Here is a 228,102-nt window from a genome sequence, read left to right on the forward strand (position 1 = left end):
AGTGCGTACTTATCGATTGCTAAGTGATCTATCTTCCTAAGATCATCTCTTGTGTTGTAACGATCAAGAATCTGAAAATCATCAAAAAAAATGTTTTAAAGGTTAAATCATTGAAGAGAAACAATTCTAAAATTTGAAGAGAGGTAAAACAAAATTAGTTTTTAGGTACCTGCTCTGGAACCTCTCTTTGCTTACTCGGTGCCAGTCTCCATTACTCCAGAGTTTGTCCTCACGTCACTTTTAACTCCCTAAGCAAGAGGAAAGCAATAATAAGAGAATAAGTCTCCAAGTCATAAACTATAGCATTTGTTGTAGCGTCCAGAATTTGGCAAATACCTTTCCAGTTTTTATATCAACAACAGTGGAAACCTGAAGGCGAGGTCGGGCGATTGCTTTTAAGTATTCACATTCCTGCCGATCATACAAATTAGGAGAACAAAAGCAAATTTGTTTAAAGGCAAGACAAATAAGGATAAAAAAAAAAGTTAAGGATACTTAGTAATATGCTACTCTGGAAATATGATAAAAGTAACAGATCATTTTATAATTAGTGAACACATCCCCACCAAGTTTAACACAATGAATTAAACACTAACCTCTGAGCTTAGAAAGTTATGAAGCACAATAATTCGAGGCGACCAACTAACTACTTCAGGCTTGACCTGCACTAAAGCAAGTAAACATTCATTAGCTTGAAGCAAACAGAACTCGACCTCCTGGATCTCTTTTAAACAGCAGAGGTGTAAAAATGAAAATTTTGAGGGAAAAAAAGAAACTAAGGATGAATAGAATTACATAGCCAAGACGTAACAGTTCTGCATCTTTGTCATTTGCCCACCAGGAAACATCTGAAAAATAAAAAATAAACGACGTTTGTATTAATCATCATTTTGGCTAGATTCAGATTAGTCAGAATGGAACCTATTGTGTCAACACCTATACGTAATCAATCATCATTTTGGCTAACCTCGAAGATAACGGGCCTTGTGACCTCGAAGCCCCCTTATGGATGGGAATCCAGTTCCTGAATTAGAAACAATAACTGAGAAACCAAAGGAAACCACGACAGAACATCACCACCAAGCATAGACTACAACTGATTTAGTGTTCTAAATTACACAACATATTAGTGTTTCCACTGCATTATCTCCTCTCTCAATCCCTTACAGAAAGAGCTCACACAGCCTTATTTTCTCAGTAATAATAAATCTCAGAAAGAACATAACAAAAATCTCTGCCAAGAATCAAATACGTTCAGACAACAAAAAACATCTATTTCCAAAGAGACATCTACACAGAAACATAAACGTACAAAAGCATAGGGAAGAAAGAGGAGAATTACCGTACGAATCTTCCAATCTATTAACAAAGGCCAATTGTAAGTTTAAAGATTATCATTGATCATCAGGAGTGATTTTAGGTAACGCAAGAAATCATAGGTTGGAGAAGACGAGGTGGAAGAGTTGAGGGGGAGAGAACCGTGAAACTTGACAGGAGATAGTTTTGGGCTGGGAATGGACTGGATTATATTTTTTACAGAGCCCACTCGAAATACCATTTCCAGTTCAGCTGAGCTGAACTGGCAAAAAAGAACTTCTTTATTGGTTGATTTTTTATTCTGATGTGGCAGCTTCACCATTGAGTATATCCTGCTTTTGGTATTGTATATGTTGTTGTGGAGTTTTATGTAATTTCACACATCCTCCTTGCATGATTCTGCAAATACTTTTGAAAAATAACATGTACCTAATTATTATTCCATTTTTGTATACTCACCTAAATTGCTCTTATTTTATTTTGACAAGAGGTTATTGCCGTTATTTTTTTTTATTTTCAATAAATAAAAATTGATTGCGAGCCACAACAAAGATCTTACAAGACCAAGAACGAAGTGGAGGAAAGCTAGCGAATCAGCTATCCTACGAATGTGTTAGGAAGCATCGTGTTACTGCTGTTTCTATTAAAAGTTTTTATTAACAACATGTTTGATGTATTGTATGTTTCATGTAATCTGTTACATTGATTTGATATCAATTTTTTTTTTTTTTTTTTTTTTTTTTGGTCAAAATTGATTTGATATCAATAAAATTAAATGTTATAAGAAAAAAAAAGTTGATTGCCAGCTGCAGGGGAGAATGGACGGCGAAGCGAATCTCTGACGCTGACATTAGAAAAAAAATGTTGCAAGGGACAATAAAAAAGTGAAAAGTGTACTTCCGACTTATTAAAAGTTGCAAGGGACTATTAAAGAAATATTAAAATATATAATTTAAAATAGAAATATTCTAAAATAACACTAAATTTTTTGTCACAAATATATACTCTAAGAATCAAAATAACTAAAATATTTCATTAAAGAGGTAAATATACACTTATATTCCCAATATTAACTAATTCAAACCTTAAGGTTTAGAGTTAAATAGTGAGATTTGGAATTAAGTTTTAAAATTTTATAAAATAAAAAATAAATATTAAAGTTTAAAAATAGATTCAAAAAGTATTTCAAATTAAAAAAAGAAAATTTGAAAAAAAATAAAAAAAATTTATAAAAAAGTTCAAATTTGAAAACATATAATCTGAAACTATATAAAAATTATTTATTATTTATTATTTATTTTGTTTTTTTATTTGTATTTATGTATCTAGGATATTAAGATTTTTTTACCTATTAAATAAAATATTTTGGTGGTTTTTATTACAAAAATAGACTTTAAAGAGAAATAAAGAATCATGTGTTGTAGTGCTCTTCTAGTTTTTACCTATTAAATGAAACATTCTGACGTTGACATTAGAAAAATAATGTGACCCAGTCAGCTAGTTTTTCTTCATGACTTCACCACGAGGGTCTAATAGGACTGGGTATTATTACTCGTTACTCGCCTTAAACTCGTTACTTGATTCGTACCCGCCTTGAAAATTCAAGTACTCGGTATTGTCAAAACAAGTAACAAGTCGACAATTTTCATTACTTGCAAGACCAAATCAAGTATCAAATACCATTATTATTTTTAGTACTTGACTCGTTACGCCCCGTTACTTGCTCCATTAGTTGGTATTTGTTACATGATTTATTAAATACTTGTTTATATTTCTTTTTTCTTTTACTTGCATTTAGGATTAGACACAAATACTCATTAATCTTCTTATACTTATTACTTGTTTCATATATGTCTTGATTTTTAAATATTCGTCATCTAGTCAAGTATTATATAGTAACAAATATTAAAAATTTAACTACATGACTTGTTATTACCCGTTACTTGTTTAGAGAAGACATTTTTGTCATCGTAAAAATTATACAATGTTTATATATCAAAATATTCATATATTTTTTTTATTTTTCTTCTTTATAATATGAACAAATATTTGGTTTAAATTAATCACATGTTATGTTAAGTAGAATAAATAAAATAAACTTCCATGTCTTTTTCTAATAGGTTTATTATATAGTAAGTAGTTCTTAAATACTCAGAAAAATCTTGAATAGTTCACAAGTATTCGTAAATAGTTCACAAGTACTCGTAAATAGTAAGTAAGAAACCGGGGCAAGTAACTTGCAAGTAATTCATTTTCGATCAAGTACTCGAAATAGCAAGTACTCGTTTTTAACAAGGCAAGTACAAGTCGGAAATTTTATTACTCGTACAAGGCAAGTCAAGTCGCAAGTACACAAAAAATAACAAGTACTCGCCTTGTGCCCAGCCCTAGGGTCTATTGCTCTTCTATAAATACAATATTTCCTTCACTCTCCATATATTCATAACCTAAATTGTTAATATTCAATATTTTGTCTATATGTAACTATGATCTTGTTAAGAAAGATATCATGTGTGTATATAAAGTTTTGATGATGACATTTTTGCGTAATCCAAAGAGACATTTATGTTGAACAAGTTCTTGATAAAATTTTGTTGTAATAAAATGAAACTATGTGCAAGTTTTATGTAATAGAAGATGGTTTCTAATGGAGTAGTGGCACTTCTTTGACCAACTTGTTGACAGAACAAAATAATAAGTTTTCTTAATATTTTACTAATTAACTAATACATTGGTATACCATGTAACGTAAGTCCTGTTCTAAAACGTGTTCGGCGCCTGCTTATTCGTCGGAAAAACGTAACACGGTCACTCACCGTCATGAGACTGAAACGCTTAGTTAATCGGCTAAAAGTTAAAAAAAATATCACTATTTTAAAGATTTGGAAGTTAAAATCACAAGTTATGATAGAAATCTGATATATTTCGGTTTGAACTCTTAAGATTAAGAAGAAAAAACTTTGAAATCGACCCACAAAAATGGAAATAAAAACAGTAAAAGATGAGTCCTTTTAACATGATAGTTACCACTAGACCATGATGATGATTTATTAGAGAGCACATAAGGGTCCTTTACCACGATAGTTACCATTAGACCATGATGATTTATTAGTTTATTTCATAAACAGTTTATTATATATAACTTTATTTTAAAATAAAAATGAATAAAAATAATAATTTCTGATTAAACCACTGTTAATCTCCGATTTTTTTATCTAGAGCTATGCTCAACTCGAACGTATAGATAACACCTAGCCAGTTTCCGAACAAGGAACACAAGTGGTGTGAGGTGGTACACATTGAATCCACCTGCTCAAATATCAGAACAGATATACTACCAGCAAATCTATCTATCTCTTCTAAGATTATTTGCTGAGAACCATCACAAGCAAGAACAAAACATTGGGGGGGGAGCTATGTAGTAGCTTCACATCTAAAGAGCTAAAAGGTTGAAACTTTACACCCTGAATCCAGGAGGCAATGAGTACAAAGAAGGGAGCTTTTCAACTCAACCGTATCCATAAGTTACATCTCGTTTGGCAACAACCGAGTCAAAGGGTATTTCGACTCTTTCCTTCACAAGACACCTTGCTTCACCGTCTCCAAACACCAGAACTTTCCCCCGTGGGCACTGATTCGGTGCTCTGACTACCTGTTGCTGGAGAAGTTTAAGTGATGCGCCTCTTTTCAAGATCGAAATCACACCGATGAGTGGAAGCATGATCTTTGCAACCGAGCCTAAGAAGCCAATAATAACTCCTGAGCCTCCGTTGGGATTTACCTTTCTGACATGTCCTGAGCCAAACCCGTTTACATCAGACTTCTTATGCTTCGATGGTAAATGAGGATGAACATGGTAAGGAGGAAGGAGAAGATCGTTCTCATAATCAACTCTTTTACCAGCAAAGTCGAAGCCTCGCGTAGCACTTCAAATTCTTTCCCTTTGTAGTCCTTGAGCTTCTCTCAATCAACATCTTCCTGCTGTAATCAATCTCAGAGAGAGCCACTTGCTTCTCATATTGTTGTCTTTGGCGAAGATTCTGGTTTTATTACAAGAAAACCAATCTATTACCATGAGACAATATATCTTATTACCAAAAAAATCATTTCCACATAAACTTAGAATTAAGACAGTGAAACCAATTCAAACTCAATCCACAAAAAGACATAGAGGCAGATTGAATTTAGGGTTTCGAACCTGTAAAGCAGCAAGCTGGGATTCAAGAGATTCGAGAGCATCGCGTATACATAGAAGACGTTCAGCTTCTTCCTCGTCAGAATCCTTTTCTTGATTCCCAATAAACTCGTCTTTTTTTGCTGGAGAAGAACCATCCTTACGGCCGCCGGAGTGGACGCCATCACTGACGGCGGTGCTGGAGGTGTCGATACAATCACTGATCTTGAGCCTGAGCTCGGTGGCTCTGGCTAGAATTAAGCCGATCCCTTCTTCGTCTTCCATTTTCGAGAGTAAAAAAAATAGTGTGTGAAGGAGAAAATTGAGGGTTTAGGGTTTTTTTTGTAAGATAGCGAGGAGAAGAGACAAAGTTTCGATTAGGAGTCGCCGAGAACAGAAGGCGTGATTGTGGTTGGCTGATGCTCAGATTTTCAGATTTCTTTCGGCTGATGTTATGCTTTCCCGGTTTTAATCAACGGCCACAATAATTCAATAATTCTTTATTTTTTCGTTGTTCTAATATTCAAGAATACATGCAACTTACGCATCGTGAATTTATATGAAAATTATTTAAAAAATATCGTATGGAAAATAAAATTTATATTCTTGATCGAATTAATATTTTTGACCCTTAAACAATTTTTTAATTTTTTTTGTTAATTACATAATTTGTTTACTCATGAGCTGATCCCATTTTAAAAAAAAAAAATTAGGTCAAAAAATCACTTATCGCATAAGAACCTAACGTCTGCCAGAGAATCTCAGGCTTACTATTTGGTTACAATGAAACTATGTCTGCTCGGTTTCATATCATGATTTAGCAATTTAAAAGTTAATTATAGTTATGAAAAGTTTTTTCTCATTATTGTGTCGTTTTTTTCATTTTGATTATTGTTCGATATAAATATTGAATTTTGAGTTTATTCTCATTTCGTTATATTATTTTGACCTGAGATTTAGAAAATGTTTAAGGTTTAAAATTATTAAAGATATACATACTTAGGTTAAGATATGCACCTTGTGCTAGATAAATATTTTATATTTATTACTTATATTATGTTTTTCTGCATATTATGCAATAATAAAATAATAATTATATATTAAATAACTAAGAAATTAGTTACTATTATGTAATAAATTGGCTTGCGCATATAAATCAAACGATCGTTCTTGTTTATTCGCAATCATTTTAGGGTAAATAAATCAAAACAATCAATCTTATCTATCATATATGATATATAATTAAATTTAAATGATATTAACATAAATATATAGTATATTTTTAATATGGATATTTATTAAATGAGGTTTCTACTCATATGATTTTATGATTATTTGCATATTTGTGTAACAAAATTTTACACTAACGATTTTTTTTTAGGGGTTTTTGCCAAAACTAACCCACAACTTGATTTTAATCCCAAACCTATACCCAAACTTGAATCAAATGCAAAACTAACCTAAAAGCCTAGTGAAATTACAGCTCAACCCCTTGTGACCAAACAAAAAAACAGAAGCCATTTTTACGAATATAGCCCCAGTAAATCGTCTGAGTCGTCTGAGATGTTGGAAGTCGTCTGGACGACTGAAGTGTAAGTCGTCTGGACGACTGAAGTGTAAGTCGTCTAGTACCAGTTTATTTTAAAGATAGATGAGTGGAAGTAGGGAATCATGAAATATTTTGGTTTAGGAGTTTGACAAACATATGTTGTAGTATTGTATGTATTGTTAGGGTTAGATTTTGGAAAACTAAAATGTTTTTTTCAAAAATTAATTTTCACCTATATGTGTTTATTTCTGTGTATAGTAAACACTTTTCAAGTTTGATTTGGTTTTATGAAGTGTTTAATTAGATAATTAAGTTTAGGGGTTATGTTTAGGGTGTGGACGACTTATATTTCAGTCGTTTGTTGAATAATTTACCCGGACGACGTATATTTCAGTCGTCCACATCGTACCGATCTTTAATTTTACCAATGTACGTTTTAACCTAACCGGATCATTTTACTCGGACGTCTTACATTTCAGTCGTCTGGTGAAGAAATTAAAACAGACGACTTACATGTAAGTCGTCCAAATATTCCCGCCTAAATTTTTTTAAAAAAATTATTTTCCCGCTTAAATAATTTAAACCAGTCTGGAAAGTCTTCTATTTTAGTTTCCCGCTAAAAATATTTAATTTCCCACTAAAAATATTAAACTCTTCTGGACGACTTACATGTAAGTCGTCTGTTTTAATTTCTTCAACAGACGACTGAAATGTAAGTCGTCTAGGAAGTCGTCTGAGTCAAAAATATTTAACCTAATTGGATTTTTTGTCTCCCTATATAAAGAAAAATTTACACATTCTCTCTCCTCCTCCCAAATGGCTGCAACAAAAATGTAATGTTCATCATTCTAAAACTCTCTAACCTCTCTCTAATCTCTTTGACTTGAAAACACCAAACTTTATAAGAATTTTTCAGTTTTGTCTCATGTATTTCTTACTAATCTATCTCTTTTGCAGGTTTTTAATCAAATGGTATTCATCTTCCACTAATTTAAAGGTAGATCTATTAATTTTAGATACGTATTTTTGTGTGTTCTATAAATGTAGATTCATCTAATCTTCCACTCATTTTCTCTATTTTTAAGCCATTTGAACGTTTTTGGATATGCAGGTTTTTCAGATCTGGATTTGATATGCAGGTTTTTCAGATCTGGAAGACTTCTGAGACGACTTACCTGTTAGTCGTCTGGAAGTCGTCTGGACTTCTTGGAAGCAAAGTCGTCTGGACTTCCAGGAAGTCGTCTGGACTTCCAGGAAGTCATCTGGATTTTTCTGAGCGTTTTGGTAAGTTCTTATGTCTGATTTTTCTTCATTTGGTAACTTCTTGTTGTATAAAGTTATTACTTTTTTCCCAAACTAAAACTCTCCAAACCCACTCTAATCTCTTTGCCTTGAAAACACCAAACTTTATATGAATTTTTCAGTTTTGTCTCATGTCTTTCTTACTAATCTATCTTTTTTGCAGGTTTTTAATTAGATGGTACTCATCTTCCACTAATTTAAAGGTAGATCTATTATTTTTAGATATGTATTTTTGTGTGTTCTGTAAAGGTAGATTTATCTAATCTTCCACTCATTTTTTCTGTTTTTAAGCCATTTGAACGTTTTTGAATATGTAGGTTTTTCAGATCTGGATTTAATATGCAGGTTTTTTAGATCTGGAAGACTTTTGGGACGACTTACTTGTTAGTCGTCTGGAAGTCGTCTGAAAGTCGTCTGGAAGTCGTCTGGAAGTCGTCTGAAAGTCGTCTGGACTTCCCAAAAGTCGTCTGGACTTCCTGTAAAGTCGTCTGACAAAGTCGTCTGAACTTCCTGGAAGTCGTCTGGACTTCTTAGAAGTCGTCTGGACTTCTTAAAAGTCGTCTGGTCTTGTCTACTCAAGTGGAATCCAAGCTTGTCTTTGTAGAGGAATGATCTATAATAGTTTTGTTTGTGGTCTGTTTTGTGAATTGCATGTCTACTCTTTTAGTTGTGAATTTTTTGTAAAATCAGTAATAATGTTTTCCAAGATGTATTAAATGTGCTAACAATGTGTTTACACATTTACAAATCAATGAAATAATAGACTTCAGTTGTCTTTTTCATATCTTTGGATCTCTCATATGCAATAATAAACTCCAATGGCCTTTTCTCATCTTAATAAACAAGAATGTTGGTAGCTTCATATTGATACAACATTTTAAGAAGCATTTAACCCTTCTTCCAACTCATAACAATAGTCATCATTATTGTCTATAACAACAATACTTAAGAGATGGAAACAAACAATAGTAACTAGTCAAAGCATATCATATTTTTTAAAAGTTTGCGTTGAAAAACTTAGTCAAATTTAGTAAAACTAAGGGAGAGAACATATTTTGTAAATATGAGTTTTACATATCTTGAAATTACTTATCACTCTTAAAAATACAAGTTATTCAAAAACTAACGTAGAAGACTTAAAAACTAGCGGAGAAGACGCGGACGACTTCAATCTAAGTTGTCCAGATGACTTAACTATACGTCGTCTGGTCAACGCAGAGGTTATTTTTGCAATTGACTTTGAAATCTGTTATTTCGGACGACTGAAAATAAGTCGTCTACTATTGTTTGGTTAAAAAAAAACTCCAAAAAAGCTAGACGACTTACATTTCAGTCGTCATAGGTTAGTTTTGCATTTGACTGGATTATTTCAGAAGTTTGACTTTTCTGGACGACTTACATTTCAGTCGTCTAGTGAAAATTAAAATAATAATATTTTTTTAAAAGTAGAGGACTTACAGTTAAGTCGTCATAGGTTAGTTTAGCAATTGAAAAAAAAAACTTCAAGATTTAATTATATACAGACGACTTATAAAATGTAAGTCGTCCAGGATTTACGAGGTTTGACCAGAATCTCGGAAAAAATCCTCGACGACTTACAAGTAAGTCATCTAGTGGACGACTGAATTATAAGTCGTCTGTGTATAATTAAATCTTGAAGTTTTTTTTTTCAATTGCAAAACTAACCTATGACTACTTAATTGTAAGTCGTTTACTTTTAAAAAAATATTATTATTTTAATTTTCGACAGACGACTGAAATGTAAGTCGTCTGGGGAAGTCAAACTTCTGTAATTATCCAGTCAAATGCAAAACTAACCTATGACGACTGAAATGTAAGTCGTCTAGGTTCTTTGGAAATTTTTTTGAAACCAAACAATAGTAGACGACTTAACTTTCAGTCGTCTCAGGTTACAGATTTCAAAGTCAATTGCAAAAATAACTTTTGCGTTGACCAGACGACTTTCAGGTAAGTCGTCTACAGCCAGACGACTTCAGGTAAGTCGTCTACAGCCAGACGACTTCCCAAGTAAGTCGTCTGACGAACAGATCTGGAAAAAAACTCGATGTCATACCTTAAATTGGTGAGATAAGTTCCTTAGCATACATAAGGCTTCTCCAAGCACACAGAATCACAAACGAAAGTCGCCCACCCAGAATCGTTAGCTTCTATGACTCTATGAACCATAAAAATTTTAGAATCAAAATCTTGGTTTTTTTTAGCTCATTGTGGAGAGAAAGTGAGAGATATGTTGTGTTTAGTTCACAAGAATGGAAAAAGAAGAAGGGTAAATCGATTTTGGGAGCATTAAGAGCTTCAAATTGGTTGTTCATGATGGTTGTGGTATTGATGACAATGGCAATCTTGTAATTACTTGAAGATGATGAGGGTGAGAGAGTAAAAATGTCATTTTCGAAAGAAAAAAAAAAAAATTGATGGCATTTTCGTAAATTATATGAACTTGTGGGGTGAATAGGGCAAAACTAATTTAAAAAAAAAAAGGTTAGTTTTGTGTTTGACTTTAAGTTGTAGGTCAATTTTGCAAAAAGCCCTTTTTTTTATGTGGAATGTTTAGTGTTTCAATAATTTATAATCAATTAAAAAAAACAATGAAGATTTCAAAATTAAAATATTAACTTTTCAATATATGTTCAATGCATATCAAAATATAAGTATTATTTTCATATGATGTATAGTTTAATTTAAACGATATGAAATATATATATATATATACATATTAACATAAATACTTATTAAAATAAAATTATTTATTCATATTATTTTATAATCATTGTATCTTATTATAGAAAAAAAATTTAACCATCATCACAAAAGTTTATGTGAGATTTTTAACAGTTTTAATAATTTCTACTCGTTTTGAAAAATTCAAAATACAACATATACAAAAAATCTAAATTTTTATTATATGATTAATATAATTGTGTAATTTATTTTAATAATAAATAATTAAACAAAAATGATAGAAAGTATACAGATTGTTAGCAAATCTTTATTATTTAAAATCATTAATTGTCATATATATATCTTAATCATATTAGGTAATTTCGTAGGTTTTATTTAAAGAAAAAATATATAATAATTTCAATTTGATAAATGAATGGTTCATAATTGACATACTATATAATATAATATTTTATAGCAATTTAATTTTAGACTAACAAAATTTTCATTTGATTTTCAAACCGCCACGTAAACAAAATTAGCATTCTAATTATGTGACAACTCAGCAGAGCATTTTTTTAATTAATTCAAACTATATGTTATAACTTTTTAAATGTTTCTCTATTAATATATAGGATAAGAGAGGGAAAATTGACAGAAGCCAATTTTGGATTTAACACAATGGTCGCAAAACTTATCATTCTACATCGATTACTAAAAATATTCTATCCTATGTTACTGTATACTCCAAGCTTTAAGTCAAAGAAAATATTTGGTCCAAAGTTGGCCCATGAATACTTGAACATTCCGAGATTAATGCTTATAAAACATCATCTTAAAATATATTATTAGAAACAAATTGTTTCACATTAGAATAGGAAATTGAAAAGAACATTAACTAGTATATAAAATTGATTGGATCAATCCACTTATCACTAATCTAACTCACTCACACGTGTTTGTTAACTCAAATAATAATTAAAACTCATCGAAAGTGACTTTATAACTCTCTTTCGTATCTCTTTTTGTTGTACTTCTTGAATTGGTAACTTGTCTGACAAGAAAGGTAAAAAATACTTTGACAAAAAAAAAAAGGTAAGAAAATATAACTTCGTTTCCGTCTCTTGGCTGAAAGATCATTAAGCTTTGCGACAACGTAAGTTAGTTCGCAAATGTGACAAAAAACATGAATATAGCAAAAGAATCATATATGGAGAGACCCTGAACTTTCTGAAAACATTAATATGCAATTGTTTAGAAAATATAATGAATTTTGAAATTTAATTCCCTAAGTTAAGATGACATAAAGGTGAACCTCTAGATAACTTTGCCAGGCCAGTGCGGATTCTAAGCTTCTCAATTGGACCGGCAGCTGATTCGGGGAAGATCTTGGCCTCGGTTAAACGTGTAGCCTTCTTAAGGAGAAAAGAGACCACCGGCATGTCAAATTCAGTTTCTGCATAATCTCTCCACTCCAAGGTTTGAAGCGTTGTTGACAAACACTCCGGAACATGAGTAGTACTAGTAAAACCTGGCTGATTCCCAGAAGACAGAGGCCGCGAGTTGCAAGACTGAGGAGAGAGAAACAATACGAAGATTTACAACGATCATATGAACAAGCTCCAGTTTCATTGTCAAGTTCTCAAAAAAAAAAAAAAAAAAAGAATGTACCTTGATTAGCTGGAGTTGGCGTAATATAGGGGAATGTTGAAGAAAATTGATTAACAAATCCCACCATCCAGAGGAACATGTGCACATACACAAATGCTCAAGCTTATTAAAGTAAGAGTCGACGGTGGGACCCCACTGCATTTGAGTTAATTAACGTACGAGTGAGTATATATTTTCGATAGATTGTAAATTAGTACTTAAAATAGAAAGGTCCGTTTTTACCTCTGATAAGCACGTTGTAAAGCTCCTCAGCTCGCTATAACTTGTCATAGAATCAAGAAACTCATCACCATAGACAGGACCTTGCACCACTGTCTTTTTAAGAAGAGGAGCACCAGCTGAGAGCTTGCCAATAAATTTGTCAGCCGACACTTGAATTGACACGGAGAGGTACAAATAATTAAGTGATGAAAGACAGATTGGATAGTCTTCAGGTATATCATCGAGTACAAGAGCCTTTAGCCTCAAACAACTTAGTGTCCCGCAAGTGTACATACTCTTTGGAAGAGCCGTGATCATCGGGTTTTGAGCGGCGGTAAGGTCGATTTCAAGCTCAAGCACAAACCGCGAAACTGCTAAATCAATCCAATTTTTAACATCCCTCGAGTCGCAATAAGGACTTACCGATAACTTGAGACTTTTGAAACTTGGAGCCACTTGTGACTGCAAAGACCTGCTCACGAATTCTGAAAAGTCTCTGCCCTCGTGTTCGCTATAATTATAATAAAGTTTTGGCACTTGCTTCCAAAGAAACTTCCATTGTTTGGACAAAAGCATTGTGGCTACCACTTCTGTTGTTGGAAGCCATGATAGAATCTCAAGGAGCATCTGGTCAGGTAAGTCACTAATCATACCCATGCTCTCCGATCTTTCAACTAATTGGTATTGAGAACAACAGATAAACCCTAGACTTTGAACTCTGAATAGAAGAAGCGTGTATATATAACAGAGTCCTAAAACGACTGATAATCAAAAACCTAAACAAATTGCAAATTGATTGTTGAGAAATAATCATTGAAAAAAAAGATATAAATCATTTATTGTGGAGAAATAAATCCACTAAACTAAATATAACGATGTTGCGTGCAAGGGCCCCTGGGCCAAAAATAGCCTACCACTACTAATTTTGCTTTTTTTTTATTTTGTTCTTCAGATATACCTTCAGCCTTCTGTTAATAATATTTAATTAGCATTTATCGCTTAATAACTTTAAAGAAAACATGATATATATTAGCATATAATTCAAGTCTATCAGGATGATTTTTTTTTTCTTCGTTTAGTTTTCACATAATACATACTAATTACAGATTTTAACAAAAAGAATACAAAAGGACGACTTATGCATTTTTTTGAAAGAATGGTAAATTAATTCTATCTCAAAAACAGTTGTAAAAAGAATGATCTAAGAGCAAGATTATCGCGGGTTACAAGAAGGGGTTCTAAGTGGCGGAACCCATTTTTTGGGTTAAAAACAATAACAGAGGAGAGGAAATAAAGATCGACTTTGGTATATTTCTTGCACTGTTTGCGGGTCCTACTGACACATGGCGGCCCGCGATTGGTGGTCTTTTTATTGTTTCCATCTTTTTTTTAATCAGCCAAAAAAAAAAAAATTGTGCCTATGAAAACGTGCAGGCGATAATCATGGTCTAAGGTTTGGTTTTATAACTCAACCTACATGTGATTGGAAGACCAGAGTATCCTTTTACTCTCGTGACTGAAACCACTTTGACATTGCTTTGTCAAAATGTGTAGCCCACCTTCTGGTAAGCGTAGAGAATCTGTTACGCACCAACTTGTCCATGAACTGAATGAGCTGTGCCGGTGATTGAGGATTCTATTCCTCTCGCTCCAAATGGAATGTATATTGCTGCTTGAAAGACGTAAACCCTAAACTTACGCATTAATAATCCTTTTTTTTTACTGAACGCATTAATAATACTTGTTCCTTAAAACCCCTAAAACTCACTATGAAAACCAAAATAAACCTTAAAAGCCATCAGCCCTGCCCGATTCCGATACAAGTCATAGACTAAATAAGTCGCATGGCTCGAGCTGCGTGCATAGACCAAAATAAGTTATGTAGAGTACACGATCCTTTGCACCGGTTCTATGTTGACTAGTTTTGTCACAAAAGTACCTGAGCTGATCCAAAGTACAACATCCCAACATTTGCCCTAACAAAAGAAATAACCAGTTGATTTCTTCCTTATTCTCGCCGATCACCGGCTTCATCCCGTTCTTGCATGAGCAACATGGAGTCAGTTTAGGACAAGACCAAACTTTCGGGGCTCGGTGACGCAGCACCTCCTTGTTGTCATAAATGTAACGATACAATTCCCCAAACTTCTCCGTGAGATTATACTCAATGGTTTGAGTACTCTCGCAAGGCTTGCAATGGACTTGTCCAACGATCACGTTTATATTATTCACATACAAGTATCTAAGGTTGTGAATTCGGGCTGGCCTTGTGGTCGCCCATGGATATGGTGGTACGATATCCTTGTCAACGCTTTCTTCAACCGTGGCAGCCGCTTTAGATGAATTACGACGTGCATGGTGCCCACCAGGTGGGCGACCTAACCTAGTTCCTGGCCGGGGAGTCTCCAAGGTTCCAACTCCACGCTGGTTCGTTATAGGAGGCAGAAGGAGTTGTCCTGCTGCATTCTGAGGGTATGTGAGGTTGTAGTATCCAGGAGGCATCGTGTGAAGTGGAGGAAGAGGAGGAGAAGGCTGGGCATTTTGTGTAGAATCACTTACTGATCTTAAGAGTTCCATCAACTTGCAATGTTGCTCGACCGGATCTTTTGCTTGAGGACCAATCCCCAAGGACAGATCAAGGTTGATACGATCGTTTGGATCCATGGTGTAAGTAGAGAGACGATATGCTGTGAAGGATAGAGGAAAATATGATGAAGGGATGATGTGAGATCTGAAAGGGACGTTTTGGATAACACAGCGAAACAACAAGACGTATATATAGGTTTATTTGCGAACAAAATATGTATGTATAAAAATATTCTTAAACCCGTACAAAATATTTTCTAATCCGTACAAAATATTTTCTAACCCGTACAAAATATTTTCGTAGACTTTTAACTTTATCAATACTAAAAGATCGAAATTTTATCAAGAAAAAAATATTAAACATAAATAGTAGATAAGTTTTTCATGGAAAAATAATAATATTCGTAGAATATATCAATAACAACATATTCTGTACTAACATAATAATTAGCCCCCTTTGTTTGTTACGGTTTATATATTTCATTTTTGCTCCGAATCCCAGCGTCCACCTGTCAGTAAAATTAAATTCAAGTCTCTTAATATTCCAATTTAAGCTTCAAAATTATTTCTTTTGATTCTCTCAAGTGAATTGTTTGTTTTTTTTTTTTTGAAAAAATATTGGAAAAAGCTAGGGTAAATTCAATCAAGTGAATTGTTTGTTGCACCAAAACTTCCCAAAGTACCCACTAGGCCCACTACCGTAAAGTCTTAACGGAGAGGTTTGCATTATTTCAGTTTTAAGCTTTGTCTAGATACTGATATATAGAAACACTGACTGGGTTTTTTTTTTGTAAAAGCACTGACTGCCTGGATAGGATCTCGAGTATGTAACGGAAAAATGGGATTTATGAAATGTTAACAGTAGCACATACAAATTACTGTTAACATCTCCTTTAAAAGGACAGACTAATTTGTTATGGTAAACTGGAAACTGGGGCTAACATCGAAGGGTATCTTTTTCTTTTGTTGGGATAATGATTCTCATTTAATCTAAAACTAGATGATTTTTTGACCGAGCTGGTGAATATATATTAGACATACATTTATATTTCTAGTCTGCACTTATATTCTATAACAGCTTAATATATTATATATAAACACTAACCTGTTAGTATAGTTTGCCGGAAATTTTTTTTCAAACTTTTAATTCTTAGATATGTATCTGGAGTGAAACTAATTTTACAGATGTCTATTTTTTAAATTGACACTTATGTAATTCACCGAATTCATAGAAGAAGTTAAAAAAAAACTTAACTCATATCAATGAACAAGGACGAGAACGAAATAACAATTTTATAGAGGTAGAAAATAAAATCACTGATGGAGAGTCAATAGTAAACAAATCGAGAGCAGAAAACCTAATCACCTTTCGTCATTAATACTCGATGTTGCCTATTTGGTTTTGGTGATTTATGTCATCCGCAAAACTTAATTTCTTTTCGTGCATATGAAATCTTAAAAATAATTAAAATGAGATGTAATATCTTAACTCTTCAACAACGATAATATATTTAAGAGACCAACATTTGTATTCGCCATTTTATAATTGATAAAAATTGTAGTGTTTCAAAATGTTAAAACTATTTAATAAACACATTATTATAAAAACTCACTCCGCGCATGCGCGCGGGTTATCATCTAGTTTTGTATATTTGTAAATGTCAATACAGAATTTTGAATTAAAAAAATGATCGATTGCAAATATGGTACACGTTTCGTTATATATAAATGTGAATACATAATTTTGGATAGGAAAGTAGTTAGAATCCAATGATTATATATGTTAACATAATTTACTACCAATTGTAAAAGAGGAAACAATTTATTAAAATAGAAAAATAATCTAGAAAAAGTAATGGTATGCCATTGTAAATAACTAAAAAAATCAATGGCAGATTATGCTTTAATAATATAGATACGAGGGGATTTGACTTTTAATGAGGTTTTAGATGATTTTAAGGAATTGCAGAGAATAAAATGATTTTTGTTAACCCACACTAGAATATCACCTAAAACCATGAGATTTGAGTTTTATTTTTTTAACTAAGAAACTCCACCCAAACACTCTAAAATCACTTGAAAGTGGATTTCAGAGTACTTTATAAAATGTCAAGTTCAATAACACCGAATTTTAAATGAGTTTTTAAAATTCATGTTTCAATAACAGTGGATTTGTCATTTTGACACAAATCACCTAAAAGGCTAAAACTCTCAATTGAATAGACGCCCCCTAGATTTTATGATTAATCATTTGCTGTGCCGTATAGGTAATGATAAAAATGTCATGTATAATATTTGTGTATTCATCCGAGCTTGTCAGACATATTTGTTACTAAAAGAAAGAGCATATCAAAATAGGTTAGCACATAACACATGTGTAGAGTTGGATGTGGATTACAAGAAACAAATATCAATCTATAAAGTATGTTTCTGGAATATAAAGAAACGAGATGGAAAGATCATAAGGTCGGGTACCATAAGGAGTGAAAGTAAGATTGTTTAGAAACCAAAAGAAGTAAAAGAACTAGCATAAGCAAGACTCCCCAGGGAAAGTGGCCTTCTCCAAAAAGGGACGCAGCCTGGTTTGCTCTGACGTAGTAAGAGGATCTGAAGAGAATTCGATGGACGAACTGCAAAGAGACCAGCAGAAAGACAAAAAGAATTGGGAGGAACATGAGAAAGAGCTTGAGATTCATTGCGGTTTTCTCAACCTCGTACCTGTAACGTGGGTAGGAGGAGAGAAAGAGGAGCAGAGATATGATGGCAAAGAGAGTTAGTAGTGTTAGAGGAGGTGCTGAAGACGAGAACAGTGTTTCTTCCAACCATCCTCGCTTCCAAGCACCTCCTCTTCTTTCCTTAACAAACCAACCCATCTCTCTCTCTTCCTATGTCTACTTTACTTTGTATTGTATTGGAAGATTACACAGGCATACATAAGCATCCATATGTATAAATCGTTGAAAACATTTACACCCATTGTATTTGAGATAGAAATGAAAATTGGAAGGAACATATTCCTTTTGAAAAAACCACCGCTCTGCTTTTCACCTTTCGAATCTGCTTTTGAAAAGATACACTAATGGGTATCAAGTATCATGTTCTACTACAAGGATAATGCGAATGATTATATATAAAAAAAGGCTTATGATTAATGGACAAAACCAAAATGATTAGATGGAAAAGGGGCAGAAAATTAGGTTTTAAGACTAATAAATAAAGGCAACTACAAGAAATTCATATGGTGGGAAAGTGGAAGAACAATGAAAAAGATGATCATAAAGAGAGGCAAAGACAGAAAAGAGGAGGAGCATTCTGATCCATTCGTCTCTATTGTTTTGTCTGAAGTCACATATTTATTCATCGCTCCTCCTAGGCTTTCATCTCCAGACCATCCTGCTCTTGGGTAAACGCAATTGCTATAACCTAAAATCAGGAAAGTCAAAATAAAGAAAAAAGTATTAGCGTGAGGACTAAAATCTAAGAGACATTTTGTATAATCTTTTAAATATATATTTAAGTTAAAAGTAAGTTTTAAAAATTGGAGGTGAGTAACACCTGCAAGTCACAGTCTTGATGTATACAAACAAATATAGGAGAAAATGGTAGACAAATCATGTCAACTCGTTCTGTACCTTATTTATATCTAACATCTACCTAAACACAAGTATAGGAGGAACCCAATCTAGATATATAATTGCAAAATACAGATACAATATCATCTTAGACAATATGCTCATCCACCTATCATTGATGAAAGTTGATATTTGGTTTAATTTGGCATGATCTACATTTATGATAATTGGGCTTATGGCTTTTTGTTCTTTCTTCCAGCAGATCACATGTAGCATGAATCTAGATTTCTAATGAACTCATGAATGTATCAAGTATGGTTTAGAATACAGTAACGACCTCTTACTAAGATTTGTTTCCACCAAATGCAAACATATGATTGTTATATCATTAATAAAAAGTGTGTAAAGACTAACACTAGTATAATAAAACCATTGATTGCCCTATTAATTGCAAAAAAAAATTGGAATAATTAGAAGTTCGTGATCCCCAACAATAATGATGATGATGGCAAAGATAAGGAGAAAAACTTACTAGGGTTATTGGATGTAATCCTTGCAGTTTGAGAGAAATCGCAATCCGTAGGGTTTTCAGGAGATTTTTGGAAATACAAGTTCATAGCATAGGCTGTATGAGACATGACATTGTTAGGCTCAAAACACACCCCTCCTGGCGTTATCGGACCACAATCAATTCCCTGTCCACAAACCCAATCTAGACTTGCTTGCAATTGCTCCTCAGTCGCATCCTCCATTGGCACACACCATCCCACTGATGTTGCTGATTTTCCCAATGGTGGAGACTGTGACGTCTACTATCATCACAAACATCATTCAGTATAAATAGCTAAGAACAATTTCAACAACATGCATTATGCCTGGTTTATTATATTAAAAACATTTGAGACTAAATCAACAATAATTATATTAAAAACCAGTATATATGTTACAAGATCTGGTCCATTACAAATGGTTAATTAAATACCTTTGAGACTAAATCAACAATAATTGGTCATGGTATCATCTAATTACCTGACTACCACTACTACTAGTTTTAGTGAGACCAATGTCGTAGGCCATGGTAAGATCAGGCTTGAAAAGGCCAAAAGATCGCTCGAAGGAAGGACCTGGCTTGAGGTTCTCGTCAAAGAGAGCGAAAATATAAGTGTCGATGGGTTTGCCGGGTCTTAAGGGAGTCCCAACCATAGACCTTAAATGAGCGATTAGGTTCCCATTGTAAGTCTGCGCGTTCTCAACACTGGGACCAACCACGTTACTATCACCGCTCGTTGGCCAGCCTGTTTCTGCCACCACCACTTCCACGTTCTCAAATCCCATCGATTTCAAAGCTGAGTGCACCGCATCAACCTAAACAAATCCCATGTTAAATGGACCAGTATAACGTGTATGGCAAGAAACAAATGCTTCTTCGATTTTACTACAATAAGATTATTTTATTGCAAGTGGAAAAGTAAATAGAGACCAAGTTCTTTGCTACAAAATCTATTGCGAATATATATGTCATATAGTATTTGGATTCCCAACGTTCAGCTACCAACTTTCACATGCTTTATAATCATTATATAATTACAATAAAGAATTGTAGATCTCGGTGTAACAATAAATTATAACAAATGAACCTACCATGAGACTGAGACCAAATTACATAAAAAAAATGCTTTGCTGTCAATTTGATTAAATAATTAGTAATACTGTATACATGATGTTTCAACTGGATTGTATGATTAGATATAAAATAGTCCACCAAATTCAAAACCAAATACTTAGCTATTTTTCAGTTTGAAGACAAGTTTAAGAAAGTGTTTATGCCAAACTCATGTTACAAACCTGTTTTATATCAGGTTAACAATAATTTTAACAATTTTCTAATGACTCTAATTTGGTTATTACAGACCCTACTCAACCGACCCGTGAGAGCTAACTGTACTTAATCATTTACCTGAGCATCAAACATGTTCATGTACTTGATTCCGGTATTGGAGTCGACACGTCCAGGGTTAGGCTGGAAGAGGCAAAACGACAGCGTTTCAGGCCTCTGGTCACCCAGGTACGCAAAGAACGGGTACGGGTTGATGACAAAAGGCGACCCGGTTTCGCTAAGAAACTGTAAGATGCCTTTTAAACCGGCCTGATAACCGGGAGCAAACGAACCAGCCGATGGCGGGTCAGATTGGCCCAGCACCGTCATGGCATGAACCGTAGACACCTTGATTTTCCCGCCGAGTGAAACCGCCTCAAGGGCCTTTTGGACATTTTGCATCGCCGGAAGAAGCTGGCTTACCAGGTTCAGATCATTCGACAACAGAATCTGCATGAGATGGGAAGAGATTAGTTTTCTTGTTTTCTCGAGAAAGTTGTGAGATTAACTGACCTCGTTGCCGACATTGATGAGGATGATGTCGGAGGCGGGATAGAAAGGGAGGACGTTGGTGCCGATCCACTGAGAGGCGACGTTGAGATCGGAGGCGAGGGATGGGAGATCTCCGTTGGCTACTCCAATGACGATTCCGACGCCGGTTCCGGCTAAGGACTTGATGATGGTGGGATCTGCGCCGTATAGCCTCACTTTTTGAATGGAGCTGGACTGGATGAGCTTGGCTGCATCAGACGGTGAGGGGAGGTTGTCGGCGAGTAAGCCGTAGTTTACTCCGATAAACGAATCTGCATCTGCCGGCGAGTTGGAGAAGAGAAAGAGGAAGAGAGAGAAGAAGAAGATGGAATGAGCCATGAGAGCAGATGAATGTGGAGAAGCAAGTGAGATTTTGAAATGTAAAGACTAATTATGAGGAGGGTTAGGTTTTGAACTGTTAGAAGAAACGACACTTCAGTTCAAAAAAGAAAAAGGATAGAACAAAATAGTTTTCAATGTGATATCATTGTCTAAACTAAACCCAAAAATAATATTTGAACCTTTTTCTTAATTATTCCATATATAAAAATAATAAGTTAGTTAATCTGTAATATAATAGTACACTTTTCTCTTTCGCGAGGCAAGACCCATAGCATTTTGATGGATCTCACTTTTAAAAAGTGTGAAAAAGTGTTAAGACTGTGGTTCAAACCCGGGTTATTGAGATATAAACACCAACATTTATACCACTAAACTAAAGGATACTTTGTACATTGATGACCGAAACTAATATGTATTTATGAAGGTCGGAAACCTTTGCTTCTTCGGTTTTCTCTATGGACCGGGCCTACAAGTGTATTATAAGTTTCATTTTTAAATAAGGTTCATCACGTTATATGAAAAAAACAACAATTATAGTTTTTCCATATTGTAAGCTGTCTTCGTTTAACATGAATTAGGGTTCTTTTCATCATTGTCTTAGACAAGTTTGAGTTACAGAGTTGCGTTGTGTGTCTGTTCGTAATCTATTTTTGCACCTGTGAACTCTTCATCTCCCCATCTTAAATCGTTTGATCTTAAATGTTCTTGGTTTGTAACCTTTCTATAAACCCTATATATATGATTCTCATCTTTGATGAACCCAATCTGCATCTCCACAAAACTCATTGATTCCTCTTAGCTTTAACGATCTTCTAGAAAATGTCTCTCTGCCTCTCCAGTTCCTCAAACCGGCGTTCCCGGCATCCGTCACTCAACCTTCGAGTCTTTCCGTGTTGGTCGTAGTAGTCAGAGCATAGCCTCTAACCTTCTCGGTTATGGGATTCTCTGAACTTCAAGAAAGATAGTGAGTTTATGGGAATCACGGTTCTCCTCCTTGATGAAAAGGTAAGTTAATCATTGATATATCACACTTATTTAATATAATTATTTTTAATTGATTTCCTAATTCTTTGTTAAATAATATTATTACAGATTCCATGATTCATGGGTTTATTCCCGCCGGACGTGCTAATCATTACATGTCATCTTTGAAAGCCGGTTCCATTGTGAAAGTCGATCGTTTTGAGGTTGTTAGGTGCTTAAGCATGTACAAGATAATTGATCATCCATTCCTCATTCGTTTCATCTCACCAACTATTCTTGATGAAGTCATCACGGGTGCTCTTGAGATCAATCTCCAATCATAATTAGACTGTTTGACAATTTCCAAGTGATTGTGAACACAAACCTAGAACTCCCAGACATATTATCATATTGCATCTGAGTTTATAATATGTTTTGTTGTCATAACAGATATTTAAACTCGCAGATGTGGTTGGACAAATCCGTTCTGTTCAAAGCTCTGACCTTAGCAAAGAAACAACTCGAGTTGTTATCTGTCTCTTCATTAAGAAACAATAAACACACAATTTCCTTTATATTATTATCTATATTGTGCTAACATCAATAATCAAAAATATTTCCTACCCAATTCTATGGTCGTCTATTTATCGCTCTTACTTATCAAACTAATTTTACACAAACCTTCATTTTACAGCTTAAAAGAAACCACAACAACCCAAACAATCAAAACACCAAAAACTAGAATTCCAAAAAAGACGAATCATTAATGATCACCTCTCTTTTTTCGTCTAATCTTAGAAATAAACTTCAAAACAAATATACCAAACCAATCACCTCAACTAAAACTCAACGACACATACATCGAGTCAGCTAAACAAATACAAACTACACAGCCAGCTATTTAACAATTTACAAACTTACTTTCGCAACGACACATACATAGAGTCAGCAAAACAAATACAAACTACACGGCCAGCTATTTAACAATTTACAAACTTACTTTCACAACGAAGAAGACGAAGACGACAACGACAACTAAGATCAGTGAAATTACCTAAACAAAAAAAGCAAAGTAAATTATGAACTCTGATAAATACAACTAACAATGATTTTTGTTTACATATTACCCATCAAATAAAAGATAAACAAACACAACAACAATAGGAGATACAAGAGACAATCCCGACAAACACAAATGCGGCAACAATAGCTCCATCTGCTCACTCCTCTTGTCTTATAAAATTAGCTTACATGCCCAATGTCAACAGGCCAATGCTATTGTCTTCTTATGAGAAATACATAAATTCGTTTAAAACTCATTAAAGCCCAAATACTAAGAGATGTCACTCATTATATAGTTATTTCTACAAGTCTTCATGTATTTGTTTTAAAGGTCCGGTAAGAGCAACAAGTTAAAAAAAAGAATAAAAACATATAACAAACATAATAAGGATAATAAAAATTATTACTTAATACACAACTTACACAAATAAACTGTAGAAAAAATATCCAGAAACAAAAGGTACTTTCAACAACTTTAATATAATTTATGTACTCTCAACAGTACAAGAAACAAATTGAAAAGACAAACAAACAATAAGTTTCAGTGACACAGCAAACAACAACACGAACAATATCAATCACATTACTAACACAATTTAGTCCTTCATAAGTGGAGAACAATGCATACACAGTTCATCATCACAACTCTAACCTTATAACAATAAAAAAACTTGAAAAACAACTCAAAACGCAAAATTCACAACTACAATAACCCTAACAAATATTGAGATTAAACAAGAATTTTGTCCACAACTTCGCGCTTGCGCGGAGGCAATGCCCCTAATTAGAATAATAGGAAGCCTTTTCGGCCTGAATCTTAAATCCAAAATGCTAAAAGTAAATTCACAAAGTTGAATTCAAAATCACCTATTTTATTTTATTTTTCTTTCAAAATCACCTATTTTATTTTATGTTTGGCAAGTTTCTGGCTTATTGCTCCATCCGTTTCAAAAAAATAGATGTTTTAGAAAAAAAATTTATTTCACAAAGATATATATTTTATGTTTTCTATGAAAAAATTGTAAATTTCAAAAAAATTAATCGATTTTATTGAATTACTATTGGTTAAAATATATTGAAAATTGCAGAAAACGATACATTTATTATAGTGATCTAATGTGTTTTTTTAATATGTGTGAAAATGCTAGAAAGTCTATCTTTTTGAAACGGATGGAGTATTACACAAAAATATTAAAAATTATCTCAATATTTAATTAGTTTTTTGTCGGTTAATTAATTAGTTTTTTTGGGCAACACTCATTTTAATTAGTCGGTTAATTCAGACAAAATGTGAATGAGAGATCAGTTTTTCTCTTTTACAGAATCCCAACGCTCACATGTGCTGGTTTACGACAACGCACGTGCTGACGGCTTTGCCTGGAGACTCCCTGTCTTTCATCATAATCATAGTCTTGTTTGAAAACTTTGAAAACTGCGTTAAGCGTAACACCGTTTCCGTTGGCAGGACTAACCCCAAATTAGGTAGTCAAAAACTATATGAAAGTAATCGAAAATTTGTTTCAAAGTTTTTCATTATTATATTTAATAGTAAAAAATATTTAATGATTATATATTTATATGTATTTCAAAAAAAATTATATATCTATATTTCTACGATAAATAATATTTTTTAGGGCTTTTTGCAGAATTGACCTATAACTTAAAGCCAAACACAAAACTAGCCTTTTTTTTTTTAAATTGGTTTTGCCCTATTCACCCCACAAGTTCATATAATTTACGAAAATGCCATCAATTTTTTTTTTTTTTTTTCTTTTTTTTTCGAAAATGACATTTTTACTCTCTCACCCTCGTCATCTTCAAGTAATTACAAGATTGCCATTGTCATCAATACCACAACCACCATGAACAACCAATTTGAAGCTCTTAATGCTCTCAAAATCGATTTACCCTTCTTCTTTTTCCATTCTTGTGAATTAAACACAACATATCTCTCACTTTCTCTCCACAATGAGCTAAAAAAACCCAAGATTTTGATTCTAAATTTTTTATGGTTCATAGAGTCATAGAAGCTAACGATTCTGGGTGGGTTACTTTCGTTTCTGATTCTGTGTGCTTGGAGAAGCCTTATGTATGCTAAGGAACTTATCTCACCAATTTAAGGTATGACATCGAGTTTTTTTCCAGATCTGTTCGTCAGACGACTTACTTGGGAAGTCGTCTGGCTGTAGACAACTTACCTGGAAGTCATCTGGTCAACGCAGAGGTTATTTTTGCAATTGACTTTGAAATCGGTAACCTGAGACGACTGAAAGTTAAGTCGTCTGTTTTTGTTTGGTTTCAAAAAAATTTCCAAAGAACCTAGACGACTTACATTTCAGTCGTCATAGGTTAGTTTTGCATTTGACTGGATAATTTCAGAAGTTTGACTTCCCCAGACGACTTACATTTCAGTCGTCTGGCGAAAATTAAAATAATAATATTTTTTTAAAAGTAGACGACTTACAGTTAAGTCGTCATAGGTTAGTTTTGCAATTGAAAAAAAAAACTTCAAAATTTAATTATACACAGACGACTTATACTTCAGTCGTCCACGAGACGACTTACTAAGTAAGTCCAGGATTTTTTTCTGAGATTCTGGTCAAACCTCGTAAATCCTGGACGACTTACATTTCAGTCGTCTCGTGGACGACTGAATTATAAGTCGTCTGTATATAATTAAATCTTGAATTTTTTTTTCAATTGCAAAACTAACCTATGACGACTTAACTGTAAGCCGTCTACTTTTAAAAAAATATTATTATTTTTATTTTCACTAGACGACTGAAATGTAAGTCGTCTAGAAAAGTCAAACTTCTGAAATTATCCAGTCAAATGCAAAACTAACCTATGACGACTGAAATGTAAGTCGTCTAGCTTTTTTGGAGTTTTTTTTTTTAGCCAAACAATAGTAGACGACTTATTTTTCAGTCGTCCGAAATAACAGATTTCAAAGTCAATTGCAAAAATAACCTCTGTGTTGACCAGACGAGGTATAGTTTAGTCGTCTGGACAACTTAGATTGAATTCGTCCGCGTCTTCTCCGCTAGTTTTTAAGTCTTCTACGTTAGTTTTTGAATAACTTGTATTTTAAAGAGTGATAAGTAACTTCAAGATATGTAAAACTCATATTTACAAAATATGTTCTCTCCCTTAGTTTTACTAAATTTGACTAAGTTTTTCAACGCAAACTTATAATAAAATATGATATGCTTTGACTAGTTACTATTGTTTGTTTCCATCTCTTAAGTATTATTGTTATAGACAATAATGATGACTATTGTTATGAGTTGGAAGAAGGGTTAAAATACTTCTTAAAATGTTGTATCAATATAAAGCTACCAACATTCTTGTTTATTAAGATGAGAAAAAGGCCATTGGAGTTTATTATTGCATATGAGAGATCCAAAGATAAGAAAAAGGCTACTGAAGTCTATTATTTCATTGATTTGTAAATGTGTAAACACATTGTTAGCACATTTAATACATCTTGGAAAACATTATTACTGATTTTACAAAAAATTCACAACTAAAAGAGTAGACATGCAATTCACAAAACAGACCACAAACAAAACTATTATAGATCATTCCTCTACAAAGACAAGCTTGAATTCCACTTGAGTAGACAAGACCACACGACTTCTAAGAAGTCCAGACGACTTTCAAGAAGTTCAGACGACTTTGTCAGAAGACTTTTAGGAAGTTCAGACGACTTTACAGGAAGTCCAGACGACTTTACAGGAAGTCCAGACGACTTTACAGGAAGTCCAGACGACTTTACAGGAAGTCCAAACGACTTTGTCAGAAGACTTCCAAGAAGTCCAGACGACTTCCAGACGACTTCCAGACGACTAATAGGTAAGTCGTCCCAGAAGTCTTCCAGATCTGAAAAACCTGCATATTAAATCCAGATCTGAAAAACCTGCATATCCAAAAACGTTCAAATGGCTTAAAAACAGAAAAAATGAGTGAAAGATTAGATAAATCTACCTTTACAGAACACACAAAAATACATATCTAAAAATAATAGATCTACCTTTAAATTAGTGGAAGATGAGTACCATCTAATTAAAAACCTGCAAAAAAGATAGATTAGTAAGAAAGACATGAGACAAAACTGAAAAATTCATATAAAGTTTGGTGTTTTCAAGTCAAAGAGATTAGAGTGGGTTTGGAGAGTTTTAGTTTGGGAAAAAAGTAAGAACTTTATACAACAAGAAGTTCTCAAATGAAGAAAAATCAGACATAAGAACTTACCAAAACGCTCAGATCTATTATGAAAGGGAGACTTCGTCAGAAGACTTCCATGAAGTTTAGACGACTTCCTGGAAGTCCAGACGACTTCCTGGAAGTCCAGACGACTTCCTGGAAGTCCAGACGACTTCCTGGAAGTCCAGACGACTTCCTGGAAGTCCAGACGACTTTGTCAGAAGACTTCCAAGAAGTCCAGACGACTTCCAGACGACTAACAGGTAAGTCGTCCAAGAAGTCTTCCAGATCTGAAAAACCTGCATATCAAATCCAGATCTGAAAAACCTGCATATCCAAAAACGTTCAAATGACTTAAAAATAGAGAAAAAGAGTGGAAGATTAGATAAATCTACATCTATAGAACACACAAAAATACATATCTAAAATTAATAGATTTACTTTTAAATTAATGGAAGATGAGTACCATTTGATTAAAAACCTGTAAAAGAGATAGATTAGTAAGAAATACATGAGACAAAACTGAAAAATTCATATAAAGTTTGGTGTTTTCAAGTCAAAGAGATTAGAGAGAGGTTGGAGAGTTTTAGAATGATGAACATTACATTTTTGTTGCAGCCATTTGAGAGGAGGAGAGGGAATGTGTAAATTTTTCTTTATATAGGGAGACAAAAAATCCAATTAGATTAAATATTTTTTATTCAGACGACTTCCTGGACGACTTACATTTCAGTCGTCTGGTGAAGAAATTAAAACAAACGACTTACATGTAAGTCGTCCAGAAGAGTTTAATATTTTTAGCGGGAAATTAAATATTTTTAGCGGGAAACTAAAATAGAAGACTTTCCAGACGACTTACAAGTAAGTCGTCTGGTTTAAATTATTTAAGCGGGAAAATAATTTTTTTAAAAAATTTTAGGCGGGAATATTTGGACGACTTACATGTAAGTCATCTATTTTAATTTCTTCACCAGACGACTGAAATGTAAGTCGTCCGAGTAAATTATTCAACAGACGACTAAAATATACGTCGTCCGAGTAAATTATTCAACAGACGACTGAAATATAAGTCGTCCACACCCTAAACATAACCCCTAAACTTAATTATCTAATTAAAGACTTCATAAAATCAAATCAAACTTGAAAAGCGTTTACTATACACATAAATAAACACATATAGGTGAAAACTAATTTTTGAAAAAAACATTTTAGTTTTCCAAAATCTAACCCTAACAATACATACAATACTACAACATATGTTTGCCAAACTCCTAAACCAAAGTATTTCATGATTCACTACTTCCACTCATCTATCTTCAAAACAAATCAATTTTATCATATCTTAATTTATATCACTTAAAACTGTTTATAATTACTTGATTTTTATTTTTCACGCATCAAAATATTTTTTTACAAGATTTATAAATTATTTTTAAAATAAACTGGTACCAGACGACTTAAACTTCAGTCGTCCAGACGACTTCCAACATCTCAGACGACTCAGACGATTTACTGGGGCTATATTCGTAAAAATGGCTTCTATTTTTTTGTTTGGTCACAAGGGGTTGAGCTGTAATTTCACTAGGCTTTTAGGTTAGTTTTGCATTTGATTCAAGTTTGGGTATAGGTTTGGGATTAAAATCAAGTTGTGGATTAGTTTTGGCAAAAACCCCTATTTTTTATACCACAAATGATTAATACTACATTTAAAATGAACATTGGCGGTTCCTTTGATGTTCGGTGCTCTCCAGCTCAAGCTTTCTCTCCATTGCCGTGGGGGAATATGTAGTCTCAGATCTCACAGTTTGAGGTTTAGACCGCGGCGACTAGGGTTGGTGTTTGTTTCGACGTCGGCGCGCTGGGACAGTCTATAAAACAAAAATGGTTTGATCAATGAAAATTTATGATTAAAATGGTTTATCAACAAAAGTTAAGTGATTTTTTTGTTTACGAAAAGTTAATGATTTATTTCAACCAAATATTAAAGTTGATGATTTAAATGACATATTTCTCACACTTGATTAATACGAGAAAAAAAAAAAGAGAAAATCATTTGAAATCTGCTGCATTATGGATTGGTAATATAAAGAGTTGTGACGGCCTGAGAAAATCAATAACAATGAAATTATGTACATGAGTTCTTTTTATTCAACACTCTTTTTTACATTTTGTTCTTCCACATCATTTTTTCCTTACAGCTCATTTTTTTTCCACCAAATAACTCAATATATATTTAGTTTTTATATTTACAATAACTTTTTAGTTTTTTTTCCTAAAATCAACATTATATCCATCTATTTTATTTCACCAAAATATTTATTACTTTTTTGAATTTTTAAAAATAGAAAATAATATTTAATAAGTAAAGTTAAATATTCTAAACAAGTATAAAAATATAAACAAATATTTCTAAAAAATAGTTAAAAATTGTAATAAAAATTATATGTCCAAATCAAATGATGCAAATCTCTATTTATAAATACAAAAAATGATGAATTTGATTATTCATAAAGTTTTTTACATAAATTAATTATTTTGTTATAAAATAATTGATATTAAAAAGTAAGGGTATTTAAAAAAGCACTATTAGTCACTAATGAACACATGACATTGTACCAATGTGGATCCCATTTATAGCTTTCAACTAGTTGAAAACATTCAACTTGAATTAATCCACATAATTTTTTTTCAGGTTTTCAACATCCCTATTAAAAGGATTCAACTATTGAAAATTTCATTCAACTAGTTCATTTTATGAACAATGATTTTCACTTTCAACACCGTCCACATCATCTCCTCTCTTTTCCACATCATCTTCTCTCTCTCTTCTACCAATTAATTCAACACACACTCAGTTTTTCTATTCTACAATGGTTTGTTGAAAAAATTTCAACACATTTCTCAATTTTTTTTTCTTTCATAATTTTGCTTTCTTATATATATACTTTTTATTACATATTGAAATTTATTGATTAAAATTAAATTGGAATATTTAAGAATTAGAATTATTGATTAAAATTAAATAACAATAGTCAATAGTTTGGATTCATTTCACTAGAAAAAAAAGTGAAATACAAAGGTAAGAGTTTTATGGAGTCTAATAAAAAAAATTTATAATATAAATAAATGAATTTTATGTGTCCAAATCAAATGAAACAAGTTTCTATTTATAGAGTTTGAAAAATGATAAATTTTGATGTAAAATTAAATTTTAGTAAATAAAAAAAAATTCCGAGATAATTTATCTCAAATAATTGAGATGAAAAAAACAAATCAGAAATCTTTATGATCAATAATTTAATGACAAGTGGTCATTGAGAGCTCCACTTTATGGATTCAACCATGTTTAATACACTAGGATTCAACTTGTTTTTCAATAGACTATTGTACTCTTTCAACTATCAAAATTTTTTATTCAATAAGTATTGTAGATAGTCTAAATGGTCTAATAATCATGTTCATATAGGGACGTATAAAACAAAGTCAAGTCGACGATAATAACAAATTGGTTCTATGGTCTAGCGGTTAGGACATTGGACTCTGAATCCAGTAACCCGAGTTCAATTCTCGGTAGAACCTCTTATTTATCCTTTTTATTTTTTTTTGTCCAACTTACTGAAGCTTTCCCACGTGCAAATTAAAAACTCAACGGTCATTCTAGTCCACTCGTACGATATCAGAACAGATCCAATAAGAAAGTGAGCAAATTTAAACCAGAAAACCTTTCCCTATGTGCTTACTATTGTTACTCTACTTGTTACTCTATTGTTTACTCTAAATGTACCCAATGTTACATTCAAACAATACTAAAAAGGATTCTTTATTTCAAGGCTTTCAACCGAACCAGTTGAGAAGGAGATAGTATCTATGAACTAGAGAGGTGGTGAACACTCATGATGCAAATAAGCTAGTCCCTCAGGGCCTCAGCCGCAACAAGAGCAATTTTCAACCTCGTTATCCAATCCCAAGACTTTAATCCATCACCTTCATTGTCTGACTTCCTAAACAAAGAGCTAGCCAAGTCTCCGTTCCTCATATACTTCTACACCAAGACCTTCTGGTTCTCATTCTCCAAGCAGTGTCCAAGAAACGGAACCAGCCTCTTGTGTCCAGCTTTACTAAACAACTCAAGCTCTGATATATACCCTTCGTTTTTACTTTCCTTAACATCAATACTTTTTATAACCCGGAATGGCCACGTGTTATCAGATTAGCGTCATTAAACTCCTCTATTGCTTTGAGAAGCTGCTCATACGTAAATGCATTCCCAAGACGTGACAAATCAAAAGTCTTTGCTCCTTTAGGTGCCTGAGAAGCTTCGGTTACAGGTTTAGGCCTATCATTGTTTCCTCTTTGAGCCGCTCTGCTATGTCTCCATAGAGCCACAAGAATCAGCAAGAGAATGAAAACCAGAATAAAACCAACTCTCTTGAAGGACCAGAATAAAACCAACTCTCTTGAAGGTGTGTCAACAATTACTTCATCTTGTTTTTTTATATTGGAAATTCATGTTTAGCCTTTTTTAAGTTACTATATTTATTTGACGTTACTTCAATTGATTCGACAAATACAAGTCAAAACGCTTTCTTAATCTTTTTGAACATTTTTTTTGTCAATCGGTTTTCATTCAGTTAATATCATTAACTAATGAAAGAGATTACAAGTTGTGAAACCTGAACCAAAGAGCTTCGAGAAGCTGGTTTAGTTGTACAAGCAGCAAAAAAAGTTAAAAAAGCTTGTAGAACATAATAGGACGTGAACTAGATTAATGCTAAGACTAAAGATGTGTTGCTTTGCACTATACATTTGAAGAGTTGTAATGGCTGAACCACCTTAAGCTGGAACCTGCAAAAGGAATCATTAGGTCTCAAAGAAGACTGATAACCAGAGGGCCCCTTGGGCGGGAGGCTGCAATTGCATTAGCCGGAAGAGGTGACCAAGCTCTGCATCAGCCCATACAATGCTACCGACTCCGGGAATACCAACAACAGCAAGCCTTGAGAGACTCTTGAGCATCACGGTGTGGAAGCAGGCGGTAGGGAAACGGCATAAACCGGCCACAGACCAAGTCAGAAGACTCGACGAGACTCAAAGAAAGGCAGCTAACATCTTTGGGTAGCCATAAAACAATCAAATGATTTTAGGACAGTGAGAGGCAGAGTTCTCAAATCAGGCGAGAGCTACGGCGAAGGTGAGAGACTCCAGACGCCACGGCGGCTTAACTACGGGACAGCCCAAGATCCCTTGCCGATCTGCGAAGAGGAGGAGCTCACCGGAACCAAAAGCACCATACGCACTGCTGTGCAAAGAGACAGATCTAGCAACAGAGTAAACCTCCACGATGGCCTCTACATCGTGTACCTGCGGGAAACAGACAAGAGGAACTCACACAGACCAGAAGTTAGCAAAACGACGACAGAGGGTCTGGAGGACGGTAAGGAAAGCTCCAGGCGAAGCAGCGACGCTCTCCATTTCCGACAAACCGTGAACCCCTAGATCTGACCTAGATCTAAGAAAAGACCCTATGTCGCGAGAGATCTCCTACTGGCTCCACTAATCGCTTTATCTTGCTACACCTCGCTTTTCCTCCAGCGGATTGATAGACGCCCGCCTTGCCGTTGTTAAGTCTCCGGCGAGCCGGAGAAGTCCAAAGGAGAAAGGTATATCGGAGCAGATGGAGAGGAGAAGGATTGGAGAGAGAGGCAAAAGAGAGGAAGAAAAAGAAGCTGGGGTGGCGAAGAAGACCAATACAACAAGCTTGCCGTTTTCATTCAGGTAATGCCTTTTATCTTGTTTTTAGATTTTTTGAATTATCTACAACTGGAACAGTGTTCAACGACAAGAAGATAACAACTGGAGGTATACTCGACAGTGTGACTAACAACAAATGTAGAACAATAACACAAAGGATAGATATGTTACAAAGGGGGACTTGCTTAAAGTAAATAAACCTCTGAAAAGACTTCACTTGTACCCTTGAAACAATGCTCACAGCAGCGAGCAAGAAATAGTCGGAATCGACGTTGAAGAGACCAAACAGATAGGTTTGGACGGCAAAACTACCTGTTGAGGAGCTGGATGTGGCTGAGCAGCCCATTAGACCAGCGAAATCGGTACTAACACCGACTGAACTTTCCGACGAGACTATGTGAATCTCAAATAAGTTAGAAAGCATGGCCGCTAAGAGTTGAGAAACTCCGTAACAATGACCAGAAGGCCTGAAATGCCTAAATTTAGATTTAAAATTCCAATATAGGGTTTTGCTGAGAGGTATGTCGCACCAGTCGTTCTCAGATTTCTCACCAGAGAGCGATGATAAATCAAACTCTCCACGTCCGGTGGGACTCGTCGTTGTAGTGCAGAGCACAAGGGAGAATCGTTGTTGCAGGGCACACATAATGGAGATGGATACAGGTATACTTCGTCGAAGTGAGATAGAGGCGGTTGTGAGAGACAAGGTTTCACTTCTTAGATTTAGGTTAGGTCAAGAGAGATGAATGAGAATCGTGGGCTGAATCCCGTAAATAAACTTGAAGAATGAATATGATTTTATTGATGAGTTGAAAGATGATGAATACAAAGGAATGTATCTTGAGATGATTACTAAAGAATACGTAATGCTTTTAATCTAGTACAAAAGTTGATATATGGAAAAGAGATGGCTTGTCTTTTATCTTCTCCGTCTTTATATAGTCTAGGTTTCGTTGGCAACCCTTCAACTGTTCTCCGAGATATTCGGCTTCAATTACGGAACTCGCTTTAGGCTCCTCTTGACCGAGTCTCTTAAGGTGTTAGCTCACTTTCTGTCGTGACCTCTGCTATGATGTCTCCCAGGTCCAGTCGTCAGCTCGGCTTTCAGCTCCCTTTGTTATGATGGGCTTATCGCAACCCACATGCTAGCTCACGCTTATCGGTACCTCACCTGAGGGTCATATTCGGGTCCAACAGTTGCCCCCAGCTTCCGAATAAAATCCTTTGTCTCGGAAGCTAGAATCTAGCTATCGATCTTATCTTTTCGTTAAGATAATGATTAGTTCTTATCCTATTTAGATTCAGCTTACTCGATCTAACGGTCTTTATTACGTTTGGCAGAATCTACGGTTCAGATGGAGAGGGTTTGAAATGACTTTTCCGAATCTCGAGAGGTGATGGGATATAAAGCGGTGAACATTAACTGCTAGCCTCCCACTTTCTCCACGCCTCCGTTCGGTTTTCAAGGTAACTTCTCTCCTCTCTCTTTATTTTACTGCGATTTTTTTATCTTCCTCGTTACTTTTCTCTGCAAATTCTCTCCCAAACCTTGCAATCGATTTTCTCCTTAACCTTCCCATACTATGGATCATCCGAAAGAAGGTTCCGGGGAATCCGGGATGCCTCCCTCTGCTTCTGGAGCTAAACTACTGAAAGTTAAGCAAGAAGTCGGAGCCAAGATGAGGAAGGGGAAAAAGACAGCCAGGGAGGCAATCGCGACCAGAGTTTCTAAACGGAAGAAGAAAGACGATTCTAGTGGGAGCAGTCCTCACTCGCCTTCGTTGCTGAAAAATCAAGACGTGGTTAACCTCATGGTTCAAGCTCTCGGCCAAAAGGAGCTTGGCCGTGCCTGTAATTCCGACGAAACCCCCGAGACCGCTCCGGAGGGTTGGTTCTGTTGCCATGAGAAGTACATCTCCAAGTCTCACTTGAGATTTCCTCTTCCGACCCTACTGCTTGATCTACTAGATCATTATCAGTTAGCCCTTTCCCAACTCTGTCCCTCGGTTATCCGGGTGATAAACGGCTTTATCACTAGGTCCAAAGAGGAGGGGGTTAGCGTCGGTCTTACCGAACTTATGAGCCTCTTTTCCCTGAAGGAAAGCGCCTCTAAGGAGGGTGGTACCGGGACCTACTACCTCCCTAGTCGTCCCAATCATGTTATCTTCAGATTCTCTAGTAGTGATGATGACTGGAGGAAGAAGTATTTTTACGTTAAAGTTGATCCTTCGACGGTTCCTGTGGGTCGGAACCTTAGGGTCACTTGGACTAATCCATCTGGTTAGGAATTCTAGGGATATGCTTTTTCCGTTTTATTCATTTATGGCCGAGTAACCTTTTTGCTCTGATTTACTTGCAGAAATCGAAGATCCTCCGAAGCTCTCTACCAAGCTCACCAGGGCTCTATACCGCAAGTTGCAGCAGAGTCCCTGTACCTGGGTAGCCTACACCACTTCTCGAATAAGTGCAGCCAGATTCCCAGATACCTACAACGCCTCTTTCCAAGATCCCATTCCTGCTGAGAACCTTGAGAGTAAGTTCTTGTTCGAACCTTTTTAATGATTTTATCGCTTTGAAGTTTTTAAACTTAAGGATTTCCATTGTTCCAGTTTCGGCAGGCGATTCAGTTGTATCGATCTCAACTGGTGCTAGTGCTTCGGGAACTGAAAAGTCTCAGCCAGGTGACATGACTCTGCGACCATCATTCCGTTCTAGGGGTAACCCCTCTAAAGCTGCCAGTGCTTCTCGTGGAAGCGACAGGAACCAAGGAGGATCGTTCCTTATCTCAATGAAGGAAGTTTTGGACGACGGAGGATCCAAACCTGTTGTCGAGACTACTCCAACTGAGGTTGTAGCTCAGGATGCTGCTCCTCTCCCTGAGGTCCAGGTGCCGGAGGCTGACTACCAGGCTCCGAAGGGTACCTCTGAGGTCGAGCCGTCGAGACACAAGAGGCCCAGGACCGATCAGGGCGGAGCTCCCACCCGTTCTTCTTCCTCGTCCTCTAGAGGAGGGACTGTTGGGTGGAGCTTTACCCATTCGAAGCCTGGGTCGATCCTGGACGACTCTTGGGGCCTAGCTGCGATAATGAGGCACCTGAAGAGCGTGGGATGTCCCCTTCCAGCGCTCAAGGACCTGACTAACCGAGATGAGTATCTCGATATTGCCCACTGTATGGGTCAGGTACGTGATCTCTATCTGTTCTTTGTTTACATTCTTTGGAGACGATGATATATATTTTTTTTTTTGGATTTATTGCAGTTGGCTGGGGCTGTTAACAGGGCCCAGCTCAGGTTTGAGAATGCTCTGTGTGCTGCCCCCAATGCTGGTGAACTTGCTGAGGTTACCGAGATGGTTAAGGCAGCCAAAGCCGATCTTGACCAAGCCCGGGTTCGAATTTCTGAACTCGAAGCCGAAGTGACGAGGCTAGGCTCGAAGGCCGATGCTCAGCAAGGAGAGATCGAGAGTCAAAAGCTCGATATCCAGGTGAAGAGCAGGAGGATCAATGATTTGGAGGCTGCTCGAAAGATAGCTGAGCATCAAGTACGTGAGCTCATTGCCTCATCCCAGGATAGCCAGAAGAACAAGGAAGCTGAAGTCAAGCTGGCTGTCAGGGAAGGGAAGAAAGAAGTCGCCGAAGCTTACGGCAAGATCCTGGTCTGTGTTAAGGAGAAGTTTGCTAGGAAGAAAGATGAGGTCAACGCCTTGGTGTACGCTCAGGAGCTCCAAGCTAATGCCGACCTCTTGAAGGATATGCTGAACAACAAGATCCAAAGCGTTGAAGAGGAGTACAACCAATTGGTGGCCTTATTACCAGAAGCGACAACTGCGTATGAGAAGGCTCAAGTCTCTGACTTCTCGGTCAGCAAGCTTCCTCTTCCCCAGATCTCGGAGAGTTCAGGTACTTTCGAGATTAACATGTTTAATCCATCCTTTTCTGGGGAGTATGGCTCTAATTTGGGTTTGATGGCTCCTGACTTAGCTCCAGTCGAGGCAGCAATAGGAGGTGATGGCAATGTGGTCGATGAGGGAGTTCCTGCCGGTGCTGGTGATCCGATTCAGGAAGAGAAGGAAGATTGAGAGCTACGGCTCTTTTAGCTTTATGTTTTGTGTTTTTAAGACTTCGGCCTAAGGGCTTTGTTTCGTTATGCATTATGACTTAGTGCCTGAGGAGGCCTTTAAACCTTAACACTTGCTGGATTTCAATAGCCTGGGGAGGCTTTTAAACCCTTTCTTATGTTTAAATCGTGGCTATTATTTCTGTTTTAAGTTTTTGAACTTAACCTCGTTTCATTTAATCATAGTGATTGCGAATCTCAGATGAGTTGTGTGCTGTCATCGTTGAGTCGGATTAGGACCTTTAGTCTTAATTTATGATAAGCATTTAGCTTAATGGATATTCGGTCGTGATAACCTTAAAGAGAAGTTCTTGATTTTAGCTCGGGGACCTGAGTCCGATTCGAAAGGTTCTGGGACCTGGTTGTTCAGGTTCGTAGGAACCTGGATTTAGATTCATAGGGACCTGAGTTAATTCGAAGGACTTCGAGGCCTTTGAAGTTTAACGGATGGAATTGAGGAATTTCGGGATTTTCCTGATTCTTTAGGATTTTAAGACCTTTCGATTTTGATAAGGGTTTCAAGACCTTTTGGTTTTGATTAGGATTTTAGGACCTGGTTGATTGTTAAGGATTTTAGGACCTTGCTGATTGTTAAGGATTTTAAGACCTTAGTTTATGTTAAGGATTTTAAGACCTTTGGGTGTATTAAGGATTTTAAGACCTTAGGTTCAGGTTTTCAGGGACCTGAATGTATTCGAGATTGTTGAGCTTAGGTCCCGATTTAGGGGGACCTAAATTTTCTTGGAGGGTTTTAAGACCTTTGATGTTTATGAAACTGAATCAATCGTTTTATTAATATCAGATATCAGAGAATACATGATTCAGATTATTTACACAGTAACTATTTTTAGGCTAAGTGTTCTTGGTAACACCTGCCCCTTTGGCTTAGGTGAGGAGGTTGGTGAGAAGAGGTTGGGGCTGCACTCATGACGGAGTTGCCTACGTACCCAGTCAAGGGATCAAGCCAAACGTAGTTCAGGGGTTTTAGGTACCTAATGATAGTATCTTTTGAGGTTCGTGGCATTCCACGATCGGATTTCAGGTACCCCGGTTCGTACCTTCTGGAGTTTGTAAACTCCGGGTCGTACTATGTGGATAATTCGGTAGGGTCCTTCCCAGTTGGTTCCTAACTTTCCAGCTCCCGGTTCCTTTGTTCCTTCGAACACTTTCCTAAGCACTAGGTCCCCTACGGCGAACTGTCGGGGCCTTACTTTGGAATTGTAGTGTCGTGCCATTGCTTGCTGATAATTTTGAATGCGAAGCAAGGCTTGGTCTCGTCTTTCCTCGATCAAGTCGAGGCTATCCATCAGGAGCTGGTTATTAGCTGCGGGATTTGAGGTGCAGAGCTCCCGTCTGAGGCTACCTGCGGTGGTTTCTGCTGGGACGACAGCTTCCATCCCATAAGCTAAGGAGAAGGGAGTTTCCTCTGTAGCTTTTCGTGGGGTGGTTCGGCAGGCCCATAGTACTTCGGGTAGTTTTTCCGACCAAAGCTCCTTTTGGGCTCCTAGGCGTTTCTTGAGGTTTGCTAAAACTGATTTGTTGGCAGCCTCCGCCTGTCCGTTCCCTTGAGGTCGCCGAGGTGATGAGAAGGTGAGGCGGATGTTCCATTTATCGCAGAAACTTTTGAAGTCGTGGGATATGAACTGTCCTCCATTGTCGGTTACGATTTCGTATGGGACGCCATGCCTGCATACGATGTTTTTCCAAACAAATCCTTCGACCTCGAATCTGTTTATTTGTTGGAAAGCTTCAGCTTCAATCCATTTCGTGAAGTAGTCGGTTAGGACCAGGAGGTTTAGTAACTTCTTTCCTTTCCCTGAAGGTACTAATGGACCTATAATGTCCATAGACCACCTCATGAATGGGTAGGGAGCTGATATGTTAGACAGCTTTTCCGCTGGTTGGTGTATGATCGGTGCATGCCTTTGGCATTTGTCGCACGATGAGGAGTAGACCTCACAATCTGCGATAATGGTAGGCCAGAAGTAGCCTTGTCTTTTTATTCGGATGGCTAAGGCTCTGCCTCCGGAATGGTTTCCACAGGAACCGTCGTGCATTTCCTTCATGAGTTTCATAGCTACTAGGCCGTGAACGCATTTTAGGTAAGGTCCGGAGACACTTCGTTTGTGGAGGGCTGACTCGATTATACAGTATCTTGCTGCTAAAGCTTTGAGTTTTCGAGCCTCCCACTTGTTGGGTGGAATTTTTCCCTCTAGGATGTAATCCATGATCGGTATTCTCCAGTCTTCTCTCCCTACAACTTTGTTGTGAAGAGAGGAGGGAGATTCCTGTTCGGGACCTGGTGCCGTGGTGCCCCCGGAGATATTCGTTGGAGTAGGTTCTGGGTTCTGAGGAATATCTCCAATTTCCTCGTTATCCCCTGTGGTTTGTGTAGCGTTCCTAGATGCGTTTTTAAGAGCGGTGCGGCTTCTTGTTTGGACTTTATAGACAAGTGGCTCCGAGGTCTGGATGGTGCCCCCGGAGGTACTCGTAGAGTTAGGCTCTAGGGAGTCTGAACTTCGGTGAGTACCTTCACTTTTGTCGTTGTTTTCCGGGTTCTGGGTTGCTTTCCTGGAGGTGTGCTTTCTAAAGCTGCGTGTTCTAGTTTTCGGGAACCAGAATGTCGTGAAAACTTGGGTAGCTACCGTCGGGAGGCTGTTATCCTCTATTTTTTCCTTTGGTTTGCTATCCATCTCAGCCTTGGTAGCTATGTCGATACTTGGCTTCTCGATTCCTTCCACGGGTATAATTCGTTTTACGAGAGGGTCGGATGTGGAAGCTAATGCGGCGAGCGCGTCTGCTGAGGAGTTCTCCCCTCGTGGGATCCTCGTTAGCTCGAACTTGTCAAACTGCTTTGTGAGGTTTAGGACGACCTCGAGGTATGCCCCCATTCTTTCGTCCCTTGTTTCGTATTCCCCGTGAAACTGGCTAGCTACCAGCTGCGAGTCGCTGTAGGCGTTTAGCTCCCGAATTCCGAGGCTCAGGGCGAGCTTTAATCCAGCGATTAGTGCTTCGTACTCGGCCTCGTTGTTGGAAGCGTTAAATCCAAGTCTATAGGATTGTTCGATGGTTTCTCCGGCTGAGGAGGTTAGTCTTAAACCGACACCGGAGCCTTGCCTTGACGAGGCTCCGTCCACGTATAGGCTCCATTTCGGAACCTCTGTTTCCTGGTCTAGATGTTCGGATGCTAGCTCAATAACGAAATCGGCGAGGACCTGAGCTTTTGCTGCTGCTCGGGGTCTGTACTCGATGTCGTACTCGCTGAGCTCTATAGCCCATTTTGCTAATCGTCCGGATTGGCTAGGGCTATGCAGAATCGTCCGTAATGGTTGTGAGGTCATTACGATGATCGAGTGCGATTGGAAATAAGGTCGCAGCTTCCTGGCAGCTGTCACGACTGCTAGGGCTAGTTTTTCCATGGTGGGATATCTCGTCTCGGCGTCTATTAAGCTTTTGCTAGTATAATAGACAGGTCTCTGTTCGTTTTGTTCCTCTCGTACTAGCACTCCGCTGACTGCAGCTGCCGACACGGCGAGGTACAGGTACAGTGGTTCTCCTACTACAGGTTTGGATAGTATCGGAGGTTCCGAGAGGTAAGCCTTCAGCTGTTTGAAGGCTTCTTCGCACTTTTCATCCCATAAGAACTTCTTATTATTTTTCAGAAGTTTATAGAATGGAAGGCATTTATCGGTGGACCTGGAGATGAATCGATTTAGTGCTGCGATCCGTCCGGTCAATCTTTGTACCTCTCTGGTCGTTTTAGGTGATGGCATTTCCAGGAATGTCGCTATTTGTTTCGGGTTGGCTTCGATGCCTCTTTCGGTTACGAGGTAACCTAGGAATTCGCCGGAAGGTACTCCGAAGGTACACTTAGCTGGGTTTAGCTTCATGTCGTATTTGTTGAGGATTTCGAAACATTCTCTTAGATGGGAGATGTGGTCCTCCCCCTTTGAGGATTTGACTAACATGTCGTCGATGTAGACTTCCATGGTTTTTCCGAGTTGTCCAGCGAACATTTTATTTACTAACCTTTGATAGGTAGCTCCCGCGTTTTTCAAACCAAACGGCATGACCTTGTAACAATAGGTTCCTCGTTCAGTTATGAATGCGGTTTTCTCTTGATCCTCAGGATCCATCATAATCTGGTTATATCCTGAAAAGGCATCCATAAAGGACAAGAGCTGGTGTCCAGCCGTTGCTTCGACCAAACGATCGATATGAGGTAACGGGAAGCTGTCCTTAGGACAGGCTTTGTTTAAATCGGTGAAGTCTACACAGATTCTCCATTTCCCATTCTTCTTTTTTACTACCACTGGGTTAGCTAGCCAATCGGGGTATTGTACCTCTCGGATGGACCCGGCCTTTGTTAGTCGATCGACCTCGTCGTTGACAGCTTGGGCTTTTTCTAGACCTAGCTTACGACGTTTCTGTTTGATCGGTTTAAAAGTAGGGTCTACATTGAGCTTATGAGTGGTGACATTTGCATCTATGCCTTTCATGTCGCTGGTGGTCCATGCAAAGGTTTTGATATTCTGTTTTAGGAATTCGACGAGCTCCTTTTTGGTTTCGAGAGGTAGCTCGGATCCGATGCTCACCTGTTTCTCAGGATTTGAGTCGTCGATGCTAACTTTTTCGGTGAGGTTCTTAGGGGGACCTCGGATATTTCGTTGCATTTCGCGACTCTCCTGGATCTGTAATTGCTATTGGGGGGATTCTTTTATGATCTCGAATCCTCCCAGGTAACAGATCCTTGAAATCTTTTGGCTACCGTGTATGGTAGCTATTCCGTTGGTTGTTGGAAATTTCACGCATTGGTGATAAGTTGAAGCTACTGCTTTCATCTTATGAATCCAAGGCCTTCCGAGGATTGCGTGGAAAGGGGATGGTTTGTCGACAACTATGAAGTTGGTCATTTTCATGACTCCGCCAGCTATAATTGGGAGCTTAATTGTTCCCAATGAGGTGGCTGTTTCACCTGAGAAACCTACGAGGTTGGATTTCTGGTCGACAATTTCGTAGTCGTCTATTTCCATTCCCTTTAGTGCGTTGTAGAAAATAAGATCGACGGAGCTTCCGGTGTCGATCATGAGCTTAGGTACCTCGTACCCTGCTATATTTAATGTTATGACAAGGGCATCGTCATGAGGTCTATCGAGGTCTAATGTCTCACTCTCCCAGAAAGAGATCTTAGTGTTAGACTCAGGCTTGGTCGGTTTGGACTGAGTGTTTGACACAGCTTTCCGTACGTGACTTTTAATAGAGTTAACGGAGTCTTGACACACATCGGACCCTCCAAGGATGTAATCGATCCTTGAGCCAGGGCTCGATTGGGGAGGTGGTTTACTCAAGAGGGCCTCGATTTGTAGGCTTTTTCCTTGTGGAAACTTTCCAAGGATCATATCGACTCTCTTTTTGGGAGCTGGGGGTGGTGAGTCTGTTTCTTTTTCAGGTGACCTCTCGCGTTTTGGAGAGCTATCTCTGGGACCTCTCTTCTGATAAGGTTGTGGCTTTTTGAGGTCCACATCTTTTATTTCTCCGGCTGCGAATTTAGCAGCCAGTTGTCGTTGGAGGTCCCAACATTCTTCGGTTGAATGTCCCTTTCGATCGTGGTAAGAGCAATGTTTGCTCTCGTCATAACCTTTGGACCAGGGGGCTTTAGCTGTCGCGGCGACAGGTTTTTCTTCCTTGTCTTCCTCGACTACGTAAGAATGTTCTCCCTGGGTCTGATTATTTCGGGAGCTACCTCTTTTGTGAGGTCCCTTTCCATCGGAGGCTTCGCCTTTCGGGTGACTCTGGGGTTTTCTGTGGAGCTTATCTAATGCTGCCATTTCCTCCTCCAAGGTAATGTATCTAGAGGCCTTATGGAGGGCGTCATCGATAGTTGGAGGGGGATTTAGCGTTAGCTCCGAGAAGAAACCTGATTTATACCAGAGACCTCTCCTAAGAGCCTCAATGGCTACCTGATCGTTGGGATTCGAGAGTTTAGTTCTTACTGCTCTGAACTTTTCGATGTAGACTCGCAGTGAGTCTCCCAGTCCTTGTCTGATCTTCCAGAGGTCAGCCTCAGACGCTTGTTTCAGGATGTGAGTTGAATATTGCTTCATAAAGGCGTTAGCCAATTGATCGAAACTGTCTATAGAGTTCGGCTCGAGGCTGGAGAACCATTCGAGAGCTGTTCCGATCAGGTTTTCGGCAAATGTTCTGCAATATCCTGCATCACACTCTTCCTTTGTGAAGTGAGCTTTAACGATAGCTAATCGGAAGGCTCTTAAATAGGCCTTTGGGTCTGCGTTCCCATCGTATTCAGGAATCTTAATTTTTCGAGTATCTCTTATGTAAGAGTTGGCAATTCTATCGGTGAACGGAGTTCCACGAGTCTCCTCAATTAAGCTCTCGATTTCGGGAGCTGAGCTCGTTACCTTGTGAACTTGAGCTCCCAATTTCTGGAGAGCTGCGTGGGTTCGCTCCATGTACCTGCGAATTGCGTCAGGTCCCTCGAAGGGAAGGACATTTGGGTCATTATCAGATACTCGGCGAGCAGGTTCCTGGTGAGACCGAGCTCGGTCGTCTTCCCAGCTAGCTGGCGAAATAGGTCGCTCATTGGTCCTTAGGCTCCGAGCGAGGTTAGTGCGGAGAGCTGCAGGATCAGCATCCGTCCTTTGGTATTCGTCTGTGCTTGGGGTTGAAACCCTAGCTTGAAACACTGAAGCTGATGTTCTGGCCCCGGACGGTATGTTGGTTCCTGCTCCAGACCCGGAAGGAGGTGGCGGTGGAGGCAAACGGGTGCTCCCACCGGTGTTTCGATCAGGCATGGAGCTAGTTGTAGCTACATTGCTCCCCATGGTGCTGGTGATAGGAGGGGTAAACGCAGGAGCTGTCCTAGCGCGAGGCGTTTGGAAAGCAGGTTCCTGCCCTTCTGCACCTGGGCTATCAGGGGAGAAGTTCAGGCGCTCTCTAGGGAAGGAAGGGTCAGCTAACCGTTCATGGAAAGTGACTCCTCTTCCCTGGTGGACGGACGGTTGGGTCGTTGCGGATTGAGATCTGGTTATCTCTTCGAACTGTTGCTGCCGTTCGGCTAACTGTTGCACCGTTCGCTCGGTCTCTTGAGCTTTGTCCACTAACTGGAGCATCATCCGACGGATCTCAGAAAGCTGATCTTCCGTTTGGTTCGGAGCGGATTGATGCGATGGGTTATTGAGGGCTGAGGACCCAGAGTTGGTCCCTCCGGAGGCTCTCGGGTTATTTGCCCCCGGAGCAGTGCGATTCGGTGAGCTATTGCTCTGGTTCGATTGATCGGGGTTAGATGGATTCGTTCCGTCTAATGGATTCATCCTTTAAGCTTTAGAGAAAGGGATTCGATTATTTGTCCCCACAGACGGCGCCAATTGTGAGAGACAAGGTTTCACTTCTTAGATTTAGGTTAGGTCAAGAGAGATGAATGAGAATCGTGGGCTGAATCCCGTAAATAAACTTGAAGAATGAATATGATTTTATTGATGAGTTGAAAGATGATGAATACAAAGGAATGTATCTTGAGATGATTACTAAAGAATACGTAATGCTTTTAATCTAGTACAAAAGTTGATATATGGAAAAGAGATGGCTTGTCTTTTATCTTCTCCGTCTTTATATAGTCTAGGTTTCGTTGGCAACCCTTCAACTGTTCTCCGAGATATTCGGCTTCAATTACGGAACTCGCTTTAGGCTCCTCTTGACCGAGTCTCTTAAGGTGTTAGCTCACTTTCTGTCGTGACCTCTGCTATGATGTCTCCCAGGTCCAGTCGTCAGCTCGGCTTTCAGCTCCCTTTGTTATGATGGGCTTATCGCAACCCACATGCTAGCTCACGCTTATCGGTACCTCACCTGAGGGTCATATTCGGGTCCAACAGCGGTGGTGGTATTATCATTACCGGTGGGGAGGAGGTCAACATGAATGGCGGTGGAGAAGCAGGGAGCAACAAGTACGGTGGAGCAGTAGACTCTACCGGCAAGGCAGATCTGGTTTAGCTTTGCCTCAACGCCACGATGTCGTCGGATCTCGTAGATGAAGGGGGTTGAAAGACCACCAGAGGTGAAGAGGAAGGGCTGAACATCCACGAAGCAAATCACCACCCATACTTTAACAATCAAAAGCCAGTCCTCAAAGCTTTGATTTGCTAAGTATTGGAGAGAGACCAGCCTGGAGACGTTTTCTTCAACCAAAATCTCCACATTACTACACCAATCTTGCAGAGGTGGAGACCCGGCCCTTAAGGCTAGGTTTGGCACGTAACGATCAAGCTGCGTGTTCATGGATCTGAAGGGACGATAGGGATGCGTACTGGTTCGATTCAGAGGTGAATGGAGTAGATCTGGCGGGACCGGTGGGTCTGGTGGCTCTGGGGAACGAGGAGGAGCGACGAGGTTCCCTGACAAGGTCCTCTCACCTAGAACGAACCGTTGTTCTGCTGAATCTACCTGACTCGAGGGTAGTAGCTTGAGCAGAGTCACACCTTCAGACAGCATGGAGCCAAACAGAGAAGAGACGCCGGAGTGAAGTGACGGAAAGGTCGGAGTGAAGTAACGGATAGACCGGAGAGAGTGGAGTCGCGGCGGTCAGAAGTGGAGCGGGCCGGAGGAGGGACACCGGAGGCAGAGGCTCATGTTGAAATCTTCGATCTAGCGGCTGCTTCGTAAGTCGTGCCTGGGAGCGTTAAGCTCTAGGGCGAACTCTGTCAGTCTTTAGAATCACTAAAAAAATAAGAACATCCTTAATATAATGAATCACGTTTTTTATCTTAAAACTCTTATTTAAGAGTCGGTTCTTAGTTTTTTTAGTTAAAAGTTAAGAGACAGATTATTATATTTCGCTAAGAACTCTACTTTAATAATCCTCCAATAATCTTGCTATTAGATTGAACAATTGTGTCGAGTTGTAAAATTTAATAACGCTTCCCACTTTCTACTTCGACTTGACTGCAATCACACATTTGCCCTTTAGCCATATATGTTTACGCACTCACACACAAACACAAACACAAGAACAGCTAAGAAACAAAAATCTAATAAAAAAGTTTTCTCTCTCTACATCATAACACGAGTTCTTGGCAGATTAAATGTTTTCTTCTTTTCTCCATATACGTGTTCATCAATGGCGTCTTCTCACTAAACCACTTGCCTATTTTTTTTGAAAGAACCCTTTTTATATTATATATATTGGCGCACATACTCTCTTACACTCTCAACGAAAGTTAACGTTTTTATTTCCACTTTTGTTGGAGACTCCGTTTCTGAAGCGATCGGCCATGGAAGCTGCAGAGCCCGTCAATGGCGGATCGGTACAGATCCAAAACGAAAATACGTCTCGAAAGCTTCCGAATTTCTTACAGAGCGTGAACATGAAATACGTCAAGCTCGGTTACCATCACCTCATCAAACAGCTCTTCAAGCTCTGTTTGGTTCCGTTAATGGCTGTCGTGATCTCAGAGATCTCGCGTTTAACACAAGACGACTTTCACAAGCTTTGGCTTCATCTCCAGTACAATCTCGTCTCCTTCATCCTCCTCTCGGCTTTAGCCGTGTTCGGCTGCACCGTCTTCGTCATGACCGGGCCCAGATCCGTTTACCTCGTGGACTACTCTTGTTACCTCCCTCCGGAGAGCCTTCGAGTCCCGTACAAGAATTTCATGGATCACTCCAAAGTCATCGAAGACTTCAACGAGTCTTCTCTCGAGTTTCAGAGAGGAAGATTCTCGAGAGATCGGGTTTGGGAGAAGAGACGTATCTCCCTGAGGGTTTGCACTGCATCCCTCCACGCACCACCATGGTGGCCGCGCGTGAGGAAGCAGAGCAGGTCATGTTTGGTTGTCTCGACAAACTCTTCGAGAACACCAAAATTAACCCTAGGGATATAGGTGTCTTTGGTCGTTAACTGCAGTTTGTTCAACCCGACTCCTTCGTTATCTGTCATGATTGTTAACAAGTATAAGCTTAGAGGGAACGTCAAAAGTTTCAATCTTGGTGGGATGGGATGTAGTGCTGGTGTTATCTCCATTGACTTAGCTAAAGATATGTTGCAAGTTCATAGGAAGACCTATGCTGTTGTGGTAAGCACGGAGAACATTACTCAAAACTGGTATTTTGGGAACAAGAAGGCCATGCTGATCCCGAACTGCCTGTTTCGGGTCGGTGGGACGGCTGTTTTGCTTTCCAACAAGGCTAGTGATCGTAGGCGGTCCAAGTACATGATGGTTCATACGGTGAGGACTCATAAAGGAGCTAATGAGAAGGCTTTCAACTGTGTTTACCAAGAACAGGACGATAACGGGAAGACGGGCGTGTCTTTGTCGAAAGATCTTATGGCTATAGCTGGAGAAGCGCTTAAGGCCAACATCACTACTTTAGGTCCTTTGGTTCTTCCCATAAGCGAGCACATTCTGTTTTTCGCCACTTTGGTTGCGAAGAAGCTGTTTAACGCTAAGATGAAGCCTTACATCCCTGATTTCAAGCTTGCATTTGATCATTTCTGTATCCATGCGGGTGGCAGAGCTATGATTGATGAGCTTGAGAAGAATCTGGAGCTTTCTCTAACACATGTGGAGGCATCGGGGATGACGTTGCATAGATTTGGAAACACTTCGTCGAGCTCTATCTGGTATGAGCTGGCTTATATAGAGGCCTAGGGCAGGATTAAGAAAGGGGACAGGGTTTGGCAGATTGCTTTTGGAAGTGGGTTTAAGTGTAATAGGGCGGTTTTGGTGGCACTGGACGATGTCAAGCCTTCGGTTAGTAGTCCATGGGAACACTGCATTGATCGATATCCGGTTAAGCTTGACTACTAGTTTAATCAGAAACCACTTATCTGTTGTCACTGTGGTTAATTAGTACTAGTCTACTACTTCACTATTGTCTGCCTTATTTATTGTTTTCTGTTCCTTCTTTTTTCAATGGTTCAGTTGTTCTTTGTACTTTGCTTCTTTGGCTTTACACTCACATTGTGTTCTGTGGCATCTCAAAACGACAAATTTTTTGCATCCCTATTTGCCATACTAGTGGGAACATGAATCATAGTTTGCATACTTTGTAAGGCTCGAACAATGTTATCCTTTAAAGCTACCACAGAGAGTTTCTTTTTGAAGAAAATAACCAAACTAGGAGTTAATTTCTGGACAAAGCAAGATAGGATGCTAATACAATCAAACCAAACTGAAGCATGTAAAAGTTGTACGCAAGATAAACAAACCGCATGGATATCACATTCGAGCAATCACGATCTACTTTGCATTTTCATTGAGGTTCTATTTCAGATTCACTTGATGAGTCATAGAAGCCGTCTGCTGGAGTCTGGATTCGGTGCATCAGAATTCCACAGGACAACAAAGACTCTCGATTTTCGCCAAACATATAGCCTCTGCATTCGGTAAAAGCATTACTGGTCTTCATGGTTTTTAATTCAAACACAAAGATTCTCTCATGGCGGAACTTTGGTTCATTGAACACAACGGAGTTTCCTTTCATACCGGGAAGCTCTTTCGCCGAGCAGCAGAGACTCCAATCACAACCAAGAACCACCACTCGGTCCTTTATGTCATTAATGCGAACCCATCTCCTCTGGCCATCTTCTTCAAGCCTAAACAATCTAAACCACGAATGCTTATATTCATTACAATACGTTCCTAGAGTAAATCTCTGCACCAGGAAGAGCTCATCTCCTGACACAACCAGTCTCTCATCATAAGTCTCGGGAGACAATGTGACTGCTTGGATATCAGTAATTTGAAATGAGGGTTCGATAACAAAAACATGTCCTTGTCCACTCATATCAACAACATAAAACTTGCCTTTGAATGAAACCATATCTCGATATGCTGTAAACCTACCCTCGAGTTTAGTCCAGCCCTTGTCACAGCTTCTATACATCATTAAATCCCCCAACACTCCAGCTACTACTGCAAATTCTTTACCGTCCAAACGAAGAAACGCAACTCTCTTGGTATAACTCTCACTTCGTGTTCTATGGCGTATAGTTGTTATAGCATAGAAGTTTATCTGTATATAAAGGTTTTTTTAACTAGACTCGTTTCATAACCAGACTAACGAAGGAACAGAGTTATTCTTAGAGAAAATAAATAACTAAGGTAAAAGTAAAGCAAACCTTGTAATAATAACCCAATGGGATGATTTGAGAGTTTAGAGTGTTGAGTGTTGTCACATCTTTATATCTCCAAGCTCTATTTTGAAAAGGGCACATCAATATCTGTTCACCTGATTCTCCGTCGGTCACTTCAATCAACAGAAAGTCAGTACCAAAGGGAGTCTGGAATCTGAAGAGGAAAACTGGAATCTTTTTAAGTATGCACTGCGTATGGCCTTCGAACCGAGGCTTGTGATTGAAAACAGGTAGAAGGCTATTAAGGCATAATCCGATCCTATAGCTCGGCCGAGGTATGGCTGATCGCCACGAGCTACAGACAGAACGGATGTGAACAATCTCAAAACATGTCTGAGAGCGACCACTGATTAGTTCCAGCAAGTCTTTTGGAAGCAACGACCAGTCTGCCATGGTAAGATCTGGCTATATGGGAAAGAGCTAAAAACACTTGAAAACTTAAGGTGAGATGTAAGTTGAAGAAGTCTTTCTTTATGCTCTTAACCAAAGCAGAAAGTCTTTGTTTATGTTCAGTTTTTGTTGTTGCCTTTATTTGTTATTTCAGCCAATGAGGAGGTGACAGTCAAAGACTGTCGCAGAGGCTAACATTTTCTAGTAATCTTTTTTAACGCTCACACAGTTGGTATATATATAGAGAGCCTTGGCAATATCTTTGTTTCTCCTTTCATTAGTTAAAAGTAAAAGAAAAAAGTAACATGACATAGTACATATGCTCAAGTATAAAATATGTCACTGAGCATATCAAAACCAACCTTTAGCTTTTATTCTCTTTTTTGAAGGAAAGATAAAGGGAAACCATACTTTTGGACCCGTATTCCGCATCCATTCGAAGAACAGCTCAAAACACGAGAAAGCAATGTCTAAGGGACGTATTCGACTTCAACCTTGGCTTCGAGCTGCGTGTAGAGACCGATAATTTAGAGATAAGGATAAGCTTGCATAGGTGGGTACGACCAAGTCAGGGAATATGCTGCTACAAGGATACCGACATTTGCGGTAACAGGAAAGAGAGGTTCCCTGAGATTTTCGGGATTGCGATAAGGAGATATATAAGAGGAAAGCAACGAGGACAAGTATAAAAAGAGAAAGAAGGTAAGAGATGGAGGACATTCAGGATCAACTACCTACATACTCGATATCTTTAGCAAACACATAACCTTTTATTATATCTTTGTAGTTTCGATCTTATTTCCTTTAAAAAGTGTAGCTCGATATTCATCAACACTATTCATTTTCGTCAACTCGAAATTGTTTACATCGTTGTTGCTCTAAGAAAATTGTTCCCTAGTTCTTTCTTCTCTAATCTTTATATACAAACACTCTAAAATACATAGTGTGAGTTTGAAGATCCACATTTAGGCGCCGGCTGTGGGAACGAAATAACACGCATCCTTTCTAAGAACCCGATCTAAGGTTTGTAAGCATGAAAATGGATCCATCTCTTATGGCTTTTGGAACCCCCGAACTATTCCATGATGCTATTGATCTTACTTGATCCGAAATAAGAAACAAAACCGATACCCCTCTCACAAGCTTAGAGCAGACCGAGTCAACCATAACAAATAGAACAAGCCTTCCACAACGGGCGTCAACGACCCCCTTTGGCACCTCATGGTCCTTCACTATGCCAATCGTCTATGCTCTCAAGTTTGGACCCAACACAATGATAGACCAAAAGAAGACAATCCCAATACCCGAATCACTATACAAGACTGATATTGCCCTTACCATCGGTACATACCCTCGAAGAAATGGCTGATCTTTAAGGTATTCTCACCATACCTATAGATAAATCCCAAAGTCAAGAGCTCACTCGGAGAACCATCCTCACCCGCATGGAACAAAACGGGAAAGATCTCGCAGCACATCGAGCCAAAATACTTGAGCACCTAAGGAACAGACTTGAAGCAATAGATCGAACCCCACGCCTCAAACTCGGCTGGACTTCTCGGGAGCCTTTGGTACTCCCAAACTTCCCAACTCCCGATCTGTACTTATGAGATCGGGTAAGCATCAGAAACAACACCCCAACATGGAATGCTCAATCGAATTTCGAGATTTAACAGGTCACACGAAGTCGAAACTAGATATCTCGAGCATGAAAGCCCACCAGCTCACTTCTCCACCAACCTAGCCATGGGATTGAATGACCCACGTCCGCAAGGGAACCTCCCAAACTTTCAAGCACCCAGTAACGCAATCCCGCCGAACCTGGCTGTGCATCCAGCTCCAACAGCTAGATTCCCGCAAAGCAAAATACGAGTTACAAATAACATCCCCCACAATTTTGCGAATCCAAGTTCGGTGGGGGTAGATCCAAAAATTATCACCGATGTCGAATCTTTACTAAGCTACATCAAGAAAAACAATGCTGAGTTATAGAGAATTCATGTCATCATTCACATCGCAACGAGCTTCGCTCCTTACATAGACCGAGTTATAGAGGAAACCCGGTGCACCCCGTTCACAAACCGAATAGGGAGCGTACGACTGCGCAACATAGGAAAATTTTGATTTCCATAATATTCCAGGAACATAGACCCAAAGGACAACGTCGGGGCCTTCAAAAGAACTCCACCCTCCAAAAGAACTTTGTTCCCAACGTTCCATACCAAACTTAGGGAACAGCTTCCCCGTGATCCTAACTTTTACACAATCAAATGGCTGTTTTCTATTGATACCATCTTGGCCTTCTAGAGGCAAGACAACCCACACAACTACAAAGCATATGTGATGAAATTTGAAGCCTCCACCGTAAGAAACAAGATCGAGTTAGATGACCATGTTCCAGAGGTTTTGTAGACCTACCTTCAGTTCTCGGCTTAGACGAGTTAGATCGGCTATGCTTTTTTTATTTTCTGGTCTGAGTAGTGGGATGTTGACGTCTTATTGGAACTGGTCTAGCTTGTTGGTGTTTCCGTGATGAAGTTGCAGATCGTTTGAGTGGTGAAGTCACATGTCGACGAAATTTCTCATGAACCTGCGTATCCGTTGCGACCTCCACAATATGTTTAGCCGGTTGGTTGATCTCTTCACCCTTCTTACGATGTTTACTTTCTTTGCTGTCCCCATTTCTGTCTTCCACTTCCTCATCTTCTTACTCCGAATTGCTGCCTGATCCTCCCTACATCGTGCCATCTCCTTCAGCTCTTCACGTAGCTCATCATGAAGAGAAACAAACTCCATGTTTATGGCTGCATGCAGAATCGCTATCGATGGCTATAAAATTTTGGATCTTTTGGATTTTACCCTTTCGGGTTCAATTAATAACAATTCGAATTTGGATACGTTTTGTACCACCTTACAATACCAGTTCGGTATTTTTACATTTCGGATCGGATAACAGGTCAGGTTTATTGGTTCTGGTTTGATTCAAATTTCAGATTTCGAATTATATGCCCAGACATACAAATCACCATGCTTCCCAAAACCACATCAAATCACCTGGATCATGTGGTTCACTTGGAAAGCCAGGAATGATAAAGTCTTTAATGGGAAAACCATCGAACCTCCGGAAACTGTCTTACATGCGACCCAAGAAGCAGAGGGATGGAAAGTTGCTCAGGTGGTGACTAGTATGTCCCATGCGTCACCTCTTCAGGACCAAGAACATGTTGTAAGTGATTCACCATTTCCAAGATGCCAAGTGGATGCGTCTTGGGTGAAGAACTCTAACTTTGTTGGTGGCGGTTGCGTCTTTGACTTCGAACCAGATACACATATCTACGGTTCTTTTGGGATAGAACAGGTTCTATCTCCCCTACATGCAGAGTTCAGTGTCTTGCTTTGTGCAATGAGATGCTCTCTACAACTAGGATTCAAAAATATGTCCTTCGTATCGAACTGTCTTCAGCTGGTAAAGCTGATAAATGAAGAAGAAGAATGGCCAATTCTTACCTCTGAATGGAACGACTTTGAACACACACGAGCCTTTTTCTCTACTTTTTCGATTTCTTTCATTGCAAGAAAGCCTAATGTTAGGGCCGATCTCCTTGCAAAAGGTGCTCGAGCTCAAAATTCTATTTTCTCCCATGTAAACCATATGATTCCGGTTTGGTTATCCCCACAGGCAAACCTTTTGACTTGAATTAATAAGGATTTTTAACGTTAAAACCCCTTAACTAAATTTGTTTTGGGTAAAAACCCTCAAACTAAGTATTTAATGTAAAAGTCCCCAAACTAACTTTATTTAATGAAGTAAACCCTAACAGGTCATAATTACCAATACTACCGGTAAATCTTTAGTTTAGGGGTTTCTACATTAAGTAAACATAGTTGAGGGGTTTTACCATTAAAAATCAAAAAAATTCAAAATTTTATAATATTATCTAAAAATTAGTAACTTAAATTTTCAAAATTAGCATTTTTAATTTTTTTTGTAAATATATGAGTTTGATGTGTTTTTAACATCAACATTATATATGTATAAATTAAAAATGTAAAAACCGAAAAAATATAACAAAAATTATATAAAGAATTTAGACGCAGTAAGACTTTCTTCCCTAACTACCGGATCAGACATATTCCAAGAGCACATAATACTATGGCAGACAAGCTTGCAAGTGGTGCAAGGAGTTCTCCTTCAGCTATGTTATATGTCGATTCAATACTTCCGGTTTGGCTTTCTGAATCGCGCGGTTCAGTTACTTAGTTCTCGCTTATGTTGTCAAAAAAAAATTACTAATTTTTAAATAATATTATAAAATTTTTATTTTTTAAAAAAAAAATTTAAAGGTAAAACTCCTCAACTTGTTTACTTAATGTAGAAACCCCTAAATTAAAAATTTACCGGTAGTAATGATAATTATGACCTGATAGGGTTTAATTCATTAAATAACGTTAGTTTGAGGGTTTTTTTATTAAATACTTAGTTTGAGGGTTTTTACCCAAAACAAACTTAGTTGAGGGGTTTTAACGTTAAAAATCCAATTAATAATACATGGACTTTGATGTCAAAAAAAAAAATTCCCTAAAATTAATATTTCCCTTAGCGTCCCTTAGCCCATTATTTCCACTACTTTTCATTCAATTATCCTCCCCTCTCTATTATAACTCTGTAAATCAATTCCCATAAACAGGAATGCCGTCGTCTCATCAATTATCCTCACCTCAATATTGTAATTTTCTTGTTCTCAAGGTTTCTCAATAACATCAACGTTTCTTATGTATACAACGTCAATGCTATTCGAAATAAGAAAAATCCAAATTCTAATTTTTGAAAAAATCATAGCAGATCTTGTCTTCGTGGATGTGATGCAATGCTCCTCAACAGCTACTTAACAACTGGATCAAAACTAGCAACAATACGGGATTAAAAAAACACAAGCTTGATCGAATGGTACTGCGGGCTTGGAAAAATTTTAAACACTCAGGTTTGAAACTACCAAATTTAGTTTTATCCGTTTGTGTGGGTATCTAATTCTCATTGCGAATAACCGAGTCCGTCTGGTACAATAGACAGGCCTTCAAGAAAGAATTAGTCATCTAAAGAGTCTAGGATATCTTGCTGGTATATTGGTGGATACAGGAGACATCTATCACATCCTTTGATTTTGTAAGCTTTGGAAGTTAGCTTTGATTTGTCAGTGGCAACTACCATTCTTGAAAGATGTTTTTAGCAATGTACATTGTGAAGACAGATCGGCGAAATTGGATTAACGATCAGTTTTTTAATGATTTATTCTTGGGTTCACTCCCTAGGGTGAACCTATAGGATTGTGTTATTTCATATTCGATATTTTTTTAAAAAAGAAACAAAATATTGTCAAATTATATTATCTTTTTAAAATTAAAAGATAAAAAGAAATAAATAAAAAATAGTAGTAATTACAAAAAAAAAATATTTTTAACATCATTAGCAAAAAATTAAACCCTAAATCCTAATCTCTAAACCCTAAATCCTAAACCTTAAACCCTTGGGTAAACCCTAAACTCTAGGATAAATCTTAAACTCTAGGATAAATCTTAAACTCTAAATCAAAATCAATAAACACTAAAACACTCAAGGGTTTAGGGTTTAGGATTTAGGGTTTAGAGTTTTAGGGTTTAATGTTTTTATTTAGAGTTTAGGATTTACCCAAGGGTTTAGAGTTTACTCAATGGTTTAGGGTTTACCCAAGGGTTTAGGTTTACACAAGGGTTTAGGGTTTAGGATTTATGGTTTAGGGTTTAGGATTTAGGGTTTAGTGTTTTGCTGACGACCTTAAAAATATTTTTTTAATTCTTTTTTCTGTAGCTGCTATTGTTTTTTCACTTTTTTTTTATTTTAAAAACATAATATAACTTGTTAATATTTTGTTTCCTTTTTTAAAAGATATAATTTGAAATAATGAAATCCTATTGGTTGGTGAACCTAGAGGTTCACCCTAGGAGGTGAACCCATGAATAACTCTTTTTTAATTACTGTTTAGTTTGTTATATTGAAAAATATATTTGAGATTGTTACTAAAAATTTATTTATTTTTTGGTTTGGTTTGCACCCACAAAAATGGTTCTTCGGTTCGCCGCCCCTGCCAACACTATCATCGATAATCATAATATATATGTGAATCCAAGTTACTCCTTTCACCTTGTTTGACAACTTCTCGTTATGCAGATTACTTTTTCCTTTTAGTTTTAAATAGTTAAAGTAAAAAAACACAGATATGCCAAGGCGGGATTCCATGCGAAGGCTCTCTATATTATATTATAAAAAATGTGTGAGCGTGAAAAAAAAGATCATTAGAAAATTGTAGCCTTTGCGACAGGCTTGACTGTGACTTCTTCATTGGCTGAAATAACAAAAAAAAAAAGCAACAAAAACAGAACATAAACAAAGACTTCTTCTCTAACTTACATCTCACCTTAAGTTTTCAAGTGTTTTTAGCTCCTTCCAATATAGCCAGATCTAACCATGGCAGACTGGTCGTTGCTTCCAAAAGACTTGCTGGAACTAATCAGTGGTCGTTCTCAGACATGTTTTGAGATTGTTCACTTCCGCTCCGTCTGTAGCTCGTGGCGATCAGCGATACCTCGGCCGAGCTATAGGCTCGGATTAGGCCTTAACAGCCTTCTACCTGTTTTCAATCACAAGCCTTGGTTCAAGCAGTGCATACTAAAAAGGATTGCAGTTTTCCTTTTCAGATTCCAGACTCCTTTTGGTACTGATTATCTGTTGATTGGAGTGAGCGAGGGAGAATCAGGTGAACAGGTATCGATGTGCCCTTTTCATGATGGTAGTTGGAGATATAAAGATGTGACAACTCTCAACACTCGTAGCTCTCAAATCATCTTCATGGGCTTTTCCTACAAGGTTTTTTTTTCTTTCTTTCGTCCCTCTAGATCACGAACTGAGAGTTATACAAATAGAGTTGCGTTTCTTCCTTTGGACGGTAAAGAATTTGCAGTAGTGGCTGTAGTGTTGGGGGATTTAATGATGTATAGAAGCTGTGACAAGGGCTGGACTAAACTCGAGGGTAGGTTTACAGCATATCGAGATATGGTTTCATTCAAAGGCAAATTTTATGTTGTTGATATGAGTGGGCAAGGGCATGTTTTTGTTATCGAACCCTCATTTGAAATTACTGAGATCCAAGCAGTCACATTGACTCGCGAGACTTATGATGAGAGACTGGTTGTGTCAGGTGATGAGCTCTTCCTGGTGCAGAGATTTACTCTAGGAATGGATTGTAATGAATATGAGCATTCATGGTTTAGATTGTTTAGGCTTGAAGAAGATGGCCAGAGGAGATGGGTTCGTATTAATGACATAAAGGACCGAGTGGTATTTCTTGGTTGTTACTGGAGTCTGTGCTGCTCGGCGAAAGAGCTTCCCGGTATGAAAGGAAACTCCGTTGTGTTCAAAGAACCGAACAACTGCCGTGAGAGTATCTTTGTGTTTGATTTAAAAACCATGAAGACCAGTAATGCTTTTACTGAATGCAGAGGCTATATGTTCGGCAAAAATCGAGAGCCTTTGTTGTCCTGCGGAATTCTGACGCACCGAATCCAGCAGACAGTTCTACATCATGAGACTCAACCGGTTAACCAAAGTAAACCAATGGTTTGGAGCAGGAAGAGGTGGTATTATAATTGTTTCTAAGTTAATGGATTTGTCCTTTCACTAATGGCCATGGGTTACTTTGTCTTCCTCTGTATTTATAGACATCAATGTATTTGGAATGGAGAATGAAAAAGAAAATTGCAGTAAATTGTTTCTTAAGATGTTGGGACCTATTAATTGGTATCAGAACAAATTTTCTTAGCTCTGAAGAAGAGCTTTGATTAGCATCAAAGCAAATTTTGGTTTTGATCCAGACCACATTTGTGGTATCAAAACCGTACTCTGCGTACCATGAATGAGAAGTGTAATGATATATAAAACAAATATTAAAATTTAGATAAATATCTTAAATATCCAATTAGTTATAAATAAGTTCTTCATTAATTTTCTCGTTCAAATAACAAGTATACTTTTCTATACGGTAAATTCGGTAATGCATATTGTTTACAAATGATGTTCGTTTACATGCTTGATTTAACATCTATATTATTAAAAGAGAAGTACCCTTTAAAAAATACCCCTAAATTTTCTAACTTATTTACACTTCCATGCCATTGAGAATTAAATTAAACTACCTATTTTAATGCTTGTCTTTTCCAGTTAAATTAATGAGTTTTTCTTAATCAAATTTAAATTTAATGTCATTAAATGAACCTACCTATTTTAATGCTTGTCCTTTCCAGTTAAATTAATGAGTTTTCCTTAATGAAATTTAAACTTAATGTCATTAAATGAACCTAAAAATACATCATATTTAACGTAGCTTATTACGGACGAGTACGGCCCAATAATGAATTTGAATTTTATTTTTACGAAAACGTGAATCACTTGACTTATGTAATATTTAAAATATATTAACTGCAATATAACAAATGCATATAACCTACCTATACTTTAGTTTGAAATGATCATGCTCAAGTTTTATATAGTCAACTTACATCATGCATCGATCGATGTACAATAGTCAAACCACCTATAGTTTTCGTTTTCTTTATAGGATGTATCAACCAACCAATCATCCCACTGATTTTCTAAGCTTTATAAAAAAACAAATCAATAAATACAAACTCAAAATCCAATATCTGCTATTAATCAAAACAGAATATCTTCAAAATCGTATCTTTAATGTAACTATTAAATATACAAACTGTAACCATAATTACACTAATTATAAGAATAGATTTGATTCCAACCAATTGATCTATTACTTCAGTAATTGACTTGCTTGCAGAATAGGAAACAATAAATTTAAAATTTATAAGAATATAAAGATATAGAGATTCCAACCAATTGCCTATATTTGCGTATGATTTTCGCATAATAAGCTTCAAATTGAACATTGAAAAAGATAGAGAGATTTTTTTTAATCTTTTACCGACACAGAACTTAAACAAAACGAAGAGTTATAGGTAATTTTTTTTTGTTACACTTCCCGGAAAAAACGGTTACAACATAGGCTTTCAAAATATGGTCTTTTATCAGCTGAGCGAAACTCTGCAGCTACTTAGTCAAGTTCTGCTACCGACTCTCTTTCAGTTGAGGTGGAATCAAACCCTTCTTTGGCTTAGGGTTATGCCCACCTCTACTTGTTAGTCTTGCTTTTTTCAATTTCTTTGGTCGAGGAGTAAACCTCACCCCAAACCGACACTCTTTCTAAAAACCCAAAAATCTGAACTACCCGATCCGAATCAGAACGCCCAGACATGCCTAGTGATTTGGGCTAAAGCGGCAACAACGTAAGTTCAACTGTTGAATAAGCCAAATGAAATATTCTGTGATCTTAGTTAGAATGTGTTGATTTCGCATTTATAATGGGCGGCAATATTGATGCAAGCCCACAGCTGAGAACGCAAAACATAGTTGTGAAGACTGAGGGTAGAGTTGACGTGTCACTCACATGGTCACCCTATGCTATGCTGGGGTAGTTGTTTTTTTTTTTTTTGTTTTTTTGCTAAAAGATTAACTTCTTTTTTCTTTTGTATCTTCTATCATTGATTTCCTTTGCGGAAATCGGTCAATTCTTACATCAACAAGGACGAACGGTCCCGATTAATACATAAATATGTTACATGTGCGAAAACATACATCAACTAGTATAAAATTTAATTTTCATACATGAACTTTCACAATTTAATTTTATCATACATTGACCTAATTTCCGTAAGTCAAACGTTGAGTTGTCGTTAACCGGTAATAGAAAATCGGCTAATTCATACATCAACATGAACCAATGGTACGGATGAATACATAAACACTTCACCTATGCAAAAACATACATCAACTAATACAAAATTTAAATTCAATACATGAACTTTTGAAATCTGGTTTTAACATACAATAAAGCTTAACATTTACCTAATTTCAACTAGTCAAATAATATCAAAGATAAATTGTCTGTCACGTGTTGATTAAGTAAGGTTTTTATTATATTATGTGGTAATTAAACTGTATTACGTGATAATTAAACTGTATTACGTGGTAATTGGATGAGAAAAATAAATCATGTAGGTCAAACGATTTCTTTCTTATGTAATTCATTAGTTAGCTTTTCTCTTTAATTTTTTTCTTCAACTTTTTCAACAAAAAAAAACACTAACAACGAAAAAAAAAACAAAATTGAACAGAGAGAAAAGAGTATGTTTTCGATAAGCTAAACATTCTCGTTTCTCTATGTTAATTCCTACCTACTACGGTTTAATTATTACATAATACAATAAAAACTTTACTTAATCAACACGTGACAAACAATTTATTTTCGCTATTGTTTGACTAGTGGAATTAGGTAAATCTATTTTAATAAATTTAAGTAAAAAATAAAACTAACATTATTTTTAACAGATTTATTATATCTTTTCTTTCCTTATTTTCGCTCAACTTAACTACTTTATTAATTGCATTTTCTCCAAATAATTTGACAGCATGTCTTGTAGAAATATAAAACATAACTTACCTATATTTAAGTATTTTATTATATGTTTTACATTCTTTTTCATACTTCTTAACTACTTCATTAATTATATTTGTCATAATAATTCAACAACGTTTATTTTACGTGTTAACCATAATAATTCCATATGTTTGAATGAATTTTCTCCATCCGCGACAAGAATTCAAACCAGTTAACAAATTTTTTTTTATTTCTTAACATAATCAGTTATATATGGATATCAGGTATACGGTTGGGTATGGATTGGTTCTTTCGGATATCGAGTTTTTTTTTAGGTTTTGAAATTATGCTTTGTTCGGGTATTATAAATTTTCAGGTAGGATTTGAATATGATCTTTCCGTTTTATGTGTAGGAACAAAACAATGAACAAAAAATTATATATTTAAAAATGTCATTAAATAATTTATAAAAAATTAACAACAAAATATCCTCACGGAAGCGTATGTCAAGCTTTAGTGTATGTTAAAACCATATTTCGAAAGTTCATGTATTGAATTTAAATTTTGTATTAGTTGATGTATGTTTTTTCACAGGTGAAGTGTTTATGTATTGATCCGAACCATTGGTCCCTGGTGATGTATGAATTAGCCGATTTTCTGTTATTGGTTAACGATAACTCAACGTTTACTAACGGAAATTATGTCAATGTATGGTAAAACCAAATTTTGAGAGTTCAAGTATGAAAATTGAATTTTGTATTAGTTGAAGAATGTTTTCGCACAGCTAACATGTTCATGTACTGATCGCGACCGTTGGCCTTTGTTGATGTTGGAATTGGCCGATTTCCCACTTCCTTTGTCTTGCTTAATTTGATCATCGACTTTATTCGACGTTATCGATTCACATGTCTTCCTCCGGCGTGACCCTAGTTGTGAACTAACCAGCACAAATAAGTACATTATGCTGGGGTAGTTATCAGAGAGAAAATGGAACTTTGTTAATATATATATATATATATTTATTTATTTATTTATACATATTTATTTATTTATTTTTTCTTTTTTGTAGACATTAAGATTTAATTTTGAAAGTAAAATTCTGAAATTTTCATATATAAAAGTTGAGAGACGTGGATCAGGTGATTTGACTCATTGTTCAATAATACATATACAGACAATACACTCAGACATGAATCCAGACACAGAATTGTGAGGTAGACAATCATATTTGTAATCTTTTCATAGTTTATAATTGGGGTTTTTGCAAATATGACTCAAAACTTGAAGTCAAACACAAAACTAACATTTTTTTTTTGGAATTTTGACTTGCCTCTTTCATCCCAAAAGTTCAGATTATTCACGAAAATGTCATCACTTATTTTATTTTTTTTGAAAACGCATATTTTACTCTATCACCCTCATCTTCCTCAATTATTCACAATATTGTCATTGCCATCAATACACCAACCACCATGAACAACCAATTTGAATCTCTTAATGCATCTAAAAATTGATTTACACTCTTTATTTCTCAATTCTTATGAACTAAAAACAACATCTCTTTCACTTTCTCTCCATATTCATCCAAAAAAACCCAAGATTTTGATTCTAATTTTTTTATGGTTCATAGAGAAATTGAAGCTTACGATTCTTGGTGGATCATTTTGGATGTTTGGAAAAGACTTATGTGTGCTAAAAAGTTATCTCACTGGTTGAAACAATGAAATCAACTTTTTTCCCAGATCTGTTCGTCCAGACGACTTACATGGAAGTCTTCTGGTCAATGCAGAGGTTAGTTTTGCAATTGACTTTTAAATGTGTTTTTATAGACGACTTACATGGAAGTCGTCTATCTTTGTTTTAAAAAAAAATTCTAGACGACTTCCATGTAAGTCGTCTAGGGTAAACGGGTTAGGTTTCAATTTGACCGGATTGTGTCAGAAATTTTGTTTTTCCTGGACGACTTACACGTAAGACGTCCAGTAGAAAATTAAAAAATCAATATTTTGTTATACCTAGACGACTTATATGGAAGTCGTCTCAGGTTAGTCCGTCCGACGACTTACATTGAAGTCGTTCATGATTTTATTTCGAGATTCTGGTCAAACCTTGCTTATCTTGGATGACTTCCATGTAAGTCGTCGGACGGACTACTTCCGTGTAAGTCGTCTGGAAAAGTTCAAATTTCTGACACAATCCGGTCAAATGCAAAATTAACCCGATTTTCTTAGACAAGTGGTCTCGAGTTTTTTTTTAACAAACAAAGATGGACGACTTCCATGTAAGTCGTCTAGGTTAAAAATCAATTGCAAAACTAAGCTAAATGGACGACTTCCTAGAAGTCTACCAGACGACTTCGTCGTCTACGTCAATGTTTAATAAACTTTCATTTTCTCTAAAACTATAAAGACTTTTTAATTTTTTTTTGTTAATTCATGTATATTAGTCAATATTGGGCTACTGAATGAAATTTATAACTTAATTGGTGATATTTATGAGGTTAGCAACATTCATGTTTAGTAAAGTTTCTAACTAATTGATAAGACTTTTGTGGAAGTCTTCTACGTTAGTTTTTGTAATTTGTTAAGTAACTTTAAGATATGTTTATTTAATTTTCAAAAGTGTTAAGTAACTTCAAGAATATCAAGTAACATGGTTTAATGTGTTTTTTCAGATCATAAGATATACTTTTTACTTTTGTATCTAATGAAAGTGTTCTAGCTTTGAACTTATGTAATGTTTTATCTTTTGTGAATTTGACTAAGTTTTCTTGAGAATTCTTCTCCCTTATTTGTAATAAATTTGATTAATTTTTTGTGTTATTGTATTTTGCTATTGAAGTTGTATCAATAACTTCAATTATGTCAAGTAATTTTTGCAAGATAATATTGTGGAAAATGAACATATTTACCAAACTTTTTCATTAATATCTTTTCAAATTTACAAAAAAAGTCACAACTAAAGAAGTACACATGCAAATCACAAAACATACCACAAACAAAACTATTAAAAATCATTCCTCTACAAAGACAAGTTTAGACTCCACTTGATATGGAAGAAGACCCCGTCAGAAGACTTCCTGGAAGTCGTCTGGAAGACTTCTTTGAAGTCGTCTGGAAGATTTCCTGGAAGTCGTCTGGAAGTCTTCCTGGAAGTTTTCTAGCGCATTATATTTTAGAAGACTTTTGAGAAGACTTCACATAGGTCTTCCAAAGTCTGATACAGATCTAAAAAACATGTATATCAAACCTAGATCTGAAAAACATGCATATCATATCAAAAAACGTTCAAATGACTTAAAAACAGAGAAAATAAGTGGAAAATTAGATAGACATACTTTTATAGAACACACAAAGTACATATCCAAGTGGAAGATGAGAACCATCTGATTAAAAACCTGCAACAAAAAGATAGATTAGTGAGAAAGACATGAGACAAAAATGAAAAATTCATATAAAGTTTAGTGTTTTCAAGCCAAAGAGATTGGAGTGGGTTTGGAGAGTTTTAGTTTGAGAAAAAGTTATGAACTTTATGCAACAGGAGGTTACCATATGAAGAAAAATCAGACATAAAAACTTACCAAAACGCTAAGATCTATTATGAAGGGGAGATATGGGAGAAGACTCCGTCAGAAGACTTCCTGGAAGTCGTCTGGAAGACTTCATGGAAGTCGTCTCGAAGCCTTCTAGCCCAGAAGTCTTCCACATCTGAAAAACCCGCATATCCAAATCCAGATCTGAAAAATCTGAATCTCCAAAAACGTTCAAAAGGCTTAAAAACAGAGAAAATGAGTGAAAGATTAGATAGATATACCTTTATAGAACACAAAAAAAAATACATATCTAAAATTAATAAATCTACCTTTAAATGAGAGGAAGATGAGTACCATATGATTAAAAACCTGCAAAAAATATAGATTAGTAATAAAAACATGAGACAAAACTGAAAAATTCATATAACGTTTTGTGTTTTCAAGTCAAAGAGATTTGAGTGGGTTTGGAGAGTTTTATTTTGGGAAAAAATAAGAAATTTATACAACAAGAAGTTACCAAATGAAAAAAAATCAGACAAAAAAATTTACCAAAACGCTCAGGTCTATTATGAAAGGGAGACTTCGTCAGAAGACTTCCATGAAGTCCAGACGACTTCCAGGAAGTCCAGACGACTTCCATGAAGTCCAGACGACTTCCATGAAGTCCAGACGACTTCCAGGAAGTCTAGACGACTGAAATAGAAGTCGTCTGGAAGACTTCATGGAAGTCGTCTAGTGCATTATATTTTAGACGACTAACATGTAAGTCGTCCCAAAAGTCTTACAGATATGAAAATCCTGCATATCAAATCCAGATCTGAAAAACCTGCATATCCAAAAACGTTCAAATGACTTAAAAACAGAGAAAATGAGTGAAAAATTAGATAAATCTACCTTTATAAAACACACAAAAATACATATCTAAAATTAATAGATCTACCTTTAAGTGAGTGGAAGATGAGTATCATTTGATTAAAAACCTGCAAAAAAAAGATAGATTAGTAAGAAAGACATGAGACAAAACTGAAAAATTCATATAAAATTTGGTGTTTTCAAGTCAAAGAGATTAGAGAGAGGTTGAAGAGTTTTAGAGTGATGAACATTACATTTTTGTTGCAGCCATTTGAGAGCAGGAGAGAGAATGTATAAATTTTTCTTTATATAGGGAGACAAAAAATCCAATTAGGTAAAATATTTTTGATTCAGACGACTTCCTAGTCGACTTACTTGAGTCGTCCAGAACACTTTAATATTTTTAGCGGGAAATTAAAATATTTTTAGTGGGAAACTAAAATAGAAAACTTCCTAGACGGGAAAATAATTATTTTAAAAATTTTAGGCGTAAATATTTGGACGACTTACATGTAAGTCATTTGTTTTAATTTCTTCACCAAACGACTGAAATGTAAGTAGTCTCGACCCTAAACATAACCCCTAAACTTAATTAACTAACTAAACACTTCATAAAATCAAATTAAACTTCGAAAGTGTTTACTATACACAAAAATAAACATGTATAGGTAAAAAATTAATTTTTCAAAAAAACATTCAAGCTTTCCAAAATCTAACAGTATACATACAATACTACAACATATGTTGCCAAACCCTAGACCAAAGAATACCTTGATTCACTACCTACACTCATCTATGTTGAAAACAATTCAGTTTTGTTATATTTTAATTTATATCACTTAAAACTGTTTATAATTACATGATTTTAATTTTTTGCTTATCAAAATATTTTTTTAAAAATTTATAAATTATTTTTAAGATCAGCTACACCAGAAGACTTACTTTGAAGTCGTCCAGACGACTTCCAACATCTCAGACGACTCAGACGACTTACTAGGGCTATATTCGTAAAAATGGCTTCTGTTTTTTTGTTTGGTCACAACGGGCTGGATTGATTAGAACTCCAATCAACAAATAACATATTATTTTTAATCAACACATAATGGAGCAAGGTTATTTCCAGAACATGACACCTCAGCTTTAAAAATGACTGAGAGATTGACATGTCATAAACTGAAAAAACTTGAATAACCAATCTGCTTATTTTGTTTGTACACGTCAATTCTTCTCCACTGAGTCTCTTTACTTCGCTTCTCTTTCTTGCCTATGCATCCTCACGAACCTTCTCTTCTCCATCCTCTTCTCCTTCGCGAGGTGGATACAGGTGATGAAAGAGACCACCGTTACGCTCCGCGAATCACCACCACGAGCACCACTGCATTTGGTCTGTTGTTGATGCGTCTCCGGGCATGAGAGAGAGAAAGGTGACGACGGAGACAAAGTGGAGACGGGTAATGATTGAGTCCACCGTCTGCTTATGTTGTTGCTCATAGGAGTTAGGATGAAGAAGTTATCCCACTTTCAAATCAGGTTATCCCAGTTTTCCTGTTTGGGAATATGACAACTTCCTCGTCATTCTAATCTAATCAGAATGAATCGCGATGTAAGAAGTTGTATTTGGATACATAAAGTAATAGAGAATCACCAGGAAGTTGAATGAATCTTATAGGAGTTAGGATGAAGAAGTTATCTCACTTTCAAATCAGGTGATCCTAGTTTTCTTGTTTGGAAATATGACAACCTCCTCGTCATTCTAATCAAACAAGAATGAATCGCGATGTAAAAAGTTGTATTTGGATACATAAAGTAGTGGAGAATCACCAGGAAGCTGAATAATTCTCATATGTGTTAGGACGAAGAAGTTATCCCACTTCCAAATCAGGTGATCTCAGTTTTTCTGTTTGGGAATATGACAACTTCCTCGTCATTCTATTCAAACCAGAATGAATCGCGATGTAACAAGTTGTATTTGAATACATAATGTAGTGGAGAATCACCAGGAAGTGAAATAAATTTCATATGAGTTAGGATGAAGAAGTTATCCCACTTTCAAATAAGGTGATCCCAGTTTTCCTGTTTGAGAATATAACAACTTCCTCGTTATTCTAATCAAACAAGGATGAATCACAATGTAAGAAGTTGTATTTTGATACATAAAGTAGTGGAGAATCACCAGGAAGTGGAATAAATCTCATAGGAGTTAGATTGAAGAAGGTATCCCACTTTCAAATCAGGTTATCCCAGTTTTCCTGTTTGGGAGTATGACAACTTCCTCTTCATTGTAATCAAACCAGAATGAATCGCGATGTAAGAAGCTGTATTTGGATAATTAAATTTGTGGAGAATCACCATGAAGTGGAATAAATCTCATAGGAGTTAGGATGAAGAAGTTATCCCACTTTCAAGTAAGGTGATCCCAGTTTTCCTGTTTGGAAATATATCAACTTCCTCGTCATTCTAATCAAACCAGGATGAATCACGATGTAAGAAGTTGTATTTTAATACATAAAGTACTGGAGAATCACCAGGAAGTGGAATAAATCTCATAGGAGTTAGGATGAAGAAGTTATCCCACTTTCAAATCAGGTGATCTCAGTTTTCCTGTTTGGGAATATGACAATTTCCTCGTCATTCTATTCAAACCAGAATGAATCGCGATGTAAGAAGCTGTATTTAGATACATAAAGTAGTGGAGAATCACCAGGAAGTTGAATAAATCTCATAGGCGTTTGGATGAAGAAGTTATCCCACTTTCAAACTAGTGAGAAATATATGAGCCAAAAACAATAAAATTTGGTGTTTATAAGTTCAAAGAGATTAGAGAGAGGTTGGAGAGTTTTAGAATGAGGAACATATCATTTTTGTTGCAGCCATTAGAGAGGAGGAGAGAGAATGAGTAAATTTTTCTTTATATATGGAGACAAAAAATTCCAATAAAGTTAAATATTTTCGATCAGAAAACTTGCTAGAGAACTTACTTGTAAGTCACCCAGAAAACTTCAAAATTTTTAGCGGGAAACTAAAATATTTTTAGCGGGAGTTAGAAGACTTTCAGAGAAGTCTTCTAATCGCTACTCTAAACATAACCCCTAAACTAAATTAACTAACTAAACACTTCATAAAATCAAATTAAACTTAAAAAGTGTTTACTATACACAGAAATAATCACATATAGGTAAAACTTTAGTTTTTCAAAAAAACATTTAAACTTTCCAAAATCTAACCCTAAGAATACATACAATACTACAACATATGTTGTTAAACCCTAGACAAAAGAATATCATGATTCACTACTTTCACTCATCTATGTTGAAAACAATTCAATTTTATTATATCTTAATTTATATCACTTAAAACTATTTATAGTTACATGATTTTGATTTTTCGCTTATCAGAATATTTTTTACAAAATTTATAAATTATTTTTAAGATCAACTATACCAGACGACTTCCGTAGACGTCGTCCAGAAGACTTAACATAATCCCAGAAGACTCAGAAGACTTAGCGGGAATATATTCGTAAAAATGAGTTCTGTTTTTTTGTTTGGTCACAAAGGGTTGACTGTAATTTCACAAAGTTTTTATGTTACTTTTGCGTTTGATTCAAGTTTGGGTATATTTTTGCAATCAAAATCAAGTTTTGAGTCATATTTGGTAAATCTCTTTTGTAATAATATAATTAGTCATAATTTTTTTGAGAGACTCGTTTATGATGTTCTGATATTTTTTCATTAAAAAAAGATGTGTTTTCTTACAAAGATTTGCAAATGTCCAAAAAGGAAATTTTCAAAGGAAATGTTGGAAACAAGGTTAGCGAATTATTCAGATTCACTTGATAAGTCATAGATGCTGATTGTTGGATTTGGCGTCGCCAAAATTCCACAAAGAAACGAAGATTCTACATTTTGGCTATACATATCGATACAGCCACTGCATTCGGATGCCTTACGGGTCCTTTGAGTTCTTAAGTCAAACACACGGATCCTATCAAAGACGCCACTAGGTTCAATGAACATAACGCAGTTTCTTATCATACCCGGCAGCTCATTTGCCGAATAGCAGAGATTCCAGTCATGCTCATACCCAAGAAACACTACTCGGTCCTCTAAGTCATCAATCGGAACCCATCTCTTGTTCTGGCCTTCCTCTTCGAGCCTAAACAATTTGAACCATGTATGCATATATTCATGACCATAAGCCCCTGGCGTGAATCTCTGCACAAGCAAGAGCTCTTCTCCTGAGATAACCAATCTCTCGTCAAAAGACTCATGAGACTGTGTGACTGAGAGGATCTCAGTAACTAGCTTGGAGGGGTCGATAACGAAGACATGTCCCCGTCCACTCATATCAACAACATAAACCTCTCCTTTAAATAAGACCATATCTCGATATGATTTAAACCGACCCTCCATTTTAATCCATACCTTGTCACAACTTCTATACATCATTAAATCACCAAAGACTCCAGCTACTATTGCAAATTCCCTATCATCTTTGCTATCCAATGGAAGAAATGCAACTCGTATAGCATAACTCTGACGTCGTGTTCTAGAACGTCTCGTTGTTATAGCGTAAAACCTTATCTATATAAAAGATTGTCTATAACAATGAGAATCATCTTATAACCAATCAAATTACCAATAATGACACAGAACTATTCTTTCAGAAAAAATAATGATAAAGATAAAAACAGAACCGACCTTGTAGTAGTGACCCAAGGGGATGATCTGGCAGCTAAGGGTGTTTAGAATAATCCCAGATTTACTTGCCAATCCATAATCTGTAAAAGGAGACAGCAACTTCTGTTTACCAGATTTCCTCTCGCTCGTGCCTACCAGCATATAATCAATACCAAAGGGAGTCTGGAATCTCAAAAGGAAAACTGGAATCTTTTCAAGCATGCACTGTGTATCGACTTCAAACCGAGGGTCATGGTTGAAAGCAGGAAGAAGGCAACTAACGCCTAAGCCAAGCTTATAGCTGGGAAGAGATATGGCCGATCGCCACGAGCTGCAGACAGAGCGGAAGTGAACAATCTCAAAACATGTCTCAAAACAACCATTGATTCGTTCCAACAAGTCTTTGTGAAGCAGCGACCAGTCTGCCATGGTTAGATCCGCAGTATGGAAAGAGTTCTACTTTAAAGAATTGAAGGTCTTTTGATTATGTTTTCAGCCTTAATCCTTAAATCTATAATTTTATTTGAAAACTGAATTTGATTATTTGTCATGTTCACTGTGATTCTAGATAATTTTGTTTATTTGTCATATTTGAATATTTTTCACTAGAAGTTTTGTCCGTACATGCGAGCATAGTTATCTAATAAATATTAGAGTCGGCCCAGGCTACGTCCGTATTTTTTATTTAAATATTAATTATAATCATATATTTATGTTATTTTGATATATAAATATATATAAATAGAAGTAGCTAGATAATTATAAAATTATTTTTAATTATTTATTGTTTTCTTTCTTATGAATTTCAATTAACCCAATTTCTTACAATAAAATTTTCCGTTGGTTTATTTATTGAATGAAACTTGTGTAGCTTAAAATTATGCATGCATTTAAGCTGAATCGAATTTAAACTAAAAAGTAAATCTGGTTATGTTATGTCGTTTTTCTTTGAAACAAAAGACTCAAAAGAAAAGACCCAATGGGAATAGAACGCATTGCTTCCTGTCTATTTCCCTTTTAAGTTTAAAATGTGTATCTCATATCTCACCAACACGCATGTCTCTACGTGTGTATGGCACTTCCATTCATGTTAATTCCCAATAACTAATTAAAAAATGAAATAAAAACCTTTGATTGCATCCCTTATCATCTTATGATTCGTTCGGAGCAATCTTTGCTTTGATGATATCTATATTTCTTTGGACAAAAAAAACTATATTTCTCTCTTGATCGAGTCATAGTGGAATTGAGAAACCGATCTGATTTACTCGCCACTGCTTAAACTGTGGAATATTTTTATTAATTGGCTCGATTTTCTTTTTTAACCTCTTCAGTGTTGTTGCTCATCATCCTCTTCCCTTTGCCTCTTCTTACTCTGCAAAACCCATCGCCAATAATTTTAAACTCTTGAATGTTATTGAGTTACCGGAGGTGGCGGCGAAATGAACCGTCACCGTTGATATCGCCTCCAACCAAGGCGAAGTCAGTAGCATCCAGAAACTCACGGTATGCTCCTTCTTTTCCTTCTCGTTTCAAAAGTTTCAGTCTTTACATATGTTTTCATTATAGTGACTATCTCTCTGTATTTGGGTTATATCACGGTGTGAATAAAAAACCCACTAAACCATAAACAATTATGAAACGCAGCAGCCACATCAAAAGTTAATGGATGAGTTTTAGGCAAAGAAGACAGGTGTCACACTCACAATCAACGACTTTATGACGTGGCGCAACAGGAGGGAGGCAAATATTTTTTTTTATATATAAATTTATTAATAAATATATTATTAGTTTAAAGATCAAAAAAATAAATAAAACAATAAATTTATACTATTTTATGAATCTTTCAATTTCTTAATTTTTACTGATTTAAAAATATTATTTTGGATAACAACACTAATATCTTGTAAATATGTTTTTATCTTGAACAAATTTTTATTATATTAATTTATAAACAATGATATAATTAAATAAACAAATATATAATTGTTAATATAAAGTGATGTTATTAAACCAAATTCTAGGAATTAGCATAACCTACAAAATCTCAAAATAAATCAAAAGCAAAAGAATGTTAAACTAAATTCAGCATTACATATTATATTAGTCAAAGTAAATAAGAATATTGATATATGAATAATTATTTTGTGAAATACTTTCTATAATAATTGAATAAACACTCAAGCAGAACAACTATGTTGACAAACAAAAAAATTAATATGTAATGTATATTTGAGGAAATTTTAATTTAAACAAAGTTATAATTCTTTAAAACTCTTGAAACATTAAAATTAAATAAAGTAAATTTTAAATTTTCATAAATATAAGGTACTTGTTGTAAAAACCATATTTTGAAAATATTGTTTTTTGAAAATTATTCTTACAACTGGATGATAACAATAAATATTTAATAAAAATAAAAACAAAGAAATATTAAATTTTTAGCTTAAATAACAAATACAAGTTATTCTTGCAACTGAATGATAAGAATAAAAATGAAAATATCACAAAAATCATGTTAACAAACAAATATATATCAAATATATTGTTATTGTTTATATACTTCTTTTTAGTATTTTAATACTAAAATAAATTTAATAATTTTTAAAAATATGCCATGACATATTATGTTTACAAACAAATATCAATCAATTTTTTTTTATTTTGTATAAAACTATTTATAATATTTTAGTATAATGATAAATCTAATTATGATATGTGTATATATATATATAATACTAATTATAAAAATAAATAAAAAAGAAATAAAGATGTAGATAAACACAAAATAAATACATGGAATTATCTTCTTCTTCTTTCAAAAACGTTTTCCATTTTTTTTTAGATATTTTATAATATTAGTTTGTAATTGAATTATATAATTTATCTATTAGATATTAAAACTTTAATTAGTCAAATTAAAATTAAAATTGTGTTGTGAATGAAGAGGGGAACTTTTGTGTATTATTAGGTCGACCAACTGGTCTTTATATACATATGGTAATGACGGTCTAAGTACTGGATCGACATGAGATCGTACTTATCCTTAACTAGATAATGACTAGCAATACGTAAGATAAACATCAACTCTAATGTAGATAAACACAAGAGTAGATAGGCGCCAGTATGATCCTGCGGATGGGCTTGGCCCGTCCTGCTACACGGGCTGATAAATGGGTCGATCACTAAATGGTTTATAACACTCCCCCTTGATCGACACATCCGGTCAAGGTTCATTCATGCTTTGGATGTTGCCTCATTAAAACCTCTCTTGACAAACCCAAAACCCAATGTGGTAAAAGGGAAAACAAGACAGGAAAAAGAGTACAACACATGAACTCCCCCTGATGAATGCATCACCGAAGATCCTTCAGTCGACGCATGCCTATCTTCCATATGAGCTTCTTGAACGTTGAGGTTGGTAGTGACTTGGTGAAGAGGTCGGCTGAATTCTAACTCGAACGGACTTGCAATACTTGGACCTCTCCTGCCTTCTGAAGCTCGTGTGTAAAGAAGAACTTAGGAAGAATATGTTTCGTCCTATCTCCTTTAATGTATCCATCCTTAAGTTGTGCGATGCATGCTGTGTTATCCTCGTATAGGATGGTCGGTGGATCATTTCCTTTGATCATACCACAAGTGGTACGAATATGCTATGTCATGGATCTCATCCATACACTCTCAAGGCTGGCTTCATGCATGGCTAATATTTCTGCGTGGTTAGAGGATGTGGCTGCCATGGTCTGCTTCATGGACCGCCAGGATATAGCTGTCCCACCGTGTGTAAAAACATAACCAGTCTGAGATCTAGCATAATGTGGATCAGAGAGATAACCTGCATCAGCAAAACCAACTAAATCTTCCTTAGATTTGTTAGTAAACATAAGACCCAAGTCTTTCGTTCCTTGTAGGTAACGAAGTATATGTTTAATCCCGTTCCAGTGCCTTTGGGTCGGACATGAGCTGAACCTAGAAAGTAAGTTCACAGCAAAGCTGATGTCTGGTCGTGTGTGGCCAGCTAAATATATCAGAGCTCCTATGGCACTGAGATAAGGCACTTCGGGACCAAGGACTTCCTCATTTTTCTTCTTCGGACCAAATGGGTCAGTGTCCGGACCAAGACTTCTCACGACCATGGGGCTAGTCAATGGGTGAGACTGGTCCATATTAAATCTTTTGAGTACTTCTTTTGTATATGCCTTTTGATGCACAAGAATTCCATCTTTCATATACTCAAGTTGCAATCCCAAACAAAACTTTGTTTTTCCAAGATCTTTCATCTCGAATTCTTTCTTGAGATATTCAACAGTTTGAGAAATTTCTCCAGAGGTTCCTAGGATATTTAAATCATCTACATATACTGCAATGATTATAAAACCCTTATTGAACTTCTTTATGAATATGCATGGGCAGATCTGGTCGTTTTTGTATCCTTCTTTCAGGAGATATTCGGACAGTCTATTGTACCACATTCGACCTGATTGCTTTAATCCATAAAGAGACTTGTTCAATCTGATACAATGTTGTTCTCGAGAACTCTCTTTGTTTTTCAATTCAATACCATCTGGAATTTTCATGTATATCTCATTATCCAGTGGACCATATAAGTAGGCAGTTACAACATCCATTAACCGCATATCAAGACCTTCTCTTACAGCCAGACTTATTAGAAATCTTAAGGTCGTAGCATCCACCACAGGGGAATAAGTTTCCTCATAATCTATTTCTGGTCTTTGTGAGAATCCTTGTGCAACAAGTCGTGCTTTATATCTCACAACTTCTCCTTTCTCATTTTTTTTCTCACAAAAACCCATTTGTATCCCACTGGTTTTATGTTGTGAGGTGTCCGGATGATCTGTCCAAACACTCCTCTCTTTTTCAGTGATTCTAACTCCACATTAATGGCTTCTTTCCATTTCAACCAATCTGGTTGTTGCATACATTCTAGTATAGATGTGGGTTCTAGATCCTTATTATCCATCAATTCGACTGCTACATTATAAGCAAATATATCACTCATGTCGACATGTTTCCTGTTCCATTTCCTTCCAGACATGACATAATTTATTGAGATCTCATTATTGTCAGGAACTTCATTACCTTGATTCTTAGCGTCCCAAGTATCTTTGGTGGTACATGAGTTTCCTTTTCCATGTCTAGAGTTTCCACTTTGTCGGATTTCTTTGCACTCTTTCTTTTCCGAACTTCTTTGTCTTTGGAACCTACTGGTCTACCACGTTTCAATTGTGGTTTAGACGTAGTAGCACCCTGATTATGTCCATCACGGACATCAAGTCTTATTGGTGCATTTGCAGCTGGTATGTATGACTTGGTTACTCTATTTGGGTCAGCAAAGATATCTGGCAATCTATTAACTAGCTCTTGAAGATGTATAATCTTCCGGACTTCTAGATCACAATCTCTAGTCCGAGGATCATGCCATGTTAAGGATGTTTAATTCCATTTTATATCATGTACCAGCTTACCATAATCTCCCCCTAATGCTGGATACTGGGATTCATCAAAATGACAATCCGCGAACCTGGCCTTAAACAAATCACCTGTTGTTGGCTCTAGGTACTTAATAATAGAAGGGAATCGTATCCAACATATACTCCCATCCTCCTCTGAGGTCCCATCTTTGTTCTCTGTGGTGGTGCTATAGGCACTTGGACGGCACATCCAAAAACTCTTAGATGGGATATATCTGGCTCATGACCCGTTAGTAGTTGGGATGGCGAGTATTTGTGCTCACTAGATGGCCTGATGCGAATTAGCTCAGCTGCATGTAGTACTGCATGTCCCCAAGCTGATACTGGGAGTTTGGTATTCATTAAGAGTGGCCGGGCAATCAGCTGGATCCGTTTTATAAAGGATTCAGCCAGGCCATTCTGAGTATGGACATGTGCTACAGAATGCTCCACACTTACCCCCATGGACATACAATAGTCATTAAAAGCTTGGGAAGTGAATTCACTTGCATTGTCTAGACGTATAGTCTTTAATGGAAAATCTGGAAAATGTGCTCTCAGTCTTATTATCTGAGCCAGCAATCTTGCAAGTGCTAGATTACGAGTTGATAGGAACAAACATGTGACCATCTTGTGGATGCATCAATCAGGACCATAAAATATCTAAATGTCCCACAGGGTGGGTGTATTGGTCCACAAATATCAACTTGTATTCTTTCTAGGAAATTTGTCACTTCCTTATTCACTTTGGTACGTGATGGCTTAGTAATTAGTTTCCCTTGTGAGCATGCTTCACATGTGATATTCTTAGGGATAACTCTTTTTGTTTTCAAACTGTGACCATTTGAATTTGATATGAGTTTTCGCATCATGTTCGAACCGGGGTGTCCCAGCCGATTGTGCCAAAGAGTGAACTCTTCTTTGAATTCTTTATTCAAGACGGCATTAGCCTCAACAAGACTGGTCTGGGCATAATAAAGACCAGTCCCACACGCAGGTATAGTCTCAAAGACTTTCTTATTGCCTTGGGTGATTTTATAAATCTGTAGGAATTCTTTACTTCCTTCACCCATTGTTTCGATGTGGAAACCATTCAGTCTTATGTCTTTAAAGCTCAATAGACTTCTGTTTGAGCTAGGTGAGTACAAAGCATCTTCAATCTCAAGATGTGTACCTTTTGGCAATAAGATATTGGCGTGGCCATAGCCTTCAATTAAGCTAGCCGTGCCAGCTATAGTGGTGATGTTAGCTACCTTATGTGTGAGATGTATGAAAAATCGTTTGTCTCTCAAAATGGTGTGGCTGGTGCCACTGTCCACCACGATTGTATCCATTCCACTTTTCATTCTTCAAAAACAATAATCATAAAGTTAATGAACAATAATAAAATTTTCAGAGATGGTATCTTTAATGATCTAATTCTTAGGCATATGAGAAATGAAAAAAAAAATTATTCATTCATAAGGATAAAGTTAAATCCAAAGCCAAACACTGATAAACAATCTTAAAGAACACCAAATCCAGGGGAAAACAATAAAAAAAACGATATGGAATTTTAATTCCTTATTTCAGTATGTCTGAAGTTTCAAACTCCATGTGATCAACTTTGTCTGACTCGTGCTGGTGATCCTGGACGTCTTCCAAGTCATCATCATCATCACCATCATATCCCGGGTCTCGAACCATGTTAGCTTCCGGGTTTCTTTTTAAGCTCTCCATGTAAAGCTCACACAAATGCTTAGGAGTTCGGCAATTCTTTGCCCAATGATTACCCATACCACATCTGTGGCATCGATCAGCTTTGATCTGTGGTTTAAAAGACACACTACGGCCTCGGCCACGACCACGGCTAAAGCCGGGTGTGGTACCGCGACCACGTCCTCGCCCGTGTGCTTTAAAAGAACCACGACCTCGTCCTTGACTTCTTCCACGGTTTGGACCGGGATGGTCATTGTGTTGGACAAGGTTACTCTCTTTCTTTGGCTCTATAGCCAGCTTAGAGATGTCGGGTAATGGAGCTGTACCAGGAGGTCTCATCTCACTGTTTTTCAATAACAGTTTGTTGTTAGCTTCAGCCAACAAGAGACATTCTATCAACTCAGTATATGTGGCGAAATTCCTCTCTCTGTACTGCTGTTGCAATACCATGTTGGTTTGAGGAAACGTGGAGAGAGTTTTATTAAGCATCTCTTCCTCTGTTACTTTTTCACCACATAACTTTAACAAGGACACAATTCTGAACAGGACTGAGTTGTACTCGTCTACTGATTTGTAGTCCAAGAACCTTATGTGTTTCCAATCATATTGAGCCTTTTGAAGCAACACCGTTTTTTGGTGGTCATATCTTCACTGTAAAGCGATCCAAAGGTCATATGGATATTCCATGGTCATGTACTGAGTTTTCAAGTTCTCTTGGAGATGGTGGCGTATCATGTAGATAGCTCTATACTTGTCTTTGTCACTGGAATTGTTGTCTTTGGTGATTGTGTCACCAAGATCTTTTGATCGCAGCATGATCTTTGCATCAAGCGCCAATTCCAGGTAGTTGTCACCATTGCTTTTCAAAGCACTGAAATCAAGATTCGCAATCTTTGACATCTGAAAAATATTTGTAGTTTATCCCCATTAGTAAGAAAATAATCGGATCATTCACATACTCTTTCAGTCGGATACAAGCAATGCAAGTAAATAAAAATATATTTTTTTCAATGATCCAAACGATTTCATGTATATGCAGGAAGGTAAAGTTAAACCTATACATCTAGGATAAAATTAAATCCATTGCATGAAATCTGATCAGTTTTATCAATTTTCGACATGAAAGTAAACTAATCAGTATGAATGATCTATCCTAATCAGATGATTTCATGTGATATGCAGGAAGGTAAAGTTAAACCTATACAAAATCGAGATAAAGTTAAATCCATGCATGAAATCAGATTAGTATACATTTTCAAAAAAAAATGCAATCATTTCTTACTTTTATTTGTTTTCGATATTTATCAGATTAAATATAATGATTTCATAATGCTAGTATATCAGTAATAATCCGAAATTTATTTATTTTCAGATAAATACTAGCAATTCCTATTCCTAGTAGGATTAGGAAAAAAAATAAATCGATATTTTTCTGATAAATGCTGAAAATCCTATTTTTTTTTAAGATAAAGATATAAGGTTTTTAAAAAAATAGGAAAATCGAATTAAAATATATAATATATTGTTTTCAGACGGATTTATAAAAAACAATCGGATTTATCTTTAAAATTTCAGATTTATTTATAAGAAAAATCGGATTTATCTTAAAAATATTAAAAAAAAAAATTCAAATTTGAAACAGGTTCTAGTCGATTTCAACATATCAGAGAAAGACTTTAAACATTCAAGAACAAGTTTCTAATGCAAGCAAACAATCAGATTAAGTTGATGCAGCAGTCGGATATGTAAAAAAATTGGTGTAATTGTCAACCTAAAAGGTTCTAGCAATTAACTCACATCAGGAAGATTAAAAAAAAATCAAACAAGCTTAAACAGGGTGAAACAAGACGAGATTTAAGTTTTGAAAATAGATTAGAGTTTTAGATTTTATTCTGCAAAGACATACGGCTAGATGTAGCTGTATGTATGGGGCTGAGGGTTTAAATCATTTTTGGTTTTGTTTTGAGTTTTCTGAAGATACCTGAACCTTTTGTGATGAGTTGAACGGTCTGTGAGGAGAGAGAGCTGCTGCTGGTTGCTGACAGAGAGGAAAGGAGGTGACTGGAAGAGCTTTAGGAGTCGCCGAAAAATAGCAAGAGATCGTTTGGTTTCTGATTTATGGGTGGTGGATTTTTGAAAGGGTTTAGAGACAAGTTCGTGCTGATAACGTGTTGTGAATGAAGAGGGGAACTTGTGTGTATTATTAGGTCGACCAATTGGTCTTTATATACATATGGTAATGACGGTCTAAGTACTGGATCGACATGAGATCGTACTTATCCTTAACTAGATAATGACTAGCAATACGTAAGATAAACACCAACTATAATGTAGATAAACACAAGAGTAGATAGGCGCCAGTATGATCCTGCGGATGGGCTTGGCCCGTCTTGCTACACGGGCTGATAAATGGGTCGATCACTAAATGGTTTATAACAAATTGTTTAATGACTAAGCCTAAAATCATGGAGAACATGGCAAATAAGTAAATTCACTTCTCAAATAATAGTATAGATTGATTAGTCATCAATTTAAATTTATACAATTATTTTAATTTTATAGAATAGATAGAAATAAGAATTATGACAGAATTTCATACTATTATTTGAATTTTGTTTATTTGTCACTTTCTTTGATTTTAAAATTTATACTATTAACTGAATTTTATAAAATAAGTAAAAATAAGGATTATGATAGAATTCTAGATATTTTTCTCCATTGTTTTAGATAATTTTGTTTATTTATCATGTTTTATGATTTTAACTCATGAACATCAAATTAAATTTATACAATTATTAGAATTTTATAAAACAAATAGAAATAAGAATTATGATAGAATTCTAAATATTTTGCTTGAACCAATCTTTAAAATCATATTTGTTATATGATATATAGCGTAATATGCATCAATTAATTTGTAAGAGCTTTTAATTAGTGAAAACTTTATCATATGTAAATACTATATAGTGTTCATAATTTAATTATTATTGATCAAAGCTTTAAGATTATCATAATTCTCTAACAAATAATACCAATAACTAAGTTCGCATTGTATGTGCTGTTAGGTTAATTTCATATATTATAAGTATAACACGTATTGTATCCTTAGTACATGTATAAATAATTAAATAAGTAGAAGTAAGAATTAGAACATAATTATAAAAATATATCTTCAAAATTATTTTATTTATTATATTATATTAAATATTATGTTTGAGGAAGTTTAAATAATATTTTAAATAGTTAATTTAAAGTTTGTTATATTAAACTACTATTATATATTCAGCTTACAAGATTTTCATATTTTGAAAACATAAATATTTAGTAATAAAAAACAAAATTATCTATATCTCGAAGTTTACAAATTTTTCGTATTTTGAAAACATAAATATGTAGTTATAAAAAAATGAAATTATCTATATCTCGAAGTTTCTTCAAATTATATGAATTCATAGATAAATTTTGACTAGAACCCTAACTTAATAATTAATATTTGGTAAAATTTTACAATAAATTTACATTATACATCCAGGTAATATAATAGAATTTTTTAACCTTACTATTTTCTGAATTTGACATAAATATTGTATACAACTCATATTTAGTGGTTTTTCTTTTAATTTTTTACTTTTTCATAATTATGTAATAAATTTTATGTTATTATTCATTTTTAACCAATTAAAAGTTTCGTATAGTTTTTTTATGTCTAATAAATTTAATTTGTTAAAATTATAATAAATTTTAAATACATACAATATTAATTTACCACGAAAAACATTTAAATTGTATCATTCCGCGATGTCGCGGGAAATCATCTAGTAAAATAATCAAGGAAAGATTAATATTATATATCACAAGACTATCGCAAAGACTACAAAATATAATACTGTATGTTGAAAGCCTTCTGCTTTCCTCCTATATTTATTTAAAAAGTAAAATAAAGCAAAAGCAAGGATTGTTAAAAAAAGAGAAGTCATTCTAATCACTTTATAAATCTAGATGTTTGTTGATGGGTTGGGCATGGTCCAAGACAGTAGAGATTAAAACAAAACCCCGGTAAATCGGTGACCCGGATCAACTTTAAAATTCGGTTGTAAAACATTAACCTATAATTAATGTGTTTTTAGTTGTTATTAAAATTTAATATTTCATAGTCAATGTTTGACTATTAATATTTCATTGATTTTCTATTTAATTCTATTTACTTAAGAAAGAATGTAAACAAATATATTTTTGGATTTTATATATTATTTTTATTTTGACATATTTATAAAATCTGAGACTTTTGTTGTAAAAATAAACAAATACGATAACTTGAACAATCAATCGTTTAGTTTTTATCAATTTCAAAATTTACATAATATTCACTTGTTTACTGTATATATAGTTAGATTTCTGTATATATAGTTAGATTTCAGAACCAGAAGAATGACCAGCTTTTGCAAGTTATTTAGAAGATATTAAAGTCCTGAAAGAAAGCTTTTTCCGATCAGAGATTGTCCATGTCCTAAGAACGCAAAATACAAAGGCGGATAGCCTACCATGTAATGCCAGGAAGCAGCCGTCTTTCGTCGTTCACATGGATCAACATATTCTAGTTTGGTTAACAGAGTCTGTATGAGTCTGTTTATGCTGATGACAAAAAAAAAAAGTTAGATTTCTGTTTATTGTCTATTTTCTAGTTAATAAAAGAGAAAAGAGAATATATTATATGTAGAATTACTTTTTAAGTATGTATAATGTAAATATTTGATTATATATATTTAATTTTTGAAAAATAGAAAACCTGGTTGAACCGGTCCAACCAGTGAACAGCTATACCGAATTGGTGTTGGTCCGGTTTCAAAATATATATTTTTTTACTAAACTATCATTTCTGTCTTCCAATAGCAATAGAAAATTCATCTCATCTATATCTTTGAATTATACCAAAGATAATTGCTAGCCTCGCAAAAATTCTTAGGATGGTGAAGGAGCAAAATGATATTTGTTGTAGAAAAGCACCATTCTGGCCTAATGACATGTGATGATTGACATGTTTACTCCTAGGGTGAACCTTTAAATTCAGCTCTTTTCTTATTACCAATCAAAATACCACATAGATTAATAATAAAATAGATTAATTTTATTTTAAAAAAATCTGAAATAATTGAAAAAGAATAATAACGTCAATTTTAATGATGCTAACGCCACTAACTAAACCCTAAACTTTAAATCTAAACTCCAAATCCAAACCTAAATCCTAAACCCTAAACCCAAACCCTATATCCTAAACCCAAATCCTAAACCCTAAACCCAAACCGTAAACCATAAACTCAAACTCTATATCCTAAACTCAAATCATAGACTCTAAACTCAAACCATATATCCAAACATAATCCCTACACCCTAAACCCAAATCGTAAACCCTGAACCTAAATCCTATATCCTAAAGGTTTGGGTTAATGTTGATGTTGTTTGTTTAGGGTTTAAGATTTGAGTTTAGAGTCTAGGTTTGGGTTTAGGATCTATGGTTTGAGTTTAAAGTCTAAGGTTTGAGTTTAGAGTTTACGGTTTGGGTTTAAGATATAGGGTTTGGGTTTAGGGTTAGAGTTTGGGTTTAGAATTTAGGGTTTAGGGTTTAGATTTAAGGTTTAGGGTTTAAAATTTAAGATTTAAGGTTTAGTTAGTGGCGTTAGCGTTATTAAAATGAGCGTCATTATTATTTTTCAATTATTTTAGATTTTTCTTTTAAAAAAATAATATATTTTATTATTAATCTATGTGGCATTTTGATTGGTAATAAAAGGGCAGGTGAATTTAAAAGTTCACCTTAGTGTGAACCTAAGTTTTGTTCTCGAAAGAACCGGTTCTATGGATTGGAATTTGAAAACCAAATTCCTTGCAACAAACACAAACAACCAAAACACTAAGATGACGCATTACAGAAGCTGTTTGATTCTTTATTTTCACCGAGCATGCCCATGCCCATGCCTCTGCATACGGTAGAAGCCTGAGTGGTATTTCTGGTACCTAAGTCAAACACAAGGATTCTATCAAGGATGGTATTTGGTTGGATGAACATAACGCAGTTCCCCTTCACACCAGGAACCTCCTTTGCCAAATAACAAAAATTCCAGTTAACCCCAAGAAACACTACTCGTTCCACTAAGTCACTAACCCGAACCCATCTCCTCTGGTTTTCCTCTTCGAGCCTAAAAATTCTGAACCACGTACGCACATGTTCATCATGATCTTCCCCTGGTGAAAATCGCTGCACCAGCAAGACTTCATCATCTCCTGACACAACCAGTGCCTCCCAATAACATTCGTGGGCCTGCGTGACTGAGTGGATCTCGCTAACTTCTAATGACGGTTCGATAACAAAGACACGCCCCCTTCCACTCTTATCAACAACATAAAACCTGCCTTTGAATGAAACCATTGTCTTGATATGGGCTCTGTTCGTTTGTACATCTGGAATATGTATTCAGATGGTTTATCTAGATGTCTTATCCAGATGCTCCATCTGGGTGTTGTTCGTTTTTTCATTTCGTCCATGCATCTAGATGAATCATCTGAATGCAACTATGTTGGTTTGCTTTTCATTTTTTAAGTTCCATCTACATCCAGGTGGACTTGTTAATAAAATGATTAAAATATAATTTTTTACGTTTCGGCGGAAAAATAGCATTTTTACGGTTTTTGAGGAAAAATGTGTTTTTGGCGAAAAAGTGCATTTTTGGCGAAAAAGTGCATTTTTGTGGTTTTGGCAGAAAAATATGTTTTTATGGGTTTGGCGGAAAAATACGTTTTTGCGGTTTGGACGGGAAAAGTGTGTTTTGCGGTTTTGGCGGAAAAAGTATTTTTGACGGGAAAAGTTTTTTTCCACGATTTTGGTGGGAAAAGTTTTTTCGCGATTTTGGCGGGAAAAGCATTTTTGCGGTTTCGACGGGAAAATAATTTTTTCTGGTTTTGGGTGGGAAAATACATTTTTCCGATTTTGGCGGGAAAATTCGTTTTTCCGGTTTTGGTGAGAAAATGCGTTTTCCGGTTTTGGCGGAAAAATTTTGTTTTCCAGTTTTTGCGGGAAAATTGTGTTTTCCAGTTTTGGCGGGAAAATGCGTTTTTCCAGTTTTGGCGGAAAAATTATGTTTTCCGGTTTTGGCGAGAAAATTGTGTTTTTCCGGTTTTGGCGAGGAAATGCTTTTTGTGGTTTTGGCCGAAAAATGCTTTTTGGAGTTTGGCGGGAAAATGTGTATTTTGGTTTTTGATGGGAAAATGCGTTTTTTTTGTTTTGGCGGGAAAATGCGTTTTTCCGGTTTTGGCCAAAAAGTGTGGTTTTACCGGTTTTACCGAAAAGTGTGTTCTTATGGAAAATGCGTTTTACGTTTTTTGAGGAAAAACGCATTTTGCGGTTTTGGCGGAAAATTGTGTGTTTTCAGTTTTTGCGGAAAAATGTATTTTTTCGGTTCTGGCGAAAAAAATTATTTGCAAAAAAATAGAATTTCCGGTTTGAAAATAATATTTTGATTTTAAAAGGTTATTTTTGTCATTTATCATTTTGGACTGAACTAGATGCATCTGCATCAGATGCACCATCAAGACTCACCTTCATTTGGATGAGAATTTGAGTTGAGTTTTTAAAAATTCAGTTGGTTGATCCATCTGGATGTAGCATTATAATGCACAAAAAGAACATCGATTTGCAAATTCACCCAGATGATTCGTCTGGGTGAGCAAACGAACAGGGTCATGATCTAAACTGACCCTCGATTTTAATCCACCTCTCTTCACGGCTTCTATACATCATTAAAGTATCAACACTCCGGCTACCAATGTGAAATCTCCACCATCTTCACTATCAAGTGGAAGAAACGCAACTTTTTCTAAAAAATTCCGACGCATTGTTCTATAGCGCATCGTTGTTATAGCATTGAAGTTTATCTATATGAAAAAAAATTTACAACAAAAATCATCTCAAGCAAAACTGACAATGAAAAGATCAAATCGCACATCAAGGGTATAGTTAGAACAAACCATGTAGTTATGACCCAAAGGGATGATTTGGGAGCTAAGAGTGTTGAGCACCTTTCCATATTCAGATGTGAAACCAAAACCTGGTAACGACCACACCGACTTATGTTTGTCGGAGGTACTTTGGCTGATCCCTACAATCAAACAATCAGCATCAAAGGGAGTCTGGTATCTGAAGAGAAATTTTGGATTTTTTTTTAAGTATGCAATGCTTATCGCCTTTAAACCAAGGGTTGCCACTGAAAATGGGGAGAAGGTAGTCAACGCCAAATCCGTGTTTATAACTCGGCCGAGGTACGGCCGAACCCACAGGCTGCAGACAGAGCGGAGATGAACAGCCTCAAAACATGTCTCAAAACGACCGTTGATTAGTTCCAGCAAGTCTTTAGGGAGTAAAGACCAATCTACCATGATTAGATACGCTATAGGAAAGAGCAATAATGCGAAGAGTTAGGATCTGTGGGAGATGAATATGAAGATGAAGAGCAGGTCTTTGTTTATATGCTCTCATAAACAAAATAGCAAGTCTTTGTTAATGTTTTATTGTATTATTATTTTTAGCTTTATTACTGAATCACCAAACAACGACACTCAAGGCTGTCACAAAGGCTACAATTTTCTAATCTTTCTTCAGACTCACTGATTCGTATTAGTATAGTATTATATAGTAATGCCTCCCAATAACACTTACACGTCTTCTATAGATCGTCATTCTTCACAGTGTGGCTGTTGGCTGTTGAGGAGGTGTATATATTTCTGTGTGGTATTGGGGCCGGAGGTTCGTGGGTCTCTGGTTTCTATGTTCCTGCTTTGGGTTCCTCTGGTGGTCTCCGATGGTAGCGCATTAATGCTTATGAGGGTAGGTCATCTCTGATTCAAAGTCTTGGTCTCATCTCTTGTCATTGTGGTTGTCTCTTCTGCTTATCTCTATGTAGTTTAGTTTGTGCATTTCTGTTGATCCAAATTTTCTTTTTTTTTTTTCAATTTGTCTATGTAATTTCTTGTATAATATTAAGTATTTTATTTAAAAAGATTGTTGAAAGGCTTTTCAATCACAAAAACAAATTAACATATCCATAGTCATTCTACATGCTTTTCTTTATTTTGGTGAAATAAAGATTTTTGTGTTTATCATTTTTATTTTAAAGAAAAAAATTCAAATTTATTAGAATTTATATATTTTAATATAGAAGTATTTAAAACTACATGATAAGAGATATATTTAAAATAACTAATCATTAAATCGATATAATATAAGAAAAAAAATTATAAAATATAATTTAACTTTATTAAAATTTAAATAAAATTAAATTGGAGTAGTTAAACTAAAACAAAGTAAATAAGACTATAATATATTTATGACCGTTAGAAAAATAGAAAAATAATAATATTTAAATGTAAATTATTTTTAGTTTAAAATTAAAAAAATATATATTATTTTTAAAATTATTATTTTTGCGCATGGCAGATGAAAACTCATACTCGTCTTCCTCGATGAGTGTTGATGAGAGATTGTTCATGAAACCGTCATAGCAACCACAACTAGCTTTTTTATATTGCATTCACCACTTCTCATATCTTATGTGTTTTTGGATGTTTTATTTTTCGTGTTTTGAGATGAAATATATTCCGCAATGCTTTCTACAATTTGCAAAAACATCTTAGTAAGTTGTTTAAAACATGTTTACATAATTACATCTTATATGATGCTAATGTGTACACCAACGTCACATTGTACATGTGTACATTAACCTAACAATATACGTGTACAACATACATAAAACGCTCTCAGCCTCATATGATTTCCAAAAAGTCAACAATCTTTTTTGAGTCATCCTGCTGTGTGTACTTCTGCATATAATTACTGAAATCCGTAGCTTTTATTCCTTATTGTTGCTAGTTTCCATCCAGTTGTTAGGTAGATGTTAGGTAGCTGTTGAGGAGCATTACATCACATCCACGAGGACAAGATCTGCTATGATTTGTTCGAAAAATAGATTGTTGATTTTTCTTATTTTTAATAGCCTTGACGTTGCATATATAAGAAAAGTTGATGTAACTGAGAAACCTTGAGAACAATAAATTTGCAAATTTCATTATTTTCTCCACTTCCTTTTAGTTTTTTTTCTGTATCTGCCTTCACTCTCTTGGGATATATATAAAAAAAACATAAAAATATCTGAGAGAATAGGTTTAGAGTTTATAGGGTCAGATCGTTTTTGTGGGTTTGGTCCTGAAGAGCAAGATGCGTTTGAATGTGTGATATAGTATCTGCATAATGACTGAGCCAAACCCGATGTGGGACAAATAGAGCGCAAGTTCTGACCCTTTACCCCTCCTGAAATTAGTCCAGACGTTTCTTACACGTTATGTCTCACTGGTAACTTTCTTAACTCCTAAACATACTCATTGTTTTAATAAAAATGCGATTTATTAGTCTCTCATGGACCTAACTCTACTTGCAGATTTTTGTTTGCAAGGGGATCTTGGGCATGATTTTGACTCAAAAATAAACTTAACACGTTATACGAATAGCCCACCAAAGGGCAAGCGGGTTTGTTTGTTGGAGGTCTCTCTCAAGGTGATCAATTATTGATGAAAGAAGCTAAACATATCTGAGGTCTTTCTTTGGATAAACAAGAAAATAGATCGTGTCCAAAGAATGATTTATGTTTTGTTGATCTTGTTCTGGTTTGGTTTTGAACAGCTTAGTGTTGCTCTGTAATGGATGCATAACCACTAGATACGTCAGGAGATTATAAGGAACCGTTATTTTGCCTCGTGATAGCGATGTTCCTTCGAATCTTCTGACATATCTACTGCTTATGCCACCATTACAGAACAGCAACAAGCTGTTCAGAACCAAACCCAGAACAAGCACAACGGAACATAAAATCTGATCATCAGACACACGACCGTTGGGAAATTCTTTTGTACAACTTGAATCTGGAAATCGAAGAATCATGTTTATTGGAAAAAAATATAATTTCTTTTCGTATTACAATTCTTTAGCACAATTTATATGGATAAAGAAGTGCATAGAGCTGGCTTCTTTCTCGGCTCAGATAAATGGGGAGTTAGCGGGTTACTTCAACAGCAAGAGAGGCTTGCGTCAAGGGTGCTCGCTCTTGCCCTATCTTTATGTGATCTGTATGCAAGTTCTGACCAAGCTCTTGGATAAAGCGGCTCTTGAAAACCGCATAGGTTATCACCCCTACTGCAAGGAGTTATCCATCACACACCTCTGTTTTGCCGACGACGTCTTAGTCTTTTCAGATGGAAAGAAGAGCTCTATAGAAGGTGTGTTGACAGTTTTTAAGGAGTTTCCTATGATGTCCGGTCTGAGTATTAGCCTCGAGAAATCTACCCTGTTCCTGGCTGGTGTGAAGGAGGATGCTGCTGTGAAAATTTTGGATCAGTTCCCTTTTGAAGCGGGTTCTCTACCTGTAAGATACTTGGGGTTACCGCTGCTGTCAAAGAAGATGTCAATCACAGACTATGCTCCTCTGATCTCGCAAATCATAAACAAGATATCTCCTGGACAGCGCGGCATTTTTCATTTGCGGGTCGACTGCAGTTAATTGGTTATGTGATGTATAGTGTGACAAACTTTTGGATGTCAGCTTTTCGGCTTCCTAAGCAATGCATTTGAGAGATTAACAGCTTATGTTCGGCTTTTCTTTGGTCGGGACCGGTGATGTCTACCCAGAAGGCAAAGATTGCATGGTCTGATGTCTATAAACCGAAGGAGGAAGGCGGTTTAGGTCTGCGGGATCTGGAGGAAGTTAACAAAGTCTCTTGTTTGAAGTTAATATGGCGCATTCTCTCAGCAAGATCTTCGCTGTGGGTTCAATGGATTCACAGATATCTGATCAGGAAAAGCTCTTTTTGGAATGTGAAGGAAACAAGTTCCATGGGCTCCTGGATGTGGAAGAAAGTCCTGAAGCTCAGACCTTTGGCCCTGCAGCTCACAAAAATGGAAGTAAACAGCGGAGCTTGAACATCATTCTGGCTTGATAAATGGTCGCAGCTGGGAGTCCTGTTAAATCTTACAGGAGAAACTGGCTGTATCAAACTTGGCATTCCGATCAACGCGACGGTGGAGAGAGTAGTAAACACCTATCGCAGGCGTCGGCATAGAAGCCATGTCTTACTTCAGATAGAGAATGAGATTATATCTCTTCAGGAACGCTGGCTTGGACAGCAAGATGATAGATGTCTTTGGATGAGGGAGAATGGAGATTTCAGAACGGGTTTCACGACATCTCAAACTTGGAATCTAACAAGAGCACACGGGCCCCGTGTTCTTTGGTCCAAGGGGATATGGTTCAAGGAGGCTACTCCCAAATTTTCCTTTCTGACTTGGGATGCGGTTCACAACAGGTTATCGACGGGAGATCGGTTGCTTAAGTGGAACCCTCAAGCAATATCAACTTTCTGGCTCTGCAACGCAACTACTGAAACGCGAGATCATTTGTTTTTCGAGTGTGTTTTCTCTGAAGAAGTTTGGAAATGAACAATAAGGGGCCTGGCTGGGCAAGGACATTCGGTGCAATGGCAATCTTTGATACAACGGTTGGTGACAGGTCTTCCAGACCCAACACTAACCTTCCTCCTTCGATACTGTTTCCAAACGGTAGTCTACGCTATCTGGCATGAGAGAAACACCCGGAGAGTTGGAGATCCTTCTCTACCTCGTGCTCGATTGATTATCTATATCGATAGGTTGGTCAGAAACAGAATATCCTCCTTGCGAAAGAGAGTGGAAAGTAAATGTGAGAAGGCCATGGAGATATGGTTTGGGAGTAGATAATGCTTATTTTTTTTCTCAAAGTTTTTTTAGGTCTATATCTACACAAAATAGCATTAGGTTGTACAAAAATTTTTGAAGTGAATAAATTTAAAAAAATTTCACACAAAAAAAAAAAGATGTGAATAAACTTGGTTACGCATAGAGACAATTGGAAAATGTGTGGTATAATATAGGGGACAAAAGTAAGAGATTATCCTCCCATCACAAGAGCCATTAATTCCTTGAGCTACAAGAAACAATAGAGACCCTCTGGTTCCTGCTTAATTAACAACTGTAAAAAATACTTTTGAACTCAAAGAATTGCCTCACGGTCAATAGTAAACATGTCTTAAGACTTAACTCACAGAGAGAAGGCTATGGAAACAACAAGAATAGCTTCTTATTTATAGTAGATAATAGATAGCTCAAGGAGATAAGTAGAGAATCTTATAAGATTACAATCGAATTTGAGTCACACTCTCCAAACCAGAACGGATAAATAGTTTCTGCATATGTTTCGAGTTTTAGATCGTGATCAAATCCTTTACACAATCTAATCCTATTACACCTTTGTTTGATTGATTTTTTATGTAAAAACAAGGACATGCAACATCTCAAGTGATGTATTCAAAGGTTCTCAAGAATCACTCAGAAGGAGAGTCATCAATGGGATGCCAGAATCTATTATAGAACCACATGGTGTCACCCTTCACCGCATAGCCATCCTGGTTCCTGTGCCAACCATAGTACGCGTGAGTCCTGTTCTTTATCGATAACACCGCGTGTCCGAAGCTCGCTTCTCTGAAGGCAGAGTACTTAGGCTGAGGTTCTGTCATTCTGCAGAAACCATATCACACATTTTCAAACTCTTCATCTTAATCTAATCCAAAAAAAAACACAGTTGCAATGATCACAAGTGTTTGATTATTAGCTTACCTGGTTGCCAATCCTTCAAGATTGCCTCCGTCACCAATGGTGATGTAGACTGGAGCAGATTTATCTTTAACAGGAGTGCAAATTCCATTAACCACGTTGTATGCAATGTTTGATACACGTTCCTGGTTTCAAAATAGCTCAGAGTTGTCAGAATCTATGGTTAAAAGAGACATGATAAGTTAAAAAAGTTGTTGATATCTTACTGATCTTTCATAGGCATGAACGTGACCTGCAAAAACAACATCTACTTTGTACTTGACGAACCACGGCTCATACATCACTCTCATGGTTTCACCTTCCATGTAATGGTAATCGTAGCTATTGTACCACGGTGAATGCATCAGAACGATCAACCACGGAGTTTCTGTTCTGTTTACTTTAGGGAATTCCTTTTCTAGCCATTTGAACTGTGGCGTGTATTTACCTGTCCAAGAAAAAATGGAACATTAGATTCATCTTACGTCTTGGTTTAATAATAATCTCACCAAAAGGTTCAAGATGAGTTTACCATATGCTGAATATGAAGCTAGCACAATTATGTAAGCCGGTCCTCTCTTTATTGAGTACCAGAATGGTTCTGTGCTGCCTGATGATCGGTAAGGAGTACGGTACCTATTCAGGAATGGCTTAAATGGTTTGGTTTCTCCCTGCAGAGCGCGTAAAAACAATCCGTTTCAGTCTCAGTCTAATTTATGTAGTGCTAGTCTAACTACATGCTCTTATATCTATTTGTGTTGTAGCATTTTATGCCTAAATCCAAAAAAGGGTAGATGAAGCAAGAAGCTTTACAAGCTCGGGGGCAAAATCGAGTTCATGGTTTCCAACGGTCCAAATCCAGGGCTGATAAGCTGTGCTTCTTTCAGCAAATCTTCCCCAACTGTCCCATCTGTTGTTGTCGTGGTTCGGGTATTGGTCAGCATATGAGAAATCTCCAACAAACAAAACTGCTTGCCCTTTCGTTGGATTATTCTCATAATGTGTTAAAGTTATGTTTGAGTCAAAACTCTGCCCAAGGTCCCCTGCAAAAAAAAACAACAATTTTTCAACTCCATGGGAACCTAATGAATGCCTTTTTAGTAGAAGTTAAAACCATGAAAATGTTAGACAATCACCAATAAGACCAAACGTGTAGGGCACATCAGGACCGACTTCAGGAGGAGTGAAGAAATAGAACTCACGCTCCGTTTGTCCCACACCTACCACATAGTAGTACTTGGTGTCATACTGCAAGAAGAGAACCACAATATCAGATTAAACTGATAATAGCAAAGATTTTGATAATGACGATGGCATTTAAAAAATATATATAATGGACCTCCAAGTTTCTGATGGTGCAATGATGGATGTGACCAGACGTATAGTTGTAGAACTTGTACGTCTTGGATTTGCCATAGGCCTTGAGCTTTTTGGAGCTGTTCTCTTTCCAGTAAAGAACTGCGTCAGATCCTGGTGCTTCTTGTGTCACCCAAGACACTATCACTGCTTTCCCTTCTACATCCCCTTGTGTTATATGCACCTTTTTTGTGGACCCCCCAATTTAGATCAGTTGTTGTTTTTTTTTTGTTTTTTGACATTTAGATCCATTGTTTTACAAAGAAGAAAAGTTTGCATCTGTATAATCTTTATTATAATCAATCAGAGTCCCCCACTAAATAGCTTTTTCTTCCATTAAATCTAAGATTAAAAAAAAAAAGAGTCACACCTAATATTCAGAGCCGGTTCTAGCATAGTAAGATTTTGAACCCCTAGTTTTTAAGAGTTGATATATAGACCATATGACATCTAAAATTATCAAAGATACATTTAAAAATCATTATTATAATCTCTAAAATTTCAGGATGGCCAGCTCTACCAATGTTAAACACTTAAACTCAAAAAGATAAACTCTAACACCCACCGACAAATTAAATTGATGTACCAGCAACTTAACCAAAAAAACAAAAAAAAACTAATACTTCATCATTATAATTATTTTTGGGAACAAAACTCAGAAAAGATTGTAGATTATAGAAAGAAAAGGCGTGTATACGTACCTGTTGAGGTGCATTGTAACCAGGAGGAAAACGAAAAACATCACTATCGAGTGGCATATCAACCGTTGCCTCTAACCTCCTAACATAACTACTTGTTCTGCCACCATGACAGAACAGCACTAAACTGTTCAGAACCAAACCCAGAATAAGGAGGAATAGATTTGGTCCTTCCAGACGCGGACCCATTTTCTCAGCTTCTCTTATCTTTTTCTTCTTTTTGAGTGGTCAGATTATTTTGCCTAAAGATATATCCTGAGGGAAGCTATTCCTATATAGACAGGGAAGTTTCCTTGTAAAGAAGATAGATACATGAGTTAACTTAAGAACCCGAATATTCGTACGAAGTTGCCAACTCTGTCTTTAAAGAAAAAAGATTTAACTCATTTCGATCGAGTTTAATATTTTTGGGTTAGAATATTATTCTATTTTTATAAATTTATTTGTTTTGTTTGATATGTGAACGCTTGTAAGATTTTCTATTACACGAATCGATGCTATCTTTTTCTTGTCATCTGTTATTTATGTCAACTAACTTGTCTTTTTCTTCTTCATTTTGTTTGAAACTTCAGAAATTGTTTTTCTTTATTATTTTGTTCAGAAATTGTTTTTCTTTATTATTAAAAAGAAAACAAAATGAAGAAGGAATATAATAGTATTAGTCAAAAAGAAAACAAAATGAAGAAGGAATATAATAGTATTAGTCTAACTTGTCTTTTCGTTTTCATTTTATATTCCTTCTTCATTTTGTTTTCTTTTTAATTTCGTTTATGGACTGAACTTTGACACACAAAACAATCGAGATTAAACGTTTTCCTCTAACTTTACTGTCTACTCTCTCCACAAGTAAACTTTCATCTGAAAAAGAAAAAAAAAGTGTTTCATTTTCGTTTTTAGCTCACCAAGTCCCGTCGAATATGATCTATTCATATCAGATCATGTAGCATTAATGCGGATTTTAATGTAATATTTTAAAACCACAAGCCGATAGGATACATATTCTGGTTAATAGCTGTCTATCTAGTACATCATTGACTTCAATTTTCTTATATACATAGATCTTAAAATAAACCAATCACAAAATATTTAAAATAACTTGATAATAAATGCTTCAAGAAACGTAGATCACAAAGCAAGGCATATGCTAACTGGTGGACGATGCTAAGGGATATTCCATTCTCTCATATGAAAATAGATTAGTTTATTTGTTATTCTCAATCTACGTATTCTTCAAGTAATTTCAGAATCAGTTATCTTTTTTTTTTTCTGAAAGAATTTTAAATTTATTGACTTCATAAACCTTTGTACAAGTTAACGCTATTTTTTATCTACAAAAAGGATAAATATTTTGAATTTTAGAATGGAATTTGAAAGAAACCGAAGTTCATCTCCTCCCAAACCAGATTGTCATGGCCTTCTCGTGCTTACTCGCAACTGTTCTTCTCAAAGATGATATTTTGTTCTGAACCAACTTATCCAGATAGAGGATCATCAGATTAGAGGGCTTTAAAGGCTCCCCAACTCGACGAGCATTCATTTCAAACCATATAACATAGGCCACTGCTTGAAAACAGTATATGAACAAAAAGCTCAAGGTTCTCTCCCATGCAGCCCCGTCACCAGCTTTTAAATCAGAGGAGTCTATTGATTCGGACAGCCAGGATCGGGCAAGTCTTTTATGGTTCCTCTCCAGACTTCCGCAGAATAGGAACATTCAAAGAACAAGTGGTCTCTAGTTTGTTCAGCCGAGTTACATAGTCAGCAAGTAGAAACAACTTGAGAATTCCACCTGAGGATCCGGTCTTCGGTCGACAATCTGTTATGCATTGCAAGCCGTGTAATGAACGAGTACTTAGAAATAGCTTCAGGAAACCAAACTCCTTTATGGCATGGAATCTTTGGTGGTTGAGATTGAGTGAGGTGCCATGTTTGAGAAGTGGAGAAAACATGATGAAAACCACCATTCTCCCTCTTCCAAAGACAAATATCGTCCTCGTGGACAAGGTCATGGCGCCGTAGTCCCATAATTTCCTGGTCAATTTGCATCAAGACAAAAGTTATGTGTCTTCGGCAACGATAAGCCTTCACGGCCCTTTACAATGTGGCGTTTATCGGGATACCAAGATCAATGCAACCTCTTTCTCCTGTTAGATCAAGTAGCTTACCCAAGGAAGACCACTGATCATACCAGAATGATGTCATTAGGCCATTTCTGATGTCAACTCTTGTAAGTTGCGAGGCTAAGGGTCGAAACTTTAGAAGTTTCTTCCACATCCAAGAACCTAAAGAGCTTGTGTCTTTCACACTTCATAAATAATCTTTTCTGATAAGATACTTTTGAATCCATTGAACCCACAGAGCAGTCCTAGCAGAGAGAATGCACCATATCAATTTTAAACAGGAGACTTTGTTAGCTTCCTCCAGAGATCTCAGCCCTAACCCTCCTTCATCCTTCGGCGCACAGAAATCTGACCAAGCTATCTTAGTTTTTTAAGTGGATAGAACAGGACCTGGCCAGAGGAAGGCTGAACAGATTTTGTTGATTTCCTAAATACACTAGTTTGGAAGCCTGAAAGCTGACATCCGAAAGTTTGTCAAGCTATATATCACTGAGCCAATAAGCTGCAGTCTACCAGCAAAAGAAAGGTGTTGAGCTGTCCAGGAGCTGATCTTCGATCTTATTCTCGAGAGCAGGGGAGCATAATCATTTACTGACTTTTTTTGACATCAATGGAAGGCCTAGATATCTGGCCGGCAAAATATCACTGAGCCAATCAGCTGCAGTCTACCAGCAAAGGAAAGGTGTCGAGCTGTCCAGGAGCTGATCTTCGATCTTATTCTCGAGAGCAGGGGAGCATAATCATTTACTGACTTTTTTGACATCAATGGAAGGCCTAGATATCTGACCGGGAGAGAACCTGTTTCAAATGGGAACTAAATCAGGATTGCGACGCTATCATCCTCAGTAATACCCGCCATGTCGAGAGTAGACTTCTCTAGGCTGATATTCAGATCAGACATTGTCGCATAATTTCGAAATACTTTCAGGATGCCTTCAATAGAGCTTTGCTTCCCGTCTGAGAAGACTAGAACATCATCAGCGAAACAGAGGTGAGTGAGCTAGTTCCTGACAGTGTGGATGGTATCCAATACTCTTAGCTTTTGCGGCTTTATCTAGGAGCTTAGACAACACTTGCATACATATCACAAATAGATATGGCGAGAGAGAGCAGCCTTTACGAAGTCTCCTGCTAACTCTCCATTAATCTGAACAGAGAAGAATGCCAGATCTATGCATTTCTCGATTCATATGATGAATTTCTCTGGTAGGTTCATTTCTGAAAGGATAGAGAGCATAAAATACCACTGTACTAAGTCAAAAGCCTTCGAGATATCTATTTTAACCGCACATCTTGCAGAGACAGAGTCCTTGTGGTAGTTTTTAACAAGCTCATATGCCAATAAAACATTCTCCATAAGCAGCCTATCCTTGACAAATGTCGATTGGTTCGAAGATATGAATGAAGGAAGCAACCTTTTCAAACTATTAGCCAAGATTTTTGAAATAACCTTGTAGATCACGTTGCAGCAGGAGATGGGTCTGTAATCTTTCATTGAAATGGCTTCATCTTTCTTGGGGATGAGCGTCAATATTGTTGAGTTAATCCCTTTTGGGAGAAACCCTTTATCAAAGAAAGACTTCACTGCAGTAACAAAGTCCCCACCGGTGCCCAAGTAGTTTTGAAGAACTCACTGGTGTAACCATCCGGGCCGGGAGACTTGTCTGCTGCCATTCCAAAGAGAACCCTCATTACCTCTTCCCTTGGAACCTCACCAATTAGCATGTTCATGTCCTCCTGCGCACAATCATAATTCAAAAGAGTTTTTAGCTCATCCAATCGTACACCTTTGTAATCAGGGGGCGTGTGAGATAGAAAGTTGTTGAAATGCTCCACAGCTTCCTTTTTAATATCTTCTTGATTATCTACTATTGAGCCATCAGCTCTTTTAATTTCTCTGATGGAATTTCGAACCTCCCTGATAGTTGCAACCTTATGAAAGTTTTTATTGTTACCATCTCCAACTCCTAACCAGTGAATCTTAGCTTTTTGACTCAGAACTTTCTTCTCCAATCTCGAGAGGAAAGACCATCTGATCAGAGCTACAGACTCTGCCTCCATATTAAGCTGGGTAGGATTTTCCATCGTCTTGGTCTGGCATTCACAGAGCTTTGAGAAGGCCTCCTTTGTTTTTTTTTTATATATCTTCTACTTTCTCTTTACTCAGTTTCTTGATCGCCGGTTTCAGAGTCTTTAATTTTTTTGAAAGCCTGAAAAGAGTTGAAGTAGAGTTGAACAAAAACTCAGTCTCCTACCAGAATTCGTTAACCATCAGTCCGCAACTGCATTGATAAACTTGAAAGGCTTCTTAGGTTTTATAAACTCGTTTTGAATTGAAATCATGCATCTTTGATGGTCTGAGCATCCTCTAGCCTCAGAGACACTATATATAAATCAAGGGGGAAACCTATAACTTTCTGAAAAGAAAATATTAATAAGAAAGATTCTAAGCGTCTTAGGTTTCATCAATGATAAGACATCAAAAGACACTACAAAAGAAGTGGAAGATTCGAGTAAAACCCAGCTTTGAGTTTCAGATATAACCTCTTCTCGTGAAAACTGGTTGGTTTGTAGCAAAAGCAAAGAGGATCTTCCTACGACTTTCACACGTGTGACATTGTCGATCTTGTTTTGTCAAGGTCCTTTAATGACATCACGAGCTAGAAAAGGGACTATAGCTTTTGTACTATAGTTTGATGTATCTATATAATTAATTAATTAATTATTAACTTTCCCGGTAGGTGTTGGGCAAATTAAAAGTCTACTTGTCCCACTCGGAAAAGTCTAAGATAGATTTCTTTAAAAGTCATCTTATCTATTAAAATAGAAGTATCATTTTTATCTACAACAAAATAGTTATACTAGAAGTCTAAGTCCATATATTCAAATAATTTTTTTTTATTGTTTACATTAGTTTATTTAATGTATAACATTTCTAAATTATAAGGATATTAATAACAAATCCACTTTAACTATAAATTTAAATTTTAGTTTTATAAATAACAAAATCTGTTGAGAAAAAATCTAACAAAATCTTTTTAAAATTTTAAATATTCTTTTAATTAATGCACTGATTAATTTCGCAGTTAGTAGTATAATATTATTATAAATTAATTTTAATTAAAAATTTATTATAAACAAAATAATGAAATTATATGCTAATTTTATAAATTTTATAAGTATATTCTACATTATATTAAAATAGAAGTAATTAATGAATTACATATTAAAATTATGTTTTTTGTGCAAACATATTAAAATTATGTTGAATTGGTAAACCAATATATTTTGAAAAATACTTTCATTAAGATAAATAAATAAAATATCACTCACCGTTTAAAGTGACTAAAATATCATTCACCTTTTAAAATGATTAATATTCATAAATTATGTAATATTTTTTTTAAAAAATAAAATTGTTAACATATGTTAAATTTTAAGATATTTTTAAAATGGCAGCAATATATTATCATAAATTATTATACACAAAATAATATAAAATTTTATATCTATAAATGAAATGTTATCCACACGTGTGTGCGGGTTAAAATCTAGTCACTAGTTATAAACACAACCATAGATGATAAAAAAATTGATAACTAAAAAATTCCTAAACCCCATAAATTTTAATTTTACCTAATTTCTAAAAGAATTTCCAACTAAGCAAAATATTTGGTCATAATTAAAGACTAGATAGCTATCTTAAGAGATATATTATTAATTTTTTTTTGAATATTTCTTAATAAGCTCTATAGAATAAAATGTACTGGACCAATATCTTACGATTGCTACTCAGATTATATAATTTTAAAAATGATTAAAAAATATTTTAAAATCTTTGACAGATATTATAATGGAAAGATAAAAAATCTCATTAGAAATAATCAAGTTATCAAGACCACATAATAAGAGCATGTCCAATGGTTAGAACCCTTGATGGGTTCCAATGATTTGTTTAATTGTTAATTTTGTACTTTATGAAGTTTAGAACCCTTGTTTATGGAATTAGTTTTGTCAAGGTCCAATGGGAGAACCCATTTGAGGTTCTTAAATTTTTTTTTTAGAAGTTGAATTATTAAATTTAAATTTTACAAAAGTTATAAGTTATTGGATTCTATAAAATTTAAACATTTGATTCCAAAGGTTAACATTATCTCATTATCTCAAGGCTTATTTGAAAGTTTCATGTTGTATATTATACCTTGCGTGGTGTTATAGCACGTTCCTTGTCCACAATGGACATTGCCTCAAATCCCAGTGGAATCAGAACCTTCTCGTAACTGCAACATTTTAAAGATTACAGAGTGAATCTTTTGCCACAACGTGTAAATGATGTTGCTGCTGTTATTAAAAGAGATAAGAGGGGAGAACACATTACTCAGACACAGATACTTTGTAAGGAGGACCCCCAGAACGCTCATCCATCTGCCAAAAGACATCAATATTTTTCGGGTTTCAACAGAAATGTATCAGAGAATGGAGATACCATTGTAATGCTTACAGGAAACATCAATGTTATAAGCTCTCCACTTGGTTTCAGAAGCTTTTCTATTCTTTGTGCCCATGGAGGTCTCACACTAGCTTCAAATGCACAAAAGAAACTGCGAGAATGGTCACATATTATGCAGATATACATAAGCAAAAGCCTATATGTTGTGTATAGAACCAGAAACAGAGATTAGGATTAGAGAGAAGTACTTTGCATTGGGCAAAGATGAACTGTTGACACCTTTGATGATTTTTCAATCACAGTTTTTGATAATCCAACCACATGACGATCAGGGCAGGCCACTGCCACCACATCATAAACCTGCAATGTTTCATTGCTGGCAAGCACACAACATAAGATATTTAAGAAAGCTGTGTCCTTGTCCAAGAACATACGTTCTACAACCAGGAACAAGAGCTCTGCCTTTAGGCAATGAACCCGTCTCAGCGAGATGTTTACTGATCGGAGTTGGTCCAGCAAGTCCCATGGGGTTGCTCCTGCTTTCCAGGTCTTCTCCCAACCACCTTAAACCAATACACATATCAACGGCTTCACGGAATAAAGATTCAATAACTATATTAGAGTAGATTATGGTTCATTACTAGAAGAATCCTCTGTCACACACCGTTGGAAGATATCACTCGACGATTCCACCGCCGGAGCTTCACCGGAGTTTCCATTAGGTTCAACGACAAACACGACCGGCGTAATCTACCAACATCTCAATCATGTAAAGACAGAGCAAAAGAAGACGAAACTCGTTCATGTCGATGAAGCGAATGATGTTGGGGTGATTGATCTTCCTCAAGAGGAAAATCTCCGACATGGCGATTTTCATGGCGTTCTCCTTGATAGCAGCCCCGGTTCCATCTACAAGATGCCTCCCTTCCCACACCACGGAAAACAAACACGACCGGCGTAATCAACCAATTGATCAAGAGATTTTTCAGACCAAAAGAAAAAATATTGATGAAACGGAAGAGAGAAGGCAAAAAGGAATAAGCCAATAATAAAAGGACACATATGGGGTTTTTACTGATTCTACATCCTCTCAATTAGGCAGCGGTTCTGTGTAATTATACCATTTTTGATTTATTTTTTTCCTTATTTTGCTTTAGAGCCTCAGCCTAAAACCCACCTTTGGAGATGGTCTAAGGTTTGTTATGCACAAGTTATCTAGTGATTGAACTGTGTGAGAAAATATTTGTTTATAGTGTGTTCAGCAAAAATGACTATTGAAATGAATCAAAGGTTTTAAAAAAAAAAAAATCTTGAAGGCACAACGAGTAGATTTTGATTCTTTGTGACAGTTATTTGAAATGATCTTAAGAAACTATTTTATATATCACGGTGCAGAAAAAACAGACATGAAATCTTTTATTTTTCTAGCCTTTTTCACTGAAAGATTCTTATATTAAACCATGGCGAAATTTGAAACAGAATACAAAGTCAACACAATCAGAAACGAAGCTCGAGAGTTTTACGAGAGCCTAATTCCACATAAGGGAGACACAAACCCCATCAAGAGAAAACATCTAAGCTGCACCATGAAACTACAAACGGAACCACAACCCATAGAAACTATAAAGCTGTACCATAAAGAACCAGACAAACATAGAGCTTAACCAAACCTGCGACAGCTGAGAAGGGTGCAAAACCGAAGGAGAGACGAGAGCGAGCAAGCCCAGCAGCAACACCAAACTAGAGCACTGAGGAGACCAAGAACACGAAGCTACAAAGAGGATCCATGAACTCCGACTCGGAAAACGCCAAGGAGGAACTCCAATCAAACACGCGGACACACCGGTCCATGTATAGCCATCTACAGCCACACACAGACACCTCCTCGCAAGATAAGATCGGAAGAACCAAACTAATGCGATGTCTTGAGCTCAATTCCAGAACCACACACATACATCAATGTAGCAAGAAGACATGTTTTGTTAAAAAAAAAAAGACGGGACTTCACTTGATTTTTTTTGGCGCCATTATTTCTTTGGGCTTTAGACTAGGCCTCAAATTGAGGCCCTCAATACTTTCAATTTTAACTTGATGTATAATCCCCAACTAGTCAGCTCTTACATTCTGATTACTTTTTAGTAATTTGGGTTATGAACTACATTGGAGCAAAGAATTGTTATTTTATTTAAATGATTTGATTTTGGCTAAATCACCACTCATAGGGAAGAATATTATCTAGATAACCTTTGGCTTAACTAAACCAATCTGTACTCTGTTTGCTGAATCATGCAAAATTCCCAAGATAATCCTCAATCTTGTGTAAGAGATTAAATAGATGATTTAAAGGCGGGAATCCAAATGATTTGTGCGCCATTACTAGTTAGCCTTTTAATAAGCCTGCGATTTGGGCCAATTATCCATTTTGACTAATGATCCCAAATCTTTTTAACTGACATATATTTCTGACTTGTGAGAGTATGCATGCATGCATGCAGTATTAATCAACTACAATTACATGAAGGAATGATTCATTATTAAATCATTTGATTTTGACTAGCATCTGAGTGATCAATGAGAAGTTGATATAACTCGTAAATAAATAAAAACAAATCGGTTTGAAATCTAAAACCATTTTCCCAATAAGATCCTTAAAACTTCTTTTTTATTTTTAAAATCCTTGATCTTGATTATAAGAAAAGCTAACAGTTCTTCACTGATAAGGGATCATGATCAACTGCTAAAGATTTCAAATCACACAAAAAGTTATTATATATTCACCATATTTACAGAAAACCACAAAAGATCAAATAGTAAACATCCAATGTCACTCTTCACTAAGCAATCAAGAAGTGATCTATAAAGCGTGTTGAGAATATTTACAGAAATCGAAAACATCATTCAGCACCTGAATCTGATGCCGAGCCCGTACTTGCAGTAGACGCACCCACGCTTCGTGAACTCTTTCGTCCCACGCTTCCTAATTCTGTCTCTCTTTACCTTCACGGTTCTTGATATCACCTCATCATAATGTTCATCATCGTACTCGTCCTCACATTGTTCCTCGTCCCCTTCGTCGCTGTTGACGTAACCCTCTATCTTGATTCCAAGAGAGTAACGCGACTTAACTCCACGAGGATAAACCGTCCTCAGGTTATCATCGGCGACGCCGAGATCAAGATTCGCGATGAGGACAATCTTCATGAGCGGGGAAGTAACCGAGGATGAGACGGAGGAGGTGAGACGGAGGAAGCGTGCGACGCGTTCACCAATGACATCTTTCGTGGGAGTCTGTGTGAGACGGAGGAAGAAGAAACGTCAGAGGAAATGACGTCATCGGAGAGGTTCACGACAGAGAAGGAATGGCCAGAGGAATCCCTTTTGTGGTGAGGAAGGAGAAGAATAGTCATTGATGGATCGTTCTTGAGGTTTTGGGTATTTGAGGATGTTTCGTTCAAAGGGAGGAGGAGGAAGTTAGCTTTTATACTTACACAGACGCACCGTCCTTTTATGTGTTGTTTACAACTTTCAACTCTGAGGTGATGAATATACTCTTTTTTTCTACGTACACAAATACACAATTACTTTAGTTACGAGATTATTTGTTAAATACCATTTTTCTGTTTATAAAACTTTGGAAGCAGCACATTTTAATACCAATCGAGAGAAAATGAATGCATTTATTTCAATTTCATAAGCAGAAGGTTTAATAAAGGCCGGCTTTTGTAAAAATTGTTGAGTATTTTGTAAAATATCATTAATAAAAAGTTAGAATACATTTTCTAATTTTTACTTGGGTTTAGGTTTAAGAGGTAGGATTAGGGTTAAGATTTTAGGATGTATTGATAAAAAAAAGATTTTAGGATGTAGTGTAATTTAATGTTTTGATCAATTCATAAATGCTATTTTGGAAATTTTTCTGTTTGAGTGTTATTTTTGTGATAAAAATTTAAAAATACTAGTTGTGAGATTACTCTGTTCAATATACAATATTCAATTTATAAAGGCCATGTTTTGTAAAAATGACTAAAAGCTCGTTTTTAGAAACTTTTAACCAAAAAATTAACTAAGAAAAGTCTTTTTTAATCTAAAACTGAAGGTTGTATGAACGTTTAGAGTAATGTGCATCTTTTACATTGTAATAATGTTTTGTATCACTTTCTCAACAAATAATAATAAGGTTTTGTATCACGACGCAAATCAAATATTAAATTGATTGAAGCGTTGTAAATAGAACAAAAAAAGAAGTCTCCATGACTACATGCATCACAATATTGTTTGCCAAAGGGACTTATCATTTGGCAAACTAATGGACACACACCGCAATAAGTCATAGTAACCAGCGGGGTTGGCCTGGTGGTGTTGAGAGAGCTTCGGCCTCAATACGCACCCGGGTTCGAACCGCTGGCCAGGCAATTGGGATATCTAATTCCTCATAGTACCAAATGGTCCGCCTCGCGCCGAGGGGTTGGCCCCTGGGGGTGGAAGTCCCTCCAGGTTAATCAAAAAAAAAAAAAAAAAAAAAAGTCATAGTTGACACCAATGGCAAGATTATAAATCTGGTTCCATTTGATGAAAACAACTCTTCAGATCCTCTTCTAATTTTATTATAGTAGTCGACATATTTGTGCCACCACCAATGACAAGACAAACCAGTAATGATGAGGTTGGTGTAAATGGAAAAAGGAAGAAACCATTGGGACAGAAAACATTTTCACACATTTTCAATCTTTTGGTGTGAGTTCTTTTAGTACTTATGCATATGTTTTTGCTCTTGACCATATCAAGATCCTTCAGCATATTCTCCTGAAGTAAAGGCTCAGTGTGACAATGTATCCTTCCTGAGGGATTAGAATTTTCTAATCAGTTATGACAACCAAAAATAAAGAGAATCATTTAGAAGGCAGGGCTACTTCTGTGTATTGACACAAAAACTTTCGTTTTCCCTTGCCCCTTGAGAAGAAACAACAATAACACTTGAAGACGTCTCGGCGCTTTTAGGTTTCTCAGTTTAGATTCACCTTTTGCTACTTTTTGACAGCTCAGACGAGATGACAAGGGAGAAGGTAGCGGTATAATGGGTGAAGATCAAACAGTGAGGAGAAAGAGATTCATGAACTGTGGTGAAGATGAGCTTGAGCACATAGCTATCCTTGTGCTCACTTCTGAAAGAGTCCACGAGCTGAAGGTGCTGAGATCGTCTATTTGAAGAGCGTAGTATCAAGGAACAAAAAAAAATGGGGCATGGTTGTAACTTGAAAGCAACGAAGCCATCAAGATTAGAGAAAAATAATAATTATGAGATATTGAGATACTAGCTCTTTTTTGGTATGTCACAAAGATCAAAATCTTCTGCAGAGCTGCCATGGTTACTTAGTAATAAGAAGAAAAAAAACAGTGAGGAAATTTAGTAGTAAAAACTAACGATTCGTGGATTGAATATAATACTCGGGGTAAATTCAAAACCTGTTCTAGTAAGAATGATGATTAGCCCAAGAGATCACGAATACAATAACACTGTTTTTTTTTCCTCTTTTCCTCAGCCAGAAAAGAAAAAAAGAATATGACACTGAGGTTTCAAGTGAAAAAAATGGGAATCCACCAACATTTGTTTTGAGCATATAAGCGTCATAAGGGTTAGATTCAACTACATCATTATGCGAAGGACTGCGAGTCCCACTGCTGAAATGGAGACCAGTGTACCAATGCAGTATTTGATAACTTCGTATTTGGCCGCTTCTAGCTGAGCTCTCAATGCATGAATTTCCTGCAACAAACAAATAATCATGTGTTATCAAATCTTCCCAAGTTCAAAAACATGAAGAGAAGTTTATATGAGTAAAGGAGATAGCAATACTCTGTCAAGCTTGTTCGTGAGGTTTGTTGTTTCTGAATTCTGATTAGCTAGCTCATCACGTATCCGGCTGTAATTAACAAAGAGAATCACAATCATATTATACCATATAATTCAAAAACCTCACGCCCTCCACCAATGTAAGTGTTGGTAAAATGGTAATAGTCATGTGAGAAAATGTGGAAGTTTTCATACCCTCTTTCAAGATTCAAATCCAAACGTTGTCCAGCTGTTACCTTATCAATTTCATACCTGTTTCAACTTAAGATGCCTTAGTTTCAGATTGTTTAAAAGATATACCAAGATGACGTTGGGAATGTGAGAGAGGGTAGATAAAAATGAACAAAACCTTAGCTCGCTTCTCATCTTCTCTATATCCCCTCTTAGTTTTTCTGTCTCGCGTTGTAAAACGGTAAAATGATGCTCCTGCAAAACCAAGTGAAGAAAAGTTTTAACACAACATCATATGAAAAAGCTGCCTAAGACTCACAGAGAAAGAGAAGATAAAAACAGATTATCATGTGTTAAATTTATAAAGTCCCCATAAATCTTAGAATTGAAAAGTAACACAACCTCTCAAACTAGCCCATAATGAGAAGAAAGCATTCATATAAGGGAGGACATGAAAATGTGAACGTACGTACTAATGAGCAACCCAGTATTGTAATCATAAACAAAAATATACATGAGGCAATGGTGTTTTAAATTGCGACTTTTTCAATAGTAACAAATGTTTTGTATCAAACGACAATAGCAATTACAAACAACAAGTACTATATGCAAGATACTGAATGTATATGTCGTTGTTACCTGAGAGCTTTTGACTTCAGATTTAAATTTGGAGAGATTAGAATCTTGAATCATTTCAATCTGTACCCACACAGACACCAAGTAAGACAAAAAAAAAAAAAAAAAGTTCGATTGCATTGCAAAAAGCAAACAAGAAACCTTCTGCATCTCAGCCTTGGAAACAAAGGACTCGGAGACATTCTCCAAGCTATCATTCAACACCTCAGTGATTGCAGAAGTAATGGCCTCTGCTTGTTTTGATGGTACACCTTGTGCTTCTAGACTCCTTACCTAAACCCTCAAACACACAAAAACAATTAAGATTCGTTGCTTCCATCAAACATGTTCTTTGATACTCTCTGCCTTAGCTTTTAGATCTAGGGTAACGTTACCAGAGCCAAGGTATCGACGAGGAAAGCACGCTTCCCATTGACTTTCGTGAGCTCCGAGATTTGCCTGAGCTGGAAGGGGCGACGATCAATTAAGCCGTAGGAGGAGGAGGAGCCCAAGCCTCGGGGTCTGGCGATTGAGAGCGCGGATTGAGCTCCTAGCAGAGCCAGGCGCTTCGACAAGTTCATCGATCACAAGGGGATTTTTTCTTCGCCGGAAAATGAAAATCGCGATTGATTGATTGATTGATTTTGAGAGTTGAGGAGAGGAAGAAGAGATTGAGGGAACGGTTTCTTCTTCTTCCTTCCACTTGGGGGTTTGGTTTGATCTCGCGATGGATGTTAATTTACATACTTACCCTTTGACCGGGACCAGTATTCTAATAACCCGGTGATACCAAAACGCGATCGTTTACTTACTTGCCCGCAAAGTCTTTTTCTTTCTTTTTTTCGTTTTTCCCTTCTTTAAACTTTTTTTATACTCCCTCTATTTGCATAAATATTAAAAAAATTATTATTTTTTCCAAAAGTAACATTTGATATTTAAATTAGGTGTGGTTAAACCAATTATAAATAAATATATATTATTTAATTGGTCACACTATACCCAATAAAAGTAAAAATTATAAAATTATGAAAGCTACTTATATTTTGAAACAAACAAATTTTAATATTAAACAAAAACTGTTGAGTGTAATTCTTTATATATTAATTTGAAACCTACTCTTCTTTTGTTGTATAATGAAAGCTGAGGTACAATAATGATGTGCGGGTCAGGACCGTCAGGTCATGCGTTATGGCTAGTTACAAGGGTCACTGTCAAGAGGTTTGTGGGCTCAAGTGGTCAGGATCTGGTCAGCGGCGAGCTAGTGGTGGCAACGACAGTCTAGTACACATATGGGATCGTTCTAGCTCTACGCAGCATACATCTGCAGCTAAAGCTCTCGCTTGGTGTCCTTTCCAAAGCAATTTGCTTGCGTCTGGCGGTGGTGAAGAAGATAGGAAGATAAAGTTCTGGAACACTCAGACAGGGGCTTGCTTGAATTCGGTTGACACTGGTTCCTCCCAAGTTTCTTCTCTGTTATGGAGCAACAAAGGAAAGAGAGCTGCTTAGCTGACATGGGTCTCAGCTCACACTGTGGAAGTACCCATCGATGGTGAAAGTGGCTGAGCTTTCTGGTCATACATCAAGAGTTCTATCTATAACACAGTGTCCGGATGGTTGTACTTGTACTGTAGTCTCAAGCAGCAGGAGACGAGACTCTGAGGTTTTGGAATGTTTTTGGAGTACCTGAAACCGTCAGAAAACCTGTTACAAAACCAGCTCGTGAGCCGTTTTCTCATGTGGCTCGTCTTCGATGAGACCGTGAAGGCTAGCCTACAAGGAAAGCCACTGATCGATAATTGATCGGATTAAAAAGTTTAATTGTGTAATTTTGTCATCAGAGTTGCTAACTAAAAGGACGCTTAATGTAATAGAATGACAGAAGTTTTATCTTCTGTCACCACCTTTATTTGCAAGTCTTCGTTAGGCATTTTTGTGATCAATTCGTTGACTTCTCAAAAAGTTTTTCTCATCTTTCTTATTTTGTTCTATACGTACATCTTTGGACAAAACTTGTTTGTTTACAGCCGGTTTGTTCTAAACAACTCGAGTGTGGAGCATTAGTTGTTGATAAAAAGGGGGTATGTTTGCTCTTCTTTGGTTTATATCATATAATGCGTCTGTTACGAAACAGAATAAGATGTTGTCAAACTTTATTATTATCTAAGAAAATCAAAGAAAACTTAACTTTTTTGTTTGAACAAATCTTAGTGATATTTTAATACGAAACCTGATGTATGGGGGTGAATTAAGACTTTCCTAAAGGGAGGTTTACTGATAGAAAACATATAGTTGGTCTAGCAAATACTATATGCAAGAGGGATATTCTCTACCACCATATTCACCACCACGACATTTCAGTACTAAGCTCTTAACCCCCAAAAACAAAGAAACATTTCAAGCTAATTATGAGTGAAAGGCTCTCAACAAAAGACTCTTGTGCATAGTGTGTCTAAAACGCCTAAAACTGCTTTTTAGGATGCAGCAAACATCACCCAAAAACAGGAGGAGACTGAGAAAAGCTGGTTTAGTTGTGGAGGTAAGTGCAGGCTGCTCCTTTCCTGCAATTTCCATTTTCTCGATGGAACTTGCATACTCTTTGCCCTTTGAAGTTGTTATGCCCACCACTTCCACTTGACTGCCTATTCCAACCATACCCAGAATCTCCATTCTGGTTCTGTTGGTTTCCCCAGTAACCAGTTTGGTTCCCTCCTGACCCACCGCTTTGCATTGCTGACTGGTTTTGAGTTCCCCAGTTTTGATTACTGTTCCCAGACTGCATCCCTTGACCTGTCTGCATCCATCCAGAGCTTGTACTAATCCCTGGAGCTTGAACTTGGGCTTGGGATTGAGTTTGGCCTGTTACACCCCACCCGGAGTTTGCCGAATAAGCTTGTGGTTGTTGTACTTGGGCGGGCCCGCCCCATCCAGGATTAGGCATTCCCTGACCAGTTGGTGGAACCGAAGATGCAGCCCAGTTTACGCTCATTCCAGCTTGAGGAGGACCAGCCCATCCCATGTTTGGATTTACAACAGTCGCTTGACCCCAGCTGCTGTTTTGGTTTGTTGGAGCCTGAGGTTGTCCCGAGTTTTGACTGTTGTTCATACCCCATGCTGGCGCCTGAGTCTGAGTATTTGATTGGCTTGGAACTGGAGCCCTCCATGGATCAGATGCTGGAAACCCTGGTTGACTTTGCGAGGTGAGAGCACTTGGAGTTGTGGTGCCATAAGACGCAGAGGTATTCTGAGAAGAAAATGGAGCATCACCTCTTCCACGACCATGTGAATCAAATTTATCCGTCTGCATGTTACCCCAGCTTTGCATTCCGCCAACCGGTGTTGGAGATGGAAGAGGAGCAGAAGAACCATAGTGATTAACAGAAACGTTAGCCCGATCTGGTGTTGGAATTGGGTGGGTTCCAGGCTGCAACTCACCAGCAGAGTTTACAACCACAGGGATATCTGTCCTTGAAGCTTGACTCGGGACAGATTGTGCTGAAGGAAAACTCATCGACTGGACAGCTGACTGTGCAGAAGGCTTGGTTGGAGACCATCTGCTCTCAAAATTTCTCCTTTTTGCCGTTGGGGTTGTCATTTGAGTCGGAGTAGGCGATGGAAGGCTTCCGCCTGAACTCCAAGTATCCTGAGAATTCTTGGGAACGTCAAGGACTGATGGAGCGGTCCTAGCAGAAGAACCTATATTGGGTTCAGACTGGCTGGATTGACCAGAATAAGCTTTCGGGTAGCTATTATCCACCGACTGGCCTTGCTTCTGAAACAGCCCAGCCAATGCATCAGTCAGGAGAACAGAGTCCAAAGATGACTCGTTGGCTTTCCAGATTTCCAACTTAGCAGGGAAGTACCCAGTGTTGTTCCACTTACGGAGCTGCGCCATTGAAAAAGGTCCTTGAACTTTACCAGATGGGTCCTTGTAATGCCACATTTTCTCTGACTCATTTGACTTGGGAGTAGGCTGCGGAACAACAGGAGGAGGTGGCGTTGAGATTACGGGGGCAATTCTAGGAGACAATTCTGGTGGCGCAACAGCACGGGAACTTCTGGGAGGAGGTTCGGGGAGAGAAACAGTTCTCGGCTTCTCAGAGCCTAAATAGTGTTGCATGTCTTTTTCTCTTTCTCTACCTGAATTCCACAGACTATCACTAACCTTGTCGTCAGAACTACCAAGATAATCTCCTCTTCCATTAGAGCCTCTACCAGAGTAACTTCTACTTAACTCACGAATTGCGCTTGTGCTTGAGTAGCTACTTGTGCCAGTCCATGATTCATTGGAACCAAATCCTCCCTTTCGTGGCGATATCGGGTCTCTTCCTCTTCTGTTGAAGCTACTACTTCGTCTCCTCAGACTTTTCTCTAGATGCATTACAACAGCCAAATATCGAAAAACGTTAGAATAGATAACGCCAGACAATAGATGCAAGAAACAAAACTTGATTTTTATACGAAACCTTTTTCTTTTTCTTCTTTTTCATCTTCGTCTTCGGACTCATAATCTGGGTCCATCTTGGGATCAGCATGTATTTCTGGAATTTCTTCTAGCCTGCGCTGCCGTTCCTCTGGAGACTTTAGCAGTTGCACTTTCTCAACACATTCTCGCAGCGTAACAACGGGTTAAGGATTACTTACGTAAGTGAACAGAAAATAATGAAATTATATGCTTTTGACGACAAATGACAGATCATATGCTCTTTCCAAAGTACAGAAACATACACACAGAAACATTCCCAGAGCATCGGCAATAATCATTTTGACAAAGAACTAAAAAAAATTCAACAGATAAGGATATTCTTTTCTGTGGCCCATGTCGCTAGCACGATCACGCAAATGGCTGAAACGTAGGATCTCTGCGTCCAACAACTGCATCATAAAAGTAACAAATTTCGAAACATAAGAGAAACGATAGAACACTAGTCATGCACATTGCCTGGACAGATTAGTACAGTACTACAGTTAATCTCCGTTTCCCAATCTAGAGAGCTCACTTACCAAACGTATAATAATGAGTAAAAGGACAATAATTAACAACTTACGTTTTTTACCCTCACTTCCTGCAGCGCTATGGCCTTTTCTTGTATATCACCCTAAAAAAAAACAATTGACATTAGAATACCTAAAAAAGTAAAAGCATGACCGTCGACAGAATTTTAAGACGCAACCATATGCAGACTTCAAATAATATTAAGCATACCACTGTCAGCCTGTTGATTAATCCACATTTTATGCTCTGCCTTAGACGATTGCATTCATCCTGAAATTATTGCACGGAAGCTATTGGTTAAACATATGGCATTCTTGAACAATTACTGTTCACTAACCAGGAGAGGTTCGCTCAGAAACGAGGAACACTGCCTCCTCGGCTTGTCAACATATGCAAATGCAAGAGAATTCTATGTAAGAACTAAAGTTCGAATCAGCAGAGGAGTGTGTCACCTCAGTGAAATCTTGATTTGATATAATGTCGATGGATATCACTTCTGTTTTGTCCAAGTTCAATATCTCAAGTACATAGTCTGTTGTTTTTTTGCCAACTTTATAGGGTTCAGGAGCTTTGCTTGTGCCTGTGTTTCAAACCAAAAGAGATTAGAGTCAACCTTTGAATTAACCATATATTAAAATAATCTGTAAAATGGAAACTAAACATACCAACAACTTGAACCAGTCGATATAAATCTTGCTTTTGATTTCCAGATATCCTTAACCTAACAAATGCACTCGCTACTTTTTCTTCGAATGCTGTAGAATCTTCAAGTAGATCTTCCACCAAGCTCCGCCTCAAGTATATCAAATTAATGTTGTGCATATCAACAGCAGCAAAATCATCAAGATTGGATTGACGCCCTTTCCTTGCACCCTTTTTACGTGTTTTACGTTTCTTATCCTTCCCACTTTTCACTGGATGGTCCACGTTTTCATCAAGATCCACATAGTCAGGGTCTGTATCAACAATGCTACCTTGAATATTATCTGCCTGCTGCTGCTCTTTATCAAGGAAATGGGTATCAAGGATATTTAACATCTCAAAGTGCCCAACATGAGATTTCCCGAACAAATTCTTAAGCCTGGAGTCACAAACAACTTGGCTTTTACGACGGGGATCACGAAGATTGTATTTTTTTATATAATCCAGCAGGAGCGCATGTACTTCTGTGGAAGGTAAGAAAGATTTGTCACCACGTCTCATGTGCGCGACAACATCCAAAAGTTCCTTGGAAGCCCACGTTTCACCTGACGAGCTTTTATTAGCTGGTGATTGGTTTTTCTCCGCAGAACCAGACTTCGATCGACTTCTGGTCTTCTTCTTTTTTGGAGAACTATCCGAATCTGATCCTTCATCAGTTACATAGTCAACCTCCCTGGCTGTTCCCTGTTTACCAGCATGAGACTTATTTCCTTTGTGTGGGCTCTTAGCCTGATCAAGTTCCTCTGGACTTATAGATAGCTGCGTTTTCAAATCAATCCAGTAATCCTTGAAGAGAGATTCCCAGCTGGTCTTGTCATCAAAATCCAACTGCGCCTATAAAAGACAAAACGGATTCAGTGAGAGGTATCAGAAACAGAAGACTGACAGTCAAATTGATAGTGGAAACTAAGGTATAAACGAAAAGCAACTATTCGGTGTGGAACAACGATGACCAAATTCATAGTGTATTAGTCATATTTCAAAGTAAAAAGACAGAGACGTATGCTTATAATGCATCAACCAAGTTGAAAGCTCATAAACACGTGCATAAAGCAATAGAGCAATTCTCCAGGAGAAAACATAATCAGTAAGTATCATCAAGCTTTCTATGCTTAGTCCACAAAATGTTTGATGAGAGAAACGGTAAAAGCAAGTTCATGCGGTACTTGATCAGTTTTATCAACAGATAATCACAAAAAAAAAAAAAATCAACAAGAAAGAAAAAACTAAAAGTGTATTCAATCAAGCATACCGGCTCCTTCTTTTCCTGCTCCTCTCTTTCTATCAACTTGATTGTCTCCATGCATGTTTCACACAAACCCTTATTACCTCTTATGCAAAAAAAGACAGCATCCTTGGCGCAGCCCTTGCATAATGAAAACACACATGTGTAACACAAGTATGTCGCAGTTTTCTCACATTTGCTACACTGGTGCCATCCTATTCATGAAAATGTAAAATTGTGTTAGGTTCTACTATAGAGACATAGAAATAGACCTTCAAAGATTAAGCTTCCAAATACATACATATACAGAGAGAGGAAACAAACGGAAGTATGACAAATGACCACTCAAACATTATACTATCTTGAAAGTGTATGTGATGTGTTATAATATATGAGGGACAGTGGCATACTAAGATACGGCACAGTGTTCTATAGGCTCTTACATTACATTAGCGTCTGTTATTTATTACCATATGTACCAAAAGTGATTGTGAACCCATTGCTAAAGACACGAATCATCAACAAATCGGTACAAAGGGAAAATAGCTTAGAGAGAACAATTAGTCGATGCCTAACAGAAATGAAAAATCAATATCTTTCTCGTTATATCAAAAGGTTCTCCTAACAAGTTTAAATGGATAGAATTATAGTGACGATGTCACCACTACCAAAGTATATAAAAGCATCAATGCTAGTGTATTTTCAAAAAAAATTACTTAATAAACGACACAAGAGATCCCACTGCTGCTACCGTTGACAACAGCGAATCAACTAAAAGCCACCGTTGACAAGTTCTTGGGGAATTTCAAAGACTACACAGCCTTGATAGCAATCAGTTGCCTTTGCCTGTGTAGCATTTGACAGTGGTACAAAAGGCTTGAGACTAAAGAAAAATTCAATAAGGAAAGACATGGAATGAAATACGATGTGCAAAACAAAAGCAATAGAAAATAACTTTCAACTAAAATTTCAACCTTATAATCTGAGAGGAGTAAAGGAAAAAAGGATTTAGGATAAATGCATACTATTAGCCAGGAACTCAAACGAAAGAAGAAACAAAAAGCTCGAATTACCAAGAAATTGCAATAAAAATCATAATCAGAATGACAGATAAAAAACATATACCATTATGATTTCTAAAAAAGTAACAATGTTAAAGACACTGTATATAACTAAGGTAAACAATATACATACACCACTCAGAGAAATTTTAGCAGATTATGCATCATGTTTTCCTGAACTATATTCACTGATTAAATAGAGAAAAACTTACCACAGTTCCATTTACCCTTTGACCGGAAAAAATCCTCGTCTTGATTTACACAGGAAGGGTGGTAAGCTTTTGGGCAACCCCTGCAAGCCAACATAATCGTACATTTAAATACAACAAAAGTTATCATCTGTTAAAGGGACCAGAAGAAAGAAGGAGAAAAGAGCACATGAACTACAAATGTAAGTTTACCTGCGGTCACAAAGGACAAGGTCACCCCCATCAAAGCATATGAAACAAACATCTTCCTCTTTCTTCTTTCCCGTCTTTGTATTTCGCACCCGCTTCCTCTTTCCTCCAACACCCTTATTTTCTTCCTCGACGTCCTCTGCATCTTCATCCCCCGTCTCAGCCGTTACACTCTCATCCTGTGTCGCTGTTAGTTCTGTCATTTCTATCTCTTCCTGACTTTCCTTCCCCTCCTCTATATCAGCTAATGAGGAGTCTACATGCGTTTCCGCATCAGTCATGTTTTCATCTTTCTCCTCATCCTCATCTTCGGTCCTTGCCTCTGTTTCTTCTGACATTTCAGAAGCTTTTGTTCCGTCTACTTTACCCTCAACAGTCTCCTCTTGTGTCTCTGTCATTTCTGCCATTCCCATCTCCTCCTGTCTTTTCTTCTCCTCCTCAGTATCAGCTACCGATGAGTCTCCAAGAGTTTTCACATCCATCATGTTTTCATCTTTCTCCTGATCCACATCTACGGACCTTGTCTCTGTTTCTTCTGATGCTTCAGCAACTTTTGTTCTGACTGCTTTACCCTCAACAGTCTCCTCCTGTGTCTCTGTCATTTCTGCTAATCCCATCTCTTCCTGAATTTCCTTCCCCTCCTCAATATCAGCCACCAAGGAGTCTCCATGTGTTTTCACATCAGCCATGTCATCATCCTTTTCCTGATCCTCATCTTCGATCCTTGTCTCTGTTTCTTCTGACACTTCATCAATTTTTGCTCCCTCCACTTTATCCGTAACAGTCTCCTCCAGTGCTTCTGTCACTCCCATCTCTTCAAGATCTTCCCTCCCGCCCTCAATATCAGCTATCGAGGAGTCTCCATGGATTTTCACATCTTCCGCCATATCAGTCATGTCATCCATTTTCTCCTCATCCTCATGTCTGATCACTGTCCCTGTTTCTTCGGATGCTTCAGCAATCTTTGTTTCGTCTACTTTAGCCAGTTCCTCGGATAGTTTTTGGGTTTCCTCCAAATCAACTGTCAGTTCTGCTTCACCTACACCAGCCATTCCTTCACCTTCTTCCTCTATCCCATCACCATATTTAACATATGTTTCCACTTCTTCTGCAGACTCTGGTACATGCATGCCCACTGATTTACCAGCTTCTGGATCCTTCTCAAAATCTTCTTTGACATCATCCATAACAGTTTCCTTATCTACAGACGATTCACCCACTCGAGTCTCATTTTTTTCTGAACCCTCATTAGCCACATCATCCACATCTTGGGGCTTAGTTTTGATCTCCAAGACAGGCTTTTCTTCCTCCTCAGTTTTCTTCAATAACTGATTACCCATAGCACCTCCTGCGACATCCATGTCTTCTTTTGCATCTTCATCTGTCAGATCTCTAGCTTCTTCACCAATTTGCAACTCTTTTAAAGGCCCTCGCTCTAAAGGAACTGAATCGCCTAAACCTTTATCCTGAGATGAAATTTCAGTAAAACCAGCCACGCTAGCTACATCTTTAACATCGGGAATATCTATGTCAACACTAACTATATCTTCCAAAGAGGCAGCTTGAGCTGCAGTGTCCTCCTCCATGACATCAACCTTTTCCTTTTCGGACTCTGTGTCCTGCCCTAACTTACTCTCTATCGCCTGACTACTCTTCTCATCGGCCATACCTCCACAAACTACCTCTTGGCTTCCCTCTCTCAGAGAATCATCTCCGTTTACCTCGGAAGCTGGAAGGTCAAGTGATGGAGGTTCTTCTCCTGAAATCGAAACCTTTTCACTTCCTAACCCTAACAAATTAGCTGCTGAGTCACTCTGCTTAGCCGCACGGTCCTCTTCTCCTCCTTCACCAACCACCGGAGGAACCACCTCCACCGCAGCGCTACCGCCAACCAAATCCAAGGAACCGCACTCCTGAGCAACGAAACCCGCATCCTCTTCTCCTCCTCCTCCGCCTCCCTCGGCGGCCGCCGGAGACAGGTCTGCGGAAACGGCATCAACCACACCACTCATCTCAGCGACGGGATTCAAAACCGCAGCGGCGGTGTCAACCGCATCAATTCCTTTCGCACCCGTAGCTCCATCGCACCCGCCTCCTTCCTCGGCGGCAGCGGAAGATTCGCCGCACGGTCCTGTGAGATTAGGGTCGTTCGAAACACGAATACATTCGGGGTCATCTCGCATCGACTCAACGGAAGCTTTCGCCGAGTCGGAATCCATATGCGATAAATAGGGATCAGCTTCGCCGGCTACAACAGTCGTCCATAAAATCACAAATTAAAAAGAGGAAAAGATCTGAAAGCCTTTTTAGGGTTTTCTAGAGGATGATTTTGTTTTTTGTTTTTTTTTTTTGCAAGAACATTTTCAGGTGTAGCAACCACATTAGATACATGTTATATTTACTAATTTCTAGGTCATACGAAAACTTTATCGAGGTCGGTTGGTTTGGAACTATAGACGATGTGGTGGGAGTCTTCAATGTCTCAGGTTCGACCTCTTTTCTTCACCCTTACTTTTGTTTGCTCTTCCGCGAGATTGATTATCGTTACATTTTTCGTTTTCAATCTCCTATATATATTATTTGTGAAACATTACAACTTCTTTTTGTAGCCACATGTCATCACTATGATGATGGTCCATCTAATTATATAATAAGTTTTTTATTAAACTAACCATAAATTCATTATTAATGTCATTTATTATTTTCTTAAATAAAGATTACGGAATTGCCTAATGTGGGTAAAGTATATATGACAATTAATGATTTTGAATAATAAAGATCTATAAAAAAATATATATTCTATCAAATTTGTTTAATTTAAAATTATTAAAATATTTTTTTTTAAAAACACAATAACCATATTATAAAAATTTAGATTTTTCTGTATATGTTATATTTTGAATTTTAAAAAATGACTATAAATCACTAAAACTGTTAAAAGTCTCACATTCAAATTTTGCGATCTATGGTTTAAAATTTTTGTTATGACAAAATATAAATGATTACAAAATCGTATAAGTAAAAGTCTAATTTAATTAATCATTAAGATTTAAATATATATATATATATATATATATCATTCTAAATTAAACTATAAACCATATTGAATAAATAAATATTTTAGTTTCAAAATTTACTTTGAATAATTTTTTTGATAAAAGTTTTGAACTAACATTGATAAATTTTTTTTAATTATCAATTACTAAAATTATTAATCTCACAATAAAAATTTTGTTATCAGTAATTTAAAGTTTTTGGTATTAAAAATACACATGATAAAAAAAAACATATGAGTAGAAAGCATCACTTAAAAAAAAATAGACATTAATATTAAAAATATACTATGTATGTTAATATCATTTAAATTTAATTACATATCCTATCAAATATTTTGTTTTAAATGTTTGGATTAATAAAATTGATTTATACGTTCGCACCAATTTAATTATATATTTAATAGTTACTGACTTTTAATTATTTAATATATATTTATAATTTCATAATATGTAAGAACATATAATACATAAAATAATTTGTATATATAATGTTTATTCCGCGCAAAACGCGGGTCTTAATCTAGTTTACATTAGTATTAAAGCCCAATGTGCTACGGGCTAGAACAAAATAATGGACGTAGTTTAATAATTTGATAAACCCGGATAAGCAAATAGAAAAAGTTTTGACACATGTCACTACATAGGGAAAAGATAAACCGTTTTGCAGATTTTTTTTTTTCCCTGTGGAAACATCATAGTCTAATGGTTAAAGTTCAAATACTTCTACATCCAAATTTAGGGTTCGAATCGCAGGCTATGCAATTTCTTGCAGATTACATATAATAGGAAGTCCATATTTTAATTTCCGGAGAAATCCTACGGCGAGGCACATACACTACATGTATGTTTCTCGCTAGAATCTTATTAAAAATAGGAACAGCTAATAGCAGTAAAGAGATAACAAACCATCTATCAACACTATAACCATACTAACATACAGTAGCAGCAGGTCAAAGAGTTAACTATGAAAATAGATGGCGAGTATGATTTATTAAACAATTATATAGACTACGGAAAAAAGACTTACAATGGATCTTCAACATGGTGCAAGTTCTAACCAGGCGTGGATCTTTCATAGGACGGTTCAGGTGATGCAGTTAGGTATAGATCCTCATAAGACATGTAGTATTGTTGGTTATCGAATCATCTATGTAATATTTCTCATAATTGTAATATCATAATAAATCAGCGTTAAAAAAAAATCGTAAACCAACCGCTTTGTAGATATTATGTATCCGACAACGCAAAACACAAGTACTCTGGTCGCCTTCTCCGATTATCACTAAAAGCTCTTCCTAACTGATCCATATTCCTCTTTTGCTAAAGCATCAACTGAAATAACTAAAACACTTAAATCTCGATGGATTGATAAAATCAAAGATTTACTAGTGGAATAAAAAGTACAAAATCTTCAGACATCTTCAAAGAAGGCTTCAAATATATTTTTATGATCTTCAACTGATCCGATCCATCTCAATTCTCACTAAAACGAAATTTGCATTCTCCTGAAACTTATATCGGCTAGTGAAGATTTATTCTATAACGTTGATTTTTCTATAAAGTTGATTTCATATAACGGTTGAACGTGAACTAGCTATATAGAAATTTTGGAATAGTATACCGGAATGCGCCGACTTGGTGGTTGATGCGAAGGCAGTACTAAACTATTTGAATTACATTTTTTTTGTTTTCAGTTAACATTAATATTAACAATTTAATAAACACGACAACGGTTGAGAACGTGAATTAGTTATCTAGAGATTTTGGAATAGTCTAGCAGAATCTGTCGGCTTGGTGGTGATGTGAAGCTAGTACTAGGATATTTGAATCTAGGTAATTTTAGTCAAAATCAGGCTTATACTCAACTTTGTATCTCTGTTTATCAAGTTTTCTATTTATAATATAATTTTTTTTAATAAAGAGTTCGGCATTTATTAATATATACTTTCTCTTTATTTCTTTTGCTTCTGAACTTCATTCAAATTTTATTGACTTAAAATTGTGGACTCAAATTTACATCTCCAACGATATTGTTGTCATTGCATCATTACTCATATTTAAAGCTACACAATGCAATTTTGTAGGAAATCATGTTCTTATAATCATTCTATATGTAAGCATATTGTTTTAAAAAATAGTTTATTCGCTCTCAAAATAATGTAAATAGATAAGGAATTGTGAAGAACTTCCCTACAACCCACATTTATTCCGTGGAGTTTCCTCTCATAATTAAAAAAAAAATAAATCATCGAAATAGAAATACATGCAAATAGCATGAAGACAAGATCAGAAAAAACCAAAAACACTTGTTTCTAATCAAAGCTAACATTCTACCAACACACAAGTTGATCAAACGCCCAATACGCAAGAGGAAACCAACTTGATAAAAACAAAATGAAACGAGCCACATAACACGGGTAACATAAAACGAAGGTGTTAGTGTAACTTTTTATTTGTTCGTTTGTTCTCGCAGGCTTGAGAATTTGAAGAGATTATCATTTAATGTAAGCCAAATAATTAGTACGTAGACGAAGGAGCACATAAAAAAATGGCAAATGAGAGAGCAGAGCAATACCAAGGGAAGACCACCGGGTTCGTCACCATAACTTGCCTTATTGCGGCCATTGGTGGATGCATGTTTGGATATGACATCGGAGTCGCAGGTACTAGTAAAAAATTAGTGCTCAAGTGTCTTAAACTACCGAAGTAGGCATGGGCGTTAAAGAACAATTCAGTGTTTTTTTTTTTTGATTTTTACGAATTAACTTCTTAGGCATTCAGGCTTCATCATATTATCATACATATATATATATATATATATATATATATATATATATATTCAGCTATATTCTTTCTCTATATTAGATCTATTATGGATCTGAATTTATTTTGTGTTCGCTTAATAATAATAATTTGGATCCGGGTATTTTCAGATATCATATAAAAATAAACCTAAAATTAAATATTTAAGATACTTATTTAGATTTCAAATACTCATTTTGGATACTAATTTGAATCTTTTGATAGGATTTTCCAGGTCTTTACGAGAATATTCGGTTTTGGGTTTTTTATTGTACCCATTCCAGTTCTGTTAATAATACTTTGAGTTCGTGTATATATCTTATATATTAAAATAGAAGTCATGACTTCTTTCATGTGTGAATTTTTTTTAATTTGGACCATCACTTAAAAATCTTATTAAATATATTTTATTAAGACTAATAATACATAGAATCTATAAAATACTTTAATCATAATATCTTTTGATATCTTTTCATTTTAAATATAAATATATTTATTTTAAAATTCTAACAAATTTGTTTTAAAAGATTTTTAGAAGATCTTCATTTTCGAAATTATATTTACATATTTTCACTAATTTTGAAATTATTTTGAAATGTTATTATACATTAATAAATTAAGTAATCATTTATAAAATGAAAAATAAAATATTCTGTAATATTTTATATATTATATAATCATAATCAATCATATTAAAAGAAAATTATTATATTGAGCTAAATATAATAAATTTTTATTAAATTTATAAAAATTTTAAATTTTGTTTTCGTCAGTATAAAATATTTATGTTCAAAAATAAAATCTAATATGTTGGTAAGATGTGTTTATAATTATATTTTAAAAATTCTAATAAATCTGTGTAAAAATATTTTAACAAGAATTTAATGTATTTTAAGTTATCGTTTATAAAATGAAAAATAAATAAATTAAATCCTATTTTATCTACTTTACAGTCATGATCATGTTAAAATATAATTATTAAACTTAAATAAATATGATAAAAGTATATTCAATTGATAAATTTATAAATTTTATTTTCATAAATATAAATTATTTATTTAAAAATATAATATGATGATAGAACGACTTAAAATTAGCAAACCATATAATACATGTCTAAAAATTAACATATGTTAGACTTTTGTATATACAATAATATATTATCTAAAATGAATAAGCATAAAAATATTAGAAAAAAATACAGTTTTGAAACACAGATCAGAATTTAGCATAAATTAAATACAAAATAATTTTTAAATATGTTTTCTCATGAATATATTAATTTTCTTAATAACTAAATGCAAATACAATAAGATAAATATATAATGAGAAGTGAAAATATATACGGTTTTAAATAATTGATTAATTATAACATGCAAATTATAAAATTATTGTATTTGAAATAGTTATATAAACATTTAACTATATGATTAACGTTAAAAATATATACCACTAATGTTTAAAAACAATAATTTATATATAGAAAAGTAAAAACAAACACCCGCGCGGTTGCGCGGATCAAAATCTAGTAGATATATTATACCATTCATCAAAATAATTTTACAGCTCTAAGTTCTAATTTTTTGGTCCGAGTTCGATTTGGTTGTGGGTTTTTTTCTTTCCATGTTTCATATTTTGAGTCCCACCTGATTTTATACCAACCTACCAACCTACAAGATCCATTTGGCTATCTCAGATTTTTTGGGTTTGGATCTTGAGTCACTCAAGGGCTTTGGCTGTACTTTACAGGTGGTGTCACGTCGACGGATGACTTCCTTAGGGAGTTTTTCTCCAACGTGTATGCCAAAAGGAGAAACGCTCATGAAAATAACTATTGCAAGTTCAACGATCAAGGACTTGCCGCATTCAACTCATCACTCTACATTGCTGGTTTGGTTGCCACTCTTGTGGCCTCACCAATCACTAGAAAATATGGACGTCGTGTAAGCATCATCTGCGCTGGGATCTTCTTCCTAGTTGGAGCTGCTGTGAACGCTGGTTCGATCAACCTCCCCATGCTTCTTCTCGGACGGATCATGCTAGGCTTTGGAGTAGGATTTGAATCCCAGGTTGTGTGAGAGAATTTAATGTGTAAAAATAAAATAAAATAAAATAAATGTGTAACGAAAAAAACACAGAATCTTTAATTACCTGACTAGATATTATCTCTTTTTTTTTAATTACAGGCAGTTCCTGTTTACTTATCAGAGGTGTCACCAACCCATATAAGAGGTGCTCTCAGCGTTTTGTTTCAGTTGGCAACAACTCTTGGGATCTTTTCAGCCAACATGATCAGTTACGTGACGCAGAAGCTTAGTCCTTGGGGATGGAGGCTGGCTCTTGGTACAGCTGCTTTTCCAGCTCTGCTCATGTCTCTCGGAGGCTACTTCCTTCCCGAGACTCCCAACAGCTTGATCCAAAGAGGGTTGGCTGAAAAAGGCCGCCATGTCCTCGAGAAGCTAAGGGGAACTAGTAACGTCGACGCCGAGTTTCAAGATCTGATAGATGCCAGCCTCTTGGCAAACTCCATCAAGCATCCTTTTAGAGACATTCTGGAGAAACGCCACAGGCCTCAGCTTGTCATGGCGGTTCTCATGCCTATGTTTCAGATTCTCACTGGCGTGAACTGCATTCTCTTTTACGCGCCTGTTATGTTCCTCACGATGGGATTTGGGGAAAACTCTTTGCTCTACTCGGGAGTTCTATTAGGGTTTGTCCTTGTTCTTTCGACTTTTGTTTCTATCGGGTTAGTGGACAAGCTAGGACGACGACCTCTGCTCTTAAGCGGCGGATTACAAATGATCACCTGCCAGGTAAGAAGATCATCAACCTTTTTTATTTACTGACCCTACAATCATCACCGATTCACCAATGCAACTCATGTTTGGACGCAGATCATAGTCTCGGTGATCTTGGGATTGAAACTTGGTGACAGCCAAGAGCTGTCAAAAGGATACTCCATCATGTTGGTCATCTTCTTTTCACTCTTTGTTCTCGGATACGGATGGTCATGGGGTCCTCTTGGCTACACTGTACCGAGTGAATTGTTTCCCTTGGCCATCCGTTCCGCAGGGCAGAGTATCACCGTTGCTGTCAATCTCCTCTTCACCTTCATCGTGGCTCAGGCTTTTCTTTACCTCCTATGTGCACTCAAGTTTGGTATTTTTCTTTTATTTGCTTGTTGCGTTTCTGTGATGACCATCTTTGTCTACTTCATGTTGCCTGAGACCAAAGGAGTGCCAATTGAAGATATGTCACTCATTTGGACCAAACATTGGTTCTGGAAGAAAATGTTGCCTGAAAACTAGCTATAAGACCAGCCGTGTACAAAGCACTAAAGCAGTTTGCCTAGAACTACAGTAAGGAAAACCATTTCCATCTAACCTAATAATTGATTATGTACAAATGTTTTCAAATTCATTACAGTTTCTGCTGCATTACTAATAACTTTTGCATTTTTTCCCTCAAAAATGTATATATCTTTTTATCATTGTTCTAAAAAAGTATATTTTTCTCGCACACGTACGGTTAAGTTTGTTTTAATCTAATCAGACACGTGTGTATTTGATAGAATGTTGTATTTTATTTGTACATCTAACAGCATTTTTGCGTGAATATTCAACAACCGTACAACCTTGACTAAGTTGTGTTCTATCTCTTAAACAATTTAGTAAACAAAAGGGAAAATGGCATTCCGGTTAGCCGGATAATTCTCAAACTTCCGGAGATACCACCGGTGAGTTTCTCCAGCTGCTAATGTCAGATTCCAAACCTACAAAGAAATGACATAAATAAAATTTCTCTGAATCCAAACAAAACATTTCATTAGTAATCTTGACAAATAAGGAAAGTGCACCATACCACGAAACCAAAGAGTAGCCAGATGGTTGCATCTGTTCCTCCACTCGCAATCAGCAAACCCGCATATAAAACCTTATATTACAGAGCATCATATACGATTTAGTGAAGACAAGGAAAGAAGAACATGAAGATGTCACTACTAGGGGGAGATATCATTACGATTTCTGCCAAGTAATGTGGACTAGAAACGATCTCAAACCAATCTCCATGTGGTATTATGTACTCTTTCACTTGGCTAGGACTTTCTCGAAGCGAGCCCTGCAGAAACATTTTTTTATAATCTCTCATGATCTAAACACACATACAAACAGTGAGATCCAAATGTTAAAGAAAACATACGAGAATTGCGTGACAGCGTCGTTGATGTAACCATCCCCACATAAAAACGGCTGCACCAATCAACTGGCACCATCCGAGCTTCACCAAAGGGATTAAAGAAGATAACAAATCAAACTCAAGGGCTGAGGAGGTATGGCTTTTTCCAAAGAATGTTACCACCTCTGGAGCTATATTGACGCAGAGTGATAAAGGCGCTGCTGTATAGAAACTAAAAAAGCTCAAATTAAAACTCAATCAAAACTAATAAGACAATTTTTTTTTTATTGAGAGACTTACAACAATCCAGCGAGGTAGCCAAGGATGCTCATCCGAGCAGAAGGGCTATACTTGAAGACATAGAATGACTCTAGAAGGCGTCTCAGAACTTGGATCTCCATCAGGAGAAGTAGAAACACTGCTCGCCACACTTCGAACCGATGCTGGAAAGGAGTCATTTTGAAAGCATACATCCACGTGGCAGCGAGCAGAAGAGTCGTCCACGCCACACCGAGAACATAGAAGTGAGCAAAGTGTTTCTGAGGAAGTGTCCACTTCTGCACTGTTTCAAAACAAGAAACTGAAACAGAACACTTGTGAAACTAAAAAGCTGAGATCAAATTTCAATCGGATTAACAAGGAAGGTGGAGAGGAATAGCAAGAACAAATTTCAATCCTTTCTCACGGTAACTGAATAAAGTGATAAACTTTGATGAATACCTGAGAAGACGAGGAGGGCTGGAGAATCTTGCCTCTCCTAGCGAAACCCAAAACGAGTTGGTGAAAAGTTGTCAGCTTTGAATTGGGTATCGAAGCAATCACCATAGGAAGTATAGCAGCGATCCAAGCTACTCTAACCAACCAAACTATCCCCAATTCCATTCTCTTCTTCTTCTTCTTCTTGAGAGTGAGAACCAGTTGTGAAGTCACTTTGTTTGGTCCTTTCGATCACAATCCACGTGTGGGAATGGATCACTGTGTTGATAAGGTTTTTGTGATCTCTCTAATTATAGTGATGATGACCAGCACTCAGCGTTCACATTGTTTAATTTTTTTTTTTGTCACTAAACATCGTTTGATAACTAGATCTCTGTTTATGCGGTTTCGGGTTGGATTCGATGGATGAGCTCTCGTCGGAGGACGATCTCTCCGTTGGTAAAGGGTGATGTTTCGAGCGAAGCTTTCTTCTCGGTGCTGGTGATGAATGGAGGCGGATGAGATTTCGAACTGGCGATTGATGCTCTCCGATAATGGAAATACATGAGTTGAAGGCGTTTGCGGTGAAGAGGGTGTCCCGGTGAATCGATGGTTGGTTCACCGGTGGTGGCTTGAAGCGGGGGTGTTGTCGTGGCTCGAAGCGGCGGCGCCTCGTTTTGGTTCTAGGGTTTCTCTAGGTGGGCTTTCGACCTATGTTTAAGGGGTTAGACTGTCCTCGTTGGACTTTGTAAGGTTCTGAGCTTGACCCTTTAATCAAATAAATTCTTGACGAAAAAAAAAAAAAAAAAACCTAGATTGTGCAGGTGACCACCAGAAATTAGGGTTGGCCAAAATATCTGCTTCTGAAAACTCAAATCAAACCAGACCCAAAAAGGTAGTATAAACCCGAATCAAAATTTGTCAAAATACCAGAATGGATCAAAAAATTTAACAATTCGAAGAACCGGAACTAAAACAACTCCGAACCACAATTTTTTTGATACCTTAAAATATCTGAATCATAGTTAAACATTTAAATATATATTATTTATTTATAGATAAAATATACAAAAAATATCCAAAATTCTTGAAAATATCAAAATTATCCAAAATAACCACAAAAAATATAGCTAAAAATAGCTAAAATTACTTAAAACATAAGATAAATTTCCTAAATATCTATCAGTTCTCCGTCCAAATATTCAAACTAGACCAATTTTTTGTTAGTTTTAGATATTTTATCATACAATATTCAAATTTATATGTTGTGCTTTTTAGTTTTTGAATTTTTAAGATTTTTATTGATGTTGAATTTTAAATTTTTAACATAACTGAAATGTGTGCTCTAAATCTAGACCGAACTTGAAAGGATCGGTACGAAAATTTATAAATATTCAAATGGAGCTGCAATCTCTAACTCCGGAAATCAAAATTCGAAATGAGCCAAAACAAACCTGGATAAATACATGAATCGTCATCCCTATCAAAGAGAGGTATTATGTTTTTACCTCATTTTTGTACCATTATTCATGTTTATTTTCATTAGAGAGGGATTTTCTCAAATACCTTAAGTACGAAGTTTCGTTACAGAAACAAAAAACTCTTATACTCTTTACTTTATAGATATATATAAATATAAGTAATTATTAAAATAAATAATAATCATAAAAATCATAGTTTTTGATAAAATGCTAGAAACAACAAAAAAATCGAAAGGGAAATTCTAATTATACTTCAAATTTCATACCATTTTTCAAAATTGTCTTTAAATGATAACCATTTTTATAAATGCTTAAATTTATTATGAAAAAGAAAAAATTAACCCTCTTACATCGTTTATAAAGGTTTAAAAATTATTTATACAAGTTTATAAACCCAATATCAATACTAAACCGTACACAATAATTACTAAATCCTAAATTCAAATGTTAGAGTATTTTTGAAAATTGATATCCAATTTAATGTATTTCTAAGTAATTTTTCAATACTAAACCATATTTTAGTATAGTTTAAATGGAATCATTTTTCATATAATTGAAAGAAAAAACAACGAACCAAAATGAAAAAGAACATGCAAAATCAGAGTTCTTTGAAAATGAATATTTGATTCAAAACAGAAAAACCGAAATATGTATTGAATTTGTTTCATTCTTATGTGTTGCACTATTTTTTTTTCTCACTATTTTTTTTTGTACTTATAAAATGCTACATTGGAGTCTTGGACTATAATTGTCTTCGTCAACGCCGTTAAGGATCGTCTATGGTCCTCTCGGAGGTTAGAAGAGAGGCGCTTCACATTAGACAAACGAAGCTTCGACATCGGCGTGACGGCTCCCTATAGAAGAAGCTGCTCCTCTGGTTCTCGGAGGTGGAGTGTGGTGAGACTCAGAGCTCCTCCACCTGGTCAATGGGAGAGTTATGAGGCTTGGGATACACACTTAGGAGCAATGCATTCGCAGTACCGTATTGAATGTCAAATCCGTAGCCTTGCTCCTTCTACTTTGCAGGGACCCAACTTGACCGTAGATGGTGCCAAAGCCTCAACCCGACCTTCAAAGATACAAAGCTTTGCTCCTTCGCTACCGGTATAGCTTAAGTGGGAATACGCACCCTGAAGGGTGTTGGAGGCAGCCGGTCTTGATAATCACTCAAATCTTTTGGTGTTGGTTGCTTCGGTTTAGTAATTGGAATTCCTTTTTTAGGAATGTCGTTGGTTAAGGACTAGCTTTATTATCTGGTTTTAGTGGTAGAATTAGGTGGTTTAAGAGGCGGTTCATTTTGAGTCGTGGGATGAATTCGGCTCGTCGTGGTGAAAAATGCATCGACGTATTGATTTGGGTAGCGTATGATCCTTCTAAGTGTTCCTTGGTGATACTAGATCGCGTCGATGTATGTGGGATTGAAAATCTTTCGAGGTTGAAAATCTTGTAATCACTTATTTGGATAATGAAAGTTATCGTTGAGCAAAAAAAAAAAAAAAAAAAATTGGCTTCGTCAACGACACAAAGCAAAACAAGAACCAGAACCAATTGGGAAATTTACTTCACTATCCGGCCCACCTTACCAAGCCGAAGCTCACTTAGTGAAACGATGTCGTATAACCATAGTTCCGCGAATCGTGTTCTTATCCAGTAAAAAGTGGAAACAACATATTCTCTGCCTCGGATCCACGCAACTTTTAACCCTAGTCAGATTCAACCTAACCACAGTTAACCTCACCCCTCCAGGATTCTCCCACGTGGACAAATCGACGATCAGTAAAATATTCTTTTTTTAAATTATTCCATCGCTTTAATTCGTCCTCTCCCTATATCAGTCCCCTCTTCGTCACCCCTTAGCTAAATCACACCAAAACCCTAATCTCTCAAACCTTCTCTCAAACACAAAATGGTTAACCCTAAAGTTTATTTCGACATGACCGTTGGCGACAAAGCCGCCGGCCGCATCGTGATGGAGCTTTACGCCGACACAGTCCCCGAGACGGCCGAGAACTTCCGTGCTCTCTGCACCGGCGAGAGAGGAATCGGCAAATCCGGAAAGCCACTCCACTACAAGGGCTCGGCTTTCCACCGCGTGATCCCCAAGTTCATGTGCCAAGGAGGAGATTTCACCGCCGGGAACGGAACGGGAGGAGAGTCGATCTACGGCATGAAGTTCAAAGACGAGAACTTTGTCAAGAAGCACACCGGTCCGGGTATTCTCTCCATGGCTAACGCTGGTTCGAACACGAACGGATCTCAGTTTTTCATTTGCACTGAGAAGACATCGTGGCTCGACGGGAAGCATGTTGTGTTCGGTCAAGTTGTCGAAGGGATGGATGTCGTTAGAGACATTGAGAAGGTTGGATCTGACAGTGGAAGGACTTCTAAGAAGGTTGTGATCGCTGACTGTGGTCAGCTTTAGATCTGATGAGGGGAAAAAGAGAGAGGTTGTTGATCCAATGGTAGCTTTGTGTTTTTTCTCTGTTGTGTTTTGTTTTTTGTTCTGGTTTTCTTGGGTTTTCTCTGTATTTCTATGGCTACCATTGAATAATAATGATAATGATTAATCTTAGTTATTATTGCTCTAATTAAATCTGTTTTAACAATATTATCAAACTCCTTATTCGGAGAATAGTAAAGCTTTATATAAAATAAATTAACAAATGTGTGGAAAAGTTGTGATTTGAGTGAAACTTATACGTTAATAGATAATGACACGTTGTATTGTTGCTCTGTCCCTAAGTTAGTCTGCATAAAAGTTTATTATCAAACACGTTCTTTGAATAGTCAAAGGTTTATATAAAAACGAAAAGAATTTGTAGAAAGAAAAACTTGCGACGAGTATCCAATAGTACATTACTACATATTTGACGCATTAAATAGTAGTGTAAATTCGGAGATTTTTATAGAGAATGGATGTGATTTGTCAGATCTTTAGATGTCATGGAGCCATTGAAAAGGAAATGTTTATTGAATGGATTTTTATTGTACTGCTATTTGTGGTCATGTTTTGCACACGAGGAAGAAAGTTAATCTATGGCCCAGATATGAATCTGTAACCATTGTTATGAGGCTCCACTACCATATTTTACAGGCCCAATTGCTTTCGATTACGACATTTGTAATAATAAGAGTAATTGCACTCTTTTTTTTTTTAACCACGTAAATTTTATTAAATTGTAAAAGGATGATACAAGAATTCACCGATCCTTGCTCTAAGGGGTGATTTCTCTTCATTTTCTTCTCTCTCTAAGGGGTGATTTCCGGTGATTTTTTAGTGCGGTGGTTACTTGCTTTTATTAAATTTTCTCTTCCCTCACCGTGAGTGGGTTCTATTGACGAGCATTTGCTACGGTCGAGTTACTTTTAGAAAGTCCTTATTTCTCTTAAATCAGCTTATTTTCTTTCCATATAATTTCGATCCAATTTCCTTTTCGACTTGGGTGTTTCCGATCTTGGCTTCCCTCTTTTCCAAGTTTTCCTTTGGTCATGATATCCCAAAAAATCATGATTGAGTTTTGTGTTATTAAAGGAAATTTCACTTCAATCACGTTAGATCTTTTACCTAAAAACTCGCGTTTTACTTTCTCTTCCGTCGTCGGAAATATCAGTTGTCGAGATACTATGGCTGATTTGTTGCACAAGGCGATCCAAGCAATGTCACTTGAAGAGGAGGAACCTCTGACACTCCCCGATAGCCCAAGGTTTAGGGTTGTGGACGAGAATCAGATAAGTCTTTTGGGACGCTTATTGAATCCAGATTGTCAATCAATGTCAAGAATGATTGAGTATATGCCAACAACATGGCGAGTTTATGATAGGGTTCGTGGGATTGCCTTATCCCGAGATAGGTTCCAGTTTGTTTTCCAACGGGAAGAGGATCTTCAAACGGTCTTGAATGATAGGCCCTGGTCTTACAACCATTGGGCCATGGCGCTGGAGCGATGGACATCCAATCCTCCTCAGGATTTTCTGCAGTCAATTGATGTGTGGATTCGGATCCGCAACATTCCTGCTATCTTTTTCACAGCGGAGACGATGTTCAAACTGGCTTCAGAAGTTGGTGTGGTGGAAGAGATATCATATGATCCTAAGGTATCTCATACCAAGGACTATATTCGTGCTCTGGTGCATTTCAATACTAATAAACCAGCTAAAGCTTTCCGCAAACTCAAAGTTCCGAAAGGAGGTACAGTGGCTATAGAGTTTGAATATGAGAAAATACACAAGAGGTGTTTTCATTGCCTGCGTCTCACTCATGAAAAGGTGAGATGCCCTTTGTTGAGGAAAGGAGGTAGCAGTGGTAACAAGGCTTCTGTTGGCCCTAGAGTGCAATCTGGTGGTCCGGTTATCACAGAACCGTTAGATGGTCCTCCTGGTTTCCCTGTTCTGTTTCCGGAACTATCAAGAGAAGACCGTAAGATGGCGATGCTGTACATCTCTCACGCTGATGAAACTGAGCGTCGAGCTCGTATTGAAAGGGTGAAGCAAGGCACTGAAGATAACAAAGTAGCGTCCTCTGTTCATCTTACTCGTATTACGAAGGAGTTAGATAAAGGGAAGGGACATGTGTTCTCATACACTGAGCTCTTGGAATCACAACATTGTGGTGCTACTCATCAGATTACTGCGGCACCCGCTCAACATCCTGGAGAAAAGAGTGATGATGACACTGAATCCTCAGGATCAAAATTCTCAGCCTGTTAAGCTCCACTGATTCCATTGGGCTCGGGTTTTCAGCTTGGCCCTTCTTCGGAAGGGCGAGTCCTTGGGAATGTTGGTTCAAACAGGTCATTAAAGAGACGTCAGTCTTCATGGAAAAGAAGAGGTTCTGGAAGAGATACAGCTCCTGTTCTGGCACAACATGGTTCGTCATGTGCAGATCAGAATTCAACCGCGAAGAGGAAGGCAGTCGCTTCGATAAACAATACAGAAACCAGAAACAAGAAAATCTCAAACTCAACGGTGGCTTCCGTATTGAAGCCGCTGCTTCCCCAATGAGCATTCTCTCTTGGAATTGTCAAGGAGCAGGAGGCTCTGAGACAATTCCCTATCTCCGGACCCTTCGTAGGAAGCATTATCCGGATTTTGTGTTCTTGATGGAGACTAAACAAAAGTCTGAGTTTATTTTTGGAGTGAAGAAACAACTGGGTTATGATCATGTTTTTACGGTTGAGCCAGAAGGTTTAAGTGGAGGATTGGCTTTAATGTGGAAGAATACGTATCAAGTTACTATATTGTCAAGTGATAAGAGGATCATTGATCTCAAGGTTACAATTGGATCAGTGACTTTCTACATGTCGTGTGTGTATGGCGATCCAGTGGCTGCAAAACGTCATGAAGTGTGGAATCGTTTGGAGAGTTTGGGATTGAGTAGAGACGATGCGTGGGTTCTGGTTGGGGATTTCAACGAGCTGCTTTCCAACGATGAAAAAAGTGGTGGTGCAGTACGTAGTGAATCAACTTTCTGGAACTTCAGAAATATGGTTCAGAACTGCAAATTGAGAGAGTTACGACACTCAGGGAATTGTCTTTCTTGGGTTGGTTGGCGGGAACAAGGCTGGGTGCAATGTAAGCTTGATAGGTGTTTTGTCAACAGTGAATGGCTGGCTCTGTTTCCTCGGGAAAATTTGGAATACCTTGACCTCTGGGCATCAGATCATCGTCCCATTAGGGTCTGCTTCTCACTGGAGAGGGATAACCCAATGAAGAGGAGGTTTTTCTTTGACAAACGCATGCTGTCTAGGGAGGGTTTTGAGGATTTGGTTCGTATGAGATGGGAAGGTGATACTGGTACGCGTTGCTGTACTATGGACCGGATTCATCGTTGCCGTAGAAAGATTATGGATTGGAAAGGAAAGTTAGATATGAATTCCAGAGATCGTATTACTCGTTTGCGTGCCTTTTTGGAAGCAGAGGTATCAAAAACTTCTCCGTCTTATGACACTATGCATCGTCTTAAACAGGAGCTTGCAAAAGCTCTGCGAGAAGAGGAATTGTTTTGGAGACAGAAGTGTAGAGAAGAATGGCTTCGGGCAGGAGATCGGAACACTAAGTATTTTCACAACTGTGTGAAGGGGAGAAGAATCCAAAATCGTATCTTGATGCTTCTTGATGACATTGGCCAGGAGCATTTCTCTGAGGGTGCAAAAGGGAATTTGGCTGTGGAATTTTTCAGAGATTTGTTTACTAGCTCTAACCCCTGCGACCTGGAGTCTCTGTTCCAAGGTTTCCAGCAGAGGGTCACAGAGAACATGAATCAACATCTTACACGCCCTGTGACCGCAGAGGAGATAAAGAAAGCGGCGTTTGATGTTAAAGGGAGTAGTGCACCGGGTGAGGATGGTCTGACAGGAGTTTTCTATCAGAGATTCTGGCATATTGTTGGTCCTGGTCTGACTGCTGAGATTCAAGAGTTCTTCCGGTCTTCAATTATGCCTGAGGGATGGAATCACACACAGATCAGTTTGCTTCCAAAGATTGTGAATCCCTCTCGCATGAAAGATATGAGGCCGATTAGCTTGTGTTCGGTCCAGTACAAAATTATATCGAAGATCCTATGTAATCGGTTGAAGATAATACTCCCTGAGATCATTGCGGAAACACAAGGCGCGTTTGTGTCTGGACGAATTATTTCAGATAATATTATCATCGCTCATGAGATGATCCATGGTCTGCGTACTAGTACAAAAGTGGCAGAGGGTTGGATGGCAATTAAAACCGACATGTCAAAAGCATATGATCATGTTGAATGGAGCTTCCTTGAGGTCTTACTGGAGCGGATGGGTTTTGATCGAGTTTGGGTGCGATGGATTATGACGTGCGTAAGCTCAGTATCCTTCTCGGTGTTATTAAATGGAAACTCTCATGGACATACTAAACCGGAAAGAGGAATTAGACAAGGTGATCCTCTCTCTCCTTTCCTGTTCATACTGTGCGCAGAAGCTCTAGTCAGTTGTCTTAATTCTTCTGAGGCGGCTGGGCGTCTTCACGGAATCAAACTGACTAGTTCGGGGCCTTCAATCCATCATTTGTTGTTTGCTGATGATAGCTTACTACTGTGTAAATCTAACCCAGAGGAAGCCAATGAGATTCTAGCCTGCATCAAGTTGTATGGAGATGCGTCGGGCCAACAAGTGAATCATCTCAAATCGTCAGTTATTTTTGGCTCTCTTGTACCGGAAGTTACCAAAACAGAGGTTAAAATGGTTTTGGGAATTGAAAATGAAGGTGGAGAAGGTTCGTATCTTGGTCTCCCAGAATGTTTCAGCGGTTCGAAGAGGAAACTGCTGAGCTTTATTCGAGAAAAGCTCCATGGTCGACTTCAAGGCTGGTTCGCAAAGGCTTTGTCGCAGGGGGGTAAGGAAATCATGTTGAAATCTGTTGGTATGGCGCTTCCCGTGTTTGCAATGTCTTGTTTCAAACTCCCAAAAGATGTTTGTGAAAAACTCACAAGTGCAATGATTGAGTTCTGGTGGAGTAGTGGAAACAATAAAAAGAAAATTTCTTGGGTTGCTTGGAAGAAGCTTTGCACAGAGAAAGAACTTGGCGGGCTGGGTTTCAAAGATATTGAGAGATTTAATCAGTCTATTTTGGCAAAGCGGCATGGAGGATATGGTCTTCTCCGAATTCCTTACTGGCTCGTCTTCTAAAGCATAGGTACTTCAATCGTTCAGAATTTTTGGACTGTGGGATTGGGGCTCGTCCTTCGTACGCTTGGCGGAGCATTATGCATGGAAGGGAACTGCTGAAAGAGGGTCTTTTCAGTAAGATTGGAAATGGAAGAAACACCAAAGTGTGGTTGGATAATTGGCTCCTTGATTCAGTCTCTCGACCTCCTCGTTATCGTCAAGATGCGATCGTTGATCTGACACTAACAGTAAATGATTTATTGGACCAGCAAACCGGCTCTTGGAATGTTGACATGGTGTGTCAATTGATAGCAGAGGAAGACATAAACTTGGTTCTGAAAACAAGACCAGTGCTATCTAGAGCGGACGTGATTGTGTGGGGTTTTTCAAAGAATGGTTGCTATGATTCCAAGAGTGGTTACAAACTCCTGGACACTATCATCAGGACCAGGTCAGAGGTTCAGGTATCTATCCCTCCGATTGAGAAGCAGTTGTGGTCTAAGCTCTGGAAAACTAAAACGTCACCTAAGCTTCGTCATTTTCTTTGGCGTGTGATGTCTGGAGCCTTAGCAGTTAAAGCTCAGCTTCTAACTAGAGGAATCATGGTCGATACCACATGCCCTGTCTGCAATCAAGGTCCGGAAACAATTTGTCACATGCTTTTCCACTGTCAGAAATCGAAAGATGTTTGGAAGGCATCGCGTTTCCCTTTGCCCACTGCAGGATGGTCTCGTGACTCTGTTTTCTTGAACATGTATCATCTGATTTCTCACAGTCATAAGCAGCATGTTGGCGCTTCAGTTCGTCTGTCATTCCCTTGGATTCTCTGTCAGATTTGGAAAGCGAGAAATAGGTTGTGCTTTGAACAAGTACAGCCTGTAGCAAGTGATATTGTGACTAAAGCTAAGGAGGAAGCTGTCGTGTGGCTGAACCTACATGGTTGTCTCCCTGACAGTCCCATCGTCTCTATCCCTGCTACAGTTGAAGTGTCTGTTTGGTCAACACCTCCAGCCCACGCCCTGAAATGTAACATTGGTGCTACGTGGTCTGAATCATCTCATGTCAGTGGGGCAGGTTGGATCATTAGAGATTCTGTCGGGAAAGTGCTGTCCCATAGCAGAAGAGCTTTTAGTGGAGTGGCTTCGAGTACACATGCTAACCTTTTGGCAGTATCCTGGGCCTCAGCTGCGGTTATTGACCTGAAACTGAAGAACATAATGTTTGAGTTTTCTTCCGTTAAAGCTGCAGGTGCGCTTAATAACCCACTGGAGCATCCCCTTTCTTATCATCTATGTCATGAAGTAATAAATAACGTTTACTCACTGACTAAGAGCGGATTGTTCCTAGTTCCTGAATCATGTAATGTCGCAGCCTCTGCAATAGCGACGAGCGTCACAAAGGACCAACGTCTGCAATCATATATTGCATTTGGTGGGCCTCATTGGTTGTCTGCTGTGCTGCTGCAGGAGGCAATTTAAGGTTACTCTGTTGCTGATTAATATTAGCAGGTTAAGGCTCGGTTTGAGTTTGGAAGCCTGCTTTATGGTTTTTTTTTTCCCAACAGTTTGGGTTTGTTTTTGGGGCCTACTGGCTTCCACTTTGTTTTGGTTTATTTCGTGTATTATCACATCCCTTTGGATGCAACATTTCTGAATGATCAATGACAAAAAAAAAAAAAAAGGATGATACAAGAAGTTAATTAGCCAAACAGGAGGGAAATGATAAAATAGACCGGAAATATTTTGATGAATAGCATTTTTAGCAATAGCATCAACCGCTTGATTATTTTCCCTATTCACAAAGTCCAGTGAGCATTCCAGAAGAAGTTGTATCCAATGACGTATATCACACAGCAGATTCCCCAATTCCACATGCTCTTTAACTTGATTAATAATTGTACACAACTCTTTGCTATCTCCTTCAAACCACACTCTTTGGAAACCACGAACCCAAACTTGTTGAAGAGCTATAAGAAAACTTAAAGCTTCCCCTTCTAAAGATGTCTGCATACTTTGTACTTGAATACTTCCCGCACCCAAGAATCGTCCTAATTCATCTCTTAAAATCAAACCAACACCATCCATTGTATCTTCAGAAACAAAACTATAATCAAAGTTACACTTAATCCAGCCTATCGGTGGAGGTTCCCATTTTGAAGATTTTACAATTTGTTGTTGTGGCCCAGAGTTAGGAAGAACAACATTTGTATTTTTTCCATCACCTATCCTTACACGAAGTCCCTGTTGAAGTAGTTCTTTACCTAGTTGAATAGACTTATAGCCATAGGAGGCATGCTTAACATTTGAAGACTGTAAGAAATCCAACGAATGGTGATATCTTCCTTTGTATATTCTACTAAGAAAAGAATTAGGGTTTTGCCATATCCGCCAAGCTTGTTTAGCAAGTAACGCTTTGTTAAAGCTATATAAATCTCGAAAACCCATTCCACACTCTTTCTTTGGTAGACATAATCTCTGCCAAGATACCCAGGAGATCTTTCTTCTTTCATCTCCTTTTCCCCACCAAAATTCAGAAAGGATTGCATTAATCTCATCACAAGTGGTTTTAGGAATCAAAAAGCAACTCATTGGGTAAACCGGTTTGGCTTGAAGAACAGACTTGATTAGTACCTCTTTACCAGCCTGAGATAAGAACTGATTATGCCACTGTGAAGTAATAGCTTTGATCTTCTGAACAATTCCTTCAAACTCCTTGACTTTACTTCTACCAAATTGTTCAGGAAGTCCTAAATATTTCCCCCCTCCACCAGTGACATGAATATTTAAAATATTCTGAATTTGAGTTCTCCTTTGACTATCTATTCTCGCACCAACGATTATGGAAGACTTCTCCAAATTAACCTTCTGACCAGATGCCTTTTCATATTTAACAAGAATATCAGCCATACATGATGCATTCTCCTCATTTGCTTTACAGAAAAATAGAGAGTCATCCGCATAAAATAGATGAGATACTGATGGACATCGTCTTGCTAATTTCATTCCTTGAAACTTATTTTCTCTTTGTGCTTTATCTATCATCTGACTAAGAGCTTCTGCATATATGAGAAACAGGTACGGAGATAATGTATCATCTTGCCTTATACCTCTTGATGGTTTGATCTCCCCATATGGTATTCCATTAATCAACACCGAATAGGTAACATACTTAACGCAAGACATTATCCAAGAGATACAGATCGTATGGAAACCCAACTTAAACATAATAGCTTCAAGAAAACTCCATTCTACCCTGTCATAAGCTTTGCTAAAGTCAGTCTTTATTGCCATATACTTCTCGGAGCAGTCCTTCTTTGATTTCAGAGCATTTATTAACTCATGAGCCACTAGTATGTTATCAGAAATTTGCCTTCCTGGAGCAAAAGCAGCTTGTGATTCTGAGATATTTACATCCAAGCATCGTTGAATTCTCAAACCCAACACTTTTGAGATCAGTTTATACGCAACAGAGCACAAACTTATAGGACGGTAATCACCCATACTTGCAGCTTCAGGAAACTTTCAGGAAACTTTGGAATGAGACAAATATTAGTATGATTAATTAGTATGATTAATCCCATTATCCATCTCACCAGTTTCAAAAAATCTCTTTACCATCAGACAAACATCTGGTCCAATAGACTCCCAAAATTGATGATAGAATGCTGCACTATATATCCATTTTTATTACTACTTAGTACTTACTAGTCAAAAAATAATAATTCCTAATGGAAAGCAAAGCATAAGTTCAATTTTTTTTTTCCAAAAAAAATTAGTTTAATCACATTTTGTTGAATCTCATAATTAGATGATATATTTTCGATGAACGATTCTTCATGTATATATGCCAGTTTTGATGGACATATTCTTTCTGTAACATACTATATCATATAACGGTTCAATTACTATATCATACTACTAGATTTTGATCCGCGCTTTTAAAGCGCGAGAAATTTTAATTTAAAAATATAATTATATGTTTTACATATGTTATGGAATTACAGTAACATTTGAAAGAAAAATAAATTGTGCTGTTACCATATAACTAAAACATGTTAGAAATGAATATTTAAATAATTTTTTGTTAGAGACGTCTAGAAATTAATATTTGGTTGATGTTATGAACCAGATTGTGGATGGCTCATAACCAAGAGATTATGATTTATAATCTTTCCATTTATCTATGACGGTGTAATCTCCTATATAAGGAACCTCTATGTTACGAATAAAGATAGACTTTTCCATTACTTTTATAACACATTATCATCACAAAACTCTAAATCCCTAAGCTAATACCCAAATCAAAAAACCCTAAAACCCTAACCCTAGCCGGCGATCCGACGAACCCTAAACCCCGATCGCGTCTCTTGTTCCCGCATCTGTTCCAGCTCGCGTCCCATTCGTGTCCAGCTCGCGGCTCAACTCCTTTGGTGGTCCGATTCAACAATCATCTAAGGTTAAAAGGTAATTCAAAACCTAAGAACCCATAATCGAACATGGATTGATTGATAAAGAATGAAACCCTAAAACCCTAATCTTTATGATTCAAAACCATAGGGTAATAGATCAAAAATCGTAATTGAGTAAATCGAAGCTCTAAAAGTTCGATACCCCAAACCCTAAATCATGCTCCTACATGATTAAAACCCCAAATCGGTTTTTTACAAGTTAAAATCCGATAAACCTTAACCCTATATCTATAAACCTTAAATAATATAAGTATCAAAAATAATTATACTATAATTATCAAATCACATATTAAAACCCTAATCGAATATTTTGAAATCAAAACTGTTTTTGGTTTTGATCATTGAAGTTTTAAATCTGATTGAATCTGATGCTATGTTGCTAGAATTGTTTGACCGTTAAATTAACATATTTATTTTCTCATCCTGCATGGTTAATTGTTCATCTGATTTAAAATTGTTTAAACCAACCAGCTTGTTAAAACATTGATTGAATCCATTAGGTTGCTAGTTTGCTTTGCTTATATAATCAGATAGGTTGATAGATTGATTGAGGTTTACTTGTTTAAAATCGGAATGATCTGATTGCATGATTCTTGAGGTTTAATATCATCTGCTAGGATTGATAGTTTTGTAATCTGATATGTTTTAAATAGAAACCCTAAATAATCAGTATGATAGGTTATATTGATCTGATTTGGATGTCTTTGAGAATTGAGAATCTGTATGCTAGGTTGATAGATTCATGATAAAATCTAATGTCTTGAGGTTTAAGATTGTATGCTAAGTTCGATTAAATTGATTGATCTGATTATATGTTTTTGAGGTTTGATAAATTCGGATACTAGATAAATTATTTACACACGGTTTATGCTAAATACCAATCAGCCTTGAAACTGATTCATTAAAATTCATGCTTGAAATCTATATTCTAGTATTGCTAAAATCAGCCTTGAAACTGATTGAGTGATTAATAAATATTTTTACTAGTCTTGCTAAAATCCATTGATTGTTAAACCCTAATTGCATGATTAATTGAATCTGTTTTTGCTAGTCTTGATAAACCATAATATTATGAGCACATAGAAATAGTATTGATGAGACTTGCTAGAAATTGACTGATTGATTAAATGCCTTAAAGATTGATAGTTTTATTGTCCTCACAAGATTGAAATCCGAATTGACTGTTTTAAAGAGTAAGGCCGCATGAAAATTATACCTAAATATTGAGTGATATATGATTTGAGATGTCGAAAATCAACCTGGATTTTGCTGCCTTAAATCTGTCTGGAGATAATTATTTACGGTGGACATTGGATACAAAGATTATCCTAAAGTCAAAAAGACTTGGTGAATGTATCATAGAAGGCAATAATGCCAATGAGAAAGATTGATACATGTCAATTTTAATTATTAGCCATCATCTTATTAAGAGTCTCAAAGATCAGTATCTGACTATAGAGAATCCCCTAGACCTTTGGACAAAGTTAAAAATCGAGATATGATCACCAAAAAACGGTGTTATTACCAAAGGCCCTATTTGATTAGAGGAATCCCAGAATCCAGGACTATAAGTCCGTGGATGAGTCTATTGCTAGCTGGGCAAAATAATGGATTACTGATGAGAAACAGTGAATTGAGACCTCCTGGATTAACCCCATTACCTGATACCAATAAGGCCGCAGAAAAAAAAAAAAGGTAACCATGTCCACAATGATAGACCACACGGTCATGGTCGTGGAGGGTGGAAAGGACGTGGCCATGGCCACTATAACACATTTGGCCATGGGAATCACTATGGCAGAGGCTGTGGGTATCAACCCAATTTGAGCCATGGTCAAGGCAGTGGCCGTGGTATATGGCCGTGGTATATCCTTTAAACTACAAAGCTCGACCAAATCAGTGTGCCATAGATGTGGAATGGGGAACCATTGGGCTAAGGTATGAAGGACTCCCAAACATTTTTGTGACCTCTATCAAAGTGAGTCTGAAAGGGAAGAATCCTGAAACCCACTTGGTCTATAAAGATGGTGAAAATAATTTCGAACATGATCAAGATGATCTTATGGAATATGAGACTTATGATTGTCTAAAAGAATCAAGTTGATAATATGATTTCGACATCAAACTTGTGTGATTGCTTTACTTGTATGCTTTATCTGATTTTTATCTCCTTGAATTTATTTCTATTACATTGTCTGCTTAGATTAAATGAATGAATGATTTTTCTATATGAGTACACTGAAAAACGCCAATATAAGTACTAAAGCAAGTATCACCAGTCTGAAAGAAGACTATGGCTAGGCTAATATATTATTGCCTAAGGGTATGCATCTAGAAATCAGTGATGCCTTATATTCACCCAGCTCTAAGAGCAAGAGCAGCCTATTGGTTTTAAAGATATAAGACTGAATGGTTTCCATATTGAAACAATGGGCGAAGGAAACAAAGAGTTCCTTCCGATATATGTATAAAATCGCCCAAGACCATAATAAGTCCTAAAGACTATACTTGCATTCTCTATTGACCTAGACTATGCATAGATCAGTATGATAGAGGCTAAAAGCCTGCGAAAATATACACTTTATGTCACTACCGGATTGGCCATCCTGGTCCAAACATGATGCAAAAATTGATATTCAAAAGGCACACATTAAACGATAAGAAGAGTTATCCCAAATAATCTCACGTGCGTAGCATGTACATAAGGGAAACTCATTAGGCCATCACCAGTAAAACTGCTACGAGCCCCTTTTTCATAAATAAAGACTATATGTGTAGATAATACTGGTGAATACATGTCCCAAGCGTTTAAATGATTATGGTATGTCCATGGGGGTAAGTGTGGACAATTCTGTGATACATGTCCATACCAAGAACGGCTTGGCCGAAATCTTTTAAAACGCAAATAGCTGATTGATAGACCATAACTTATGAGGTCAAAACTCCCATTCACAGCTTGGGCCACACGAAATTTACATGCACCTAAGTTAATACGTATCATGCCATTTAGTGAGCATAGATATCCCCTATCACAATTATTAACGGGTCAAGAGCCAGACATACCACATCATAAGACATTTGGATGTGATGTCTATGTACTAATTGCTCCACCACAGAGAACTAAGATGAGACCTCAAAAGGAGGATGGGGATATATGTTGGATATGATTCTCCCACAATAATAAAGTACTTTGAGCCAACTATGGGTGATTATATTTGAGGCCAGGTACACAGATTATTTTAAGACCAGGAGGAGAGAAAAAATAATAAAGCTGGTAAAAAATGGTAAAAGAAATAGAATGGAATCAACCATCAATGTCTTGGCAAGATCCTCGGACTAAAGAATGTGAAATAGTCGTCCAAAGATTATACATTTACAAAGCTAGCTAATCAAATGCCAGACACATTTGCTGACCCGAAAAAGAATGACTAAGTCATATATAAACCAGCTTGTAAAGCACCAACGAATTTGATATCCAAGAAGAGACACAGTCAAGTTGCTACAGAATCTAGATAACGTATGAAACATGGTAGACCAAATAAGTTCCAAAAGATAAGAATCCTCAGAAACAAAAGAAAGGTGGAGAGAATGATAATCAAAATCCAAATCCGAGGTTATTAAGGAAACCATCCCAGACATGGAGATAAGGCCGGCCGGCTCTAAGGTACAAGTACCAAACAATGTAGCTTGGGACGCCAAGCTGAAAAGTATTAAAGGTCCTAATAATAATGAATCTCAATCGATTATATCATGTCTGGAACATAATGGAAGCAATAAAGATTGTCGACATAAGATGATTTATTTGCATACAAGGTAGCACTTGAATTTATGAATATAAGCGAGGATCATGAACCCACGTTAGTATAAGAGTGCGCACTCGTAGAACAAATTGGATTGAATGGAAACGTGGGGTTAAATAGTTTAAAGAAGAAAGGTGTATTTGGACATATGATTAAAACGCCATATGATGTTAAAACCAGTGGATATAAATGGGTCTTGTGAGGAATAGAAATCGTGAGATATAAAGCTGATGTTGCACAAGGATTCTCACAAAGACCAGTAATAGATTATGAGGAGATATACTCCCATGTGGTGGATGCAACTACTTTTAGATTTCTCATAAGTCTGGCTATATAAGAGAGAAAATTAGACTTGCAGCAAGTTGATGTAGTGACTGCGTATTTATATGGTCCACTGGATAATGAAAGTACTAGAGGGTATTGAGCTGAAAGTACAGCAAGTTCTCGAGAACAATATTGATAATCATCAAAGTATATGATCTGAATATCCTAGGAACCTCTGGATATAATTTTCCAAATAGTTGAATATCTCAAGAAAGAGTTTGAGATGAAATATCTTGGAAAACAAAGTTTTGTTTGGGATTACAGCTTGAGTACATTAACAATGAAATCCTTGTGCATCAAATAGTATATACAGAAAAGGGTACTCAAGAGATTTAATATGGATTAGTCTCACCCATTATCTAGTACATGGGCGTGAGATCACTTGTTTTGGACACTGATCCATTCAGTCCGAAGGTGGACGATAAAGAAGTCCATAAGAAGGACGATGAAGAAGCCTTTGCTTTTGGTTTATGTTATACTAACCAGCCCAAAGAGGGGTTATTTGGTTTTGTTAATTTGTTTTCAGACAGGTTATGTTTTACACATGGTGGTACACGCATATCACAGCAACATCATCCAAGATTTCGTGTGTGTATTTGAAGTCGATGACTCAATATGTTCGATCAGATTGTGGCATGACCGATGGTAAAGAAGAACCAACTATCATGTTCGAGGACGAAGCATATTCTGCCCAATATCTTCATCACCCACGGATTGCAGAAAATTGGAGACCTCTCAGTAGTGTCCAAATCAGAGGGAGTAATGTGTGTTGTACTCTTTTTCCTTCACCATGGTTTTGTCCCAATTGAGTTTTCCTGGTAAGGTTTTAATGAGGCAACATTAAAGCACATTACATGCTCTAAATGGTTATGACATCCAAAGAGGAGTGTTATGAACCAAATTGTGGATGACTCATAACCAAGAGATTATGATTTGTAATCGTTCCATTTATCTATGACGGTGTAATCTCCTATATAAGGAACCTATATGTTATGAATAAAGATAGACTTTTCCATTACTTACAATTGACTATTTATATTTGATTTTTGGCTGTATTAGAAAGGTCTTTGAAAATTCTATAACTTAAAAAAAAACATTTTGTATAAATTAGAAGATGAAATAACAATCTAAAACAGTAATGGAACTATATCATTCTTATAATATTATCTTGATTATTCCTACAAAAATATTACTTATTATTAATATCATTATTTTCTTACAAAGTTAGGATTATATTTGTAAACATTGTGTAATTTAATTGTTTTTTTTTTTTTTGATAACTCTGGTATCTGGACAGCCACATTCCCAATTATCCCCCCGAAAGGGGTCCAGCGCCCCAACGGAAGGGATGTTAAATTCGTTGTGGCCAAGGCTCGAACCCGGGTGGCGGGCAGTACAGCTGTACCTCCTTAACCACCAAGCAGCTGTAATATAACTGTTTGTATAAAGGTTACATTTGTGTAACCAAAAGAAAAGGTTATATTTATAATAATAGATTGTTAAACGTGAAAGCCAAAAAATAAATTAGGTTAGATCTTCATATTAATTAAGTTGTTACCATCTTTGTACGTATAATATATTGATAATGATTTTTACGGTTCGATCTTGACATCATTAGTAAGCAATTAATTTTAAAATTGACTATGGTTAGATATCGTTGTATGTATTGTTAGATATAGAAATAGTAGATTCGGATTGGTTGAATATATTGTTGGTGAAAGTAATTAAATAAATTCTAAAAAATGTAATGACATTTTCTTGTAAATAATTTGAAAAACCAAGGGCAGAATCCTTGTTTGATGTGTTGTTGGTGATGGACTATGTCGATTGACGAGGCCAAATAGTGTAAACAAACTCGGCCTAATTCGGAGAAAACAAAGTCGAGAAAAGCCAAGCCAGCTTAGGAGATGAGGAATGAAGTCGGCAGATTTACTTATAAATATAGCTTTACATTTTTCTTGCCGAGTTTATAGTTCTCTTAAAGTTTCAATATTTTGGTCTTGTAATCAACCTTTGATCTCTTCATAAACGTTTTCAAATAACACACCACCGAATTCATGCTTTCATCTTGAACACGCCGATTTCAGATTTAACAAAACACCAATTCTCAAGTTTCGTTTCAATATTTTGGTCTTGTAATCAACCTTTGATCTCTTCATAAACGTTTTCAAATAACACACCACCGAATTCATGCTTTCATCTTGAACACGTCAATTTCAGACTCAATATACATCACCAAGTGCTTTTAAATTGTGTTAGATGATCTACTCCTAACTCCTAGTCAATTAACTGGAAATGGAATTTGATACTCGATTATAACATGTTCTTATATTATACAGTATTAATTTTACACAAAAAATAGGTATCCGTGAGATATATTATTCGGCCGTCTGGCGTCTAGACAGTTTGATCGACGGATGTTTATGCCAAAATGTTGTTGACATCCATCACCGGTACTGTGACATCCATCACCGGTACTGTCATGGATAAACTGTATTTGTATGTTTGTATTTCCTCGACCTAATAAACTTGAGACACCAATACTTGTTTAATTCCATCATGGAATTAGAAGCATTAATGTCCTTTCGACATACTATAACAAAACAATCTTTTTAATTCGTACGTAACAGATTCAAATGCATGACTTTCCTACATTACAAAACCTCTTTTCTTAAATCAAGAAAGTAGCCGAACATCTCCGAGAGACTGCAAGAAGAATGGTTCAGGAACAGCACACGTCGAGTAAAACTTTCTTCTTTTTATTTTATTTCACACTTCACGTGTTGTGTGTGGAACTGTGTTCACATTAGTTACAGCTCAACACAACTATATTCATACAAAGTCTTGATAGTATTAACTGCGTAGAACCAATACCTTCGAAACCAATAACTATAACCCAAAACCCATTTAAAAAACAAACTTAAAGAATGAAATATTTATTGCTCAGCACAAAAGGTTAGGGAGATAATTAATAATCCATTACAAATCTTGGAGGCAGAAACATTAATTTTCTTGAGTCGTACGAATACTCTAATGTTCAGACCATACACTAAAGTTTTTTTCTTGTCATTGTCAACAACCTCATTTAATATTTTAGCAGTTGAAGGTTGGAGAAGAAGTGATGATTTCCTTTTTATTTACACTTTTTCATCTTATAGACTTCAATAACTTCTCATACTATTCTCTTCTTCTTCTTCTTTATTGCTTATAGTTCTGAGATATCAAATGGATTCAAATCATAGTATCCTCTTTGTGGCCTTTCTTATTCTATGCTTAACTGTGAATGGAGTTACCGGATATGCCACGGTCACTGGCACGGTATTTTGTGACCAATGCAAGGATGGAGAGAAATCTTTGTTCGATTTTCCCGTCTCCGGTAAGTAAGAATGACATTTGTATACACTTTGTGTTTCGCTGTATCTCTGCTTTTTCGTTAGGATTGTGTTGTTGATTCCTTGCAGGAATCAAGGTTAGTGTCACATGTTTGGATGAAAATGGACAAGTCTACATGTCAAGAGAAGAGACCACTAACTGGCTTGGAGGATATGTGATGAGATTCGACGGGACACCGGATCTAACCAAGTGTTATGCTCAGGTTTCAGACAATGGAGCTCAACAAGGCTCAAGTAGTAGTTGCAGCATCGCTTCAGGTCCTGCGCAGAAACTTAAACTATTGTTTAGTTTCTTTGGGATTGAAACGTTCGTTGTGGATGCCCTTCTTGCTCAGCCAGTTCAGCCAATGTCTTCTTGTCCTAAACCACCACCGGCTCCGGTCATGCCTCCTCCTCAGGCTAAGCTTCCACCTTTGCCTCCAATTGCTCAAGTCCCGGTCTTACCTTCTCCTAAGGCCCCGGCCATGAGTCCTCCTCCAGCTACATCGCCACCTCAATTTAAGCTTCCACCTTTTCCTCCAATCCCTCCAGTTCCATTTGTAGATCCCTCAGCTTGTTCTCACAAGTGAGCTTTCTTGCTTTTTACACACATCAAAATTGGCCAACCTATCTAAATTACGTAACATTTTGGCTTTGTGACTTACACAGGTTATGGATAAGACCTGAGTACAGATGCTACTGGAAGGTGATAGGTCCAGACACGAAGGTCGCGGTCGCGTTTGGACTAGTAGCCGGGAGGAGATATGGTAATGATATGACTGTACGGGAAGCGCTTAAAGGGAGAGGAGAAGCCTACAAGACTCTCCTTAGGGAAGCAACAACTGCATTACTCAATTCATACAACTCTCTTGGCTTTCCTTATAACTCCGTCGCTGTGATCACATATACAAATATGGCTCTCCTTGGGAACTCGCAGCATGATGTTCTCATGACAGCTATCCGTTTCATCAAGGCTAACTCGGGGACTTGCAAATTCACAGTCTGCAAGTGATTTCAGTGTTTTTTTATTTATTTCTTATTTAAATACTCTACACTTTCTTCTTTTCCCAATGTTCTTAGGTCCTTTTGTAACTAACACCTCCTATGAAAAATCTACACTTGGATTCATAGAGTTTATGAACTATTGTATGCCCTTCTAGTAATATGAACAAACACAAACTATTTCCCAGACGGCGCCAACTGTCGAAGGTATTAAGCCATGTCTTTGCTTAAACAAAACTCTTCTTCTAATGTTGTTACGTACTCTGTCTATTTAAGCCATGTCTTTTCAGTTTTCAGAACTCTTTTTTTAGAAAGTTTTCAGAGCTTGTTGTTATTTTCATTTCTTACGTCCAGACCATATTAACCGCACAGTACCTTTTTCTTTTCTTGTAAAAAGAAATAGTAAATAACTAGAATTGGTAATAGTAAAATCTCATTCAATTGTATAACAAAATATATGAACAAAATCTTGAAAAGTTTACGCTGTTGTGCGGTGACTCTTGACTACAAGTACAACATTGTATCATGAATATGAAACCAATATTTTTTCATGTAAAAACATCAGTATCTCACTAAAAAATCGTGATGAACAATCTAGTGCAATCTAACCAGATCGAAACAATTATTAACTAAGGTCACTACCAGAACTTTTGGCCTTTTTGCTAGCATGAATCTTAGCATAAATCTCCTTTGTCCTATAAGCCAACAGAATATCTAAACCGACTCCAATAATAGAAGCTAAAGCCATCACCAAGAAGATGAGACGGTAACAATGAGCTCCGACGCAAGTGTTGCCCCCACCAGGAGTTGGTGTAGCCTCTGCATCGTAGAGGAACCCAGCGAGAAGACCAGAGAAGAGGAACGAGCCGAGTGGCAAGTTAAGTACTAAGATGTTGTAGATGAGACCATAGTATTTGAGACCAAAGAGTTCTGATGCTGTGGGTACGGTAATAGCTAGACGGACACCATAACAAACTCCGACCACCATTGAACCGATGTAAAGTGAATTGGGCACAGCTAAAGCCATTAGTAGATACCCTACAGCCATGAGGATTTGAGATGCTGCGTTCCATAGTGGTCTTGGTGTTCCAGCTTTCCTATAAAAATCAAGAGTACAATTCACACTATTTGCTCAGTAAAGTTATTAAATCAGCACGCTGATATTGATCTTTTTTTTTTTTGATCAAACGCTGATAATCCCCTATATATATTATTTGTGAAACATTACAACTTCTTTTTGTAGCCACGTGTCATCACTAGGATGATTCTTAGAAGTATTAGAGAAATATGTTGGTCCATCTAATTATATAATAAGCTTTTTATTAAACTAACCATAAATTCATTATTAATGTCATTTATTATTTCCTTAAATAAAGATTACGGAATTGCCTAATGTGGCTAAATATATATGACAATTAATGATTTTGAATAATAAAGATCTGATAAAAAAATAATGTATCTTCTATCAAATTTGTTTAATTTTTAACTATTAAAATAATTTAAAAAATCACAATAACCATATTATAAGAAATTTTGATTTTTCTTTATATGTTATATTTTGAATTTTTAAAAATAACTATAAATTACTAAAAGTGTTAAAATTCTAACATTCAAATTTTGCGATCCATGGTTTAAATTTTTTGTTATGACAAAATACAAATAATTAGAAAATCATATAAATAAAAGTCTAACTTAATTAATCATTAAGATTTAAAATATAAATGTATATATATCATTCTAAATTAAACTATAAACCATATTGAATAAATAAATATTTTAATTTCAAAATTTACTTTGAATAATTTTTTTTGATAAAAGTTTTGAACTAACATTGATAATTTTTTTTAAATTATAAATTACTAAAATTATTAATCCCACAATAAAAAATTTTTATCAGTAATTTAAAGATACACATGATAAAAAAAACATATGAGTAGAAATCATCATTTAATAGACATTAATATTAAAAATATACTATGTATGTTAATATCATTTAAATTTAATTACATATCCTATCAAATTTTTTAAAAAAATTGTTTGGATTAATAAATTTGATTTATACGTTCACACCAATTTAATTATATATGTAATAGTTACTGAGTTTTAAATATTCAATATATATTTATTATTTCATAATATGTAAGAACATATAATACATAAAATAATTTTTATATATATGTAAGGCGCGGATCTTAATCTAGTGATCTATTATGAAGCATCTATGCACGTAAATAGTTTGTAAACATCTTAAAGTTTGTAAAGAATCTAGAGGGGGACATTCACATGGTGTGGAATTAAACAGTGTGGTCCTAATAAAAAGAGCAAGATTGCTGGATTTGGACTTATCTATGCACAACTAAGTACAAAAAACTATTGAAATGAATCAAACAGAGAAATCTAAAAGATCTATTTTCTTTAATTGAAAAGTCAATAAGTGGAGAAAAATGCAGACGAACCATTGATTGTGTGTCCATGGGTGTAGCTGGGTTATAGCTTTCTAATTAATGTTAGAACGATAATGAAAGCTTAACGATAGCTCCGCACCAAAAATACCAACCACATGAAAATAAAGTGAATAGTAAGTTGCGGGCGGATACAATTGTATGGAACATAAAGTGTCGGCAAGTGCTAATTGGAAGATGGTGTGTAGAACTAGAACCTGACCAAATAATTAGACTTTTTGTCAACTTTGAAAATAGTTAGATATTAATCAAAAAACAAAAAATGGTATTCACAAAAAATAATCAAAACTTATTTATGTCAAACAAAATTATTGTTACAATTTCAATGTATTTCTGTTATTAATTAATCTCTTTTACCATTACACTAAAATTTTAAAATAAAAGCAATAAAACTTTAATAGGTAAATAAGGATAAACTAAATATTAACTATTTTCTTAATAAGTACTCCTACATTTTGATTTATATACTTTTTCAAGAAAATAACTTTATCGGAAATAACAAAAAATTGAAAAGGTCACTAAAAAGTAGGAGGAGACTTACTTGAGAAAGTGTTCGGAGAGTGTACCGGAAAGAATACGACCGAAGAAGCCCCAAATACTAGTCATGGAGACGAAGATCGAGACGTCTGTGTAACCAAGTGCAAGCCCAATCTGGCCCATGTTGTTCCTACACCACACAAGAACGAGACGAACAGCACCCAAAAATCGACCGTCAGCATCGCTTCCATTATCGTGTGTTCTTCTCCCAACGCCGGCCTCTTCCTCTCCTCCACAGGATTCTCCTCTTCTACAACTACTTCTTCCTTCTCCGCCGATCTGAGCAACGGTTCTTGAATCCGTCCTTCCACGTCTTGTTCTTCACCGCGGTTTAAGCTTCGGATGAACGAGTGGAAAGGTATGGCGATCGGAGAGAACAAGAGGAATAGAAGTACGGAGGCGAAAGCGACCGAGAACACTCCGGTTTTGATTCCGATGATGTCGTAAGACTGGAGGTAGACAGCGACAACGACTGCTAGGATGTTGAACACGGCGAAGTAACGGGTCTCTTCGCTCTCCTCGTCGGCGGAAGAAGCCGGAGGGATCTCACGGAGGAAGAAAACCGCCGTGAGACAGACTGCGAAAGGCACCACCGCGAGTAAAACGAGGAACGACGCCGGATCGTTTGAGAAGAGAGCAGTGCAGAGATCGGTGAAAATAGCCGTGCTTAGACCGACGTATCCTTTCAAGATCCCGGAGACCGGACCACGGTTTCGCCGGAAGTTTCGTATGCAAGTAACAAGAACCGCCGTGTTCATCCACGTCGTGCTGTTTCCTCCCATACAGAGGAATATACACATCTGAACATTACAAACCCTCAGAATCAAGAATTGCCCAAGTATAAATTCAAGAATATTATTATTATTATTATTTTATTTTAAAGAATATTATTAGTACCTGCCAGTAAGGGAGAGGGGTGATGGTGCGGCTAACGACGAGCCATTGTACACCATAGCCAAGAAGACCTTCTAAAGAGCCGATAAGGAGGATCACTGGAGTGGAAAGACGGTCGGAGGCCAGGCCAGCGAGGATTCCAAAGGCTTTTCCGACGTCTTTAGCGACCGAGAGGTTGTTGAGCTGGAGCTGGTTGAGGTTCATGAGTGACTTCAGAGCGCCAGAGTAGTTGGAGAAAGTGTAGTTGTTGCCGGAGATGGATTGAACCCAAACCGCCGTCACAAATCCAAGCCATTTCAGTGCAGAAGAAGAGGAGGAAGATCTCAGAATACCCATAGTAGAAGAAAGAAGTTCAAGAAGAAGAATGTGTTGGTTGTGGATGAAATTAAGGGAGGTTTTATAGAAGGGAAAGGGGAAAGGTTTTGTTTGTGTGTGTGTTTTTAGTTTAATTAACTTCTTGTTGTTTTACATTTTGTCAACAATTATTTATTTTAATTATACAAGTGGGGAATGAGAATAGAAAAGGTACGACGGCGACATGTAGTACGGTTAAGAAGGTGTGCAAACCGTGGATACATCACGACATGGAATATTTTAAAAGACGGTGTGCCAACTAAACTAGGCTATGTTGCTAGCCGTTGCTGCTTAGAATGTTTGTTCCTTCAAAGCTTCATTTTAGACTCCTAATTTATATTGTATATGATCCAATCTATACAGGAGATGTATGATCAAAACAGAGCTAAAATGGGTAATAAGTGCGACATGAACTATTACAGAGAAAAAGGTATGACGTGGGCTGAATTAAGTGTTTTAAAAGTGCGGTCTAGGCCTGGACATTACCTGAACCCGTATCCGAACTTAGTCCGAAAAAACTCGAACCAAATCCAAACCAAAATAACAAAATATTCTAACGGTATAGGATTAAGATAGATTGGATATCTGAACCCAAATGAATATCCAAAGATAATCGAATATATATATATACACTACACCCTATATTTTTAGTTTGCTTTTCTTATTTTATTCAAAATATTTATATTGATGTTGCACATAGCTCAAGATCAGATAATATACATATAATTATGGACAAAGTGATTTACTACTCACTTAAAATGCAAGTCAAACTTTTTGTTTCATGCATTAACAAAACTTGCATTCATAATCTCAAAATAAAAAAAAATTAAAATTTTATCTCCAAATATAAAAATAGCCTAACCTATTAAAAATTACAAAATCAGTTATGCTAATGGTAAATCTGTAAGTACAAAAAACTTTAGTGATGAAGAAATTGATTTTTTTTCAAAATCAAAATATCTGAACCCGCTTGAAAATAACCAAACCCGAACGGATAATATCCGAACCCGATCCGATATGTAAAAATCCCCGAACGGGTTTCAGACTTCAATATCGATACACCCCAAATCTCCAAATACCCCCCGATCTGAACTGCCTCGATCTGAACCCGAATTGGTACCCGAACTCCCATGCCTAGTACAATCAATAAATAAAGATTTACTTTGGAGCATGTTAAGAGAAGTAATGGAGAAGAAGAAATCGACCTTTCGCCAAAAATGATTGACTTATTTGGTGAATAACACAAAACGAAAGTTTCACAAACAGATTGAGATGAAGCCAATTCAGTGGGGCAGAATTGAAACACCTCAACCGGAAAATATTTGAAAAACCCATTGAAAATAAAGTAAAGATTGAATCAAATTTTAACAAATGAAATGAAGAAACACTACCACTTTATTGATGAAATACAAGATTAAATACTGAAAATCCTTTTTGTACACAATAAGAATATCTTTAGAAACCCCAAGCATTACCTAAATTCAAAACCCTTTTCAAATGGTCTTTATAGCTTTGCGCTCCGATTCATACAATCAACCTTACCTTCATCGTAAAAGGAAGCATGGGTGTACAAAATTACTCAGCGAAGATGCTCAATATTGCATACATGCAACTCAATAATCAAGAAATCGAATTTCATGTTCCATTCTAACAACCTAGCAATCACATTCTATCAACCTAGCAATCCGATTCCATCATTCCATACACATTTTCCTATTATCTATTTTCATGCATTCAAAACCAACAACCTAGTATCCCGTTCTATCATTCCTTTACTTACATTTCCTAACATTCCAACCAGAAGGCCTATCAATCTGCGGACCCGTCGGTCCATTATGGCCCATAGCCAACCTGCAGCTGAAGCCAACCTACGACCCGGAGGTCCATAACCACCAAAGCCAACATACACGGCCCAAAGTCAAAACATGATCATAACATCTTTACGGCCCAAAGCCAAAACATATATTTTTTATTTAATTTCATTAGTGTATTACCTTTCTTTCTTTAATTAATCTCATCCTTAATCTATTTCTCTAATATTTTCCACTTATCATATCAATTATTTTCAAGATGAATTCTACGTTCGTTCACATAAACATATCATCATCAGACACAATCTAACATGCAAATATCCTAAGAGCGCAAGAACATTCCTTGAGAAATACCTCTAAGAACGAGTTTTCCATAAACAATTCTCCTAACGTATAATCTCCATCCTAACAAACTAACTATTACAAAATATTGATTTTTAAACCGCCACGAATCACACATCACCTTAGATGAATATCTTAGATTCGAAGGCTCTGAACTTCCTAACGTTTTCCGGCGAATAACTCTTTAGATCCTCTTGATTGTTGTAAAATGAGAGCAGGGGTCCTTATACATATATGATTTCCCAAGATTTCTCCCCAAGCTGAACACTTAATGTCGGTTTCTTTATTTGGCTTGGTCAAAGATCACCATCAATGATTTGACTTGTTCGCTACAATTCTTTCCTTAGCTGTTTTCCGCAGATCTAACATTCCTTTTGTATAATACCACAATGATAGCAAGTCAAACTTTCCTTATTTGGAACACGCATTGTCAGTAGTCAAACATTTGTTAATTAGGCATGCGGTCTCGGTCTTTCCTTATGTATGATCTGATCGTTCCATGATCGATAGACATTTCAAAAAAATTCTTCTAAGAGTCACCAAAAAAATCTTAAAGCATTTAAAGTTTATTTTGCAAGTGTTATAAGATAAAATTTGAAATGATCCTCCACTCCTTTACCAACTCAAGCACTATGATCATCTACTCATCAAGCACTATGATCACCCACTCATATTACCAAATCAAGCACCATCTTTGTTATTTTATGTATTGTTGCTCACTATAAATACCATCACTCATCTCACTCTTTTGTACACCATAAACAAGAACAAGAGTCTATAATAAAAGAATCATTACATGTCATCTCTCTTCTCCCTCTTCATAGTAAATATTCTCTCTTGCATATTTATCGTATATCTTCTTTCTGCGGGGAAAATTAATCGCCCTTATTTAAATTTCTCGACACTATAGAATCATAAGTTATTTTATAACACGTTATCAGCACGATCGTTCTCCAATTTGATAAAATTTATTTGTATCATTTATACTCTGCTATAATGGTCGGTATACCGCCTCTACTATTATTTATATCATGTTATAATGGCCGGAATACTGCCTTATATTCTGTTTATTATTTATTGGTCGGCCGAGCCGCCTTATATTCTGTTTATTATTAATTGGTCGGCCGAGCCGCCGTATAATTTATTTATTACTCTGCATTGACCGGCTGAGCCGTCGCATGATTTATTGTCATAACATAAATATTTCATTGTCATAATTCTTTACTTTTATTAATTTTTATGAAATTTTATAGATTTGATTGACTGTTTAATACAATATTTTCAGACTAATTTTTGGTGCACTCGATTTAACACCAACGGTCACAAAGAAAATTTTTCAAAAATTTTCCCTTTCTCAAACGGTCATGAACAGTGATTTTCATCTATAAATACAACTCATTTTCACTCCATTTCATCATCCAAAACATTTCATCTTCTCTCAAAATATTTCAAATCGCTCTCCTCCGATTTTTTTCATTTCAAGAAAGATGATTCGCGGATTTTTGGTCTTATGTACAATTTTTATTTTTGCTTCTATGTATGGTCTTTTTGTTGGAGAATTTGCTCCTGGAGAATTTATGCTTAATATCGGTTTACTTTTCTATGCGTTGCTTCTCCTTGTAATTGCTTGCATGATTAATGTAAACAGTTCTTTTTAATATTAATAATATTCTAATAATTTTTATTTTGTGTCTTAGAAATTCAAATGGAAAACGTAGAGAAGCTCCAATTTCCAGCTTTAGACATCACTGGTACCAACTACATTTCATGTGTTACAAATGTTGAACTTCATCTTGAATCTCTTGGTCTATCCCAGACCGTTAAAGAGAATAATACTTCAACGCCTCAAGAAAAAGCTAAATCGGTGATCTTCCTTAGAAGACACCTTGATGAAAGTATTATTTATGACTATGCCAACATGAGAGACCCTAAAGAGCTATGGAAGTCTCTGAAAGATCGTTTTGATCATCAGAAAGACATAACACTTCCACTTGCTCGGGATGAATGGCAGAGTCTGAAATTCCAAGATTTCGACAAAGTGATGAATTACAATTCTGCTGTGTTAGGAATTTTGGCTAAATTGAGATACTGTGGTGAAACGATCACCGAATCTCAAATGCTTGAGAAGACATACACCACATTCCACAAGAACCACATCACCCTGCAACAACAGTACAGGTTGCAGGGATATACCAAATTTTTGGAATTGATTGTAGCTCTTCTCATAGCAGAAAAGAACAACGAGCTTCTGATCAAGAATCACATGACCCGTCCAACTGGTTTTAAACCGTTTCCTGAAGCAAACACATTAGATGCGAAGAAACCACTAAAGGAAAATAATACCTTTCGGGCTCGCGGTCGCGGTCGTCAAAACTACCGTGGACGACGACGAAAGTACAATCCAAAAGATAGGAAGTCATTCCAGTGGGTCCGCTCTGAACAAACCCCTAAGGAAAAAGAACACCAAGGAAATACCTCCCAGAAATGAGAAGAAGCTTGTTTCAGATGCGGTACTAAGGGACACTGGTCTCGTTTATGTCGTACCTCTGCACACCTTTGCGCTCTATACAAGGAGTCCGTCAAAGGTAAAGAAAAAGAAGTAAACTTTGCGGAACACTCTCAGGGTACAACGCACCTCGATACGTCTGACTTTGTGAATGATTTCGAAGAGACCGCTATCACGGAAGCTTAAGTGCCCATCATGTGACTCTTGAAATTCCACAATTATACCATAAATAATTGTTATTTGTGGAAGATTAATGTATAATTATTGTATGTTTTTTACCTTTTTATGTATAATTATTGTGTGTTTAATATTTCCTAATGATGTATAATATTTTATGAATAATATTATCTTATGTTTGTCTCAGAAATGGACATTACAATTGGAACATCAACCAAGATCAATACTAAAGATATTTGTATACCAGATAGTGGAACAACGCACACTATTCTGAAACACAGAAAATATTTTTCTGAACTAAAACCGACAAAAATCACTGTTAACACAATATCGGGTCCTGCAGACTTGATTGAAGGGATTGGTAAAGCCCATTTCACATTACCTAGTGGGACAAAATTCTCGATAAATAATGCACTATTTTCTCCAAATTCTAAAAGGAATTTGTTGAGTTTTAAAGACATATATCTTCAAGGATTTGATACTCAGTCTGCAACTGAGGATGAAAAGAAGTATATGTATATTACTCTTGAGAAATCGGGAAAACAAAAGGTATTGGAAAAATTACCAAAACTCTCTTCTGGTCTGCATCATACATATATAAGTGCCCTTGAATCACATTTGGTGATTAAGGAAAATTCTGATGATTTTACACTATGGCATGATCGTCTTGGTCATCCAGGAACTACAATGATGCGAAAAATCATCGAGAACTCACATGGTCATTCACTGAAACCCCAAGAAGTTTATCAAGGGAATAAAATGACATGTATTGCGTGTTCTCTTGGAAAGTTGATTATAAGACCATCGCCAACCAAAATAGAGAAAGAGTTACCAAAGTTCCTTGAACGAATTCAAGGCGATATTTGTGGACCTATACATCTACCTTGTGGACCATTCTATTATTTTATGGTAATGATCGATGCGTCGAGTAGATGGTCACATATTTGTCTATTGTCCTCTCGAAATTTGGCATTTGCGAGATTTTTATCTCAGATAATCAAACTAAGAGCTCAGTTTCCTGATTATCCGATAAAGAGGGTTAGACTGGACAACGCTGGTGAATTTACCTCTCAAGCATTCAATGATTATTGTATGGTAACTGGAATTGATGTTGAACACCCTGTCGCTCATGTTCATACACAAAATGGTTTGGCTGAATCATTAATTAAACGTCTGCAACTGATTGCGAGACCATTGATCATGAAATCTAAACTCCCAACTTCCGTGTGGGGACATGCTATTTTGCATGCAGAAACACTGATTCGGGTGAGACCAAGTGCATATCACAAATACTCCCCAATACAGTTAGCATTTGGACGAGAACCAAATATTTCTCATTTAAGAATTTTTGGTTGTGTTGTATATGTGCCAATTGTACATCCCCAACGTACAAAGATGGGACCCCAAAGGAGGTTAGTGATATATGTTGGTTGTGACTCTCCATCAATTATACGATACCTAGAACCGCAAACTGGTGACATGTTTACAGCACGATTTGCCAATTCTCATTTCAACGAGAAATAATTCTCATCTCTAGGGGGAGAAAATAAACAAATAGGAAAAGAAATCAAATGGAGTGTACCATCGTTATTACACCTTGATCCTCCTACGAAACAGTCAGAACTAGAAGTTCGACGTATCATGCATTTACAAAATATAGCAAATTAGCTACCTGATGCATTTGCTGATACCAAAATGGTAACTAAATCACATATACCCGCTGCAAATACTCCTGCTCGTATTGAAATACCACAAAACGGTGGAACGGTAGTTGAGACACATGAATCAGGAACACGTTTAAAGCGCGATAGACCTATTGGTTCAAAGGATAAACTTCCTAGAAAACGTAAGAAATGTGAAAAGCATGATACTCCCAAAATAGCGGAAAATAATTTGGAAGAAGCGAATTGTGAATCTAACGACAATATAGAGCATCATGAATCTGAAGGAAATCACGAGATTTCTATCAATTACATCCATAATGGAAAGATATGGAAACGAAATGAGATGGATGATATTGATGACGTTTTCTCATACCTTTTAGCAAAGGAAATTAATGAAGAAAACGAAGATCCTGAACCAAAGTCTGTATATGAATGTCAAAAGAGACATGACTGGATAAAATGGAAAGATGCGATTCAAGTCGAACTAGATTCGCTTAACAAACGAAATGTATTCAGACCTATTGTGCTTCATACCCAAAGATGTAAAACCTGTTGGGTACAAATGGGTGTTTGTCCGAAAAAGAAATGAGAAAAACGAGATTACAAGATACAAAGCTCGTCTCGTAGCCCAAGGTTTCTCTCAAAGGCCAGGAATTGATTATGAGAAAACTTATTCTCCTGTTATGGACGCAATCACATTTAGATTCCTGATGAGCCTAGTGGCCAATGAAAATTTAGAAATGCGTCTCATGGATGTCGTTACGGCATATTTATATGGATCATTAGATATTAATATCTATATGAGAATCCCAGATGGATTTAAAATGCCAGAAACGTTAAATTCGAAACCTAAAGAGTTATGTGCAATAAAATTGCAAAGATCATTATATGGGTTAAAACAATCTGGACGAATGTGGTATAATCGTCTCAGCGAACACTTAACAAAAGAAGGATACACGAATGATCCTATATGCCCTTGTGTTTTCATAAAGAAAACAACATCCGGATTTGTGATAATCGCGGTGTACGTTGATGATCTTAATATTATTGGAACTCAAAACGAAATCCAAAAGGCATCAAACTATCTGAAAGGAGAATTTGAGATGAAAGATCTCGGGCAGACAAAATATTGTCTAGGATTACAAATTGAGCACTCTCAAAAGGGTATATTTGTACATCAGTCTATATATACCAAACGAGTATTGAAACGCTTTAACATGGATAAAGCAACTCCTCTTAGCACCACAATGGTCGTTAGGTCACTTAATATTGAAAGTGATCCATTTCGACCACCTGAAGAGAAAGAAGAGATACTTGGTCCGGAAGTACCATATCTAAGTGCAATTGGAGCGCTGATGTACCTTGCAAATTGTACACGGCCTGATATATCATTTACTGTGTATCTTTTGGCAAGATTCAGCTCATCTCCAACTCGAAGACATTGGAATGGGATTAAACATGTTTTTCGTTACCTCCAAGGGACCATTGATTTAGGCTTGTTTTATCCTAAAAGTTCAAAAGGTCAAATGGTTGGTTTTGCAGATGCAGGATATCTTTCAGATCCACACAAAGCCCGATCACAAACAGGATACGTTTTCACGATCGGAGGCACTGCTATATCTTGGTGTTCTCAGAAACAAACGCTCGTGGCTACTTCTTCAAATCATGCTGAGATGATCGCACTCCATGAAGTAAGTAGAGAATGTGTATGGCTAAGATCAATAAGTCGACACATATGTTCAAGCAGTGGGATTTACAAAAATATGGAGCCAACCATTCTATATGAAGATAACGCGGCATGTGTTACTCAAACGAATGAAGGATATATCAAAAGTGATAGAACAAAACATATACATCCGAAGTTCTTCTCATATACTCAAGAGCTCGAGAAGAAGAATGAGATTGAAGTAAGATATGTTCGATCATGCGACAATGCAGCCGATCTCTTCACAAAATCCCTTCCTGCCTCAGTATTCAAGAAACATGTCCATAACATTGGAATGCGTCATCAGAAGAATCTATGATTGTTCATTCGAGGGGGAGCTTACGTAGTTGTACTCTTTTTGCCTTACTATGGTTTTTCCCATTGGGTTTTCCATGACTAGGTTTTTAACGAGGCACTACGTAATACAAGATGGATGATCAAGGGGGAGTGTTATAAGATAAATTTTGAAATGATCCTCCACTCCTTTACCAACTCAAGCACTATGATCATCTACTCATCAAGCACTATGATCACCCACTCATATTACCAAATCAAGCACCATCTTTGTTATTTTATGTATTGTTGCTCACTATAAATACCATCACTCATCTCACTCATATGTACACCATAAACAAGAACAAGAGTTTATAATAAAAGAATCATTACATCTCATATCTTTTCTCCCTCTTCATAGTAAATATTCTCTCTTGCATATTTATCGTATATCTTCTTTTTGCGGGAAAAATTAATCGCCCTTATTTAAATTTCTCGAGGATATAGAATCATAAGTTATTTTATAACAGCAAGTTCTATTTAGGAACTACAACTAATATTCCCACTCTAATTCCACTGGACTATAATCTTAAAAATCTGACTGAAATATCACTTTACAAGTGTATACATTTTTTACTCTCTCTAACCTCCATAATAAAACTGAAATTGGATGTTAATAAGGATAAACAATTATTAAAAAAAAAAAACAGGTATAAGATTGGATCCGTCTTTGTAAATAAAATACAACCGCCGCTGCATTCTCCCTTAATTTGGAGGCATTCTACAAGTGGCCTTAGATAATCTCGAAAAGCCATTACGAAAATATAGATTTATGAACAGCGATATCTTTGTCTTTATTTCTCAAAAAAAGATATCTTTGTCTTTGTGTCGTTTAATTTTTTATTTAGCCATGTTGTACTAACATTAAGGAAAGAAAAAAGGCATCGCACTGCTTGCTTGAGAGAATAAAACGTGGCATAATAGACGACAAAAAAAACGTGACATAATAAAAATGATGGTACCTTTTTAAGATCAATATATTTATGAATCAAGAAGACAAATATAACGGCTACCCGACTCTCTCTCTCTTAACTCGTCGGTGGTTAGATCGTCGGTGTTCTCCGGCGTTGTCTCATGTGTATCGGGTTTAGGTTCCGACATCTGGTGGCTTCGATAGCATCATCGACTGGTCGGTTTCTGGCTCCGACGACGCGTCTTTTTCAGGTGTAAATCTGTTGGAACTCGTTTTTGACAAAGTGGTGTGGACTAATTTTTCGATGGGTTTTTCGACGGAGACGTCTGTCGGAAGAACCGGAACTTGGGCCGATGCAATCGTCACCGTGAACACTATGAGTTAGTGTATTTGGTTGTCAAAATCAAAGTTATGTTGAATGAGAAATTGAGGTCCAAAGTGAGTGACTTGCAAAACTTATAAAGTTTTAAATTTGGTTAAATATAAAATATTTAGCAAATTGGATCACTTTGGATATATGGGTTGGAATTTGAACTTAAATTTGTTAATTAGACATTATGTCAATCAACTTATTTAGTTATTCTTATTCATGATAATTTGTATCTCTACTATATAAAAGGAACTAAATTGAAGTAATTCTAGGGGTGCCACATAGGACAAAATATTTCTAACCAATCATTTGTCCATGTAATCAAAGATGTTAAGCTGTTGGGTCACGAATCTGTGATGCGTAATAGGCTCATTTCTTTTATTGATCCGTTTTTATTACTTTACTCTTCCTTACGGCGTCTACAGACCCTCCAAAACTCACCGTCTTTCCATTTCCTCCGTATAACGCATGCGGCGGAAACAATGATGAATCAAAGCTATCCTTCAGACAAATCGGCGTGTAACTCTCCACATCCCTCCTCTTACTCAATGATATTGATGCCTCTTGAAGACCTCTTAGTTAATCACTCATATGAAATATCCCTTGCTCAGCAAACGCATCCCAGCACTATGGCAAATCAAACGACAATCACCACCGTGCAAGCCATTCTCCACTTTTGTTTCACCAGGACCAGGAGATTCCAAGTTGATGTTTTGGCTAATCCATTTCTGAGAAACTTCCATTAAATCCAAAGGAGGCATCCTTATCGGAACCAAGTACGTGACAGTCGATTTCTTTAATCATCATCATCCACAGTAACTTGATCGCTTCGATTACAGAATCGACCGGTGGAGAAAATATTAGAGACTTAGGCTCAATTCTTCATTGACTTCGTCATGGAGAAGAAGATTAGGAGTGGTTATGGGAGTTATAGAAGGTATGTTTTATCTATTGGAACAATGGCATGAGATTACATTTGATCTGAATACAAGCAGTGTTTTGTTATTGATGATGATCAAGAACCATTGATTTCTCAATTCATGATTGGAGATGAAACCAACTCATCAAGTAATGGCTCTTTCTTCGAAAATATAAAATACAAAAAATTCAAAGTTAAGTGTGTTTTTGTTTGTGTTATCATCTACAGATATATTTAACTTTGGATTGTTTATTTTGGAAAGGATTACAAATCTGAAACCTGGTGAGGAACAAGAAGATCCAGAAAGGAGGTATGTTGAGTAAATAAGAGTTTATGGTCGGATAACTTAGAGAGAGTGGTTGATGAGAATATGAAGATTGAAGAGAGAACATTGTAAGCAAGTAATTACACTTGGACTTATGTTCACTGACAAATCCCCGTTAAAGCAAACCAAGCTTCAACGCAGATTTATGACATAGTGTTTCTTCGTATGAGTCTAGCTCAAGGCATCAATCAGATATTGTAATTAGGTTGAGTGTATTGAAGAATTGAAGCTTTATTCTTTTGTTTTGATTTTTAATAGATAAGATAGTTCTGTTACGATTTGAAGACATCTTTTGTGTTCCTTTCTTAATGAAATTAAATTTCTATGATTTTTTTCTTTGATCTTAAATTTCACATAAACTGGATCCAAAGTTACATTGCTGTCGGTACAACACACATATACAAGTACAACCAATACAATTTACTTTTTAGGTAAGATTTGCACGTGCACAAATAAACATACCTGTTGTCTAGTTTATCAGTCACCATTTTCAGTCCAATGTGATCTCTTTTGTATAATTAATAGGCAAAGCCATCTGTGGATATGAAAAGGGTTCTAACGAAGTATCTAATGAGTATATCTAATGAATCTAAGGTTATAGGAAAACATGGATGAGATGACATGATGAAAAGTTTTGCTCAAGTTTGCGGGATCAAAACAAATTCTAAAAAACTCATGTACCTATTATTTGTATAATTAGGTACTGAAAATATGAAAAAATATTCAGCATACAAAAACAAATACTGTAAAATTCCGAGATAAAAATTCATATTAATATGTCTATGATCAATAAACAAAAATTTCAACAAAACAAAAAATAAAATTTGTATGTATACAAGAGAAAACAACAAAATATACATTTAATCCTATAAATTAAAAGTCATGAATTTGAATAGTACTCACTCCGTTTCAGAAAGATGTACATTTTAGGTTTTTCACACTTATTAAAAATATATATCAAATTTTAGTTACCAATGCATTATTTTCAGTAATCAAATATTCTCCAAAAAATTTAACCAATAAAATTTTAATAAACACAATTATGTTTTTAAAATTTACAATTTATAATTAATTTATGCATTGAAAATGTAAAACATGTATCTTTTTGGAACAATTCTTTTTTTCTAAAACATAGATCTTTTTGGAATAAATATAGTATTGTTTAACATGAAAACTCAAATATTGTAACAACAAAACATATATACACTCATCAAATATAATACTACATTACTATGAACTGAAAACTAATCAAACAAATCTGTTAACTATGAACAATAAATCAATCAATTTAATATTGTCCAAAAAATCACAAATAAAATCATAAGCTGATCATATGATTTATTTTCTTAGCTATATTTATGTTTTTTTGGTATAAAATAATGTAAACCAAACGTTAAATATTTTTAAAAGTTTTAAACTAAAAAAAAAAATTATAAGATATTATCCGCGCGTAGCGTGGAAAACAAAACTAGTATTTATATATATAATTATAAATCCAAGCAAAGTATAATAAAGGTTGTTGAATTGGTCAAAACCAAGACATTACTTTGCAAAGCTAACTTACAAGAATCTTGGAAATCAATGCCATTACTACAATTGATTCGTACGTTGGCTGACTCCTTAGATTGCATAACGTGCACTTCCTTTTGATTATAAAAGGAGAGCACTTGTGTAGAAAGCAACATACCCGAGACAATTATTATTATTTTTCTTCTTTCTCTTTGATATTTTCTTTGAGTCTGATAGTATACACAAAACTAGTTTCGCCAGGCTTCTGATAGAGTGACGCAAATCAGAAGATTTTTTTGCAGTTGTATCTTGGGACTCATTACGTTATCAAACCGTCGTACTACGGGACGTATTTTGAGTTAAGGAAAGAGATAATATCTCGCATCTGCAGTTGTATCATCCTTTTCTTAATCTTTGGTATAATTTTATCAAATTTTTTTTTTACAATATTCAGTTCTCCCTAGTTTATATAATACGGTCCCATCAAAATCGTCGGCTTCTTGCTCCACCTCGCATCATCCGCTTGTGTTTGACGGTGGCTTAGTTCCGGTTGGTTCCGGATTGTGCTTGATTTCTTCTTCTTCGCTCTCCCTCTCTTTCAAGCGATTCCCTTAGTTTTTTGTTAACAGGCACAGCGATGGTAGTTGTTTGAAATTATTGATTTGAAGATGAGATCTTTTTGGGCTTTAGTGCTCGACGTCTTTCGGTTTGTGACGTTGAAGACTACAGCGTTGTGGCTGGTGATTTTTTCACTTCCAGATCTCTTCGCGCTGGCTATTTGAACGGTGTGTCTTGTTTCCGGTTTGGTTCCGGTGGATTTCCAATTAGAGCTTCGTCGGCAACGTGCATGCGACGTGCATGCCGGTGAAGTATGGTGGCGATTCAACTTTAGGGCGCGTGTCTCCTCCTCGCTAAGATTCTAACGCGTGGAGTAGCTTGAATGGACCGTCCATCTTTCTTTGGGCTTTGTCTTTTGGTTGGACTCGTTTTGGACTTTTTGTTGTTTTTAGTTTCTGGACCGTTTTGGCCTCTCATGTACTTATTTCTGTTTATGTTTATTTAATAATACTAGATGACAAAAAAAAAGAAGACAAATATATCCAGCTGTTTTTGTACTCTAGACAAATAAATTTGAAAGACAATAATTTGAACTAAACTAAAATTATTTTAGCAGATTAAAAAAAAAGAAAATGCTGAAAATAAAACGAAAAGAGATAAAATAATCTTTGGACTTTTCTTTTCAAATGAAAAAATAGAAACATATAAAATGTCTAAAAACAGATCAAGTGACATTACGAAATATCTCATTGTATTGTGGTCTAATTCGAAACATCTTTACTAATATTCCAATATATATATACAAATTAATAAATGTTGAATACGAGTATTTTCAAGAGAAAATTATAAATTTATATCAAATTTGACACTATTTTTCAAATTTATTTTTAAATGTTAACCACTTCAATAAATATTTTAGATTTATTATAAAAACAAAATTAACCCTCATAAATTATTTATAATTGTTTAAAAACTATTTATAAAAGTATATAAATACAATCCCACCCACTAAATACTATACCCTACACAATAATTACTAGATCATAAATCTAAATTTTAAACTATTTTTGAAAAATGGTACCATGTATTTCAAACAATTTTTTTTTCAAGGCAACTTTAAGTGGAGGAAAAGATCACAAAATATATTTCTATAAAATTTGACAAATTATGTTAGATTAAGAATCGAGTTTTCAAGTCTATATTATATTATAAATTCATATAATATGGTTTAATTTCTTCTTCATATGAAACATCATACTTGAATATATATATATTAAAGAGAGCTTGATGTGAGTTAATTTATCTAGAGTTCCATGACCAAAAATCTAAATATTTCTTATATTTTTATATTTTCGTTTTGTTCTCCTCAAACAACCTATCAGTTATATCATATTGTAAATGATATATACTATTAATGAAATAGTATAGCATGTTACAAAATGTTTCCTTCTTCTTTTTCATTTTTTACCATTTTTCCGTGTTCTCATTTACTACTTTTTCTTCTTCTTTTTTTTTTTGAAGAAAAGGCTTTAATTTTCTTTTATAACACCATAAAACTGTAATAAAATATTTGATAGTTCTTTTCCTTAAAAAAAGAAAATCCTAAACAAAAGAAATTTGTATCAATTTACTATTTTTTCTTATTCGTCACCCTTCGCTCCTTTTCTCTCCTCTTTTCTTTCTTTCTCTTTTCTTTCTTCTTCCTCATCCATCACCTCTGTCTCTCTCATTATTTTCTCATTTTTCAATCCATACTTTCACTATTCTTTTTCATTCTCCCGCTTTTCGTCCTCCGTTTTTTTATAGACTTTTTCTCCGCCATTAATAAACAGTTATGTTTGTTGATATGCTATTGATATACATTAAGTGTTTTGTACTATTTAGTTAACAAATAAAATATATTATATTTTGTGAGTTTCACATTTTCATTCTCACGCACACACGCTATAAGAGAAATTACGATCACTTTTGTGAGATAATTGTCCCATCTTTGGACTGAAACTGTAGAATAATTTTTTTTTAATATTTAGATCTTTTATGAATATTCCGCAAATTTCACCTATTTGTAAATGTGGAGAAAATTTTTTTGGCCTTGGAAACAACCACAATTTTTGTGCGTGGTAAAATAAATAAAAAAGTGATTGAGAAGTGTCTTTTAGGTTTTAAGGGACCTGAATGAAGGGGCGAAACCACATAGAGAGAAGTGGAGTCACTTGACCCCACAAAAATATGATAAAATATTATTTTGTATAGAAATTATTAAAGAATGTGTAGCTGAATTGGTAAAATTATGTGTCTGACCCCAAAACCCGGGTGAATTCTCTCTAATAACGCATTTACTTATTTTAACCCCAGTCAAGTTTGCTCTTGGGTCTGTCCCTGCCTGCCGGCTCTGAAATTTTGGGGGCATGTGGCTGTATCTATGTAAAAAATTTTTTTTTACAAATTTGGGGGTCTAAAATTTTTTTTTGGGAACCTATTTGTATGTAATTTTTTTCAAAAATTTCAGAGGCCTGCTGCGAATGATTCACCTAGCATGGCCCATGACCGGCCCTGCCTAAATGGAGTGATATTGTTTCATATAGTAGAAGGCTCATCAGTGGTATCATTCAATACCAGAAGCTAGATTCAAAAATAATGTGCTATCAATGGAAAATACACACAATTTCTATTGTTGGGCTTGTTAAAGTCCATGTCAAACTCTATATTATCCGATTAGTACGATATTTTCTATTTTGGGTCTAATTGGCAAGCCCGCATGGATTTACTTTTGGTTTCCTTCCCAAAAAGTATCGTACTATTAGAGTTGGATATCTCTTTATATATTAGACACTCTTTGTCTAATTCTCCAATCTTGGACTTAGTTTGTTATTTCACATCTTTTAGTTATTTTGCATCGGAAACTTTTGATCTGGTGTTGAAAAACTCTACGAATTAAACTTGAGAAATGTTAAAAATTGAAGAGAAAAATCTATAGAGGAAACAAATATTTACAACCTTAAGATCTGTAAGATCTGTATTTATACTTACCAAAAACTTTCTTTCCTTTTTACTATATTTTACTGGTGCACTAAAATTTAAATCACTTTTAGAACCAACACTTAGAAAATGCAGTCAATCACCCCATGTTTTAGGGGGTGGACATTTTACCCGATATGTGAACCCATATCCGAATCCGATCCGATAAATCTAAACCGAAATCCGAATCGAAGTAATAAAATATTCCAACAGGTATTGAATTAGGAGAGATTGGATATCCGAACGGAAATATCCAAACCCGAATGGATATCTGAAGTAGTAAAAAAACCAACGGGTATTGAATTAGGAGATATTGGATATCAAAACCCGAACGGGTAATATCCGAACCCGAATGGATATCCGAAGATAACCGAACATATGAATACTTGACTCTATATTTCTAGTTTACTTCTCTAATTTTATTCAAAATATTTATATTTGATGTTGCACATGGCTCAAAATCAGATAATATACATATATATAATTATGAACAAAATCATATGCTACTCACTTAAAATACATATCAAGCTCTTGTTTCTTACATTAACAAAAGTTGTATCCAAAATTTTACAATAACAATTAAATTAGTGTCTTTCTATTTTTAAAATTTTATCTTCAAACCTATTAATAGTTTATTCTATTAAAAATTAGAATACCAATTAAATAAAAGTATATATTTTGAATACAAAAAATTTAAACAATGAATAATTTAACTTTTTTCCTTAATAATCTAAATATCCGAACCCGACCCAAGATAGCTGAACCCGAACTTAAAATACTTGAATCCGATCCGCAATGTAGAAATACCTGAATGGGTTCTATACCTCTATATTGAAATATCCAATCCGAACCCCCAAACGCATATATTATTAATAAGAAATTTATGATCTATTATATGTGTTACAAATCCTATTTCATATGTTCATTTTCAAGTTAGATTCAACAAAGTATATAGAAATTAACATATCAGTAGAACCTCTATAAATTAATACTCAATAAATTAATAATTTCTATAAATTAATAAATTTTGTTCATCCCAACTTGTGCCGGTTCAAACTTTGACACAAATCGATAAAATAATAAGATAATAATTTTAGAGTTTTTTTATGTAAATATATGGTCTCATTAAAATTATAAATTAATAATTATATATATACATATTTTATATAAACAAAAACATATTATTATATTATTATTTTTTATATTCACAATGAAATTATCTTTATATTTTCTTAACACTTAATATATTTTTGATGAGATTTAGTAATAATATATCTAAAACCACATTTAAGTTCTATGCAATATTATAAAATTAATATAAGTGTCAAATTTCAATAAATAACAATTAATGTCTATACACTAAAATCAATTATTTTTCTTATCTTAGAATAAATATATCTTAAAATAAAAAATCTAAATAAGAAATTTTATGTAAATTAATATATGTATAAATTAATAAAATTTTAAAATTCTAATATTATTAATTTATAGAGATTTTACTGTGTATATATATAGAGAATGCCCTAACAAGGTCATAATAATTTTTGCCTAATGTGACAGAACTTTATTGACTAAACCTTTTCCGATGATGAAAATAACTAAGAACATATATGATAAATAAAAATATGCAATTTAATCAAGTGGTAATGGTCTAGCGATTTTTGTTGCAGGAGAAATTGCTCTGTATGTGTAAGTTCAGAGATCAATTTTCTTCAAATGTGAAATTATCTAGCTACTCACATTTGACTAGTCCATATGATAACTTGTTTTACACCTATTAAAAAAAACACGATGAATTGACTATTTGATAGCAATATTCATCTTTGGGAGATTAATCGGGTGATAAATGTCCATATCACTTTTTATATTAATCGGGTGATAAAAAACGATGCAAGTAGTAGTTTGTAAATTATATCATCCAAAAGAATTAATTAATTTTACAAGGTGGTAGGGGGTAAATACACTGACAAAGACAGTTGTTATCTTTGAATACGAAACTACAATATTCAAGATTAGACAGAACTAGCATTCCCACAATAATAAACGCAATAATCAAGATTGCGTTTACTACATTTTTCCCTTGTAAACACAACTAACATTCGCACTCAATTCGTTAGGTTACGATATCAAAGATTGGACGTTCATAAGAAAAGAGGAAAAAAGTTACCACTTAACAAGCGTACAAATTGGTTTCCTCTTCCTCATCCTATAAAAGTACGGGCAAATGTTTTTTTTGGAAAAATCGCATTTTAAACACTCAGAGTATCAATTTCTATCATTTTAAACACCGAAGTTTTTTTGACTAACACTTTAAACTTTCAAAGCGACATTTTTATCATAATAAACCTCCAACGACGTTTTCCAGTCCATAGGTGATCAGTACTGTTTATTTTACAGGTTAAAATGATGACGTGTCAATTTTTTTTCTTAAAAATAAAAAATAAAATAAAAATACAGAAACATTCATATAAAATTGGAAAAAATTATAAAAAATTCAAAAAACAGAAAAATTAAAATTTCAAACTTTAAAATAAATAAAAATATTAAAAATTCAAAAAAATCAAAAATAAGATCTAAAATTAAAATGTCAAATTTAAAAACGAAAATAAAATTTTTAAAATTCTAAAAATTCTAAAATAAGATCAAAAATAATTTGAAAAATAATAATTTGAAAATTTTCTTTATTTATTTGTATTTATATATTTAGAGCATAAGAGTCTTTTGCATCTTTAATAAAATATTTTTGGTCATTTTCTTTCTTAGAAAATCTTTTTGGGACAAAACTCAATATAATCTATTTGAGAGAACTATTAGCCCTGCGTGTGGTCACCATCAATTAACATGGGGTGAAATTGCCCCCCTCCCCCGAGATGCTTTTTGCGAAGTGTACTTAGGCGCTAGTCGGACTATATAAGGTGTTTGGATATTCGGATTATCAAAAAAAAAAATTTGATGGTAGCAAGTTTTGATATATTGTTTTTTATGGCGGCAAGTTTTGATATCATCATAAGTAACAGTCACTTTAATTGGATGAAATTTTAAAATAAATATATTTTTTTTGGTTAAATATTTACAATTTTTTTTACAATTTTAATTTTAAAGTTTGAAGTTTTAATTTTAGATCTTATTTTTGAATTTAAAAAAAAAATTAAAAAATTTCTTTTTTAAATTTGACATTTTAATTTTAGATTTTATTTTTGAATTTTTAGAATTTTAATATTTTATTTTTATTTTTAAGTTTGAAAATTTAATTTTTATGTTTTTTGAATTTTTAGATTTTTTAAAACTTATGTTTTGAATTTTTTTACAATTTTTTTACAATTTTTCCCAGTTTTATTCGATTTTTTCTGTATTTTTTTGTATTTTTATTTTTTATTTAAAAAAAAAAAGAAACCGACACATCATCATTTTGACCTGTAAAATGAACACTACCGGTCGTCTATGAACAGGAAAACATATTTGGAGATTTATTATGATAAAAATGTCACTTTGAATGTTTAAATTGCTAGTCAAAAAACTCTCGTGTTTAAAGTGTTAGTAAGTTACACTCTCAATGTTTAAAATACAATTTTCCCGTTTTTTTTTATAGTTATGAAGTGTATTGTACAACGTGAAAAGGACTGTAGCTTGTTCCCTTCGATTTGAAAGCAATTTACAAGTGGCTTTAGACGTTCACCAAACGCCGTTAATTTCTAAAAGCTCTATAAGAACAGCGATATGCTTTTCAACAACATGCAATTTGTTTAAGAAACCATGTTGCAATTAAGGTCAAACAAATAATAATAAAATATCAAACCATATCTAATCAAAACTTAATGCTTGACCGGGTCACAACATGTGCAACAATCCTTGCAACTCAACCTGCATCAACATCTTAAACATTCACGAATCAAAATCACCGTAGCTAGTTATCAAACTTTTTCATCTCAAATTTTCCATTAACAGATTCCATCTTGATCTATCTTTCAAATTTAAGCAATACAGATCAACCTTACAACCTCAAAGTCAAAACGGATCGAACCTTATTCTCTACACTGAGAACCTGGCTCTGTTTGGGTATTCGATCTAGTTTCTTCTTGATTGTTTTTAGGTTCAATCTTAGCTTGATTGAGCTGATCTCAATTTAGCAAGTGAAAGAACTCAAGAAAACAATTATACGCATAAGAGATTTGTTCATCCGGACTTTGTTTCTTACTGTTCGGGGAGAGATCAAAACTCTCAAACCTTGATTATTGATTGATGTGATACCTTATTGCTTCCAGACTTGAAATGAATGTATTCGGTTAACCAAAAAAATAGACCATTTTTCTTCCGGTAAAACTACACGACACTAGCCTTTACATATTTATTTGAGATTATAGAGCCGACATTCTGCCCCTTAAGACCAAACCAAACTACCCGAATAAAATCGAACCGATTATTTAATTTGGTTTCAATTTTCCAGTAACCGACCGTACTGAAATCCAAATTACCCAAATCGAACCGAAGCTACCCGGATGTCCCAAAAACCGGACTCGTCTATATTCTTCTAACGAAAGTCTCCGAGAATTCGATTCGATTCGATGAAGGCTTCTCGAGTCTTGGCGGCGAGGGTTGGACCGGCGATAAGGAAGCAAGTGTTAACCATAACGGACGAAGCTGCCTCTAGGGTTCATCATCTCTTGCTCCAGAGGCAAAAACCTTTCCTCCGATTGGGCGTTAAAGCAAGAGGCTGCAACGGTTTATCATACACTCTCAATTACGCACACACAAACCATTGTCTTGATTTTTTAGTGGACAAGGCCACGTTGCCTCCAATGGGATGTTTCTTGTTTACTTGAATACATAGTTTGAGCTTATTTGGTTTATAGATGCTTGCCTCTTGCTATGTTGATCATCACATGTTGTTTATAGACTCTGATCCCCGCGAGAGTATTGTTATCAGATGAGAAAGGGATATTCGATGAGCTGGTGGAGGAGAAAGGTGTGAGGATCCTTGTGGAACCCAAGGCTTTAATGCATGTGATTGGAACAAAGATGGATTTCATAGATGATAAACTAAGGTTTGCAAACTCTTGTCACATTTAACTGTAACAATATTTTTTTTAATATTTCTGTTTGTTTAATTGCAGATCAGAGTTTGTGTTCATCAATCCGAACTCGCAAGGTCAATGCGGGTGTGGTGAATCTTTCATGACGACATCTACTTCCTCGAGTGCTAAACAGAGTGGATAGTGTTGGCTGCTGCACTATCATATACTATTATCACATTGTTACTATATAATCAGAGTCGTTGATTGGAAACAAGTCTGGTCGCTGCTCATAGATATTCCTGAAGCTTGTGATTTGTGGAGATCAATTAATGTATTCTTTAGAACACAAAGTTATAATAAAATGTTGGATTATGTAAAAAGTAACTGAACGTAGAATCAGGAATTTCGCTATATTGATCGATCTGTGGGTGGGTTATGGGATCAAAACCCCTTCGTCTCAAAAAGCTGCCTCTTCATAGTTGATATTTGTTCCAGTGAAGGAAGTTTAAGGCAGGTTTTGGTTGAAGTTACTTTTAACGTTCAGACAAAAGCGTTACTAAACACAAAGAGTGGAAACCTGTAATATATTTTGGATGCAGTGCGAATAGCTTAATTTGTTTTTGCAACGTATAATGATATGGTGTGGATTTTAGAGAAAATGTTTTAGAGATTTAGAAAGCTGTTGAATGGAGTAAATGGAGATACTAATACCAAAGATGAGATTCTAAAGACAAACTTCAAGGAAAAAAAGCTGCATAGACAAGCTCATGCCTGTTGATTTAAGACAATACTTGAATTACTCAAAAAGTAAGAAAAATCAAACAAGTTGCAGGAACCAACATAATAATAACAAGATAAAAGAAATATTGCATTGTATCACAAGCTAACAACACCACTCCTTAATCGTTGAAGCTGAGTAACAGAACCAGGTCTCTTCTTCCTCCACCACCAGAAAGCCTCAACAGAAGCTACACTCACCACGACCGCCACAACGACCACCGGAAAAAGGGCCACCGACATTAAGACTACTAGGACCATATCCACGACCACGAACAAAAGGACCAAACGGGCTGTTAGTAGTGGTGGTCGCCTTTTTAGTATTTGCTTTATAATTTCTCTGGACAGGCTCTTCTTCATCATCAGAAGAAAATGATTCATCTACAGACATGTTGTCTGCCTCGGCCGCCTTCACAGTGCCAGTTTTCATCGAGGCAGCAACTAATTCGTTATTATTTAAACTAACCGATGAGATCAACATATCCACTTTTTCTTCGATCTCCCGAAGACGACAGTCCACCTTCTCTTCGATCTTCTGAAGACGATGATCCACCTTTTCTTCCATCTTCTCTAGACGATCAACCAATCCTTTCAACATCTCTATCACATCAGGTGTTTTTTTCTCGGTTATGTCTATCTTATGTTTCTCCAAACCATCTCTCGGCTCTCTGTTCACTTCATTTAGATGCGCCGTGGCCTTGATCGCATTCGAAGCTGCTCCAGACGGGGTGGCGGATTCTTTGTCCATTGAGAATATGAGAAGAGCGAATCTATAGGTTACAGAGCCAAAGCGGAGATCGGCAAAAGACCTAGACGAAACTGGTATTATAAAGAGTCTTATATTGAGGTAGCGTGCATCGTAAGTCCTAATGTATTTTGGTTTTTAACTTTTATTGATGTAGCGTGCATCCTAAGTCCTAATGTATTTTGGTTTTTAATGCAGCGTGCATCTTAAGTCCTATTGTATTTTTTTGTTTTACTTTGTTGTTTTTTCTTATTTACCTTTTTCGATTCTTGATGATTATATTGGTATTTTCCTTTATTATATTACAAACCAAAATTTATTTTATCTATCTTATTAAAGTAGAAGTACTTTAAACCATTCTGTTTGGTAACATATGTAGCAGTTAAAAAAAAATATAGTGTTGTTTGAAAACATAGATAGCAGTAAGTTAGAAAATAAATGGGCTTATGCTATTAAAAAAATTGGAAGTCCATTATATTATATTAAAAAGTAAAGGGTTTATGTTACTTGATATACATATTCAAATCAAAATAATAATTTAAAATTGATTTATATCAAAAATTCATTCAAAAATTCAAAAATTGATTTTTACTAACATATTTTCCAATAACCATTATAAAAATGTTTTCAATATATATAAGAAAAATACAATATAAAGCCTAATTTCAAACACCAACTTAAATTATGATTTTTATATTTCACATTGAAATTTAAAAATATAATATATGTGATTATTTATATGATTGTACGTATAAAATATTATTAATTATAAGATTACTTATTTGATGGTACGTATAAAATATAATTAATTATAGGATATATAATAGTGATTAGAAGTGGGCGTTCGAGTTCGTTTTCAGGTCTGTTTGGGATTTCGTGTTCGGTTCAGATCTTTGAGGATTCGGTTCGGATTTGGATAACCAATTTAAATTAATTTAAAAAAATTAAAATTTATTATATTTTTTAAATTTTAAAAAATCTATAAACAATAGTATATATTACATATAAATTTGAATAACATATGTCAGAGTACCTAACTTAACATATAAACTGTTTTGGTTTAAATATTTGGATAGATAATTAATAATTATTTAAGTATTTTGGAGTTTTGAGTATATTTTACCTATTTTAGATATTTACGTTGATTATTTGTATATATTTTCAAGTATTTAAACGAACTTAAAAGTATCATATATATTCTGGATGTTTTTATATATATTAAATCTAAAAATAATTAATATATATAAGTATATAAATCTATTTTGGATACCCAAAATACTTCGGTTCAGATCGGATTAGGTTTCAGTTCTTCAAATACCAAAATTCTGAATGATTCGGATATTTAATCAATTTCAGTTCTGATTTGGTATTACTTATTGGGTTCGGTTCGGTTCTTCGAATTCGAGTTTTTTGTCCAACCCTTAATAGTGACATAAAAAACAAAATCTAGTTCCATTTTAAATTCCCACTAGGTTAAATTTTATAATTTAGGATATAAAAAGGTAAATAATTTTTATGGAAAATTATGTCTTGAAATATGGAAACTTCAATATGCTGAAATATGGAAAGTTCTCCATTTATTAGAAGTTTTCCATTTTATCTAGAGGTATGAGGAAAACCATGCTTGGAAAATCTTCCAAGCAGGAGAAGAAAGTAGATGTCCTTCTCTAAGAAAAATGAATGATTTCTTGGATTAATTATTTCCAATAGTTTTTCTCTTATCTTTCGATTTCATGAGTGAAGTCGGGAGATTACATGTGCACTATGGTCGACTAGAGTCATACATTTTCAGCAAGTGTAGTATGAAAAGGATGTCATTTCTTGGAACTTTTTTGGGTTATCCTGGCCTGGACCGTGTGGAAACTCAAAATTAAATATCTCACTATGCGAAGGTGGAAGCGATTGTCGTACTTTATGTTGTTCTGGCCAGAGCCGCTATGAATTTTAGCATATTCGTTCCTGGGATGGTCAAAAGATCGTCAAAGAGCCCCTGAAAGTTGGCGAAGCTTCCGGTTTTCCCATGTTTTGGCGGTGTGTAGTTAATATTTCTGACGCTTGGAACCCTGAGCTGTTATTTCTTACTATTCCTGACCAATATGTTTTTGTCATTGTCTACAGTTGTTTCCCACCCGGTGTCGTCTGAAGGGGAGACATCAGTGATGGAGGCATTAAGCCTTCCAAGTAGGTGGAGATGAGTATCTTTTTTGGTGAGTCCGGAGGCTCTGCTTCGCAACCGTATATGGGGTGAGTTTTCTTTTCCTAAGGTTGGTCACCTCCTTTCATATTATCTATCTTATCTGTTGACAGGGAGTAAGCTCTAAATTCCCGTAGAGGCTGTTTATGATGAGTACCAGAGGATATGAACCAAGATCGGCACTCTCCTTGGTCTCCTGTCTTCTTCACTGGACCCTTTTCTTGGCTTCTCTCAAATTATATCTATCTCTTTGTTCTCACCGACACTTTCTTCTAGCTTTTCTCACCTCTTTCGTTCTTCTCTGATCATAGCAGTTATATTTTCATTTAAGAAAATATCAATAAAGTAAGGTCAATCTTCTTTCTTTTCCTTAGAAGTAGTTGAGAGAATAAGATCAGCATTTACCTATACGAAAAAGTTAGGTCCTTTAATGTAAACTTTTTATATTTCTTCATATTTTATAGTTCTATTTGGGCCAATCTATCCGGCGTACGGCCGGCGCGTGAGCGTCCGTGCCGTCGCCGGAATCCTTATTCTTGTTCAAAGAGGTTGCTTTTAACCTCTTCTTCGTCGCGCCTCACCGATTTGCTTTGTCGGAGCTCTGGATTGGAATCATCACTCATCGGTGGTCTCCTCGCGTGGAGGGAAGACGCGGTCGCGTGGTGGCTAACGGCGTGAGAAGAGAGGCTTGCATGTGTCAGTGGTTTGTTTCTCCGGGAGGTGGAGGCTTCTTCAGCTTCGCCGCCGCCGGTTCTAGTTCCCGGGAAGGGGAGGCTTTCTCTGCTCCGTCTTCGCCGGTTTTGGCTCCGGAGGGTAGGGGCTCACATAGCCCTACGCTGTCGGTTTAGGTCCCTTATCTTTTAGGGTTTTGGTTTTATCCTGGTTTTATTATGATTCGGTTGGTTGTGGGTCGTCGGAGGAGAGGAAAGTTCTCCGGCGGAAAGAGTGGCGATGCATGCGACGTCTCTTCTTGAGGGTCTGTGGTGAACGGTGTTGGAGGAGATCTCGCCGCGGCGATTGATTACCTCCGGTTTTTAGAGACCCAAAGATGGGATGGTCGGAAGAAGATTGTCGGAGCTTTTGAGTTCCGGGGTGGTCGGAAGATGGGATGTTTGGATCTCCGACGAAAACGCGAAGCGGTGGTGACGTGGTGTCCTCGCAACACGTGTATCCTCGACGGCGAGGATGGCAACACGTGTCCAAGCAGCAGAGATGCTGGGATGCGAGGCGGCGAAGTCAATCGCGTGAAGGGTTAGGGTTTTCTTCAAGTTGGGCCGGAATGTGTGGCCCAGTTGAGAAGCGTGTTTGCCCCTTTGTTTCTATTGGGCTTTTGTTTGTTTTTTTATTTGTATTGGGCTTGGCCCATTTTTAATATTAAAAACCTTTCGACGGAAAAAAAAAATTTGGGCCAATCTATCTAGTTTTATCAGCCGTGTCAGAAGCAGATACAAAAGCTGATGGCACATGGCAGCAAAACTATCAATTTTATTTTGACCTAAAGACAGATGATTTAGGTGATACTATGCTGTCTGTTAATGCTCATCGTGTATCTTCTTTAAACCCAATTTGCTTATTTTATTATCTTAAAATGTCTTCGAATATTCAAGTGTCTCTCTCTTGATTTTGTGTTTGTTTGTATCTGATAGTAGTTGCAGCATAAGTTTTTTGACTTTTATGAGGGTGATCGGTAGTTGCTATAGGTGATGTCCACAACCCTATTTATTTCTAAAGCACCAAATTCAGAGCAATCAAGCTTTAATTTTTTTTTTGAAACCACAGCTCTTAAAATAACCTATAGCTGTACAAGTGTTCTGAAGAGCCAAATATCCAAAGCAATTTTTAGTGCTTTCCATAAAATTTTACAGCAATAAAATCTAAAAACACAGCAAAAAGTTTACAGATTTTTTTCTACAGCAAAAATTTTAAAACTACAGCCATTACCAATCAAACCCTAAATCTCTCTTACTTCCCTACAAAAATAGTATTCTTAAAGAACAACTGTAAGCCGGGACAGAATAGCCTAGTGGTAAAACACTAGAGTGAACTGGATCCCAAGGCACACGGGTTCGACTCTTCCGGGATTCCAGAGAGCGTCCAGTGAACAAAAAAAAAAAAAAAAAGAACAACTGTAAAGTCTTGATTTATATTTGTTTATATTATAGCGAATAAGCCATTAATTCCTCTGTAATTCGCATTTCGTATTTAGTTCTTTGCACATAGGAAGAAAAGGAAAATCGCAGTGGAGAAAAACAAAAATGTGGATAATGTGAATTTGAAGCAGAGGAATATTGTTTTGGTTGGAATTAAAATTGATGAAAGTGACAAAGAGATATTGCAATGGACACTTGAAGAAGTTGCAGAACATGGAGATTGTGTTGTTGTTGTTCATGTTTGTTCAACTTCTTCTCTTCCTTGTTAGTTAGTTATTTATAGTTACTCTTTAGTCTTAACTAAGTTTTATGGAACTTGGATGATATGATTCAGGTCGTGCCTTGAAAAACAAGTCATCATTGGATGGGTACTTAGAACTTTACAGTGAATTCTACTCAACAAAGAAGGTAGCTTCACATCTTTTTACGGGTTTATTTCGAGTAAAGACAAGATTTTGACAATTGGGTAACAGAGAATATTTGGGGTTTGAGAACAGATTGAGCTCAAAGGAGAAGTTTTGAAGGGAAACTCAGTACAAGGGGTTTTAGTTGAAGAGACAAAGAGATACAACGCTATGTCCACTATTGTTGGAGTTAAACATCAAAGAAAGTTAGGGTGAGAACTAAACATAGGGAGAAAAGTTTACATATAAAAATTGATATTCTCTTACTAATTTTATATATGTTTTATAAGTCTTAAAGTAGCTAAAGGCTGCGCAAAAGAGCTTCCGCCAACAACTGATGTTTTTGGCCATCTACAGAGGAAATATATTCTTTTACCAACCACCTCTTGGTTCGTTGGTTCTATTTACATCATTCTTTAAACTGGTTGACAGAAATGGTTTTTGTTCTTCTTGCAGCTCAAAATACAAGTCCAACACCAAGTTCTGAGCTTTATGATGGGACTCTCAGACAAAGACATCGAACTGAAAACCGAAGAATCGACAATTAAAAGCCGAGTTCTCGAGATAACAAGCCAAGAGAAGAGGAGGGTTTCGGGTAGATCGCTTTCTCTTCCACATGTAGATGTAATGGACCAGAAACCAGGTTGGCCGTTGCTAAGAACAACCACTTTAGCTACTCCTGTGGTTCAACATCAGACTCGAAAAGTATCAGTTGTCAACTGGGTCATGAGCTTGCCTGAACGGTTTCCAAATCTGACTTCTCAACAAAGCTTTTGCGATTCACAACTTAAAGACATACTAAAGGAAATAAACAAATGGTTTAGCTATGATGTTCTTAAGACAGCAACATCTGATTTCTCTTCAGGTACTATCTTACACCTCTGTTATTTTTTCTCTTCTCTAAGTCACTTTATGTGCATCTGATTCTTGTTTTTTCTTTTATTACAGAGAATCTAATCGGAAAAGGAGGATGTAACGAAGTCTACAAAGGGGTTCTTGAAGATGGGAAAGAAGTTGCGGTGAAAATCTTGAAATCATCTGGTAAAGAAGCAGTGAATGATTTTGTTCAAGAAGTGAAAATAATCTCTTCTTTGAGTCACCAAAACATCTCTCCTCTGGTCGGTATCTGCGTTTGGTATAACGACCTAATCTCGGTTTACAATCTCTCATCCAGAGGAAGTTTAGAGGAAGCCCTTCAGGGTTAGCACAATACTACTCCACTCTTTAAACCATCTTTGACACAACATATATTAAGCATGGCTATTTAATTTCTGAAGGTAAGCATGTATTGGGATGGGAAGAGAGATTCCAGATAGCTATTGGATTAGGGAAAGCTCTTGATTATCTTCATAACCAATGTTCTAATCCTGTGATCCACAGAGATGTTAAATCTTCCAATGTTCTCCTCTCAGATGAGTTTGAACCTCAGGTATTTGAGAACTAGTGACTCAGAACTCGTAAAATATATTAACAAACTCATAACCATTTAAGACCTTTCTTGTGAGAAAAGCTTTCGGATTTCGGGCTTTCGATGTGGGGTTCAAACTCTTGTGGATACACAATACAAAGGGACGTGGTGGGGACGTTTGGATACCTAGCTCCTGAGTACTTCATGTATGGAAAAGTCAGCGATAAAGTCGATGTTTATGCCTTTGGTGTAGTTTTGCTTGAACTCATATCAGGAAGAACTACTATTTCGTCTGATAGCCCAAGAGGACAAGAGAGTTTGGTCATGTGGGTAAGTGTTGGTTTTTTGGTTACTTGTAGCACAAGAAACCTACATTGAAACATAAAAAGAGATTACTTGGGTTGCAGGCAATACCGATGATTGAAAAAGGCGATGCAAAAGAGCTCTTGGATCCGAACATTCCAGGGAGTTTAGATGAGGCACGGTTTCAGAAAACGGTTCTTGCTGCTAGATGTTGCCTTACAAGAGCAGCTACTCACCGTCCCAATATCAGAGAGGTTATAACTGATTTCAAGTGTTGGATCCTCTGCTCTAGCAATGAATTGCACCAAGATCTAACCATTTGGTCTAATTTTTATTTACATTTCTGCAGATACTCAAGCTGCTAAGAGGAGAAGATGAGGTAGAGAAATGGGTGAAGAAAGTGGAAGAAGATGAGGACAGTTTCGATGACGATGAGGTTTACCCAAACTCGAACAAAGATTTACACTTGAGCCTCGCGATGCTGGGCATCGAGGATATTGACTCGGTTTCAGTCGGCAGCATGGAGAGAAGTAACCGTAGCATATTTTCTTCCTCTTCCTCGCAGGAGCTTCAGTCTTAATTAGGGAGTGTGCTTAGTGTCTCGAGTTTTCTCAGAGATATCAAGCTGGATATAAGTACTCTGACTTGGCTTTTGCTACTACCATTGCGGAAAAGAAATGTTTTTTCTTAAGAAAAATCATTGAAACTATAAATAAAAATATACTCAACCAGTTACAAAATAGATTATAAATATAATTAGTTATACAATTTTTGATAAATTCAAAAATTACCCGAAATATAACAATATCTTATAAATTAAAATATCAAAAATTCATTAAAACATCTTATATTTCACAAATTAGATATATTAATAGTTCTAAAAGAGGATGTGTTCTACAATTCTTGTATATTACGAAATCTCTATAAAATTATTTGAGATCTTAGTCTCTTACGTGTCGTATTCATGTTAATTACCACAATAATCAGTTACATTAGATATTTTTAAGAATTAAAATTATGTAATTGTCACTATTAACATTGCTATTTTAGTTTTTATAAATAACTTTTATTTTATTTTTCTAAATATATATATATATATATATATATATATATATATATATAAAAGAAAATATTTCCAAAATGATCTGGCGTGTTTTTTTTTTTTTTTTTTAAAGTCAGCAATATATAAGTACTTGATTAGTAAACATTAGTTTACATATAATTACTTTTAAACTTTGTTGTAGTTTCTTCTATCCTTAGTATGAAACAACATATATCAAGTTATATAAATTTTTATAATATATATTTAAAATTAAGAAAAATAATCAAACTAAATGGAAAGAACAAAACTATTCACATTTTAGCCTAAATATATAAGAAAAACAGTTATAATTTAGAAAAAATTGTTGCAATTCAATATGTTTAAACATAAATAATTAAACTGGTCTAAATTTTGGTAAGTGAAAACATTTTTAATCTCTCATAAGTGAAAACGAAACATTAATCAATTATTATGATTTAGTTATTTTATAAAAATCAAAATTTGTAACTTTTGATAGTAAATTAATAATGAATATAGTAATCAATATTTGTATCATGTTTATGTTCTTATGCACCGACAAAATATCTAGTTATTTTGTAAATATTTATACACTTAGTGAGCCACCTGGTAAAATTTTTAAAGATGTAAATCATAGCTAATTATATTCGTGGTTTTTATACCCTTTTTCACTTTAAAATTACGTAAGTTATGCAAGTCAACACAAGTATTGTCAAAATCGTTCAGTTTCCATATGTGTAATTTTGGGTAATCATGGCACCGATAGTATATATTAAGAAAATAAAAATGTTGACTGTTTAGAGAAAAATCTCTGCAACTTGTTCGTACGTCCATGTCCTTCCGCCATCTGTTAACACGCTTCTTATCATCAAATGCACTAGTTGCCTTTTCGTCTCTAGGGCTTCCTAATATCATCGCCTCTTTCACTCTTAAAACCCTTATCGCCGATTCTCCTCTCAAGCTTCTCAGTTCCAGATTTTGGGTTCGTAATAGCGATTCTACTGCACTTCTGGTGAAGTTCTTTCACTTGATTCGAGTTTAAAGGGTACGAAATTGGTAATTGGATCTTTAAAATTCTTCTGAATTGCATCAGCCGATTATTAGAGATATTGATAATTGGATGCTTCACTTTCATCTGAATCGTTTGAATTTGTGTGTTTCCCTCTGTGATTAGGTCTTGAAAGCTCGAGTCTTGTTTGGTTTCAAGCACAACTGTATCCAGAAAGTGTCTTAATTTTTGTTTGGTAATAAGATCAAACAAAAAGAGTTGAACAAGTTGCTGTAATAATGGATGACGGTGAGCTCGAGTTTCCACCTAGCAGCAGTTCCATGGATTCTTTCTTGGAGGAGCTTCTCAAGGACTCTCATGCTTGTACCCACACTCACACTTGTAACCCTCCCGGACCAGAGAACACGCATACACACACATGTCTCCATGTCCACACCAAGATCCTTCCTGCTGCTCAGAGCGACGACAAAGAAACTACCGATGACACGTCGGAGTCTTCAGGGAAGAAGAGCAAGAAGAGGCCTTCGGGGAACAGAGAAGCGGTTAGAAAGTATAGAGAGAAGAAGAAGGCTAAAGCGGCTTCCTTGGAGGATGAAGTGGTGAGGCTCAGGGCTGTGAATAATCAGCTGATGAAGAGGCTGCAAGGTCAAGCTGCGCTGGAAGCCGAGGTTACGAGGCTCAAGTGTTTGCTTGTGGATATAAGAGGAAGGATAGAAGGAGAGATTGGTGCCTTCCCTTATCAAAAACCGCAGCCTTTCTCGTATAGGATGCAGCCTTGCAATATGCCGTGCGATGTTGACGACTTGTACTGCCTTCAGAATGGGAACAGTGGAGAAGGTATATTGATGAATGGGCTAAATGGTTGTGAGTTTGACCAGCTTCAATGCTTGGGTGATCAGAATCTAGCTGGCTGTAGTAATGAAAATGGAACATTCAATGTGGATGCATCTGGTGCTAATAAGAGTAAAGGTGAAACTATAACACCTTAGGATCTATTTAGTAGAGGTACTTTTAATACAGTTTTCTTTTATGTTATGATCTCTTGAACTCGTGGTGTTTGATCTTGTTTTGCAACAGGTGGGACATGTGCAGCTAAAGCAGTTTAAAGTATCATCATCAATCATGTAGTGCTATTAATTTTCACAAGGCTATAGTTATTGTTTTCCAATAAGTAGTAGAGTTCAACTGCATCACCAGCTCTCTTCAGGCCCCCCTTTGTGCTATTATCATTTTTTATAGTCTCTTTTTGTTTCTTCTCATGTAATTGCATTTCCTTGTTGAGCTAGTAGCAAGACTTGTTAATATTCAAATCGAATTATGCCCAGTGATCTTGCCGTTTGGTTTTGTATTTTGGTTCTTTATGCTCTTATGTTGTGAGATTATAATGATTCTTAAATCTAACAATAAGCAGGTTCAGTATTAACACAGCAACTGAACTGTTGCAGGCTCCGTTTTGGATCTAGAGTCTAATTTTAGCCACAAAGTCAAATTTTGCAACAGAGAATTCATAAGAAATCAACAAAATCTAAACATGGTACATTACGAAACAGAGATGCCATAATACAGACAAAGATGGTTTTTTAGACACTATTGTCTTGAGTAATGGAGAGACCAATTAATTTCTTCATTTTTCATGACTGTTTGATGTCCTCATCGATCTCATTTTCATCTTCATCTCGATAGATGCTCTCCGCCATTTGCCAGACCTGAAGACTGTTGTCTTCTGCTACACTTGCAATGACCCAAGGCTCGTTTTTGTTCCAAGCAAAATCTGATATCTTAGCCTTGTGGCCACCGTGAGAAAAGAGCAACTCTGGTGGACCATCTTCTGCATCCAACTCTATCTCAAGCTGCTCTTCTCCAACCCTGTCAAAACAAAAGACGCCTTACTCAACGTTGACCAATCTTCAGAATAAAAAAATCTATATTCAGAGTTCTTCTGTAATTGAGATGATGATTGTACCTGTTCAGGTCCCAGACCATCAGCCTTCTGTCTTCACCGGAAGATGCAAGCACTGTTTCATGGTTAGGATCCCACTCCACTTGGAAAACCTCTCCCCTGTAATCAGAATATTTCATTTAAAATGGTGGATGTTCACAGCAAACGGCACTCAGTGAACATCTATAAACCTTTGGTTTTTAAGACAATAATATAGATTGTGCAGGGAATGTAAGAAAATGTAAAAGAACATACTCGTGGCTGCTCAAGACGTGCAATGGCACATTCAGCTTCCGGAGGTCAAACAAGGCAACAGTTGAGTCTGACGAAGCTGTTGCTAAAACCCATTCATTGAACGGATTGAAAGACAAATAGTTCACCTGAGAACACACAATAAAGCAACTAAGCATGACATCTGGCGACCATAACTACAGAACACACAATTTGCCACTTCCAAATTCTCACTCAAGTCACTAGATACTAAAGTATGGGATTTTACCTCTTTCTCGTGAACTTTCACTTGGTGTTGCATTTGGTTTGTCCGCGTGTCCCATATCACCAATCGACCATCATCACCAGCAGAACCAAAAAGGTTCTCGTTCTTCATGTGCCACGCTACATCTTCCACAGCGCATTCATGCCCCTAAACCCCATAACATGATAGCAAAATCAGAAGCAGAAAAAAATCACCGTCTTCTTGAAGCAAAACAGGAGTACTGTTCAGCTTACCTCGTACACAAACATTGCATTCAGAACCTTATCTTGCGGTGTAGCTGAAACATCCCAAAGGCATATCTTCTTATCCTGCGAACCACTCAGAAGATAACCTTCCTTGAAGGGGCTCCAAGACAATCCATACCCTTCCATGTCGTGTCCCAGTAGCCTCAGATCAGGATCACAATCACTAGTCTGAGGCTTCGAAGCGTGCTTGGCGTAATCAAACAAAAACACCTCACACCCACTCGTCTTCGCACCGACAAGAGTGGGCTTTTGAGGCATGCAACGCGCTCTGTTCACTTCTCCATCGACACGTATCTTCTGCCTAATCTCCACCTACCAACAAAGAACACGATTAGAGGAACTGAAGTTGAACAGAAACAGAGCACTAGTGCTCAAGAGATGTGAAAATGAATATTATTTCTGTCAAGTGTAAAATGAAGGTGCACAAGTGATTTATATAAACACGTTGTTTCATCGAACACATGGTGCGCATACAACACTCAGCTACTATGAAAAATCGAATACCTTAGGGACTATGGGATCTTGATTTGTTCCGCCTAACCCTGGCTCGGCGTCGGGAGTTGGGATGACGGCGTCGGCGACCATGAGGAAATCTTGAGCATCGCCGGAAGTGTGGGTTCCGAGGATGAGCTTGTGGACGCCGAAGTAAGGATCCGCCGCGTAAGGGGAAGGGGGAGATGGGACCCAGTGGACGGTGAGAGAGGGCCACTCGAGAGGGTTAGAGATCATAAGATCGTAGAGGAATGGTGTGTTCTTCTTCCATATAGAGAAATCCTCCTCTACCTGATCCATTCCAGCATCCTCCTTACTACCTTCATCTGCCATCTCTCTCTCTCTCTCTCTCTTCTCTCAATCTAGAATCGACTTCTCTCTCTCTCTTAGTCTCTTTGATCTGTGTGTCGAGGGTTTTCTCTGTTCTATTTTCCCGCCAAAGAGATGCGGAGAGACGGCGGTTTGCGATGTACATGCGAGTTGTCTGAGCTTTCTTCAAATGGACGATGTGCCGTTTTTTGGTTGAAGTCCAGCATGCATGTGTTCTGTATTATTTCGAGTTATGAATTTATGGGCTTTCATAGCCAAGACCCACACTCTTAATTAAGTTTGTAATATTGCAATATGGTCCAATTTTTGGTATCTTACAAGTTCGCATTTTGCTGAACGACAATGATTTGAAATAGAATTTCTTATGCTCTAAGTTTAATGCCATTTATGTAATGACATAATCATGATGTTAATAATGGGTAAAAAACAATAAGTTTACTCAAAACCAGTAAAATTTGAAACTCTTAACCTGTATTTTTAGTATTTAATTTGGTCAGATACTAGTTTGTAAATTAGCTTATCAGGTTTACTCTATTTAATTTCTGGGTATTCTAAGTATTTTGTTAAAATTTATTATTAAATAAAACGACTGTGTTTTATATTTATCTTAAAACCTAAATTTTATCTTTCGCGACACTTCGACTATAACCACAATTCTCAAATCAAAAAATCAAAGATGCTTTTGGCGACGATTCCGACATAGGCTATGCGGCAACGATTCATGTTTTCTGGTGATAAGGGTTCTTGAGTTTTCTGACAAAGAAGTTTTGGTTTGGCTCATTGCTTTCTAGGTGATACGGTTTCATTAGTAAAATTAAATTTTCTCTTGTGATAAATTTTTTGTCAATTTAGATCTTGTTGCTTATGTTCTGGTTGTAGATTTTATTCCATGTGTTTTGGTGAGAAATGAGAAATGAGGTTTTGTATGTTGGTTGATTTATTGAGTCTAGCTTTGAAACATTTCAAACTTTCTCTCTGAACTCGGAAGAATGTGTTCTCATTTAACTTGTGTGGTTGATTTGCACGTTGTTGTTGACTAATTTTTGTTTTTGATTAATTTTCCGAATTTTTGAATCTTTTGTTTTGATTGATAGGTTTCAAACACAACAATACATTCTGGTTAAGTCTTGTCAAGCTAGATTTGGCTTTGGATGTTGGTTTGAGAAGACTGGTGCTTTACTTATAGTTTCTCAAGCTTTGGTTAGTGACTTTTTGGTAGGTTTGTAGTCTTCTCAAGCTTTGGTTAGTGACTTTTTGGTAGGTTTACAGTCTTCTCAAGCTTTTGTTTGAGGTTCTTTGGTTCTTTGAAAGTTAAGTAGGAATGCCATTTAGGATGATTTATTTGTTATGTCAAACAGTATCTTGAGTTTCTACTCCTGACCTTGTTATTCATACGTTATTTGCTTGATTGATGTTGTTTGCTTTTAAGTTGTAACACATTTCATTATCCTGAGTTGTTTTCCCTTGGTTAGCTATTTTGAGTCTTTGTTTGACCATATAATATATTAATCATTATCATTATAAGTTAAAATGGATAAGTAACTTAACTATTAGTGTTGTTGCCTTTTAGGTGATAATTTATCAACTAAACTTGTGTTGTTGAACTTTTATGACATAGCTGCATAAAGATTATGTGATTAACATGTAATAGTATTAACTTAAATTTTGTAACTGTTTACAAGTTTTGTACAATTGATTCACAAACACTCGAAACAGTAGCAGTTCTTTATGTTGAGAATGAGTAAATGGAGATTGTTAATGATGATGAAACAGAAAATCAAGGACCAACACAAAGTGAAACTCATCATATTCAAGCAACTGAAACAATAAGTCATTCAAAACGGGCTAAGTTTCTTGTTTTGAAAGATGTTTTTCCAGGCATATGGAAAAAGAATGATTCGTTGCATCCATTGTAATAAGAAATCAATATCAGAATTTGCATAAGGAACATCTGTTTTGAAATGACATTTGGGATTATGTCAAAAAAAGTCTCATGTGTTAAGTGATGAATATGTGTATGATCACAAAGTAGATTGTAATATGATCAGTGAGATCATTATTTACCATAATCAGCCTTTCAAATATGTTGAGTATGAGATGGTTAGGGCTACGGAAAATTAATTGAATCCAAAATGTCAGCATATATGTAGGCAAATAGCTGGAATTGATATTTATAAACGATTTGAGGAAGAAAAAGAGAAGTTGGAGAGAATGTTAGCAGAATTCGAAGGTCGGGTATCTCTTAAATCAGATATGTGGCCAGCTTCTACCACTATGATAGGATATATTTGTTTAACAACACACTATGTTGATGATAGCATAAAGTTGAACAATAAGATATTAGCCTTTTGTGGTTTGAAACCTCCGCATACTGGTGAAAAAGTAGCTAATAAACTTCTTAGTTGTTTGAAGGAGTGAGAATTAGAGAAAAAAGTATTCTCTATAACCTTGAATGATGCTTCTTATAAAGATAGTATGCAGAAGATCCTTAATCATAAAAAATTCCTTAAGTATCGACTTCAAATGATTAGTAGAAATGGTTCATGTTAGATGTTGTGCACACATTTTGAATTCTCATAGTGAAATAAGGGTTAGAACTAGCTGTTGTTCTTCGGAAAAATATTCGAGAGTGTTAAGTTTGTCAAAGCATATGGATCAATGATATAATCATTTATAGTAAGTGTTCAAAGTGCATGGGTTAAAAATGGAGATATGTTGTCTACAAATCTACCAATAAGATGGAATTTGACTTATGATATGCTCGCTAGAGCTCTGAAGTTTTGTGATGCATTCTCTAGTTTGAAAGAGTGTGATAGGAGTTCCAAATCACTGCCTTCAGAGGATGAGTGGGATCGAGGAGAAAAAAATTGTGAGTTTTTAAAACCTTTCAACGCTAATACCACATTCTTCTTGGGTGTTAGATATCACACAACTAATTTATATTGTGTACAAGTGTAGAAAATTTAGAAGTTATTGATGATGTATTACAGTGAAACAAATGGCAAAGAAAATGAAAATTAAGTTTTTTAAGCATTGGGATGAGTACAGTCTCATTTTAACTATGAGGACAATTTTAGATCCAAAATTAAAGTTGCAAATACTTATAACTACTTATGATAAAGTGGATCGGAGAACTGCTGAGAAAAAGTTGAAGTTATTAAAAAGAATTTGAAAATGCTTTATGAAGAATATGGAACTAAGTTTTGAATTTGTTTTTCAACTTCTTCAGCAACACCAACTCCACATGAGATTTTCACTAAATCATCATTAGAAGATGATCTGAATTATGTAAGTTTTCCGGTTTATAAATCCATATCATTGTCTTTTTATCTATCTAATGTGATGGTTGTTTAATACATTTACATAAGAGATGTTTGAACTTGAGTGAAGCATCCAACCTAGTCTAGACAATAAGAAGACGAATTTGAAGATTTATTTAGAAGAACCAATACTAGATTTGATGTCTTTTAGGACACAAAGGTTTTATGTTATTGGAAAGACCAAGGAGTATATCGATTTGGTGATTAGCTTCCTTCATATGTGATTTGCTCAGCATTCCAATCACTATGGTGGCAACAAAATCAACATTTACCATTGGAGGGTGGGTGATGAGTTTTTACAAAACCACCTCATTCCAAAAATGTCCAAGAATTGTTTTGTACTTGAAATTGGGTAAGAATTTTTGCTGAATTTGAATGTAAAATTATTATGTTTGATATTGTATATTCTTATTTCATATATAAACTTTTATGTATCTACAGATTATCAGGCGATGTTGAACATTGTTTTTATGAAGACAAGGATACTACAACCATAACAAATAGCTTTGGGATATGAGTTTATGATTTATGGTTTTGAAAAGTTTAACTACATTAATTTGTTTTGTAATCATGTGTTAATCTAATGTTTTTGTCATTCATGTTGATTATTTTGACTTTTGAATTAATTGTTGAATCATGCATGAATTGAATTATGTGTATGTTGTATATTCAGTTTTTATAAACTAGAGAAACTATAACGAACACTCTTTAAATAATAATTAATTAGAATTATTACAAATTTAAATGACCAACACACAAAGTAAAATTAACAAGATTGTGTGATGGAAACATGAATGAAAATTAAATTGTCAACATATTTATCAATGTTAATTTAATTTAAAAAACACACAAGAAAAAAAATTTGGGTACACATGGACTACCCTAAACTTATAAAGTTTTATTTGGGTTATCCTATTGGTACATAGTTTTTTGGGTGTTTTAGTTTAGGTTGTTTTGGGCGAGTTTATCTCGGGTTCAAGTCGGATATGACTATTTTACCATGACAACATTCCTAGACATTTCCTATATATTATTTGAAAATTATTTTTGAAAATGCTACATTCTATTTTATATTAGTTACATTTTAATTTTGCTTAGTTGTCATAAGTTTTTACATCAAATCTAAAACCAATATTTTATCCTCTAGAATATTTATTAACCTAACACATTAATTCACGTTTGTTATTAGAACTAACAATATTGTTTTGTATTAATCCCACATATTTTAATTCACGTTTGTTAATAGAACCAACAATAAGTTTTTGTATTAACCCCACATATTTTAATCAAACAAGAAATTTTAGGGGATTGATTGACATTATCAAGTGTAATAATGTTTTTTTCAATTCTAATACTTATTGTCTGAATTTAAATATAACAATGTTTTCAATGTTTGATTATAAAAATGTAGACGACAATATAAATTCAATTGTAGAATTTTATGATGCTTAAATCCTGCATAAATGCGAGTTTTTGTCTAATACTTCTTTTGTATCAAAATAAGTGGGTTTTTAGGTTTTTGCACACCGATTAAAAAAATTACAAACTTTTATTCAAATTGCCTAATATCAATAATTAGACGCTGATCCGCGCGTCCGCGCGGGTGTGATTTTTTTAGTAAAAATGATTAGTTTATATATATTTAACATTATAGATATATAACATTTATCATATTACTTATATGTTTATATGACATTCTTATTGTTTGGAATTTTTTAAAGATATTTAGTTCCTTTATTTGGTTGTTTATATCTAATATATTTGTACGTTATAAAAATCTGGAATATAAATTAAAACAATATATAAGAATATATATATATATATATATATATAATATATATTATGTTACCTAACCATTCATCCTCTTCTCGACTTTGATACGTGTATTCAAAGCGTGAGATAATTTCAATTTAATTTTTCATTTAATAGAATGTCAAATATGCTTACATTTGAGTTTAATTTCTATATTTTAGAGTTTATTTATACTAAACGTGACATATAAGTTTTATATTAAAATGTTTTGACAGTAAATGTAAATATTTTCTTTTGTTTTTTCTAATATATTAATTATTTAACTTTGTGGAATTTTGTTTAACTTTTACTAAATTTATTTATTATTACTAAATTTATTTATTACATAATCAATTTTTAGAAATTATTATAATTTGTATTAGCCACAATTTAATGATGATAATATTAAATTTCCTTGACCAACATTGTGTATAAACGTATTTAGTAAACACTTATATACTTAATTACATATATATCATTAACTATTTATGAATAATTTTTATGTAATTAAATTTTTAAGAGTTGTAATTGATTTGAAAATGGGTTTTGAAATATTTATACTGGATTTAAACTTGGACATTTGTTAATCAATTGGGCTTCTTAGTATGAGATGCTTTGTTTTTTATATTGTTCTAAAATATTAAGAGAAGCAAAATTGATTGGCATTATAGACATTTGATTCGCTAATGGACCTGTATTTAGTTGAACCATAAGCAAACGGGTAAATGACCAACCAATAAGCAAACGTGGGTCAAATTTAATGAAATGGTTTAATAATGTTATAAAACGACTGTGTATAAACTCAATGGCATTTAACTGTAAAATTTAAAGAATAATCAGGGTTAAGTTCTGTTTAATAGATTAGATATTAATAGATTAGATAACTATAGATAATTTGACCACTGCAGAATACAAATGATCAATAATACCAAATTACATTTACTTTTACAAAACTTGAAAATATCATTTAAAATGAAAGAATTTTTTTTTAAAATATCACTTAAATGATATGGAGGAAGTAATAATGTAATGGTAGAATTGGTCTGGTTTTCATTATTCAAAAAAATAAAATAAAAATACTACATCAGTAATCATTATAGTGTCTCTTTTAACAGACAATCATTACTTATTATATTGACGAGACAGTGTAATCCTCATGGAGAAAATTTACATTGAAAAAGAGAACATAGAAATAGGAAACATATGAACAAGCTGATCGTTCAGAAAACTTTGATAATATGTCTGCAACTTTGTTATTTCTCCGTGGTGCCCAACGAAATTCACATGAATTAAACTCCAAAGCCAAACATTATTCTCCCTTATCCAGTTGTGTAGTCTGGAGTTCTGCTTCTTATGCATAGCCAAATTATGAAGTTGGTTTACTATCTCCTTCAAAAATAACGTTCTTGTAACCTTTATAATCCATGCACCTTGCAAAGCAAAAACCAGAGCTTGTACTTCCGATTCAAGACTATTTGTCAAATTGTCATGTCTACTCTGTCCTGCCCCTTGAAGTGAACCGTTTGAATTTCTGAAGATCCAACCTGGGTTTCGATATTAGACCAACCTCCATCATAGTTACACTTCATATAGTTCTCTGGTGAGCTACCTCCATTTTGATATCAGGAACATATGTGTCTGGTTCGTGAGTAGTAGGGACTGTGTATAATGCAGAACTCCATTCTCCAGTTTCTTTCCTTGCTCAAAATACATTCTTACTCACAATGATAGTTTTTTTAAAAGTTATTTATTGGGTAGTACATGTTGAATACAAAGATGAATATTAATAAACAATGGGCCGATAATTTAATAAATCTTTCTCAAGAGTTCAGATCATTGGATACCAATTCAAGAACTGAATTAACTATAACTTCAGGACTGAGAACCACACTGACTTTGAATATCTTTTCACAGTCATCAGCTTCAAGCAGATCAAATTGAGACCGGAGAAGAGTGAGAGGCATGAAATGTTCACCCTCCGAAGCTCTCTTCTGCAACCGAGCAGCGATCACCTCTGCATTGCCTTCCAGCAACACAAACTTCACCTTGCAACTCGAATAGCTTCCCGGTTTGTAATCAGGATCAGAGCCTCTCAAGATTTCTCTGTACTGCTTTCTCAACGAAGAACACGCGAGAACAACGGTTTGTCCATTGAGCAAACGTTCTCGCAAACTCTCTTGTATTTTTTCGAGCCATGGCATCCGGTCTTCATCTGAAAGAGCAATGCCTTGGCGCATTTTATCTGGGTTGAACCATGAGCAAGGTGTTGTTAACACATGAAAACTCTGTTTTGTCAAAATTCTTTGATTCTTTTTACCTCTGTTTGATGAAGAGTGGAAATCGTCAGCGTCAAGAAAGTCGCAAGATAGTGCTGTTCCCAACATCTTTCCTATGGTACTAGCAAGGTCAAGAAAAAATTTGTCCAATCACAACATGGTAACAGACGACTTTAACAAAAAAAATAATAATAAGAACTTACGATTTGCCTGCTCCGCTTACGCCCATAATCACAATGACTTTGCCTGTTACTATGATACACAAGAAGAATTAGTGAAAAACATATGAGAACATTGATAAGAACATGTTAAAGCTTACCGTCATTGTTTGTCGACATGTCTGATCAAAACAGAGTTTGGTGATTTTTTGAAAGAAACAATCTGTGAGCAAGAAAACAAAACATATATCTGCTTAATAATCTGTTAACAAGAAAACAAACAACATGTCTCTATACATCTTTTACTGGTGAAAGTTTTTAATATTAAACAATTAAAATACCTAAAGCTCTTAATCTTAGCTTATAAACTACGTTACGAGAATGTTCAAGATAGAACTATATCACAAACGTTTGACGTTGATGCTGAGTCACATGATTTCCCAATAATGTCGGAAAGAGTACATGACCATTCAAAAGAATGCTGGCTTTTCATAAGTCAAAAAGTCAAGAACAGAACAGATACATAGCAATGATGATACGTTTAACATTCTTTGGTTTCTTACTGTCAAATGAAACTTTTTCTAATCGAATATTAGCCTTCTCTTAGAATACAAAAAAGAGGATCGACAATCTGATGAAAATCAAAGACTTACGGGTGAGCCAATTGTGAGTGTTGATCAATCACAAAAACGCGACCTTGAAGAAGAATATGAAAGGAAATTAGACAAATTGGGATTGCAATAATGAAAAATGATAATTGAGGTAATAAAAGTTTGGTAGGTGCGAGAGAGAGAAAGATGGACTTTTGCAGAGAGATATGGAAAAGAGGAGAAGAACCAAAAATGAAAATGATCTACTTCTCTAGTTCACAAATACAATAAAGATACATTATTTATTAATAATTTTTTTTGTAACTTTTATTAAAAAAAATTTCATAGAAGTACGCTGTATTTTTTTGATAAATGTAGATTAATTTTTATTCATGATTCCAGTACACCAACCAAACATACAGATTGGCAAGAAATAATTAATAAAAAATACTTTATAATATTGAATAATTTTTTTTATATGGAACACGTTATAAGTTATTTTGTTTCCGTGGAAATATTTTTGAGAAATTGCATTTCCTATACAATTTTAAATTGAATACAAAACCAAATTGAATATGATTACTAATTCGGCAAATTAAACGATTTTTAAAAACTATAAATTTGAATCTACGTTTTTTTTAAACACTGAAAGTTTATTAGAAGATTGAAACAAAAGTTATAAACCAAAACTGGAAAGGATTAACATCCTTCCAGAAGTGAAGCCGTCTTCCAGAAGTGAAGCCAGCGAGTTCGAAGTACGAACATCCCGAAAATAAAAAGTTCAAACAAGGGAGACATAAACAAAACGATCTTACAAAAGCAAAAACAACAAACAAAGGATCTAAAGCATTATAGGCAAAAAGACCTAAGGATACAAAACCGAAGCTGAAAGCACGAAACACACATGAACCCTTCCATAGAAGCAATTTGTAGCTGGAGTTGAACCTAAGAACTAAGGATCTGCGGAGTATCCAATCTAGAGGAAGTCAAAGCACGATCCTAACAAGTAACAACACCGGCGAAGAGGATCATGTAATAGAAACAAGCAACAACACCGAACTACTTACACCACGCTTACATCAAGAATCACCACCTGCAACATAACACTGGCACAAGGTAAACCTTGAAACTCCAATAGGGCAAAACGTCTAAGAGGATCAAAGGTTCTTACACATGGGCACTCATGTACCCAGCTTAGCCCATCTACAAGCACAAAGCTGGTCACGTCCTCGCAAGAGAAGAAACCAAAGATCGAGACCACTGCATCGTCCTTAAACCAATCTCCCCAAACAGAGAAGAAGATTGTAGATGGCTCCACAGCAAACTCACATCCGAGAGACGAAACCCCAAACCGAGACCAGACCAAAAGCGAAGAAGCAAGACTCGCGAAGACATGGAGAAGTAGAGGTACCCAGATCTAGAAGCGATGATTAGACCCAATGCCACCATGATCCTTTGTTAAACCGTTGAAAAAGCACATGCATGAAGAGAAAACTTCAGATCTGCCATGGATCTACAGACATGCAAGCTCCTAAACGCCGACTCTTCTGCAAACAACCGACCTTTAAACCTCGCCCTCTTTCCAGATCACGATGCCTCCACCGAATTCAAGAACCACCACCGGCTCATAGAACCAGAGAAGCATAGAAGCACCAGAATTAAGACATATCGGCCCACAGAACCGGAGAAAGCAGAGAAGCAAACTGAAAACGAGATAATAAAAAAGAGAAACTCCGCCTACCGGCAAGGAACGCACGGCGGTAGAGGAGAACTTGCCTAGGTTTGAAAGTTCTATGTAGAGAGCGTTTTTTTTTTCTCGTCTTCTCCCGAGACCTTGAATCTACGTTTACAAAAGGATATCATTCAAATTAACATTATATCTAAAAAGTTCATTTATCTTAACGAAACAAGAAAACTATTTTACTATTTTATCTTTCTATAGTTTACATTCAATAGAAAAGTATGATTTGTATACCTCGTAATTTTTTTTAATTAAATTGATCTAATAACTTTTCTATAGATGTATATGCTATAGCTTTATATTTTCCCCATGGCACATAAAATATTGTTTTTTAAACATGGTTTTACAACAATTTATATTTTTTTTGGCTATACTTTTAGAAATTAACTTAAAACATGATTGATATTATTAAAGTTGTATATAAAAGTTAAAGCTAAATAAGGTTATCTATAACTCGACCAATCACTATTTTTATGTTTCAGTAGTATCACAAAAAAAATCTATTTTATTTCACTCTAATATTTTTAAAAAAGCAAATCAAAATCTAATATATTTTTAAATTAAAAAAAAATAAAATAGATTTTACTACAAAAATAAAATTATCAAACTATATAAAATATATTCATATAACAAGTATATGATTAATTAAACATATTAAATAATATAAATATTAAAATTTAAATAAAATACATTAAATTATATATATGGTATATTTGAGTTTACAATTTAAGATAATCAGATCAATCTTATTTCTAGATATTTTATTCTATATATTGATATAGAATAAAATATTCTATATATTGATATAGAATAAAATATGAAAAAAAGATAAAAATAGCACTAAATCAAGTTTATGTTTCCAAACTAGCACTCAAGGTTAAAAGTCACAAAAATAGCACTTAATGTTTTATCAAAAGTCACAAACTTAGGGTTTAGAGTTAAAGGGTGGGGTTTAGGATTTAGGGTTTAGGGTTTAGAGTTTAGGGTTTAGAGTTGAGAAATGAGGTTTTGGGGATAAGATTTCAAATTTTGAAAAATAAAAAAATTAAAATTTTCAAAGGATAAACTTAGAAATGTGTTATTTTGGTCATTTTAGTTTTTGAGTACTATTTTTGTGATATAAATTTAGAAAGATGTTATTTTGGAGATTTGCCCATAAAATATCTTAAGATAATCAGATCAATCTTATTTCTAGAAATTTTTTTCCAAAACCAGAGTTATAAAATTGGAATTTCACCATATTTTGGCAACTACAATTAGCAAAAAAAATATCTTTTAAAGAAAACATATATCTTCTTGAAAGAATTACATTCTTTCCCAGAGAAATCGTAGCTTATACTTTTTCGATATTTTTCATACTAATATAATATTTATTTATATGCAGAGAAGCAGCAAAATAACTTTTTAAAAAGTTTTATCCTCACCGATTGGGAGCAGAGTCTCCCCCTCCCCCTCTCTCTCTCTTTGCCGTGGAGCTCATCAGACGACAGAGAAGTAGACGCCCATGGATAGACTTCTTCAACCACCGTCTTCTTCCATACTCGCCCCCTCCAAATCCCAATTAAGAGCACCTCCGTTGCTCCTCCGTGTCCACCGTCTCGACTCTCCCAGTCTTATCCCTGCCTCCCCGCGCCGGGTGAGTTCCATCTCCTGCCTCTTCCGCCACAATCCTTCGCCGACTACGTCTCCAGGATCGAATCAAGCTAGAAACCTCTCGTCTTCCTCTCCGAAAGCCGACGAGTCAAAACCTAATCCAGGGTTTCTCGAACAGATCGTGCGGAGTTATGAGCAGAGAAAGGTATATAATCGTCACTAGCTATGAATCTTCTAGTCTATATCGATGTCTTGTGAGCCTTAATCAGTGGATATGTATTCAGTTCTTGTTACAAGATTGTTTCTTTGTGTACTTTACATTCAAAGGTCACAGCTTTATCCGAATCTTTGTGTTTCTTGCAGACGTTATCAGCTGGAACAATCATACTAATCTCTGCCGTAGTGGCACTTTTGCTTAACCCCATCGTTGCGCCACCTGCTTTTGCTAGCTTCCAAGCCGCTGCTAAATCTAGCGGCGCTGCTGTTGGTGGGAAACTCCTCCGGACCGAAGTACTGACGAGTGCCTGGACCGGTTTCTTCGCTGGCTGCTTACACACACTCTCCGGCCCCGATCACCTCGCTGCTTTGGCTCCACTCTCCATCGGACGGACGAGGATGGAGAGTGCTGCGGTTGGAGCTCTCTGGGGATGTGGCCACGACGCTGGCCAACTCATCTTTGGTCTCCTGTTTCTGCTTCTAAAGGATAGGCTCCACATTGAGGTTATAAGAACTTGGGGTACACGAGTCGTGGGCTTGACCCTTCTTGTGATCGGCGCTATGGGGATCAAAGAAGCTTCCGAAATCCCTGAACCGTGTGTGGTTTCGTTGGAGAATGGGGAGGAGACGGATGAGAAGAGCTCAAAGAAGAAGAAGAAGATAGGGTTTGCGACTTTTGCGACGGGGATTGTCCATGGGCTGCAACCGGATGCTCTGATGATGGTGTTGCCCGCACTGGCGCTTCCTTCTCGGGTAGCAGGTGCTGCGTTTCTGATCATGTTCTTGCTTGGTACGGTGATTGCGATGGGGAGCTACACGGTGTTTATAGGGTCTTGTAGCGAGGCGTTGAAGGAGAAGGTTCCTAGGATCACGGAGAAACTAACATGGGCGTCTTCTCTTGTGGCTATTGGACTGGGATTGGCAATTATTGTCAGCCAGTTCTTTGGATTCAGCCTGTACTGAGATGCAAGCATCTGCAAGCCTTTGTAGCTTTTAGAAGATTTGATTTTTGCATGTACCAACAAAGCCTGTATCTTGCTTCAGAATCCCTTTTCCTGCTGTTTGGATTTGGCTCCCTAATTTTGTGAGCATTCTATATTTTGTATTTTGCTAAGCTTTACCGAACAATGTCAACCATGAATGCTTTAGATAATATAAAGTAGGTGTAGCCAACTTGTCATGCTTTGCTTTTATGTTTAAGTTTCTAAGAGCAATCTCATCGGTGTGTTTTCAACCTAAAGTTCTCAAAATACATATTTACGGAAAGTCTTAGAGCATCATTATTGCTAGGACCAAATTGTGTGTATTTAGCTTATTTTAATGTTATTGTGATGTTAAGAGACAAATGTTAGGGACAATCTCAAAAGTGTAGATTATTGCTAGGATTTTTAGTGGTTTTTTAGTAAATTAATTATTTATTTTTATAAGTAATGACATATAAAGGATAAGTTTTAAATAAAACATTTAACATTTAAATAGAAAACACAAACACAAGAAAATTACAAAGTTTCAAAAAAAAAAAATTACAAACATCATAAATAAAAGCAAAGAAACATTTTATTGAATTCATAGAAACTTAAACATTATATATAATTTGGAAGATGTCCAAATTTTTCTCATATATTTTCAGTCAAATCTTCTTTAATTGTTGATGGATTTGTGGATCCCGAACTTCTTTGCGACGATCAATTGTATTGCCGTGTTTTGTAGACTTTTTAACGGCAAATGTAAGATCCTCATCTTGAAATTTTTCAAGAGTGTTTGAATCTCGTTCATCTTGGACAATCATATTATGGAGTATGAGACATGCTCTCATAATATTTGATATTTTTTTCCCATAAATTAGAAAGATTTCTAACAACGGCAAACCTAGCTTGCAGGACCCCAAAGACGCGCTCAACATCTTTTCGAACGGATTCTTGGGTTTTGGCAAATAAACAATTTTTCGGACCTTGTGGTAGTTGGATAGATTGAATAAAAGTCGTCCATTTTGGATAAATACCATCCGTCAGATAGTAAGCCAAATTGTACTCCCTTCCGTTGACATAAAAGTTTACTTGCGGAGCTATCCCGTTAATAATGTCATCAAAAACAGGTGATCAATCAAGAATATTAAGATCGTTCATAGTACCTGGAGCTCCAAAAAATGCGTGCCATATCCAGAGGTCATATGAAGCAACCGCCTCCAACACAATTGTTGGTTTTCCGGTTCCCCGTGAATACATTCCTTTCCAAGCGGTGGGGTAATTCTTCCACTCCCAATGCATACAGTCGATGCTTCCAATCATCCCGGGAAATCCACGTTGTTCACCAACAAGGAGTAGTCTTTCAAGTCCTCCGGTGTGGGACGCCTGAGGTATTGATCGCCAAACAAGTGGATTATTCCGGCGGTAAAATGGTGCAAACATTTTCGAGCTGTTGTTTCACCAAGTCGTACATATTCGTCAACTGTATCAGCTCCACCATCATACGCCAATTGACGAATTGTTGCGGTACATTTCTGGAGCGGAGATAGACTCGACCGTCCGACTGCATCTTCTGTTGGTCGAAAATACTCTACTTCTGTAGAGAGACGATGGACAATACTCAAGAACAATGGTTTGTTCATTCGAAACCGTCGCCGGAATAAATTGTGAGAGTATGTTGGAGTTTCGCTAAAATAATCATTCCAAAGCTTCTCGTGGTCTTCTTCTCGGTTTCTCTCGATAAAAATACGTTTTTTTCGCTCTTTTGGTTTTGGAAAAAGATCAGGGTTTTCCAAAAAATCATCAAATATGTTATCAAAATCCTCATCATCATCTTTGGTAATGATAATGGGAAGAAGAAGCCATTTAAAATTTTAAAAGAAAGAACATGTATTTAAAGTGAGCATACGAGTGATGATTTGAATATATGTTATGAGAGAAGATGATGAAGTATTTATAGAAACTAGAAAATGTATCTTGTGATATTTGAAGTATACATCTTGTGATGGCATCTTGTTTTCTTGTGGAAGAAATAAACAACCCATGTGACTCTTGAGTACATCTTGTGATACTATAGTACATCTTGTGATACTAACAAACAAACAACCCATGTAAATAGCATGTGAGTCTTGAGTAGCTTGTGATATTTTGGTTATTTTTACTACCAGCAAACGAGAAAGACATGTTCATCTTTCATTAGACTTCTAACATAGACATAGAGTTCATTTACACTTTTAACATTAGACATAAGAGTTCATTAAGACATCTGATTCATTACACATGAAACATAAGACATAGAAAGAGTTCAAATCCATTACAAATTACACATGAGTTCAAATTCGACACAAATTACACATGAGTTAACATGAGTTCAAATTACACAAAGCCGAGAAAGACTTCAAAGAGTTCAAAGCCGAGAAAGACTTCAAATCCATTACAAATTACACATGAAACTAAAACCATAACTCATTTGATTTACTTAAACATGAGAAGCATTCCTATTAAAACTAATACGAAAACCATTATACCAACCAAGTATTCAAAGCCATTGGTAAACTTTGATTTCTTCTTAGCTAACTCACACACCATCTTCTCTACCGTATCCAGTTTCTGCTGAGTCTCATAGTCACTCAACAAGGCTAGAGCTTCTACCTTTTCAGCCAATTGAAGTGTGTGTATATCTCTGGCTCTCATCTCCTCCATAACCGCCACATCCCACCATTTCCATACATGGCACTCTCCATCATCAACATTATCACAGTGTAGTATCTTCTTCCCGGATCATTTCTAGTGTAAGATGTGGCTAGAACAGGTTGACTACCACAGTAGCATGTCAGCGGAAATCCAAACTCAACATCGGGTTGAGGAGGATACTGAACCAGCTCACCATAATTGTACCTTATCTCAGCTTGGTTTCGATGTATAAGATCTTCTGTCTCGCTGTAGATATTGTCAGATGTCTCCCCACCATACTCCTCTGATTCAGAAGGCTGGCTATATCTATAGTCATGTCCCATGTTCAGCTAAACCTGGAGAAACAAAAGACAAGGTCAAGATATTACAAAGAAAGGCTTAAATGCTCAGAAAAAAATTGATTTGGCTCTTATACAAATTACACATGAAACAAAACCATAGAAACAAGACATCATAAAAGCAAACATGAGATTTCATTATTTCAAAGGTGGTCATAGAAGCAAACATGAGTGGATCTTATTACAGACATAGTTATTAGAAAGTTAAAAGCTAATTAGGACATTATTGTTTCAGAAATACTGGGCTAGAAGCCTATTCTTCACATTTCTTCAGCCTCACTGAGTGGATCGTTTTTTGCAAGGAGAGTGTCTAGTATGGCTAGCTTAGACAGCTTCTCCTTCATCGCCAAATCCTCCTTCTTCATTTCCCAAATGCTCTTATACTCATCAACAGTCTTCCCTTGAGCTGTATTCCTTCTTGCTTTTGCAGCCCTGATACCTTCAGGGCGGGTCTCATTATCACCAACATTGACAGATGCTTGGGAACCTTCGACACAATCTTTTCTCTTTGAACTCCCACTAGCCTTAGGAGGGTTAAGGTTAAGCCATTTCTGGTCATACCTCAACACACACCATGCATGCTCAAGGTTAAACTTGATCTTATGATCAGAGTAGAAGATGTCGTGAGCCACATTGAGAACATCATTCTCGTTTTGACCACTGCAATTTTGTCTCTCTGCGGCTGCATATGCGCCACAGAACTTGTTGGTTAGATCATTTATTTTGTGCCACCGCTGCTTCAAATGTTTATGTTCCCTCTTTGCACCACCGTCTGTACCATGAGGACTTGCAGCGAAGTATTCACCAACTCTTTTCCAGAAGTTCTGTAACTTTTGTTCATTGCCGACAATAGCATCCTTGGATGTGTTAAGCCAGGCACTGATTAGCACCTCATCATCAGCTGGTGTCCATTTCTGTCTCTTCCCACGCTCCGCGGGTGTGTCTTCAGGTGGAGTTGGAGCCTCAGACTGTTGGGAACTGAACGGAGGGATTTCTGATGCTCCAGAATGAAAACTCTCATAAAGAAAGTTTCCATTGAGAACACTTTCGTGTTCACTGTTAAGAAGGCCTAAATAGCCAGAAGACTGGCTATATGGAATCCTTGAACCCATAGCACTAGAAGAGAGAAGGGATTATAGAAGAGAAAGGTAAATTGTTTCGGGTTTTACCAGAGAAGAGAGAAAGAAGATGATGGAGATTGAAGGATAGCTTGAAGGATGGTTGGTGTTTAATAGGAACTGTAATAAGTAATAACCATAATGACCTAACCATAAACTACGAAAGTCAAATCAGAGTTATTACACATCTCGTCAATCATACTATACAATTCAATTCACTTACTTTCCATTAAAATAAAACAGGATTTGGTTGCAAACAAACTAGATTATCATCTCACTACATCAAATAAGACAGGATTTGGTTGCAAACAAACTAGACTATACATACAAGATTACATCTATGAAATTAGAGTTCATGCCTACCAAAGTCTAATCAGAGTTACTGCACATTTACACAACCAACCTTTACAAGTGATTAAGTTACCCAACCAACCATGCCTACCAAAGTCTAATCAGAGTTCATGCCTACACGTTTTCAATCCGACTTATCAATTCATTAAGTGGAGCTACTAGTAACAACTATTGGAGTTCAAGTGAAAGTGAATTACCTTGTACTTTCGACGAAATGGTTGTTATTCTTTGAATTGTTAATTATCCGGGTTATTGAGAGCCAAACGAACCTCACCTAATAGCAGACTCACAATCAAACGAAAAAATAGATATCAGTTTCATCAAATAAGTAATGATTTTGCAAACAATATACCACAAATAATCACACAGAACAATATATTTTACAACTTCACCATACTCTCTCACAGACTAGAAAGACGATAATATATTTTCAAAACCCTAAAGTTACACTAGTTTTCACTATATTTTACGCAAACACCAAACAGACAATCAGACACGGCAATCATAACCAAATATCAACACATATCACAAAGCCGATTCAAAATTTTGAAGACACTATATCTACAACGACAACAAAATCCTCATCCAAGGAAGTAGATCGACAACGACAACAAAATAGATACAAATACTCAATAAGGTGGAGGAACACATACCTTCTTCACCTTCGTATTCAGTAAAACGCTGTCGGTGAGACAACAGATCCTCTATACTGCGTTCGAAATCAAAGAGAGGAGAACCGTCGAGACCGAAGCGCCGTCGAGACAGAAGCCCCGGCGAGAGAGAAGCAACGTCGCGAGAGAATTTCCGTGGAGAGAGATCCACCGTCAAGAGAGACAACATATCCTTTGTACTGCGTTCGAAATCAAGGAGAGGAGAACCGTCGAGACTGAAGCGCCGGCGAGACAGAAGCGACGTCGCGAGAGAATCGTCGTGGAGAGAGATCCGCCGTCGAGAGAGAATCGCACTGTCAATCGCCTTCTCAATCGCCCTCGCGAGATAACCGACACACAAACTGAAAGACAAACTCAATTTGATTTTGCCCTAAAAATCATCGGCCATTCCCAACCTGACATGTGCCTCCTAAGGACGACTACCAACACATCTTAACTAAGGGACGTCCCAAATATAATTCGGTCTTTTTGATTTTCTTTTCGGTCCAATAATGTTAAGGACGTGGTACTTGGACCGCGATAATGTTGCTCTTAACTGATTGTTTTTAAAAAAAAATACTTTTGATTACGTTTTTCGTAATTTTGAGATACCACGGTCAAATATTAATATTTGTATATAAGTTTTTTTTTTTGGGACAAATATTTGTATATACATATGCATTTTGAAACTTCATGTTAATAATGCATATTAACTTTTTCATTGATGAAACCCAAATTTACATAAAAACTAAAACAATATAATAAATCATTTTCACTGATATTAAAAATATTTATTTTATTTTAAGTATTTTTAATAACAGTAAATTTTAATGTATATTTTCAGATCATTATTTCTATAGTAAGAGATTCTTTAAAAAAATAATTGAATAACAAAAATTCTGTTAATTTAATCTAAACTAGGGAATAATCCGCGCTACGCGCGGAACTATATTGATTTTCAAAAATTAATTATTTAACTAATCTTACTGTTTTATATCAAATGCTAATACTAAAATATATTTTAATAATATTTGCTTATTATTTATTTTATTTAGGAAAAATTTGGAAAAATACATTTATATGAGATTTTAATTTGAAAACTACACCATTCTTTATAATTTTTGAAAACTACACTTTTGTATATGTAAATTGACTAAATTGTCCAATTTGAATATTAATCAAACTTAATAATTTCAAAAAAATAAGATAAATCAAAATCTTAATAATATATCTACACACCACCGCATATCTTACAGTTTTATTGAAAACAAAAGAAAACCAGCTTCTCGTGGGTTAGTATCTTCTCTGTAACAAAGCATTGTCTATTTGTTTCATAGTTTATTCTTCTTTTCATTCATAAGTTTTTTTTTATTTTTTCATCAATTAAGTGTAACTCAATTTCTTAAATTCTCATTTTCTCTTCTTGCACAAAGCATATCTTTCTGTTTAAAATTCAGAGAAACGTTTAAAAAAAAAAATATCAGAGGAATAAATTTACAAAAGATATATATATATATATATATATGTAGGAAATGACGTGATTACTTTTGTATATGGGGTATTAGGGTTGTTGTGCAACTTTGTTTGTCTAAAAAAAATTAAAGCTTATACAGATAAACTTCTTAATAAAGATACCAACACATCATAATTTGTTTCTTTCATAACATCATTGTTATTTTTAAAACTAATTATAAGAAAAAAATTGTTATTTTAAAATTTTAAATAATAAATAACACATTCATCTCAAACATAGATTTATCTTAAATATAAATAATTATACTATTATTATTACTTTCGGATTTAATTTTATTTATTAAAATATATAAGTGGATAAAACAGTTTTTCACATCTAATAAGATGTAGTTTTCAAAAAATAAAATAAAAGGTGTAATTTTTAAATTTCAAACTGCAAATAGAGTATTTTTCAAATTATCCATTTTATTTAACATTTTCAGATATATAGTTAATAACGCTAGATGTTTAATGTAATATTCTTATTTCTTATATTGTATATTTACTTATTGTTTAGTTTTTTATTATATTATATATTTATTTATTCTAATATTTTTTCTTTTATATTAAATAACAATATTAAAATCAATTTTTAACGTAATATTTGTATTTCTTCTACTGCATATTTACTAATTATTTTGTTTTATATTGCATATTTACTTATTCTAATATTATGATAGTTGTTTAATGTAATATTTATATTTCTTATATTATTATTTTTTTCTTACTTATTTCTTGTTTTTTTAGAAAGGGCTTTATTTATTCTTTCTTATATTGTATATTTACTTAATCTAATTTTCTTACTTTTATATCTAATGGTAATATAATGATAAATGTTTAATGTAATATTTTTATTCTTTATACTGTATATTTACTTATTATTTATTTTAATAATATTATAGATGTGTATATTTACTTATTCTAATATGATAGATGTGTATATTTTATACTGTATATTTACTTATTATACTATATATATACAATTTTTTTGATATATGCGTTTAATGTAGCTTTTATATTTCTTATATTGTATATTTAATTTTTTTATATAGTATATTTATGTATTTTAATATTATGATAGATGCTTAATGTGATATTTTTATTTCTTATATTGTATATTTATTTATTATTTTTAATATACATTTTTATATAGATGTTTAATTTAGTTTTTCCATATATTTTATATTTACTTATTGTTTATTTTTTCTTATATTGTATATATATATTTATATATTCTAATTTTCTTGTTTTATATCAAATTATAATTTATGATAGATGTTTAATGAAATATTTATATTTCTTATATTATATATTTCGAAATTATTGATATTTTCTTATATTATATATTTTCTTATTTTAATATTATGCTAGATGCTCAATGTAATATTTATATTTACTTACTATTTATTTTACTGTATATTTTTCAGTTCGATGTGTGATTTAGTTTTTTTATTTCTTATATTGTATATTTACTTATTGTTTATTTTTTCTAGCTTTTATATTGATTTTCAAAAGTTAATTATTTAACTATTTTTATTTTTTATTTTTTATATTTATTTATCGTCTGTTTTGTAATACCACATGGCTTCTTTGGAAAAAATAGATTTTTATATTTATGTTGACGGTATATGAAAAACATTTAGTTTTTAATATGAAAAACACATAATTAATTGTAAAATGATAAATCCTTATAAATTTAACAATTTCATAAAAACTAATGCAATGTTACAATGAAAATATAATTCTTTCACATTCTTTTAGATTCCTATTATTGATAGATTAATTTATACCAACACTATTTTGACTAATGTAGTATTTACATTTTTTATATTTTATATTACTTTTTAATGTAGTATTTTCATTTTTTAAGTTGTGTACTTACTTATTATTACTTTTTATATATTATATATTTACATATTTAAATATATTTAATTTTTACATTTTAAGATAGATGTCTAATGTAGTATTTTTATTTTTTAATTTTTTAATTTACATTTTAAGAAAGATGTTTAGTGCTTAAGGTACTTTTTCCAATTTTATATTATGTATTTACTTATTAATATTATTTTCATATATTATATGTTTACTTAATATCTATATTTTACATTTTAAAATAGATGTTTAAGGTTTAATGTACTTTTTTCTATTTTTTAAATTGTGTATTTACATTTTAAGATAAATACTTAATGCTTAATATATTTTTTCTATTTTCTTATATTATGTATTTACTTATTAATTTTTATTTTTGTATATATATATTTTTTTAAATTGTGTATTTGCTTATTATTTTATATATAATTCGTATATTATATATTTACATATTTAAATGTATATTTACTTATATTTTTGTATGATTTAATGTATATATGATAATAATGTGTAGTATGGTAATGTGATTTAATGTAATAAGGTAATAATATTAGTCACGCCACATGGCTTATTTTCGAAGAGGGTTCTAAAACGATGTGGACGTTCTCTAGAGCTTCGATTAGTCACTTTTATTAGTATAGATAGATTTAATGTAATATTTATATTTTACGTTTTAAGATAGATTTTTAAGGTTTAATGTACTTTTTCTATATTTTTAAATTGTGTATTTACATTTTAAGATAAATTTTTAATGCTTAATATTTTTTATATTATGTATTTACTTATTAATATTATTTTTGTATATTATATATTTTCTTAAATTGTGTAATTACTCATATTTAAATATATAATTCGTATATTATATATTTACATATTTAAATCTATATTTACTTATATTTTCGTATAATTTAATGAATATATGGTAATAATATGTAGTATGGTAATATGATTTAATGTAATAAGGTAATAATATTAGTCATGCCACATGTCTTATTTTCGAATAGGGTTTTTAAAACGATGTGGACGCTCTCTGAAGCCTCGATTAGTCCATTTTATTTATGTATTTACTTATTAATATTATTTTCGTATATTATATATTTTCTTAAATTGTGTAATTACTTATTACTGTATATATAATTCATATATTATAGATTTACATATTTAAATCTATAGTTACTTATATTTTCATATGATTTAATGTATATATGGTAATAATGTGTAATATGGTAATGTGATTTAATGTAATAAGTTAATAATATTAGTCATGCCACATGTCTTATTTTCGAAGAGGATTTCTAAAATGATGTGGACGCTCTCTGGAGCCTCGATTAGTCTCTTTTATTAGTATAGATTATCTTAAATTGTATGACAAAAACATAAATTAATAAGTTTACCAAAAAAAAAAACATAAATTAATAAGAAAAGCCCATACAGAAACTTTAAAGGAATTTAAAACCCATCAAAACCCAAAGCAGCGTCTTCGTCTTCGTCTTCGTCCTCTGTCGTTTCCAATCATATATTTTCATCTGCCCCAGCTCACACGAGCGAAACTTCACCCTTTTTTGCCACCACAATCATGGCGGCGACGACGGTCTGGCAGCCCCTAAACGATGGCCTCACCGAGATCTGCACTCTTCTCGAACAGCAGATTTCTCCTTCCTCCGCCGTTGACAAGTCCCAGATTTGGAAGCAGCTTCAGCACTTCTCTCAAATCCCCGATTTCAACAACTATCTCGTCTTCATCCTCGTCCGCGCCGAGGTTCGTGGCGAGAGATTTCTCTACTCTCCCTCTGTCTATTGACTCAATCTACTATTGGTCTTTGGAGTTCGGATCGTTGGTTTCATTTGCCTATCGGATTCTCTTTGTAGCTCAGCTTTAGTTGATCCTGAGTTTCCGTTGAATCGAGTTTGTTAGAACTTTATAATCTCTGTTCTGTGGCTTTTCTTGAGAACTGATTTGCTTTCAAGCTAAGCTGCGTTTATATGATGTTGAGGAAGATAATAAGTCTAGCTTGAGGTTCCTGTATTGCTGTTACGTGATTGATTAGGTTTATGCATTGTATTCTCAACATATGTCTCCTAGCTGATGTGTACCGGTGTGATTGATTCAGGGCAAGTCCATTGAGATTCGTCAAGCTGCTGGATTGCTTCTGAAAAACAATCTGAAGGGTGCGTATCCATCCATGTCTCAAGAAAACCAGAAGTACATCAAGTCTGAGTTGCTGCCTTGTCTTGGAGCAGTGGACAGAAACATACGGACAACTGTTGGAACCATCATCAGTGTTATTGTTAACATAGAGGAAGGTTCTGGGTGGCCTGAGCTTTTGCCAGCTCTTGTTACTTGTTTAGACAGTAATGATCTGAATCACATGGATGGTGCGATGGATGCATTGTCAAAGGTATGTTCTTTTTCTTCTTCTTTTTGCTTATTAGCTGTGGTATCGTTGGAGTGTTTTTCAAAGTTTTGGTAATATCTACATGTCTTGTTGATCAGATTTGTGAGGATATCCCACATGTATTGGATTCAGAAGTGCCTGGTTTAGCAGAGCGCCCTATCAACGTTTTCCTGCCTAGGCTATATCAGGTAAGCATCTCATCACAGATTTCTAAATTCGGTTGTAGCACGTGCTGGGTTCTAGTTTGATTTCTTTTTTCTTACTGCTGGATTGGTTGCTGTAAGATTTATTGCCATTATTTTGTTTGATCAGTTTTTCCAGTCTCCCCATGCTTCACTGAGGAAGCTTGCCCTGGGTTGTGTGAACCAATATGTCATAATAATGCCTGCTGTAAGTATAAGGAAGATTGTTTTAACACATTATTTGTTTTCATTCGTTTAAGGGACTGGACTGTAACAAACTATGATTTGCAGGCTTTGTACAATTCTCTGGATAAGTACCTTCAGGGGTTGTTTCTCCTTGCCAATGATCCTGTAGCAGAAGTCAGAAAATTAGTACGCGACTTGTTTAAGCTTGTGTCACATGATTCAGTCAAATCCTATCTCATTTCAAAGTTCTTTTTCTTATGTATAATTTCTCTCCTTATGTTTAAAAGGTCTGCGCAGCATTTGTGCATCTCACAGAAGTCCTTCCCTCGTCTATTGAGGTATTTTTCATTGCTGATGGTTTTAACGTACACAGTATTTTAAAACTACTCTTAAGTGTCGCTTTTTAGTAAGTACTTCTTATGTTTAGTTCGAGTTATTTGACTACCCTGCATCTTATATTTTGCTTCTTCCCTTTTCGTTTTTTAAGCCACACCTAAGGAATGTAATGGAATACATGCTACAAGTCAACAAAGACCCTGATGAAGAAGTGGCTCTCGAAGCATGTGAATTTTGGTAATATGTTCTTTTCTTTGTTTGCTCTATAGATGGCGGTTGTAGACCTGTTTTTGTCTTATGTTCTGCAGTTTTTCCCCCCTTTTTCCTGCTTATTATTCCATCCTTGTACTCGTTTGTTCTCAGAGCTATATTGTTGTTTGGCAGGTCTGCATACTGTGATGCTCAGCTGCCGTCAGAGAATTTGAAAGAGTTACTGCCACGCCTAATTCCAGTATAGTGATGCTTCTCCTTTCTTCAGTATATTTTTGGGCGCACAATCGCTTGCTCAGCGGGTGTAGTTTGAAATCTTTGTAAAATATATCTGTTTTAGGTGTTGCTGTCGAACATGGCTTATGCAGATGACGACGAGTCGCTTTTGGATGCTGAGGTTATTTTTCTGTTGAATCTATTTGTTTCTTCACCTTTCACGATAAAATTAACCATCTTATATCATATGAAAACTTTTCATTTTTGCAGGAAGATGAATCTCAACCAGATAGAAATCAGGTGCAGTTATTTGTTCTTGTGACTTTGATTTTTCTTATTAAAAGTACTATTGAGTTTTCATTCATTTGGTTCCCCAACAGGATTTGAAACCTCGTTTTCATACATCGAGACTTCATGGATCAGAGGATTTTGATGACGATGTACGTGATCTACTTCTTTTAGTGTCATTTGATATTTGTATAGATGTTACGTATGTTTGTAATTCTATAGATCCTTCTTTAATGAATATCTCTGAATACAGGATGATGACTCGTTTAACGTGTGGAATTTAAGAAAGTGCAGTGCAGCAGCTATTGACGTTCTCTCTAATGTATTTGGAGATGAGATCCTTCCGGCACTCATGCCCCTTATTCAGGTAATCGTTATTCCTCTATATCTTTGTAAATTTATTCAATAAACTAAACCCTGTTCTTCCATGTTGTAGGCAAAATTATCAACTTCTGGGGACGAGGCCTGGAAAGAAAGGGAAGCTGCTGTTTTGACCCTTGGGGCTATTGCTGAAGGCTGCTTTAATGGTCTTTACCCTCACTTGTCTGAGGCAAGTTCGTTTTTGATCTACATCATCTCATATCTATCATTTTTCTCCGCTCAGTTCAAGTAGATCAATATGCTAGTGCCTTAGTTCTGCAGATCGTAGCATTTCTTCTTCCTCTTTTAGATGATAAGTTCCCTCTCATACGAAGCATATCTTGCTGGACGCTTTCTCGATTTGGCAAGTATCTTATCCAGGTATGATTTGAACAGGAGATTTCGTGCTTCAACTGCTTCCAACGATCTTTAGATGATTCTCTCCTTCTCTTTTATAGGAAGGTGGCAATCCGAAGGGTTATGAACAGTTTGAAAAAGTTCTTATGGGTCTTCTCCGCAGACTCTTGGATTCGAACAAGCGGGTCCAGGAGGCTGCCTGTTCAGCTTTTGCAACTGTTGAAGAGGTACCTATTGGCTTTGGGTTTTGATAACATTTGTGGATGTTTGTTGACCGTGTTAATTATTCTCTGTGAATATGTAGGATGCTGCTGAAGAGTTAGTGCCACACCTGGGAGTAATACTGCAGCATCTAATGTGCGCTTTTGGGAAGTATCAGGTTAATCCTTTGCTGGTTATTATCTACTTCAAGCAAATGTTGCTATACGTCTACCTAACATACAATTTTCATATCCCAGAGGCGGAACTTAAGAATTGTGTATGATGCTATTGGAACACTGGCAGATTCGGTTAGAGAAGAGTTGAACAAGGTATGACGATTGGGTTTGTGTAAAGGTTAATATGCTCTCGTAAATTTGAGCTCCTTGACGATTATTTTTTGTTCCATACACTGGTGCTGGTATAAATTTTATTGCCTGCTTAATATTCTTCCTTCTGCAGCCTGCTTATCTTGAAATTCTGATGCCTCCACTGGTCGCAAAGTGGCAACAACTTTCAAATTCGGATAAAGATCTATTTCCGTTGCTGGAATGCTTCACATCTATTTCTCAGGTATGGGCTATTTGTCAAGGCCTTCGAAATATCTGTAAAGTCTTGAATATGTTGCACCAATGAATCTAAGATAGTGAAGATACCCAGGTTTTAGTAGTCTTAAGAAAACTGAAAAAGTAATATGGAGTTGTTGGTTAGCTAAGAGGCATTATTGAAGATTATTAGTTAAGCCTGAAATTGCTACTAATAGTAAGAGATAACAATTGTGAACATCAGACAATTTCATCCTGACAGAGTGTTAAGACTGTTTGAAGCCTGAACTATATGTCTAACAAATTGTGTTTCCATCTTACAGGCTTTAGGTGTAGGGTTCGCTCCATTTGCTCAGCCTGTTTTCCAAAGATGCATGGATATCATCCAACTACAACACATGGCTAAGGTTTCATTCAGAATTTGGAATTTTATCTAATTGGCGAATTAGAACTATCTTTTCCAGTTTACCTTACCTATTATACTGCCTCAGCTAGATAGCATCACAAAGCTTGAGTATAGAAACAGTTATTCATATTTTACTGAAGCATGTACATAACTATTGCACGCATATGTTTTTTTTTTTGTTTGATGAAAGCTTGCTTGTGGTATTTGTAGGTTGATCCTGCCTCTGCTGGGGCTCAGTACGACAGAGAATTCATTGTTTGTTCTCTTGATTTACTTTCTGGACTTGCTGAAGGGCTTGGCAGTGGGATAGAGTCTCTGGTACTGACTTTCCTCGATGTCTTGCTCGCGCGATTTTCTGTTCATAAGTTCCCTGAGACAACCGCATATATTACTCTTTTTCAGGTTTCACAAACTAATCTAAGGGATTTGCTTCTCAACTGTTGCATGGATGAGGCTCCTGATGTCAGACAAAGTGCGTTTGCTCTCATGGGTGATCTTGCAAGAGTAAGCTGCATATTCTTTTACATTAAACAGTGTCCTTGACAAAATTAATCAGCCGGGGAAGTCTTACACGAGAATAACCCGTAGTTATGTGGTATCATATGCTATAGTTTTGATACTTTCTGCTACATATATTAGTGTAGTAATGCCGTTTGGCTACCACTGACAGGTATTCCCGGCCTACCTACAACCCCGTCTGATTGAGTTCCTTCAGGTTGCAAGCCAGCAACTGGTTGGTATTCAAGTTTTACTCTTGACTAAATCAATTCTCTTTTTTTATTTGTATTGATCATATCTATTCTTTGTACAGAGTACAAACCTCATTGGAGAAAACCTTTCTGTGGCAAATAATGCTTGTTGGGCCATTGGAGAATTAGCTGTCAAGGTAATACCAAAATACTAATTTTTGCTATCGAAGCTTGAAGTGTTTGGTTAAGGGCAGACTTGTGAATGATATGAACTGAATGTTTCAGGTTCGTCAAGAAGTTTCACCAATTGTGACCAACGTTGTCTCTGCCCTAGCCCTGATTCTTCAGCATGCAGAGGTGACTCCCGCAGCCTATTTATTCAAGAGTCTTTTGGCCATGCCTGAGTCTATCAACTGTTATATCTGACGACTATGCCTAATTTTGTTTTCTTGTGACAGGCTGTTAATAAATCACTAGTTGAGAACAGTGCAATTACCCTCGGTAGACTAGCATGGATTCGTCCAGACCTCGTTGCACCTCACATGGAGCACTTCATGAAACCATGGTGCTTGGCATTGGCAATGTTAGTGAGCCTTTTGGTTTTGAATTTAGAGTCTTTACACTCCCAACTGCTGCGCCGTACAACAGTTTCTTATTATACTTTCTTTTCAGGGTACGTGATGACCTTGAGAAAGAAGATGCATTTAGAGGATTATGTGCAGTGGTATTTCTCTCGCCTCTTTGCTTAGTGTTTGAAACATGTAAATGAAGTTTGTTACTTACGAGTGTTCTCCATGAATTTCAGGTAAAAGTGAATCCATCAGGAGGTGTCAGCTCACTTGTTTTCATATGCAAAGCCATTGCAAGCTGGCATGTAAGTGAAATGAAACCAAATGCGACTCCCTGCTAAACTAAATGTCGCTGCCGAGCTTTCGAACTATTGGTTGACAAGCCTTTTTATCACAGGAAATTAGAAGTGAGGACGTCAATAGCGAAGTCTCCCAAGTGCTGAACGGCTATAAACAAGTAAGCTGTGCTGAATTCAAGTTCAGCTTTTAATCACTTTAAGCACTGGCCTCACTCATAATGATTAATGTCTTTTGAATTCATCTTTTTGGGTTCAGATGCTTGGAAACTCATGGGCGGAATGTTGGTCTGCTTTGGATCCTCCTGTAAAAGAAAGGCTTGCGAGATATCAAGTGTAGTATTGATTGTACACCGGTTAGTCTCAAATCAGAAAGATCTGCTCTTATCTTATTCATTGCAAAGAACAAATAGAGTTTGAGCAAGAAGAAAACGCCTGAGACACCATTTTTCTTTTGCAAGATTAAACGAAAGGCAAAAGAGTCACAAGAGAAAGAGAGAAACAGTAGATAGTCTGATCTTTGTGGGGTTCTTCTTATAACATGGTTGGGTTAAAAAACAAACAATTCGTGGATTCGATTCTTCCTTGGCAACGTGGTATGGTGGTTTGAGCAGTTTTGGACATGTGGATTACCAATAAGAAAAAAAAAATGTGATTGATAGTGTTGTGCTTTATTGATCTAGCTCTATTATGCCAATACTAATTACTACTCTTCCCTGTTGCGTTTACATATGAAATCTCTTAGATTAGTCCCATGCCAGCCACTATTGTCTCGGGACTACGACAACTCCCGAGCACAAATTTAATCATACTTGGTCACCTTTCTCGTCAGTCCCTCCTAGTAACTTTTATCTTCGGCCATGAATTGCTCTACAAGTGTTCACATGCTATCCTACAGTAGGATTCCTACCGCCACAAACTGATCCTCCAAGAACTGACAGCATGACCTAGTTTTTTGACGGAACTAAAAAAGTTAGCTTCTATATAAATAAGATTTTAGGATTTCAATATTGTCTACCATTCACGGGCTCAACCAAAACAGTTGATTCATTAACCAAGACTACATATTTTTTTGATGAAGAAGAAGGCGAGACACGAGAACTACACTTACACATTTCCTACCCCTCAACTTGCTCTTGCATCTGCTGCGATGGATGATGAGGAAACTAATCCCGATTGCTGAAAAAATAAAATGTGAAGCTGTCTTTGTCCTCTCTTTATGTGTCTTTGTTTATGTCATTTTCACTTTGCTATTTACGAAGAGGCTCTGTTTCAAAGGTCCAAAAGTTGTTGTATGTGTCCAACTCCAACCTCACTTTTGTCAAATTGAGTTCAAGCCTTCGGATTTTATCCAACCCGAGTCACCATGAGTGTAATCTTATCGATTAGTTTTCATTAGCCAAACCAAACAAAGCCAGGTTTTAGTTTTAGCAAAGTTATATCCTCAAGTAAACAATACTGAGCCAGTGAGAAGATAACTTAAAAAAAAAGACTAAACATTACATTTGTTTCTCTTGCTTTGCTTTATAGCTCACACACAATCGAATTGACTGATGCTTGTTACAAAACCCTATAAAATTTTGAACTTGGTGTGAGTTTCTAATGATCACCGATGGACATTCCGATGAATTGATCAACTCAATAGGTACATAACTCAACTCCAAATCAGCATCCGTTTCTTTAAAACCAAAATCCTCTATAACAATTTTCTGTAACTCTTCCGATTCCAAAGCAAGTAACCTTTCTCCTTTCTTTTTATCAACATTAAAACTCTAACCCTAAGCTATGACCAATTTCCAAACACCAAATGAAACATAGATATGAATCATGGTAGAAACAATGTGAAATTTTTGTGAAAGTTTTGTGAGCAATCAAAGGAATATGAAAAGGGCGTGAGAAGGAGGGTTATATTACATTTTTTTTTTAATTTTGATTTTTTTTCTTCAAAATTTCATTTTTTAATTTCGGTGTTTTTCATATAAGGAAACAAAATATTCCCAAATATACTTTTTCCATATTTTTCGGAACTGATTATGCTTATCCGTAGAATACAATAAATCTGTAGAACTCGGTTTCTACTGGTTTTTAGATTTATAGTAATGTGTAGATTTTGATTTCTACAAGTTTTAGATTTCTAGTAAATCACTAGAAATCGGTTTCTACAGCTTTTAGATTTATAATTATGATTTCTACAGATTTTAGAACGATATGTTAAGCGAGGAATGTGTGTTTTAAAAAAAAATAGAATACTATTATTTTGGTAGATCACGTATTCTAAACATAGTAGATTCAATGAAAAAATGGAATTCATGTTCTACTTCGTAGAATACAAATTCTACTTTTATGTAGAATATAATCTGAAATTATAATTAAAACATTTTTACAGCTGGAAAAAAATACAAGTAAGTTCATTTAGGTATTTCATAAGTACTTACTAATTTTCAATTTTTTTTAGTTTATAAGACTATTTATTTAATTTATTTTCCAAAAAATTAAAAGGCATTAGAGGCAAAAATGTAAATGGTACAAAATATAAATTAGCCTAATGAGACATAGTTACCATTTTTTTGGCCAAAAAAAATAATTTCCCCCGGCTTTTTTTGATGTAAAAAAAATGTTACGAAAGAAAAATCGATGCAATCTGGAAAAGCTAAGCGATTGTAATGAAGCAAAATGTCTTTTGTCTTTTACCAGCCTCTCGGTAAAGATTTATCCTTTCTTCACTGTTGCGCTGGTCACATATATTAGTATATGCACCATGTAGTTCCAACTATTAAGGAATCTACGAATATTTCTTTTTCTTTTACAGCGAATCTGAAAGATTACATGAGATATGTACAATACGAATATATTGCAACATCTTAACAACCGCACTAGCGTCGGCTAGGGTGATACAGATGGCCTAATTATAAAAGTTTAATCAAGGGTTATTAAATTATTTAACAAAAATGAAACTTAATATATGTACATTTGCACGTGGATATTTAAGATAAGATATAGGTAAGAGTCAGAAGTGAGGAGAACTAGGAAGATAGAAGATAGATTAGAGAGATGGAAGAGAGGCTTGGAGGGCTAGCACACATGTTGACGACGGTTTTCCTGTCATCATTCGCCGGATTCTTGGTAAGGCCGGTCATGACTGACGTCACCGTCGCTGCGGTTTGCTCCGGATTAAACGATTCGTGCTCTCTTGCCGTTTACCTCACCGGAGTACACCAAGTGGTAATCACGTCTACTTATATATATGTGCATATTGGTCGTTCACTGTCATTGTTTTCAATCTTCAGTCTCTTCCTTTTTTCTGGTTAGCGACTCTTTAATTTTTTGTCAGAACAAATGTTTTCAATAACTCATGAACGTCTTCAAATTTGTAAGAAATTTCAATAATATAAGAACTTTTTAAAGATCAAATAATTAATGCATGTAAACTTTTGTTATTCCAATGGTGGAAAAAGACAGTGGGACTTGGGACAATGGTAATGATGCCGGTAATCGGGAATCTAGCCGACAGGTATGGAATCAAGGCATTGCTTACGCTTCCCATGTGCCTCTCTATAATTCCTCCAGGTTCTTTATTTTTTCTCTAAACTTAAGCTTTGAATTATAGTTTCAAACACACATAAATTTGCATTTACACAATTAATCCTAACCTTTAAGCACAGGCTAACCGTGATTAGTTACTCACTTTGTTTCAACTTAAGTTTCGCTCTAGGTAAATTTCTTATTATAAACTAAATGTCGTTTTATAAATGTAATGATGTTTTTTTCTCATTTAATCCTAATGAAACTAAAAATAATATACCATCTGTTTCAAAACGATACAATCCGTTTCAATAATATACCATCCGTTTCACACATTAAAAAACACATTAAAACTTAATTGCAAATGCATTGTTTTTTGTGAATAACAATTTTCCATAATTTTTAGCCAATAGAAATCCAATAAACACCATTAATTTTTTTGAATTTTACAATTTCTTATTAAATAATACACTGAAAATGTAAAAAATGTATCATTTTGAAATAATTTTTTTTTTCTAGAATGCGAATCTTTATGAAACGGATGGAGTAAATATTACCTCCTCTTTATATCAATTTAAGTGGTGTTTAAGGATTTTTATTTTGTTTCATATTAAGTGAAGTTTTCACTATTTTAGATAGAATTTAGTGTCATTTAAAATTTGTGACTAATTACAAAATACTGTACTTTTTTTATTGGTTGAACTATTTTTATTTAATGATATTTTTATATAACCAACATAAACTACATAAAATTTTCTATTTTCTTAATTTTTATGTAAAAACCTTCTAACGCCACTTAGAATAATACAGAGAAAGCATGTAATTTCAACGGTTAAACACAAAGTTGTACATTTAACTATTTTCGTCATTTTTACGGAAAGATTTTTAATGGCACAGTTTATAATTTGAAATGGAGGAACTTTATAGGCATCAATAATATTGACTACACTACAAAAATTAGCCCGACTTTTCACAGCCATCGAAAATATTTACTACTCTTTTAAATTCGTTTGTGCATTGTTTTTATTAACTCGGTTATTACTCTGTAAACCACAAACTGCAGTACAGCGGCTTTTTAATACTAACAAAAAAATTGTAGCCAATTGTGTATCAGTATTGTAGACATCTAGTAGAGAAGCTAAACAGCAGCATTGTGGCAAAACCCCACATGAGTTCTTAAAACAACAAAATACTAATTTTTTTAATCAAACTTAATTACTGAATTAAATCTAATTTTTTTAAATAAAATTTAACCACCACAAAAGTGACATCTAGACAATAAGGTTTGGTGGGTTTCTAATAATGTCTAAGACAAGATACTTTCTCTCTCTAACTTTTCTTCTTTTTATTACCTTTCACCTGTAAGAGCATCATTATCCTCAAAAACCCATTTGGGGTTTCTTAATTTTTTTTTTTTTCTTTTACTCTTTTGAATTTAGAAAAAAAAAATTAAAAACGAATCAATCGCGAGCCGCCACGTGTCAGTGGAGCCCGCGAACAGTGTAAGAAACCCTTAAAGACCGACTACTATTTAGTAGTTTTGGTAACCGGTTTCTTAAAAAAAAAATGGATTCTACGCGGGACCCACACGATAAGAACCCTTCTAGTATACTCGGATAAAAATGCTCTAATAAACTGGGTAAGAATCTATTGTTAGTCATGCTCTAAGGTGCATGAGATGTGCACCCATACCATACAATTATAACCCAAACAAAAACATTAAAAGTTTGTTAGTTTAGGTGGTAAAATTTGTATCTTTAATATCCTATTTCAATAATCTCATTTGCATTTATTATTATTAATAATGTACCAATACATTAAAAAATAGATTCGCTCCTTGTGGACAAGTATAGTGCTAACTTAAAAAAGGAGATCCTCAAACACGTCTATCTCGTTTTGCCAACCACTCGACCATTGTTTGATTCTCTTTATAGATTATAAAACAACAAAATCGTCTGATTTATTTATATTTTTCTGTGGGCATCATCTATTCACAATTAGACAAGTACTGTATAGTGCTAACTTAAAAAAGGAAATCCTTAAGCACGTCTGTCTCGTTTTGCCAACCACTCGACCATTGTTTGATTCTCTTTATAGATTATAAAACAACAAAATCGTCTGATTTGTTTATATTTTTCTGTGGGCATCATCTATTCACAATTAGACAAGTACTGTATAGTGCTAACTTAAAAAAAGGAAATCCTTAAGCACGTCTGTCTCGTTTTGCCAACCACTCAACGATTGTCTGATTCGTAGCTCTTTATACAAGTAGGTTATAAAACAACAAAATTGTCTGATTTGTTTACATTTTTCCTATTGTTTTTCTCTTCTTCTGTAAAGTACATACTATTTTGTCAGGTTTTGAAATCAAATAGTAGGACAAAACTCGTGAAAATCGGCAAACAAAATTCAAATATATATATATATATATATATATATATATATATAATTTGACAAAATGACATGATATGTGAGATATATTGAAACAACGATTAAAAAATTGATTTGCCAAAACAGTTGATATTTGGCTAACCTTTGTTCCTCTTTTGATTTTGTTTATTGACACATGTTCCTAAAATGTAGTAACATTTTGCAGCAATATTAGGGTATAGAAGGGATACATTATTTTTTTACACATATTATGTGATCAAGATTATATTTGATATGGTCTGCCAAGGCACCGTTGACTGTCTCGCTCAGGCTTATGTGGTAAATATTTTGTTTTATTTCACTATGATCTTATTTTATGATATTTTTGTCTCATTAAAATTTGTTTTTTCAGGCAAAAAATATTCATGGCACACAAAGAATATCAATGTTTGGAGTTTTAGCAGGTGTCAGATCAATTTCCGCAGTTTGTGCAACATTTGCAGCTCGTTTTCTACCCACGGCTTCGACTTTTCAGGTATCGAATAATTTAGTAACAATGAAATATCGAATGAGAGACAGCCTCGAACAATGATTCAATCTGATGGACTCATTATTATCGCTTTGTTATTGGTTATCTAACAAGAATATATAGAAGGAATTAAAATTAAATTTATATTACATCATCAAAAATATAATATAATATTTTTAAAAAAGATATTAGTCAATGAATTTTAAATTAATATAACAACAAATATGTTATAATTTGTGTCAATATAAAGTGTACAGGTTCTTGGAATTTATGTGAAGAAAATTTATTCTTATATAGAATCATGTAAGAGGCTTATGTGTAAAAGAAATTTTTATCTTATATTGAATGATGTAAGAAATACTATAAAGAATATGTGAAAGTTATTTTCATTGTTATTTTATCCATATTATGAAAGCTAAAAATTTTATTATTTCAAGAAAATAGTTTTGTGACTGCAAAATTGATAAATATATATAAATAAATAAATAAATATATATATATATATATATATATATATATAATTTTTAGAAACTGATAAATAATATATAAACAAGTAGATTACTTGTAGATTTTCAAAATAAACGGAAAAAGATAGCATATGTCAAAGTGTAGGAGCAATATATAAATACAAGAGATCATTATATTTGTTTAGGTTACCGCTTTATCATTATTCGTTGGCCTGGTGTACATGAGAATTTTCCTAAAAGAGAGGTTACACGGTGATGATGAAGATGGCTATGATGGTTGTGGTGATGAAAGGATGTTAGCAGAGCCAATTCTAAAAAATGCTCCAACTAAGACACATGTCTTCAACAATAAGTATTCCTCTTTGAAAGATATGGTCGCCTTGATGAAGAATAGGTACGTTATATATAGTGTATGCATGGTGGCATCTATATACACACACATATATATAATCCTAAATAATTAATATGAATTCTTATAACACAGTACACTCGTTCAAGCATTGGTCGTTACATTTTTTGTTACCTTCTCACAAAGTGGAATGGAGTCAGCTTTCTTGGTTCTCATCTCCACACTCTTTATATAAGAAATCCATTAATTTATATATATTAAACTCCTTTTAATTTTATATTAAACTCTTTTTATTGATACAGTATTTTCTGAAAGCCCGTTTTGGGTTTAAGAAAAATGACTTTGCTCAACTCTCCCTGTTGGTTTGGATCATTGGCTCCATATCCCAAGTAATAACGTGTAACTATCGTACAACATCGTTTATAATCTGAATAAATGTTATTCATCGATTGTGCTGTTGAAATTTGTTTTGTTAGTTGTTTATATTGCGGATATTGGTTTCTGCCATTGGAGAACGTAGGGTATTATCAACAGGGCTTCTTATGGATTTCTTCAACGTAAACATTCTAGAACTTTTTAATGTTAATTTTACTCCATTTAATCTACACACTAATCATGAAAATCTATAAATAAAATAGATAATGAATTTGGTTAATGCTTTTGTCGCGCAGGCAGCAATTCTCAGTGTTTCATGGTCACCATGGGTGAGTCTGTTTAAACTAGGACCTTCTCAGAGGAGTTGCTCATATATACGCATAAGCACATATATACCCTTGACGAAATTAACAAAATTTACCTATAAGTTAAATTTCATTTTGAAAAACATATACATATAAAATCAATATATATTATATTAAACTCAGTCTTTCTGAATGTTATTGAGCTGGCGGTTTGAAAATTCGTTCTATGTTATTGAGCTGACGGTTTGGTTTGGTTTTGTTTTTGTGCACAATGTAGGTTCCTTATGCCGCCACAGCCCTAGTACCCGGAGTGATGTTTGTAATGCCATCTGTAAGATGTTCTAGCTTAACATTCTATTTGTTATAAATTTTTTTTTGTGACACTCTATTTATTATAGTTTCACTTAAAATATAACTTAAAATATGGTTTCAGATTTATGGTATTGCCTCGAGACAAATTGGGTCCGCTGAACAGGTAAGACCGCAAAAGTTATATTTTTCTTTATACACTATAATATTAATATGTACGTTTGCACATAACTTGTAACTAGTCTTGGATGGTAGTATGGTTTTTAGATAGTCACCGAATAGCCATTTTCTTAAAAGATGCACGTCCCATCTAAGAGTGTGCATTCGGATATCTGGATTTGGACAGGATATTTCCGGTATAGCCATATATGGTATTTCGATTCTAGAGATTTTGGTACCGATCAGATGTTTTCTAGTTTTGGATTGGGATCAGTTCGAGTTCGGTTTGATGTTTACTTAAAAATCCAATTTATTTAGTTTTAGTTTGGACCTGGTTTAGATCCGGATTATATCCAACATATTTAGGAATATCAAAATTTCTCATTTAAAATCCGAAATGCACAAAATAGCAAAAAAATACTCGATTTATCTAAAACAATGAATATATTCAAATTTATAATTAGAATTTTGAGCATGTTAATAAATATAAAAAATTAATATAGCAATTTTATAAGTAAATCTTTATACTTTTGATATGCCCGGGTATCCATAATTTTCTGTTAGGATTTTGAACCGGTTCTTGGGATGTAGAAAGTTAGGTACATGTCACTATGTCAGATATTTATATTAGATCGAGTTTGATTTGGTACCTTCAAATTGGGATCAGTGACATCGGTCTAGTTTGAATCTTCGGATCCGGATATTTTCCCGGGCCTACTTCTGTCCAGTGGCGGAGCCACATTGAATAACAGGGGGCAGCTGCCCCCAACTCATTTTAAAGATTCAGTGTAAAACATTGACTAGTTTTCAATTTGCCCCTCTATCTTTTAACAAACCTATCCTTAGTTCTATGCATAATTTTATTTTGCCCCCCCCCCCCCCCCCCCCCCCCCCTCCCCCCCACAAATATTTTCTCTGGCTCCGCCCCTGCTTCTGTCATTGGTTGTCTAAACAAATGCGTGCATATGCAGTTAACAAATCTCCCAAGAGGAATCCATGAGTCGGTACACTTGATCCTTTTAGGTCATCTTAGGGTTTACACGAGTCGTAGTACGACACTTATTAAACCTAAGTCACAATTAATACCAACTTCTTCTCAATCCAATCGTCGTCACTAGAGCTTGCATCGTAATACCCCAAATTTTTGTATGTAGACGCACTAAATTCTGGTGACATGTAACATTGATTAATTATTTTAGATTTGTCTATTAATTTTTGTATGTAGACGCATTAAACTCTGGCATCCATATATTTTATACAAACATGATAACGTGCTTTTGTTGCTACAGGATATAAATTCCGTGTTAATAGTACTGTCACAGTTGGTAAAGTATTTTATACATGGTATAAGAGTTATACATATATATGCTGCTTTCATTTGAATGAAAAAAATACACTTAACATCTCACACAAATCTTTTATCTTTCTCATTAAAGATCTTGTTAAACTTCCACAGCTTCTACATAGTATTCGTTTCATATTTCCATATCCTTTCAGGGGAAGGTCCAGGGATGCATATATGGGGTAAAGTCATTTGCAGAAGTCGTGGCTCCATTTGTATATAGTCCATTGACAGGTATGTGAAGATATGAGAGTGGACTTACAATACCATTCATTACTAAGTTCTAATGAAGACCTCTAACAAGTAAATGATTTGAGTTTGATATAGCATTGTTTCTCTCCGACAATGCACCGTTCTATTTCCCTGGATTCAGTCTTCTATGCGTCGCCTTATCTTTGGTATATTTTACATTTTCCACCATCTTATCCACCAAAACTATGTTGATTATAAATGTATATATTAGTTATGCATGACTAATATTTACTTACATGCACAGATGATCGGCTTCCTTGTGAGTCTTCTGATAAAAGATGTTCCCTCTTCGTTAATGAACAAAACAATTGGCAGCGCTTCAAACGAGGTAGCTTGACAAGTTAATAGTTCATGGAGCTATATGTATATATATAAATATGCTGTAAGATTTTTGTGAATGTAATGAATGTTCTAAAATACCAATATACTATTAATCTTACGACATAATTTTGTCATTGTAAAGTAATAGCAAAACAGTACATTTTGTTGAATTTATTTTTCCAACTACAAAAGTTTCATGAATTTACTATTAAGCAGAATTCAAAACGAATTAAAAGACAAATGGTACACATTAGCGACACAAATGTCACAACGAACATATTTATTTTATACACACATTTAGTTCATAATATATAGATTTATTTTATTTTAGAAACAAAAATTTCACAATTGTCATATTTATTCTATTTTTATATACAGTAATTCGTGACTACTTAATAGTCAAGTTCGAGATTTTGTTAGCCGTGAGTTAAGTGGTTCGGACCTAGCGAGTTGACATAAAATAAGAGATTAGTCACTTATTCGTAGTTTTAAGCATTTGGGTTAAGTATCCATATTATATACGTACAATACTTACAATGTAACTCGCCGGTTCAGATGATTATTATGATTCTCGCTAAGCTACAACCATGGTCGACCTTTGCATTTGTTATCTTGTTTTTCTTTTCTTTTAATTATGGGTGGGCGTTCGGATAACCATTTTGGTTCGGTTCGGATCTATTCAGATTTTAATTTTTCAGGATTAAAAATTCCAGCCCCATTCTGATATTTATAAATTTCAGTTCGGGTTTGGTTCGCATTTTTTCGGGTTTGGTTCGGATTTAGATAATCCATTAAAATTAGTTTTAAAAAATAATAAATCATATAATTTAAATTTCTAAAAAATAATATATAAAATATAACTTTGAATAATTTATGCAAAAATACATAAACTTAACGTATAAATTGGTTTAACTAGAATATTTGGAAAGAGAACCAATAGACATTACAAATGTTTTTAGTGTTTTGAGTATTGTTTAGATATTTTAGACATTTAATTTTGATTATTTGATATATTTTCAAATATTTTGAATAACTTCAAAATATCTTATATATTTTAAATATTACATATATTAAATTTAAAAATAATTAATATATTTAATTTTAGATATTTTATATATTAAATCTAAAAATAATTAAGTATTACGTGAAATACTTCCGCTTGAGTCGGATTTAGTTCAAGTTTTCTACATACCAAAATTTTAAACTCATTCAGATATTTAACTAATTTCGGTACAATTTGTTTTGAATCAGATTGGTTCGTTTCTTCGGATTCTGGTTTTCAGCCCTAATTTTAGTGAAATGACAAAATTTTAATTATACAATCGTCTTTTTCCTTTGACGTACGATTTTATCACAGCCACCGCCATCTTTTCTCTCATTTATCTCAGGTTTTGAATAATTTTTGGCTCGATTCTTTCCAATCTTCATAGATCTAACTAAAACAGTGATTTTTAACATAAATCATAACAAACACGAAGTTTATCGTCGAATTGCCACGGTGGTTGGTAGTTGCACATGTAATCGCCGATAGGATTAACCGATTTTTACAACATACTATAAATTTAGGATGAACCTAGAGCTGCAAAATAAGTGGGCAGTACGATGGGCGTCCATGTCTATATATATTTGGGCTTCCATCAGTTATACAGATATTTCCAGATGAGTTTTAAATGATCAAAATTGGGAAACCAATTAATCTATGGATGTTTGTGGATTTGGTTAATATGAACATGGGCGATCCAATTAAAAAAAATTTCTAGGATTTCCAAAATTTGGGAGAAAATTGGAAAAATCCATTTCATCGTGAAAGAGAATTTCTGCGACTCCTTTGGCGATTTTGGCGATTGATACTGAGTTCCATCGGAGAAAGTCTCTCCGTTCATCTCTCCAAAACCGTAAAATCAAGTTTTCCCGCCAAAACCGCAAAATCAAGTCTTCACGCCAAAGCCGTAAAAAGTTGAGTTTTCCCACCAAAACCGTAAAATCAAGTTTTCCCGCCAAAACCGTAAAATCGAGTTTTCCCTCCAAAACCGCAAAATCGAGTTTTCCTGCCAAAACTGGAAAATCGTGTTTTCCACCAAAACCGAAAAATCGAGTTTTCCTGCCAAACCCGAAAAGTCGAGTTTTCCGCCAAAACCGTAAAAAATCGAATTTTCCCGCCAAAACCGTAAAATCGAGTTTTTCCGCCAAAACCGGAAAATCGAGTTTTCCTTGCAAGATTGAAAAACAAGTTTTCCTGCCAAAACCGTAAAATCGAGTTTGTCCACCAAAACCGAGTTTTTCCAGCAAAACCGCAAAATCGATTTTTCTACCGAAATCGCAAAATCGAGTTTTCTACCAAAACTATAAAATTTGTAGGCTTAAAATTTAAAATTTTCTTATATAGTCCATTATGGACTCCATGGCAGTCCATGTAAACATGGGTGTTAGTGGGTCTAGTCTTTAATGTACACTAGAGATTAACCCGCACGTCCGTGCGGGTGTTAATTTTTATTTTTATAAATTGATATTTTTTTCATGATAAGTATTATATATTTTATATGTGTCATAATATAATTAATTGTATAAGTATTTAAATATTTTTAGGTTTTTATACATCCGAATCGAACTCGAATCAAATAGGGTAATATGGTTACTTTTGGTTATTTTAGGTTAAGTTTAGTTTAAATTCAAAATACCCGAACTGAATTAGTTAATATTGTTACCTTTGGTACAAATATATGAACCGATCTTAGATACATTAGATTTTGAATATTTGTAGGTTTCTATATATAAAAACTAAATTCATCTTGACTTGGGAAGACCCGATTCGAAGCCCACATGAAAATTTATAATACCGGAATGAAACATAATTTCAAAACTCAAAATATCTGATACCCAAAAGAAATAAGCCGTAGCTGAATAGGTACCCGAATGTCTATGTCTAATTGATTATGTAAACATAAAAAACCAAATTTGTTAACCATTTTGAATTCTTGTCACAAATAAAGTATTTTCATTCAAAAATGTCAAATTATTATAGTTAATATGTAAAATAAATGCCGTCAAA

General features: G+C 35.5%; 28 protein-coding genes, 2 long non-coding RNA genes, 1 other non-coding gene and 5 pseudogenes across 44 annotated transcripts in view; 17 read left to right on the forward strand and 19 right to left on the reverse strand.

Moving 5' to 3' along the window:
- The window catches only part of LOC125593047, a 4,113-nt gene extending 2,102 nt beyond the window's left edge, over nt 1-2,011 (reverse strand). Inside the window, exons 1-4 of the long non-coding RNA XR_007328970.1 lie at nt 796-2,011; nt 597-662; nt 337-411; nt 1-248 (exon numbers count right to left, since the gene is read on the reverse strand). The exon at nt 1-248 is cut by the window's left edge and continues 180 nt beyond it. This is a non-coding gene — a long non-coding RNA (uncharacterized LOC125593047). The remainder of the gene's footprint in view (nt 249-336; nt 412-596; nt 663-795) is intronic.
- Nucleotides 2,012-4,478: 2,467 nt separating this feature from the next.
- Nucleotides 4,479-6,363, reverse strand: LOC106408996 (annotated as a pseudogene).
- A 5,124-nt stretch (nt 6,364-11,487) lies between these two features.
- LOC106407542 (putative F-box/FBD/LRR-repeat protein At4g26350) lies at nt 11,488-13,673 on the reverse strand. The gene is made up of 3 exons (XM_013848417.3): nt 12,918-13,673; nt 12,696-12,830; nt 11,488-12,595 (listed from the first exon to the last, which is right to left on the reverse strand). The coding sequence occupies exons 1-3, from the start codon at nt 13,551-13,553 to the stop codon at nt 12,305-12,307; spliced, it is 1,062 nt and encodes a 353-aa protein (XP_013703871.1). The 5' UTR covers nt 13,554-13,673; the 3' UTR covers nt 11,488-12,304.
- A 252-nt stretch (nt 13,674-13,925) lies between these two features.
- Nucleotides 13,926-17,703, reverse strand: LOC106407543. The gene has a single exon (XM_022709151.2). It carries the CDS (start codon nt 15,558-15,560, stop codon nt 14,721-14,723), a length of 840 nt encoding a protein of 279 aa, XP_022564872.1. The 5' UTR covers nt 15,561-17,703; the 3' UTR covers nt 13,926-14,720.
- A 121-nt stretch (nt 17,704-17,824) lies between these two features.
- On the reverse strand, nt 17,825-18,355 carry LOC106407544. Its single transcript, XM_013848419.3, has one exon. The coding sequence runs from the start codon at nt 18,353-18,355 to the stop codon at nt 17,942-17,944; it is 414 nt and encodes a 137-aa protein (XP_013703873.1). The 3' UTR covers nt 17,825-17,941.
- Nucleotides 17,825-22,019, reverse strand: LOC106407540 (glucan endo-1,3-beta-glucosidase 7). The gene is made up of 5 exons (XM_013848416.3): nt 21,444-22,019; nt 21,012-21,380; nt 20,084-20,419; nt 19,587-19,863; nt 17,825-18,905 (listed from the first exon to the last, which is right to left on the reverse strand). Exons 1-5 carry the CDS (start codon nt 21,798-21,800, stop codon nt 18,706-18,708), a joined length of 1,539 nt encoding a protein of 512 aa, XP_013703870.1. The 5' UTR covers nt 21,801-22,019; the 3' UTR covers nt 17,825-18,705.
- Nucleotides 22,020-31,541: 9,522 nt separating this feature from the next.
- On the forward strand, nt 31,542-31,613 carry TRNAQ-CUG. The gene has a single exon. It is a non-coding gene; the product is annotated as a tRNA-Gln (tRNA).
- A 4,536-nt stretch (nt 31,614-36,149) lies between these two features.
- Nucleotides 36,150-38,052, forward strand: LOC106389457. 2 transcript variants are annotated; one of them, XM_013829716.3, is made up of 4 exons: nt 36,150-36,318; nt 36,395-36,966; nt 37,045-37,684; nt 37,766-38,052. In XM_013829716.3, exons 2-4 carry the CDS (start codon nt 36,472-36,474, stop codon nt 37,861-37,863), a joined length of 1,233 nt encoding a protein of 410 aa, XP_013685170.2. In that variant the 5' UTR covers nt 36,150-36,318; nt 36,395-36,471; the 3' UTR covers nt 37,864-38,052. The 2 variants fall into 2 exon arrangements, with proteins under 2 accessions (XP_013685170.2, XP_048624200.1); XM_048768243.1 differs by lacking the exon at nt 36,150-36,318 and having other exon boundaries at nt 36,468-36,966; nt 37,772-38,052.
- A 77-nt stretch (nt 38,053-38,129) lies between these two features.
- LOC125592813 lies at nt 38,130-42,574 on the reverse strand. Its single transcript, XM_048768242.1, has one exon. It carries the CDS (start codon nt 42,572-42,574, stop codon nt 38,894-38,896), a length of 3,681 nt encoding a protein of 1,226 aa, XP_048624199.1. The 3' UTR covers nt 38,130-38,893.
- Nucleotides 42,575-45,367: 2,793 nt separating this feature from the next.
- On the reverse strand, nt 45,368-52,076 carry LOC106349964 (putative F-box protein At2g16290). Its single transcript, XM_013789922.3, has 2 exons — nt 50,035-52,076; nt 45,368-49,928 (listed from the first exon to the last, which is right to left on the reverse strand). Exons 1-2 carry the CDS (start codon nt 50,440-50,442, stop codon nt 49,167-49,169), a joined length of 1,170 nt encoding a protein of 389 aa, XP_013645376.2. The 5' UTR covers nt 50,443-52,076; the 3' UTR covers nt 45,368-49,166.
- On the forward strand, nt 47,169-48,919 carry LOC106351483 (annotated as a pseudogene).
- A 4,321-nt stretch (nt 52,077-56,397) lies between the features above and the next one.
- Nucleotides 56,398-58,263, forward strand: LOC106351484 (putative F-box protein At2g16290). The gene is made up of 2 exons (XM_048769492.1): nt 56,398-57,340; nt 57,672-58,263. Exons 1-2 carry the CDS (start codon nt 56,942-56,944, stop codon nt 57,705-57,707), a joined length of 435 nt encoding a protein of 144 aa, XP_048625449.1. The 5' UTR covers nt 56,398-56,941; the 3' UTR covers nt 57,708-58,263.
- A 10,811-nt stretch (nt 58,264-69,074) lies between these two features.
- Nucleotides 69,075-72,785, reverse strand: LOC106351485 (putative F-box protein At2g16290). Its single transcript, XM_013791281.3, has 2 exons — nt 70,062-72,785; nt 69,075-69,944 (listed from the first exon to the last, which is right to left on the reverse strand). The coding sequence occupies exons 1-2, from the start codon at nt 70,467-70,469 to the stop codon at nt 69,180-69,182; spliced, it is 1,173 nt and encodes a 390-aa protein (XP_013646735.1). The 5' UTR covers nt 70,470-72,785; the 3' UTR covers nt 69,075-69,179.
- Nucleotides 72,786-84,828: 12,043 nt separating this feature from the next.
- Nucleotides 84,829-86,502, reverse strand: LOC106347037 (F-box protein At2g16300). Its single transcript, XM_013786523.3, has 2 exons — nt 85,229-86,502; nt 84,829-85,135 (listed from the first exon to the last, which is right to left on the reverse strand). Exons 1-2 carry the CDS (start codon nt 85,634-85,636, stop codon nt 85,001-85,003), a joined length of 543 nt encoding a protein of 180 aa, XP_013641977.1. The 5' UTR covers nt 85,637-86,502; the 3' UTR covers nt 84,829-85,000.
- Nucleotides 86,503-86,715: 213 nt separating this feature from the next.
- On the forward strand, nt 86,716-90,181 carry LOC106360729. The gene is made up of 2 exons (XR_001272834.3): nt 86,716-87,605; nt 87,691-90,181. It is a non-coding gene; the product is annotated as an uncharacterized LOC106360729 (long non-coding RNA).
- A 216-nt stretch (nt 90,182-90,397) lies between these two features.
- Nucleotides 90,398-93,428, reverse strand: LOC106347036 (purple acid phosphatase 10). Its single transcript, XM_013786521.3, has 8 exons — nt 92,987-93,428; nt 92,269-92,469; nt 92,066-92,177; nt 91,743-91,972; nt 91,462-91,600; nt 91,157-91,377; nt 90,954-91,075; nt 90,398-90,854 (listed from the first exon to the last, which is right to left on the reverse strand). The coding sequence occupies exons 1-8, from the start codon at nt 93,170-93,172 to the stop codon at nt 90,662-90,664; spliced, it is 1,404 nt and encodes a 467-aa protein (XP_013641975.1). The 5' UTR covers nt 93,173-93,428; the 3' UTR covers nt 90,398-90,661.
- On the reverse strand, nt 93,234-101,534 carry LOC106347041 (probable thiol methyltransferase 2). Of its 8 annotated transcripts, XM_048768578.1 has the most exons (7): nt 101,224-101,534; nt 100,218-100,477; nt 99,802-100,116; nt 99,590-99,684; nt 99,482-99,528; nt 99,305-99,383; nt 93,857-97,313 (listed from the first exon to the last, which is right to left on the reverse strand). In XM_048768578.1, the coding sequence occupies exons 2-7, from the start codon at nt 100,270-100,272 to the stop codon at nt 97,263-97,265; spliced, it is 642 nt and encodes a 213-aa protein (XP_048624535.1). In that variant the 5' UTR covers nt 100,273-100,477; nt 101,224-101,534; the 3' UTR covers nt 93,857-97,262. The 8 variants fall into 8 exon arrangements, 5 of the variants coding, with proteins under 5 accessions (XP_048624539.1, XP_048624535.1, XP_048624536.1 ...); XM_048768582.1 differs by lacking the exons at nt 93,857-97,313; nt 101,224-101,534 and adding an exon at nt 93,234-93,254 and having other exon boundaries at nt 99,605-99,684; nt 100,218-101,215; XM_048768579.1 differs by lacking the exon at nt 101,224-101,534 and having other exon boundaries at nt 99,605-99,684; nt 100,218-101,215.
- Nucleotides 101,535-105,004: 3,470 nt separating this feature from the next.
- LOC106347042 (protein FMP32, mitochondrial) lies at nt 105,005-106,928 on the reverse strand. The gene is made up of 7 exons (XM_013786528.3): nt 106,586-106,928; nt 106,353-106,484; nt 106,215-106,274; nt 105,754-105,830; nt 105,600-105,656; nt 105,408-105,474; nt 105,005-105,317 (listed from the first exon to the last, which is right to left on the reverse strand). Exons 1-7 carry the CDS (start codon nt 106,769-106,771, stop codon nt 105,198-105,200), a joined length of 699 nt encoding a protein of 232 aa, XP_013641982.1. The 5' UTR covers nt 106,772-106,928; the 3' UTR covers nt 105,005-105,197.
- On the forward strand, nt 106,918-108,231 carry LOC106349967 (annotated as a pseudogene).
- Nucleotides 108,232-108,442: 211 nt separating this feature from the next.
- On the reverse strand, nt 108,443-116,931 carry LOC106347043 (zinc finger CCCH domain-containing protein 19). The gene is made up of 10 exons (XM_048768577.1): nt 114,573-116,931; nt 114,384-114,463; nt 113,138-113,325; nt 111,849-112,719; nt 111,636-111,763; nt 111,394-111,453; nt 111,236-111,286; nt 110,992-111,062; nt 110,654-110,805; nt 108,443-110,558 (listed from the first exon to the last, which is right to left on the reverse strand). Exons 1-10 carry the CDS (start codon nt 116,786-116,788, stop codon nt 108,715-108,717), a joined length of 5,661 nt encoding a protein of 1,886 aa, XP_048624534.1. The 5' UTR covers nt 116,789-116,931; the 3' UTR covers nt 108,443-108,714.
- A 3,002-nt stretch (nt 116,932-119,933) lies between these two features.
- LOC106351486 (sugar transport protein 7-like) lies at nt 119,934-123,946 on the forward strand. The gene is made up of 4 exons (XM_048768583.1): nt 119,934-120,288; nt 122,177-122,496; nt 122,614-123,240; nt 123,322-123,946. Exons 1-4 carry the CDS (start codon nt 120,174-120,176, stop codon nt 123,733-123,735), a joined length of 1,476 nt encoding a protein of 491 aa, XP_048624540.1. The 5' UTR covers nt 119,934-120,173; the 3' UTR covers nt 123,736-123,946.
- Nucleotides 123,947-123,990: 44 nt separating this feature from the next.
- Nucleotides 123,991-125,686, reverse strand: LOC106360734 (polyprenol reductase 2). The gene is made up of 6 exons (XM_013800387.3): nt 125,324-125,686; nt 124,904-125,160; nt 124,628-124,835; nt 124,448-124,546; nt 124,289-124,360; nt 123,991-124,199 (listed from the first exon to the last, which is right to left on the reverse strand). Exons 1-6 carry the CDS (start codon nt 125,483-125,485, stop codon nt 124,095-124,097), a joined length of 903 nt encoding a protein of 300 aa, XP_013655841.2. The 5' UTR covers nt 125,486-125,686; the 3' UTR covers nt 123,991-124,094.
- A 2,716-nt stretch (nt 125,687-128,402) lies between these two features.
- On the forward strand, nt 128,403-129,356 carry LOC106347045 (peptidyl-prolyl cis-trans isomerase-like). The gene has a single exon (XM_013786532.3). The coding sequence runs from the start codon at nt 128,687-128,689 to the stop codon at nt 129,200-129,202; it is 516 nt and encodes a 171-aa protein (XP_013641986.1). The 5' UTR covers nt 128,403-128,686; the 3' UTR covers nt 129,203-129,356.
- A 1,048-nt stretch (nt 129,357-130,404) lies between these two features.
- On the forward strand, nt 130,405-131,487 carry LOC106349968 (uncharacterized protein At4g02000-like). The gene has a single exon (XM_013789925.1). It carries the CDS (start codon nt 130,405-130,407, stop codon nt 131,485-131,487), a length of 1,083 nt encoding a protein of 360 aa, XP_013645379.1.
- A 14,536-nt stretch (nt 131,488-146,023) lies between these two features.
- On the forward strand, nt 146,024-147,565 carry BNAC09G09070D. Its single transcript, XM_013791283.3, has 3 exons — nt 146,024-146,379; nt 146,465-146,960; nt 147,044-147,565. Exons 1-3 carry the CDS (start codon nt 146,229-146,231, stop codon nt 147,384-147,386), a joined length of 990 nt encoding a protein of 329 aa, XP_013646737.1. The 5' UTR covers nt 146,024-146,228; the 3' UTR covers nt 147,387-147,565.
- Nucleotides 147,566-147,792: 227 nt separating this feature from the next.
- LOC106347046 lies at nt 147,793-151,709 on the reverse strand (annotated as a pseudogene).
- A 3,772-nt stretch (nt 151,710-155,481) lies between these two features.
- On the forward strand, nt 155,482-156,264 carry LOC125592451. The gene has a single exon (XM_048767627.1). The coding sequence runs from the start codon at nt 155,482-155,484 to the stop codon at nt 156,262-156,264; it is 783 nt and encodes a 260-aa protein (XP_048623584.1).
- A 15,985-nt stretch (nt 156,265-172,249) lies between these two features.
- LOC106351488 (iron-sulfur assembly protein IscA-like 1, mitochondrial) lies at nt 172,250-173,204 on the forward strand. The gene is made up of 3 exons (XM_013791284.3): nt 172,250-172,531; nt 172,686-172,815; nt 172,885-173,204. The coding sequence occupies exons 1-3, from the start codon at nt 172,336-172,338 to the stop codon at nt 172,985-172,987; spliced, it is 429 nt and encodes a 142-aa protein (XP_013646738.1). The 5' UTR covers nt 172,250-172,335; the 3' UTR covers nt 172,988-173,204.
- A 5,491-nt stretch (nt 173,205-178,695) lies between these two features.
- LOC106351489 lies at nt 178,696-181,506 on the forward strand (annotated as a pseudogene).
- A 1,103-nt stretch (nt 181,507-182,609) lies between these two features.
- BNAC09G09130D (basic leucine zipper 23) lies at nt 182,610-184,183 on the forward strand. 3 transcript variants are annotated; one of them, XM_013786537.3, is made up of 3 exons: nt 182,610-182,871; nt 183,001-183,840; nt 183,913-184,183. In XM_013786537.3, the coding sequence occupies exon 2, from the start codon at nt 183,114-183,116 to the stop codon at nt 183,822-183,824; it is 711 nt and encodes a 236-aa protein (XP_013641991.1). In that variant the 5' UTR covers nt 182,610-182,871; nt 183,001-183,113; the 3' UTR covers nt 183,825-183,840; nt 183,913-184,183. The 3 variants fall into 3 exon arrangements, with proteins under 3 accessions (XP_013641991.1, XP_013641990.1, XP_013641989.1); XM_013786536.3 differs by having other exon boundaries at nt 183,001-183,804; XM_013786535.2 differs by having other exon boundaries at nt 182,626-182,882; nt 183,001-183,804.
- Nucleotides 184,184-184,324: 141 nt separating this feature from the next.
- Nucleotides 184,325-186,440, reverse strand: LOC106347047 (WD-40 repeat-containing protein MSI2). Its single transcript, XM_013786534.3, has 6 exons — nt 186,020-186,440; nt 185,504-185,827; nt 185,274-185,417; nt 185,030-185,154; nt 184,799-184,894; nt 184,325-184,701 (listed from the first exon to the last, which is right to left on the reverse strand). Exons 1-6 carry the CDS (start codon nt 186,338-186,340, stop codon nt 184,467-184,469), a joined length of 1,245 nt encoding a protein of 414 aa, XP_013641988.1. The 5' UTR covers nt 186,341-186,440; the 3' UTR covers nt 184,325-184,466.
- A 6,706-nt stretch (nt 186,441-193,146) lies between these two features.
- Nucleotides 193,147-194,759, reverse strand: LOC106351490 (gluconokinase). Of its 2 annotated transcripts, none has more exons than XM_013791286.3 (5): nt 194,536-194,759; nt 194,044-194,105; nt 193,928-193,970; nt 193,766-193,845; nt 193,147-193,690 (listed from the first exon to the last, which is right to left on the reverse strand). In XM_013791286.3, exons 2-5 carry the CDS (start codon nt 194,060-194,062, stop codon nt 193,269-193,271), a joined length of 564 nt encoding a protein of 187 aa, XP_013646740.1. In that variant the 5' UTR covers nt 194,063-194,105; nt 194,536-194,759; the 3' UTR covers nt 193,147-193,268. The 2 variants fall into 2 exon arrangements, with proteins under 2 accessions (XP_013646740.1, XP_013646739.1); XM_013791285.3 differs by having other exon boundaries at nt 193,928-193,976.
- A 2,839-nt stretch (nt 194,760-197,598) lies between these two features.
- BNAC09G09160D lies at nt 197,599-199,195 on the forward strand. Its single transcript, XM_013786538.3, has 2 exons — nt 197,599-198,011; nt 198,170-199,195. Exons 1-2 carry the CDS (start codon nt 197,718-197,720, stop codon nt 198,983-198,985), a joined length of 1,110 nt encoding a protein of 369 aa, XP_013641992.1. The 5' UTR covers nt 197,599-197,717; the 3' UTR covers nt 198,986-199,195.
- Nucleotides 199,196-202,279: 3,084 nt separating this feature from the next.
- LOC106349971 (glutathione S-transferase T3-like) lies at nt 202,280-203,131 on the reverse strand. Its single transcript, XM_013789927.2, has one exon. The coding sequence runs from the start codon at nt 203,129-203,131 to the stop codon at nt 202,280-202,282; it is 852 nt and encodes a 283-aa protein (XP_013645381.2).
- Nucleotides 203,132-208,992: 5,861 nt separating this feature from the next.
- LOC106347050 (transportin-1) lies at nt 208,993-215,464 on the forward strand. Of its 2 annotated transcripts, XM_013786541.3 has the most exons (30): nt 208,993-209,278; nt 209,631-209,918; nt 210,014-210,103; nt 210,228-210,305; nt 210,389-210,469; nt 210,571-210,621; nt 210,771-210,856; nt 211,004-211,070; nt 211,170-211,226; nt 211,316-211,345; nt 211,426-211,485; nt 211,587-211,700; nt 211,770-211,883; nt 211,976-212,074; nt 212,152-212,277; nt 212,355-212,429; nt 212,509-212,580; nt 212,711-212,821; nt 213,117-213,200; nt 213,410-213,517; nt 213,602-213,703; nt 213,870-213,932; nt 214,011-214,085; nt 214,174-214,245; nt 214,347-214,471; nt 214,561-214,612; nt 214,694-214,762; nt 214,855-214,914; nt 215,013-215,109; nt 215,215-215,464. In XM_013786541.3, the coding sequence occupies exons 1-29, from the start codon at nt 209,096-209,098 to the stop codon at nt 215,091-215,093; spliced, it is 2,673 nt and encodes an 890-aa protein (XP_013641995.1). In that variant the 5' UTR covers nt 208,993-209,095; the 3' UTR covers nt 215,094-215,109; nt 215,215-215,464. The 2 variants fall into 2 exon arrangements, with proteins under 2 accessions (XP_013641995.1, XP_013641994.1); XM_013786540.3 differs by having other exon boundaries at nt 215,013-215,464.
- Nucleotides 215,465-217,656: 2,192 nt separating this feature from the next.
- On the forward strand, nt 217,657-225,223 carry LOC106351491 (tetracycline resistance protein, class A). 2 transcript variants are annotated; one of them, XM_013791288.3, is made up of 14 exons: nt 217,663-217,975; nt 218,209-218,320; nt 220,872-220,984; nt 221,058-221,180; nt 221,827-222,035; nt 222,126-222,198; nt 222,293-222,379; nt 222,467-222,547; nt 222,662-222,694; nt 222,948-223,001; nt 223,104-223,145; nt 224,636-224,714; nt 224,808-224,878; nt 224,977-225,223. In XM_013791288.3, the coding sequence occupies exons 1-14, from the start codon at nt 217,805-217,807 to the stop codon at nt 225,067-225,069; spliced, it is 1,341 nt and encodes a 446-aa protein (XP_013646742.1). In that variant the 5' UTR covers nt 217,663-217,804; the 3' UTR covers nt 225,070-225,223. The 2 variants fall into 2 exon arrangements, with proteins under 2 accessions (XP_022552678.1, XP_013646742.1); XM_022696957.2 differs by lacking the exons at nt 224,808-224,878; nt 224,977-225,223 and having other exon boundaries at nt 217,657-217,975; nt 222,948-222,985; nt 224,636-224,666.
- The last annotated feature ends 2,879 nt before the right edge of the window (nt 225,224-228,102 follow it).

The sequence above is a fragment of the Brassica napus genome, chromosome C9, assembly GCF_020379485.1.
Source record: "Brassica napus cultivar Da-Ae chromosome C9, Da-Ae, whole genome shotgun sequence".
NCBI classification, from domain to species: domain Eukaryota; kingdom Viridiplantae; phylum Streptophyta; class Magnoliopsida; order Brassicales; family Brassicaceae; genus Brassica; species Brassica napus.

Bases quoted from the DNA above. Each gene is read 5' to 3' on its own strand.
- LOC106407542 (XM_013848417.3), bottom strand. From the start codon at position 13,553: ATGGGTATGATTAGTGACTTACCTGACCAGATGCTCCTTGAGATTCTA. The intron at 12,831-12,917 runs GTAAAAACGGAC...ACTCAAATGCAG, and splicing joins TTACAACGTGCTTATCAGAG to TGGGGTCCCACCGTCGACTC. The intron at 12,596-12,695 runs GTACATTCTTTT...CTCTCTCCTCAG, and splicing joins GCCAACTCCAGCTAATCAAG to TCTTGCAACTCGCGGCCTCT.
- LOC106407543 (XM_022709151.2), bottom strand. From the start codon at position 15,560: ATGGATCCAAACGATCGTATCAACCTTGATCTGTCCTTGGGGATTGGT.
- LOC106407544 (XM_013848419.3), bottom strand. From the start codon at position 18,355: ATGGGTTGGTTTGTTAAGGAAAGAAGAGGAGGTGCTTGGAAGCGAGGA.
- LOC106407540 (XM_013848416.3), bottom strand. From the start codon at position 21,800: ATGGCTCATTCCATCTTCTTCTTCTCTCTCTTCCTCTTTCTCTTCTCC. The intron at 21,381-21,443 runs GTCAGTTAATCT...CATCTCATGCAG, and splicing joins TCATCAATGTCGGCAACGAG to ATTCTGTTGTCGAATGATCT. The intron at 18,906-19,586 runs GTAAGTTTTTCT...TCCTGATTTTAG, and splicing joins GATTACATCCAATAACCCTA to GTTATAGCAATTGCGTTTAC.
- LOC106389457 (XM_013829716.3), top strand. From the start codon at position 36,472: ATGACTCTGCGACCATCATTCCGTTCTAGGGGTAACCCCTCTAAAGCT. The intron at 36,967-37,044 runs GTACGTGATCTC...GATTTATTGCAG, and splicing joins TTGCCCACTGTATGGGTCAG to TTGGCTGGGGCTGTTAACAG. The intron at 37,685-37,765 runs GTACTTTCGAGA...CTCCTGACTTAG, and splicing joins CCAGATCTCGGAGAGTTCAG to CTCCAGTCGAGGCAGCAATA.
- LOC125592813 (XM_048768242.1), bottom strand. From the start codon at position 42,574: ATGCAACGAAATATCCGAGGTCCCCCTAAGAACCTCACCGAAAAAGTT.
- LOC106349964 (XM_013789922.3), bottom strand. From the start codon at position 50,442: ATGGCAGACTGGTCGTTGCTTCCAAAAGACTTGCTGGAACTAATCAGT. The intron at 49,929-50,034 runs GTTTGCTTTACT...CTTTATATACAG, and splicing joins CATTGGGTTATTATTACAAG to ATAAACTTCTATGCTATAAC.
- LOC106351484 (XM_048769492.1), top strand. From the start codon at position 56,942: ATGGCAGACTGGTCGTTGCTTCCAAAAGACTTGCTGGAACTAATCAGT. The intron at 57,341-57,671 runs GTTTTTTTTTCT...TGGTTGTGTCAG, and splicing joins TCATGGGCTTTTCCTACAAG to GTGATGAGCTCTTCCTGGTG.
- LOC106351485 (XM_013791281.3), bottom strand. From the start codon at position 70,469: ATGGCAGACTGGTCGCTGCTTCACAAAGACTTGTTGGAACGAATCAAT. The intron at 69,945-70,061 runs GTCGGTTCTGTT...TCTTTTATATAG, and splicing joins CCTTGGGTCACTACTACAAG to ATAAGGTTTTACGCTATAAC.
- LOC106347037 (XM_013786523.3), bottom strand. From the start codon at position 85,636: ATGGTAGATTGGTCTTTACTCCCTAAAGACTTGCTGGAACTAATCAAC. The intron at 85,136-85,228 runs GTTTGTTCTAAC...TTTTTCATATAG, and splicing joins CTTTGGGTCATAACTACATG to ATAAACTTCAATGCTATAAC.
- LOC106347036 (XM_013786521.3), bottom strand. From the start codon at position 93,172: ATGGGTCCGCGTCTGGAAGGACCAAATCTATTCCTCCTTATTCTGGGT. The intron at 92,470-92,986 runs GTACGTATACAC...TCCACAAAAAAG, and splicing joins GTTACAATGCACCTCAACAG to GTGCATATAACACAAGGGGA. The intron at 92,178-92,268 runs GTCCATTATATA...CTCTTCTTGCAG, and splicing joins GCACCATCAGAAACTTGGAG to TATGACACCAAGTACTACTA.
- LOC106347041 (XM_048768578.1), bottom strand. From the start codon at position 100,272: ATGGAAACTCCGGTGAAGCTCCGGCGGTGGAATCGTCGAGTGATATCT. The intron at 99,685-99,801 runs GTACTTCTCTCT...GTGCATTTGAAG, and splicing joins TCATCTTTGCCCAATGCAAA to CTAGTGTGAGACCTCCATGG. The intron at 99,384-99,481 runs GTAATGTGTTCT...AAAATGTTGCAG, and splicing joins TACAAAGTATCTGTGTCTGA to TTACGAGAAGGTTCTGATTC.
- LOC106347042 (XM_013786528.3), bottom strand. From the start codon at position 106,771: ATGAACTTGTCGAAGCGCCTGGCTCTGCTAGGAGCTCAATCCGCGCTC. The intron at 106,485-106,585 runs GTAACGTTACCC...TTGAGGGTTTAG, and splicing joins TCGTCGATACCTTGGCTCTG to GTAAGGAGTCTAGAAGCACA. The intron at 105,475-105,599 runs GTATGAAAACTT...TGTTAATTACAG, and splicing joins GATTTGAATCTTGAAAGAGG to CCGGATACGTGATGAGCTAG.
- LOC106347043 (XM_048768577.1), bottom strand. From the start codon at position 116,788: ATGGATTCCGACTCGGCGAAAGCTTCCGTTGAGTCGATGCGAGATGAC. The intron at 111,063-111,235 runs GTAAGTTGTTAA...TTTATGATGCAG, and splicing joins AGGAAGTGAGGGTAAAAAAC to TTGTTGGACGCAGAGATCCT. The intron at 110,806-110,991 runs ATATCCTTATCT...ACCCGTTGTTAC, and splicing joins GACATGGGCCACAGAAAAGA to GCTGCGAGAATGTGTTGAGA.
- LOC106351486 (XM_048768583.1), top strand. From the start codon at position 120,174: ATGGCAAATGAGAGAGCAGAGCAATACCAAGGGAAGACCACCGGGTTC. The intron at 122,497-122,613 runs GTTGTGTGAGAG...TTTTAATTACAG, and splicing joins GAGTAGGATTTGAATCCCAG to GCAGTTCCTGTTTACTTATC. The intron at 123,241-123,321 runs GTAAGAAGATCA...GTTTGGACGCAG, and splicing joins TACAAATGATCACCTGCCAG to ATCATAGTCTCGGTGATCTT.
- LOC106360734 (XM_013800387.3), bottom strand. From the start codon at position 125,485: ATGGAATTGGGGATAGTTTGGTTGGTTAGAGTAGCTTGGATCGCTGCT. The intron at 125,161-125,323 runs GTATTCATCAAA...GAAACAGTGCAG, and splicing joins AGCCCTCCTCGTCTTCTCAG to AAGTGGACACTTCCTCAGAA. The intron at 124,836-124,903 runs GTAAGTCTCTCA...GAGCTTTTTTAG, and splicing joins GGCTACCTCGCTGGATTGTT to TTTCTATACAGCAGCGCCTT.
- LOC106347045 (XM_013786532.3), top strand. From the start codon at position 128,687: ATGGTTAACCCTAAAGTTTATTTCGACATGACCGTTGGCGACAAAGCC.
- LOC106349968 (XM_013789925.1), top strand. From the start codon at position 130,405: ATGGCTGATTTGTTGCACAAGGCGATCCAAGCAATGTCACTTGAAGAG.
- BNAC09G09070D (XM_013791283.3), top strand. From the start codon at position 146,229: ATGGATTCAAATCATAGTATCCTCTTTGTGGCCTTTCTTATTCTATGC. The intron at 146,380-146,464 runs GTAAGTAAGAAT...GATTCCTTGCAG, and splicing joins GTTCGATTTTCCCGTCTCCG to GAATCAAGGTTAGTGTCACA. The intron at 146,961-147,043 runs GTGAGCTTTCTT...TGACTTACACAG, and splicing joins CCCTCAGCTTGTTCTCACAA to GTTATGGATAAGACCTGAGT.
- LOC125592451 (XM_048767627.1), top strand. From the start codon at position 155,482: ATGGAAAACGTAGAGAAGCTCCAATTTCCAGCTTTAGACATCACTGGT.
- LOC106351488 (XM_013791284.3), top strand. From the start codon at position 172,336: ATGAAGGCTTCTCGAGTCTTGGCGGCGAGGGTTGGACCGGCGATAAGG. The intron at 172,532-172,685 runs GTCTTGATTTTT...TCCCCGCGAGAG, and splicing joins TTACGCACACACAAACCATT to TATTGTTATCAGATGAGAAA. The intron at 172,816-172,884 runs GTTTGCAAACTC...GTTTAATTGCAG, and splicing joins TTCATAGATGATAAACTAAG to ATCAGAGTTTGTGTTCATCA.
- BNAC09G09130D (XM_013786536.3), top strand. From the start codon at position 183,114: ATGGATGACGGTGAGCTCGAGTTTCCACCTAGCAGCAGTTCCATGGAT. The intron at 183,805-183,912 runs GTGAAACTATAA...GTTTTGCAACAG, and splicing joins TGGTGCTAATAAGAGTAAAG to GTGGGACATGTGCAGCTAAA.
- LOC106347047 (XM_013786534.3), bottom strand. From the start codon at position 186,340: ATGGCAGATGAAGGTAGTAAGGAGGATGCTGGAATGGATCAGGTAGAG. The intron at 185,155-185,273 runs GTAAAATCCCAT...GTGTGTTCTCAG, and splicing joins TGAAAGTTCACGAGAAAGAG to GTGAACTATTTGTCTTTCAA. The intron at 184,895-185,029 runs GTATGTTCTTTT...TTCTGATTACAG, and splicing joins CACGTCTTGAGCAGCCACGA to GGGAGAGGTTTTCCAAGTGG.
- LOC106351490 (XM_013791285.3), bottom strand. The intron at 193,846-193,927 runs GTAAGTTCTTAT...TGACCTTGCTAG, and splicing joins GTAAGCGGAGCAGGCAAATC to TACCATAGGAAAGATGTTGG. The intron at 193,691-193,765 runs GTAAAAAGAATC...GGTTCAACCCAG, and splicing joins CCACTCTTCATCAAACAGAG to ATAAAATGCGCCAAGGCATT.
- BNAC09G09160D (XM_013786538.3), top strand. From the start codon at position 197,718: ATGGATAGACTTCTTCAACCACCGTCTTCTTCCATACTCGCCCCCTCC. The intron at 198,012-198,169 runs GTATATAATCGT...TGTTTCTTGCAG, and splicing joins GGAGTTATGAGCAGAGAAAG to ACGTTATCAGCTGGAACAAT.
- LOC106349971 (XM_013789927.2), bottom strand. From the start codon at position 203,131: ATGGGTTCAAGGATTCCATATAGCCAGTCTTCTGGCTATTTAGGCCTT.
- LOC106347050 (XM_013786540.3), top strand. From the start codon at position 209,096: ATGGCGGCGACGACGGTCTGGCAGCCCCTAAACGATGGCCTCACCGAG. The intron at 211,486-211,586 runs GTACGTGATCTA...CTCTGAATACAG, and splicing joins CAGAGGATTTTGATGACGAT to GATGATGACTCGTTTAACGT. The intron at 211,884-211,975 runs GCAAGTTCGTTT...TTAGTTCTGCAG, and splicing joins TTTACCCTCACTTGTCTGAG to ATCGTAGCATTTCTTCTTCC.
- LOC106351491 (XM_013791288.3), top strand. From the start codon at position 217,805: ATGGAAGAGAGGCTTGGAGGGCTAGCACACATGTTGACGACGGTTTTC. The intron at 222,199-222,292 runs GTTCTCATCTCC...TTATTGATACAG, and splicing joins GAATGGAGTCAGCTTTCTTG to TATTTTCTGAAAGCCCGTTT. The intron at 223,146-224,635 runs GTAAGACCGCAA...ATATCCTTTCAG, and splicing joins AAATTGGGTCCGCTGAACAG to GGGAAGGTCCAGGGATGCAT.